At 49.8% G+C, this 281,598-nt stretch overlaps 11 protein-coding genes and 2 long non-coding RNA genes across 25 annotated transcripts in view; 5 read left to right on the top strand and 8 right to left on the bottom strand.

The window, feature by feature from the left end:
* Window positions 1-1,656, bottom strand: part of PIMREG (PICALM interacting mitotic regulator) — a 7,697-nt gene extending 6,041 nt beyond the window's left edge. For both annotated transcript variants that reach the window (XM_056338291.1, XM_056338298.1), the window contains exons 1-2: window positions 1,502-1,656; window positions 1-140 (exon numbers count right to left, since the gene is read on the bottom strand). The exon at window positions 1-140 is cut by the window's left edge and continues 180 nt beyond it. In XM_056338291.1, coding sequence (XP_056194266.1) covers window positions 1-111 — 111 coding nt within the window. In that variant the 5' untranslated portion in view covers window positions 112-140; window positions 1,502-1,656. The remainder of the gene's footprint in view (window positions 141-1,501) is intronic.
* Window positions 1,657-4,119: 2,463 nt separating this feature from the next.
* On the top strand, window positions 4,120-8,753 carry FBXO39 (F-box protein 39). The gene is given in 7 exon segments (XM_056354056.1): window positions 4,120-4,136; window positions 4,733-5,031; window positions 5,034-5,935; window positions 7,072-7,123; window positions 7,126-7,247; window positions 7,306-7,310; window positions 7,999-8,753. Coding segments are annotated over 7 exon segments (1,521 nt in total). The 3' UTR covers window positions 8,123-8,753.
* A 129-nt stretch (window positions 8,754-8,882) lies between these two features.
* TEKT1 (tektin 1) lies at window positions 8,883-16,681 on the bottom strand. 3 transcript variants are annotated; one of them, XM_056338243.1, is made up of 8 exons: window positions 16,490-16,681; window positions 13,272-13,515; window positions 12,725-12,890; window positions 12,319-12,447; window positions 11,753-11,896; window positions 10,278-10,500; window positions 9,458-9,654; window positions 8,883-9,187 (listed from the first exon to the last, which is right to left on the bottom strand). In XM_056338243.1, exons 2-8 carry the CDS (start codon window positions 13,459-13,461, stop codon window positions 9,028-9,030), a joined length of 1,209 nt encoding a protein of 402 aa, XP_056194218.1. In that variant the 5' UTR covers window positions 13,462-13,515; window positions 16,490-16,681; the 3' UTR covers window positions 8,883-9,027. The 3 variants fall into 3 exon arrangements, with proteins under 3 accessions (XP_056194218.1, XP_056194225.1, XP_056194234.1); XM_056338250.1 differs by lacking the exon at window positions 16,490-16,681 and adding an exon at window positions 14,342-14,507; XM_056338259.1 differs by lacking the exon at window positions 12,319-12,447.
* Window positions 16,682-18,252: 1,571 nt separating this feature from the next.
* SMTNL2 (smoothelin like 2) lies at window positions 18,253-40,247 on the bottom strand. Its single transcript, XM_056338231.1, has 9 exons — window positions 39,736-40,247; window positions 31,841-31,928; window positions 30,867-31,106; window positions 29,952-30,005; window positions 28,307-28,382; window positions 26,098-26,268; window positions 25,394-25,511; window positions 23,890-24,041; window positions 18,253-21,663 (listed from the first exon to the last, which is right to left on the bottom strand). The coding sequence occupies exons 1-9, from the start codon at window positions 40,138-40,140 to the stop codon at window positions 21,537-21,539; spliced, it is 1,431 nt and encodes a 476-aa protein (XP_056194206.1). The 5' UTR covers window positions 40,141-40,247; the 3' UTR covers window positions 18,253-21,536.
* An 18,574-nt stretch (window positions 40,248-58,821) lies between these two features.
* Window positions 58,822-62,278, bottom strand: LOC130155925 (translation initiation factor IF-2-like). Its single transcript, XM_056353861.1, has 4 exons — window positions 62,237-62,278; window positions 61,348-61,680; window positions 60,482-60,529; window positions 58,822-59,230 (listed from the first exon to the last, which is right to left on the bottom strand). The coding sequence occupies exons 1-4, from the start codon at window positions 62,276-62,278 to the stop codon at window positions 58,910-58,912; spliced, it is 744 nt and encodes a 247-aa protein (XP_056209836.1). The 3' UTR covers window positions 58,822-58,909.
* Window positions 62,279-67,221: 4,943 nt separating this feature from the next.
* On the top strand, window positions 67,222-76,354 carry LOC130151675 (uncharacterized). Of its 3 annotated transcripts, none has more exons than XR_008822671.1 (4): window positions 67,222-67,352; window positions 68,159-68,206; window positions 69,519-69,638; window positions 69,989-76,354. It is a non-coding gene; the product is annotated as an uncharacterized LOC130151675 (long non-coding RNA). The 3 variants fall into 3 exon arrangements; XR_008822672.1 differs by having other exon boundaries at window positions 69,897-76,354; XR_008822668.1 differs by lacking the exon at window positions 69,989-76,354 and having other exon boundaries at window positions 69,519-69,890.
* Window positions 76,355-90,493: 14,139 nt separating this feature from the next.
* Window positions 90,494-117,643, bottom strand: PRPSAP1 (phosphoribosyl pyrophosphate synthetase associated protein 1). 4 transcript variants are annotated; one of them, XM_056344209.1, is made up of 11 exons: window positions 117,484-117,643; window positions 116,677-116,788; window positions 108,107-108,159; window positions 106,619-106,685; window positions 102,177-102,349; window positions 101,647-101,762; window positions 100,577-100,632; window positions 99,906-100,051; window positions 93,728-93,798; window positions 92,893-93,039; window positions 90,494-91,576 (listed from the first exon to the last, which is right to left on the bottom strand). In XM_056344209.1, exons 2-11 carry the CDS (start codon window positions 116,757-116,759, stop codon window positions 91,418-91,420), a joined length of 1,071 nt encoding a protein of 356 aa, XP_056200184.1. In that variant the 5' UTR covers window positions 116,760-116,788; window positions 117,484-117,643; the 3' UTR covers window positions 90,494-91,417. The 4 variants fall into 4 exon arrangements, with proteins under 4 accessions (XP_056200184.1, XP_056200177.1, XP_056200206.1 ...); XM_056344202.1 differs by lacking the exon at window positions 117,484-117,643 and adding an exon at window positions 117,277-117,413; XM_056344231.1 differs by lacking the exon at window positions 117,484-117,643 and adding an exon at window positions 117,088-117,217.
* A 7,600-nt stretch (window positions 117,644-125,243) lies between these two features.
* SPHK1 (sphingosine kinase 1) lies at window positions 125,244-133,421 on the top strand. Of its 2 annotated transcripts, none has more exons than XM_056344180.1 (5): window positions 125,244-125,753; window positions 130,399-130,548; window positions 131,107-131,201; window positions 131,427-131,542; window positions 132,125-133,421. In XM_056344180.1, exons 1-5 carry the CDS (start codon window positions 125,342-125,344, stop codon window positions 132,906-132,908), a joined length of 1,557 nt encoding a protein of 518 aa, XP_056200155.1. In that variant the 5' UTR covers window positions 125,244-125,341; the 3' UTR covers window positions 132,909-133,421. The 2 variants fall into 2 exon arrangements, with proteins under 2 accessions (XP_056200155.1, XP_056200164.1); XM_056344189.1 differs by having other exon boundaries at window positions 125,622-125,753; window positions 130,056-130,548.
* Window positions 133,422-135,314: 1,893 nt separating this feature from the next.
* UBE2O (ubiquitin conjugating enzyme E2 O) lies at window positions 135,315-201,566 on the bottom strand. The gene is given in 19 exon segments (XM_056344168.1): window positions 135,315-139,392; window positions 141,013-141,070; window positions 141,786-141,989; window positions 142,512-142,648; window positions 143,570-144,227; window positions 146,607-146,696; window positions 147,839-147,964; window positions 149,041-149,153; window positions 150,591-150,745; window positions 153,530-154,032; window positions 154,841-154,991; window positions 155,834-155,943; window positions 156,587-156,730; window positions 158,473-158,536; window positions 159,959-160,056; window positions 160,995-161,105; window positions 166,257-166,316; window positions 201,200-201,518; window positions 201,520-201,566. Coding segments are annotated over 19 exon segments (3,912 nt in total). The 3' UTR covers window positions 135,315-138,628.
* A 6,690-nt stretch (window positions 201,567-208,256) lies between these two features.
* On the top strand, window positions 208,257-214,295 carry AANAT (aralkylamine N-acetyltransferase). Of its 2 annotated transcripts, none has more exons than XM_056360344.1 (4): window positions 208,257-208,398; window positions 211,758-212,055; window positions 212,853-213,007; window positions 213,393-214,295. In XM_056360344.1, the coding sequence occupies exons 2-4, from the start codon at window positions 211,899-211,901 to the stop codon at window positions 213,696-213,698; spliced, it is 618 nt and encodes a 205-aa protein (XP_056216319.1). In that variant the 5' UTR covers window positions 208,257-208,398; window positions 211,758-211,898; the 3' UTR covers window positions 213,699-214,295. The 2 variants fall into 2 exon arrangements, with proteins under 2 accessions (XP_056216319.1, XP_056216328.1); XM_056360353.1 differs by lacking the exon at window positions 208,257-208,398 and adding an exon at window positions 211,206-211,445.
* Window positions 214,296-214,726: 431 nt separating this feature from the next.
* On the bottom strand, window positions 214,727-236,574 carry RHBDF2 (rhomboid 5 homolog 2). The gene is made up of 19 exons (XM_056360275.1): window positions 236,444-236,574; window positions 226,241-226,364; window positions 223,910-224,059; window positions 223,691-223,815; window positions 222,934-223,126; window positions 222,650-222,862; window positions 221,963-222,091; window positions 221,460-221,593; window positions 221,007-221,219; window positions 220,726-220,837; window positions 220,130-220,204; window positions 219,542-219,703; window positions 219,299-219,399; window positions 218,761-218,824; window positions 218,537-218,631; window positions 218,221-218,296; window positions 217,664-217,764; window positions 217,262-217,415; window positions 214,727-216,628 (listed from the first exon to the last, which is right to left on the bottom strand). The coding sequence occupies exons 3-19, from the start codon at window positions 224,033-224,035 to the stop codon at window positions 216,209-216,211; spliced, it is 2,493 nt and encodes an 830-aa protein (XP_056216250.1). The 5' UTR covers window positions 224,036-224,059; window positions 226,241-226,364; window positions 236,444-236,574; the 3' UTR covers window positions 214,727-216,208.
* A 6,001-nt stretch (window positions 236,575-242,575) lies between these two features.
* Window positions 242,576-264,728, bottom strand: CYGB (cytoglobin). 3 transcript variants are annotated; one of them, XR_008825609.1, is made up of 5 exons: window positions 264,624-264,727; window positions 262,945-263,158; window positions 252,051-252,282; window positions 250,054-251,459; window positions 242,576-243,051 (listed from the first exon to the last, which is right to left on the bottom strand). XR_008825609.1 is itself a non-coding variant. In XM_056360316.1 (5 exons), the coding sequence occupies exons 1-5, from the start codon at window positions 264,694-264,696 to the stop codon at window positions 242,989-242,991; spliced, it is 711 nt and encodes a 236-aa protein (XP_056216291.1). In that variant the 5' UTR covers window positions 264,697-264,728; the 3' UTR covers window positions 242,576-242,988. The 3 variants fall into 3 exon arrangements, 2 of the variants coding, with proteins under 2 accessions (XP_056216291.1, XP_056216301.1); XM_056360316.1 differs by having other exon boundaries at window positions 251,331-251,459; window positions 264,624-264,728; XM_056360326.1 differs by lacking the exon at window positions 242,576-243,051 and having other exon boundaries at window positions 245,982-251,459.
* Window positions 264,729-271,527: 6,799 nt separating this feature from the next.
* On the top strand, window positions 271,528-279,047 carry LOC130159124 (uncharacterized). Its single transcript, XR_008825627.1, has 3 exons — window positions 271,528-271,751; window positions 277,448-277,531; window positions 278,335-279,047. It is a non-coding gene; the product is annotated as an uncharacterized LOC130159124 (long non-coding RNA).
* The last annotated feature ends 2,551 nt before the right edge of the window (window positions 279,048-281,598 follow it).

The raw sequence follows: 281,598 nt of genomic DNA, 5'->3' as shown, positions 1-281,598 counted from the left end.
CCTTCTCTTGAATTTGTCAGGTACAGGGCTCTCATTGTCATCAAAGTCAGCTAGGAGCTGGTGTTTCCGCCAGGCCATTGTTGCCTTGACATTTTGGAGCACAGATACCATCTTGTTCCAGTCCTTGGTCAACCTTATTTCTAAAACAATTACAATGAGAACAAGAATTAGAGCAAAGTATAGAGCAGCATGAAAGAGGAGAAATGGAAATTGTTACACAGTAAATTGTTACATTTGGCTGAAACAACAAAATTAGAGCTAATTAAAAGCAAGACTTTTACTTGGAGGCTTGAAGAAGGGCCTTGACTGCTACAGCTATTCAGGTCTGTGCACATCCGTGAAGAAGTCTTATGCTGCATTTCCAGCAGCAGACGTCAGACCTAAGCTGCGAGGCTCAAGCTTGTGAGGTAGAATGCTCTGCAACTGCGAGCGTCTTGTTGGTGTCTCAGACTAAGGACTCGTATCCCCGATTTTCGCCTTCATTAATTAAAACAGCCTTCCATTGCCAGACAAGTTTACACAGCTGCTATTGTCTCCTGCCAGAGTTGCTAGCTGAAGACTCACGCTTCAGGCACAGTTGTGATTGTGGATACATAAATCCTTAAGTGGGCAGGATTGTTACTAGCAAAAGACATTTGCAGGAAAATGCCTGTTATCTATATGATATATGATGATTCAAACATATATATATCTATCTTAAATTCTTCACTTTCATAGGATACTACTAGCAGATTACTTCTAAAAAGCAACTGAAATGCAAATGTATGTCAGCAACCTGAATTGAGAGTGAATTAATTTTACTAACACTTCATTGCAGGTGACTTGATAAAAAAAGCCGGCTGCTCTCTGCCATTATTATACCACGCGTTAGGAAGGCCTACTGATAGTCCTTACTGTCTCTAATCTCCCAAGTTGTCTCCATCTCTCACAGGTGCCCTTAATTGCGGCAGAAAGCAGTAAGCCGTACCGAAATCTTTTCGTGGTGCAGGCATTCGGGATGCACCACCTTTAACGCATTCCTGCATGTGGCAGCACGGAAAGGTTAGTAAGCAGGCAACCGGGTCCGTTCTCTTACAGCTTATCCCGCTTCCTACGAATACACCGCTGACTAATGGTCATTAATTTATGCTACAAAAGTACTGCTCGGGTGAAGCGCCCGGCAGCTGCCGCCCCAGGATTACGCGTATCCGTTATCAAAGGGGCATCGCACAGCGCGACCTGGTGCGCCGGTTCACCTGGGACCCGTGGCAAAGAGAACCGGCAGCTTCTGCGCCGGGCGCCTTAGGGGGCCCGGCGTGGTAACGCGGGCGCGGCCCTGGAGCGCGGCCCGGCCCCTGCACTGCTCGGGCAGGGCTCTGCACCGCCGCGGCGCCGGGCTGGCCCGGCCGGGGACGGGTGGAACGAGCGCGGAAGGCAGCGCGGAAGGCGGCGCCGAGACCGGCGGAGGCGGCTGGGACCTCTCGCACGGCAGCGAGCGCGGGCCGCATGGGGCTGTACTCACAGCGACGGACGCCGGGACGGGCCCGCCGCGGTCCTCCTCGCGCCGCCGCCGCCGCGTTTGAACAGCGCGCGACTGCCGCGGCCCGCCCCCATTGGCTGCGCCCTCGCGCGCGCGGCGGCCGTTGCACGGCTCGGCGCCTGCGCAACAGCGGCGGCTGCTCCGCCCGGGGGGCGTGCGCGTGCGGCGCGGCGGGGCGGGGCAAGGGGCGTGCGCGTGCGGCGGGGCGGGGCGGGGCAAGGCCGCTGCGCGTCACGACGAGCGGCGGCGCGCTCCGCAGCACAGCCGCCCGCGTCGGGGTCGGTGCCGGGCGGGTCAGCGGCCCAGAGACCCGCGGCAGCAGCAGCAGCGGCAGCAAAAGGGCTCCCCGGCTGGGTCCCTGCCGGGGTAGCCGTGCCACGGCGTCTCCTACGTTCTGCTCGGTCATTATGAGCTAGCACCTCAGAAGGTTTTCGTTGGTTCGCTTTGTCTCCACCGGCTTCTGCAGCTCTTGCTGGAGGAGCCAGCCGGTGTAACTGCACAGCGTTGTGCTGGGAACCATCTGGGATGCCCTCTGAAGCAAATCGGGTAGCAAAGAATTGTCAAGTGCAGAGAATGTGGTTTGGGGTTTTTTTGTTTTATTTTGGGGTGGTGGTCGTCTTTAACCCTACTGTAGAGGAAAACAAGGCATGCAAATTGTCTATCTTTAGAGCGTTTCTACCTGAAAAACTGCCCTGGAAAGAGCTGCAGTAGCTTGCTTTTTTCCAGAGCTTTGGTTTGGTTTCTCCCCACTGAGTTAAACTCGGAGCTGACAGGTAGTGAGAGACACCCCCACAGCTAAGGTTTAGCTCAAAGCCATGGGGAAGCCGACCCATTAATACTGCAGGATATCTCTCCAGTCCCACCACTGGCTTATAAACATACTTTCCCTAAGTTCCTAAGAGCTGTGGTTTAAAACAAAGTTCCACGTGAGGGTGTTTGTACCCCTGTGTATTCACACACTATAATATGGGAGAGAATAGCTCAATAAATATCCCCTTGTTAATAGACATGCATTTCTATGTATTACAGCCCAATACGTTCTGCTCCAGATCGTTGCAGACATATTATGCATCTCCCCGCCACCGCCAGTCTCCACAGGGAAGGTTTCAGGCTCTTCTCACTAGTCAACTGCTGCCTGAGCCACCGTATTGTAAGACCTGGCTCAGATCTTTGGACAGGCAAAATAGGGTCATTCATCTAAAGACTTTCTAAACGACTGACAGTTCTCCAAAACAAATTGCTCTTGGAGGGGGGTTTAGATGGAGGTACTAAACACAAGAGGCGGAGTCAGGTGGTAATCAGGCCCACATGCTCGGTTTCTAGGGGTTATCTCAAGAGCTGGAGGTTTGGATGGGCATTTTAGATGGGGAGGGGGAATCCCTAAGAATAGACGTGGTACTAATTGAACAGACAGGGTATACAGGCACAGAGATGACAGTTGACAGAACTGTAGGACAAAACGGAAGCAGCAGGCTGAGGCTGAACTGGACAGCCTGTCTTTTCATACCCATTTACAAAACTAAAAGAAAAATACCTGAGCCTTTTATGTCTAAAGAAGACTTTTGGGGATCTGCATGTTTTCTTCATCTCTTTATGGTGCCTCTGTTGTTTCCATCCTGTTCAGCTTTGTTACCCAACAGAACAGCACATGCGAAGAAGATAGATTGTGTGGAGATTAGCATCACGTACTTAGGAATTGCATCTTCCTGTAGTCCTGTCAGCCGGTAAGCTTTGATTTTGGGGCAGACCATAAGAGAGTATTACTAGATGTTTTTCCAGTTTCATCCCCAAGACCTAAGGAGTGGTTTACCAACTGGGCATGATAAAGACACATGCACTATAGAGGTGGGAAAGTAAACACATTCTGAATTTTTGCCTCTGTGCAAAGGTACTAAGAAAACACTAGCTTTCCCTGCCTTTTGGCTGTTTGCAGAGCCAACGTGCCTGATTTATAAAAGGCCTCATGAAAACACGCACCTAACAAGCCAGTGGGAGGTAGCTTGCGTTTCGCAGCTGAAGTTTGCAATTCATAGCTGAAGAGATAGAGGATGCATCACTTCCCTTCTTGGCTGTGACAAGACCAGACATACAGCCTGCACCTGGCTTGCAGGTTGTGGCCTGTATTTCTCACTTCCTAAGACTACCAACCAAGTCTGCTTTTCCTTTTTGCCTTCACCTTAGCCCAAATAGCTTGGCCCAAGTTGGCTGGCTTTGCTGTTTGACCTTGCGTAAAGTCTGTTATCATGACATGACAAATGGTACCTCTGCTCCATGGTGATGGCCGAGCTTTGTAGAGGGAAGGGGCCGCGGTAGAGAAAACAAATGTTGACCTCTGGATGGAGACTATGAGAGCTGGAAAAGTGCACAAGGAGCTGAATACTTATACAGTCCAGCCTTGAGAGTGGAACTGGTAACTTCTTGCATTGTGGTTGCGTCCTTATGTGCTTTACCACTACCCAGTTGGCCTTCTGACTCACCAGCCTTCTCCCTATCCATTGGAGCAGTGACTGAACAACCTGCTTGAACCGAGTGATGGAACAGCTTATATTATTACTCTCAAAAGGGATAGTACCTTAATCTATGGCAGTGTACTGCCTCAGATGATTGTCATGGAACAGTACCCCAGAATGTAGAAGAATGAAGCTGGTTAATTAGCATTGACAATAAACAACTGTGGGCTGGCTTCAGGGGTGTCAGGTTGGCTGAGGTAGGTAAGGTGCAGCTGTGGCTGTTCTGTTAAGACACTGGGCAACCAATGAAGAGGGACAAGGAAGAGAGGAGGAAGAAGCAGAGAGAATGCATGCCTGGGATGAGGAGAGACTAGGAGAAGGCAGCAGAGGGACTGGCATGAAGAGTATGTTGGTATGAGATGGTAAAAGACCTTGTTGCAGCCTGATAGTTTGGAAAGTGCTGTGACACCAGAAGGGTAAGAAAAGTCATTTGCACTACTTTTGTGCTGACAGTACTGTCCAAATGTGTACAGCACTGGATACTTTTAGTCACTAGGCAACAGGCTACAAAACAATTTACTGGCTACAGCTGACACTAATCAAAGGTTTCTACAGGCTGTGGCTGCTCTATCAGGTGTTGACACCATGTCACTGTTTAGCTAGATTGAAGACCAGAAAGTTAAAAGATGTGTCCTGTGCTTGTACTGTGATTGCCCTTCACTTATTGTCTTTTGCTTTCAATTTAGGTTGGACTATAATTTAGACCCAAAAGCCTGTTTGACCCTGACAGCTTGAGTACAGTGGCAAAGAAAGGATTGTTGGTGTTCAATGCGAAGAAGCAAACTTTCATCCGTTTACTTGGAAGCCCATTCTGTTGGGAATGGCAAGAAATCTACCCACAGCTTTCTTTGTGTAGGTTTGGCACAACACCCAGAAGAAAAGTGAAAAACTGTCTTCTAACGGAAGATGACAGTGAACCTGAGCAGAGTGCCTGGGCCCATCTACCTGATGTCTGTCTCGAGCACGTCTTCCATTGGTTACATGACAGGGACAGATCTCAGGCTGCCTTGTCTGTAAAAAGTGGAATTGGGCCATGTACTCGGGATCCCTCTGGAGAAGCAGAGCCATCACATTCTGTGGCCGACCATTAAGGGCACATACATTGGAGCTGCAAAGTGCACTGTGGTATGTCAAGAGATTTGGCAAGTATTTGGAGCACCTTGAGATCAAGTTAGCAAATCCTTACAATACTGCCTTTACCCAAAAATTTCAAGTGATTATGAGAGGTCTTCTTTCACACCTGGGTAAGTTTAACAGTCGCCTAGTATCCTTGAGCATCAAATACCTGGACCTAGACCACTTGATCTGGAAAACTGTAGTCAGGGAGCAGTTTATCAAGAACTTGGCTACCTTCCTGAAAAGAACAAGCAAACAGCTTGATTATGTCAACTTCCAAGGAGCGAGAGTAAGCTTGGAAGAAGGCTGTGAGCTTCTGAATTCTCTGAGCTGCTTGACCAACAGAAGTTTTATTTCTGAAATAAATATTGAGGATTTCTTCAGTTTCTACCTTCCCGTCTACAGCAGCACCTTGTTCCACCAAACTATGTCCAAGTTGCACAGCCTGGTCACCCTGACTTTCAATGACTCCAATGAACTGCTGGTCATCCTGCAAGAGCACAGTGCTCATTCCCTGTGCACTTTGAATATCAAATGTCATATCCATGACCCTCATGGGCAAGTGGTCTGGGGAATGTCATGGGCAAACTTGGCCAAGAGAGCCCCAAAACTGAATGTGAACTTCTTCTTTGAAAGAGTCATGAAGCATGATCACCTAGCCAGGGTCCTGCTAGTGGAGATCCCAGTCAGGAGCATCAGTCTACGGAGCTGCTATTTCAGTGACCCAGAATGGGTCACAATGAGACTTACCCTCACCAACCTCCTCCCAGCCTACTGGCATGTTCTGCAGGTAAGGGAAACAATAGTGACACCTTACTGCAATATCACAACATTAAGCAAAGTTATCATATGGGCCTTCTGCATAGTAGCAGTCATCAACAGGAATTCCTGACTGCTTCAGTTTTATGTTCAGAAGGTAATTTTCATAAGTGAGCCATTCCTGTATTCCAGCTATAGTCTAGTTCAGATAATTAGCCTTATCCAGTGACAGTCCCCATTGTGCTAGTCTTTGCTGTCAGGGTGGTGTCAGGTTGTTCTCATAAAGAACTAAAACACCCAAATTACTGGTGGTTGTAACATCAGCTGTGAGCAAGAACAACCTTTAAGACAAGAAAACGTCATTTTTTGTAAGAAAGCTTTAGGCTTATCCTGGTTAAGACACCTTCATGTTTAGTAACTAACTTTCTTATCCTTTCAGATTTTTCTGAATGCCACCCTTTTGCAGGGAAATCTGCATATGAGGAAAATAAGTCTGTATACCTTATTTGCTTACAGACCTGTTGCCTACATCAACCTACACTGATGGTTTTGCTCCATTTTGGCAGTGCACAAATGTCTCACAACACACATAAATTAACTGGTGCCCATGTCAAAACACTTTGGTGTCACCAAAGGTGTGCAACAGCTGATCCATGTAAATGAGCATCAGGTCTTTGCATGTCTGAGGGATGCATGCAGTATACCTGACAGTTGCTGACAACTAAGTTCTGTTAAACTGCAGAGTTTTTCAGTAAACACCAGAGATCTGCAAAGATTTCTAGAAGTTGTATTTGGATCTACTCCCCTATCTGGGATAATTTCCAATATGTCAAATAAGATCATAGCACAAGCCGTGGGTTTAGTATCTTCTAATGGTAACAGAAGTTGTCTATCTCTTAGAAGGGTATATCATATACAAGCCCTACCCTCACACACACACACACACACACACCCCTTAATGGGAGAGTGGAGATTACTGTAGTACATCCTGTTGTCATAATACAAAGCTGATTCTCTGCTAATGTCAAGGTAAAAAACTGATCTGCCGACAGTCACTTCTGTTGGTGAAATTGGGAAACTTGTTTAGTTACTTGTTTAGAACTTGTTCTAGTTACTGCACTCACAAGCTCTGTTCAGTAGTAGTAGCAGTGTTCATTATTTTTCAAGAAATTAACACTTGAATTAAACCATGACCATGAGCTGCTGGAAGATGAGCTGCTAAGCTCATCTTATCGTGCAAGAACTTGTTATTTCTGAAAGTCTGGGCATTTCTAAGTGTCACCTTTATGGAGAGGCTGCTGCAAAACCATGCAGAAAGTAAATGCATTTTGACTACCATAAAGGTGAGAGTTTATGCTTCAAAACTCCCATTCCCTTCCTCTCTCCACTACCCAGAGAAAGATGAGGTCCCCATGCTCATCGGAAGGTCGCTTACGGAAATGTTAACATAACTACCTTCCCCGTATTACATTTTAGCATTAGAATGAGCCTGAGAACCACTCAGAGAAACAGGGCTTTCCAAGCTCCTTAGCAAGGTACAGAATACTACAGAAGTTTAATAACAAGCCCTAACAATTCCACATGTCCTTCCTAGACTGGGGTTCCCTCTGTCACTTCTAGTTCAAGCTAGGGATTCTCAGTCACCTCCCAGGCCCAGTGTTTACCTCTGTGCTTAAATTGAGGCAGATGGGTTGAATGTCACTAAACGGCAAAAAGATAAACGCATCTCACTCTTGAGGGATGCTGTGTTGAACTGGAGCCAGACCACAATTGTATCTGGAGTAAACCATGCTGTCATGATACTTTGCGTACTAGATTCTGAATTCAGTAGATCCTCCCAGGTCTGCACAGATCCCAGGGATGCATCAGTTCTGGGGGTAAAAGGAACCTTTGCTCTTCTCAAAAATTATGCAGCAGGAGATTGTTTTCAGTCAGTTTGGAGTGAAAACAGAGTAAAACCCCAAGCATTTACTCAAAACCAAGGATTTTGGCTTATCTAGATTGCTCATTAGTCACAAAAGCATCTTGTCATGAGCTTTTATGGCCTGAGCTTGTATCTGAGTGACATGACTGTTGTCCATGCATACACGTCAGGATTTACACAGTCCAACCAGACAGCAGTGAGGAGGATCAGATGTTGGGTGGTATTTACAGGAAGTTCAAACACGTGCTTGACTCGGAGCTTAATTATTTCATCATCACTCACACAATGGTATAAACCACAGGAAGAGAGAACACCCAGTGACATCTGAAGCAAGGAAAGCATCAGTAAGGTATTTGAAGCTTGACAGCACTGCCTCTGAAAAGGAGATATCATTACAGCAAGAGAGAGGCAAGGGACAATTTTACACTCCATGCATTAAAATGTTGGACTTGGGAACCACCCTCCTGTATCTCCCGCATCATTTATTCTTGCCCTTGCTTTGTTTTGACTCGCCAGAACCAAAGGAAGCAGTGAGCCCTTTTCCATCTCTAGTAAAGCTAAGGCCCTCCTCTTTTTCAGCACTTCTCACTGTAGAGCTTCAAACACTTTACCAATAAGGCCCGTCTCATCGTTTCCATTTTGCAAATAGGGAAACTGACCAATGGGGTGGGGAAGTGATTAGCCCAAAGTCAGCCTTGGCTTGATCTTAATTTAGGTACAGTCACATGCACTATCCTGGGTATCACCAGTCCCTACCTTCTAGTAAGTTTGATACACACCCTGTGCCTAGCTCTTGACAGCAGATGTTTAGAACCAAACATACCATGGCTAGTCCTGAGTCACCCCTCCCACTTGCCCAGCTTTCCAACAAGTGACTTTATGAGGAGACTCCTGTTCTAGCTTCCAAAGCTTCTAGACCTTTCAACGGGAAAAGCTATCACTGGTTGCACACAAGATAGTATGGAGGGTCATTTCTTCTTATTCTTGGATTCTACTGCCAAGTGGGAGGTTCCATCAAGCATTCTAGAGCAAAGATAGCTGCGAAACAGATAGCTGGAAGTACTAGGTCTGTTTTAATTACCTTGCACAACTAGAACCAGGACAACACTGAGCCAAACCAATGAATCTGGAGGTTCATCAATAAAATTTCAGCAGGAGCTGGCTCTTTGAGGCACACACTGTCTCCCAGTGTGATGGCTTCAGAAGCTGTTAATACAAATGGACTCTCTCATTTGCATGCAGAGCACTTCGTCAATGTACAGTGTATTCTCCTTGACCTGGATCTCCTCCTCCAAGGAAAGCTGTCGACGGCTCAGACCTTTCAGCTCTGTCTCGGCCTGTGCCAGTGTGTCCTTTAATCTAACAGAGAAAATACAGACAGACATTAGTTGAAAACACATGGATTGGTGGTTTTTTTTCATATGGGCTAAGAATACTGAGCAAAAAAAGACAGAAGGGGATTCACAGGGAAACAATATCCATGCAGCTTCCCTTAAAATGTCCTGCCCTTAAGGGAAAAGCATTTCCCAGCCTTTCAGGGAGAATAGCTGGGACCCAGTGTTACTGTGACTCACTGAATTAACCCAGTAATCTATACCACAGATTGTCCCCTCTTTCATTTCCACTTGCCTTTGAATATTTTTTGCAATTTCTTGAACTTCACTAGTCAGCCTGTATTGCACTGTATCATAACACAATTCCACATTGGGGCGATGGTTTCTTGATTCCAAGCGGGTTTGAGCCACTTTAAAAGGTCCTTCTTCATCAGCGATTGCTTTCTTTAAGGCTGCAATGTTCTTCTCCTGTGAGGCAGCCTCATCTATCACCTTAACAAATCCAACAGAAGGAAGTGCTGCATGCTGTCTCTTACAATGGGTGAAATCATCAACATCTTCTTTAGTAGTTATTGTAGTAACAATCACAATAAATCCCGTTATGTTAAGACATTATTTCATCAACGGATATTTTACAGAGGTCAGCCAGGATTATGAGTCCTTCATTGGAAAGCAGATGACACTGTTCCTACTGAAACTGGAGATTTAATGCTCAGCAATTAATTTTTAGTATTAACACTCCTTTTTCATGTATCAAATTTTGAACACATTAACCCTGATTTTATAAGTTATTGGACTCTTATATCACAATCATGAAGATTCTGTAGGATCCACATGTAACTAAAAATCACAAGGGAAATTCCGGCTTTACTGATGTATACAGCAACACTTCTATCGAGTGAGTGATTCCAGAAATTCACCTCCGTAATGGTGCACACAGAGCTGAGAAAATAAAATCTAAGACTAATTGGCGGGGTGGACTGTGGCAGGGGCCACTAATATTGCAAAGGTAAAATTCTTAATGCAAAGCAGCTCAAGCCACTGTGTTGAGAAAACTGGTAGATAACCCAAGCCCATTGCTTCCACTTTTTCACTGACTGTCCCCTACCACTTACCATTGCAAGGAGTGTCTCTAGCTTGTGCTTGGCATCCTTGACTTCCTTCACCCTTTTTCTAAATGCAACATTCACCATCTCACATTGCTTGCGCATGTCATTTGCTGTCTGCAAGAAGATGCCGTCAATCAGTGCCCTCAGTGCCAAAGAATTGTTTCTCTGCTCATTGGCCTTTTCAATGTTCATGTTTGAGAAAGCTATCCAGTCTTCAGGGCTAACAAAACTGAAAGAGATTAAAAGTAAAAGGTCATCAACTGGCAGCATCAGGCACTCTGTGCCTTCATAAATCTAGAAGTACTCCACAAACCCAAGAACAAAGCAGTACTATTAACTGCAGCACATCCCAGTGAGGGCCAGTTTTACTGGGAATTCTACAGATACAAACCAAAAACCCTCTCTGTCACAAACATTTCAGAATGAATTACACAAGGGTAGGATGGAAACAAATTTGCTAAAGTCACAGAGGAACTTTTTTATAACCTTCATTTCCCCAATAAAGAATTAAGTTGTGGGGGAAACACAGATAACAGCCAATATTTCTTAGAACACATTTCCTTAATTAGGCTGTTATTACTAATATAATTCAGCTGTTACTAATAATAGCAAGTAACTATTCACAAAAAACATTCACTTTCTCTCACAATTTACCACCTATAAGACAGTCACTTACAGTAACTGGTTGGAACAGTAGTTGGAAAGCCAATCCCCAACTGTATTCCCAGATTTAGAGGGTCATAACTGTGCACCAGCGGCTTGCAGGCAGGCATTTGGGAAGTTCCTTAGAGGCTTCATTGTTTTCATTGTGTGGATATAAAAAGCTGTAATTGTTGTTTGCATGTAGCAGCCCACACCATCCTGGGAGTGGTCTGAGTTACACAACCTGGTGGTAATGCATGCTAGCAGCAAGATCTGTCAGTTTCTTGGTGTTCCAAGTTTGTCAGTTCTTGCAGAGCCAGTCGTGTCCTGTCCCACACACACACTGCTTTCTCAGTATGTTTCCTCTTTCCACCCCATTTTCTGTGGTAGCTATTTCTCCATCTAAACCATTCACACTAACTGACCCATACAGAAAAGGTGCATTTTCCAGGTTAATGACTGAGTCAGAAACTGACTCCACACCTCATGTCCCAGTCCAGCGTTCTCCCCACTAGGACACCCTTGGAGAGGAGAAGTTAGATTAATAAATCCATCCTGGGTTTAAACAACGTGTGAAATTTTCCATTAGCTAACTGTGAGCCTCAAAAACTTTCAGTGAACTGCAGGTCACTGGAAACACAATTATTGTGGCTTATTTCACAGATGCATTACACAGATACTAGAGTGATTGACAGAAGTATAAAAAACAATCTAAAAGAGACAGGTGATGGACAGATATAGTCTGTTTTACACAAAATTACTTTAATCTTACTATTAGTGGAACAGCTTATATTAGCTGTATAATTATCATATGTTCATTGAACTAAATAACCACTTACTTTCCTTCAATTTTCACTGCATTATCAGCATATCTGGTATCAGGAATGTTGTTTGTCAGACTAGCACAGTAATCATCAATCATCAAAGCTGTGAACTTGTCCTTCAGATCCATTTCCAGACTGTATTTTGCTGATCGGTTTAGTCTAGGATGAGAGAAACCCGCACTCTAAGGCAAAGCATAGCCACTCACAAGCGTCCCTAACATGCACACATACATGCATTAGGTAATACAAATGCTGTTATGCAATTCTTCATGTGTGAACTGTTAGTTGAAAAGTCCCCAAATCTAGAGCATGAAGCTGCCTCCATATAAATTGATGGTACAATTTTTATTGGAATTCATGGCACAAGACTGGATCATGAGAAGACCAGGGATCATGTGCAAATACTTTTGAGTTCTAACAAACAGAACTTTCTCACCATTACTGATCCAACGGTATGAATTAGGGCTAACCTTCTGTAACCGTTTAGCACTGAAGGTAACTTTGAACCTATGCTCTGCCTGACCCTACAGCTTCTCAGGATTATGGGTGTCCGTGTTCAGTTACGCTTTTTGCGTCTGCACCTGATTTGCTCATTGGTTTGTTCCAATGTACGTCCAAGCAAAGCAATAACCCCCTGAAGGACTTCAGCTTCCTTCACCAGTTCCTGTTCCACTTCATCATGCACCAATTCAATCCCAGCTCGCCTCTGCCTAAACAAAAAGAAAAACCATCAGCCACATTGTTCAAATGCCTGCAGCTAACAGAAGATCAAGCCCATCTTTCCAGATCAAAGGCTTTTCCCTGCCACATGGGAAGTTTTTCCTTTATGGCCTTTGTTTCCTGGTGTTGAAATACCTAAATCAGACTGTGACTCCACTACAAAGGCAGGCAGGCCCTTAGTTTGCAGCCTTTTTTATTATTTGTTAAAGGCTCATTACCTAGGGTTATTTTTCCCTCCCTGAATGCTTTTCTTCTTAATCGTCTCACCTGTTCAGGAGACACTTTTGGGCAATGACGAGTGGCTCTTTGCAGCTCTCCAAAGATTTCTCCAGCCTAGTCTTAAAAGTCAACAGTACCTCTGTCTCATGAACAATTTGTTCATGTTTTTTGTCCAATTCTTGTTTCCAGAATTTAATTTCTTCCCGTCTCTGTTCTGCAGAATAAAAATTGCAAACAAGTATTAATACAAGCCCATCTTATATGCCAGAGCACATCTTAGATATAGCTAAAAATACTTCTTCCATAGTGGAATGCCTGTAGTGCTGTAAGCTGATGTGGGGAGACAGTTTTGCAACCCTGTGTCAGGAGGTCTGGTTGAAATAGCTTTCTGTGTGTTTTGGAGAAGTAATTTATTTGTTGTAAAATAAAGAATCTGCCTGAAAATATTTTTTTAAAATATTTTTTTATTTTTTCCATCAGAACAGAGAGCATGGCATTAACATATATTCCTATTTGATATTGACTCATTTTGTAAGTCTGTCTTATAGCTCAAATAAGTAACACATCTTGACACTTGCAGAACACAAGGGCTTACCTATTTTTTTGTTGACACCACTTTGGGTTTTCTGAGTTGTCTTTTTTATTTCATCCAGCAGCCTCTGACTCTCAGCTATCATGCACTCTGACCTGGATTTCTGAGACTCTGTACTGGCACACTGCATCTTGTTTGCAATATCCCATTCTGAGGGATGAAACTTGGGTGGAGTTTGCAACAACCTGGCCATTGTTTTTCGGAAAGTTTCTGCATGTAATGCAGGTTAGTTCTTAGAATGTGGAACCTGAAAATAGGAATAGTACTACATTTGGCTGCAGAAAGAAGCAAGAAGGGCAGAAGCCAGGTCCATGTGCCTAAGAAAAACTCCCGCCCCTTTTACCTGCAAAATGACACAGGTATGAAAAGAAAAGACTTCTTGCTCAAGGCTCCCCAAGACTTTGCTGTGTGGGGAAGAGTTTGGAGGGGAAGAAAGTTTGGAGTGGGAAAATGAAGAAACAGAAGAATTAGAGAGTGGAAACTAAGAGGAGAGAGACAAAGAGGCTTGAAAGTGGGACTCAGAGGAAAAGATGGACTCTCTGCCATAGGAGGGAGAAGGGAAAGAAAAGGAGACCTGTGAGGAAGGACAGAATTACTAAACAGACAGTCACAGAAAACTCAGAAAAGGTGAACAAATATAAAGGATAAATAGTCTCCCACAGACCGGACAAGTAAATACGTTTTAAGAATATGGCTGGAGAGACAGATGAAGTCTAGGTTGTAAAAAAGAGAGAATTGTCATTAGGGAAAAAAAAAAAAAGAAGATAAAACAGGACCTGAAAAGCTGAAGGAGGAAATAGAGCAGGTAAATGAAGAAATGGAAAAGCCTAGGAAAGACTAAAGCAGAACAAAGAACAAAGAGTACTGGGGACACTGGTTTAATGTAGGGTGAAGACAATATGCAAAGTCACAGCAGTTCGATTATTGAATTTCCTATGCTTGCACTATGCTTGTCCAGCGCTCCTGTGGCAACTCCTCACGCCAAATGCACACAGATGCTCCTCAGCCACACACAGCTTTGCCCACACTCCAGCACAGGTACACCTAAACAATCCCCCTTCTCCCTCACGCACCTCTTGGCCGATACTGCTCCTAGCCTGGACTGCTGCCAGGGTCAAACCCTGGCTACGTGCCAATCCTCAGTTCCCCTTCACTGGTGGGGGTTTGCTCCCAGCTATCTTCCAGCCTCAGTCTCCACAGCAGCAGCAGCAGCAGCAGCAGTTTCTTTTTAAATGTGCGACGAAGTGTTCCAGGAGGAATGGAAGCATGGAAGGTAAACAACCCAGTTGCTATGGGAACAGTAGCACAATCTCTAGCAAGCTTTTGCTATTGCACCAGGTGGAAGATGCAGAGCACACACAAGTCAGTGGTGCTTTTTTCACCCATGCCTGGTTAAGATCTGTCTGGAAATAAAAATGCATTCTTTGTACATTAATGGTGATAGTTCCCACAGCTTCAGGCAGTAATTTTTGATCAATTCAATGCAGAAATGCGTAAAAATTGTGAAAGCAAATGAAAGGCATGTTAAGTATATAGCTCTCTGAAATGTCAGTCATAAAACACCCTTAGCAGTATGCTCTGTCTCTGTGGCAACCATATTTCTTCCTGGTATATTCTGTATATTTATATGATTATTTATTTTTATATTAATTATGTAATATAAATAAATAAAAACTTATAAATAATTATATGATTATATAGAGTATAATCTCCAAACAAAGATTGGGAGCCAGACATAATAAATGAAGGATACAAAAGAACTATGCCCCATCTGTATAGCCCTGATGTAGTTTAGACCACAGCAGGGTTTCTCAGAGTTCCCAATAAGGTTCAGAGTTCGCAAAGTGATAAAGGAGCTAGCAGCATCGGTCAAAAGAAGGTGAGCTGGTCCAAGACAAAAGAGTTGGAAGCAACTGTAATTGTTGGCTGCAAATACAGTGAGTGACAGCTAGGAAGAGAAAGCTGCTGCTCATCTTTAATTTCAAACAGTAGCTAAATTTTCTTGAATCATCAAAACTGGTAACTACAGTGCCTCTCATGCCTGGTGCCGTGTAAACAGAAATCTGCGCCTACTCCAGAGGAGCAAAAAAGGGGTTTCAGCTGAAGAAACACTGTCTTATAGAAAAATGCAGGTATTTCAGAGTTAGCCAAAAAAACCCACATGCTTCAGAAGACACAGTTGATGTCAGAACTGAAGCCATTAGCCTGAAAGGAGAATGACCTAGAGATTCCAGAAGCCACAGAGAATGGGGTGCAAGGCAATCAAGGAAAAGGAACAATATATGCTAACTGACGCAGGAGGATGGAAAACTGTGGTCACAGACACCCAGCATGCTCCTGACTCACGAGGCAAAGCAAAAAGTAATGACTAGGCTGAACACTGATCAGAATCAATTACATAGACCACTACTGAGGAAGGCCTGTAAATCAATTTATGTGGTACTGCACATATGAAGTCTGCCACTTATTTCTGCAAGAGAGGAATACTTCTGTCCCTTGGTTTGTACATTTTGCCCCCCACGTTGGTCTAGGTTTGGAGTTTTTGTTTTTCCTTAATAAGTATTATTTTTTTAAGAGACTCTTAACATAACAAGCTAAAAAAAGATAGCTGAGAACAGCAGTTTTTGTCACATGAACAGCTGGATCAGGAACTGGAGCCATTTCCATAATAACCAAAAGATTTCCATTGACTTCAGTTGATCTGAACTCAAAGGTAGTTTGAACAGAGGTTTACTTTGGGCAGCGTGAGTCACAGAACATGTATCATGCTGCATATGGGTCATCTTCCACAAAATATTATCTCTCAGTAACATTTTTAAGGCATTCAGAAATAGGAGCAGATTAAAGAGGGATGACAAAAGGATTCATAATAAACTGAAATGCCGAGCTATCTAAATGATGGCCGAGAACCATGCACGCCTGATGTTTGGGAAAGTGTGCTCAAGCTTCAAGAGCCGAGGAATCCCCAAGTGATGGACAGCCAAGATGTGCTGAGACGCATGGGCCTTCACACACTTTTCTTCTGAGAACCCAGCGTCTGACGCTGTCCTGAGCCAACCTGTGCACAACAACGTCATAAGGTAATTCATTTGTCCTCACCAACCCTGAACCTGTCCTTGTTAGTCTACCATAAAAGATTATTTCCTTTTAAACTGCTCAAACAAAATTTACAACTGAGCTTTCAATATTAATTACACACTGTAAGAAAGTTTTGGTTTTACCTCAAATGATTTTCAGGGGTTAAATCATTGTAGACTTCCTGAGGCTAGCATCAGGTGCGCGTCTGACAGCAGAGGAAAAATCATCTCGGCGACGAGGACAATTCAGAAAGGCATGAAAAGGCTCGTCAGCCCCCGAACACCTCCAGCCGTCCGCGAGGGGCCAAAACGACCCCGACGGGACGGAGCCGCGCGGCGCCACCGCCCCCCCGCCCCCCCCTCCCCGCCCCCGCCGCCGATTGGCTGCCGCCTCAGCCGCGCCCCGTGCGCCTCGCCAACGGCCGCAGCTCGCGCCGCAGCTGCACCGCCCTTCCCGCGCGGCGCGCGCCAAGCGCGGGCGGAGCGCTGGCGCGCTGTCCTCGTGCCACGGCCGCAGCTGCGCCTTTGCTGAGGGTTTTACAAAGGAGCAGTTCTGCACCTTGGTGAGTTTTGTCTGGCCGTCGAAACCGGGTTCGTTGTGGATGAAGTCGCCAAAGTCCTCAGAGTCTGGAAAAACACCTCCTCTTTTCTGTGGAGGAGTCTCAAGTAGCCAGCATTCATGAGGTTAGAGCCACATCAAATGTGCTGCCGTGGTCTTTATTAAATGCATTACAAATACCATAGATAGTCTCGCTCTTTAGAGGATTAAACTGTCATCCTGACCGCTGTGAGCGTGCATGAAACCGGGAGAATGCTGTAGGTTGAGCTGGTAACTGCTTGCTTTCACTGTTGCTGACGCTGCAAAGGAGACTAACAATGGGTCTGAATTCAGACGTTGCTCCAGTGTCCAGCATAGCCTCCAGCAGGGCCAGGCTGAGCGAGCTGGGGTCTGGGAGACCCAACTGCAGCCCTCCAGGACCTAAGGGGCTTGTAAGAAAGACCAGGACTGGCTTTTCAGTAGGGCCTGTTGTGCCAGGATAAGGGGGAGTGGTTTTAAACCGAAAGAGGGTCTATTTAAGGTAGATACAAGGAATACATTGTTTACTGTGAGGGTGGTGAAACACTGGCACCAGCCGCCCAGAGAAGATGGTAGATGCCCCATGACTGGAAACGTTCCCGAGCTCCAGGCAACCTGGTCTAGTGGAAGGTGTCCCTGCTCATTGCAGGTGGGGTTTGACTCGTTGACCTTTAAAGGTCCCTTCCAACCCAAACTAGTCTGATTCTACGCTAACTCCACTGAGGCTTCATCTAGACATAGAGCTATTTTAGCATAACCAAAAATGGCTTTTAAATGCACCTCACATAAAGCAATGCCAACTTTTATTTTGGACATTTCAAAACTATCTCTGTAAGCCAGGTCAAGTTTAACTTAATGACATATTAGGCTAGTTTTATACCTAATGTATCCAAGAGTTTGCACTGGTTTGAGCATATGTTTAGATGAAACACTTGAGTGGAAATGTCACACAAATGGAGATGTGATGAAAAGCAGCCATCCAATTATTGTACTTTCAAGGAGGAGGACTTCCCTGCTGTGGGAAGCTACATGCAAATGTAATTTTAAAAAGTAGGTGATGTCGCTGCTGAGATTACTTTGAAAATCTTGCACAGAACACATTGATCTAGCCTTTAAAATGAGGATCAAGTTGCCAGTAAACCACCTTAGATAGTACTGAATTTTAGATACAGCGCAGAAACATTAGAAAAGCCAGGAAACAGTCCATCTGTGTAAAACATATACTTGCTGATTTAATATATGTTCTCTTATCACTCATGCCAAACACATTTACTGTCTTACGTACACACCCTCTCTGCATTTTAAAACTAAAAATACTAAGAAAATCCAGCAGGGGGCACATATTACATACTTTAATTTCAGTTTAATCATACAATCTAGTAGTTGAAGTTATTCACGTAGATCAGACTCTTAATGCACAAAGCTGTAGGCTTTTCTAAAATTATGTCATAGCAACATCTCCATCTCCTCCTTCTTCTTAGAAGCAAACCACCGCAGTTACAATCACCTTACAGTCTTCCACTCGCCTGCTATTAAGTTTGCTGGCAAGTACCAGGTATTGATATAAAGATCAGCAGCATCCAAACCTCCTTGCTTTCTAACCTCACACAGCGGGAAGCTAGTTGCAGCTGGGTAAGGAGGCCGATGTAATAAAACTCAGTAACAGCAGACTGCTAATTAAGTAAGCTATTCTTTAGTGCAGCGCTGGGGTTGCACTGGGCATAGCTGCACCGGAAGTGCTCCAACAATCTGGCAAACCTTTAGAGATCATATACCACAAAGTTATATATATTCATAAGATTTCAGAGAACTCATGAGGGTTCCTGGAACTCAATATATGCAAATGTCTGGTCCACCTGTGCAGTCATCTTCCCCGGTGGTCTCTGAGTGGCCGGAAGGCTTGTAGTCTTCTTCACTGTGCATGCGATTGACCTTTACTTCTGTGCAAACTCAGTTCTGGGATCAGTAGACCATATCCTTCAAGGCTATTGTTTCCATTCCCTTAAAACTTTCTTATCTCTGTGGTCCTGTGTACGGGTTCTCAAGACTGAGTTGTCTACCATGAGATTATCCTGGTCCCCCCGTTTTTTACAACCATCCAGAGCCTCTTTGTTGAACCAAGTACCTAAGGTACTCACAACACCTTCCTTGGTTTCAGGGCCTTAACCCTTTCACAGTATCTTCACCACCACCTCTGAAGTGAGAAGACTTTAGAAAACCTGTACAAATAGCTTCTGGGTAGCTGTGAAAACAAGCTAAATTACAGGAAGGATGTAAACTTCCTCTGGTGAATTGGCAATAATTTTACTGTATAAAACTTCCTTTATTTAATTATTGGCTACTAGGCCTAAATTGGCCAAACACTTACCTATGTCTTTAGCACTCACATCACACAGGAAAATCATCCATGAACTGGGACTGTAAAGGACTGTGATGTATAAAGCCAGCATTGCCCCTCTTGTAGCTATGATAGCACCTGGCTCTGTTAGTTAATGAAAAGTATTCTGCTGCAAGAATATAAATATGCCTAAGCGGTGGACAGATGTCTTTATCGTGCTTACTGTAATCACTTCTCCAAAACACAAGCACAGTGTGTCTACCCTTACAGTGTATCTGGTGAAGCAACAGGTGCACACTTACCCCTCAGAATTATGGTAATTCAAGACAAAGTAAAAAACTGAAGACGACAGCAGTCATATGACAAACACACACCCAACTTCCATCTACTTGCTTTAAAGCTTTGAGATGAGCAATACCAAGGATCCTGCTAGTTTGACCAAGTATCTTTCAGATACTTACATTAAGATGTGTATTTAGAAGTCTTTCATAATGTTTCCATGGTAGCGTAGCAACAGCCTGTCTACACTTCAAATTGAACTCGATGATCCAGACCTTCAGCAGTTAACTTGTACTTTACCATTTTCAACTTACCCTGTTTGGTGGTTTGTTTTGGTTTTTTCTGAGACTGCTAACAAAGTGGTTGCTTCATTCATGGTTTCTTAAGTGAACTTCACTAGAAAAGGAGGCTGAACTAAAATCTTATTCCAAATGCTACCAAACTTCTGTACTTTTTTAAACTGAAATTCAGAGCACACAATATCATAACTAGCACAAAAAAAATCTTCTAAGCAAAAGCTCTGGGTTCTTTTCACCGATTTTACTCTGTTATCTGTCACTTGATTCTAAAGAGCAGCAGTAAATCTGAAAAGCATTTGACATATTTTATTATAAATGTTCATCAATACAGAACCAAAGTAATCTTTATAAATATCTACAAAAAGCACAAATGCAGGTTAAAATTCTCTAGCATGAGCAGACAGCTCGCAGCTTTCAGTTTTTACTTTCTAAAAGCCCATTCTTAAGAAAGAAATAATTTTAAAAGGCTAATTTTAAAAGGCTTTTTTTTAAAAAGCAGGCTTTTTTTAGTGGTTTTGGTTTTAACATTCACTGTGAAAACAAAGCTCTGTTGATTTATCAAAGAGAAAACCAGAAAGGGTGACACATGACCTTTTTGCCCAGCGAACCTGGAATAATCCCACCGTGTTGTGGTTTTAATGCTGATTTAACTGAAAATGGAAACTAGTCCAAGGCATTTCAAAACTCCCAAACCTTTCATACTTCTCTGACATACCGCCTGTCCACCTCAGAGTCAGCATGAGGACCGAGCAAGCTGTAAAGACTTAATTCCTGTCCACACTGGAGATGGTCTCCCTAAGAGTCCAGGTCAAAGTACGCTACAGTCTTGCATCTATTACAACTGTTCAGAGTATTTTGTACCTTCCTAGCTACCCCCTTTCCGGTAATACTAAGTCATGCAAACACACAATCTCATGTACAGAACAGCCCCAGCTCTTGCTGTTCTTCACGATCAAGAAACTAATCCTTGACCCCCAGTACGGGCTTCAAGCCTCTAAGTAAATCACTTTAAATTTGACCATTACAGACACACACTGTTGTGTAACATAGTAGTTATCTGTTGCCCCAGTCAGCAGGTAAGAGGCCATGTTCTCTTTCTGCTTTAAGAGAACAGAACAATGCCTGTTTGATGTGTCTGCCTGCACGCATGTATGAAGTTAGGCGTTAGGGTTGGAGGAGAGGCAATATTGCCCTACTGGTCAAGTTCTCCAGGTTATTATTTGCTAACAGAATTTTCCTTGTCAGTCTGCTATTTCTTTTGTGCTACGCTCAGAAAAGGGGAATTGAAGGTGCTGTCTTCTGGAATTTTACCTGCATTATAAGAGGGAACATCTTCATAGCAGAGTTACCTGTCGCTACATAAAACTGTGTCCCCAGCCTAACAGAGGCAGAAGCAGCAAATAAGCTTCCTGTGATCTTCAAACACAAGAATATTAAAAATCCAACCTACTACTAGAACCAAAGTGACAGCATTTGACTTTCCCTATGGGTTTTTTTCGTGTTTTTCAAACCTATTTCTGTATTACTGACATGCTGATGTGATCAACACTTCGGGGCACTGCTCAGCAACACTTCAGCCACGCAGCTGAATGTAAGCAAAGGGACAGTAAAAAAGCAAGAAATAACACTGCATTCCGTTTGCAAAATGTCACTTTCCCCATTAGCATACCGTACTTGACCCTTCTGGCTGGAGAGGTTTTATTCAAAGCATCGCAGATGATTGTATAGAGACTGGACATAGGTAAAGACACACATGGGATCTGGCTTGTGACCCATCACCATCATATCATCCACTTCTATCAGACGGTCGCAGTGAGCCATTTTCCTGTAGTAATATTAAAACAGATAAAGCAAATCAAGAGTTAAGTCTGGGGCCTGTATCTACTTCCAAGATTCATTTGCTGCTCTGATTTGAGCAGCACGGAGGCATTTAAGAAATCCTGAGGTTTACCAGCAATATTTCATTTTACAGTGAGTCAGGCTCAGGTTGGAGATAGTTATTTTTGTGATCATGGAATATTCCTGTCCTTTCTCTCTCTTCCTCTATACTGGGATCTGATCCAAAGCCCTGTTTTGGATCAGGTTTTGGGTTTTTTTCCCACCGATTGCCATTCACATCCCTTGTATCTGTAGCATGTAGTCCAATCTCATGTTCCTCTGCCCAAGTCTCAGTAAGCAGGGCTGTGCGAGTTTGCGAATCATGAGTGATTATAAATGATGCTCCAAAAGAATGGAAAAAAATGAGAAGAGATGAGATGTGCCAATGAAGACCCATGTGGCTGTGGACTGTTTCTTCAGCACCCCCGTATCTTCAAGGTGTGCGTGATCTCAGATGATCACATTGGAGAACTGGAGCCTGATAGATCTGGACCAGCAGAAAGGAATAGGTCTGCTGAGACCTAAGATGAAAAATCACAAGGGCAGGGAGCAGTTTGATCAGCAGCACTTGCATGCAAGTGAAGACCAGCAACTGAGAGAATAGCCTTTTCTGGCACTAGATGAGAACAGCTAGTTTAAAGGCAATCAGAGCTATGAAGTAGTCATTTCTGTAGATACCTCTTACCTAACGTTTCTTACTGTTGTATGCATGCTGTCTTCTGTTCTCTGCTGTACTTACTCTTATACATAAAAACTGAGATAGAAAAACACTGCGACTTTCCTTTGAGAGTTGTAGATAATTTTACTTTAGAGATCAGCTACCTAAAAGTACCACAGAATCTCCTTCAACTCACTGACAAGCAACAACATACATATATATGCGTGTGTGTATAAAACCCTTGTAATTCCTAAATGACTTCCTTTGCTAGGGGCTGTAATAAGGAGAGCCAACATTACGCTAAGATTTTTCAAAGTTTTTCTGTGGAATGGCAAATCCAGTTCTGTAAGTTATTGCTTTAATTAAAGAAAAAAAAAAAAGTTCTGAAAGAACCCCAGAGCTTCAGCACGGTGGTACCAGTGTTTGAAGCTGTATCAGAAGCTGCAGGAAACTGCAGCCAGGTATTCCCACATCCTGTTAGTATTTGGAAAAAGCATACTAAACCCAGCTGCATACCACATGGAGTGTTCTTACCGTTACACAAGTCAAACAAAACAGCAAGTAAGAATCATATTGATACTGGGTCAAAAAAGTTACTATTTCTAGCTGACAAGTTCACACTCATAATGACTTTAACAAGTTATCATTTAATTGCCTTGTATGCTGCATCAAAAAGGATCAGGACAGTGTGACTGAGGGTATTAGCTCTGTCTGCTTTACAAAAAATGTGGTTACCAGGTTGAGAGATTGGGAAGCCTTAATCTAACTCTGCGTATGCTGAATTCAACCTTCATTCTTGTTTGGCCAAAGAAATGTACAGACAGAGGTGAACGCTCCCACAAAACCCAATTCCAAAAGTTACTCGACTTGCTCCCTGCCATTCAGGGGTCATGGTTTTTCCATACAGACTGGATGGATGTATTAACATGCCTCAAATTCAAACTGGGTATCAAGCAGGTAGGACTGGCTAAGAAACTACAAGTTGTATGTCCAGTTCCTATGGACTGTCAGTAAACAGTGGATGCCTTATATGCTCTATGAACTCACATTTCTTTTTTATGATTGATAACGGCAAATTCATTAAGAATAATTACTTCAAGAACAAAATTAAAAAAAAAAAAAAAAAGACAAAAAAACCCCAAACACAGAAGTAGGGCTTTTTCCTCTTCAGTCCAAGCATAACTCAAGAGGCTGATTTATCATCTTTAGTGTGCCAGTGCTAAGGCTGGTGAGCATCAGAGAGGTGGGAAAGCAGAATTCAAGTACTGCCTGAAGACTGTGAAAGATCTGAACATTGAACTCCAGTGAATTATCCTGTGCCTGGGGAAATGACCAGTGATTACAGACTGCCAAGTCTCCTGTTCTACGGATTCTCTACGCATACCTTTATTATCTTTTTTGGCATGACATGTAGTGATATAGGATCTACAAGAAGAATGATTATACTCTTCACTGCTCCCCAGCCACATTAGACTTAACTGGAAGCACTTCACAAAGATCTAAAGTGATACTCACTCAGCCATGGTGAAGGCCAGCTCAAAGTTCTGCTTGCGATTAGCTGGGTCGAGCTTATTATAATCAAAAGCCTCAGGAAAGAAAGAATGCACAAGAGCACAGAATGCCATCCCATCATTCCAGCTTGAGGAGAAGTTCTGGAGATCAATGTGCTGTCAAGATGAAAAACACACATGTTAATGCAGCACAGGGGAACAGGGAAGAGAGCTGCTTTTGCTCTCTGCAGTTTTCTGTCCTCTTGCGCTAACCAAAGCAACAGAGCACAGGCTTTATGTTTTTCTTCCCCACTTTGTATATCCATTACATTATTCATATTCTGAGAAAAAAAAGGCATGCTCAGCAATGAAAGCCTTTTGCCCAAAATGCCCAAATGCAAAGCAGACACACAGCCAAGGTCCCTGATCCAAAACCTTGCTGCAAATACTGGGAAGAATGTTGTCAACATCAGCAAGCTCTGGAGCAGGCCCAACACACCAGCTCAGTATCTGCAGAAACTAAGGACACTGCTTATCCCTATGAAATATTTATAATTGAAGAACGGTTCATTTTGTGGCTGTGCATAACACTAGATAAAAACTACACTTGCTTGCTTTGCTTTTCAGTAAGGCCCAACTCAATGCCTGTTTACATAGATAGGTAGAAATACAGGAAGAATAACACCTACTTCAAAACCCAGTTCTTAGAACAAATGCTTACTGTTACCAACTGCCACAGTGAAAAGAAACATAATTGGGCTCTTGTTTCATTCTTGCCTTCCCATCATACAAAAGTTCAAGCCCCAGCTTTTCTGGTAAGCAACTAACAGTAATTTTCAATAGTTCTGCTTATGTATACTATAAGAGTTCAACAATACAAATTTTACAGTAACGTTGAAAAACATATTACACGTGCACACACACAAAAAAACCTAGAAAAAAATTTCTTTCACCTGGAAATTGCTTTGGTAATTGCAGTTTAAGGCCAGGTAATATGACTAAAATCTGAAGTGCTGAATTCTTTTAGCTACACTGGTGTTACCTCATAGAAATTAGCTCACTAACACCGTGTAATTCAACTTCAACCACCTACTACAAATCCACATGTCTAAGACCAGCAGAGAATACTTTGGCCTGCTGTGTAGCAGAAAGGCCGTAGTCTCCATGTACTAGCAAAGTGTTTTTCAGATCCTTCCATATATAATGAGAATGCAAAAGTCACAGCCTGCAACTAAGAAAAAAAATGTATGGGTGTATACTGAAGTCTGTATCCATAGCACAAAAATGTAGGCTTTCAGACAAACACCAATGCGTTGCTTCGACAGACATACAAAATCTCACTCATGCAATCCTTGATTGTCTTGAAGTGCTGCCCATGCAAGCCATGATATTTGCATTATCCGCACAAAACCTGATGACCTTGAAGAAGATAACTCATTGTCTAGCATGTTTTACATTCACTTTTAAGTATGCCTTGTTGGCAAATTCTCCGGAAAAAGAAAGCGCTGAAAGTGCTAGCACGTCTTCACCTTGTATCCTATGGTTTTTGAGCGACACCAGTCTAACAGAATTTGTTTAATGCTGCTAGCGCTGGCAACCCCGAAACTCTGCGACCTCTTCAGCTTAGGTCTGGATTCTCCTTTTCCTCTGGAAAATTTAACAGAGACCAGATTAAATTACATTCTAGAAAAACTTAAACCTACTTGTCAGCAACATCTATGCAACCTTGCCCAGGTCAGCCCCTGTACAGGTGATATTTGAGAAACACGTTGTTGAAACTTCAACTTGTTGGCCCTGCAAGAAAAACTCATTTTCATTTCACTAAAGCCTAGGATTCCAAGCCCTCTTCTATTTAAATCATACCCCCATCATGGTGCATAAAGAACAGTCCAGGCCTTTGGTCCTTCATGAATAGCAACAGAAAGTCACTATATTCCCAGTCTCTTATAGTGATGGAGAAGGCAGCTTTCACAGCACTCTTTCCTGATAAAAGGCACCTGCTTCTTCAGCTAAACAACTCCAAAGCCAGAGGAATCTGTAGCTACAAATTTTCAGGGCTCAGTCTGCAAAGTCAGTGAAGCTATACATGACCTCAATATTGTCCCTTAGCTCAAAATCCTACATTGAGAGAGTCCTCCCACCCAGCTGTCTCTGGCTTGTCCTCTGCTGGCAATAACTGACCAACTAGTTTCCCATTAACAAACCCAGTTCAGAGACAAGGGGTATGACGTACTTCCCACCATCCTGTTCGAATTTCTCAAGAAGTGCCTTCCTGGCCAGTGCTCCTGTAGTCCGTGGGAGCGTCTGAGACCGCACCAGTTCTCGCCTCCTTTCAACTCGGCGATGTACAGTGGGAGGAGAGGAGTGAGAGCTGGGGGTCACATCACAGTGACTGTCAGTGGCACTGGAAAAACATAACATGAAAAGTATGTGGTTAAACAGAAAAGTAGCTCTCTGCAGTGCCTGGAGTCCGCATAAAGGTCCCACTGTTGCATACTCCAAACCTCCAGAACATCTGTTTCAAGAGGACCTGTATGAGTCAAAAGCCATTTAAGTAAAAGTCAAAATTTTATTGACAACAGCACTTAAGTATAGAAGAGTCTAAGGTACTTTTACAAATGAAATATAGCTGGACACGTCACGAATGCTTCATAGCACTGAGCATAAGAACAACTAAACACCTTTAAGAAAAAAGAAAAAAAGAAAAAAAAGAAAAAATAAACAAGTTGTGGCCAAACAGGAGCACTAAATCCCTTTAATTTCCAGCTTTGGGGTTCCTGAAGGGTAAAATGGAACTTTAGGAGTTCCTGAGCTCATGTCAGTGTTGCTTCACTGACCACAGGCTGGTAACATGATTGAGAAATATAGGATTTGTCCTGGTTTCGGCTGAGATGGAGTTGATTTTCTTAGTATCTAGTACAGTGCTGTGATTTGGCTTTAATGTGTGTTTGTTTGAGCCATAAACCACTTCACCAGCATTAATGATGTAAGCCACTTGGAAATGTTGCCTGTGACAGAGATGGGAAAACTGAGGCAAAGAGCAATGACATCAGTATTACACATTCATTTCTGGTACAGATGTAGGTCAGATCCGAGAGCAAGTTCTCTAGGCTGCTTAGTGGTTCATGATTCAAATACTGAAATGCTGATGTTGGAACTAATTCAGAAGAAATGTAATGCCAAATTTGGGATACTTTTCAAGGCAGATGCAAGCCCAATTTAAGATATTTAAATCGGCTGCCCTCCCATTTTCCTTGATGGATATTTTGCATGCTGAGGATGCCTCGATATACCTACCGGTAGTAATTGTGATACCATGTAATCCTACACTAAGCAACCGTGACTCTGAGTTAATCAAGAACGTGTAGTAGTCCTCAGCAAGGCATTTATCTCCAAACTAAACTCTTGGCTAGCCAAATTAAGGATATCTGACAGCAGTCATATGTTGGTTCCCAAAAATAAACCCGAAGTACAAATTCAACACAGCTGAGTATTTTTTAAAAGTGATTCTAAAGTACTTGACAACTTGCTCCTCCTAACAAAAATCTACCGCTGGCACTGAGAGTTTTACTAACACCGTAACAATGCAGAAACCCACAATTAGGTCTGCTTTAAACTGCTCTGCAGATGATTTTTATCCCTTCCCATCTCAGTTCCACTATAGCCCTCAGGAAAGTTCACAACCTTTAACAGGCTTAAAATACTGCACCTGGGACCCATCTGTTCTGTGGCCTGGAGGGGCAGCCTGAAGAAGCCCCCCACCTCCCCCCCAAAAAAGGGGAACAAAAAGTGCTAAGGCTATCCAATGCCATGATCACGGGTGAGACGCTTATTTATACAGCCTACCAGACACCTTGTGAAAAGAAAGGCATGAGGATCAACCAAGATATGGCCCTGCTACAAGAACCAGAGGCACAAAAGAGCAAGTCAGGCCAGGGGTTTAAGGGGAATGAATGGTCCTGAAGCTAGACATAAGAGGATCTTACATGTGGCACGTTGCTGATTTCATGTGAGAAGTATGATCAATAGAGAACCTGCTGTGTCAGCTACAGGTACAGCTAGAAATGAGGACCTGTACAACCTGAGACCATTCAGGGTATGTATTCAAGCACTACCATGTTGAACAGAAATAACTACATACGGTACATCACTAGGATGGTTTTAGTTCAGGTAGTGTGATTATTCTAGTAGTTACTGGCTGTTATTCCCTGAAAGCAGAAGTGTGATTAAGAGGCATATGCCCATTTGCACGTTGTTGGACATAGTACATCCATTAAATGTATTACCGAGGTTAATGTAACATAATAGGGCAAGTAGATTAATGTACAATTATACATCCAGTGCTTAAAGTACAGCATCTGTTCTCCAAGCCAGCAGAACACCTGTCCTTTGAGACTATACTGACCACAACAGCCTAAGAAAATGTCAATAAAAATGCGTACCTTTCACTCATTTTGGTTCCACTACTCATTCCATAGCTCACAGTTGAGACAGACTTAGTGACAGAAGTGGCATTCTCTGTATAAAAGCAGGAAAGACAAGATGCGTCAGGGCAGAAACGTCTTTTATCTCCTTTCCTCAGTATGTTTTCAAACCATTTCCTGACAGATAGCCACACACTGATTTTTACTCACCATAGCGAAATGCTGCAGGCCTCTGTTCTAACTTCCAGTATGAGCTAACAAGCTGGGAAGGGATTTTCCCTGGGGTTCAATCCCGCTGCAAAATTGCTGCACTGCAGCAAGGGTGGTGTAAACATAGCAGAAAAGGCTGTAAGAGGATGCCTTTGGTAAAATTGCATTGGGAAGGCTGGAAAATTTCAGGGCCTTGTGCAGACCTCAGAGGAGGGCACACTGCCACAGACATTTCAGTGAAAGGAAGAAATGGTGCTACAGCTCAGCTTGCAGCAGTCATTCTGGCAGATGTAAGGAGACTTGGGAAGTCTGCCATGACTGAGAGCATAATTTAAAGTACCTAATTTCCACTAGGAAACATTATGGTTCATAAAGAAGAACAGACTCCAAAAGTTGCAAAGGTGGCTTAAAACCAACTTTGCATCTTCCTCCCCCCACCCCTATGGTTCTACCTTTCGTGCTTTGCCTCTTAAGAACCTAGCTCTGGACTCCAGCTATCCTCTGTAAATGCAGAACAAGAGTGGCCTGCCCAGTTTTAACACACTAAAGCCAAAACTTGGTGCATAAGCCAGCAGCTCATTTACTGAAGGCTCCTTCTATACACAAAGAAAAACTGGCATCTTTGTAACAAAATCACTGTCCAAATCACTCTCTGAAAATGCTGAACTCTCCCCACTGCTTATAGAAAGGATCCAGATCAACTAGACTTCTCACGTGAAACACCCTGGTAAATGCCAGCATGCAGATGTGACAACTTTGGGACCACAAACAACTGCCAGATATTTGTGCAAATCTCAGAGGTTTTAAGCTGAGGAGGAGTGTGATCACTGTTCTGGATGAGCTACATCTTTGCTAAACTGACACTTAAGACCACTGTGAAATGCCAGTACATTGTGTAGACAGTAACAGCATGGTGACATCGAAGTACTATTGGATAGAGCTCAATTAATCTATTCTGACTAAAATCAAAAATCCTTAAGGCATTTTGTCCTTTGACACATTCATATGTGAAGACTACTTGTTGCTATTTGGCTCAAAAGAATTTGCTTCAAAATCCATAGGGTGGGCCCACTACTTTCCAACTGCCATTACCTTGCGTTCAGTCCCAGTTTTCACTTGGGCAGTTGAAATCTTCACCACTCAATCTGTTCTGCCACACTTTTCTGGCACCTATTGTTTCCACTGCAGAGACTGCCTACTCAGTACACATGTTTACCACTGTGTAAATAAGGATAAGCACCCCTCACTTTGAAGTGACTGAGAATCTGATACAGCAGAACAAGTATCCATGCTACCCGGGAAACTGAATCTGCATGAAGTCTTGTTAGCAATATCAATATTACCACGTACCTACCAATCAGAACTACATGCTCAGATCTGAATCCCCCAGACATGAAGCACGGAATCCCTCTCCATTTGTGTTGCATAAGGACATGCTGATAGGAACACTCACCTCCAGTGGCAGATGAACCCATTGTTCTCATCGTACTTGAATTCCAGGTCTTCACTGAAACAGCAGAAAAAAATACAACAGAAGGCTATGCTACATTCTTAGCATTATTCTTTCAGCTTTTATCTGATTAATCTGCAACCAATGTCTCTTGATGGCAATTCTATCCGGTCTCTCTCTTTAATTTCTGACCCATACATATTATCTAATCTGTAAGTGTCACTATCACTAAATGTCTATGAAATACAGCTCAAAGATTAATGACTTGAGTATGAATGAGACTGATTTCACTATCACTAAATGTCTATGAAATACAGCTCAAAGATTAATGACTTGAGTATGAATGAGACTGATTTTTTAGTTAGACTTAATTTAAATATAGGTAAGAATCTGCAATCACTCTTGACTTGTGTATATGTGTCAGTCTGCTGTTGGCCATTCCTTCCTCCAAATGACTGTGGAACCCATTAGCCAAGTACCTGCCTAACTTCTCAAGGGGCCTAAGGGTCTCAAAGCACTAAAAGCTTCTGCAAATCTCATTAAAATAGCTGGCCACATTGAAGAGATACTTATTCAGTAACGGTGCTAGAAGATAGGCTACACTATGAACTCAACTATATTAGGCAGTAAAAGTTCTTATAGCCTAAAACTCCACCTAGGACCCACAACAGTCTAAATCACAGTGTCCGAGAGAAACGATTTTAGGGATGGACCAGTGGGGTAGGGGGAAGGATATCTGGAACAGACCGGGGAGAGCAGGGGCAGGTATATATGTATACACCATGGTATATGTAGACATAGAAGAAGGTTTCATAATTGACACTAGGTCTGTCCCAGGGCAATCCCCATAGCACCAGTTTCTTGAAGGAAAGAAATAGGACACAGCTTCAGCAAACAAATTATTTTTGTCTCTGTTACCTGACTGGTTGGAAGTTTTCACTGCCATCACATTTTTGCTCTTGCTTTGTCCCAGCAGGCCAGCAGATGCATTAGTTGTTCCTGTTGAACAGGTGTTCTCTCCTGAAAACTTCTCTGATGTCCTGGTTACTGCAGTAACAGGAAGGTGTGGCATCTGTAAGGTGACTGCAGGGGCATGAGCTTCAGGAGAAGAGTCTGACGCATGAAGAGAGGTCAGTTCATGGTAGACTTTTGCCTGACCTAGTGAATAAAAGGAAAAGGAGAGAGGAAGTAAATGTAGTTGCAGATTTGCAACAAAGTTACAAACCAATTTGCATGCAACAACTTTATTTTCCAAGCCATTGGCATTGTTCCATCTAGTTCTCCATGTGGCACATTATACCATTTCCAGCATGCTGCAGGAACAACCCTAGTGTAAGTGATCATACCTGTCCTACATGAATCTCAGCAAGAACAACTTCTTCATATCACCAACCCACTAGCACCTGCATTTGGTAACCTCCTCCTCTTCCTCTGTGCAGCCCCCGCCCCCGATCTCCTGCCACGGGTAGGAAGCAGCATTCTTGTTTTGTTTGTGGTTTTATGAAACACTGTGTGCCTCAGTTTTCTCTAAAATGGAGACAGTAAGTCCTTCCTCTACTGAAGGATGATGGAAGCAGACAGGTAATTTGCAAAATGTTTTAGGATGCAAGGCTACAATGGCATCTAGAATAGCAGGCCTTATCACTACTGCTACAAGATAACATGACAGCAATAGTCTCTAATTTATGAAATGCCATAGTGCATGCTTAACAATAAAGTTTGAAAGTTAAACTCCTAATTAGGAAATAAATTACAACGGTATCAGTGCCACAGTACAGTATCCATGCTAAAACCACAGAAGACGCTAATGCTTCCAATGTGTGACAGCTGCTCTAAGGTTGCCAGGATCAGGTGTTTTACAAGTAGCACTACTTCTTATGCCCTGTTCCTACCTGATGAAGACTGATGCCCATTTTCAATGATGGAAGAACTAAAAACTCTTCTAAACTCAGGTTTGTGGCGGTCATCCAGGTCTACGCTCTGTCAGAACACACAACAGACAGGACAGTTAATTTCAAACCGCAGCAAAAGTTAGAAGAACATCCAGAAACTCCTGCCAAGAACAGGTCTTCCTTGTGCTAGCGACCACAAGACAAGAAGGGAACAATCATCTACTCTCAAGAGCCAACCTGCAAACTGAGCACTGGCAATGTAGGACTTGTAGCAATCTTCACATACTTGCCCTCAGACCCCATGCACCTAGGAGGGGAGGGGTCTTCCACTTTTGCCAGATGAAGGTATCACCATCTGCTGCGAAGGCAATAAACAGAAGACTCTGCACAATAGTGGCGAGAGTGATTGAGATTCCATAAAATACTTAATGCTCTGTAGGTTTTTTTGTTTGCTGCAGAAAAAATGACATTCAGATAATGTATTGTAAAAGCATTATGTAAAGTATGATCCCGGAACTTTAGAGCTGCATTATAATCTGCAACTTCTGTAAGGATAGGGGTTTTTTTCTGAGAAAAGTACCAATTTTTCCCATAATGTTTGCCAATATTATTCCAGGAAACTCAGCCAAGGATTTTTTTTGTTGTTGTTGTTGGTCTGGAGGGGTGGGAGTGTGTGTGCATGCACACGTGCAACAAATCACAAGGAACTATGAGATTTTTGGCTGCAGAAACTAAAGAAAGGAGAAACTGCTTCACAGACACATGATTACTTCAATTAAAAAAATGTAGATTCCAAGAAGCAGTATATGCAAGAAGTAGAGTGAAATTCCCCAACACAAAATCCATGAAAAAGTTTTAATTGATGCTAGACAGGTATTGAACTACAGACTGGCCACCAATGTTATGAATAAATAAAGGAAAAAAATCTGTCATGTCCCATTATGAACATAATCCAAAATACTTATAAACTCAACCCAAGCAAGTTTTGGTTTGGCTTGGTGGTTTTTGGTGTTTGTGTTTTTGGGTTTTTTTCCTTTCTTCAGACAGACTGACTGAAGATAGATCCTGGAGAAGATTTCATACTGCAGGTAAGTATAAAAAAACCAGCACATAACAGAAAAGGAAAGAGGCAGGCTGTATACATGTAACAACTTAGTCTGCTTTTCATACACAGGAAATATGGAGCAAACTGGTGGTTTGATTTTACTTATTTATGACATAGCTTCATCGTAAATTATTACAATATTTATTGGGTGGAAAAATGTATCTTATGTAAAATACAGAAACCACGTGATCAAGATAAATAAACAAAAACAGTTTCTGGGAACTTGTCTGCTTTTTACATGTACCTGTTTACACTCATCCAAACTTAATTAAGAACACCAGACAACAATGTTAATGCACCTTGGAGATTTTTTAAAAAGTGTTTAATCTTGTTAGGTGTTGCAGACTACAGACTGTTTTAATATCCATTACATGAGACACTAGAACTGTCACTACCTCAAGCACAAATCCCAGTCAACCCTGAAAACTATGGTCTGAGATCTTGCTGAGAATTTGTTACCTACTATTAGATTACAGTTAAGGCAGCCTAAACCCAATTTTGTCACCAAGTTGTGGGCCTAGATTCTGATCCTCCTAGATATTTAAGGGTCAGCCTCCAACTGACTTCAATGGCACACAGGTTTACATAGTAGAGCTACGTAAGAGCTACATGCCTACACTACTAAAGCTGAGGAAAATCCTTCTCTTGACTTTAAGGTTGGGCCCTACATTCTCAGATCACAATCAGTGTCCAGGCTCTTCAAGACTACAGCATAATTTGGAGAAACCACTGAAATGTGGTAAAACCCCATTAACTTGACTTCAGGATGGGAACCTACTGCCTTGTAAGCAAGTGTCTTACAAAGAAATATTACAATAAAACACAGAGAGGAACAGCAGCAAGACACTGAGATACTGTGAACTGTCTCTAAGGCTCAATTTGGATGGTGTATTTTATTATATTGGGTTGTATACTATTTTTTTAGCCTGGGGTCAGATTCTCATGTCAATTTTTTCTGTGCCAGAGGTGAGGAGAAGAGATAGGATCACTTGGATAAGATTTTCAAACAAAACAATACAAAGTTCAGAGGAGGATTGAAGACTTCCTGAATATGTGGAAGAGGTACTTTCAAGAAAAGACTTGTAAAGGTTTCTAGCCAGGTGGTTTCATTTAACTCCTCTGCCTAGTTTCTACGTCAATGATCTTTCTGAGGTTATATATGCACTTACATGCTCTGCTAGATGAGAGTGCAGAGGTTACATGATGAGCCAAGACACTCCTTAGTCTTTTTACCACTACCATGCATGAGACACTGGTTTGGTTTTGTCTGTTTGTGTTTTTTAAAAAAAACCCACCACCACCACCACCACTCAAGGAACCAACCATGCATACCGCCTGTTTTAGCACAGCGTTGCTTATGGCCCCATATTTCCACTGATGCCCAGCAAAGGCCTCAGGTGCACGTAAGAGAGCTGGGAGTTAGAATGTCCATTCCACAACTCTGTTAGCCTGCCTTAAGGTAAGTTGCAAGTCCTATAAATCAAATCTGTAATGAAGTTCAGTATATCAATGCAAACAAGGAGAACGTTTGCTTCATTTTAATTTTCCTCTATCCTTCTATTTAAAAAGAAAGGAAAGTAAACTAGATCGGGGAAGTTGGGATGTTCAAAACTTCTGTTTCCCAGCATCTAAAACTTTCTAACAAGCAAAAGCACTATGATTCAGCTGTCTGGGCCCCACAATTCCTGTGGGATCTCTCCCATTCATAGGCTTCATTACAGACAGGTTTTCAGAAGAGATCACATCCAACAAAGCCACGCTCCTTAGACAGCTGCTCAGCTCAGGCCCTAAAGGAGTAATTAGTTCTTTTGCAAAGCCAGTCTGCAAACTGTTTTCACAACACACCACTGAAACAACTTCTTTAAAATAACATTTTTCTCTCCTGGTAATTAAAAATATTTTTCATTTTTACACCACCTGCTATCCCTGCAGCGAATGCTTCCATATGCACACAGTCTGACTTTACTGCCACTAAACTGGATCTGTGTCATTGTATCCCTATCTTTTAATCTGTGAAAATTAAATTATTTTGAAACTCTTACATCCGTCAAGAAGGTGGTACTATGCATGAGTAAATTCAGTTATCAGTAGGTGCCAGGATTAACTTGAGAAAAGTACATCAAATATTAATTATACAAACCATGCAGAATCAGGCGTTCAGAACTTTTATTTCTGTATTTAATGTAATTGACATCCTAGTCAACAATTATTGCCTATATCCAGAACTGAAATGTAAAGAACAGCTAGTGCAGCTCCCTAGAATGTACCCGTGCATACAGTTCGAACTGTTTAGCCACTCGTGTCAGCCATTATGACCGGAATGTCTTGAATGCTTATGTAGACTGTAAACATGAGTCTACTTTATAAGCTGGGGACAGGGAGCAGAACAGTCAAATGACGTGGTCATTGCAAAGATCACGTAGCACCTACAGTGGCTTCCTAATGCAGTGACAGATGCTGCATTCATTTATTTTATGCTAACCCGATTACCACAATTTGGGTAACAGTGCTGGGGAAGAAACTGATACCAGGCTGGAGGATGGGGAAGACCCATGTGTTGATTTAACACTGGGAGAATCTAGGATCAGATTCTACCATGTACTTAATAGTGTCAGGCTGCAGTACTTTAAAATCCACTTTGTTTGGAGATGCCAAGCTCCTGACAAACGCATGTGTAATGGTAATTCTTCTGTCAATGCTGTCTACATAGACTGTAAATAGCAGAGTGACAGGTACCTCTATCTACGCTTAATGAGAAATACTTATCTGTACAACTCGCGTAACAACAACACAATGACGAACCAGTGAAGCTGAAGAAAAGAAAGTTAACACTAATATACTCAGGCTTGTTTGTAAAACTAGTATCTCTGTAACTCAGAAGTTTCCACGTAATACAGGGCAATAACACTTCCCATAGCTGTAGGGCTGCTGGAATTCCTCCTTCACTGCAAAGAAGTTAGACCTTGGAGATGCATAACTGGAAGCTGCTATAAAACAGGCAAATATTGTAACCCAGGAGTGAAAAATCCCACACATTCAGAAAAAGTAAGAACCAGATCGTGAGATTAGAATCACAGACAAATGAGATTCCTCTCTCTCAAATGAGAGCTCTCACTCATCCAAGTCTTCCATAAAAGCACCAATTATTAAAAGGGTCATGATAAAAATAATTGGATCTAGAAATGCTGTTTATCTGTGAGAGGTACCTCCCTCTCTTGTTACATAGGTCAGATGAAATCGATGCTTCACTTTGGTGAACAGCAAAATCACCGACTTCCACAAGCCAAGATTTGACACTGTTCCTTGCATGTAAAAGGATCATCCAAAAACCACAAATGGAGAATGATGAAAGGTGTGAGGAAATGCAAACAAGGCTGCTAGGCACCAGCAAGAAGTGCACCACATTTAATTCTTCTACTAGAAAGCCACTGTCCATCAGATAACAGAAGTATTCTCTATCTGTAACTGACCCTGCAGCTTGAAGAAGCAGCCTTGAATGCCATGAGCGTATTAGGAAAGCTTTTGCACATAGGAGTAATCTCTGAAGTAAAACAGTAGAAGCACTTCTGCAGAACCTTTTTTGAAGCAAGGCTGTATAAAAATGGACAACAGGGAACGATTCTACCACGGCAGCTTCAGCAGGTGCCCACAGCTATGTCACAGTGAATTAAACCAAAACAAACAGCAACAACAAAAATAATCTAGATAAAGATCAAGGCAACCCTGGCAGGTGACCATGCCAAAAGGACACTTGCAGGAAGTGTAAGAGAACAATAAGGAAGAAATGGAACCATTGGACTTCCTTTATAAAATATAGGAATTGAGAAGGTTTAGAATCACAGTATGTAATATCAGGTGACTGCGGGATCACTTAATCTCCCTGCCTGTATATCCCAGGTCATTATGTCTTATGCAGTTGCTCCCATGCTGACCGACTGCTGGGTTCCATGGTAACCACAGAGAGATATCAGTGGGTAACATTTGTTTAGAACTTCCCGGCTGGTCACAGCCAGCTATTTGTCTCTCTGCTGCTTGGACCACTGCAGGCAGGTTCTCTGCAGCAGTCTGTCCACATTGTAAAAAGACTCTTCTGACAGTATAAAACCAGAACACCCTTACAGTGTTTTTAGTCCTCCCTGTTCACAAAGGCATCATACTCAACCGCAAACACTACAGAAAGATCATAGGTGATAAAGCTCCTGCCAAAATGTAAGATCTGATCAACAAAAAAGGTCAAAACTCTTCCTTTCCAACAATCACAGACAGGTAGGAAAGACCTCAGTGACTGCAAAGGATGACAAACAGCAACAAACAGTTCAGTGAGGGATAAATCCTCAGCAGCGCAGCTATGGCTCCAGCATCCTGCTTTAAAATTAATTCTTCAAACATACCCTATTTTCCACCTTCGCAAAAGCAGCTCTCAGATTCTGGCCTGGTTAGAGCACCAAATTAAAGTCTGGCATCAAAATACCAGAAAGACTCGCCTCCAAATCACAGTGGCTAATGGCTGTTTAAAATTCCACCTAAATCAGCACTTGAGACTCTTATATACCAGATTTCAAGGACAGCATTGCAGAGATTCCCTGAAAATTAGAATTAAAAGGAGATTTGCGTACTTACTTCTGAACTATGCCTGGAACACCCTGGCTTCACTTTTTTCAATCAAATTACCTTGAAAAATAATCTAGCAATATTAGACAATAATGGTTCAGATACTGAAGATGCTCAGAATCTCCAATATCCAGCCTGCAAAAGATAGTCTTAACTCTTATCCCAAGTATTTTGCTAGAAATGTTGAAGGCAACAGCCTTTTATGGGGATAAAGGCTGCATCAACCACACAGTAAAAAGGAATTAAACCAATATTTTTTTTTCCAGAGCAAAAGAGCACATCTCGATATGCTACCATTTCCACATCAGTATTATTTGTTCCTCATATTTCACGCTTATGGAAGCATTTACTAAGGCTAGAAGTGTCACCAGGTACTCGTTTATCTGAAAACATACGCTATCACTTATGGTACTCTGTTTCAAGTGTTCTAGTCACATAACCAGAAATTGCAAGCAACTGAGGGAACACTTTCTCCATTACAGAGAATCTGGGTGACCGACATAGCAACCAAGGCTTGCTCTTTAGCCATTTGAGCACAGCCACATCAGAGCCTTACTTAGAAAATCATGTTTTCACCACATGCATTTGGTGCGTGTAGCTCTAGTCGCATCTCCTGTGATTCTCAGTAGTGAAATTCCTTCTCAGTCAGCTATACTAACTAGGGAAGTTGTCCAGCCTTCCGGGGAAAATTGCTGGGAGGGCACCGAAGAACTAGCAGTACTTGTGTGATCTTCCCTGAATCCTCAAAGCAAAGCAGGAAGGTTCCAATGGAAACAAAAGTTCATTCTGTGCTTTAACGCAGACCGACACATAAGGCTGAATATTGCCGTAACCTCGACTCAAAACTTTTCACAGACCGTTCAGCACACACTACAGTGTAGGCAGTGGTGATGGAGCAGGTGAGGTGGTGTGAAGGACCACAGCCCCTTGCCCCTCCCATGTTGCTCAGCTCAGCTGTTCCTTGCAATACGAAAGAGTGCAGATGGCTCCGTGGAACAAAAAGGAACAGATGTGAAAGTTGGGTGTATGCCGCTTACCTTTGACACAGGGGGGAAAAGGCAGCAGTTGCCATGACTGTATTGGAATAATGCATCAAGCAGCAGCTTTACCTTTTTGCTTGCCCAGCTGCGGGGAGCCTATTCTTGAGTCAGTAGGAATGAAAAGGGCTGGAATGCAGTACAGACTCTGCTCCTTCCCACCAATTTAACTTTGAGTGAATTTCATTTCCAAGCTTTTATTTTCCACCCCCAAAACCTGGATAGACCACAGACCAGCTTTTCATGCTCCAGCAGTCTTAAAGACCCCTTAAGACATGGCTCAACCAAGATTATATGAAGCAGGCTGTCATCTCTGGAAGCCAAGAAATTTTATGTGACTGAATCACGGTGTACTGTCTGGCAGCCACCTCCTGGTGTCAAGGACTGCACAAGAGCTCTCAACTCTTTCCACAGAGCTCAATGCACAGAAAAAGGACTACACAAAATATGTCAGTGCCAGATGAGATTCCTACTAACAGGTTTCCATGCAATGAATTACAAGGCTCCACTATGCAACAGAAAAGAGTTTCATCACTGGGAGGAATGTGCATGTTTAGGTCATGGAGACTGTACTTGCGTACAAGTACAGTTGTTTTTGGTTTGGTTTTTTTTTTGTACAAGTACAAAAAACTAAGCTTGAGTGAGGCCCAGCTCTCGGGATGAGCTGCAGCAGTGCATGACAGTGTTGTGCAGCAAAACTGTCTCACTGCAGGATGCCAAGTCACTGTCTTAGGAAAACATGCTACTGCCTGCTGTATGCTGAGCTGTTCTCTACGAGTTTGGCAACCAGCAAACAACATTGCTGGCACACAGATCCCCCTGAATCGAGTCCAGAAAGGATACGCAGATATTTACACACATATGTATGTCGATAGCTGAGGCTGCCTCAGCTTCTCTTCTTACTTCTAACCACACTGAACTGACAAGTTGCTGCCGCTCTAACCAGGGTCCTAGTTTGAGCACGCAGTGCCACAGTCTGGAGTGTCAGGACCAAGACCATTTCTCAGAGAGCCTCCCAAAAGCCCATTTACCCTGCACTGCAGAAGCAGCCCCGCGTCCCTAAGCGCTTGCAGAGCCTGGCAACACCAGCAAAACATCCGCTCATGCACCCTCTTTCCCTCCCTCCCACCGCCAGAACTTACTTGGCTCCGGCCAGCGACCGCTAGCTTGGTACGGTTGGAGAGCCTGCCGCCGGTGGGACCCTGCCCCGGGGAGCCGGGCCCCGCGGCTGGGGGGCTCCCCGCCGCCTCGTCCACCCACTCCTGCGGCAACCCCGCCGAGCGGCCGAGGGCCTCCACCTGCCGAGCCAGGCGCTCCAGCTGCGCCCGCAGGCGCCGGTTCTCCTGCTGCAGCTCAGAGACGGTGTCCGCCAGGGGACTGGCGAGGCGCAGCACCTCCTCCACCTGCCGGCCCACCCCCTGCTTGAACACCTGCATGTCCACGTGGATCTCCCGCACGGCGCCCCGCAGCGCGTCCTCGTAGCGCCCCAGCGCCTCGCAGACGCTCTGCGCCTCCGGGCTGCGCCGGCCCTCGACCTCGCCGGCCATGGCGCCCGCGGAGCGCGGCCCGGCAGGCGGGGGTGGGGGGGGGGAGCTCGGGAGCCGCTGGCGGCGGACGCCCGGCCTTCTCCCCTCCCGCCGCCGCCTCTCCGCCCCTCCGCGGGCGCCCTCTGCCTCCTGGCGGCCCTAAGCCCGGCCCCCTCGCCGGCCGGCCCCCGCCGCTGCCGGGCCAGGACGCCCCGCTCCCGCGGAGGAAAAGCCCGGCGGGGGGCGCCTCGGCAGCGCCCGGTGCCCCGCTCAGCGTCTGCGCCTTCAAAAGGGAGATGTAATTTCAGGAGGCAACGGTGGGAAGAGGGTGGGAGAAGGGGCGGGGGGGGGGCACACCGGCTCGCTCACAGATGCCCGAGAGGGCCGCACGGTGGGCTGCGGGTGGGGCCGCGGGCGCCGTACGGCCCGAGCCAGGCAGCGGCGCCGGGAAGGGGGAAAGGGAGAGGAAGGGGTGGGGGATGAGGGTCGGGGAGAGACTGAGCGAGGAGAGGCAGGGTGAGTATCTGAGAATGACAGGCTATATTCCTTGTATATATCAACGCATGACAACAGAGAAATGGCAATGCAGACAAATAGCGTTGGTCTGTGACCTCAACACTGCTACATTGTATCTCAAAAAGGCCATCATACACAGTGTGAGGAGCAGAGTCATTCACCCAGATGCTAAGCATAGTCTGCATAGGGCCCGGTAAACATGTCCACCACTGTCACAGATATGGAAGGTTACATGGATTTTACCCTGGGCACCACCATTACAGCTAAGATGCTTCTCTGCCTTTCACTTCTCTAAGCAACTTGGCACAGCGGCATCATTTTCCATTGGCTTTGGTAGGGCTCACCATTAAATGACAGTAGCAGTTGTTAGGAGGCTCAGCTCACCCTGAAGTTCAGGATAATTGAGCAGCTTCTCATCAGGCACATTTAACATTCTTTCCAGGCCAGCTCAGTTCATGGGAGGTAGCATCCTACAAGCTACCACAGTATCCTTACACTCAGAGCTTCCAGTTATTTCCAGTACTGAAGAAGGCTACTTTCTTCTTGACCAGACAATTTAAAGTTCTGCATGCAGAACAGATAAGTATCTGCTTGCATGGTACCCTCTAAATTCCTGAAATGTCTAGTTCGCATATGGCATAGCCTGTTTCATGAGTACCACTGGTACATGATGTCCTGATGCTGTCTTCAAAAGAACAGTTCCCACAGCAAGTCATCGTGCCAGTCTGTGTCAACTGGATCCTGCAGTGAGACCCAAAAGGGCAAAAAGCATATAGTGCTGCTTTTCCATATTAGATCTTATTTTTCAAAAGCAATGCTCAAAATTTAAGAAATAATGCCAGCAGGGCAGCTGTTCCTGCCTTGGGGGGGGGGGGTGGGTGGATAAAAAGAATAAAAATCAAAGAGATCATTTTCTTCCAGCAAGGCAGTAGGAGACAATGGCTGTATTCTCTGACAGCTACCTACTGGTGGGGAACATTTTATCTGTGAGAATGCTGCTTTCAGCAAGGTGTCAGGGAACAATGCTGTCATCACCCCCAGTCACACATGTCGTCCATATCTCTTTCTATCTTTTATTCTTACATAGTTACTTGCACCCTTTATCTGGCTGGAGCAGGAACCATTTATCTCCTGTGGTACACTACTTCCCAGGGTGAGTTTGCCTGTCTCTCTCCCTTTTCCCTTTCTCCCTTCCCCCCCTCTTCTACAGATTGAAAACCATACCTTAAATTCTGTAAAGTAAGCAAAGGCCTTGTTTTCTGCCATCAGAAAAGTCTAAAGGGCTTGCTGTGACAGATGCTGGACAGTCCTGGTACTGGAAACCTCTGTTCTGCTGCCAGTCAAAATTCTACTTGTGACGAGACTAAGACTGTATCTCTCCACCAACAACCTCTGCTGCCACCGCCAAAAGAGCAGTGAGAACTTCGCAGCATCCTCAGGGTCTCAGTACTAAAAGCAACAAAAGAGTAAAGAAGTGAGAATAGAAGCTAAAATGAAGCACGAAAGAGCAGGCAGTAGGATGAGGAATGTTGTGTGACATGTGGTGTTGTGTAAGCACCTGGAGTGGGTCTATCCCATTGACACTCCATTTACTGTTAAACTGGACTGTGAGAATAAATTTAGTGTTGCCCACAGATGCTCAACCACTTCTCATACAGCACCTTTTCTGCTTGGCAAGCAAGCGCTATTTTTAACTGAAAGCTGAAGGTAAAGCTGTTTTTGTTTTTTTCTGCACGGACTAACAGGTCAGTCTGTGTTGCCTCCCTTTGGTGAGAAAACTCCTCAGAGCATTTCTGAGTCATTGTTTTCCTGCCATTGCTGGGGCAGAGCAGAAGCAGAGTGGCTGACTTCAAAGAGAAGTCAGTTCAGGGCTCCTACCTCTGCAACATTAATTACTTGAATTTTGCAGATACAGACATTTTACCTTAGCAAACAGTGGCCTGACAAGGACTGGAGAAGTTCAGACAAGAGCTAGCATGTATCCAATTTCCACAGAATCTGCCATCTTCCTGCAAACAGATGACCTTCAAACACAGCCAGGTGGCAAGCACATGGGAACACCTGAAAGCTTCAGAAAAACATAGCAGGCTTTTTATCCCAGCAGGCATCTGCTCATCCTCTTACTGACTCTCCATTTCCCAGCGGCCTTCCTTTGGAGAAGACTCCCATAGAAAGGCTTACTGCATGAAAGTTTATTGTTTAAGTCCAGAGAAAGTCTGTGATAAATTCCATCCTTTCTGGCCATCTCTGAACGTCTCCATGGGTATGCACTTCACGCTGACAAGTAAGAGGTTACTGCTGTGCAATGGCAGTTTGTTCACAGGCCAGCCAATTCTGTAGAAGTCTGCATTGATTGAATTGCAATGGAAGAACATTATTGTTTATATTCCTCTGACAAAGTAAACACGCGCTCTTCAAATGATGCCAGTGCTTCCTCAGCTTATCCTAGTTCTGACTGCAATTTATATGCCAAAAACATAGCTACTCCTCTCCCTGGCATTCCCACTGGGAGTGCTCTGGGAAGGTACAGAATCTATTTGCCCTGCAAGTAGGAGGTCATGTGGCAGTATATCTTCAATCTTGTCCATCTGTTCTTTGCCAAGCCCTACCCTAACAGCCCCTTGTCTTCTGCAGATTATGATAGGATTGGCCTTTTTCCACTCTGTACTGGGAAAATGGCTAAAAAAAGAAAACAATCAACCAGCTTCTGGTCATTGCCAGATGCTGCGCTTTGTAAAGAAAGCTTGGGTCAGATCCTGCTGGCCAAGTCAGCAGGAGATTTGCCAACAATGTACGGGATGCCGTGTCAGGCTTTTCCTGTGAGAAGCAGTCTTGGCATTTATTATAGAAAGCACTCTTCATACTAACAACAACCCACCGCTAAGATTTGTTTCCAGAGGAGTCCGAAAAGCACCATACAGACCAGATGTAGAGGTGCAATGGATTAAGGGTGGGAAACATTTCTTCCTTACTCATTTTAAAGACAGCAGTTTTCTAACTTTTTCATGCCAGGCTCAGGCATAACCACCTAACGCAGTAACCCAGGTCACTTCAACCACCCTGACAGAGACATTCTCCCTGCGCTAGTCATCTTCAGCCCTTCTCTACCTCAGTTCTCCTATATGCAGAATACAGCTAATAACATCCCCTCAAGTAAAGCATTTTCCATTGACTGTCTTGCTGAATATGGTGATCAGCTGTTTTGGTCACAGACTACTTTTTACCCTGCAAATTGCCAGGTGGCATCTGGCATAATTGGGAGCTCTCAGCACCCCTGTAATGGCAGAAGTAGTGGTAACACTGGTACCATTCATAAGGCAGCATGCCACCCTAACCACTGGCTCAAGCCACCAGCTCTGGGCACGTTAATGGGTTTAGGCCTGAAATCTTACCGAGTATGACGACCGCCACGATACATGTCCAGCTGTTAGGACATGACATTTTGCCAGCCTAAATTGCTTCTTTCCCCTTCCTCTGACAGATTCCAGGCTACCACAATTTAAGCAGCTTGCAAGACCAGAGCTCAAGCCTTCCATAGGGAGACTGTTCCCTTTGCCAGCAAGTGGTGCCTGGCATCTTCCATGGCTCACTCCTGCTTGCTGTAGTTTGTATTCCAAAATTAATCCTCTAACCAATGAAGAGATGAAGTTAGAAAACAAGATTCAAAGTTCTAGGTTGCTGCCAACAAGACAGCTCGGATTAATCAGCATACGTGTTTAAAACATACTATAATGACTGGCAGTGCCAAAGTGGAGCTGAAAAATAAGTTTGTAAAAGCGCTGGACTAAGCAGGCAGTTTCATGGCATCAGGCAAAGCACAGGGAACAGCCACATCGCTGAAATGCATACATGTCCATTTGAACTCCAACTCAAAAAGATGCATACACCTGTGTCCAAATTTGCATCCGATTGGCTTTGTTCTTAAAAGACCAATACTCTTGAACATGACACGAGAAACGTAGATGTGTGGTGCTAAATCAAGTGCAAACCACATCAATGAACATGCAAAAGACCAGAGGCTTTGCACTCACTGTGTGAAACATTATTATTACCAGAAGTGCATGGGTGACAAGCTTGCTAGTGCCCTCAATATGATTTGCCAGCATGTCCCATGCCAGTCAACACAGCACACTGCAGTCGTAATTCCAGAGCCCTTAAAATCAATTGTGCACTACAGCTGCATATGATAACTGCTTTGCTGTCAGATTTCCTTACTTCAGATTTGTTCCCCTTTGGATATCATTTTTATGAACTGTTTAAGCTCCCCAAGTCTCTTTTCATTCATGTTAGCAGACCAGCCAGAGCAGGGACTAGCAAATAGGCTCTGGTCTTTTCTCTGCCACTGACTTTTCAGCAATCATTGGGCAAGCTATTGAACCTCTGAGACTACAGAGGCTTAAAGGCCCTTTACACTTTTCTGCTAAAGCTGGGTTGACAGGAAGAAGACGTGACTTCAATATGCTGTAAGGCATCTTTAAAAAGCCAGGATCATATAAAGAAAGAAGTAGAATCCTAATCCACAGTAGCTCAGGTATATTATTGGGAACTGATCTTCCTAGACAGCACCGTTGATGACTTTTACATTTGGAACTACAATTAAGCATTGCAGAAAACAAGATGATATATCAGAGGACTTTCCACATTCCACCCTTTGGAAGTTACTCCTCTGCAGGGAAGCCTGGGATCATGTCTATCATCTCCCACTAGCCAGCGTCTGAAAATAGATGCCTGTTTACTGCCATCAGTCAGAAGAGATATCCCTCCAAAGCTGCTGGAGCTGTACCTGTATGAAACTGGTGTAAGAAGAGTAGTGGAGAGCAGTCCACTGACCATGCAGTTGTTCTGCCCAGCTGAGGAAGGGTATAGGCTCCCTTTCTTCTCACCGTGATCTGGCAGCTTGGTAAGTTTCATCTGACCTTTCCATTCTTCCTTAAGTGTCACCTCCCTTCCTCCTCCCCAGAGACATTGAGAAAGTAAAATGCCATTTTTCCTTACTTGTTGCAATAGCTTGCCTTTGCTCTTCCCTTCTTTCACCTATAGTTTTTCCCTCAATTCTCTCCATGCTTTTTTCTCTATTACCTTATCAAATCTTTCTCTTGCCTCACTAGTCGTTGCTTTTTCCGCTACCGTCTTGTCATTTGGGACAAGACGAGGACTGCCTTTCATGCAACTTCTTCCAGTAGTGTTTTAACATCAAGTTCCCAGGCAGAGGATCTAGGGAACAAGAAGGTTGGAGAGCCTGGAATGTAGGAAAAGAAACCTAAATTGCATCACATGAGCATGGTGGAATGAACAGCACAGTATGGCAGATTTGGTCAACATTCACTACATCTTACAGACGCTGACAGGAGCGCATACATGTGTCTGTGTGACTGGTACCCTTTGCCCATATAACATGCACAGGTATGCCCACATGCATTTGTGAGCTGAAGCACAATCTGGGGAACCCTGACTTGAAAATAAGCTCTTTCTAGACTCATCTTAAGTCATACCCATTTCAGGCCTTCAGAAAACACAACCTACTACAATGGAGTAATCTAGAAGCAAATCAATCCATGCAACAAAGATTTAGAGAGGTGCCTTAGGTGTAGAAAGACTTTGGATAGTTTAAGTAACAGAATCCAATTCTAAAATGGAATGAGTTAAGTGCACATGAACAATCACTGCTCAGATGAAGTTTCATAGCCTGATGGCATGCGAAATTACAAGATTTTAGCAACTAAAGGAGCATTAAAATTCCAAATATTGAAAAGCAGTTATGTTCTCAGTGACTTAAATTGGTCATTAATTCTAATCTGCAAAGCTCATCTGAAAACAGTTTGAGATAATCACTTTGTGTGGGCTAATACCAAGAGTCCTCAGTTGTTTAATGTAACTGATGGCAACTCTTGTGTCACCCTTGCTTGGCACTGAGAATTATCACAACACTGAAATGATGATGGTAGAAAGTAACAGAGTACACGCACAAGGTGAGTGCCTGCAGACAGATGTGCAATCACATATATCCACAGGCAGCAAAAGGAGCAGCCATTCCCCAATTTGTGCAAGGTCTTTCAGCTCCTTTGGCCCTGTTCACTCACCGCAAGAAGGACTAACATTCAGGGTGCCAAGCCCTGTGAAGGGTAACATTTAAGAGACAGCAGTTGCTGCCATGGCTGCAAAGTTTGTTTTCCCAATACTGATCTCAGGTAACACTGAGTCCCGGCCATCCTCTCCTCAGCAAATCACTATCCGACCGTGTCTGTGACAGCATTCCATGGACAGTTCCAATTCTTTCCAGATCAGAGTTCTAGCTTTTCATGGCAGAAGGCAACCTGATACTCTGGCCTAGCTCCAGCTTACACAGGACTGCCAGCCAAGGGGAAGGCCTCAGCAAGGGGACATTTTTTTGTCAGCACCTGTCTCAAAGCACTCTGTTACAGAAGAAGTGGAAAAAAAAAAAATATCTACGGTCACTTCACCAAATCCAGTTCCTTATTCACATCTCCTTGGCACCTGCTTCATCACGCACAGCATCTTAGTGTGACTTATTAGCCATAAATTTCCACAGCACTCAGCTTACCCAGCCTGTGGGCCAGAGGTGACACCACTGGAAATTCTGAGACTAGGGCAGAGGTGGGCAACAGGGAGAAGGAACTCCGAGTCTTACAGGGCTCTGGTGCACTGTGAGAGTGATCCAGGCCAAGGGTCTCACAAGTAAATCCCTGGGAGGAAGGGAGAATGAAAACTCGCTACTGTAGTAACTGACCTTTGGATTTTGCATTAGAAAGGAGCAGGGTCACTCAACACTATGTGAAGGTGACAACTCCATGGTTAGCATCCCGACATCCCATCAGATTGGGACACCACTACATGCGTCCATGGCAGGTTAGCTCGCACTGTGAAGTTGCCAAAAGACACGCAAGACACTGGTAAAATGGCCAGTGCTTTGCTCCCAAATCAGCTAATTGCAGTCTGCTTTTGTCTTTATGCTAAGAAAAACCTTTGCCAAGCATCTGAGAGCTTCAGGAATGTCAAGAGACCAGTAGCATGCTGTTCTTGCTCATGCCTTGGGTGTAATCTACTGTTAAGTATCCCACTATCTCACTCTGCATTCCCCAAACACTGCATAAACTACACCAGCTTCCATTATGGAATTCTTCAGGGCTCTTTGATCATTTATCAGGCCAGGGCTTGATAGTTGCTTTCCTGCCTGATAATGCTGGTTGATGAGCTCCTCAAGCACCCTTCACAAATCCTCCAACACATTCCTGTGTACTACATGAAATTCTCACTGTTTGGATAGCGGCCTGACAAGTACGTCAGTTTGTCTCTTTTACAGACTGGGGTTCCCTTTTTCCTGAACGCTTTGCTTTTCTGGCTTGTTATCCTTCCCAGCTGGCTACAACCCATCCCTCTCTTCCTCGTTCTACAGCAAACGAATTTCATTATGTCTCCTTTTGAAGGGAGATTGTGAGTGTTAGAACATGCTCACAGCCTATGGCAAACCTATACAAATTTGATACAGTCCCAAAGAGAGAGCGATCAGTTCTCATCCTCCAACAGAGGAGAATTTTATCCCTCGGCTGCTGTGGCATCTCAGCCTGCGTGATGTAGGTGACACAGTTAATGTCCATTAAATCACTGACTGTATCAGCAATTGGCAACAGTCAGACATTTACCAAGGGCATCCACGTAATGTTTGCAATACGCTTTCTGAAAGGCTGGGCAAAGACAGAATGCAGACCTTGCACATTCACATTAAACATAATGGAAGGAATTACCTGAAGCTTCTAATCAAGGTCAACACGCATATGCTATGCTGGTAATTTAAAAGATAAAGTCCACTCTAAACTATAATACTAGTCTAAATGTGGAGTTATACTATTGATTCCTGCAGTTAGTTGAGATTTACAGTTGAGTCTCTAAAATCAGCATGCAGGTTTCGGTCTTGATTTTGAAGATCACGCATATTAAGTGCCATATTTACTAGGACATTTTCTTAGCCAATTTCTGCCTACAGCAATGGCAGTTAGGTGCTTTTGGTTTGAGGTTTTTGTTGTTTGTTTGGGTTGTTTTGGGTTTTATTTTTAACTATCAGACCATAAGTTAAATCAGAGCCCAAACACTGTCATGAGAAAGGACAGGGAAGCTGAGTGGGTGAGAATACTGGGAGGGGCAGGGCATGCTCTTAAGTGCTAAGAAGGAACACTAACAGGGAAACTAAAAATAAATGGAGGCTACAGGTGAATCCAAATTTAATTGCTTTGACTTCAACAGTCACATTTTGTTTCCACCAAGCCATCACCTCCAACTCTGGCTTCATATCTGATTCTTCATAAATAGCTAAACATGCTCTAATTTACTAGCTCTGTTCTGCCTTTATTGTTGTTTGGGGACTTCTGAGCTAAAAAGGAAGCTATCTCAGCTGCTTATAAATTTGCCGTCACAGAACCTGTGAGGACCATGCAGGGAGACCATGTTCCAGGTATAGCAAGTCACTATCATAACAAGGATACAAGAGCATCATTTGGACATATAAACTTTAGCACTGAAAACATAAAACCTTACGGGCAGATATCAGACTTAAAGGCCACTTCAGTACATTCCCAGAAGCCATCTGTTCAAATAATAAAAGGGGGGCAAGTGATGAGGTGGTAGCATCTCAAGGTGATTACCCTCTCTTACATTCTTAAACTGTATTACCAGTGGAGTAAAACAATACTCAAGACTTCTGATGATACACCTACCTACCTAATGCAAACCCACAATAAGAACCACAAGTTTCCTGTTACTTAAGGCAGTACAGATGCACAGATGCACTACCATTCCTTGTTTCACCTCTCATGTGCAACAATTACGTCCAGACCTTTCACAAAGCTCTGCTTCTCCAACACTGAACTCCATTCCTCCGCTTAAACACATTGTTTAAATACAGACAAAATAAAGGACTAACTCTCATTGATGACAGCGGTATTTGGACGAATCATAAGACCTCGAATTCAGCCTAGTTCAAGCGTACATGAAGAAGGGGGAGCTAATCTCTAGCAATCACCAGCTGTCCTATACCATCTGAAGTTACTAAAAGTATCTACACTCAATGCAGAGTTACTCCCCCACGCATCTCTAGTATAACAGGTATAGCACACTGATGATATGAGGACACAGGTCACAGGAAGCTTCCACATGAGTGCTTTAGTTACAGCACCATAAATACTGGACACTTCACGGATAATGATCTGGAACATGGAGAGGCAATCTGCATCCAAATGGCCTTTATCCAGCTACCGGGAACCCTGCCTGGTAAACGGACAGACCAAACTAAGTGCACCTTTTTTTTTTCGGGGGGGGAGGGGGGGGGGGTGCAGCAGGAGGATGCATTTGTATAGAAAGAAAGAGAACATGCCATGGCGACCGCACACCCATCGCTGTGCCTTGAGTTACCTGGCTGGGCACATACAGAGTTTGGTCCTCCACAACGGCTGGCATTCAAAAGCTGAGGCTTGTGTGACACTGGATGCTGATTTATTCAGGAGTGCACAGAATTCAACATTGAAAAATGGAAGCAACTAGAAACCGTCTCCCCCTTTCTCAGGCAACTGAGTAACAATTTCCATGCTTTTACCAACTATTTGAACAGCTTGTCTGAGCACTTCACACTGGTGAGTAATCACATTTTACTTAAGTGTAATGGTTCCCCCCACAGGTCATCAAGGTGGTTTAAACTCACAGCCTTCAGCACGGTCACCAGCCTTGCACCGGAGTGAAAAAAAACCACAACAACAAAGCACCAAACAATTCTAGAAAACGGGATTGTTATCCTCCTGTATGGGCCAATAAATGAGTAACAAAGGAAGGTGTCGCTATCTAGGTTTACAAGAACGTTCACAAAGAGAGGCAAGAAAAGCACTCCCTTCCAATCTGTGTTTTGCTTCAACAAAAATCTCTGATCCCAACATTTGCTAAGCATTTGGCACTACCCAAGTGCTAGCGCAAGCGCCTGAAAGGCACTGGTCTAGAAGCACCGGACAGGCTAGCTGAACCCTGGTTCACTGCCATCACGGCAATGAACACTGAGATGTGGAGAGTGTCAGTGTGCTTGCCAATGACCTTGCTTCATCTCATTTTATATAGAACTAAACTAACCCCCGATTCCTTAGATGCATATACCTCTTCCTTTGAGTAGATCACCAAGTCCTTTAAGAAAGCCAAAATTTTTAACCTCATTTTACAGACCAGACATATATGGAGACATTTACTGAAGTGATCTGCCTACAGCACCACCAGTGGTTAAACTGCTGGACAAGAACACAGTTTGTACAGTTCTCATTTAGTTGCCTAGCATCAGCCCTGAGCTTTGCCTCTGTGCTGCAGTTGTGAAAGAAGGAAGTCAGGGGAATGCACCTGTCTGTCTCTCACTGCCCTAATATACGTCCCTCAGCAAAGAGATATTTAAGACTACCCTGATGGAATTAAACTAACAAGACTTCCTCATCCTCCACCCTAAAATCAGAGAAAATATGGGGACTTTTCACATGCCTCTAGTTTTAAGCTTTCCCATGAATGTCAACATCAAATCTTTCCAGAAATCCTGCTTCCCCATCCCCCACGACATATTTAGAAAGGTGGGGTTTTCCTCCATAATCTCCAGGACTGTGGAACTGGCAGTTCCTTTATGTATATCCTGTATGGCTTGGTACAGCTTGGGAGGTTTGCTCCAAATCAGCGTTGCAAGTAATACCCAAAAGCAGGGGTCCTCAAACTACGGCCTGCGGGCTGGATACAGCCCCCCCAGGGTCCTCAATCCAGCCCCCGGTATTTACAGAACCCCCCCTGCCCCACCGACACACACACACCCCACCACCCCCCAACCGGGGGTTGGGGGGGGGGGGAAACCAAGCAGCTGCAGATGACTGCCTGCCACTTAATCCACACACCAGCCCCCTGTTTAAAAAGTTTGAGGACCCCTGCCCAAGAGTTGAGATGCAGAGCAGAACAGCAGGCATTTGACAGCCGTTACCCTGAAAACAGTGGAATACAGAATACCTTTTGTCCAGCCCTGCTACTCTATTCCTAATGAGCTCCCTACAGCACATACCAGCACCAGGCTACCCACACCAGCAGCAGGCAGTCTGCATGGTTGTAGAAGCTGTATGCCTTCTGCATGGTAGCTCACAAGTGAGCTCACTCTTTTGTTACAAGCAAATGGGAAACTACCTGAATGTGATTAACCAGGAGTGCTCAGTATCAGTAGCCAGGGCCTGAATCCTACCTTTCCTCAAAGCATACACAGAGTAAACAAGGCTCTCCTTTGAAGTACCTGGAGCTGTCTTCACACATGCAAAGATTCAGAAAGCTTGCAGGCAGATAAAGTGTCTGGCTCACACCACTGAGAAACATGCAACTTTGTTCTGAAGGTTTTTAGCAGTTAACAGAAATAGCGCTTAGGAAAGGTCAGCAACTCATCCTTCTGGACCCAATAACAATAACAGGGCCAGCAAGGTTGTTCTGTGATGACACCCACAGTGAATTATGACCTGCAGAGGCTGTGTGACAGCAAGAGCAAATAAAATGTGGTAATGTGAGTCGCAGCTTGGACATTGCACTCTTTACAGCAAAGGGATATTATTTTCACCAAATCCAAACATACAAACAGCCAAGAAGGGGGTGAGGAGAGGGATGAGAACTGGCATGATGATGATGACGACGACGCTGTGTATGCGTTTGACAACAATCAGTGAGAAACAATGAGATCAGAAGGCCAGTGATTGGAAAGGTTCACTTTGAATGGATGTGCCTAAGAAAAGAGATTCTGGTGAGTAATTAACCCAGTCTCTTAACCCCCACTTCTGAGCTGCATAGCACCTCACTGGAGTGTTGAAATGAATGGCTGAAGGCCCCAAGATGAAGACAATGCAGAAAAAATTGGTAGCTTTGATTCTTTTTCCAACTCTGCTGTGGGTTTGGTGCGTGACCTCGGTCAAGTCATTCAAACTCCTACCAAACATGTTGTTCCTGCACATCTACTGCTTCCTCTGTTCCCTGCTAGAGGTTACTGTCCCTTCAGATCTGCACCCATGGTCCATTCCTAGCAATTTAGGTCACCTTTAGCGCTTTCAGTAGAACCCTACCAAAACCAAGTTAACTCTGAAACATTTTCCCAGGACTCTGCATCTGCTCCATCCATGTGTGCTGAAAGGAATCAGTATGTAATGTTCCCCGTGTCCGTAGAAAAAAAACAAAATCTATTAACATCAAGCATGAATGCCTTCCCAAATTGCAGGGGACTGCCTCGAGCAGATGACTGGACGAGAGAGGCTTTCAGGACACTTAAACCCAGAGAACCCATGAGAAACCTGAATGCAGAAGAGGCAGCTTCAATAACAGAATAAGATAAAGCCAAAGGCCTGTGAATGACAGTCCCACAGCACCTACAAAGGCATTTAAAATGGCTAGACTTGGGGTAAATCTAGGTACCCTGGATGGCTCTCTGGAGGAACCTCTCACTCCATCAACAAGACAGAGACACCTAGGCAGTCGCAGACTTTTAAACAATGCACCCAAGGCTAAAATAGGAATACTGCCACTTAGAGCCACATCGAGAAGATCATGCAAAGCCTGGGAAGGTAGATACTGACTACATCCACACCCACTGTGCATATACATGCCGAAAAGCTCCTCAACCTAATCAAAATATCATTGCATATTAAATATTTTTCGAGATTCATATCATACTCCCTGTCTTATTTTACTGGAATCTAGGGGGATCAGATGGAACATTATGCAGCTCAACTTTCAAATGTATGGCCTGACCCACACTCAGATTTTGGAAGCAACTCCTGCTTTCCCCACAGATCAAACTGACCTCTCTCTCGTCTCTCCTCAGCACTCCCAACCCACACATTCAAAGCCATCCTTAAATTTTAATCTCCCAGACCACTACAGAGGCTGTATAGCATTTAGCGTATGCCACATCCGAGGCATCACATTTTCCAAGTACTGCGAATCACTGACCAAAATCCCCTGTCGACTGTTTCATTGCTTTGAAAAATTGGCCTTTTTTACAGACTGATTCAAATCTATGAAACGAGCCTTCCCAATGCTCTCAATCACACTCCAGAAACTAGGACCACCACTCATCTCTTCTCCTGCCCTTCCAGGAAAAAGTTTCATTCTTTTGAATGTGTCTCCCCTAATCAAGAGCTGTAGAAAAAGAAAAAACATACCAAAATAAATAACTCCAAATCTTCCCATGAAGAAGTCCAGAGCCAAAACATGCTATGAAAGCAGAACTTCCACAGCACACTCTTCTCCCCCAGGGAAAGCGAGGAATTAAAACAGAAAGTGTGACAGATGTTAGCCACCTCACTTGGTGCATCACTGGAAGGCACCCAATATGATGAGGTGTACAGCATAAGCATCTCTGGAGAACAGAAACAGAATACAAATGCCCAAGAGCAGAGAAGTAAAATCTGCTATATGAGCCACAACCAACCATGAAAATGCAAAAAGTGCAATCACACTGCCTAGTGTAAAAGAAGAGAGAAGAGGGAGGTGAAAGAGAAGGAGGAAAGCAGAGCCATTTCTCAGGAGAGCAACCACAATTAATGGTTTGTTTTCCAGCTTTTGGTGGGTGAGATCTTAACTCCAGGATATCAGGCTCTTTACAGCACTAACAGGAGCATGGGGCATCTCTCACATAGTGAATAGCTGAATGAGAAGGAAGACAAACTCTAAGAACTAGATATTTAAGATGCCAGAGTACAGAAAGTCAGGCTGTGATATTCTCTTATGGAAAACATTCCTCCTGAGAAAACTCACCACTCAGGTTTCTTTAAGGAGCTTGTAACAGAAGAAGCATCCCACGGACTATGATGTCACATCTCTTTCAAGTGTCATGGATGCAGGATTGCTCCTGGTCTAATAAGGATCCGCGTCGGTGCTGGGTATCACTGACCAAGAGAGACTGAGAAAGTGTTGTGACCCCAGTAAAAATAAGAAAAAACAGAAGCTTGTAGAAATTTTCAACAGGACACTGGGTAGCATCCTGCATTCCAGACAGCAGAGGCAAAAGGAGTCATCTAGTCACCTCCCTCGAGCAGCTCTGCAGCAGCCAACAAACTGTTCAAAACAAAACCCACATCTTGAGAAAGTGAGAATTAAAGTTCAAAGGAAGCCATCTTCCATGCCCCCCTCCTCACCTTCCTCTACTCCTTATCTCACACAGAAAACTACAACCTAAGAGTCAGGAATCTGTAATTTATGCCATGAAGAATGAAAATTATGTCTTTCCAACAGTACCTATTGACACAAATGGGAATGTAATCAGAGTAATAATGAAAACACAAGCCAAATCAAGCCGAGCCAACATGAAAAATGCAAGTCAAACTCTAGAGCAAGCAGTGATTAATCTGGTATCGTGCTCCTCTCTGGCAACAGCCCCTGTACAGTCTGCAGGGCCTTTGAGAGCTTTGTGTCAACAGAGGCACTGTCATTTGGACAAAATACAGAAATGAAGAGCTTGCGCTGGCACTTTCTGGACACTGTCACTACTCCTATTTTTGCCCATCTACCATTTGGGAACAGCTCTCTCCTGACATCCTAAAATTCCCGGCACTGCCTTCCATGTACACAGTACCCCTCAGACCTGGTCCTAAATTACTGTCTGGGGGCTGTTAAAGCTTGTTAAACATCTGCTGCGTTCTGTCTCAGTGAGCAGCATCTCAGTGAGCAGCAGGGATATTCCTCCCTTATTAAACCTTTCAGAGCTTTTGGGGAGAATATATACTCCGTAAATATTCCTGTTCCACATTATTTACTGCATTCTTACTAATTTATTACCACACAAGAGACATTCTGAAGGCTTTTAGAAGTAGCCTCTGTGCTGCTTAAACGTATCAGGCACAACTATAACAGCAATGCCTACATTTTAAAAGCAGATGGTACGATTTGATCATCTCATTGGCACTCCCAACCGTGCTCTGCAGCCCCACCAGCTGTCAGAAGGGTGCAGGTAAGTGATTCACAGCAGGCCCATGAAATGGTATCATTGTATACCGTTCTCATTCCAAATTCAAAAAGGGAACAGTGGCTGACTGTTTGCACATTCACTCACGATCCAAACATCTGAGAATGCCTGTTCTGGGCTGACCTCCTACATAACACAAGCTATGGAATCTATCCAGTCAGTGAGGAAATTCAATAAACAATCGGCACTCCATCACACTTGGGGCTGTACAGAGAAAGCCAAATCCATCCCAGTCCTCAAGAGCATTCTGATTGTGTAAGGTGAGAGCTGACAAGTGGCGAGTGTCATGAGCAGGGAACAAGACGGAAAGTGGGTTTTAAATTTCAGAATCTGCAAACTGGAAATAAAAGATGATACTAGAGTCAGTGTTAGCAGGGCAATTAAAGAGCCACAGGTGAGATGACTTCTAAAAGGTCTGAACTTCACCAGAACAGCTGTAAGAAGTAAATGGCTGAGATACATGGGTCAACACAACCAAAATACCTTATCAGCAGAAACCTGTGGAAGTCATAGGCTGTGCTACAGCACTTAACACAAAGGTCTGACTGGGCTACATACAGTTTCAGGCTGCCAAGAACCAGGACATGTGACTGCAGGAAAAACAGGAGCAGTGTGCCGTCTGGTCCCCTTCCCCATTTTGTTAACAAAATTCTGCAAGCCACATTAATAACTTGCTCATGAAGACTTGCCTACAGCTACTCAGCAGTCCTCAGGCAGGTGGTGTCACCTTCCTCCACTTCAGTGTTTGGTGTAACTTTACAAGCCCAAACTTCCAGTCATGGCAGTCACTACTCGATCAAAACAGGGCCCCTGCTGGGTCAGGTGCCCCAGAGGCAGACAAAAGCAGGAAGGCAGGGGAGTTTTATTCCCCTGAAAGTATGAGGGGCTTTGCTTACCCAAGGCCCCAAAAAAAGGCAACAAAAAAGGCCCAGGGTACAAAGGCTGCCATTGCCCCCTTACACTTTTTAAGTCCTTACACTTAAGGTCTCTCCTGCTGTTCTCAGCCCTGACTCAGCTTGGGCACCACTGTGGATGCCAAAGAGGGGGTAACAAAACCTGCAGCTGATGGGAGGGAAAGCTACTCTGTCCTTGCCAGCTAGAGAGCAATAAGGTCTCCCCTGAGCCTCCTCTTCTTCAGGCTGAACACCCCCAGTTCCCTCAGCTGCTCCTCATCAGACTTGTTCTTTAGAGGTACTGCACACAGCTTAGATACTATAAAGAAACTGCAGTACATAAAACCCCATGTGCAAAGCTTCTTGCTGTTAACACAGCCCTCAACTCGCATGCAGATATGACACGTGACATTGGAAAACTCTGGGCATATAAAAAAGGAAGGAAACAGTAAGAACCACCTATAAAAAATTCAGTCTTCTATTGTCATTCAATGGAAATGAATGAGATTACATTCCAGCACAGAACGCAACCTACCATAGAAATCATTAAGCTATTAACTATTCTAATGTAACTATGATCAGGAAAAGCCTCCACATGCTACTCCATAATATTTAGGTATGCTTTACTAAATTTAAGGTCAATGTTAAAGAAAATGTATTTTTAACTAAAAAATTTAAAGCACCAAAGCAGCTAAGTGGCACAACCAGGCCTCATCCCAAGCATAGCCCTAATCCAAGGCTGGTTTAAAACCCAGTCCAGTTAATCAGTGGGAGAACAGAGAAACAATAGATGATCAATTTGTGTACATAGGTGCTCTCAGAAATGCAGGTGTTTTTAGAGAAATTGTTACACATGAATAGGAATTGCTTGTTCAAAGACTAAGCATGCTTGAAGGAGTGCGTGAGTTAAAGCTGGCAGAAAGAAGATCATGACCTCAGCAGGAGCCTGGAACTGAATAGATGAATCACCTGGGACAGAGTCAGGTGATGGATTCACAGAACTGACAGGACCAAAGGAAATTCCTAAAGACTTCAGACGTTGACTAATGGTTTGATAAGCGTATATAAGCTGTGCTGTATCCCTTGGTTCTCTGCCACTCACTAGGGTGGTGGCCCAGCTCCGAGTCGTGACTAAAGCAAGCCCAGCGGTAACCACCACGTCTGTGTGGATTTTTCCTTTACCAGTCAATACTGCTATAGTTGCCATTTTAATAACTGACTGAACATCAAATGTTACTAACAGAAACTGAAAATCGTAGAGTTTCACAAAGATGGGTGGACACGTCCAATCCAACTTGCCACATGTGTGGTGGAAATCAAACTAGCCATACACTTTTTGCAGACAGCAGAAGAAATTGCTTGTTGCATGCAATGCAATTTGATTGCTTTCAAAATGCTTCTCCTGGATGAAACTGTTTGCTCCCTGAAAGTTTCTCTTCCTCTCCGTTGATAATATAAGGAGCAAGAGCAACCAGTTCAGACCGAGTAATCCCAGGGGAGGCTGGCAACACAAGTAAGGCAGGAGGCCTACATGTGGTAACAAAGAATTGGGTACAGAAAAGCAGGGTTTGACCACAGACATTACATTCGTCACGCCACAGCCTCTGAATACAGAAAGGCTGCTAAGTGACACAATAGTAAGAAGGCTATCATAACATTCCTGTGACAACAGGAGAAGCTCTTGTACCTACCCATTGTTCAGCTCTTGGCTTAGTTTAGCCTTTCAGCTTTTAAGAACAGAAAAGTTAAATCTGAGTTACAACAAATCCACTAATTTTGTTCATGCCAATACACAGAACTACACTATCTCCCAGAACAGATAATAAGGACCTTACATTTTAGAAAGACAAAGTCGGGACAGTATTACCGTTAGATTGCAACAGTACCAGAATCGTTCCCGGTTTGTATTGAAGTAGAACAGTAAGCCATAACACGTGAAAAAATGCAGAGGAGAGGTTTATGTAGCCAAGGACCACTTATTCCAACTTGTAACTGATAAATCAGCTGAAATTTATTAATCAGGTATGCATTAACACACACAAAGCAAACTTAGTAAGACACACGTTTAGGCTTAAGGGTCAAGTCAGTGGAGCCTTCCCTGGAGAGAGGCTCTTTCCTCTAACCACCTCGTCCCATTTGTCAGCCTCCTAGGATTTAAAGATACAATTGAAGTCAAGTTTTGCCAGAACAGCTGCTTGATTTCTAGTAGGAAAAGCCTATTCGCTCAGCAGCTTTGCTCCCGAAATGCAGCCATGAGTCCTTGTTGCAATTTCAGACGGACAGGCAAAGACTTGCCTTGCAAAAGTACAGAGTATAATACATATACACACACAGAGAGGAGCTTCCCTGATCTGCCAGTTAATAGACTTCTGTCCTATAAACTCTTCAAGAGTTTGTCATGTTTAAAATGGTCTGAATTCAGCCGTCCCTTGTTCCCACGAATATCATAGCAGGCATACGGTGACGGAAAGGCTGTGAGAGCATCCATCCAAGAATGGCAGAATAGCATCTTACCGTGTCTCTCGGCTTCTGGAGTCACACGATTGGCAGCTTTATCCAAGCGTTGGTTAAACGGCTTGTGCTCTACGTCCAGCTGCTGCTCTCCTGGTACGTCCATGGCATAGATGCTCAAATCTGAAAGCAGTGAGCAAGGAAAGCGGTCTATGAACACACAAGTGTTATGGCCTGTGGCAAGCTGAGGAAGTGAAAAGACAGAAACTTTCAGCCAGCAGGGTAAGAACGTGCCAAACGGGAGAGCGTGTACGGGCTGGGGTCAAGTGACCTACAGGGAATAAAACGCACGGTGCAGCACGCTAAAGGGCCCACCCAGCTACGCGGTTTGGTTTGGTGTTCCAGAAGCACCGTTTCCAACTTCCAAGAAAGCGTTGCCCTGAAAGGTAGACACGCTTAAGGCAAAAAGCCAAAAGCAAACCCCTCAAAGCCCAGAACCATTCCCAGGAACACAGGAGTTAAGCCTAAAATTGGTTGAAAGCTGCCTCCTACCTCTTCCCCCCTTCAACATCAGCACATTTCCTTGTGCTCCCTTTTCACAAAAAAAAGATTGAGGCCTGTGGTATCAGCTTGGTACCGAAGCACCACGATGCGCTTGCTGGCTACGTGCTCTCTTAGAAGGCTGACAGCTTCTCCGCACACAACAGCCGAGGCTTCCAGTCTCTCTGGCCTTCCCACGCCCTGTTAAACGTGAGGAAGGCAAAGGCCGGTAACATCTCAGGGGGTCGGGAGGAAGTCAAGATGCACTACATCTAGAGCTCAAAGCGTTACCCAAAGGAATTACCAGAACAGAGCAAGAGGCAGGAACGATCCGGGTAGACAGGCGGACAACATGCACGCCAGTAATACCCAGTCAGACTTGCAGGACTTCCAGTCGCTTCATCCCGCAACTTTGCTTTGAATTTAGTTAAAAGGCAATCAGATTCTTAACGCTCATTCTGCTTTTATGACTTCGGGAGAAAGGCTAACGCCTGGCATTAGCATTACAGTCAGAATTCACGTACAAAAATCACGGCAAAGCTGAGCCTTGTCAAGTGACCTCCAAAGCAGGCTCTCGAGCCTTTCAACGAGACAGTCAAATCTGGAGTCCCAAGGGAACTCTGTGCCGGCTCTGTCGGTGTGACTGAGCCCTCTGACAAAGTACGCCGCCATACAGAAATGGAAGGGGGTTTATACCTCACGCTCATTTACAATCTAGAAAAATAATACTGCCCGACTGGACGCGCTGGTTTAAGCGCCCAGCGGGCCTGGCTGCGTAACCACGAGGGACCACCAGTTCCTCCCCGGCTCTTGCCCAAGCAGCAGCGCAGCACTCGGAAGCAGCGGGCACACGGAGCCTCGTGGGCCCTCGGCAAGTACAAGAGTTATCCCTCCGCAGTCAGCAGTCCGAGGCACAAGCACGAGGCACACGTGGGAAAGTAACATCTAGACTGACCTTCAGTTTAGCTCCCCTCGATTTGTCAGTGTACGAATCCCGACGAACCTAGGCACAAAGAAAAAGCAAGAGAGCCCCGTTTCACTGGGAAGCAAATCCAAAGGCCTCTTGCCCTCGGCTGCTGCGGCCCAGGAGCTGACTGTCACGACACAGGATCAGCGAGACACCCGAGCTGCTGCCTCCCAACCCTCCCCCGCAGTTAAACGCTTGCCCTTTGCAATACTTTTTGGAGAAATCAGCAGGCGGGGGCGAAGGGTGGGGATTCCGCCGCCGGCTTGCTTTTCCTTCCCCTGCCCGCTCGCAGGGGCTGAAGGGGCTCCCGAGCCCCCCCCGCCACAGCGTTACCGCCGGCCCCAAGGCAGCCCCTGCGGCCCGCGGGGGGCGGCAGCCCCAGCCCGCTGCCACGGCCCGGCCAGCGCTGGCGGAAAGACAAAGCCCCGCGCAGAGCTGCGGCGGCTGCCCGGGCACCCGGGGGCGGCGGGGGGGCGGCAGGGCGCCGCGGGCCGACCCCCCTCCCGGGCCCCGCCGCCGCAAGGGAGCACCGGGGCCGCCCCGCCGCCGCTCCTCGCCTCCCCGCTGAGGTAGCGGCGCAGCTCCGAGAAAAAAAAGAGGCAGCACCGTGAGCAGCCCGCTGACCACCGTCACGGCCGGGAAGACGAGAACCGCCGGCAGCCCCGCCGGTCCCGGGCCGGACCGCCCGCCTCAGACCGCCCGCCGCCGGCACCAGGCGCTCCCTGCCGCGGCCGAGCGCCGGACCGCCACGTCCCCCCCAGCCGGCCGCTGCCCGACGGCCGCGCCCGCTCGCTCGCTCGCTCGCTCGCTCGCCCACCCGCCGGCCCCCGGCCGCCCTCAGCCCGAGCGCTCACCCAGCGCGCCGCCGCACGTCCCGGCCCGAAAGTCCCCCGGGCTCCCGGGGACGCCCCGCGCCGCCACCGCCGCTCCGGCGCGCCGCGCGGGCCGGAAATGAGCTCGCCTGCCGGGGCCGGGCCGGGCCCCGCCCACACCCGCCGGCCCCGCCCACACCCGCCGGCCCCGGCCCCGCCCCGCCGGGCAGCGCGGCCCGGAGCCGGCCGAGGAGGGGCTGGCGCTGCCGTTCCGGGCCGGGCAGGGGCTCGGTGCCGCCGCGGGCTCCCCTCAGCCTGCCGGCCCCCGGGGCTCGGCGGGGGCCGCCCGCGGGATGCGGGCTGTGCCGAGAGCGGCTACCTGGGGGAGGCGGGGGCGGGGAGACGCAGCCGGAGGAAAGACCCCGCTCCCTTGTCCCCCCTTCCAGCCCCGCCGCGTACTCCGCACCCCTTCGCTCCGGTAACACCTCACTCTCCCGTCACAGGGAACGGCTATGGGCTCAAGGGGTTAAACCATGCAACAGCTCATAGTGGCTTACTTGTGCAGGGGAAACTTGTACGAGCTTTTCCTAAGCCACACATTCACAGCACTCGCTTTGTCCTACTCAAAAAGTGCGCTCCTGCAAAATCTCGTCTATTTAATGAAAATATATTTAAAACTGCTGTTACTAACGTGCTTCCAAATGCAAACGGAGCAAATGCATCCCTATCTCCCACAGCAAAGCGGAATGCGTCACACAGAAATAATTTAACAGCTTGAGCCACGTGGGTGCTTTTGCATACGGAAGCAAAAAGTATTAATGCCCGGGCTGCGAGTGGGCGAAGGGCAGAGCGAAGGGAACCCCGCAGCTGCAGCGAGCATTCCCGGGGTCCGGTGGCGTAAACTGGGACTGGGATCTCGGCCCGTGCCCACCGTGCCAGGCCTCAGCGCAGGGTTGGGGGGCGCTGCTGCCATCTAGCGAAACAAAATGGGTACTGCCGTCGCCCGGTTGGTGGGGCGCTGCTGCCATCTAGCGACAAAGAATTGGGTACTGCAGACACGCGCTTGGTGGAGCGCTTCTACCATCTAGCGACAGTAGTTCCGTACTGCAGTAGAGTTAGAGTTGATTAGAGTTAGGGCTAGGGTTAGGGTTAGGGTCAGGGTTAGAGTTAGGGTTAGGGTTAGAGTTAGGGTCAGGGTTAGAGTTAGGGTCAGGGTTAGGGTTAGGGTCAGGGTTAGAGTTAGGGTCAGGGTTAGGGTTAGGGTTAGACGCCTCTTAGGGTTAGGGTTAGTGTTAGGGTTGGGGTTAGGGTTAAGGTTAGGGTTAGGGTTAGACGCCTCTTAGGGACAGGGTTAGGGTTAGCGTTAGCGTTAGGGTTAGACTCAGTGTTAGGTTTAGGTTTAGGATTAGGATTAGGGTTATGGTTAGGGTTAGTGTTAGGGTAACGCTAACCATAACCCTAACTCTAAGAGTGTAATCCTAACCCTAATCCTAACCAAACCTAACCCTAACCCTAACCCTAACCCTAACGGTAAGAATCTAACCCTAACCTTAAGCGTCTAACCCTTACCCTAACCCAACCCTTACCCTAACCCAACCCTAACCTAACCCTAACCCTACCCCTACCCCTAACCCTAACCCTAACGCTAACCCTAAGCGTAAGAGTCTAACCTAAACCCTAACCCTAAACCTAACCCTATCCCTAACCCTAACCCTAAAACTAACCCTAACCCTAACCCTAATGCTAACCCTAAGCGTAAGAGTCTAACCCTAACCCTAGCCCTAAACCTAACCCTATCCCTAACCCTAAAACTAACCCTAACCCTAACCCTGTCCCTAAAAGGCATCTAACCCTAACCCTAACCCTAACCCTGTCCCTAAGAGGTGCCTAACCCTAACCCTAACCCTAAACCTAACCCTAACCCAAAACCTGACCCTAACATTAACCCTAACCGTAACCCGAATCCGAAACCTAAACCTAACACTAAGAGTCTAATCCTAACCCTAACCCTAACCCTAACCCTAAACCTGTCCATAAGAGACATCTAAGCCTAACCCTAACCTTAACCCTAACCCCATCCCTAACGCTAACCCTAACCCTAAGAGGTGTCTAAACCTAACCCTAACCCTAACCAAAAACCTGACACTGACGCTAACCCTGAGTCTAACCCTAACACTAACCCTAAACATAACCCCAACGCTAACCCTAACCATAAGTGTCTAACACTAACATAAACCTAACCCTAACCTTAACTCTAACCCTAACATTAAGCGTCTAACCCTAACCCTGAGTCTAACCCTGAGTCTAACCCTAACCGTAACTCTAACCCTAACATTAAGTGCCTAACCCTAACCCTAACCCTAACCTAACCCTAACCCTAACCGTAACTCTAACCCTAACATTAAGTGTCTAACCCTAACCCTAACCCTAATAACCCTAACCCTAACGCTAATACCCTAACCCTAACCCCTAATCCTGAGTCTAACCCTAACCCTAACCCTGAGTCTAACCCCAAACCCAACCCTAACCCTACCCCTACCCCTAACCTAAACCCTAACCCTAACCCTAACGCTAACCCTAACCATAAGTGTCTAACACTAACATAAACCTAACCCTAACCCTAACCGTAATACTAACCCTAACCCTGAGTCTAACCCTAACGCTAACCCTAACCATAAGTGTCTAACACTAACATAAACCTAACCCTAACCCTAACCGTAATGCTAACCCTAACCCTGAGTCTAACCCTAACCCTAACCCTAAATGTAACCCTAACCTGAAACCTGACCCTAATGCTAACCCTGAGTCTAACCCTAACGCTAACCCTAAATCTAACCCTAACCCTAACCCTAACCCTAACCATAAGTGTCTAACACTAACATAAACCTAACCCTAACCGTAACTCTAACCCTAACGCTAACCCTAACCATAAGTGTCTAACACTAACATAAACCTAACCCTAACCGTAACTCTAACCCTAACGCTAACCCTAACCATAAGCGTCTAACACTAACATAAACCTAACCCTAACCCTGAGTCTAACCCTAACCCTAACCATAACTCTAACCTTAACATTAAGTGTCTAACCCTAACCCTAACCCCAACCCTACCCCTACCCCTACCCCTACCCCTAACGCGCATGCGCAATAGCGTTACTGGCCAACTAAGGGCAGCGCATGTGCAGAGCCGGCTGGACGCAATGGGGCGTGTTGGCAGAGCCCGCGCTGCGCGGCACCCTCCGGTGTCGGTGTCGGGTGCAATAGCTCTGTCGCAGGTTTTGTAATAGGCACAACTTTGCCTTTCGCAGATGGAACGCCTTGGCCAAATAATCCCATAGATTCCATCGACTCGGTTTCCCGACCGAGGAGGTCTGAAGCAGCCATAGCCATCTTTTTCTCCGCAACCATTGATCGTAAATGGTTTGTGACCTCCCGCCAGGTTGGTCCCAAGTCCTTGGCCGACTTGCTGCCGCTAAGGGTCGCACCCCAAAGGGAATCCCCGATCTCTCGCCACTCAGTCACACTAAACATCAATTGTGGGTCTTTTAGGTGTCTTTTTTCCTTTGCCCACCTACAGAGCTCATGGAGCTTCTTTGTGCTCACGCTAGCCTCTTGCTTAGCAAGAATCTCAGATAATAGCGTGAGTGCCGCCTCCCTTTCCATTATCGAGGGAAAATCGGTCTTACCGGTGCAGGTTCGTGCAGGAGCTCAATTCCGGATTTAGACGCCTTTACTCCTTACGGACGCCTTCCTGCTCAAAATCCTCTCTAGCGACTCCCAGTTTGCAATGCCCACTTTCACAATGCAGAGTTTTCCAGCTTTCCCATCGTTCAGGTGCCAATTGTTGGGAGAGGGGTCTGCCGGAGTCAAGAAATTACTCAATATGAGTTATGCATCTTGCTCATCTTTATTAGCGTCTAACCCTTCTTATATAGCCTCGATACACAAGCATGTTCCCAAAGCAAAACATAATTGGTTATTAGCCCCTAAGCACACGCTGCTCTCACACCACTAATTATCATGATTAGAACAAGCATTCTATCCATGCAGCTATTTGCGTTAGCTATGTTTTAGCCTTGCGGTTTGTTACTCCCTTTATTCCCATTCCGCTCCCCATCTCCCGTGGCCTTGCACCTGTCTTCCCTAACAGCTGCAGCTTGTTACAGCCAGGGCCTGGTAGTGCAGCAAAGTTACTCGGTCTCAGGATTCAAGAATAGATCAAGGCCACTTTCTTGTTAACTTCAGCACAACTTCAGCACAATTCTAATTACAGGCCTATTCTAATTCCAGGCCTGGATTGTGCAGATCTTTAGGGATTCTTTGGCCACGTTTCTGCAGCCATTCTTCTACAGGGGCGTCGATTCCGGCAGCGCATGCACATTGCAAAATAGGTGTTTGCGCATGCACAGTTGGATTTCTGGCAAAACTAAGGGCAGCGCATGCGCAGAATGGGCTTGACGCCGCGGGGCGGGTTTTGTGGTTACATATGCGTATTACAAAATCAGCTTTCATGCGTGTTTAATAGCGTTCCTGCCAATACTAAGGGGAGCACATGTGTAAAATCGGCTTGACGCCTAGGGGAGGGGTTGTGGCTGTGTATGCATATTACAAGATCCGCTTTTACGCACGTGTAGTAGCATTACTGACAAAACTAAGGCCTGTGCATACACAGAATCAGATTGACGCCGCGGGGCAGGGATTGTGGCTACACATGTGTATTACAAAAACCGCTTTTACACATGCGTAGTAGCATTACTGGCAAACTAAGGACAGCGCATGCGTAGAAGTGGCTCGACTGCAACGACCCAGGTTCGCGTCACGCCAACGGTAGAATCTTTCCCGCGCAGAGGACACGCGTTCGAGCCCCGTGTTCTGGTACCAATTTTTGGTTGCCAGATGGCAGCAGCTCTCCACCAACCGGGCGGCTGCAGTACCCAAATCTTTTCGCTAGATGGCAGCAACGCTCCACCAACCCGGCGGCTGCAGTACTCAAATGTTTTCGCTAGATGGCAACAGCGCTCCACCAAGCGCGTGTCTGCAGTACCCAAACCTTTGTCGCTAGATGGCAGCAACGCCCCACCAACCGGGCGACGGCAGTACCCATTTTGTTTCGCTAGATGGCAGCAGCGCCCCCCAACCCTGCGCTGAGGCCCGGCACGGTGGGCACGGGCCGAGATCCCAGTCCCAGTTTACGCCACCGGACCCCGGGAATGCTCGCTGCAGCTGCGGGGTTCCCTTCGCTCTGCCCTTCGCCCACTCGCAGCCCGGGCATTAATACTTTTTACCTCCGTATGCAAAAGCACCCACGTGGCTCAAGCTGTTAAATTATTTCTGTGTGACGCATTCCGCTTTGCTGTGGGAAATAGGGATGCATTTGCTCCGTTTGCATTTGGAAGCACGTTAGTAACAGCAGTTTTAAATATATTTTCATTAAATAGACGAGATTTTGCAGGAGCGCACTTTTTGAGTAGGACAAAGCGAGTGCTGTGAATGTGTGGCTTAGGAAAAGCTCGTACAAGTTTCCCCTGCACAAGTAAGCCACTATGAGCTGTTGCATGGTTTAACCCCTTGAGCCCATAGCCGTTCCCTGTGACGGGAGAGTGAGGTGTTACCGGAGCGAAGGGGTGCGGAGTACGCGGCGGGGCTGGAAGGGGGGACAAGGGAGCGGGGTCTTTCCTCCGGCTGCGTCTCCCCGCCCCCGCCTCCCCCAGGTAGCCGCTCTCGGCACAGCCCGCATCCCGCGGGCGGCCCCCGCCGAGCCCCGGGGGCCGGCAGGCTGAGGGGAGCCCGCGGCGGCACCGAGCCCCTGCCCGGCCCGGAACGGCAGCGCCAGCCCCTCCTCGGCCGGCTCCGGGCCGCGCTGCCCGGCGGGGCGGGGCCGGGGCCGGCGGGTGTGGGCGGGGCCGGCGGGTGTGGGCGGGGCCCGGCCCGGCCCCGGCAGGCGAGCTCATTTCCGGCCCGCGCGGCGCGCCGGAGCGGCGGTGGCGGCGCGGGGCTTCCCCGGGAGCCCGGGGGACTTTCGGGCCGGGACGTGCGGCGGCGCGCTGGGTGAGCGCTCGGGCTGAGGGGGGCCGGGGGCCAGCGGGCGGGCGAGCGAGCGAGCGAGCGGGCGGGCGGGCGCGGCCGTCGGGCAGCGGCCGGCTGGGGGGGACGTGGCGGTCCGGCGCTCGGCCGCGGCAGGGAGCGCCTGGTGCCGGCGGCGGGCGGTCTGAGGCGGGCGGTCCGGCCCGGGACCGGCGGGGCTGCCGGCGGTTCTCGTCTCCCCGGCCGTGACGGTGGTCAGCGGGCTGCTCACGGTGCTGCCTTTTTTTTTTCTCGGAGCTGCGCCGCTACCTCAGCGGGGAGGCGAGGGGCGGCCCCGGTGCTCCCTTGCGGCGGCGGGGCCCGGGAGGGGGGTCGGCCCGCGGCGCCCTGCCGCCCCCCCGCCGCCCCCGGGTGCCCGGGCAGCCGCCGCAGCTCTGCGCGGGGCTTTGTCTTTCCCCCAGCGCTGGCCGGGCCGTGGCAGCGGGCTGGGGCTGCCGCCCCCCGCGGGCCGCAGGGGCTGCCTTGGGGCCGGCGGTGACGCTGTGGCGGGGGGGCTCGGGAGCCCCTTCAGCCCCTGCGAGCGGGCAGGGGAAGGAAAAGCAAGCCGGCGGCGGAATCCCCACCCTTCGCCCCCGCCTGCTGATTTCTCCAAAAAGTATTGCAAAGGGCAAGCGTTTAACTGCGGGGGAGGGTTGGGAGGCAGCAGCTCGGGTGTCTCGCTGATCCTGTGTCGTGACAGTCAGCTCCTGGGCCGCAGCAGCCGAGGGCAAGAGGCCTTTGGATTTGCTTCCCAGTGAAACGGGGCTCTCTTGCTTTTTCTTTGTGCCTAGGTTCGTCGGGAATCGTACGCTGACAAATCGAGGGGAGCTAAACTGAAGGTCAGTCTAGATGTTACTTTCCCACGTGTGCCTCGTGCTTGTGCCTCGGACTGCTGACTGCGGAGGGATAACTTTTGTACTTGCCGAGGGCCCACGAGGCTCCGTGTGCCCGCTGCTTCCGAGTGCTGCGCTGCTGCTTGGGCAAGAGCCGGGAAGGAATTGGTGGTCCCTCGTGGTTACGCAGCCAGGCCCGCTGGGCGCTTAAACCAGCGCGTCCAGTCGGGCAGTATTATTTTTCTAGATTGTAAATGAGCGTGAGGTATAAACCCCCTTCCATTTCTGTATGGCGGCGTACTTTGTCAGAGGGCTCAGTCACACCGACAGAGCCGGCACAGAGTTCCCTTGGGACTCCAGATTTGACTGTCTCGTTGAAAGGCTCGAGAGCCTGCTTTGGAGGTCACTTGACAAGGCTCAGCTTTGCCGTGATTTTTGTACGTGAATTCTGACTGTAATGCTAATGCCAGGCGTTAGCCTTTCTCCCGAAGTCATAAAAGCAGAATGAGCGTTAAGAATCTGATTGCCTTTTAACTAAATTCAAAGCAAAGTTGCGGGATGAAGCGACTGGAAGTCCTGCAAGTCTGACTGGGTATTACTGGCGTGCATGTTGTCCGCCTGTCTACCCGGATCGTTCCTGCCTCTTGTTCTGTTGTGGTAATTCCTTTGGGTAACGCTTTGAGCTCTAGATGTAGTGCATCTTGACTTCCTCCCGACCCCCTGAGATGTTACCGGCCTTTGCCTTCCTCACGTTTAACAGGGCGTGGGAAGGCCAGAGAGACTGGAAGCCTCGGCTGTTGTGTGCGGAGAAGCTGTCAGCCTTCTAAGAGAGCACGTAGCCAGCAAGCGCATCGTGGTGCTTCGGTACCAAGCTGATACCACAGGCCTCAATCTTTTTTTTGTGAAAAGGGAGCACAAGGAAATGTGCTGATGTTGAAGGGGGGAAGAGGTAGGAGGCAGCTTTCAACCAATTTTAGGCTTAACTCCTGTGTTCCTGGGAATGGTTCTGGGCTTTGAGGGGTTTGCTTTTGGCTTTTTGCCTTAAGCGTGTCTACCTTTCAGGGCAACGCTTTCTTGGAAGTTGGAAACGGTGCTTCTGGGACACCAAACCAAACCGCGTAGCTGGGTGGGCCCTTTAGCGTGCTGCACCGTGCGTTTCATTCCCTGTAGGTCACTTGACCCCAGCCCGTACACGCTCTCCTGTTTGGCACGTTCTTACCCTGCTGGCTGAAAGTTTCTGTCTTTTCACTTCCTCAGCTTGGCACAGGCCATAACACTTGTGTGTTCATAGACCGCTTTCCTTGCTCACTGCTTTCAGATTTGAGCATCTATGCCATGGACGTACCAGGAGAGCAGCAGCTGGACGTAGAGCACAAGCCGTTTAAACAACGCTTGGATAAAGCTGCCAATCGTGTGACTCCAGAAGCCGAGAGACACGGTAAGATGCTATTCTGCCATTCTTGGATGGATGCTCTCACAGCCTTTCCGTCACCGTATGCCTGCTATGATATTCGTGGGAACAAGGGACGGCTGAATTCAGACCATTTTAAACATGACAAACTCTTGAAGAGTTTATAGGACAGAAGTCTATTAACTGGCAGATCAGGGAAGCTCCTGTTATACTCTGTACTTTTGCGAGGCAAGTCTTTGCCTGGTCCGTCTGAAATTGCAACAAGGACTCATGGCTGCATTTCAGGAATAAAGCTGTTGAGTGAATAGGATTTTCCTGCTAAAAATCAAGCAGCTGTTCTGGCAAAACTTGACTTCGATTGCATCTTTAAACCCTAGGAGGCTGACAAATGGGACGAGGTGGTTAGAGGAAAGAGCCTCTCTCCAGGGAAGGTTCCACGGACTTCAGCCTTAAGCCTAAACTTGCATCTGGCTACGTTTACTTTGTGTGTGTTAAAGCATACCTGTGAAATACATTTCTGTTGATTTATCGGCTAGTTACACGTTGGAGTAAGTGGTCCTTGGCTATATATAAACCTCTCCTCTGCATTTTTTACATGTTATGTCTTATGATTTACTGTTGTACCTCAATACAAACTAGGAATTACTCTGGTAGTGTTACAATCTAACAGTAATACCATCCTGACTTTGCCTTTCCAAAATGTGAGCTCCTTTTTAGCAGTTCTAGGAGACAGGGTAGTTCTGTGCATTGGTGTGAACTGAATTTGCTGATTTGTTGTCATTCAGATTTAACTTTTCTGTTCCTGAAGCTGAAAGGCTAAACTAAGCCAAGAGCTGATCAATGGGTAGGTACAAGAGCTTCTCCTGTTGTCACAGGAATGTTATGATAGCCTTCTTACTATTGTGTCACTTAGCAGCCTTTCTGTATTCAGAGGCTGTGGCGTGACGAATGTAATGTCTGGGGGCAAACCCTGCTTTTCTGTACCCAATTCTCTGTTACCACATGTAGGCCTCCTGCCTTACTTGTGTTGCCAGCCTCCCCTGGGATTACTCGGTCTGAACCAGTTGCTCTTGCTCCTTATATTATCAACAGAGAGGAGAAGAAACTTGCAGGGACCAAACAGTCTCACACAGGAGAGGCATTTTGAAAGCGATCAAGTTGCATTGCATACAACAAGCAATTTCTTCTGCCGTCTGGAAAAAGGACATGGCTAGCTTGATTTTCATCGCCAGTGTGGCAAGTTGGATTGGATGTGTCCACCCATCTTCATGAAACTCTATGCTTATCAGTTTCTATTAGTAACACTTGATGTTCAGTCAGTTATTTAAATGGCAACTATAGCAGTATTGACTGTTAAGGAAAAATTTATACCTATGTGGGTACTGCTAGGCTTGATTTAGTCACACCTCAGAGCTGGGCCACCACCCTAGTGAGTGGCAGAGAACCAAGTGATACAGCACAGCTTTACACTTCTCAGGTCATTAGTCAACATCCAAAGTTTTTAGAAGTTTCCTTTAGTCCTGTCAGTTCTGTGAATCCATCACCTGACTGTCCCAGTTGATTCACCTGTTCAGTTCCAGTCTGCCTCTGTTCCAGGCTACTCGGATTGTGATCTTCTTTCTGCCAGCTTTAACTCACACACTCCAAGCAGTTCCTATTCACATATACCAATTTTTCTAAAAACACCTGTGTTTCTGAGAGCACCTGTGTGCACAAATTGATCATCTATTGTTTCTCTGTTCTCCCACTGATTAACTGGACTGGGTTTTAAACCAGCCTTGGATTAGGGCTATACAAGGGACGAGTCCTGTTTCTGCCATTTAGCCGCTTCAGCACTTTAGATTTCTTAATTCAAAATACATTTTCTTTAACAATTTCCTCCTTTTGTTTTATTATTGCATACCTGCAGTAGTTTAAAGCTAACATATTTCCAAGTTCTTTCTTGTAATTTTGCTACTAAGCCAGTCATACAAGTTACAGAACATTGCATTAGTGCAATCACAGACACAACTATAGAAATCACAACAGGTATCATAATGATTGGTTTCTTTAACCATGTTGATAAGTCAGGGAACAAAGATGTTAATTCCTTGATACCAATATGCATGGTTGCTCAAATCTGAGAAAGAATTCTGCAAATATAATAAATATTGGGTTACCTGTTCACCTCCATCCAACAAACTTGTCTTTGCTGAGACATAAGTTCCCAGTTCTGCTATAATCCTTCCAAAAAGAATTTCTGCTGGAGAAACTCCAATTGGCTGCCTGGGAGTATTTCTTATATCCCATAAATCTAAATTTAAAGCTTCACGTCATTTTAACCCAGTCTGTTTACAAACTGTGACTAATTTCTCTTTGAGAGTTCTGTTCAACCTCTCTACCTGTCCTGAGGATTCTGGATGATAGGGAGTATGTAATTATGGTCAAATTCCTAACGAATGATAAATCTGTTTTAATACAGCTGCAGAAAAATGAGCTTCCCTATCAGAACTGGATAGCTCTGGAACCCCTATCTAGGAATAATTTCCTTTAAGAGTGCTCTGACAACTGCTTTTGAGTCATTTTTCCAAGTAGGGGAAGCTTCCACCCATCCTGGCAATCGATAAACAACAAGTAGGTATGTGAACCCAATTACTTTAGGCATTTTAGCAGAATCAGTGTGAAGGTTTTGGAAAGGATACTTTGTTGCTGGTGGTGGCTTTCCCAGCAGTGTTGTCTTTTTTAAGAGGCAGATTCTTACATGGCCAACAGCTCTCACAAGTTCTTTTGGCTGCTGCATAAATTCCAGGGGTTGCCCACAATCATTGGATCTTGAGAGCAATACTTTCTGGCCCTCCGTGAGCTCTGTGTGCTGCCAGCGAGTGATAGGTAATAAATATCTCTTTTGGAAGTAGCAGTTTACTTCCTAATAGCCACTGTCCATCACATTGTTGTGCTCCAAATTTCTCCCAGGTTTGCGTTTCTTCTTTGGGTAGAACTTCCTAGAGATGAGTTACGTCTGGGAGTTCAGCCTTATCCTGTTCAGTCAGAATCAGTCATTGCTCAAATCACTTGCCATGCAGCAGCTTTTGCTGCTTGATCAGCCAAGGCATTTCCTCGAGATACATTGTCTCGGCGGTTGGTATGAGCCTTACATAAATCACTGCCAATTCAGTGGGCACTTGTATTGCCTCTAATAATTCTTTAGTTTCATGTGCTGTGGCCTTACCTGAGGCGGTAAGAAACCTGCACTCCTTCTATAGCATACCTGTAGATGACAAGCTCCAAACACATACTGAGAGTCTGTGTAAAGGTTAACTCGCGGTCCAAGTGCATATTTTGCAGCCTCAGTGAGGGCAAACAACTTCTGCACCTTGTGCACCTAGATTGGGAGATAAAGGTCCAGCCAATAAAACTTGAATCTCTGTGGTAACTGCGTATCTGGTACAGCACTAGCTGTCATCACAGGATGATGATCCATCTGTAAAAAAACTCAAATCTGGATTACTTAAAGGTTGATTTGTTAAATCGTCTCACTGCTTACTCATTGTGGTTACCCCTCGTTCGCAATTGTGATCATCTTTTTCTCACTCTGTAGGTAGTGGCATTAAGGTAACTGGATTAAGGTTATTATACCTTTAAAGTTTCACATTGTCTGCAGGTAAAAGCACTACTTTATATCGATGTGCCCTTTATGGAGAAAGCGTTTTTTCTGTACATTGTGTCAAAAGTATTTTCACTTCATGGGGTACACATACTGTCAGGGTGTGTCACAGGACATACCTGTGTCAGAGTTCTTTCCACTAACTCAGCAGCGGTTGCTATAGCCCGTATACAAAGGGGAGTTACTTTAATTACTGGATCTAGCATACAAGAACAATAAGCTGTTGTAGACAAAGTTGTCATTTGGATAGAGATGCATGGCATCCCTTTTTTGCAAGTCGTATACGCAGATACTCTGTATCTTTCACACATTCTTCTTCTGTATGACTAGCTAGAAAGATCATCCACATATTGAACCAAAGTAGAATGTCCTGGTAAATTTGTCTTTAAGATCATTAGAAGGGTTTGCCCATGGTGGTATCTGAGTAAGTATTAAATTAGGCTCTGGAACTATCTGGTGAGATAACATGCTCATTCACCACACAGAGATCCTGAGCAAATCTGTACTCTGGATCCCTATCTTCATATATTCTGTGCTTACTTACAGGTAAAATTGGGGTATTATAAGAGCATTTGGCATTCTCTGAGAATTCCTCTTTTTTCAGGAAAAATTAAAGTTGTTTTTGAATGCTTGGGATTGCTTCTGCAACAATAGGATACTGTTTAATGGAGTGGGGGAGTCCCTCCTTTTGTTTTTATTACCACCGGTTCTGCTGATAGCAATAATCTCACGTCCTCACCCAAGGTACTCCACAATTCCCAGGGAACTGCTTCCAATCCCAATGGTATTTCAAAATGAAGTTCTTAATTTTTTAAAACATGCACAATTTAAGAATCCATAGGGATTAAGCAAATCCTGTCAGGCGCTCGAGATAGCAGAGTCCCACATTTCCTGCAACAGGTGTCTCCTTAATAAAGATATAGGGGAATTAAGAAAAACTACAAATCTTCCCCATGGAATTTTTCCAGCTAAAACAATTGGAAGGGGTGTCAAAAGGTATTTCACCTCCTTGCCTACTACCCCTTTAGCAATAACTTTTTCTTCTGATAAACAATCGAATAGAATTCCATTTACCTTTGCAGCAGTTTGTCCATACTCATTTACCTCTATTCCTTCCAAATTCATCTCTCAGCAGTTCCTCAAGAATCTTACTAGTCTATTGTGAATGAGGCCGTGGATGATGTGGGGGTGTTGATCCTTGTTCCGAGATTGTCAGGCAAAGTGAGCATTCCTGTTGCCTGTGTCCTGAATTTCCACAAAAAAACCTGCTACGGTATTAAAATGTAACCGAGACTGCCAATTAGGATTCTGTTCAGCCAAGGATTAAACACTTGTCTTCTCTGAGTGGTTTTTCTATCTTTTTGAAAAGTTCTTTCCCCCTCTTCCATTTGGAATAATCCTCTCTGTTTTCCTATCACTCCAGCTGGGAGTATAATCTATAACTATTTCCAGATACCATCTGTGCAAATCTTTCAGCATCATCTTTCAATCTCTGCATTTTACTCTGTCAAGCGACCACATCTCCCTGTCTCCAGCATTCATGTCTCATTACCGTAGTGACTGATGGAACTTCTGGAGGAGCTTGGGGTCCTGCTCTGGGGTTAGGAATGTATTCCAGCCTCAAAGGATACATTCCTGCAGTGGGAAGGTCAGTTTCCTCTGCCTCAGGGGCGGAGGCAAGTGAGCTTCCCCTTGTTTTAGGTGATTTACCTCTTTGCAGTGCCCAATGATACTGTATATACCAATAATCAATATCCTGGCTGCCAGAGACTTCTGAAATAATTCTCAAGCTTTTTTGCTTATGAGACTTAGAAGTTCTTCTAGGAGACTGCACATCCATCGGTCCTCCTCCTCGAGTAAGAGTTGGGAATGGCCATTCCTCCTGGCACAAAATAATCCATTTTCATTTCTGCGAAGCATGTGCCAGGGCTATTTTTTTGCAATTCTCTAAAACCTCAGCAAGAGGCACACCCCCCCCCCCCCCTTTAATGCTGGATGTATTTCCCATTCTTACAAAATTTGTTACCTCCCTCACCAGTATGTGATTTTTTTATTTATTTTTTTTTTAAATTTAAGCACAAGAGTACTTTCAGGTCTGTGTCTTGAATTACCTGTGTCCAAGTCACCTGACTCTGTCCCAGTTGATTCATCTATTCAGTTCCAGTCTCTGCCTTGGTTCCAAGCTCCTCCTCAGATTGTAATCTTCTTTCTGCCAGCTTTAACTCACACACTCCTTCAAGCATGCTTAGTCTTTGAACAAGCAGTTCCTATTCACATATACCAATTTTTCTAAAAACACCTGTGTTTCTGAGAGCACCTGTGTGCACAAATTGATCATCTATTGTTTCTCTGATCTCCTACTGATTAACTGGACTGGGTTTTAAACCAGCCTTGGATTAGGGCTATACAAGGGACGAGTCCTGTTTCTGCCATTTAGCAGCTTCAGCACTTTAGATTTCTTAATTCAAAATATATTTTCTTTAACAACCTCTTCTGAATTACTCTTGCTCAGGCTAGATGGCCTAATTAAGCAGTGATTTGCCTCCAGCTGGCCCCAAAATGGCATCCACGCACACTGTTTCAGCAGTTCTTCAGGATACATTCCAGCATCTTTACTGAGGATGTGTACAGTTGTTTCTTATTTCAGTTGCTATGACGTCCAAGTCAATCATATACAGCCAATAACCACTGTGGCTATAGCCTTACTTAGGGATATAAATCATCTTAGGGATGACATGCAAGTAAATATGTGCATGTCATCAGGATAGTTTCTTCTGCAGATATTCTTAGTGCAAATTGTGAATCTTGTGGAAAGGTGAAACCAGAGTCTGTCAGTGCCTACAGCTCTCGCTCCAGCTCCTTCAAAGGTATCTGTGTTGCAAGACACCTGCATTCCTCCTTGAATCTCCAGCATTTCTCAGGAGTCACTCTTTGAGGTTATTCCTGGCTAAAATCCTTTACGATTCCTGCCTCTCCTTCAACACGAGAACTGCGATGTTCACTCATTTCACTAAGACATCGGTGAACTATGTACTCCTGCAAAGGCAAAATACAGAAAAGAAGAAAAAAAAAAAAAAAAGAAAATCCAACCTGATTGTGGTACTAATAATGAGCACCGAGGCATGTATTTATGATGGAGTATGCAGGTCAAAACCATGTCCTCGGGCCTAAATGCTTGGAACTGAATTTGCAGCTTGGAATCCCAGCAGGGCTGATTCAGCCTTCCTCATCCTAAAGCTGATATATTCGATTCTCACTGACCTTAGGGACTGATGTGGGTAGTTTTGTACCAGTCTGACTACAGTTGAACTACAACTATGCACATAGAACATAAAGGTTACACAAGCTGGAAAGTCTCTTAACTAATCTAACATGCAATGCAAAAACACTCTGAATAAACAAACTTCTATCTCTGCAGATTCACAATCTCATTCCAAAAGAAGCACATGTAGGAAACCATGCAATCTCATCTGCTTTATGTGGGTATGAAAGATCTGATGCCACTTTTGGAGTTGGCCAACATGTCATGTTTGCTTCAGCTGCAGTGCAGCATGCCCATGCAGATATGCTGCTAGGAACAGTGCTGTGGGCATGTCAGCATAACAGTGTGGTGTTGGTGATGGGTATATATCACAGATTCACAGGACCACTTGGGTTGGAAAGGACCTTAAATATCATTCAGTCCAACACCCAGCAAGGGCAGGGACACCTCCCACTAGCCCAGGTTGCCTCAAGCCCCGTCTAGCCTGTCCTTTGAGCACTGCCAGGGATGGGGCAGCCTGTGCCAGGGCCTCACTGAAAGAACAAAGAATATTTCCAAGGCTTGGTTAACATGGCTCAGGACTATACCAGTTTCTGTGAGTGCTGGCCCTGGTGGGTCCTCTCAGAGGCAGCATTGTTTTTCAGCCTGGGTTTACATCCATTTTCTGGTTCCCTGGGTTTCTTTAACACTGTGTGGAAGCTTTCACTCTGAATAATTATACATCACCATAAGCTACGACATACGTAGCGCACAGAACTTGCGGGGTCACTGCTGCAGCTCCCAGGAACTGCCAGGGAAGGTGCTGGGGCAGAGCTGCCTCGGGCCCCTCACGCTCTCACCCGCGGCCCGCTCCGCCTCTCGGTCCGGAGCCGGCCCCCCGCAGCTGGCTCCGGGCTGCTTTCAGTCTCCCTCCGGGCACTCAGCGGAGCCGGCCCCGGGGTCACCCCGCGGCTCCCCGGGCGGCCCGGTGGGCAGGCGGGGCCCGGGCGGGCGCGGACGCGACAGAGCGTGACGGGCGGAGGGCGGGAACGGAGCCGCAGCGAGGAGCGACCCGACTGCCGCCGCAGCGCCCGCCGGGAGGCGGCCGGGCAGAGCCGCCGCCGAGGCCCCCCGTCTCCGCCGCTCGCTCTCACCCCTGCGAGCGCCATGGCGGCCGCCGAGCCCAGCAGCGGCCGGTGCCAGCAGGTGAGGGGGGCAGCGCGCACGCGAGCGCCGCGGCTCTGCAGGCGGCGCAGGGGAGGGATGGAGCCCTGGGCCGGGCGGGGACCCGCCGCCGCTGCGGCGCTGTGGGGCGGGGTGACGCTGCCGCCTCCTGCGCCCCGCGGCCGCGTCCCGGGGAGTCGGGCGGCGGCTCGGTCCTGGCCCGAGGCAGGGCGTCTCCCGGGGCAGCGGGCGGGCCGGGGCCCGGCCTGCGGGCGCCGCTGTCCCGCTGCCGGGGGAAGGTGGAGAGCGGGGCGGTGACTGGACCCGCGGCCTCCGGTGGCGGCGGCGGCAGCGCCCGGGGCGGAGGCCTGGGCTGCCCGCAGGGGCGCGGCGGGCCCCGCGGGCGGACGGGCCGGGCTCGGTTTGCGGAGCTGTTCACCGCCGGCTGCGGGGCCGCGCCGCTGCAGGCCTCTGGCCGGGGCCGGCCTTGGCGGGAAGCGCCGTGGAGGGGCGGGCGCGACCTGGCGCGCAGGGTGCCGGCCCTGCCGGGCGTTTGCCTCTCTGGCCTGCAGCGGAGCGTCCCCGGTTCCAGCCCGCGGGTGAGCGAACTTCACCTGGGCTCTTCTGAGGAGCGAACTGGCTCTGTGTTGTCTCCAGATCATCTGGATCACTGTCAGTTTTACTTGATCTTTTACATAAGGTGCACATGGAATCCCCGTAGGCCGGAGGCTGTCCTTAAAGAGCTCTCCCATAAATTTGCGGTTGTTCTTCCTTCCCTGCTTCCTGAAGGAAAGGATGTGTCTTTCCAAGAGCATCAGCCTCACAGAATTCGAGGTCATTTGGGCCCCGCTGTGTGACCCAGCTCCCACTGGCATACATCTCTGATGTGCAGCTGTGGAGGCTTTTCTGCTTAAAGGGAGAAATCCCTTAAAATGGTACACATCTCTCTCCTGTGTAACCAAGGCTCTTATAAGAAATTGCGGTGTTATGACTTTGTCTTGGTAGCAGGGCTCGCTTTTTTTAGAATACAAGATGCCCCTTCCTGCTGGGATAGAGTATTAGTCTCATTGTGACAGCTGGAGGCTTCTGGTTTTTACATACTAAAAAGTTAAGTAAAACTTAGGGGGGTTGGGGTTTTTTTTAATGTTCTGTGCAAAACAGATGTGTGCACTTACAAAGACAAATCTCTTTGTGGTTGTTCTCAGAAATGATAGGTACAAATAAGCAGGTCTCTTCGCTAATCATCTTTCCCATTGGAGTCCTGTGACCCTGACAAACATCTTCACAAATGTCTTTTACAAAGGGATCTAGCTTTGTGTCCAGTCGCCTTGTGGCTGTGGAAATTGGTGACAAAATGTGCTGAAGGACACTCTTGCGTTGCTCTTCAGTGACTCTGTACCTGACCGATACACAGAATCCTGGTTTCCTTAAAGAGAAATGTGTAAAGCTGTTGTTTCACCAGATCCTGCTAACACATCAGACAGACACACAGCAGACACCACTGTTGCCCTAGAGCACAACTCTGCATGGTACTGCAGAGATTAGGGAGGCAGGCTGTGCCCCAGAGGATTTATACTACTAAAGACAAGCAGATAACGGAGGCCCCACAAAACAAGTGGTGTAACTGGAGTGTGGAATCAGAAACTCGCGTGTAAATAAATACACTTTTATGTAGCTGTTTAGAAATTGCTTTTTTTCCCTCACCCTCTGCCAGAACCCTGGTATCTGTATGTCTTGTAAAGTGTGTTATTGCTGAACTGGCTTCTAATGCTTGTGTTGCTCCAATAAACCCTGCAAGCTGTGAAACTAAAGATGCAGATTTGGTATTTAGATGAAGAGGAGATGAGAGGGTGGGAGAGTCTCTCTAGCATTAAATGTACCGATTTTCTTTCCAGACATTGAAACCTGTTGCGTGTATGCATGTACAATTAATGAGTGCACCATGTGCCAGCAAAGAAAGACTTGCAGTGAATTGGTAACTGTAAGGACTGGTGCTGAGTACGGGATCCAGTGAGTGCTGGAGGTAGCCTGTAGAAATTCAGAACAAGCTCATTGAACCTTTTAAATTACTGGATTAGGAGGCAGTGGAGGAGAACTGAGACAACTTGATAGTTTGGAGGGGGGAGGAGAGTGTGTGTGTGTGGTGATAAGGGTAATGTGTTAGCGGATTTTGTTACACAGTTAGGCGATTCCTGTACAGCTAAATGCAACCTACCATCCGAGCATGCCAGGGTCACATAGCTCCTGCTCTGGAAAGTGTTACTAGTGTATTGACCTGTGTGTAGGAGCAGCACTGTTGAGGTATGGGCACTATTTGAATGTGTACATTATTTGTAGGATTCCCTGAATGTGTGTATTTTGAGGAAAAAAAAGGTAATAGTTAATGAGGATGACCTCAGAACAACGGAAATTGATAAATGAGTTTGAAACCTGTGTGTTTCTTCTTCCACCCTGTTCTGCAGCCCGTGCTGCCCTGCAGATGGGGGGTGCTGCCCCTGCACTCCAGCAGCCTCTTTTGCTGCAAACTCACAGCCTGTGTCCATTCACTAATACATGCCATGTTAAAAGGGTGTTCAACGGCATAGGATTTATTTTCTAAAGCCAGCTTTCTAGCGCTTGTGCTTTGTTCAGGCATTAGATAATCTGATAAAAAATAGCCTGTGATGATGCCTGTCGATGGATGTGGCAGTCTGATCTAATATACTGAGGAAGTGCAGCTCGATGAAGAATAAAGCTAAGACTCCAGAGAAGAGACCCCTGCTTTTCCAGCCCCTTTCTGTCAGGAGCGCAGGCTGGGGCAGCGTGCAGGAGCCAAGCAAGGTGGACCAGGGCAGACTGCTGGTGTTGGTTCCTCCTCTGTGGATGGGGCCTTGGTGGTGGGGGAGATATTTGGGAGGAAGAAAGGCTGCAGCATGCCCTGGTAGTGTTATTCTGAGTGGTGTTGCATCCCAAAAAGGGACACTGGGAGGCTGTTGTCATTTAGACCTACCTTTGGGAAAGTTGAACAAAGGTGTTGCTGGGATCAGGTAGCTTAATGTCTTTTGAGGATAACCCCTGGATTGTGAGTTCAGTAGCAGAACTGCATGTCGTCCTTAGAATAGAGACTAGTCTCTATTCTGCAAAAAATAGCCAGACTTTTAATAGGTTTATTTACACTGTGTGTTAACAGAGGCATGCTTTTTACTTGAAACACTTGAAAATACATGTGATTTGTGTGAGTAATGTAAACCCACCTAGAAAAGGTAGGTGCGTTAAGTAATGAAGATGTACTCCTTTTTAAAATGATATTTCTTCCTGTTCCACTTGTTGAAGGTTTATGCGGATCATGAATCATTTTGTAAGGGGAGGTGTCTATGAAAAACATAAGGAAGAAAGATTTTGCCATTTGCTTGGGTTTCTTTCAGTGAAACTGTAGAAGAAATATGTTTCTGAAGATCTAATGTGAATACAGTTTAAATCCATTAAGGCCCTCAATACTTACTCAGTATCTGGGAAAGCAGGGGAGCTGACATCAGTTGCCACCTTGTGCTTACCTTAAGCTTGTATTTAATTTTTCAGTTGCAAAGGGGCACACAGATAGAAACTAGAAGATTAAAATATACCAAATCTTTTAATGTCAGCAGTTAGAATTAGTGATGTTAGTGGCTATTTTTTTCCTTGGGGAGGTACCTGTAGTATGTAGAAGGTGTGCTTGCTAAAGATACAGGCAACTGATAAGAAAGGAAATGTTCAGGGTTGTTTGGTTTTACTTTTTTATTATTTTCTTGGGTTTTTGTATTCAGATAAGTAGAATAGGATATGTCAATTGACATAAAAACAGTAAAGATTTTTTTAACAGTTGTAGAATAAAATCACGTCTCTTGCACAGCTGCCACTCTGAGGTTCTGCTGCAGCTGATGGGGTCACATGCATTGTCTGAAGTGGCCCAATGTGCAGCCCGATCTGAGCTCAGGTGACTAAAGTCTCACCATTTTGTTCTGAAACGCCCGCTTCTGTAGGCAGCAGTACCTGTCAGGTGAGTTTGCAAGGTTTTAGTGATTCTATGTGAAAAAGTAATTACAGAATTAAAATGCATTCTGTCTCTAAAACTCAAAAGACTTGGGACAGGCAGTGAAACAGTAGTAGTCCGGTATTACCACATAGCTAGTGTAACAGGAGAAACTAGCCTTGCATGCAACCTTTGTAATAAAATATTATCTCGGGTATCCGGATTGCGCTGGACTCTTTAGTTGGGCTTCTTTGGTGACTTTTCTATCATCACTAAAATTCAGTGGGGCTTTATCCCCATCTGGGAAGCCAATGTAGGAACAGTCCCTCAGGCCTTTGAGTTCTTAAGTGGCTGACAGGAATGTGGTACCTCCTTATGTGGCCTTGGCATTGTGTCTTAAAAGTAGCCATACCAAAAGCAAGTTGCAAAGGTTCCATGTGTGTGTGAATTCTGCTTCTTTGTCATTGGGACTAATGAGAAAAATCAATATTAAGGTGTATCCATTCTGTTCTCTTTCTGCCTCTTCTTGTGAAATTTCCAAATTTGATACATGGTGCCACAATGGGTTTTTTTTCATTGAAGGTAATGTAACATTCTTCATATGACATATGATATTTTAAAATGCCTAAAAGATACAGAGTTCTTTCTGTTATGTCTTAGTGTCCAGAAAAATGTTAATCTGATCCTAAATGTTATGCACTGTCACACAGGTGCAAGGCCTTATGTCTTAAGTGTGGGAAATTTAGTTACAGCTATCTAAGATTAAAACCTACTTCTTCTGCATTAAGACCTTGAACACTCAAATCTAAGGACAATCTCTAGGTGGAGATCACGCCTCCTCCCTGCAGGGTCTGGCTGGCGACCTGCAGTGTGAGAAGGAGAAGGTGCGCTGGCAGCAGTCCCCGATGGGGCTGTAGAGATGGTGGGGGAGTCCACCGCCATTCTGAAATTAGGCAGCTGGAGGATGCCCTTCAAAAGCTGGGAGAGGCTGGAGCTGACGGGCAAGTGGACGACAAGGAGACCACGTTGCAACTGGGATAAAAGGATGGGAGCGGGTTTTGTACCTTGGGGTGGCTGGGTGGGTGGCTGCAAGGGAGCCCAGGGGCCTGGGAACATCCCAGTTTGGGGGCGAGGGCTGTATCCCCTGGTAGGATGGGGCCAACGTGCCTGCACGGCACCCGGGTTTGTTGGCTGCATCCATGCCACCTGCGCCAGTTCCTTCTCCCTTTGCTCTAGCTGAATGAGCTGAGGGCAATGGTGTGGGGCATGGGGCAGGAGCAGGCGTTGTGCCCCATCTGATCATGGACACCAGCGTGCAGGTGGGGCGGCTCCTCCAGCGCTATGAGAAGTTCCAGGAGCAGGTGGACTCTGTCATGTCACAGCAGGTGGTGGGCAAGGTGGCAAGGCAGCTGTTGGGGAGGAGCCAGGTAGGGAGATGCCGGCTTGGTGGGCTTGGGGGGGGCTGCCGGGACCCCCCGTCTGGTTGTGCTTTGTTGTAATGTGGGGGAGCCCCTCACCGCCCCTCAAATTGGTATGTACAAGTCAGCAGCATGGAAGGAAACGTAAGGCTTGATGCAAATGTCCTGCTGGCACTGAGAGCCTGTGGCCACCGGTCAGGTACCCTGGGTCTTGTCCCCGCGGGCAGCCAGCGCCCCTTGCACAGCATCACCTTGTCTTTCTCCCTGAAGCAGGACAAGAAGCTGCTGGAGTGCATCCAGGCCGCTGTCACACAGGTGCAAGCGTGTAAATACTTGTAAAAGATCAATCCCTTCCTGTGCCTCAGGAGCGAAGCTTCGGAGGTGGCAGGTACCTGCTTCGATGGCGACAGCTTTAATTGGCCTCAGGGCGCCAAGCAATTAATACGGTAAGCTCCAGCAATTCCTACAACAGCAATGCGTCTTCATCTTTTTCAAACCAGCTAACTCAGCATGAACCCTTATCAAGAAACAAAAATTTCTTATTTTACAAACCCCATGGAGTGAAGTCATTAGAACAAAATGAAAACTTCTGAATTGCCTATTAAAATAAGATTTTTAAAAAATAAGAAAAAAAAAAAAAAGAGCGCACTGCTGCAGAAATTCAAGAGCAGCCTGCACGCAGCACAAGAGGGGTAACCTGTGCAATAATCCAGTAAAATCCAGAGTGAAATTAGCTGATTCAGTCTCCCAGCTCTTCAGTCTATCAATTCTCAGAAAATGCTTCACCATGCTTATTTTCAGTCTGCCCATGAAAATTCAATACTTACCCCCTTTTTTTCTTCTGCCTACACAGCGCCCAGTCTATTACCAAGGGAGGAAAGGCCCTGACGTGCTAGGGATACTCTCTGGATACCACATGCTCTGCATTACCTGCTCTCCTAGTCAGGGGTGGCAGAAATTAAAACCCTGATGTTTCTAAGAAATATGACATATACAACCTAAAAGTACAACACCAAGGAGGGGGAAGGAAAGCACTAGATATGACAACACTGGAAGAGATGAAACTAAAGAGGATTCAGATAAGTGTAATACTAATTTCTACCACTGGAATTCTTACTCTGTTCTTCCAATAGTAAAAAAGAAATACGTATTCTATAACAATGTCATGTGGGAGAGACTAAGCTGAACTTACTGCTGGCTTCAAACCATCACAATTCAGGTAATGACACAAAAAACGCAGTTACTTTTTAAGGTTGAGCTAGAAGCTGTAGAAAGTATACAGTTATAGAAAACAGATTTTTCTTCTGAAGGACAAGGTACGCAAATGCCTTTCAGCCCTTCTAATGATTCCAGGCTTCTAAAATTCAACTCAGTGCTTATTATCAAAGCAGCAAGGGTTCATGTGACAGGAAGAATGACTCATCAGGCCTCACACGGCCCCACTGCTCCACTGCCCCACTGCCGTGGCCTCCTGAGTTCCACGTGCCCTATGCAGCACCAGGTACACAACAAGGAAGGCTGCACTACTCAGTTTCCCCTGGGGCCACTGCTGACAGTTGTCAGAACCCAGAGAACCTGATTAAAGCAGTGTTTGACTTCAGTCTGTTTTGCTGAGCCTGTGGGGTATTCTTTCTTTGATTCACTGATGGATTTTAAAGCATGATTCTTGTATTTGTGGCATTAAAAAATAAGGTAGTCTTTACAGCAATGCATACAGTTATTAAAGCAAAAGTCTGGCTGTTGAAAGTTGCCTGATAGAACAGGGTAAGACCTAGTGATGCCAAAAAACCTCGGAATGAAGAAAACTGCTAAGAGGTTTTTTTGTACTTTTAGCAGCAAGGTATTTATTTTCTGCACAGGGGAGGAAGTGGTTCACACCACAGAAACTCGCTGCGAACTACAGGTGTGAAACAGGCTAATTTATACATTTGACATACATGACTGCAACATTGTCTCATACATTATTCATGTAATTGCAACATCTCATTGCATATTAATGATGGGCAGAGTCTAGGCGGGGCCTGGGTGGCGTTTAGGCGGAGTCTTCTCTTGGCATCAATTTTTAGAGGGTCATTCTGGCCTTCAGCCTCGCTCAGATGGTCATCTTCAGAGTTGCGTTTTTCAACTTTCTTTCATAAGTGACCCTGCCAGGATGCTGTACATGAATCTTGGCTTGTTACCATTTTTTTCTATTGATGTGTCTAACTCTACCTAATTTATGATTTCTAGTACCTGCTACAGCAATTTCCAACAATGGCTTAGGCCTGGGTACAGTGAGCAAGAACAGGGCGATTCAGCACTACATGCTATGGTTCCTCAGTAATCAAGTTGAGCAATCTTGTAAGGCAGGACAGAACTTTTACCTGAGACTTTTCTCAGGTGGATCATTAGGTTTTTAAGCCTTTTTCCTTTTCACCAGGGACATTTATTTTCAAAAAAACACCATCAGAAGCTTGGCTCTTGGCTCTGTGCGAGACATAGCCTTTGTCTGCCACTGCCCCCTGGCTGAGATGTATCGCATTTATACATGCAGCGCAGTAGCATTAAGTTCAAAACTTACAAAATGTTTCAAAATATTTCCACGCAAATGTTGAAGAAAGCATTTCCAATAAATATATTTGTTATTTCTTCTAAATTTTCTACACTTAGCACATGGGCTGCTGAACACAGTTTTTGGGTATTTTTTTTTAACCTCCTCTTGCCCCAGGTCCTAGGCTGCATGCAAATACTTTTTGCACTAAATCAGCGTTACTACAAGCTTTGCCGTTAGCAACGTATCATCAGTAAATGTATTTCCTCAGCCACACATCATCAATGTTTACTGCATTTCAGTTCTTATTTTATGTTTGGGCATGCAAAGTAGAACTGCACCAAAAGCCCACACAGGAATTCTAGAATGAAGATAACCCTAATCAGATCTTATTTTTATTGTTACTATGGTTTCTCTGAGATTTTAAGAAGCCAGATATTTAGGCTAATGACAGAAAAGAGAATCCATTTTTTTTTAAGGTTTCAGGATTGATTTTTTTAAAAAACAATGAAATCATAACCTTTGCAAGCCAAATGTTAAAAAAAAATACGAATAAAAAAGTGTATCTCCACTAAATCTGAGAGTACCCCAGCAAGACAACAGCCTGCCCATAAAAAGTTACACCTCATTCCCATTGCAACACACCTTACTTTTTTCCTTCCCTATCTCTGGCCTTTTGGAAGTAGATGAAAGTTGCTGTCAACTGTGAAGAAGAGAATTATTTCTGTTGACTTAAGCTTCACTTTAAATGTACCCTGATCTGAAATCCTGACTTTTGCCCAATGCTGTTGCAAATTCCTATAACTTAGTATCAGCTTATTATCAGCAGGAATAATAAGCTATTACACAAGTCAACCCACATTCATCAGCCCTCTACTTGACAAGCAAATAACTGTTTTCTCCCATAGGCACTTCCAGTTCATTTAACCAAAGAAGAGTGACAGCCCCAAATAGCGTTGCCAGAATCTCCTCGAGATAGGTGGGGTGGGCTGAGCTGCCACACTCCCCTCTGAGACACCCTTCCCACTCTTCCCTCCTGGGGTCCTTCACACTGGGTGGCACCCAGGGCTGCAGAGAGGGGCACAGAGGGGGGGCAAGGGACCACTGCCCTCCTGGGGGCACCAGTGGCGGCAGCTCACCAAGCCAAGCGCCTTCTGGATCATCGCGATGTCCTCTCCCATGCAGGCCTGCGCCACCTTCACCCCACCTATCCCCTTGAGGAGATTCTGGCAGAGAGACGTGGCTTAGGAGAAGGGGGGACAGGGGTGAGCCTCAGGGGAGAGTCGCTGGGGACCAGGACCTGTACTACCGCTCTGGTCTGCCCAGAGCCAGGGGGTGCATGGGGTCTGGCACAGCCATGCGGGCAGGGCACTGTGGCCAGCGCTCTCCATTCACCATGTCTTCCACAGCCAAGAAGGGGCAGCAGACCCCACAGACCCCCACCCTTGCCCTGTGTTGGGGGGCCCATTGCACAACCTGTGTCAGCAGGGTCGGATTCGGTCCTGCTTGCCCATGCCGAGCTCTGTGTGAGACCACTGGAATGGATCCAAAGGGCAAAGAACCATGCCACCCCTTGACGGCAGCCTGGCCAGGGAGGACAGTGGTGGCCACAACTAACAAAGCCGGAGCCACCAAGCAGGGGCCAGGCCCGCAGACATCTTCCCTAAGCATGCCAGCCCTGGCAGGATCCGGCCCTGTTGTGCTGGGGCAGATCTTTCCTTGGACCTGAGCTCCGCTTTTCTTGCTGGGGATGCTCGGGAAAAGCAGAGCCATGAGCAGCTCAGTACAGTGCAGCTCGGTGTCCCCCTGAAGTGCCCACCAGTGCCAGGCTTAGCCCTTGGGCAAGCCCAGGGGCCTTTTGGTGGGAGGGAACCTCTTGGCTGCCCGAGGAGCAGATACCATCCCCAGCCTTTTAGGAGCAGGGGAGGGAGGGAGAGGGCGTTGTGGCTGGATGCTGGGGGCTGAGCCTGTGGCCAGAGGGTAGCCGGTCGGTACTCTGTCACACCCACCGCTTGCTGATGGCAACAAGGAGAGCGCCCAGAGCCACGCGAGCAGCATCTCAGCTCTTCCTCCCCAAAACTCCATCCCCACCGTGAGCTGGGGCTTCAAGCAGGCCTTGCTCTCAGGGGCAGCGCAGAGCCCCCAGGAGGGGGCACCTCGGTGCAGGGGCATCCAGGGCACCGGGAAGAGCCTCTACCTTGGAGACGCTGCTCTCATTGGCTTCGGCTTCCTGCATCTCCCCCACATCAGCAGCCACGGAGGTAACCCAGGGGCTGCTGGTGGTCCCCTGCAGCAGGTGCTCCCGCGGCTCCTGGGGCTGGGACCGCTGGTCCTTGGGCCAGGCCTGGGTCCCGCCTGCCACCTCCTCCAGCCGGGGCGGTGCCTCGGCAGGCTGGGCCCTGCCCTGGCTGTGTCGGGCTGCACCCCTGCTGCTGCGGGCGGCTCCCTCTGGCCCAGGTGCCCGAGGATGCCCTGCAGCAGTCCGCACAGCGCACCGAAGTTGACGGCCTCGGGAGCCCCGATGGCGAGCTCCAGCAGCTGGGGCAGGCTGAGCGGGGCCGTCGCCGCTGCCTTCGCCTTCGATCTCGCCATAGCGCCTGGCCTGGGGGGAACGGGAGACTTTCTGCCTGGGGGGCACCTGGCAGAGCCGGCAGCCTTCCCCCCACGCCCCCTCCTCCTCGTCCCCAGCCCGCAAAGCAATCAAACCCCAGCCAAAGCGGGGCGGGGGGGGAAGCGGCTGCGGGGTGCTCCCCCCGAGTGGGGGATGCGGTGGCCCCTGCCCGGCGCCCAGCCGGCTCTCCCCGCGCCCCGCTCCCTCAGACTGCGCAGCCCAGTTTCCCGCCCCTCGCCGCCCTCCGCCGGCCCCGCAATTTTCAATGCGCCGCCGCCGCTCATTGGCCGAGCCCGCTGCCCGTCACAGTGGCGCTGCCCTGGAGTCCCCTGTTGCTAGGCGACGGCCCGGCGCCAGCCCCGCCCCCTGCCGCCCGCGCCGGGCTGCAGCTCCCCCGCGGCCAGCAGCCGCCTCCCTTCGGCGGTTGCCGTCGGGCCCCGGCGGCTGTCACCCGCTCCCTCCGGCGGGGGCAGGCCGCACGGCTCGCTGCCAGCGCGCTCTGCAGCAAAGGCTGAGCAGCAGCGACAAGCAACGCCGGGAAACGCGCTTCCACGCAGCCCTGCCCAGGCCAGTGCTCCAAGGCAGGGGAAACGCCTTTGAACCAGGGGCAGCCGTCAGACGGGTCCTGACCGAAAGAACCAACTGCTTTGCCCTTAGGCACCACCAGCTCCCCCCTAGCAAAGGACGGACGGGAGCGGGTGAGCCCACAGCACAACACACGCTCTTTCCAAAGACACCAGACTGCCCTTCCCGGGTATTAACACCGAAGCATATAGAACTGTTCTGCATGTGCCTTTTTCTTTTCCAAGCTGGGAGTACGGAATACAAGTAGAAAGATTCAGAGATGGGAACAAGATGCATGGGGGCAAGCAGCTAACCTTCTTACAAGGGAGTGTAAGCCTCAGCTCTAGTAAGTGACAGAGCTGCAGCATCAGGAGCTCTAAAGCTACACCCAGGGGCTGGTCAAGCTTGCTGCCAGCACTCCAGGCTGGCAGGGGAAGCTGGAAGAAGTTGCACAGTGCTACGGCAACAGCAGGGGGGGAATCCCAGGGCCAAAGGGAAAACCATACAGCTTGATGCTGCGATGGTGACAGCAGCATCCAAGGTCCAGGCTGGCTCAGGTCAGGCAGATGGTCTGTCCTAGCATATACCGGCCCCAAGCCACTGTCTCCATGTGACCTTCGGGAGCTCAGTGCATAGAGGGTACCAGTTTTCCTAAAGCATTGAGGGATGCTGAGTTGTGAGCAGCTCCCGGCTTCAGTTCAGCCAGCTGCTTTTAGCTTCCACTCCAGCACCAGTTCCATGGTTTCTACCCAAATACAGCCCAGCAAAAGCAAGTCTGAGTGGGGCAACAGCATCCAACAGGTGCTGACCTTGCTTCTGGCAGGGCTGACAAGCAGTTTGAAGGGGAGAGAAGAGCGATACCACTCGCACTGGAAGCCACAGCACCGTCCAATAGTGGCTCAGAACGAGGAGCCACGCAGACTTCACACACTTCAGCCAATCCATTCAGTAATACCTGCAGCATAGTACCGTGTTACTCCACCAGGCTGAGGAGCCACACTGCAGTCACAGAGCACAGCTGTGGTTTGTCCATAGTATTTTGAAAATGCAGGCAAACCATCCACAGCCTTAAGGCCTCATCCAGCCCTGTGCATCCCTTGTGGGATTTGGCTTGGAGGTTTAATCCATGCTGGATCCTGGAGATGACCCAACCACTCTGGGCCTTTCTGTACCCTCATCACCTATGAGACAGGACACTATTCTGCAAGACACAGGGTCTTGCTTGGTGTTCAAGGCTTGTCCTGCTCACAGAGTCACTGCCTGCCCCTGGTACTGTACACATTTTAGATGCTGGCATGGACAAGAAGGATGTAGGCAGAAGCTGAAGGATAAGCAAAACTAAACAACTGCCTGCTAGAGGCAGCCCGTCACCAGCAGCGCTCTTTTGAAACAACTGCCTCCAGCAGGATTTGTTCCTCACATCAGCAGGCTAGAAAGTGGTATAGCTTTTACTGGAGCATGTCTGCCTGCCTCTAAGGGGATGATCAAAGTCTGGGAATTCATCCTTATATCAATCATCCCAGAGACCAAGCCCTTCACAAGCACTTTGTGCTGCTTTCTCAAGCAGCCCCTCCACCGAAGGATTAGTGTCACTCAAAAAAGGAGCAAGCTGTGAGTCCTACTTCCCCATGGAAGGTGGCTGCAAGTCTGTTGCAGCAACAGCCCCATGGTACAGACCGAGCAGCTGTTCAGAGGGTACAGGGCTCATAGGAAGCACCAAAAATGAAAATTCTTATGCTTTTTATTGCAGGTTCAGTGTTAGTGTTTTGGAAAGCACAGCTGCATTAGAGGCAGATATTGCTCCACTCCCCCGCGACTCATCAGCCCCAGGCAACTCCAGAAATTGTGCCTGGTTTTGCAGTGCAGACAAGCGTTCAAGTGAAGACCCAGACCCTCATGTGACTTGCCACTGAAGAACAACAATGACCCAAAGTTCACAAAATAAAAAGGCCAGCGCATTAACTAGCATCCCTTGCCTTGCTGGGAGACACATGTGAGCTTGTTCCCAGCACCCCACCACAAGGATGAGTAGCCCTGCAAATGGGTTGCCCTAAGCTGCCCTTTCTGGATGTTCCGCTAACTTAGTTTTGATGAAAGTCCTTGCTATGCTGTGCAAGAGATGAGAGGCCACTCAGCTGGCAAGCTGCTCTGCTGATCAGCTCTGCCAGCAGCATGAAGTCCAGCCCAGCTCCTGAAAGAAACATTCCCCTCTGTGCTCTCAGGCGAGTCACACTGAGAAACAGAAACCCAAAGACTGTCTCCTCTTGCTGCCCACACAGAGCAATGAGCAGTGTCTCTTCCTTTCTCACAAGCTGACAGCTACTTCTTTTTTGTTTTTCTTTCCCCCACTACAGAACAAGAGATAACACACTAAAAAAAATATTAAAGGAAGTTAAAAATTCAACACCACTTCATTTCTCTGTCTCTCTTAATTAAGAAGTAATCCTTCCCATTCATTGCCAGTGGCCTCTTCTATTCACCTGTAAAGTGCTGGTCAGGTTGATTTTTTTCCTATTAGATCTCAAGATCCTGAAAACCTTCAGGCTCCTACAAGAATAAAAATTGCATTATGCCTATAATTTATGGTATTGCCTTTTCATGCGTATTTCCTTCTCTTGTGGAAGCCAAGACAGGGGCAGCACCAGGTCTAGTCATCAACAGTAATGTTACGAAAGAGATAGGCCATGGACTCGCCATTGTGGATTCGTCGGATGGCTTCAGAGAGAATCAAACTGATATCCACAGTCTTTATCTTGGGGCACTGCAGCTTCTGTACCTCGTGAGGAACCGTGTTGGTTACTACCACCTACAGAGTGCCAAAAAGAAAAAGACCATTAGTTGTGCCACTGATATGCTCGCTCTCACTGAACAGCTACCCTAGGGTTAACTCCAGAAGGGAGCAGCTGTACCTGCTCTTTCACAGTTCAGGGGGAGAAATCCTTGTATGTTGGAAAAAAAAAATAATAAAGCAAATTGTCTTCCCTACATGACAGTCAACCTGCTGAGGGGACCAGCATAACCAGCACTCTACAACAGCCATCTCCACACAGGCCGATGGGTCCATTTAGATTGCAGGGTCTGACACGTTTGTTACTAAGGGTGAGGTCTGAAATCTTATGCTCTTAAATGTACCCAACAGCCCATCATCAGCTGCAGGAGAGGGACAGATAGAAGGTCTGTACAGTGAGAAAGCAGTCACATGCACCCAGCTGTGGTAAGGGAAGCGTCCAGGCAGGGACAACTAATAACGGTGCATTAGGGAGAAAACAGAGAAGCAGATCTGATCCAAACAAGTATTAATCACACATGCTTTTTTTTTTCCCCTCCAATGAAGAACCAGCTAACTGACAGCATCTGATGAAAGCAGTAATTTCAGACATGAGCTAGGTGGCAGGGTATCCTGGTTTCAGCTGGGATAGAGTTAATTTTCTTCTTAGTAGTTAGTACAGTGCTGTGTTTTGATATGACACTGATATTTTTAGTTGTTGCTGGGTGATATTTATACTAAATCAAGGAGTGGCACAGAAAATTGGGAGGGACGCAGCCAGGACAGGTGACCCAAGCTAGCCAAAGGGATACTCCATACCATACGACATCATGCTGAGTATATAAACTGGGGGAAGAAGAAGGAAAGGGGGGACATTTGGCATTATGGCATTTGTCTTCCTGAGTAACCGTTAGGTGTGATGGAGCCCTGCTCCCCTGGGGATGGCCAAACACCTGCCTGCTCACGGGAAGTGGTGAATTAATTCCTTGCTTTGCTTGCATGCACAGTTTTTGCTTTACCCTTTTTCCCCACCTTTCCATCCTAATTGTTATTACTATTATTACTGTTGTTCTTATCTTTTAATTCTGTTAATTATTAATTTTTATATTTTTATAATTCTGTAAATTATTACATTGTTCTTATCTCAACTCTCAAGTTTTACATTCCTTTCTGATTTTCCTCCCCACCCTGCTGGGTCGGGGTGGGGAGCGAGCAAGCAGCTGCGTGGTGCTTGGTTGCCAGCTGGAGTTAAACCACAACACAGGGGAAGAACATCAGTTTGTGGGTCTTGGAGCCTTAAATCAACCCAGCTACCAGAGCCAGCCCTTCCTCTGCAATCCAGAAAGCAAACGCACCTCATCAATGGAGGATTCCTCTATGAGACGGGGGGCATCTGCTGACAGGAGCCCATGAGTAGCCATCACAAAAATCTTGTAGGCTCCACGCTCTTTCAGGATCTCTGCAGCAGCTACAAAGCTTTCCACATCATCAATGATGTCATCCTGAGAAGAAACAGAAATAACATCAAAACCAGGAGTTTACTGCGCCTGCAGGGCAGGAGAGGATCTGTAAGGTACTGCACCTTTGGCTACACACACAGACGAAAATAATGCCTGGCTACTTCAGCTGCTATTGAGATGCAATGACAGTCTAGTGCACAACTTAAGTCTGTGAACTACTTACCTAATTTACGGACCCTTCTGCTAGTGTGCAAAACAAATACTGTGTCTTGGAAACAAATTAATCCCTGCACATGCACGCACACAAACAGAGCTTATCTTCAGCAAGGGTGGTTTTTTTTTTAATTCTGATAGCAGCTGTATGTTGATTACTTACACTGCAGCATGGCACAGCAAGTATGAGAAGCTCAGCAAGTTTTTTTGGTTGGGTTTTTTTAAAACACTTCAGGAGATTTCTCTGCATGTCCTGGATTTGTGGCAGATTTGTAGACATCTAACATTTGTAGATTCAAGGGAGCAAGGAGATTTCAGGGCTTAAGGTGCTGAAGTACAAAGGGTTTTCAACAGAAAGATGAAATAACCAAAGCCACCAGCAAAGCTGGAGAAAACACTGGTAACAATCACATTGCTACCCCTACACCAGCAATCCCTCCTACCCTCTGGGATAAAGCATCTCAAGGAAAGATGCTGGGAGAAAGCCACCCACTCCCCCCCTTCGTCACAGTCATACCACAATGATGGCAATTCTTCCTCCAACGTCTCCAACCACAGTTATTGGTGGCTTCTCCTTGGCCATCATCACTAAAGAAGAAAAAAAAAAGCCCAGGTCAGTTAACTTTGAGTCAAACCACAACAGCTCCACCACACGCAAGGCCCAGCCCTTAACTGTGTCTTATATTGGTGCACAGATAAGAGACAGGTGCTTTGCATTATCCTGACACCCACCAAAGTGAGTAACCACTGGTTTAACCATTGTTTTCCTCCTTAAACGAACAGCACTGCTGCATTAAGATGAAACTGTTTCTGTGAGGAATCTGTGCTGACCTCAGAGACAGTAAGCAAACCCAAATATCTAACAGACCCCTGTGCAAAGAGAGCTACAAAGCAGCACTTAGCTTATGGGAAACATCAGTGACCTTGTGCTCCAGAACAGAACTTGAAAAAAAGGGGTATCTCATGACTGGGAACAACAAATGGGCTTCTGTGAGCAACACCTCTCAAAGGCATATGCTTTACAACGTGCTATTTTTCACCTGTTGGACTCACTGATTCATCTGAAGGATTTGAGAATCACGCTGCAGCTTGCTTGCTTTCTCTCATATCACCAAACACATAAGGTTCTTTCAGAAGCCATAAGGATGTTAATAACACCTGCTCAGGCAAAGAAAGCTTAAGGAAGTTTGCAGAAACAGATTTCCCGATTTTTTTTTTATTTAGAGTGGATTAATAGAAAAAGCAGGACAAAACCCAGTTCAAACTTAGTTCTACAAGCCAGTGCAACCAGCAATTAAAAGCAAAAGGACACATTGATGAGCTGTGCTATCTGACACATGGTGAAGAGAAAAATTGGGAAATAAGGTTCCACTCCCCAAAGACTACTTCTGCACTGACACAGTTCATGCAAAAACTACATGTGTAACAGGTTTTGTTTTGGTTTTTATCCTGAAAAACTTCCAGCAGCAGTATAAAAAAATAACAGAGATATGGACCAGGATGCTCTGAGAATACTGAGATGTAACACAGCCTTCAGACTCACACCAAACAGCAATCAGCCTCTGATATGGGCCAGGGACTTGCTATCCAGTAAGCCACACCTCTCACTTGCCAGAAGGTGCTGGTTTATACAGTGAATACAGTACAAAACCTCCCAGCACAGAAAGGACATGATGGTGGGCATGCACGTTGTCATTAGGTGACAATTTGATCTAACCACTGAAGCAAAGAGGAACATCCAGCATTTTGTAACACTTACCTGGCCCACCTGCACCCCCCAGATTCTACACTCCCTACGGGGAGTGCAGCAAAGCGTCCTACCAAGGCACTTCGTACCCCTTCTCTTTGTATGCTCAGGTCTTGCCAGGATTCTGGCCATAGAGACTTCTCAAGTGACAAGGAGTTTTGGACACACTAGATGGCAAGATTTTTCTCCTGTAAGATAACCTACTTCAGCATAATACTTGAGCAGCATGAGAACACAAGCCATTGCCCATCTAAAGGCTTGCCTGAATATTGATTTCTGCCCTCCTGGGACGAAAAAGTCCTACACAAAACTCCCCATCCTGCACAGCAGGCTGATCTAGTACTGTTCCCACAACTCATCAGTGCCTGGGAATGCTTAGAGTACAAGCACAGCTGGGTGAGCGAGTCAGACTGAGGGATGCGATGAAAGCAATTAGAAGGACCACAGCTCCATAGATTCACGAGTAGAGTCATTCTTCATACACAGGACCTACTCCACAGACTGGTTTTCTGTAAGCCTACCAAAACTATAGAGGGTGTCCAATAGTTCTGTTTTGACCAAAGTTATATTACTCATTGCTAGGTTTGCAGTTAAAAGTCACAGCTACCTTAACTGCTCTTTGGAGCACAGATTCCCCAGCCTCCTGTGCACTGTTATTTCTGAGTCTCCTACCAAATGCAAAGTCATGTCCAAATCCTGAAGGGAAAATGTTTTTGTAAGAAGGAAAAGTATTTGTAATAAACTAAGGTTAAGCATCACAAGAGATAAGCAGATGACAAATTTCAATTACAGGCAGTACCTACCTGCTTAGGTTAGTTATGAGTTTATTATCTAGTCTGGACAGTAATAGAACTCCTGGCAAGAGCTGTGAAATACCAAAATACATGTGGCCGCCATCCCATCCTTCACGTGCATCCACAGACGAGTACCTTTTCTGTTTAAAAGAGCCAGGCTACGGAAAACTCTTTTCTAAGCAAATGGTGAACAGGCCTAAGGAGCTGAAATTCAGCACTATTTTACTCACAAACACATGAAGTTTCAGCAAAACAGTATCCTTCTATTCCGTAAAGGAAGCAGACACATTCCTTGCTATGCTTAAAGGCTAACACAGCAGCTAGCAACATTAGCAGTGCTATGCATCTCTTTGTTTTTAAAATGCTGTATTTCCATTTTGCTTTATTTTTAAAGTACGGTAGGCAACATGTCGACCTACCCGGATCCTAAAGAGATGTTCTCCCTTTTTCGTGTTCAATTTCCTCTGCAAAAAAAAGAAAAAAATTGCAAGCCAAAGATCTACCCACAACCACATCGTATCTCAAGAGAACTGCTCCAGCGTGATGAGAGTTTATGCAAGGGTTATTGCAGCCAAGTTTTTTTTCTTCAAAATCTTTAGAAATATCAAGATGTGCAAGTCAGAGCTTCTACGAGAAGGTGACTTGAAAAATTATTCAAAAAATAAAAAATGTTTTCCTCCCAGACACAAAACCTCTATTTGTAGGTAGACAAGGGGGCAACAGAAGTAAGCCACAGCTGTAACTCCTGCCTGGCATAACCCTTTGGATTATGTTTAGGTTGAAAGTTTCTGGGTTTTTTTCCTGGAGAGTCAGAAAAGGTTCTTGTGGTATCTGTAACTTCTGGTGGGAACAATAAAGAAAAGAGAAAAACACAAACCAACCACCATTTTTATAAAACAAGAATATCAAAGAACACAGAGAGGTGGCGGGGAAGTAAGTTCATCAGCCAAACACTCTAACCTGCACATTCTTCTACACGCATGGTGCTTAGAACTACCATGTGTTAAAGGCAAGATTATCACTGGCACAAGGAAACAGCATTTCCAGGTGCATAAACCAGTTGCTTTAGTTAAGTAGTCAAAAATGGGTTAAGAAATGCTAAAACAATTCTGTTTGGAGCTGACAGCGTGCATTATAGTGATAATCAGCAAGATAAATAATGCAGCATTTACAACTGAGTCTATGAGCAAAAGGCTGCTCAAGAACAAACTGTTTTGTGAAGAGATAGACCTGTAAGGACAGATAATATCCTTGTGCCCAGGCTAAACACAGGGAAGAGACAGGGGTAAGGAAGTAGGAACAGACCTACGGTCACTCCAATGTTTTCATCCAAACTCTTCCTTCATAGCAGTTTGCTGGGCTCTGGGTTTGAAGCAGACCATTAAGCTATCTGTGGAAAGCACTGAGTTTCAAAGCCACTGAAATGATTCAGCAGATGGTGCTCCACTCCTTTTCTCAAGGACAAGGAAACATGCAAAGAGTCCACATGTGTTATTAAAGCACAGCCCCAAGCCAGCTGCAAGCTTTGAGGCACAAAGAGCACACAATCAAAGAGAATAACCTCAGAGTAACATCCAGTCTCAAAGACTCCGATTTCTGGGGTTTGAGTGACATGAGCTGCTGCTGCAGCTTTAGCACAGCACTTTTAAGTGCAGTTGGAAGCACCTTTGGCACTTTTCTGTTACGGCTACACCAAATCAGAGCATTGTATCAGGCTACACCCAGGACAATAAATAAGCCATTTCACTGCATAACACTCATTAATTAAAGGCACATGATGTCTACTAAAATAGGGAGAAAAGGTGCATGCCAGGATGCAGGAGCCCAGCCAATTCACTAGAAGCCCATGAAGAATGGCATGAAACCTAAGTCATTGGTGTAGGCCTCTGGGGCTGCTCCCAGACACAGGTTTCATGCCTCTCTGGCTGTAACTGCTGGGGACCCTGTACTGCAGAGTCTAGAGAGGGAAGATAGGATGTTCCACAAGATCTGGCTGTAGCCCAGAGCAGGATGCTCTATATTTAGTCTCAGCCAGGAGGCACCTCCTAACTGCCCAGACCCATGTCTGTGGTAGCAAAGCCAGGCAGACCTGGAGACCAGTGCTGTTTCCAGGTTTTTCTGGCTAGTTTTGATATAAGGAAGCATACAGCTCTGGGTGAGTAGCACATGTCCTACCTTTCACAATCAATACAGGGACACAGCTGAACCCTGCTTCACTCTGCCACCAGACCTCACACCACTAGGATGGCCGATCAAGGGTTTTGTTTGATGTTCCCCTTGAGGTGGCAAGACACTTTTCAAATGACTGAATCAGACAAGGAAGGAGGCATGGCAGAGAGGGTAAACACAGTCTCTCACAGCATTGCCATCCTTAACGATAGCTGCAGTTTCACATCTGCATGGCAGAGCACAGCTCTGTGGCAGAGCCTGCAACAGATGCTTACAAACTGCTTTTAGACAGATAAGACCTCAGTATTCGGCACCTCCAGTAACAGAACCCAGCTCACTCAAAACCAGGTATTTATCAGATTAGAAAACTGAAAAGCACCTTTCTACTGAGAGTTTTGGACAAGTTCACCCCATAATCCACTCCACATCCCCTCAAAAGACAGCTACCAAACTACTGCTTGATTCTTCTATGTTTGTGTCTTAGGCATGCAGGAATTAGCCAAGTGCTGAGTTTCTGCAGGAAATAAAGCGGTGACACACAGCAAATTAGCTTGTGTTTGGATAGCTGAGGACTGAAAACAACCTTCCACTGGAGTCGTAACTAAACCAGACAAGGGCACACTTCTATGTCAGCTACCATTTACAGGGCTCTCCAGCAGCATAAGCTCACGCAGTCAAGCTTCCTTAAAGTGACACAGTTGGAAATAAAAATACAGTTGTATCAATGCTCTGGTAGCAGACAAACATCAGCTAGTGATGTTTTGGAGGACAGCATCCTCTTCAGAGTAGGAGGGGAAGGAAAAGGCCAAGAGTGACCTCACAAACTCCTGCTTTGCTGGAAGGGCATGAAAAAATCCCCTTGTCAGAAGGGAGACAAATCAAGATGAAGTCCCAAACTTCATTGCCAAACCCCACCTGTCCCCAAGGCCCAAGAGGAGTTTCACCAGCAACATAAGCATTGTTTAATTGATTGTATTATAGTGAGTGATGACTGGGGTAATGTAAAACGCCCACAGTCTTACTTGCCTCCTTTCCATAACCTGCCCACAAACTGGTTGTATGTTCTCCCTAAACTTCAAAAGACAAGAGGAGACACTTTATCAGTAGCCTTAGCCACTGCTGGTATAATTACGTTTGGCTGCATGATGGAGATAGCTCCTTACCACATACAGCAGCATCCATCCTTTCCCACAGTCACTTCCCAGCCACATTGACAGCACTCAATTTCTGTCCTACCACCATCTACCTAGAAAGCTAAAAAATCCTCCCAAAACAAAGCTGGATTTGGACCGTACTGTTGTTACTTTACTGCTGCTGTTGCAGGAATACAAGCAATTCTAAGAGGACAACATTTCCCAGAACACAGGTTTCCTCCTTCTTTTGCTCTGTGCTCCCAGAACAGCAGCTTATCAATTGATGGCAAGAGCACAGGAAGCTGCTCAGCAGTGCTCTTGGAGAACCTATTCACCCTAGCCACACAAACCTCAAAACCTTATCAAAACAGACACTGGAAGATGATCACCTGGCTACCAAGATGGAAGAAAATTTCCAGCAGTAACCATGGCTGCAGCAGGAGAGGAATACAAAGGCCAGTCCTCCTCCTCTCTACACTGGGGAACAGCAGTCTGTCTCAGTGGCTGTTCCCATATCAGTTACACTTTCACATTTCTTTTGTTCCATTAGCTCAAGGAGTTTTGTTGCTAAGCACTGTAAAAGAACCACCTTTACCAGAGGTCTGTCAGTCTAACACTGTTGAGTGGGGACAGCCAAGGAGAACAATACTGATGCTCTGCACGTCCAGAAGTTAAGTAAAAACCTTCCCCTGTACCTTCTCCTACAACTCGTTGATATCAACCTTTCCTTGAGAAAAATTTCACTGGTCCAACTGCCATCAGGTTGCTTATACCTACACAGCTAAACCAACAGCTACTTCCCACCAAACTTTTCTCTTTTGCCCAAAGGTAAGCTGAGAAGCTTAATCTTACAAGGCAGCTCCAGACCAGGATGCACAGTCGCATTTTTGACCATCGGAGGGGAGTGACGACCATCATCCATGTCCTGCTCTGTACACTGAGCCTCTCCGTGAATCACTGCTAGTCCCAGCCGTAGTCTCTCAGCGTAAGACTGAGCCCTGCAGGACAATCACAGCATGTCAGGAAGATGTTGGGCTGACAACTTCACAGTCCAGTTCAGCAGGCCTCTCCCAGACCCAATAGGGCAGGCAAAGGCTGTTCCCCAGCAAGAAACTTCACTGGAAGTGACTTTTCATTCCTCCTCCTTAATATCCCAAAGCCCACTCTACCCCTTGGCTTCACCGCAAGGGTCTCCTGGTGTCCTGGTAGTCTCCACATGCTAAATGCTTTCTGAGATCGTCAGGTACCGCTGAACCTCATGCAGTAAGACTGATCCTAGCCCCCGGTGAACCACCTAGCTCTGCAGCAGCAGAAACCTCCAGAGTTTACTCCCACACGTTTGGGACTGCAAAATTCAGCTGCCCATCTGCACCACTAGACATCCATCCCATTTCCAGCCACAAAGGACTTATGGACCAAACTGCTGACCCATTTGTGATCCTCCCGTATTTTCCCTGGTGTAATTCCCATCAGCCCAGATATTTCCAAGTTACTTTTAACCAGCTATTAAAGCATCTATTTACCTTTTAGCTGCATCAGGAGATTTGGCTACAATAACTGCGTTTCTGTAATCTGGAATCTGGATGTGATAAAAAATTATTTAAGTAAAGACCTTCTTGCTAGCGAGTAACTGATTTGATACATGGCTGAATAATTGCACCCACTCTCCTTCCCCAGAACCAAATCTTCAATCTGTGGCAAGAAAATAGAGGCAATTGTACTTGGTTTTCAACATCAGTATTTGTGCATTCTGCCCCAAACACAACACACAAGTTTAGCACAGGCAGTGCTGCAGGTCCTACTCTGCACATGACTGCAGCTCTGCGCCTCCTTCCCTGCCAGTGCCCACAAGTTACGGCCTGGTCTGCAGTGCTGAGCGAGACACGGGGCACCACACACAGTGGGGGGAAGGAAGGGGAAGGTGCAGAGACCAAATGCTGGCTCTCTCCAACATACAGAGCCCCAGTGCCCATACAGAGAGGGTGCTAGCCTTGCGTTCAAAACAGGTAAAAGCGGGAATGCTCACTGTGTTTAACCTATGCTACACGGACCGGCTGCAGCTAATTCTGTCCAGACCCAGGGCCCACTCTCCCCGTATACGGAAGCTTTGCTCTCACTGTGTGGGCATAAATCATCATCTTTTGAGCAGGGAAAATAAAACCACTGTGCCCTACCCCCATCCCTGCTGTGCTCAGTATTCCTACACTCAGGCCAAGACAAAGTCTATCAATAATTCAGAGCAGTCAGACATCCACTGCAGAACAAAGGGCGAGGGAAGACAGTTTAACAGGATTTAAAAGGTGATTAGAGGCAGAAGCATAAATAGCATCTCTCAAATGGCACTAACTCTACAGAGAGCAAGCTCATCTGCTTATGGTCAAGAGTTCAATTTCTATCCAGGTACAATCATACAATACATTTTTCCACTTTTCTAAGAAACATGTAATAGGTACCCCCTAAAAGAGAATTAATTAACAGAATGATTGACCTAATCTGACCACACAACCCCTACGTAAGTGAAGGTCCAAGGCTGCTACCCCATTAAGGTGAATTAAGGCAAGTTGACATATATATAGAACTAGAGTAACCTCACTTCTTCCTGTATATACTGAAGCAAGAAAGGAGATGCTCTCAGGTTGTCTACTGGGAAGCTGAAGAAGCCTTGAATTTCCTTTTGATGAAGGTCCATTGTGATAATGTGTGTTAAACCTAAGAGAAAGAAAAACAGATAAATAATTCATTGAGATGACTCCCTCATGACTGGAGTTCCTCAAGGGTCTCTGTTTTCCAGACTATTTTAGCTATTACTCAGACTACTATGCCATGTGATAAAATAAGCATAAACATGTTAATGTAAGAAGTTCCAAAGACGTAATGAGAAACAGGCATGCAGTAGGTCACAGCACTAGGCTGACACTGAATTTCAGTATGACACTTCTAGGCCACTTTCCCAGCTGCAAGTTACAAAGAAATAAAATTAAGCTGAAGAAAACGAATTCCCCTGAAGTACTTCAAGGGCTCAGCAGGAGAAGAATGGAAGGATAGATGCCCTCTGGGATGCCCAGCAGCCACATGCACTGAAGCATCTGAGCTTGCCATGCTGTTGTTCCTTGTGACACTCACCTGCCTTGGCAAGCATCGAAGCCAGTAGCTTGCAGACTATAGAACCCCTCTTCCTCATTTTACTCTGTTTGCTGTAGGGGAAGTACGGGATGACTCCAATGATGTTCCTAGCACAGGAAGTCTTCAGTGCATACGCCATTATCAGCAGCTCCATGACAGCAGTATTCACATCTCTAGGAAATTTCAAAACCATTCCAAATATTAGTAGCTGTTTTTCCAGTGCAACTCCTTTTACTTTTATACCCATACCCCTCCTTACCAAACTCCAAGCAAATAATGTTCCATCTTATGCTAATGTATGCAAGAGCCAAATTGTAATTGCACAGCCCCTTCCACCATGCCACAGCAGATTACAATCAACTGTTGTATGTACAGGACACAGCTCCAGCACTCAAGAGCTGTGGACTGGAATCTGATTTTGTATTTTAACATGAGGCATATGATGATTTCCCTCCATCATCACAACAACAACAACAACAACAAAAAAAAAAGACATTTTTTTCATTTATGTTGGAACAAATGTCACTTCATACAGCGTATTTTGAAATAAAACAGTCTTTTAAAGAAGCAGTACACATGCAGCCAACAACTTCACACACACTGGATTTATTAAAGTATTTTTATTTTTAACAATGTAAGGCAGATTATTTGTCCTGCCTTAAGAAACACTGTGTTTTGCAGCAGTACGAAGTCCAGACTCATCACTTTGGCGGAGGTCAGCACCTCCATGCTATCTAGCTTATCTAGAGGTGGAAGGAACAACAGCACAGTAAATGCTAAACAACTGTTTCTTGAAAGAAAAAAATAAAAATGCAACATAGGCAGAACATACCTGTAGACCACAGCAAGGAACACACCTAAAACACAATTTTCAGGTAGCTTCGCCACAATGATTGGTGTGGTCCAGCTGAAGTGTATTAATCTGCATTTTAATTCATTTTGGAAGGGGAGGGAAAAAGCCAAGCCCTTTTAGTTCCTTAAAACCCTCACCAAGGGATACTGTCTGCATCATGACAAACTGATTCAAGACCATTTGGGAACTGAAGAACATGCACTTCAGAGAAGACAAAGGGACAGGCACTCCTCCTACAATGCAGACACCCTTGCTTGGGGGTATTCCAGCAAGGACAGCCTCAAATGACACACCACTTCCCCAGACTGGTCACCAGGAGGACAACACTGCCAGTGGCTCAGCCATGGAGCCTGTGGTGATATGGGGGCCTGACTGAGCCATCTTTCCACACAGCAGCAGAAGAATAAACAGCACAGAGCAGCTCAAAGCTCTGCAGAGCTTTTTGTACTTTACCCAGGTATTGCTCAAGGACCTGTTTTCCTCCTGACCACTGGGGACAGCTTCTCCAAGAGCTCACAGATACTGTTTTCCAAGCCTCCATCTGTGTGACCCACGACAAACCTTCAACCATTTCCATTTCTCCATATCTTCCCCCTTCTTCAGAAATTAACCTCTGTTTGTACCTCAGTTTGCGAGCACTCTGGGTCTCTGTTCTCCTGCTGTCCCTGCCAGCCCTCGCACACAATGCCGTTTACACACAAGAAAGCTTTGTTAGCTCTGAAGCACCCAGCCAAGAATTACATAAAACATAGCCCCCTGCCACACAGGACAATGAGCAAACAAAGAACCGTTTCTTCCCTTTGGTGTTTTAGCTGTGCCAGTGGGACCACAAGAGGAGAAAAAGATTCTACTATCAGTACTGTATAAAAACAAAGTGGCCAAGTTTAAGTCTACTTAAAGTTCATCCCAAAAATTCTGTATTTTCCATCCTTACTTTTCAAATTACTCTTAAAAAAAACATTCACATGGAAAGCAGATAGAGAACAAGACTGCTCCTAGGAGAAAATGTTACTACTGATTTCAAAAGGCACCAGCTGTCCTGGTCCTGCTGTGGGACACTAGTAGCCATACTGATGGAAAAATCACTGAAGGAACAGTACCTCCCTCAATATTCAAGCAGGACCCCTGCTGGACTCCAGGAAGCTCCTGCTAGGCAGACTCATCTGTCCCTTCAGCAGGTCCCCGGGCGGGGGGGGTGGCTTGAGGGGCTCATCGATTCGAGGAGTACCATCCTGGATGCTTCATGCTGAGCCAGCTGTCACAGTGATCTGCTCCTCTGCAAGGGGTGCTGACACCAACCAAGGGCCTGGCTTCATGGGGGGAACTAACATCTGTGGTGGAACCCCAGCCACAGGATCTCCAAAACAGGTACCCAGGAGAGCATCCCAGTCTCCTTGCTGCCCTCCCCACCTCCTGCCTTGACGTCGTCCTTACAGTTACTGCCAGAAAGCCTGAGCCAAGACCACACACAGGGACTGTCGGCTCCTTACCAGGACATTTAACGCCAGCTCAGCTATCCCCCACACTCTACTTACCACTCCTCTCCAGCAGCCTGAAGCCTCCTTCACTGCTCCCCATCCCTGCCTGAGCCATCCCTGGAGATCCCTGTTCTTGGGGCTGAACAAATGACCTACATGAAGCTGCCAATCAACTTTGCAACAACACTCAGCACTAAAAGACTCCTTTTGCTTTTAGTGTATCACTAATAGTTTTCCCTCATAAGAATGCTAGTCCACACACCAGTAGTCTTGGAGGATACCTGTCTTTGCAACTTTTTTAGTTCTGCTATATGATTTTTGGACAGGGAGCTTATATCAAATACTCAGGTCTTTCTCTTCTCTCTGTGCATTTAAGATGCAGGCTGTGAATTCATTCCGCAGCATAGCAAGGTTGTTTACCTCTCTACTCCTTTCCTACCAAGTCCTAATATTTTGTTTGCTTTTCAAACCGCTACTGAGTGCAGAAGTCCTATACTTAGATTATTCAATACAGTCTGTGTTTTTAATCTCCTGAAAAACTCCCTGAAACCCACTGCAAAACTGAGATGCCCTTGAACCTGTCCTCTCAAGCAATGCAGCAAGACACAGCTGCAGCTTAAGAATAAAAGATGACTTGGCAGCATAACAGTGGCTCCTCACCTGGGGGGCCTTGAACATTTTGGTTAAAAGGGACCCTTTTCTTGGCCCACAACACTGAATTCAGTTTATGGAAAAAACAAGGAGATCAACAAGTTAAAAGCAGGGGAGGTTTTCCCATCTCAAAACTACTGCTGTCCATAATGCTTTCTCTGAACACCTTATCTGTTCCATGTTTACACAGCTCTCAGTTACAAGTTATTTCAGAGAACTCTCTCACAAGGGACAACAGAATGGCACTATTCTCCTGAAACATAATCCCGCATCAGTGGATTTTCATTTTGCAGAGATTTAGTTGCGCCCTGAGGGAGTAACCACTTGGAGCACCTCTCTGGAGAGAGATGAGCTCTAGGAAAATGTCTCAGCCTGCAAGAGTAATTCCAGAAGTGAGCAAGCTGATCTTGTAGTCTACTGATTTCTTTAACAACAGGCCAAGCATTACAAGGAGAACATGAACTTGAATTCTCACTGGGCTCTATTTCTTTGGCAAGCAAGAAAAATTTCTGTTTCAAGGGTATTCTGCTACCTTCTTGAGCTCTAGTACCTACTAGTTCCTGTGATCTCCAAAAATCTGAGCTGAATTTGGTAACTTGAACAAAAACTATCAGACCAGGAATACCTGTGTTTTGCTAACTGTGCAAAAGGCATCCTATCAATACTTCATCTCTGAAACAGCACCTCCCTTACTCATAGTTGGTAATTTTGCAGTTAACATTTACATGGAGGCTCCCTTCCCAAAACACTAGTGCTGCACTCTTTCTCTGCCAACAAGCAACAAGGTTCCTGAGGTTAGCAGCTGGTTTCCTAACCCCTCGGTTACTTGCAGCACTTCTTTTTCCTCTTACTCCAAGGCTAGAACAGCCCTACGTAAAAAATAAGAAGGCCCACTTAAGAGAAGGCTCAAGATCATTAAGAACTATAAGAGTACAGGAAGGAAGCTACGGACTTCCACCTGAGCTCAGTTATACATCACTGCAACAAGAGAGGAAAAATAATCCAGCTTGTAATAAAAGCAATAGCTGCTGCTTGTTGCTGGCTCTGCTGCTTGGTAATTGGAAGGCAGAGGAAATTACACATTCTGCAATGGACATGCCAGTCAGAAATCACCAAGCAACTGAGCCTGCAAGGACATCAACAGACAGACCAGGGATGTTTCACTTGAAGCCATCAGTCATACTTGTTCTTGCCTCAAGTGACATACTGAAGCTATTTGACAACAAGCTTCTCAGTTTGCTGTGGCACAAGCGATGCTCTGGGAATTTTAACAGCTTAACACTATGCAGTGTCTTAAATGTAAGTCAAAGCAATGACAACACTGGAAAGCGACTGGTTATCACACCGGGTAACAGTGAGCAAACCATCAACATCAGCAAATCATCAAAACATCAAACAATCTGCTGAACCAGAAATTCAAAGCATATTACAGCTGTAAAACTGAGCCACTGGCCCCTTACCTGGGGATTGTCTGTATAATGAAGATATCCTGTCCTCGGACGGATTCTTTTATTTCAACTCTTGTTTCTGAAGAGGATTGAACACAGAAGTCAGGGAGTTTTTTTCAAACATCAGATTTACAGTGATAACACACCATGTTTCAGCAGCACTCTGAACCCACTGGTCAGGGCAGATGAGGACTTGCTCCTTTGCCCTTCATGCACATACACACAGGTTTTCTAAAGGCTGGTCCTGGGAAGTAAAGAGCTGGCATGGCATACCAGTGAGTGAGTTGTGTTTACAGTGCAAAACCAGGCTGAATAGCTGTTCTCTTACATGTAGAAGACAATTACCTAACTCTCAAGGAGAGATCCTTTTCACTTCTGCATGCAGAGTGTTGAAAGCTGTCAATATCACATTTCTTAGTGAAAAATAATCCCCCCCAAAGCAGAACAACCTTCAGTACTTACCAAGAAGGTGAGCAACTGCTCTTTTGCAGCTTACCACTGGGTCAGCTCCATACAGGCTGGATAGCCCAAGGCAACACCAGCAGCACAGAGTTCAGAGGGACAACTCCCCGATTTCACTATCAAGGTCAAGACTTCAACACTGACACAAGCTGGAAACCAGGGTCTCTGCTCAACACAATTCCTGCAGTCCCAGGCTCAAATGCAAAAGCTGAGCCCCAAAGCAGCTCTGCAAAGCCAAAGCAATGACACCAGGTTTCCCAAGGCGCCTGTCTTAGCCACTTATTTTCCACACAGTCATGAACTAGAGAGCAGATATAAGCTCAAGGAGAGAAATATCTACCCAGCTACCAAACTCAGAGTCTAATTGCCTAGGCACACTGGCAGCAACCTTAAGGGACCCTGCTGAAAGCTGACTGTGAGTTGCTGTGCAGTGATGAAGAATAACTTCAGACCTTGTAGCAAGCAACCTGATTTAAAACTAAACCCAAAGGGCAGCGAGCTCTTACTAGCACAAATGCAACAGCCAATCCAACCATAACCACAGCAGCTTACACACTGCATGGCCCACTCTGGCTGTAAGAGCAGCAGCACTACCATAAACCCTCATGCTGAGCCAAGACTCTTTCCATCCCTTCCTAGGGCAGCTATAAACTGCCTGTGGCAGGAGAGGGCTGGAAGAAGGGGATAAATTTAAAAGTTTTCAAGGCAGACACTTAGAAAGCAGGCCATTACTTTTAAACCTGGGACAAGTTTTGCTAACCACTAGAGCATGTAAGATTTTGTAGCAGCTAACACCTGAGGTAGGACTCTCCTCTACAAGAGAGTTAGCTGATGGGCAGACAAATGAGATAACAGGGGAAAACAAGGAAGACGTTTAATGGCTTTGTCCAAGGTCAGACACAGAGGTTAGCAGTGCCAGGAGCAGCAGTAGTATCATAGCTGAATCACTGCACTTATTAGACAGGTTTGGCTAATGGAGTTACCCAGTATTTCTGAGACTACCTCAAAACAGTTGCAAATAGTAAAGATTTCTCTTACCTCCATTAGTTTCCTGGTACACCACAGATTTTCCCAGCTCAGCTCCAAGACGCCTGGAGAGAAAAAAGGAAATTAAAAATGGAGAAACCCAGCAGTCAGTGATCCAAAGCAGAGACTGGACAAAATATCACAAGATACTTTACCAAAATATCACCAAGAAAACACAGCACTGCCTAACAGGTTGCTGAGTATGCTAGCCAGTCCACGGAACTACAGGTTCTCCCCTTCCTTGGGGGTCTCCTTCCCTCTGACATCCCTGGGGCACACTGCTCTGCAGCCCACCAATGCCATACTCTAAGAGCCAGGCTTCACATGACTGACCAGAGGCTGTGTCTCCTTATGACAAAGGACATCTTGCTAGTCTATGCAATGCCACCTTAGGTGGATCTGTTCCGGAACTAAACATTAATGATTTACTCAGACTTGATTAATGGCAGTTTAGTCACTTTTTCTGACTCCCACATCTCTTATTTCCCCACAAGCCTTTCTTTCAAAATAACTCAGCTGATTGAAGAAATTTTAACTTAGAAGTTTTCTGATTTTTTTAAATTACTCCCTCCTCTTCCTGAATGTCAAACCTACGACATTCATCACAACAAAGATTACAGTTGCCACCTGCTCCCTGCCCCCCTCCCTTTTTTCTTTAAACTTCTTTCTTATATAATAAAAATCCACTTTGAAGAGCACTTCTTAAAAGGCAGACTTTTCCCTCAGGTGACACTTCTGTATTTAACTGTACTGACAAGTAATCCATTAGTAAGAGAGACCATGCATCAGTGAGATGCTTGGGACAGGTATGTTGCTGCAGCTCAAGGCAAGTCCCTCCTCTCTTGTAGGGTCTGCTCTGTGGCTATGCACACATGCTGGATTAGGAAACAGTTTATGCCTGAAAAATACCTTTGTTCAACACGTTGATTATGGTGGTACTTTCCTGTCTGCCTATATACTGTATTTACCTGGACACATGCCAAAATCTTGTGAGTCAGTACCAACCCTGAACAAAAGAGCCCACATCTGTCACTGGCTCTCCCCAGCCTACTGCCTTCAGAAGTCAATCTCTCTCCACAGACTCAGCCTTGTATTTAAATCACCTCAAATATTTGTTTTTTCAGAAGTCAATGAGTGAGACAGCCTGACACTGACATGCTGCTCGCCCATCAGCAACTGCTGGACTTAGCTATGAGCCCACAAGCTGGAGGTCTCAACTAGAAGCTGGCCTGGAAAGCATGGCCAGGACAGCTGTGACAACAGATACTTGAATGCAATGTGATATATTTGCTTAGCTGGCTACAAAGTGCGTATTGGGCACACATGCATTCTCGATCGCATGTGTGGCAGCCCGTTTTGCAATGGCTGTGGCTGGGGAGTGAACTCCCACATCAAGAACTGTATGTGTGAGATTGTAACCAGCCTGGCTCATGTACTGACTGCAGCATTGCCCAGGGACCGTGCAGTCCAGAGCAGGCAAGCCACCTTGCCTAATCCCTAATTTGGCTTCTCTCATCAGCCCCACTGGGTTAAAACTTGTGGCTGCAATACAAAGGCATCCTCAGTACCTTCAAAAAACTGCTGGCAGCTGGTCAAGCAAAGGCAAGTCCCACTTACTGATGCACAGTAAAAGTGAGTTTTGCAGATTAGATCCGTCAAGCTCTTGCTGCCCACTGGGGATCCCACTGCCTTTCTGATGACAGCCAGGCATTTGCAACCACTAAGCTTTGGCCGAATTGCTGCCAAGGCATCCAAGTTGAAACAAGCTCAGGAATCACAAGCAAAACAAACCAGTATGCGTGGGGAAATGTTTAGTGACTCACACTTGTTCCTCCACAACTGCACAGCAAGTCTTGCAAGCTCTCTTTGGAGGCATGTGCACCCTGACTTCACTGCAGACAGCACATTCTGACCTCACTACTGGTAAAAAACCTCCATTAATGAGACTGTGCAAGTGCCTTTGGTCAACCAACCCTGCATCTCATGGCCGGAAGGAAAGCTTCAAAACCAGTTCAGCCAGACACATCACAGCAAAACAGCCTTTGGAAGGTGGCACTTTCAATGCCAAGTGCTGGCAAACAAACACAGCAGAAGTCTGTGACACTGTGAGGATGTACCTGGCAAGGAGAAACCAGAGCTCAGTGCTCCCCTATTCAGACTGTACAGCAGCAATGCAGTTTCTATGCTGCTGAAATAAGAAATCAGAAAGACAAGTTTGCTCCCTGCTGGAAAAAGGGACACTAAACAGCTCTGCTTATCAAACCTGGGTGGAGATAACAGCAGAAGAGACAGTAAGCAGCTGCCAAATTAAATGAATGAGTGGTAGTAGATTGCTCTAGTCAAACAATAAATCCCATCTCTGCTCCAACTGTTGACTGCAAGTAAACAAGGGCAATGGGGAGGATACGAGATAAAACAGCCCGTAAACCATACATCAACACTGCCTGCAGCACTCTGCAGTCCCACGAGCTGCGGGCATGGCAGACAGACCGACAGGAAGCTCCACCAGAGCAGTTCAGGTATGTTTACCCAAGGGGCACACCTTCCACTAAATGCCTTTCTGAAGGCTTGTGTAAGCAGAGACTTCAGCCAGTGAACAAGGCTAATAAAACCTCGATTTAGTCAAGGATATTAAAGAGGGGACTGTTCTAGCAGCTCTTGTTGTAAAGCACTGAATTCCAGAGGACTTGTGTCAAAAGGAAGATTTGCAGAGAAGTCAAGGGCAGAGCATGGCCTTAGCCACTGCACAGCCTGGGAGCAACTGTTTGCAATGGAGGTCTGAGATAAATTCCCCCTTCCTGTCACTTCTCCCTTCTTCCTCCTCCACCCCCAACTCCTTTCTCTGTAAATCCTCTCCATGCAGAAGCTTCCAATTGGTCATTGCTTTAGGCAACAGAGGTATTAAACTGACAGCAAGAAGTCTGTTTGCATTTGGCTTCAGGACTAACAGCATAACCATATGAACAGAGGCTATCACAATTCCTGGATCACTTGTCTGCAGATACTGGCAGATCCATGCTAGGAAAGAAAAAGTAACGCAGAGCACATCCCCCTGCACAGATACAGCTTCTTCTGGTAAAAATAATACTTCAGGTCCTGCAGATAAACCACATCTCCAAGCAAAGTGAGCTCCATCAACAAAAGCCTTGCTATGTGGTGTGGTATTTGGGTATGGGGAGGTGGGGGCCTTCGGTGATACTGAAGTTTTTAAGACTACAGAACAGTCAGGCTGATTTAACAGTATTTGTAGAAATCTCACTTGTTATATCAGTCCCGTGCAGACATCAGAGCATGCACATACTTCTGGAAGCTCCCTTCTCCACCCGAGCGACACAGAAACTCAGTTTGGTGTTGGTTTTGTTTTTAAAAGCAGCAGTCTTCAGAACTAGGATCTGTTAAAAAAAGCTATGCACACACAGTCCCGCCAAGCCCAGCTGGGCACAGTGAGATCAAGGTACTACCACTCCAGGCTGCTCCCAGCTCTTAAAAGTTTTTAACACCACCTCAGTGCAAGCTTTCCCTGTGCAACCACTCACTGCTCCTGGTAGTGAAAGCCCTGCTCCTTGCTCTGCTGTCCTCACACCAGCTCTGTCACTAAACCGAAGACCTGATAGCATCCAAAAGAAAAATTTTATTTGTGGCTTTAAAAATTTTTCTCAGAGCAATTGGCCAGTAAACAATTTATATTGACCTGGAATATCTCTCTCTGTAAACACTGCCCAGGAAAGATGATCTAAACTTCCAGAGTCTCAACAGATGCCAAGAAGATGTTAAGCTGTGGATACAAAAGTGTTTACAAAATCTGTCTTCAATTCACAACCTAAACGTGAACAGCTCAGAAGTCACCTGTAGTTTAAGAAAGTGACACACTGCAGTATTTTAAGAATTACTACAAGGCTGTATTAGACTGTACTTTAAAATGGTCCTCTGAAGGCTGTCAAAAACCACTGTACCAGGCTCTTGAGACAAAGGACAATCTGTTAAAGGAGTCCTGACATATAACTGAATCAAAATTCAAGAGGCAAGGGCACTTGCAATATTTCATGCCATCAAAGCACATCTCAGTACCGCTGGGAAGGGCTCTCAGCCTGGGCTGTGTTTGCTTCTCTCCCTCTGCACCTAAAGAGACATTTGTGAAGTTATCTCTGAAGGCAGATTCCAGCCAACTCGCAGTGCAAACATTAAATTTGAAGAGAAATCTGCATACAAAGCCCTTGACTATGATATGATTTTATTTTGGCAATATCCTCTTCATCACAAATATTTTTACTGGTCTCGGCTCTGCAAATACCCAACTCCCCTCACGCCTACAGACTACCATTGGCTGTATAACCCAGAAGGAGCTGGAGCTGACAGCAGAATATCTGCTCTGTGCTTGACCGTGGCCAATGCAAACCACAGCCTGACTTCAAATTGATTTTGAAACTTCAGCAAACCTTTAAAGATCAGTCAACCAGTCCAGCTAACACAGTGGCAGCTCTACAGTGTATTTCCTAATCTCCCACTACAAGAGCAAGCCAGAAAAGGGAAAGGAAACAGCAGCTTCCTGGATACAAGGTAATCTGTTCAGATGTCGTTATAACTATCTGAGCTCTCCTTTACCCTCCTCCATCCACCCAACACGACTAGATACTTGAAGAACAGTCCCTACTCCTCGTCTGCCACTTGCACCCAGAGTCATCCGGTACTTGCATCACTCATTCCAGCCATGCCAAAAGCCATGCAGCTGAACTACTGGCAAATACCACGCAGATTTTCCTCTACTCCTACCAGTCTGCCCATGAAGGAACTTCCCCTAAACCTGGCACTGGCCAGCACAGAAAGCTACTATGCAAAGCTTATCTACTCAGTCATATTACATGCTCCATCTAGGTTGCACAGAAAAATCTCAAAGCCCAGCTGCTCCACACTCACCCTACTTCAGCACTGTCCCCTGCCTGTAACCCTCTTCAACTGTATTACTTTTTAGATGGTTATTCTTTTCCCTTCCCAAAATCCTTTGATGCAGTTTCACCCTGTAGCATCTCTTTAGCCTCCTGCCACAGCGCTGCATCTTCCAAGATGGAAAAAGAGCTGGTGCCACCTCCTCTCCTCCTGTAGCACCACACAAGAGCTCTTTCCAGAAGGCAAGAACAGGGCTTGGAGATGGGGGAAAGCAGCATCACAAGGTTACTGTGTCTGACTCCCCTGTGCTATTCTCTCACATGCTGGCAAGACAACCTAATGAGGAAGGCTCTTCCTCCATCCCATCAGAAATTCTCCTTCAGCTGAGGGAGGTTGCTGCAAGTCCTCCTAACATACTGTCTCTTCCAAAAGCAGGGTTCACCTCCCACTCAGACACAGAAAACACCACCCTGGTTTTAGTGTTGTGTACCCAGCTTCTTATGACCAAAGATCAGAACACAAGTCTCCAATTTTCCTCATTACTCCACACTGTTTAGGCTCACAGCAGTGCTTTTACCTTTATATCGCCAGCACTTTCCATGCTGCAAACCAAATGCATGTCTAGAACACTCACAGCCTGCAATGAGTTTACAATAGTATCACAGCCCACACAACACAAACCTGTAGGAGCACAGGGGAGGGATTAGGAAGCTTCAATCAGCAATCCCCTCCAACCCAAACAGACAAGCCGGGAGTGGAATGTAATATTTGTACCATCTGAGCCAAACACTGCAGTCAGAAGGAGATCTAAATGCAGCTGTTGGACTCGAGATTAAAAAGATTGCCTAAACCTCCCTCCCCGCAGCAGCACATAAGGCCCATTCGGGATCAGCACTGGCCACAGAAATTATCTTTTTCCCCTGCAAATGCAGCTTGCGATCAGGTGCCAAGTGTCCTAATTACAGCAGGAGGATTTTTTCCATCTGGGAGAGAATTTTTAAAAACAACATCCCTCTCAATTTGTAAGATACAAGTAAACATATGGGTTTATGTTTCAGTCGCCCTGAATCTAAGGAGCATCTTTATTACTTAGTTGCATGCGGTGTTTGGTTCTCATAAACCAGAACATAAACAAAAGCTCTGAAACTTAGCCTAACCATTTAGTCACTCAGCCTATAACCAGACAAGAATACATAATGGGAAACTGTAAAGATCAGAAGTGTGCCAGAATGCCACAAAGCCTGAATCGAAAGCAAGTTTAGAAGTTTTGCATTAAAAGCAGCAAGGAGATCGAACAGCTTTCAGATGTCTGGTTTATGTCACACTGCTCCTCTCCAGGCTTGAGATTAAAAAGACAAAGGATAAGGCAGGATTGCTCAAGTGTCAATTTTAACATCATACCTGCAGGCAAAAAGCAACAGAGCCTAGAGGGATGAGTGTCTCAAGGGGCCCTACTCCTAATATTGTGTGTTGTTTTAAAGTTCTTTTACTACTTATACTAAAGGTCATAAAAAAACTTTAAAAAGAACGCACAATATTAGAAGACAAACTCACCCTTATAAGACTGCTCCAACTCTATTAAAAGGCGCAACTGAGCTCCCCAGCAAAGTACAGGCTGGGATGTGACACAGTGGGAAAGCCAGCAGTCATGCAACTTTTGCAACCTGAAAAAACAAGGGATATATTACACACATGTTGCAACAGCCCCTGAGCTCCTAAGGGAAGTCAGTACAAAACCCACCACACAAGATGCTGAAAATACCTTTACTTTTGAGATTCTTTACTGCAGGCAAATCTGTACTATTAATGGCTCCTGATTTTGCACCCTACTCCAACAAAACCTCATCCATATATAATGTTTTACACCTTTTCATTTCAGAATGGTCACTACTCCCATTTTACAGAGCTACATGTCGTTAGATCTCAATTTAAGCAGCAGCTGTGTACCACACTGTTGTGCTCATACCACCGCTGGAGCATCCAACTTCCTTGCTGACATTAGATCCAAGGCAAGATGTCCACATCACCTCTAATAAAAGTTTACTTTGTGAAGGACAGCCAGGAAGGAGGTCATTCTCTGGATCCTGCCATCATCCACCCTCAGAGAATCACTGGAAACCCTGCAGAGGGTTACATCAGCACATCACACAGCCAGCTGTGCACACCATGGCCTGGGGAAGCTGGCTCTGTGTCTCTTTTCATTACATCTTTTTTAAAAGTGAGTAATTTCTAAGACAAAGAGCAAAGAAAAAAGATTGCCTGTTTGCTCTTTCTGTCCTGAGAACACAGAGCTTGTTTCCAAAGGACTTCTGTTATGTTCTGTGTTGATGCAACAGGACAAGTAAAACCACGTCCCTTTTGTTGCAGCAAAACTTACTTTTTTTATATAGAGAGACTTCATTTTCAGAGCTGTATCAGTGAAGGGAAAGTGATATGGACTGACAAAGCAAAAATACATGAAAAAAAAAAAGAAAAAAAAAGCTTTCCACTCCCAAACACAAGGATTTTCCTCTCTACCTCACACCCAGCAAAGTCCATTGCTGTTATCCAACACACATCCCATCAACACCAGCGATCCCAGCCAAACAAGTCAAGTCAGCTTCCTGGAGATAATCTGTGCTAGGGATTGAACATACTGTTTACTAAAGCTTGCTGGACAAATAGCAAAACGTTCTTCCAGTTTAAGGTGACAGCACACCTGTATTTAGCAATGTTTCCAATTTAAGCATGCCCTTGGAGTCGGGAATGGGCCAGCAGCTGCCAAAGGAGTAGCAAGGATGCTATCTGCTGCAGCAGGCAAACAAGCACTAAGCCCCCTCAATTTTGGGAGCAGCTTCCTATGAACTGTAGCTGAGAAGAATCAGAAAGGAAATCCAAATCCAGCCTTAGGATGACAGCTCCCCAATACACAGATGACTCTACCAGAAAAGCCCCTTTGGCTGGGAGTGCCCCAACTGGAACGAAATTAATTCAAAACAAAAGATCAAGTGTCAGGGGAAACTCAGTGCTCCTCTGTGCACCAAGAGCCCCATTTTGGAGCCACCTGTTACCCCCACCCACCCCCATTCAGCAGAACCCAATATATCCACCCTTGCCAAGCCAAGGTCAAACTCTGCCCAAATTGATGGGCTGAAAAAAAAAAAAGCACACTTCCATCCCTAAACTTTGTTAGCACGTGCTGCCCACCTCTCCTACCCCATCAAAATCCACTTTGGTCAGTGCAACTGCAGGTGTTGCATCAAGATCCACAGATGGAATACTCCCTGCACCCCATGCAGGGTCACCAGCCCGTCCCTGCAAAATGTGGTGGAGAGAGTTTTGAGCATCTCTCAAATCAGTTAAAACACTCTCATTCAGCCAGGTTTCACCTCCTCCCTCCCCAAAAGTAACAGCCTCTGCTGCAGCCTGGCCTTTCCAGCATTGAAACAGACGTCAAGAGACAGAAGAGACAGAAAGCAGCGGGTTCGTTTTCATCCCTAGGTCAAACTGAGCTATCAGGAGGGATGAGCCAGCGCTGAGGAGAAGGGAAGAGCTGCTTAAGACTCCCAGTGCAAAACCTCCACAGCAAAGGTGTTTGCAGCAGATGCCTTTGGCTTGGGAAGGCGGGAGGACGCCCACAGCCTCTCTGAAGAAAGGCTGCCTGCACAGCGGAGCTCACGGAGGGGTGAGGAGGGACAACTGGAAGAGAAGGAACTTACTCCGTGATCCTCTTCGCCAGCTCGGTGCAGGCTGCCGTGGAGTTGGCTGAGAAGACTCGGTAGCCACTTCTGGCTGCGTTCATCGCCAAAGCGTCATGCAACCCCCGTGGAGCTCGAAAGTGAGAAAAAACAGATTTATAAGGCAACAGCAGCTTCCGTGGCATCCTTTTCTTCCTCTCCGCCACGATCACCGCCCCTTAAGGGGTGGGGAGGAGAAGGAGGAGGGGAACCCTTCCGCTACCTATGGTCATGCTGGTCCACTGCAGTAGCGAAGTATAAAAAGGCGGCCGGAAAATATTACTATTAAAATGGAGGAGCAGCTGCCCTGGGCGGGCAGCCCTGCAGAGGAAACCCCCCTCCCCCAGGGGTCAGGCCTCGGGGTACCCCAACCCAAACCTGCCCCACGCTCACCCAGAGGCACCTCATGCACCAGGAGAGGGAAGACCCCCCGAATGTGGGTGGGGGTCCAGGGGCAATGCAGAGAGGGGCTCTCTCGGCTGGGGAAGGGGGGGGGGGGGTGGGCTAAGGGGGTGTTGCGGGAAGATGCGGGGGGCTAGGGGGTTTCCCTGTGAGGCAGCAAGGCTGGAGAACGATCCCTACGAGGCCGGGCGTGTGAGGATCTCCCTCCCGGTCCCCTCACACAGCGAAGTGAGTTCCGCCGCCTGGCTAGAGCGCCGCTCCCCTCGGCGGCCATCTTCTCCGCGAGCGAGACTGCCCCCACCGCCATCTTAGGTGAGGGCACAGCGGCCACGCTCTCCCCTCACAGCGGGAGAATAGTATCAGCTACTAGCCGAACAGCGCCGGTACCTGAACAGGAAGCGTGAGAACGGCGTAAACTCTCCCTCCTCAGGGTAGGGGGTGGGGTGAATCGCCCGCTTCCCCGGCGCAGCTACTTCCCGTTTCTGCCGAGCAGTGTGAGGCACGACCTCAACGCGGCAGCTTCCCTGCCCGCACCTAAGATGGCGGCCGCTCCGGTGGCCCACCGGAAGCGCTGCGGCGGCGCTCTAGCCTCGCTCTATGGCATGGGGGCGGGGGCGGCCTCCCGCCCCACAGGGCTGGAGCCTGAGCTCTGCCGGGGCCCGGCTGCGCGCTGGGCCTGGGGCTCCCCGCAGTACCCCGGGGGGAGATGCTGCTGGAGCTCAACCTGGTCTCTGCACCGTTTGCTGAGGGAATGCTCGCTGATGGGGCTTCTTGGATGTGAAGACAAAGTCCCCCCTGGATACAGGCACTAAATGACTGACCTAAACAGAAAATTTAACCCATCTAGAGCTCTGTGCTGGCCTTTCCAGGCCCGAAGAGTGTGTTTTGCATCACAGGGATGGCAAACAGCATTCATTTCATCACAAGGATTGCCCTGCGTTGCTTTGTCTGCCCTGGAGGGAAAGGTTCCCAGCAGCTTTAGAAGCCGCAGTGCAAGGTCATCATCATCCCAGTTTTCATCACCCAGTGGAGGGTGGGGAAGGAGGAGGAGGTCATGATAGGTTTCGCTCAGGACATGGAGGACGTAACACCTCTATTAGCAGCTGTCCCCCTCCTGGGCTGTTTTGGTGTGTGGGATTGGGTGCATGATGGCAGAGGTGCCTATGGCAGTGGCTCCTGTCAGAAACATTTTGTGCTTAGCTGGGAGCTGCAGCATTGCTGTCACTCTCCTTACACTAAGCACTTCATTAAATGTTGTCTCTCTCCAGCCTTTGTTAAGACGCAGCATCTTCAGTGCAAAGAGAAATGCATCAGTGTTCCCTCCATACGCCGCTGCTGCACTGCCCAGGAACCAGGGTGGAAGGCTGTCTCCCTTTCACCATGCTTCCCTCCACAATCACTCAAGACCACCCAACGGTTATTCACCTGGTGCACAAGCCAGGAGAGTTCCCCCCTTTCACCTCACCAGCCACCTGGGTTTGTTCCTGCAGCAGGATCAGGCCCCGGGGTTCTGCACAGGTGCCCTATCACAGCTGTAGGCCTGCCTGGACCAGCCACGAGCACAGCAAAACAGGCCACAGGGTCACGTGCTGCAACTGGACAAGGTCAAGATTTCTATCATTGCCTGCGCTGGCAGGGTGAGGGGAGCTGGGGCACATTCCTCACCCCCTTTGCTTGCTGCAGGGGACAGAGCCAGTGCAGCAACAGGCACCTCCCTCATGTGCTGCCACCAAAGCTGTGTGTGGTTCCCGGTGCCTCTCTAAGTCCTGTGTCCCCCACAGGTCCTTCATCTGTGCCTTGTCACAACAGGGACTATTCTAGCTCAATTCCCATGTTCCAGCTTGTTCCCCACTGGCAGCGTAAAGCAAAGCAAGAACTAACAGCATCAGCTGTTGGGATTCACTGCAAGAAGGCAGCACAGCCACGCATGTGATGCTGATCAGGCCTTCAGGCTGGCAATAACCCTGCAGCTTGGGGTGAATCAGCAGCACCCATTATGCCTTATGGGCACCCCCAGCCCCGGGCAGGGCTCTTGCTCAGCCACATACATGGATGTGTGTTTAGTTGCTGCTGTACTGCAAGGCACAGGTGTCTGGTAGCAGTCACAACACCCATGCTAAGCCATTCGTCCCAAGTTACTGGCTTTATCCTTCAAAAGGAAGGAGCTGAAAAAAATGTGAGGGGACAAAGTATTTTTGTGATGTAGGAAGCTGGCTGCTTCCTAAGGTCCCTACTGCACCCACCAGGGAAATGGCAGTTCCCAGGGGAGCAGGGATACTCCAGGGGTCTGGGACAGCAGCAATAAACTGCTGCAGGGACACCCTGGCAGGGCAACAGCAGCAAGAAACCCCAGAGCAGCACCTAGGCTGGGGGAAGCAAGGGGGAACATGCCCCAGGGGTGGGGAGGGAGACCCAGTGCTGCAGGGGCCACAGCACCTCTGCAGGGTACTCAGCTTCCTACCAGCTCCTTCCCAGGCCCCTAGGAAGGGAATGGCTGCTGCCTTCCTCTTTTAGCACCCTTCCCTCCTGGTTTGCCATGCAATTCAGGTGTGCTGGATAAAGAAGGGTTGATTAACCCCTTCCCACCCGGGGCCAGCTGGCTCCTCACTCAGCAGCCTCAACACACCAACTCAGTGCTGGTGCTATAGCCTCTTTCAATGTCCTCGGCCTCTGCTTTGCCATCCAGGTCCCCCAGCACCACCCTCTAGACCTCATTCCTGCGGCCACATAGGGTGTTCAGAGCCATCCTGGCCGTAGGGGATGGATCCTGCCTGCATTGTCACCTCCCCTTGATTTCCCAGCTGCTGAAGCTGAGATGCAGTGAGTTTGTGTGTTCTGCTGCAGGGCAGCCACTGGCACAGCAGACCCCAGGTGGCACCTCTGTGCCCACCTTGAAGGACTCGACAACACTTTCTGCCCCAAACACACCCTGCACTCATGTTTCTGAAATTCCCTCCGTGTGTCACCAACTCCATCCTCATGGGGAGAGGCCCAGCAGCCTGGCATGGGTGGCCCTGCAGGTCCCACCGGGGTGGCTGGTGGAGCTGCGAGGTTGGTATCAGCCCCCAAGGAGCCCAAGCAGGGCAGTGGGCAGAGATCGCAGCTGTTATCACTGTAACAACCAACCTTTCTCCTGAAAAAGGGAGCGACTCCAGATTCTCTGTGGGCTGGCAGTCACACCTGGTTTTACAGCCAGGCAAAGGAGAAGAAAGAAGCAATTCTGTTTACTTAGGGACTAATTAATATCCCAGCTCCTGGCATGTACAGAGGCAGCAGAAACCTCCCCCACAGCGTGGTGGAGAGCAAGGCTTTGCAGCCCTTTATTATTTCATTATCAACCAGGCAGGATTAGGAGGGTGGGTCAGGGAACAGCACCGGTTTTAAGCAGGTTTAGCTCCTTTGAAAAGGCTTACCTCAGTTCAGCCTCACTTGCTGGCTACAATGCAGTTATTTCCCAAGTGGAGGGGTTTGAGTAAGGGCAGGGGCATGGGGATGATGCGTTTTTTAATAGCAAAAGATGGAAGCCCATCAGGGAGAACCTGGGAGGTTCCTTTACCAGAAACTGGCTTTATATGTGGAATTGTAATGACCAGGGAGGGCAGTTTCTCAGTTCTGCCAAGCCCTGCATTGCTCCCTGGAGAAAACCAGGGTCTTGGTGCTGCTCTGCGCACACTGGGGTGTTTTGGGACAGTTTTGTGCATGGGGCCAACACAGTGCTGGGGCGGGACAGCTATCGCAGGCAGAGCAGGAGGAGGTTTTGCTCTTCCTCCTGTACCAAGTTTCTCCCTGGGTGGGGTGGCTTGGAGCAGGCCCATCCCAGCCCTGTAAGGAAAGAGGAGCTGTGGGAACTGCAGCAGCAAATCGTTCTTCTTTCCCAGGCCAGAAAGGGGGGGATGCAGTGGGATGCCATGTCCCCCATAAGTAATTCTGCCCTGTGGATGCTGCCTACAGGTCCCAAGCGTTGCAGTGGGGATCAGCCCGGGATGGAGCCTCCGAGCCCAGCCAGGTGGTTCTCATTGCAGCCTCTGACTCACCTCCCAAAAAAGCTTGTGACGAGATTGTGGTGGGAAACCACTATCAGGAAGTGGTAAAAACTCTGCAATGGCCTGAAATGCGGCTTCCCTCAGCAAAGGGGGAGATCAAACAGCAGCACTTTGGCCTCAATCCCTCTGACACCAGGGCTAGTCATCGGGGTGACTTTTCAGCTCAGCACGTGGTACATGTGGTTCCTCCAGACTCAGCAGCTTCTCGTAAAGCGTTTGGGAGTGTTTTGCTCAAGGCGGCCTGACCTCAGAAACATTTTTGAGTAAATCATCAGCTGAAAGGTATGAGCTCAACTTGCTGGTGCTGCCCATGGCTTCCTGGTGAACCCCTGTGGTCCTGGGCTGTGCTAGCAGATGACGAGAGCTTGGTGGAGGGTCAGGGCTGGGTAGCAGCCCCCAGCAGGTTGCAGAGCCTGGCTGTGATTTAGGAGCTGCTGTAACCCCCAGCTCCTCAGAGGTTAAGAAACCACCTGGGTCAATCCCTGGGCACTGTGTGAAGCTGGGCTTGTGGGTGATTCCTGCTGCTTAATGGGCCACAGAGACAGAGACCAAGGGTGCAGTCACTTGCCAGAGTGCTGCAGCAAATCAGCAGCAGACCCAAAACCTGTGTCCCAGCACATGCATCTCAGGTGGGATGCGATCCCAGTCACTCTCCTCCAGGAGATGCCTCTGTTAATTTCAGTCCCCTCCTGCTCTGTGCTGGTCTCCTGTGTCAGCACCAGTACCTCCCCAGGGAGCCACAGGGTGACTTCTCCCTGCGAGACCCTGCGGTGGGGGCTGAGAGGGGCCGAGCCGCAGTCCCCGTGCTGGATCTGCCCTGAAATGGCTCTGTCTCTGCATCGGCTGCTCTCGCAGGCTCTGCCTGGAAAGTTCCCACTGCTGCAGTCAGTGCCTGTCCCCCTGCCAAACCCTGCAGCCCAGCCGGCCCCGATGCAGCACCAAGCCGCGCTATTTCTGGCTCCACCTTGAGACATGTACCTTCAGCAGCGGAAACGATGCTAAAAAAGACAGATCCAGGATGAGCGCATCCCCCTCCCATTCCCATCCCTGGGTGGCTGTCGGTGGACGTGGCAGTTCATCTTGCAGCAGAGCCATGTCCTCTGCACGCCTCCTCCGGGGCTGCCTGCCACTGCTGTGTAGGCAGTAGGAGCCCAAAATCCGGGGCCTGCCCTGGCACTGAGAGCCTCCTGCAGCCAGGATGCATCACCTGGGGAGGGCAAAGGGTCATAGCAGGGCCAGAAAGCCTCCAGCCCCTGGGACAAGCTCCCTGGGGGACCAGCTCCTCTAGCAGCTGGGGGCAGGAGGAGGAAGAGCCTGGGGGCAGCAGGGAGCTGAGGAGGTGTTTAGTTGCCACATTTAACCCTTGACTTCTTGCACAACTCAAGGCAAACCCTGTCTGCTGCTTCTGCCTCAGTTTCCCCAAATACAGAGCATCCAAGCATCCATCACCTTCTCCAGTGAGTCTGGGGCATGGCACTCTGGATGTATGAGCCTTCTTCCCTAAACGATGTCTGTGGGGTCTGAGGTACCCCACAGGCCCTCCCAGGACAGGAGTTTGAGGGGTATTTGTTCTTGAAGGGAGACTGGTGGCCTCTGTGGTCATGGCTGGACAGGACACCCTGCACCGTAGGCAAACTCCCTTCGTAATGAGAAAGGAGGTGGGAGAATTCACCGCTGGCTATTCCCACCGGTACACTGGCTCCACATCACATCCCCACATCACATCCCGGTGCTGCTTTCCCACACACACAGCCTTTGGAGCACCACGTGGGTGGGGATGGAGCCCATCAGGGCAAACAACAGCCCACAGCATGGGAGCCCTGGCTGCCAAGCACCCTTCGGGCTGCTGGTCAGGCCAAGGGAGCTTGTTAAGGCTCTCGTAATTAAGATAGCCAGAAAGGACCGTTTATCAGCACCGAGCAGTGAAGGAATCAATCCCACTTCTGCACTACACATTGCATCTGGAGCCAACAAATGGTATCTGCGGGACTGGGTCAAATCAGCCCAGCACTAAGATGGAAAAGGTCTGCCTGGGTGTCCCCTGCTGTCACAGAGGCTGAGTTTATGACAGTCCCATTCAGCACCCAAGAAAAACCTGGCTGCAGCCTCCCCATTTCCCTGCCCCTGGCATTGCCCCCATGGGCAGCACTGCCTTAACCCTTCCTGTGCCCAAATGCGGTGGCATTGCCAGCTTCAACAGCTGGGGACAAAGCCGTTCTCAGCCCCTTTCCCCAGCCCACAGCACGGCTGTGGCCAGCAGAGCCCGGACGGGTATTTCACTCCTATTTAAAGCACAGGCAGGCAGTGCAAGGGGGGTCCCTGCAGCGCGGGGCCCCAGACGGATGTAGCGCGGTGAGGACAGAACCCAAAGTAGCCTCGTCGCCCCATGGCACCTGCAGGGAGCAGTGTGACAGCTGTTGTCATATCCTCCCACCATGTCTCGTGCCTTCCGGAGCGGAAATTGGGAGCAGGTTAGTCACTGAGAAGGGTGAGGGGCAGGTCAGGGCGCTGCGCTCCCCAGCATCCAGCTATTTTCTCCTGTGACACCTTGCCAAGGATCTCGGGGCTGTTTACAAATGCTGGACCACAGCACAACAGTGGCTGGTGAAGTGGCCATGCCCAAATCTCACCCAGAATCAGCTGTGGGTGCTGTGATCCCCCAGCCGAAAGCATCGGCCAGTAAACAGCTGGGAGTGGGTTTTGCCCCACCACCCCTTCTAAGCAGCTCTCTGAACCCATAGCGCCCAGGGAAGTCTTTCTGGAAAGTGTGCTTCTCCAAATCATGGCATCTCGGCTCTCATTTTAGGTCACTGTGGGAAAGCAAGACTTATCTGCCCAGCTGGTTATCCTGTGCCTTCCCTGCAATTTTTGGCCAGTTCCAGCGGGTTTAAGTAGGGACAAAGGGCTGAGAGCTAATTAAACTGCTGTAAGTGTGAAGAGCGATGCCTCCCTGAGGTGCAAGCTCAAGGTTATGGGGCCCCCAGGCTGCTCCAGCCCAGCAGCACACAGTGTGCAAAACCCACACAAGTATTGCCATGAAGGGTCATCTGAGGGATGGGGAAGGGGCAAGGAAGGCCCAGGGGAGGCGGAGGAGGGGACTGGGGCACCTCTCCACCTGCCTTACCATTCCCACAATGCTTTTCCGAGTGCTTGTCATCTGCTTCCCCGTGCAGAGGCTCAGCTCAGCTCAGCTCAGCTTGGGTGAGAACCTCAGGAGAGTGAAGGGCCAGCTGGAGCATGTGGAGCAGAGCTATAGCCATGGTTGGCAAAGAAAATCATTGTTGGGCTGGGCCAGACCCCCTGGAGCCCAGCAGCCCCTCGGGAGGGTGAGGTCAGTCCTGTCATTGTAACAAGCTGCTGTCAGTGATTTTTGCCAGCCGCCACAGAGTGGCTCCCAGCCACGCTGGCAAGTCGCCTGGGCTCTGTCCCCAGCTCCCTGTGCCCCGAGGTGGGGTTCACGACAGCCCACCTCCCTCCACGGTGCTCCTTGCCCATGGCATCCCCCAACCCTCACTGATGCCTGATGGCAAGCCACCAGTGACGGGCAAGACATCGTCCCCCTCCATCCTCCCTCCTGGACGTGTCCCTGCCAGCTGCCCGCTGTCTTCCTCAACCCTTGTCACGCCTCGATTTCTCCAGGCACCCACTTCGGTCCTCTTGCCCTGTCCCAGCTGGAAGATGCAGAAATGGTGTTAAAAGCTGGTCAGCCCAGCGTGGAGCTCGAGGGACTCGAGCAGGCAGGATCCCCCTGCCAGTGCCCATCTCTGCCTTGCTGGACACTGTGCACACAGGCTGGGGCTGGCGTGGCTGCCCGGTGCTGTGCCGTTGCCCTCCCCGGTGTGAGTGCGGGCCGGTGCCGTGCCAGCCCCAGGACCGTGGCAGCACCCACGTCGGTCGGGGCCGATGCACCCACAGCAAACCCGTGGCGTCACTTTGCCCACACGTGTCTGCAGAGCCCCGCTCCAGCTGGGCCGGCGCTGGGGGAAACTGAGGCAGGCTGCCGGGAAGGCGGGGTAGGGCCGGGGCAGCCCCGGGCCGGTTCCCCCCCGGCGGGGAGGGGGGTATGGCTGGGTAGGTGGGTGGGTTAAATTTTTATGAATGGGGCCGCCCCGCCTGCCATTGCCGGGCGGCGCGGCGGGCGTCAGCAGCGAGCCAGCGGCGGGCGGCGCTCCCCGGCGCGTCCCGCTCCCGTTCCGCCGCCGATGGCTGCCGGCCGCCGCGCTCCCCCGGAGCCCGGGGGCGGGGGGGCGCCGGTATTACTTCAAGGCATCTTCGGTGCGGGCCCGTCCCCCGGTGCTGCCCCCTGCTCGCTGGCTCTGACGGCCCGGGAGCTGCAGGTGCGGCGTCCCGGGGGCTCGGCCGGTCCCGACACCGCGCTCCGCCTGGCCGACTGCGTGGGCTCCGCCGCCTTCCCCGCCGCCGCCGCCGCTGCCTGCTTCTCGCTGGTCTGCTACCCCCTCCGCGGGCCACGCTGGGGCTCGCCCGCCCGCCAGCGCCTGGAGCGGACCTTCCGCGTTTGCCTGGGACCCGACGCCGAGGGCAACCTGCGCATCGCCCAGGCCTGGAGCCGCAGAATCCGGGAGCTCTCGGTGCCCGCCGTGCCCACGCAGGACGGTCAGTACCGAGCCGCCGCCCCGCGCTCACACGCGGCTGCGGGGGAGAAATTGTCCCAGTTCCGCCGCCGGTCCCGACGGAGCGGGCCTCGAACCCTCGTTGCCGGGGTTGTACCGGGCCCGTGGCTGGCGGCGGGGGCCCGCCAGCGCTCCACCGCCCGTGCCCAGGGGGGCGGCTGTCCCCGCGGGGCGGCGTGGGGACGCGGCGGGCGCCGAGCCGGGGGCACTGCACCGTGCCCGGGCTCCAGGGGCGCAGCTCGGGGCCGGGGGGGGACACACGGCCGGGGGGGGGGGACGCGCATCCCCGCAGGGTCACTTGAATCCCCCCGCCCCGAACCGCGGGAGGGGGACACGGGGACATCCCTGCGCACGGCACTGGGTGGGGGTGGCTTCTCCCCCGTCTCACCCTTAAACCAAAGGGGCAGCGGGGACGTGGTCGCACCACGGGGCCCCTTTGCACCCCTCCCCCCCCCCCTCCGTCCGCATCGCTTCGGTTCAATAACTAGCAAAGCTCCAAAGGGCAGCATTAACCAAGGAAAAAAAAAAAGTCCTCGTTGCTGACGCAGGCAGGACAGGAGCCAGGCATCGTCCCCGGCAGGTCCCATCCATCATTTGGGAGCAGGCGAATCCCCCCGGGACCCCGCAGGGCCCAGTGGGGTCTCAGGGCAGCACGGAGGGGTCCAGGTTTCCGTTCCCTCTGCCCCCGCGAGCTGCCAGCAGCTCGGAGGGGAGTGGGGGGCTGAGACCTCCAGCTCCGGTGGGCAGGCTGGCATATATTTGAACATCTGAGCGTAGATTCAATTATATGCACTACTTCATTTATTTAGCTGTCCAGTCGCACTGATCAGACTTGGAAATTAAGAGGCATGCGGTTAGAGGGATCCTGTCAAATCATATTTAGCCCAGCTCTTCCCTTCTTGGATTTTAAAATGCAGCTTTTTTACATGGCCTGCAGCTACAAAACAACTTTCTGCTACTCTTCCTAAAGAATAACAAAAAAATCCAGTGGAACGTAGTGAGGGCAAAACCAGTTCCCCGGCTCTATTTCCAGCCTGAACTCTGCAGCTGTAAGTCTCCGAGCGTTTTAAAACCCTCGCCCTTTCAGCAGGCGGTGGCGAGGGTGCTGGGGCAGCAGCAGCTCATTGCATGGCAGGGGCCTCAGGGGAGCCCAAGGAAGGAGGACAGGAGAAGGTAGTGCGGAATTTTGCAGTTATTTTTCTAGCTGAGGGCCAGCAGGATTTGCAAACCTCCTTCCCCAGTTTGGAACAGAGCTACAAATGCCTCTCGCCACACCCTGCGCTTGCACGCACCCTCGTGTGCCAGCACTGTGACATGTGCGGGACAGATAAGGCTGTGCTGGGAAGCGTCTGTGCTCTGTGCAGAGCAATCCTGCCACTCTGTTCCTGCGGGGAGGGGACCCAGGGAGCCACCAGCCATCCTGTCCTGGTGTCATCTCAGCTCTAGCATCCTCTGGGATAAAAGCCCTGCAGACAGCTGCAGCAGGGGTGAAGCTTCCCCCTCCCTGTTTCACTCCAAGGGGAAAAAAAAAAAATCCCTCCACAGTTAATAACCCCCAAGTGGGGGCTGCCGACAGTGTGCAGGAAAGTGTCCCGCCCTGCAGCTGTCCCGGGGGGAGCAAAACGCCCCTGAGCTTGTATCCTGATGGGGAAATCCAGCCCCTGGTCACAGCAGGAAGCTGCCATTGAGCAGCTGGTGTCACCACGGTATCACAGTGTGTGGGCAGTGCTGCCAGCAGCGAGCGGGACCTGGCCTGGCTGCATGCCACCGTTTTGGGGTACTCCCTTGCTGTGCTCATCCCCTTGCTGTGTGGAGGTGACACTCTGTGGAGGCAGGATGCGGTGGGCATGCCCCTGTCCATCCCAGCCATGCAGCGGCTGGGTCACCGGGCAGGACAGGCTTGTCCCTGCCAGCTGGGCATGCTTGTTCCTTGTGCCCAGAGAGTTTCCAGAAGGATGTGGGGACATAACGGAGCAGCTGGGGCTGCTGATGGCAGAGCTGTGGCAGCATGGTCCCTGCCTGAGTGTGACCAGGACACATGTTGCGTGAGGGGATGTGGGCAAAGAGGGGAGAGCAGAGTTTGTGCGCTGGCAGCAGCTGGAGCCCCTTCCTCTTGCTGACTCAGTGTCTGTTTTGCTCAGCGTTTGAGGTTGAAAGCAACCACGCTGTGCCGGGAAGTGGCTGAGCCTTGCTGAGATGACAGGGGCCGGCCAGTGTTGTGCAATCCAAAGGGATGCTCCTGACATCATTCCCACCCCCACCCCCCCAAGCATTGCTGCTGATGGGCTCCAGCTCTCAACCAGCACCTCTGCGATGGGAACCTGGGCTGAGCCTGGTGCTGCTGGTGTCACGAGTCCCAAATCGGGGTCATGTCCCCATCCCTATTCACGCCCTGGTACCAGCAGTCTGCCCCTTGTGATGGAGTCATGGCTTGAGCAGGGTTCGTCTTTCCTCCTCCAGCCATGGAATGGGTCCTTGGGGTCCCAGCCATGCCCCACTGCCCTGCAGTGCCACAAGCTAGCAGCTACGGGGCCAGGCAGGGTTTTCAGGCAAGAGCCAGGTGCAGCTTTGTGTGTATGTCAGAAACGATGTGGCCCATTAGAAACACGGTGGGTTTAAAAACTGCATTTAGGTTCTTGAAGCGCCTTGTATTCTTGCTCTGCATCCTTCAGGGCTGGGAGGGAGAAAGAGAGAAAAGCCCCCCATCACCTTCCTCTGGCAGCTGGGGCTTGAGCACAGCCCCCCTGCCTGGGGGTTCGGCTGCATTTGCCTAGAGGATTTAGTGCCGGCTGTGCCTGAGGAAGGCTCTGGAGGGGCAGGAGCAGGGCCAGCCCAGCTCCGGAGTTGCCTGCTATGCATGACCTGAGCGCTTCACTGCTGTCCCCGAGGGCAGCTGGTCCCCTCGCATCTGGCAGCGCTGATAAGGGGCCGGAGAGGGCGGGGGGCAGCCGGCAGCAGGGAGAGCCAGCTCAGATCAGCGCCCGGACCCGGGCTCAGCCCGGGGCTGACGAGGCTCACATGGGCAGATCTTTGCTGTGGACTTGGTGGCAGGTCCCAAGCAGCCAGCACGGTGACAAGGAAATGTCGTGGACAGTGACAGCCTTACCGGGTCATTCCTGGGGGCTGAAAATCAACCTGATGATGCTGAAGTCAGCAGAGCTGTGTGTGCCCTCAGGCCTGGGACCAGCACAGAGATGGGATGCTCCAGGCACTTCTCCCTGCAGGGCAGCTTGTGGAACTCGGCATGCCCGGGCTTCCCCATCACTGATGTAATGCTGAGTGTCACACAGGTGAGGTGGCACACATGGTGACCTCCATCATCCCAGGCTCCCCTCTCCCTGCCTCCATCCTGGTGGGAGCAGCAGGAGGAGGTTTAGCTAGAAAAACGCTACTCGTGGGTTCAAACAATTCAAATCACCTGGTGAATGCAACTCAAATCACCTGGTGTATGCAGGTGGACAGCCCCAGTGCCCGAGCTGGATGGCCCTGCCCAGGTTAGAGGGGGGGTTCCTGGCCTGGGGCAGTGCTGGGAAATTCCTTCTGCTTTCCTGACTCAGCTCCTGATGGAGCACTCTCTTTGCTGAGTCAGCAGGTGCAGCCCCCACGCTGCCTTGCAGAGCCCGTGCACCCTGGTGGGCACCTACCAACTCCCCAAGGGCCAGGTCACGGCTTAGGGGGCCCACAGCTGGTGGGGACAGCCCCCAACCTCCCCCAAACTGACTTCACCCTGCAGGGCCAAGGGTTTCCAGAGGTGCTGTGGGAGCTCGAGGCATGCTGCCCTGCTTGTTTCAGGGCTGGGGGTGCCCAAGCAGCACCCAGGGGTCCTGCCCTCAAGCACGCTGCCGCCAGCTCCTCTGGGTGCCATCGCACCGCTTCTGCTCCCTGTGCCTGCCTTGCAGGGCAGCTGCAGCCTGGGCTCACGCTGTCCCCCCTCACGGGGACCGCTGGGCTTGGAAGCAGGCTGGGGGACAGAGGGATGTGGAATCCTGCCAGGCTTGTAACTACAGCCCAACCAGGGCCCTCATGCACAAAACCTGAGCCCCATGGGGAACAGGGGAAGCAGAAGTGTCCGTCTGCCAGTGCAGGTGTATTTCCTGGCTCCACTCCATCCGCAGTGAATGCGGGGAATTGGGACCTTGAGTCCCAGCATGCTGGGGGGACTGAGCCGTGTCATGAGTTGTGGGGTTCAGCCCGTTAAAGTCACGGCCAAGAGTGTTTGGGGCCAGGTGCCCCTGGGGAGGTTAGGTTTTGAACCTCCGCTTTGGTTCCACCTTTCTTTCCTCAGGGTGTCCGAAAGCGCAGCTGGCATCACCTGGGGTGCACAGGGATGCTCAGTGCGAGGCTCTGGCCTGGGCGTAAAACATCTCTGCAGACTGTGGGAGTGCTCAAGACGAATCTCTGCAGGACCCTGTGTCCCCATCTGTGCCACCTCCCCTGCTTTTCCAGCAAGGACCCTCCATCCCAGCTCACCTCCCATGGCCTCTGATAGGGATGCAGCTCAGGGAGCTTGTGGGGATCGGGGGCAGCTCCCCTTCCTGTGGGGCTGCGGCAAATGCTGCCCCAGCTCAAAAAGCCCTCCCTAGGATGCACCACGACCCCACCACCCTACGCCCTGCTCTCCCTGCCAGGTGACAGCTATGGGGTGCTGCCCCGGCCCTGCCGTGCGCTAGTGCTGCTGAACCCGCAGAGCGGCGCTGGCCGCGCCATCCAGGACTTCCAGGTGGTGGTGCAGCCCATGCTGGCTGAGGCCGACATCGCTACCACTGTCTTCATTACTGGTGAGTCCACAAACAGCTCCCTCACCTCCTTCTCCTCCCTTCCTGGGATCCTACTTGGGTGCTGCCATGCTGGGATGGGCTCCTCGGAGGGCCCGTACCCCTGGCATTGCCACAGCTGTGGCTCCTGTGGGGTTGGTTTGGACAAGACGATGGGTGGGTTGCACTCAATAGAATCATAGAATCATTGCATGGTTTGGGTTGGAAGGGACCTTAAGGATCACCTGGTTCCACCTACCTGCCCTGGGCAGGAACACCTTCCACTAGCCCAGGGTGCTCCCAGCCCCGTCCAGCCCGGCCTCGGGCACTGCCAGGGATGGGGCACCCACAGCTGCTCTGGGCAACCTGTGCCAATATCTCACCACCCTCACAGTGAAGGATTTCTTCCTCATATCTAAATCTACCCTCCCTTAGTTAACAGGGGTGACTGCCTCGCCTCCTGCACCCCTGGCTGGAACCCCCATGGGGACAGTGGGGCTGGGGTCACTGCCTGAGGGCTGGCAGCAGGCAGGGCAGAGAGGCTTGAGGGTGACGCTCGACTCTCTCCACTTTCCCCTACAGAGAGACCCTACCATGCACAGGAGAAGGTGCGGGATGAGGACCTGTCACAGTGGGACACATTGGTGATCATGTCTGGGGATGGGCTGCTGTACGAGGTGAGCAGCATGTGGGCATCCCCCCGGCCAGGGTGGGTAGAGAGCCAGGACAAGAGGGGTACCTGCGGCAGGAGCCAAGCTTCGAGACACAAAGGCAGGCAGGGAATGGCAAAGGAGAGATGGCATCTGGCCAGGGGCTCTGCGGGCTCTGCTCCCCCCAGGCTGGGCAGGGGCCACTGGGTTCCCTGCCCCCTTGGGTGCCACAAGCTCCCTCCATCCCTGCAGGTGGTGAATGGGCTCATGGAGCGGTCGGACTGGGAGGATGCCATGAAGAAGCCACTGTGCATCTTGCCCGGGGGCTCTGGGAATGCCCTGGCTGCCTCCATCAACCACTACGCAGGGTGAGCATCGGCTCCGCTGCCAGCACCGCACTGGCTGGCACCGCACGGGCTGGCACACGTGGCTGTGCTGACACGGAGGCAGGGGGGATGAGGGAAGCAAAAGGCTGTGCATAGCTCCAGCCCAGGGGAGGGGTGCTGGGCTGCCCAGCACGGGGGTGCCTGTCTGGGTCCCCATCTCCCTGCAGGCTGGTGCAGCACAGCCCCAGCTGGGCCCTGTGACCATCAGGTTGCATCCCTGCGTCGTCAGCTCCCCCCAGGCCCTTCCTCCTCTCTGGGCTCTGAGTCTGGCAAAGCTTTACCCTGAAGGATCCACCCTGGGGCACAGCTGATCCTGCTGCAGGGAAGGGGGACTGGGATTGCCCTGGCCCAGCAGCCCCAGCTCAGTTCCCTCTTTCAGGAGCTGGTTTATCCTTCCAACCCCCAGCAACGCCTCTCCCATCAGCTGTCCCTGAGGGACACTGGCACCCAGCTGAGATACATCCCAGCCGTGACACAGGGGTGAGGGTTGCGCATGGATGCTGTGACAGCAGGAGAGGCCCCGAGCTGGGTCCAGCCCAAACTCACCCTCTCCATCCCTTGCAGCAATGATCACGTTGCCAAGAAGAAGCTGCTGACGAACTGCACCTTCATCCTCTGCAAGGGGCTGCACACGCAGATGGACCTGGTCTCGCTGAGCACGGCCTCAGGCAAGCGCCTGTTCTCCTTCCTCGGCTTCGGCTGGGGCTTCATCTCGGATGTGGACATCGACAGTGAGAAGTACCGCTGGCTGGGCAATGCCCGCTTCACCCTGGGCACCCTTCAGTGCCTGGCCAAGCTGCGGGTATACCAGGGCCGCCTCTCCTACCTGCCTGCTGTCCCCGAGCAGGACACCTCCTCGGCACCCAGGGACCCCCCCATGCCTGTCACCAATGGCCAGCCTAGCCACGTCCCGCCGCCAGCGGGGACGGATGTGCCTGGGTCTCTGCCCAACGACTCGCTGCTGGTGCCGCTGGGCCAGCCAGTGCCGGCGCACTGGACAGTGGTCCCTGAGGAGGAGTTTGTCTCTGTCTATGCCATTTACCAGTCCCACCTGGGCACTAACCTGCTGATGGCACCGGCGGCCCGGCTGCACGATGGCTGCATCCACCTCTTCTACCTGAAGGCTGGCATCAGCCGCGTGGCGCTGCTGAAGCTCTTCCTGGCCATGGCCAGGGGGACTCACCTGGACTTGAACTGTCCCCACCTGTGCTACGTCTGTGTCCGGGCTTTCCGCCTGGAGCCGCGCGCAGCCACAGGCATCATGACAGTGGATGGCGAGGCGCTGGCTTGTGAGCCCGTGCAGGGCCAAATCCACAGCCGCCTCTGCCGCATCCTCAGTGGCTCCTGAGCTGCCAGGTTCGGCACCCCTGTGGTGCTGAGCTGCCGGCACAGCCCAGCACGAGGGCAGCAGAGCCTTCCTCCCACTCAGGAACCTTCTTCTCCTCCTCCTCCCATAGCAATAGCTCTTGGGGGCTGTGGGTACTCATGCCCTTGCTTGCCCCCATGCTTAGCTTTACCCCCCTGGGACAGCCACCAACACTGTCCCAAAAATGAGCCACGAGCCCCATCAGGTACTCGGTGCCAGCAAGATGCCAGCGTGTTTTATCCTGGTACGCGGTCCCGACCCCAGGTGGCTGCGCCGGCACAGCCCTGTCCCCTCCCCGGCTTGGATGCACCTGGTGGCATCGCTCTTGTCCCCGCCATGGAGGCAGTGCCACCTCACAGGGATGGTCAGGACCAATATATCATATATCTAGTACAAGAAATTGACTTTTTAAATAATGTTTCTACCCAAAGCTTCCTGTAGAAGCAGAGTTTATTCTTGCAAGAAGTGCAATAAATATCTAGTGTTTGCAAAAAATTTCCCCCTGGGTTTTAAATCCAAGCTCATGGCTGCCGTCAGGGGCAGGGCTGCAGTGCTGTCACCCCAGGCCCACTTGGCTGTCAGGCGAGGTTTAGCTCAGCACCCTTTGCTCCCCAGCATCCTGCCCAGGCTGCCAGACCACTGTCATCTCAGGGTCAGGACCAGCACGGAGCGATGGCCCCAGGAGATGCTCCCAGGGGAGATGCCTCAGAGGTGGGACGTGGGACATCGCTGCCACTGACCCTGATTTTTGGGGTGCTCCGGTGCGCTGGGGCTGATTGAATCCAGGCGGCTCAGCCCCACAGCAATGTTTTGGGATGCCTTGGGGAAGGTTTAGTGCTGCTGAGCAAGGGCAGGGAAGGGGATGTTGGAGCCGAGGGGTTTGGCTTTCTGGAGGGAGCAGGGGGTCCTATAGGTCGTGCCTCCCCTTTGCCCAGGCAGCCCAGGGCTAGCTGGAGCCCTGCAACAGGTCCCTGAGTGGGGACTTGCCTATGGGGGATTACTCAGCCTGTTTGGTATAAAATTGCAGTAATTAAACCTGATTTACAGCACTCAAGTACAAAGTAGATGAGTGAACAGTGGTGGCTGTTTGCATTTATTCATCTGCAAACTATGCAATTAGGATTGTGGAACCGGGAAAGAAGAGCGCAATTGTTCCCAGCTCCCCCCACCCCGGCCCCAGCCCCGCTTCCTTCTGGGGAGCCCAGCTCCCACTCCAGGACAGCAACAAGGCAAGCAGCAGCTTGGAACCACCTCCCAAAATAATTTCCCTCGTGGCGTTGGGCCAGGTGTAAACATGGGCTCAGCGATGCTTCACTGAACTCTAATCGCACTCCACAGCCGCTGCTGGCAGAGGCGGCTGCGGGGAGAACCCCAGGCCAGGAACGTGCTCAGAGCCCTTGGCTACCTCTTTCAAGCGAGATGGCTCACTAGAGCAGAGCCGCCGGGGCTTGCAGCACCTGAAAGGCTCCCTGGAGTCTCCTCCCAGGAATGGCTGCATTGCTCACAGCGGCGGGTTGGTTGGGATCTCCCTTACACAGGTTTTCCTGCACAAATCTCTTCCTTGACCCAAGAGCTGTCAGCCAGCAGCCCTGGGCTCTTCCTGAGGAGCCCCCAACAGCTCCTCCTGTGCAGCCCCCCCCCCCCAACACCTGAGGGGGGTGGCAGCAGCTGCTACACACCCAAGAGGCAGATGCTTGCTGGTTTTGAACAACTCCAGCAAAGCCACAAGTCTCCAAACACTGACATACCTGTCCGTCTCCTCTGCCCACACTAGCACCCTTACAGCCTCTGCTTGCAGGGGGGGGCAGGGAAGGCAGCCGTGACCCCGCCAGCACCCAGGAGGTGCAGTAGCCCCTTGGCCCCAACAGCCTGGACACTGCAGCATTTGCACCTCATTACACACTTACCTGCGTGCCGAGGCGAGGGGCTGGGCAGGCAGCACCAGGGCAGAGCTGCCAGGGCCCACAAGCCATCGGCCTGCCAGCCTGGGGCGGTCTGCAAAGGGTTTTGCTTCACTCCAGGTCTGGCCCCACATGCACTGGAGCAGCTGCCAGCCACACTAGGGCACACAGCAAGCTGCCGGGCAGCCTGCATGCACCACAAGCCAGCAAAGAGCACAGAACACCGGCACACCCCCCCACCCCCCCTTAATAATAAAAACCCATGAATGAGGGGTTTGGTGAGTTGGTTTATGCAGAGCCACGGAGGCAGCCCCTCACTGCCAGATCTGCCTGGCTCCCTCCAGACTCACTGCCAACCTCCACGCCGTCACCTTCAGCCAGTGGGACGCCATCCAGGCCAGACCCTGGCGCAGAGGTGCACGCTGGAGACAGGGCAAGTGCCAAAAGTGTGGAGGAGAGGGGGAAAGAAAGAGGCAACAGTCAGAACTACTCACAGAGGCAAAATTTAATGGCAAGTCATCTTCCCTCCTTTATTACACCTTGGTTAGCCAAACAAACAAAAAAAAAAATTCTGCAGGTAAAAAAAGTTTTAATGGTCACACAGCACTTTATACATATATTGTAAGCAACCAAGCATCCACATCTGCACGTGAACGACACACCTCTAAGCATGGCCTCAATAGTCAGGTCTTTTTTTATATCATTAAATACTGTACAGAATCAAGGCTACAAACTGATTTTGTAATGCTTCTTCCCCAACCCCAGCACTTAAAACAGTTACAGGCTGTTCTCATTTGTACATCACACAGTCATGTAGCCAGTTTTAAGGCTAACAATATGCATCATGCTTTGGCTTTTTTTATGTGTTTTTTTTTTTTTAAGGTTTTAGCCTTTTAAATTTTGTTACCCTTAAATATTACATACATACACAAAAAATTACATAGCTGCAGTGTGCTCACCATCAACCTCATCACCCAGGAGCTTCACATTATCAAAAGCTTTAGAAAATTTGTAAACCTCTGTGCACGCTTCGGTTTGGGACAGCCAGCTACAGTGAGCAAGTGATGCCAGGGGTAGCGGCAGCTGGGGAGCCGCGTCCCCTTCCAGAAGGCCGATACACACCTTGGTAGGAAGCCCCAGGAACCTGTGCAAAAGCTCTTTATTACGATCAGAGGAAACTAAGAGACTTCTTGGGTGAAGGGGAGAGACTCCAGCTCATGCCAGCAGCCCACGCTCCTCCCTGGGCAGGTGGGCAGCCTGACCAGCCCCTGCTGACCACCTGCCCCTTGAGATGAAAGCCACAAAGAGTGGGCAAAGCAGGGAATCCTAGATCTCCTCCATCCCTCCATCCCCAGCTTGGCCCTGAAGTGTTTTCTCCCTCCTTCCCTGGCCAGCAGGGCTAAGAACAGCCCAGCGCAGGGGACAGAAGTCGTCGACATCAGAAGATCACCAACAGCAGTTTTGTCTGGTAAGAGGTTTAATCATTTGTGGAACAAGCCTCTCTGCCTGCCCTTCCTTCCCCTGCCCTGAAGCAACAGCCTCACCCCTCTGCCCCAGTCAGCCCTTCGTATTTTGGAGACGCCCCCGCTCCTTGCTGAAAGGGATTCATTCATTTAGCACCAGCCACAGCCAGAAAGGGGCCGCGAGTTACACACGTGCCTTGCACAGCCCTGACTGTGGCTCAAAGCATCTCTCCACACCCCAGGTGGGGGTCTGCCGTGTTGCCAGACCTCCTGCCTGCAGGGTGGGGAGGGCTCCTGGTGCCCGAGCCGGGCCAGAGCTGCTGCACAGGCGATCCACCTACAGATCAGTGCTTAGAGAGCTCTGCAGGCTCAGATCTGCATTTGCAGCCAAGCCCTGCTTCCTCTGGAGCACCTGGAGCAGGACATACCTTCCAAAATCCCAGCAGCAGCTGGTGACACGAGAAGGGCTTTGTAGAGCCCGTCCCCCGGCTCTGCAGCATCGCCGCAGCGGGCACAGGGAGCTGCGGGTGGGGGGATTTGGAGCAGCAGGTGCAGACCCCGGTGTTTCAAGGAGTAGAAAGCACTATGCAAAAGCACCGAGATTTGCCTGCTGTTCTTAGTTTCAAAATGAGAAGGCTAGATCCTGGCCCGGGTGGGGGGAAGGGAACGCAGCCCTACTGAGCAAGAGCAAAGGAGAGTTTTGGCTCCATCCTTACTTCTGGCAGAACCATCTGCTCAGCCTGACTCCTCCCTGGGAAGCCTGGCACCACTGGCTCCCTGTGCCGGCTAGAAGGACCGACGGACTCTCCCCAACAGACTGTGCTCCACGTAGATGCTAAACAGGTGCTTCTCCAACGCCTAAACATTGGGCAAATGCAGTATCCCTGGAGCGTGACCTCCCAGCTCCAGAAGTGAAAGTGCGCGCACACAGAAAAAGAGGCTTCAGGAAGGTGTCTTGACCAGGAGACTCTGGCAAGTCACTGCTTCAAAGTGCTCATGGTCACCAGCTCAGACAGCTCTCTTGCTGCTGAAACACAGGCTGGTCTCACCAGTTGTTTCCCAGAGTGGCAGGGCAGTGCTGCAGTTGAGATTAGGGATAGTATGTGCTGTGCCCACAACGCTGCTGGCCACAGAGGACCCAGGCCACCACGGGAAATGGCTGGCAAGGGAAGGAATTGATAACAGTCCACACCAGTGTCTGATATGCTCCAACTGCTGGCTGAGTAACAGCACAGGAACAGTCACAAACTGCTGCTGCTGCAGTAGGGCCTCACCACAACGTGACAGCTCCCTTCCCTTGGGTGACCCTGGCTCAAACAGCTCCAAAACACCCATCTACAGCTGAACGACACAGAAGCAGCAGCTGTGCCAGGTTCACCATCCAGACTAGCTGCTAGATCTACAACACCCCCCAAAATCACTCGCTGCCGCCTGCCCAGGGAAGGCTGAGATCCAGGGGTAGGTGTAGTGCTGTGTGACAGCCAGGATGGCTGGGAACAAAAGACGCAGATACCTAAGCAAGTAACAGGGCAGAACCCTGAATCCCATGTATTTCTAGAAGACAGGCATGCATGGTGAGGAAAGGGAAGTTTGCCTTACTCTGGAGAAAAAGAAGAGGGGATGGCTAGAATTGCTTCCAGGAGACTGACTAGAAGTTGCAGAACTGCCTGGAAACCCTGCAGCACTACCACAGCAGCACAAGTGCTAGCGCAGAGCCTGGTTCTGCCTACCAAGTCCTGGACTGGAAGAACCTCGTAGCTACTGGTGAACAACTAAAACTAGAGCAACTCCATGTGGTGTAGACAGCTTCAATGCAAACACAATCCAATGTCTTAAGTACATATAAGCCGGGGCAGACTTCATAAAACCCATGGTTAACAGAGAAAAATGAAAGCCTAGAAGGGCATTGCCCTTCACTTCCAGATACTACAGCAATTGCTTCTCCTGGCTTGAACCCCACCAGAACAAGCTGCTGGGTGTAGTGCTGGGTGAGAAGAGTCCTTGTGTGGAAAGGTGCTCCAAGATGAAAGTGCAGAGGGAACGTGGCTGCAAGACTGCTTCTGTGCAGGTCTCAAATCTTAACCATTGCAGGGTCAAACTCGCAAGAGGAGCACGTACATGGGACAGGGGAAGGAAGAAGGGCTGGGGGCAAAGAGTTATTCATGCTTAGACAACCTTTCCTCGGAGGAGCAATCAGGCCTACCACCTTCTTTGGAACAAACCAAGCTGAGGAAGAAAAGCTGGAAGGAGAAGCCAGTTTACTGGTAACAGCATTTGCCAATTTTCTTTCTGCTGCTTTCCCTTCTCCCCTGCACCTACCTGTCCCTAACCTGACAGTTTATTTGTCCTCTGTCCACTCTGGGATATTGGCCCCTGCTAAGGCAGCCCGGTACTGCTGCAAGACACCGCGGATACTTTTAATGAACCCCTTGGATAAAGGGAAGAGGGGGAACCCGATATCAGGGTAACCACTCTTCTCCGGAAGGAAACTCCTGTAGCTCTTTCTCCTTTTCTTTGGTTTCACACTAGGCTGCAAGGCAGAGTCCTGGGCAGCCTTCCCCTCGTCCGTTCGGTCTCTGGCCAGGTCTACCTCCCTGGCTTGGCCTGTGCTCTCTGAGTCTGAGTACTGTGGGAGATCACCAGTGCTGGGCATTGAGGTTGTGAACTCCGACTCATCCAGCTCCTCCTTCCCGTCGAGCGCCGAGTCTGAAAGCTCAGCGGCTGCCCCCTGCTCCGAGCTGCTGCCATATTCCCCCAGCGATCCTGCATTGTCTCCTGTGCTCTCGGCCAGGTTGCTGCAGGCAGAGAGAAGGGAGGCAGAATCCGCCCCATTGGCCTGTTCGTGGCTCCGCTCCACCAGCTCATTTGTCTCCAGCCAGGATTCGATCCGGGACACCAGGCGCCAGCCATTGCAGCGAAAATGCTCACGGATTTCGTGCTCAAAGACTTCCACCGGCCTGCACAGCAGCTGCATCATGGACTGCACCACCCGGATCAGGGTCATCTCATTGTAGCAGCGACTGTTCTCATAGCCCTCCTGGAGGCCCCGGTCGCTATCAAAGCCTGCCTCGTTGTAGTAGGGCTCGTTCACTAGGATGAGACCTGCCAAGAGAAGGGGAGATCAAGGGGTTAAAGGAGGAACTTTACTGCGGATCGGTATCAGAGGCAGACACTGCTGTGATTTCTGCCAAGGTGGCTGAGATTCAAAGGTCACAGCACCGCCTTGCTGAGGTGCCACGCTGGCTTCACCCACAGCCACACTGACACAGGCGGCCCGAGGCTGGCAGCAGGCAGCGTAGGGAAGGGGCTGCAGGAGAACGCGTTGTGGGAAGCCATGCTTTGACTTCAAGCGGGTAGCAGAGGCCAGGTTGGACAACCAGAAATCTGCAAGATGCAATGGACTAGTATCGCAAGGGAAGCACTTATGTGAATGGGTCTCTGGTCTTCTGCTAGGGTGGTGGGGATCTTGGGTACCACTGTCAGTGGCATTCATGATCCTTGGCTGGCAAGAATACTTTTCCACCAGTGCAATGCACAAAGCATGCAACAGCAGGAGGTCAAAAAGGCAGAAGGGGAAAGGTTTCACAGTTCCTTTCTCTTCCCTCCCTTCCCAGGAAAAAAAAACCAAAACCAAACAACAAACCCACAAACACACCCAAAGCTTTTTTTCTTGAATAGTTTTTATCCTTCTCTTAATCAGAACAAAGGCCAATCTTCACTAACAGGCTTTGAGCTGGCCAGGTCCTGTGCTATCGAGCGTGGTCCCATCAGACAGTGCAGTTCTGAGACAGTGAATACTGTGAGGAGTCACCCATACCAAGCTTTCTCCTGCTTGCTTCTGGTCTAATACAACTACATGAATGTAGTAATGGCACCAATACTGCCAGGCTGCTGGCAGCCTGCCACAAACTGCCTTAGAGCTGGTGGAGGTGAGATCATGAGTCTCAAAGCCCAGGCAGCAGGAGGGAGAAAGGAGATTTCTCACTAGCAGCAAGTTGCTCCAGTGAAACTTTTAGTATTTTGTTTTCTAAATTTGGATCTTCAGCTTTGTAAATGAGAAAAGGCTTTTCTTGTGGTGTCAGAGGATACATGTGAACTTCAGAGGAGCAGGAGTTGCCTGGGCTCCCTGAACAGAAAGTTGGCCTTGAGGAAGAGATTTAGCCTGTCTGCTCCCAAACTAGATATGGCAGGGCAAAGCCCCATGGCAGGAAGCCCTGGGGCTGGTCTAGACACACCCCTGATTATTCTCTGCTTTGGAAGGAGCATAAACACCAGCAACATGTGCAAAAACATGCCCAAAGTAGGATGGGCGGGTGACTCAGTGGGGATAAAAACAGTCCTGCAAATGAAGCCCAGTTTAGCAACTTCAACTAACTTCGGTAACTGGCTGAGGACACAGTTGTTCACCTTTGTCAGCTCAGAATAATAGGCAAACCAGCTCTCTGCTTAGCTGCTGCAGTAAGAAAAAGGGAAAGCATCGTGTCAGGGACCTGCGATGCAGCCAGAAATTGGGACATGAGAAAAGCTTCCATCTGTTTCGACTGCTGAACTGGAGAGATAAGGACACTGCTTTGTCTGGCAAGGTGAGAGCAAGAGGCAGCACTAACCCAACTGGGGTGGCAGATCCCAATTGTGTCCGTCCCCCCCCCCATAAGCCTACATCCCATCCCCTCCTCCCTCTGCCTTTTCCTGTCCTGCAGGCTCTGCAGGAGGAGCATTTACCTTGGATGGAGATGAGTACTTGAAGGAGGCTGGATTTACTGGTCCACCTTTCTGTCCCCTGAAATGCACATAAAAATGTGTTAAAGAGCTGAAGCACCATCAGTTTGCTCTATGATAATTGTTAGATGAAGCTAGGCCACAGTTTCTGTGTTTCTGTTGCTAAGGTCCTGTGGCTCATAGCAGGAGCGAGGAACTGACTCAACAAGCATGTTATGTGCTAGCGTCCCATTGCACCAACCCATTTCTCCGTTATTTTTTTTTTTGCCAGCACTGCACCCCATCAGGCCAGTTCTGCCTGGAACAGTGTGACCCTACGCACCAGGCACCAGTTCCAACTCCTCCCCAGCGTCAATCTACCTGCCCAAAACACAGCATTTCCCTGGCTCTGTTTGTTCCAGCTCTCCAGCTAGACTTTGTGCCACTCTACGTGATTCACCCGCAGGGTGGGAGACAGGGACCCAAACCACAGGAGAACAGCCCATGCTGGTGTTGGCACCTCTGCTCTGTCCAACTGTGATGCAGTGCAGCTGGTCTGACCGCAAGCTTCTCACCAAGACAGAGAAGAGCCAAATACAAAGACAGAAGCAGCCAAACTACACCAGTTACCTGCTCCAGACATCTAAGGCAGAGCCCAAAGCCCAAGCCACCCCCAGCTCAAGCACCACTGAGTCCAGAAGTCACCCCAGGATTCCTGGCCTTGTAGGAAGTGGCTTGTTCCAAAAGCAGCCTGGCACAACCACTGCTCCCCATGGATGGGCAGATGAAAGCGTTACCTTGCCTATCCACGTCCCCAGGAGGCTGACACACACTTTGCCATTGTCATACAGGTTGGGATTCAGTCGCCCACTGCACTGGGAGAGATAGCGGAAGAGAGGTGGGACAGCTGGGTAGATGTTGGGGAGCTGGATATCGAAGAGAAAGAGGCCATCTTCATAGGGCGTGCGCGTGGGCCCTTTTATAAGTGCTGAGAAAAGATCCTGTGGAGACAGGCAATATAAACCAGGCACTGTGAAACATCCTCTTACCTTGGCAGAGTTGTATTTACGTAGAGGGAGAGAGGGGATGTGATTAACCTAGCGCTTGCAAGAGCCAGCTCAAGCAACACATCTCAGGGCACCTTCCCTCTAGAAGCTGCACTCCTGCAATAGCCTGACACCAAAGCGAGCCTTCAGAGCTGAAGCAGGGCTTCAAGGATGGCCACCAATCCCCAGACTGCTCACTGGCTGCCCGCTTGCCTTTTCTGCTCGGTGGGACAGGCAGCCTAGTGGGCAAAACACCTGAAACAGCCTTCCTGCAATGAGGATCTCCCTGTTCTTTGCTGCCCTGACCTGGGGAATGCAGAAGCAGCCGTTTATAGTAATTACGGTCGTATTTCAAATGCCGCGCACATTCCTGCAGTTCTAATGCAAAGGATTAAGGCTAAGCAGGGAGTTCCAAAGAAAGCGATCTGGATGCTGAGCCCAGCACTAACACACAGGCATTTGAGAGCAGGCACTTGCCATTCGATCCTCGAAGGTTTTAACCATGATGCCATCAGGCAAGGAGGTGGCCAGGAGAGCCATCTCTTTCCGCACAGTGCTAAAGAACTTCTTTGCTTCCGGGGGCTGGAACTCCATTTTCTTGAAGGCATGGGTATCTGCGGGGCAAGGAAGAGAATGGATTAAAGGCTGCCTATGGAACCTGCCACAGGTTCCTTGTGAAGGCAAATCTATCCATCTGTTTGTTAAACGCATCATCTGGAAGAGAAGAGTGGACTTGCTCTGGCGCTGAGCCAGGAGGAAGCCTAGAGATTGATTTTTTTCCCCACATTGTACAGCAGCCACAATCTGCATCTCCTGTTCTCTGTCCCACACAACATTGTCCCCGTGCCCCAACAAGAAGCCCTGTCCCACAGCTGGGACAACTGCAAAAAGCAATGACCTTTTCCCTACAAAATCTCAGCATAGCTCCCCATTTTTACGTATGCATGCAGATTCAAAACAGTCCGGCCACCTTTCCTTCACTCATCTGGCCTGGCTGGCTGGCCCACTGAGCACCTTGGGCTGTGCTGTCACCAATGTTCCACACAACCAGATGCTCTTTCTTATTTTTGGCTGATTAACGTTCACATAAGTGAACAGGGACACTCACCCACCAAGGACATCCTGCACAAGAACACCAGCTCCCCTTTTCAACCAATTCATCCCTGCAATAAAAGCCTAAACAAACCCTGCAGCTTTCAAGAAAGTATCTGCGGCGGAAAGCAACTGATCTCCACAGCCCTCCAAAGTTAGTTACCAATGTGGACAAAAGGGAAGCACACTTCTGTGGCTTGAGAAGTTGCAGTAGTGCCTAGAGATGCCACCTAAAAGCCAGGTTTAGGTCCCAGAACAGATTGTGCTACAGAGCTTGTCTTAATTTCTCCTCCCCAGTTAATGAGCTGTGAAAAAGACTAGGAAGAAGAGAGGATACCCAAACCAAAAGGCCTAGAAACAAAAGGTTTTGCAGAAAGAAGCTGCAGGATGGCAATGCAGGACAGAGTATCCTACTCTGGCCTGATCTGACACTACACACTCACCTGGAGCATACTCCAGCACAGAGAAGACTTCTCCCTTGGCACTGGTGAAGGTGACTCCAGGCTTGCCTCCACTCTGCTGGCAGAGCACTGGGGTCTCACTGGGCCATTCTGATCTCACTGGTGTCTGCACCTCTGCTTTTTCTTCTTTCTTCTCTGTCTCCACCATGGCTTCCATCTTTTCCTCCTCTGCAATAGCCACGTTATCCAAGGTCTTCTTTAGATTTTCCTGCAGCTTTTTAATATCGTCCAAGAACTTCTTCTCCCGAGTGGGTTTTTCCAGCTCTACAGTTGGGGAGGTGGGAGAGCCAGTCAGCAGCTGCTCCACAGTCATATTTTTCAGGCTTTCCAAGATCTTGATGGCCTCCTTTAGTTCCCGGAAGCTCTTTGGGGCTCCGTCCTTGCCAGCTTTCTCTGCAGCAAGATCTGCAACTGCCATAGCCACAGCTCCCTGGACTTGTTCCTCTACTTTTTTCACCTCCTCTGCTGCTGGCTCCTCAGGCTCTAAATCCTCAATTTTTGGGTGGTCGTCTTCCACGAGGCCATTGTCTGTCTCCCAGCTGTCGCTTTCATCCTCCCACTCCGAGGATGCCCCGCTGGTGCTGCCATCAACAGAATCATAGTCCGACTCCTCAATTTCTGATTCAATATTGTATAAGTGCTAAAGGAGAGCAGAGTTACAAGAGACTTAGGCTGAAACACAGAGTTTTAGTTGTTTTTAAATGCAAGTCAGCTCTCCCTGTGAAAAGAAAGCTTTCACCTAGGATTGGGTCAGGGCTTTTTTCAACCCTTCCGCCTATGCAGGATAGACTGATTTAAATAACATGCACAATGACTGGCACATATTATGAATCAGCATAGCCCATCCTCCACTCTTCAGAGTAGAGCACCAGGGAAAAAGTAAAGAAAGTTCTAGGTGGGCTGCAGCCATTCCAGTGGCTGGAATCCAGCCAAGGAGAGCACGCAGGGGCCAAGCATACCTGGATGCCCCAGGGTTTCTGAACACAGAGCTAGTTCAGAAGGTATTAGGTATCACGTGCAGAGTTAGTATTTCTAGTCCTGCTTCTGTACCAGCAGCTGTGTTGGCACACAGCCCTGGCTTGGCTGTCTCCACACTGCATCCTTCCACAGAGACAATGCTGGAATGAGGAAAACACTCCCACCTTTCTTCTTCTGTGGCACATGCTACTTGCCATCAGGGCCCTGCTACACTGCTTTAGCTGCTGTATGTCATTACTGCTTAAAATTCAGCTGAAACAATGAAGCCTAACCCAAATTACTGAATAAGCTCTTACATAAAACGTTCTTTTCCCCTTCACTACTGGAAATTGAACCTATCCAAACTCCACCCAGCTTCACCTCTTATAAATATGCTTTTGCACATGCTACATCTCTCATGAGATTCCCCCTACAGAGGCTTACAGACATACTCCAGCTACAAGCACCAACAAAGAAGAAGGGGAGCAAGAACAACTTTATAGGGTTGCGCTAGGAATTACAAAATGGAGCATTTTATCTACATGTTTCTGACACTTGAATGATGACCCAGGAATCCTCTTAATCTTGCAAGATACAGCCCCAGAGGCTATAGTACATGGAGATTCGGTCGTCTTGTCAAAGCCTTGAACTGAACCAGCACTGTATAGCTAGTCCTGTGCCACCCAGAGACAGGCAGCCAGCAGAGGTTAGCTGGGTTCAGCACAAGTGACTGCGGGCAGGAAAAGCCATCAAAACGCTCACTGCCCTCAAAGCTAATCCAAATCAGAGTCAGAAAGTTAATTAGCCAGTTAATGCCATCTTTATTTTTAGAGCTGAGAAAAAGCACCCAAACAGCTCATCTCTGGGCACCTGGTAAAACCATGATTTATCAATGCCTGTCCAACTGATAATTCATGTTCCTGACATTTCCCGAGCTCCCATAATTACGCAGACGAACAGAATCAAAGGGACTGGCGTGACACAGCAGGAGCTGCTGCAGAGCCCCAGCACCGCAGTGTGAGAACAACCCTTTGTGGAACGCACATCAGACCTCCGATTGTGCCTGTGATCCAAGCACATGTGACAACAGGGGGAAGGGAGACAGCAGTCTGCTTTGTAACGCTGTAGTCCACTGCCATAGTGCAGGCATTGACTATTCTACTGTAATTAATGCAGAGCTGCTTGGTTTAAAAAGAAGTCTTGATCGAGTACTTTCTACTTGCAAAGGCATCTCTGCAGCAGAGGCAGTGGTGTTCTCTGCCACAGCGATGAAGACAAGACCCTACAGATGCAGGTCTTCTCTTATCTTTAGGCTGTCTGCCTTAATTTGAGGCAACAAGGAGAAAAGACATGGGATGAAACAGTGTGGGGAGTAGTGAATAAGGTTACAAGACAGTACAACAAAAGCTTCAGACCAATGTAGAAGACATATCAATGGGGTTAAGTGGATTAGCAGTGTGGCTATATCTATGTCTTTAAGCTTGCACTCAAGCCTTTTCCCCTCATTGCCCTGGGAAGAGATTCGGGTCTGATCCCTACGTTAGCTAAGGTGACAAATTGTGGCTCTAGCCCAGCTTCTGGAGGAGCTTCTTTAACCAAAGAAAATACTATGGTGCCATTTCCAAGCCAGACAGAACAACCAATTGTCTTTCAGCAGCATCTTTGTTGGGCGATTCAGTGAACCTGGGCTCAAGTCAGAGCTGATGATCCCTGAGCTCTGCAACCCTCTCTACAAGGCAGCAGGTGCTGGAGGCCGGGAGCAGGGCTGTGGTCAGAGCTGTGAACATGCAGTGCAGCGTGTGAAGGGAGCAGCAGTCTGTTCATACTTTCCTATTCTCTATATTTAAGAGCAGTGATGACCAATTAGCTGGCCAGTCCTCCTGACAAAGGAAGGATTTTCTCATGCTAGCAGAACTGGCAAGCCACCCTATCATATGGGAAGGCAGCAATAAATAGAGCAAGACTTCCTCACCCGGTGAATCTCTGCAACAGGGATTTTAAACCAAGACTTGTTACTCAGCTAAGAATTACAGGGATCTTATGAGCTGGAACAGGACCTCACCTGAGGCAGAATGATAGTTTTGGAGTTATCAGCCCACACCACTTCCACTTTACTGCTGACATCTACACGAGCCACCTGTCCAACCGAAGGCTGTGGAAACAAGAGCAGTTTGTCAGTTTGTTTTCTTTCCCAGGCACTTCAATGCAGAGCAGGAAGGTTTGATAAACAGATGCTCCCCAGTTTAAAGAACAACCTGGAGCAATGCTTGCAGCCTGCAGCAGAAGTGGCAGGAGTCCTGGGGTCCCATGCTGAGGGGGCGAAGAATCCTACACATACAGACCCCACAACACTGACGTGGAGATGGGGAAAACTCCCCCAGTGAGGAGGCAAGGACCAGGAGGGCTGGTCTGGCAGGAGATCCCGGTTTCTGATCAGGACAGGGGCCATCGCAGGGCTGTGGCCTTCCCACAGGCAGCACCACAAGGGCTGCCCGGAATCGGGGTGCCCTCTAGCGGGGTGCCAGCGGGCAGCCCCTGTGCTTGGACACCCAGCACCGGGGCCACAGCAGCTTCTCCTGGCAGAGCGTGCAGGCATGAACAGACAAGTTGCAGTTGGCACCAGCTGTGCACAGTAAGTAGCATCTTGCACCGAAGGAAGGTTATTTAGGTCAGCTAAGCAAGCTCAGATGTGCTGCTGAAACTAGAACCGCAAGAAGAGCCACACTATACCTCTTAACCCTTTTTAAGGGAAGCGGTCTCGAAAGCTGGAGGTCTTACCTACACAGTAGGGAAACCCATTTCCTAGCAAAAAGTGTGTATCCCCTACAATATAAATTGTTCCCTCTTCCTTCCCAGGAGATCAATCAGCTCAACCAAATTAACATGTACGTAATAACTCAGATGAAAACCAGAACCCCCAGTCTTCTGTTGCTAAGTGAAGCTGGTTTCACAACAAATTCACCTTCAACTCTTGCTCAGGAGCCCACAGAATATCCTCACATGAGAAATTACTCTGAAATCCTAAGCAAGAGTTTTATTAAAAACCCTCAGGTGTGTTTGATTCTTGTCTCAACTTTGTTCTTGCTCTGCTATAGACTGTAAACTTGAAATCCTTTGTCCTTGGTGACATCTCCACCAGACTTAGAGATTTGATATATTACTCACGACAGCAGGGGACATGGCACAAAACTAGCAAGCTATGGAGTGGGGCTGAAGGCCCTCCTGTTGACTCTTTCAAGTGTCTCCACTAATACTTGGTGACAATATGGTCACATAACCGTGTCCAGAACCCACCTCATCCTCCTTAGCTGTGGCTCCGTCTGAGTTGCCAATGCGAATCACGATGTCAGTAGTGCGGAAGCGAAAGTCTGGATGATCAGCAATATCATACACACTCACATCCTCCTCCTCCCCGATCAGCTGCATGGGAGACAGAACGCAAGCATGTCAGCTCCAGGATGCTGCACTGATCTTCAGAGCATGCCTTCAACACCTGAAAGTACTTTGTGTTACATTTGATTAATTTTTTCAGTTGCCCCAACAGCCTGCAAGGAGCTGCTCATGTCCCTTCTTGTCACCTTGTCCTGTAGCACATCAATCAAGGCACAACCATGAACGGAAGCAGATACTCTTGCCTCATCTGCTCACCCTCACCTTTACTTTAGTTCCACATTGCTATGATTACAAGACATGCTAGAACATTTTATTCCCTTGTGAACACCCAGATTTCTCAAAGCAGTTCACTGGGGCCCAAAGGGTTACAGTTTACTTTTGAAATGATCTAAGGCAACGGGAAGTATCTGACAAAGTTGACAATTAATGGGAAACATCTTTCCTTTGATTTCACCTGCAGGAAGAGAGCTACGAGCTCAGAAATAACGAGAAACCCTAGGCCAGGCTGATGTTCTGCTTCTGGATGTAAGGGGTCCTGCTCCGTTATGACAATGTGGTCTCCCACCTCAAGGCAGAAAGCAGTGCATGAGATCTGTGTGGTTCAAGTCTCCCTCATCTCCAACTAGACCACAGTCTATTGAAGACTCTGCAAAATATAGTGTTCCTACAAGCCCTGAGAAAAAGGTATTAGGCTTACTATAGACAACAGTGTCTGGCAGAGGCAAACAGGACAACATGCAATAGATTGATTCTCTTTCCACAAACTAGCAAAGACATGGGAAGGAAAAATTCCTACAGTGAACTCAAGCAATCAACTGCCTGTGACAACTTCAGCAAAAATCTTTATCCATACCAGAACCTGATGTTGACTATGGGATGTAATCCCCCTGCTTGGTCTTTGCTGCCTTGCAGACATCTACAAATACAAAGTGACACTACCGCTAGCTAAGCCTCCCAGGCCCAAGAACACATTGCTGTTCCCATCCTCAAGGTCAAACTCCACAGCAGAGCTGGCAGGCTTATCTGTTTATTTGTGAACCCTGTGCTGTTGTGCAGCTGCTTTCTCTTAGCTGGTTCCAACAGGCACTGGCTCCTCCACATACCTCCACATCGTCTCCGCTGGATTTCAACTTGAACCACTTCACCACACAGGTACGGCCAATATGGTCACCGGACTGCACAACTCCATATAACCCGGGGTCCTGGGAGCTCTGAGCTTTTGGTCACAATGGTAGGGAAGGAAACAGACAAGTTAAGTGGAGGAGCACAGACTTTGCACAGCAACTGAGGCTGTCAGCTCCCAAGCTCTCACAGCTGAAACCTTCCATTTGTGAATGGCATGAGGAAAAACAGTTCTTCCTACGCTGTCAAAACTGTACTCAGCTAATGAGTTGCATTTTAACGGGGCATAAGGTGATGATAAAGTAAGATTACGTTGCACTGGATTGGGGGAACACATTCACTTTGGGCCCACTTTCAAGCTCTATCACCGAGAGAAAACACACTGCCACCTTAGTGCTCTGCTCTCCAAATTAGCTCTGCCCCAAGACTGCCAGAGCTTCTGGACATGCTGGCCAAGAGCTCCATGAGGGCAGCCCTGGCTGCCGAGTTCTTCCTCTAGAAATATGCTACCCACAACAGTTTTGCTCTTCTGGAAAAATGGACTGGACCACAAAGGTGGAAGGTAGGCAGCATGCAGGCAGGTATACTTGTGCATATGCATGCATCAGGGATCCAGCAACATCATAGCTGGGCCTGAACCACCTCTCAAGGCCTGAGCTGTTATCCAGCACACTTGCATCCAGACATCTTTCAGTTTTATCTGGCTGACAAGGACCCACCTCCCAGCACTCTTAGCAGTGGGCTGCAAGGAACCGTGGGCATCTCAGACTGCTTGGAGAGTACGTTTGACAGACAGAGGAATACAGATTCCTAGAGACTTAACTAGAATGGTAGAGCTGGAGCTAAATTTAGTTGCCACAAACTACATCTAACCCACCAGACCAGTCAGATTACACTCATCAGAAATGGCCACACAAAGCAGCACCTTTTTTCGCTAAACCAGCTTTCCCTCTTCCCAACCTGACAATATCTTGTGCTCCCCACTGTTGAGGGTCTACCCTGATGGAAGAGGAGCTGAGAGCCAGATGGTGTGCCATTTATGTTTTATATCCAAAAGCTTTAAGTCTCCTTGAACTTGTACTGTGACCCTCACTAGGGTAATCAATTGGTTTGGTGAAGAAAAGGGATGCAAGAAGATGCCTCTGTATCCCAAAACCCACCCTGAAAAAGTAGGAGGGTCTTGATAGACAAGTCATACAGAGAAAGCAGCCTGAGGTGAGCTGTTCATTTCTCCCCTCATTCTGCAAGAGCTCTGATTTGTTGACACCTTCATGAGGAAGGTGTGCCACCTCTACTCTACAGAAATACTGAGAATCCTAGCTTTGCTCCTTGGCATTTATTCCTTCCACACCTTGCCAGTTGTCATAGTTCAATTTTGGTATTTAAATAGTGGCTCTCTGCTGACATTCATGTTAAGTCAGCTACCGTAAAAAGGGCTACAACGTACATTAGGAGATCCAGGCTGAAGAATACTTTGCAATTTAAAAGCATGTTTGTTCCCCAAGAAAAGCATTGTTTTCACATCCAATACCTCTTTTGTCCACCACAAAATCCCCAGGGCAGAACTCATTGTTGTCCAGATGATGGACTGGAATCAGCTCATTGGAGCGAATATTTGTCTCCACAGTGCCATCCTGCCACATCACATCAGCTGAAGTCATCGTGGTCACCACTTCTACAGCAACCCTGAGAACACAGAAAAGCAATGAGTTACCAGAGGGAACATGCAAGACCACAACCAGAATGCGATGCTGCCAACATCAGGAATCAAGATGGATCTCAGCCACACAAAGGTACACATATCAGCAGGCTAGGAAGCAAGTAAGGAAACCCCATCTAGTCCCAGTGTAAGCAGGAACACAGCAGGCTTTGTTTTGATGGGTTCTCAATCGCTGCAGATATGTTGCTGGACTTGCTTTCCAGGGAGCTGATGCTGAGCTCCCTTTTATTCCTAGTGGAACAAATTAACATCTACTAGCACCCACTTTCTACCCCTGGCAGAGGCACAAGAGGAGCTTCAAATACTTTGAAACTTAAGATCTTTTCTCCATTGAAGCACCTTATAGCCTGGCAGCTCTGAGGCGTCTCTGAAGCTAGAGAAGCACGGGACTTGAAAAGACAGACAAAGCAGCATCCACCTCAGCCCTTCCAGAACGAAAAAAAATCCCCCAAAACCAAGGAACACATTGAATGTAGGTAAAACAAGAGGATTTTGTTTAAAAGAGAAAAGTCTCAGCTGTTCAAACATATACATGTGTGTCTGCAGCTCAGAAATGAAACCCAAACACGCAACAATGGACCAGATGCTGGTACTTTACTGTGGAGCTTGACAGTTGCTTGAAGAGGCAAACTGCTTGGGGGCAGGAGGAATGGAGCTGCAGTTTAGCTGGACAGACTCTTCTATCGAGCCCTCCGCCATTTTCAACCCTCTTACAGCACAGAACAAATTGAATTCCATGCTGATTTTAAATCTTGGCTTTATTTTGCTGACCAGGCCTTGCAGACATAACACTAGCGCTGCATTTATATTGGTTTCAAGTCAAACCATAAAGAAGATACAATAGGCAAATACAACTGTTTTCCCCCAGCACCGCTTTTATAAGTGTCAGAGAAATATTTTTAAGTGGAAATAACACAAAGTTTCTAGCAGGGCCAAAACTCAACAGCAGAAATCACCAGAGAAGGAAGTGTCACGGGTGACATGCCAACAGATGGTTCCTTTGGGGAGGTGGGGGCATGTGCCAGTGAAGATGGGGGAGTAGAAAGGCAGGCCACCCAAGGAAATGATACAGTCCCGTCTGCAGCACAGTTTATGTGGCTTCACAAACAAAAGTCACGACTTGACATTAATAAAAATCCCTGTATATCCTCACTAAAAAAAAAAATAACCAGAGGTCTATGTGCTGCCCAGAGAGCTGCAGCAGGTCACAGAACTGTGGTAAAGCCACACGCTGAGTTGGCCTCCTGCAGTCAGAGATACCCATGAGCTGACACATCAGATCTGGTGACTAACTGCAGCAAGCCAATCCACTTTGCATTTCTCAGCAGTGCTTGGCAGTGCACCTATAGATGGTCTCACCAGCTTCATCTCAATACTCAACACTGAAGACCCCTCACACTGAGCTGTGACCAGCTGTCACATATGCCCTTTGCTGAAAGACGCTCAATTTCTTTTTCTCTGTGACACGGTCTTCTCTGCAGTGTCCCAACATCTGATCTCTGCATTTCCTTGTATTGAGCTGCCTAGATCCAGCACAGGAATCTCTCGGTGCTGTCACAGGAATTTCTCCCTGCTGCCTGTATGATGCAGAAAGCTGCCAAGTTTACTACCTAAGTAATCCTTAACAAAAGCTTTAGTGAGCAGAAGCACTCAGCAGCGAGGTGAGAGGGAAAAGTGAACCAAGGATCAGTTCCCAGGAACTCTATCACACACACTCATTTTTTTCTTTCACTTGAGTACTGGGGTCTGCTCAGGTTTGAGACCTTCAAATGCAATTTCTCCAAAACCCACAAGGACTAAAGGAAGACCTCTCCCTGCATACAGGAAAAGCTAAAATACCCCCCAAAAATGTGAATGAAGCTTATGGCATTCTCAAACTACTAGATCCCTTGAATCCTGATAACGTCACTTTTCTGGGAGGACTCTTGCATATTATTTTGCACTAGTTCATTCCTGGTGCAGGATCTGTATACAACTGATTAGCCCAGGGAAGCCAGCAAAACAGGCTAGCCAGTTGTCAGATGTCTTTGCATCCCATGAAAACAGTTTAAACGTTTTCAAGTTAGGTAAAAGGCAAAAGCTGCTTAGATCCTGTTTTATCTAGAAATGGGCAGATACATGCAATGTTTCCTTGCCCAAGCTACTGAAATCAATTTCTCTGAGGGTCTCAAGAAGTGCACTTTCTTTGTTTAAAAAAACCAAAACCAAACCAATAAAAAGTACACTGCTGGCAAAAGTTGCAGATCTCTCTCCAGAACAGGGTAAGGATAACAGAGACCACTGCAGTGTGAACCCCTGCCAGCACAGAGCTACATGCTGGTCTGGAAACAGCTCTCTAAGGATAAGCTATCTATTGCTGCTAGCATGGTCTATCCTCAGCCTCTCTGCAGCAGCTGCCAATGAGGTAACCAATTAGTGTCATGTCTAAGCTGTATGATCTTTATTCACCTGTCTCTCTGCATACAGAGTCTAGCACAGCAAAAATATTCTGTCGATGCCCTAAGGCACAACTGAAATAGAATAGCGTCAGTGTCACATCACGTGGCCTCAGTTTTATCAGACTGAGACCAAGCTGTTCTCACACAGGCCACTGCACAGTTATCACAAGATAATCGTCATTGGTTACTACCAATTGGTGTCCTAATGTGAGGCACATCATTCACCACCCAAGCTGAGGGGGTGGTTTACATCTGAGAACCTCAGTAAGGGAGATTTTGACAAGTATACCTGGGTTTGGAAATCCAGCTCACCTGTCTCCTGGCTTAAACTCTCGTGAAATCTTGGTCTTCTTCTTCTTGTGCTTCCGCTTCAAGTTTTTGATGGAAAGAGGGATGCTTTTCTTGCGACTGGTGCCACTGCCACTCTGCGACGAGGCAGTGGAGCTAGCAGAAGAAGTGACAGAGCTAGTGTCATCAGTGTCATCAGCTGCCTCATCATCAGCATCTTGCTCCATGGACTGAAGCCGGTAGTCGGACGTTCCCTCGTCCTTCAGCAGAAAGGGAGGCTGCTGCTGTCGAGCTGCTGCTCCACCTTTCTCCTTCCCCGTTTCTTCAGGCTGCTCCTCCTTTCTCTCCCCAGGACTTGGTGCACTGTTGGAAGAGTCATCCAGCTCACATTTTGATCCAGGCTTAACCTCTTCTGATTTCTGGTCAGCAGCTGCAGCAGACTCTTTGTCAGGGGCTTCACTGGTACCCTGAGATTCTGGGGAGCATGACATGATCTTCACTATCTGCTTCTTCAGCAGCCGCCTCACCTAGAGAAAGCAGACCTGGGTCAGACAATACACCTGTATGCTCAGCAAGCTGCCAGCCAACTCGGGGAATGGTTAGCTTTGTACAGAGGAAAACAGCACCCTGGGGGCCTCTTCTCATTGCACCTGCACCAGAGTATTCTGCAAACCAGCATCTCACCACTGCTCTACTCAGGAGCAGCACTGGACTAGTCCAAGAAAAGCAAGCTTTTCTCCTTAAGGCTATTTTAAACAAGTTCTGAACTTTTTGTTATGGTAGGTCACAAGAGGCTGCACAAGTCAATTTATGTAACAGACGCAGCTACGCAGGGAGGTCATCATCCACACTGATGATATCCTGTTATTCTAGGAACACTGCTGCTCTATAGCCAGCATGTAGAAACCATAGCATGACTTGTGGCCTAGGAAGCAAAGATTTCTTTCTTGTCTCACTATAGCACGGATCTAGCTGAACAGTTCAGTTCCACGAGAAACCTGAGGTCATGCTAACGAAAGTGACATGTGTCTAATGGTCCCAGCTGTCAGGGCACAGCAGTTCTGACACAGCTTGATCTGCGCAAGGTGACACCTCTATGTTTAAGGTCCTGTTCATGTGCTCTCGTGGCATTAGCTGCATGCTTCACCCAGTGCAGTCAGACTGCTGTACAAGGTGACTTCGCTGCTGGCAACAACAAGCCATTACTCTTTACAACAACCACTTCAGGAGTCTCATTTCAGACCACATGACTACCAGGAAGACTTTTGCTTTAAAAGCCACAGCAACCAGAAATACTTAGAGAAGTCAATGCTTCCCTTGACCTCTCAAACTCACCTTTTTGGCAACTGATCCTTCACCCAAGACACAGTTCCTCTCGGGGCATTCACAGGTGATTTTTGCAGGTTCCACTTTGTCTGGGAACACATAGAGGCATCTTTCCCCAAGCTGCCTTTGGGCATGGTCAAAACACCCCAGACGCTTTACCCTGGTAGAACAGGAGGACAGCCATGAGCAAAGTGCAAAAGAACAGAACCTAGCAGTGACCAGGGCTGGCATGACCTCATGCCAATGGCACTTCTTTGTGGGGTAGACAGAAGCTAACACCACACCAAATCTTTCCCAGGCACATAATTCTAAAGGAGTGGGAATCTCATGAGGGACTGCTAGGTGGGGATACAAAAGGACCGGGTGGGACATGAATCACTCTCCTCCCTCTAGCTCCCCCTCCCGCAGAGAGCTGCCAAGAAACATCTGAAGTTAGCACTGGGGTTTTTTTGCTGTCATCTGAAAGCTGCTCTCTTCTAGCTTATGAATTCCAGGCAGGAACCACACTGCATTGTGCTGTTACTGATCTGACTTCCTTGCTGAGTTTTGCCCAGCCCGTTCCTGCAGCTGCAGCCTGCAGAGGGCACCTGCTGCTGCCTCAGCACTCCCCAGGGCTGGGGCCAGCACCCCACGCCTCTGCTGCGACCAGACACACACAGTTAAAAGGTGCAGCCTGACCCAGACCCAAGTGGAAGGACAAGGGAAGAAGTGAGCTGTTGCCAGACACCGCTTTCCTTTATGCACTTGTTAGCAGGAGCGTACTTGGAGAGGATTGGCAGGAATCTAGCCCCTGTGTTAGTTTAGACAACGCTTGAGTTACTAGTTTGGAAGCTATTATCTTACATTTTTGAAGCTCTGGAATACAACACAGGTGTACAACAAGGAGAAAAACTCACTGGAAACAGCTGCATTGCACCTAATCAGTTGGTAGGTGTGTCACCATAGTCTGTGCAGTGTTGTGCCCTGAGTGTTGGGAGTGAAAAGGGGTTTAACTGATCTCACCTGGACAGGTTCTCCTGGCTGATGACTGAGGGAGGAGGGCTTACACTGTCAGTACCTCCAGGACAGAAGCTTTTAGTGATCCAAGTAACCTTTAGTTCTACCACCTGTACCTGCAACGTAAAGAGAGAGAAGACAGTTTAATTTTTCAGAGGCTTTCCTGGACCAGGGTCTAGGATCTGAACGTCAACGCACAGGGAAGCGGCAAACCTGCTTTTACGTTTAAGTGCACTTTCACCACACCCAGGACCTCTACAGTGTCCCCACAGCATGGCTCTTGGCAACACTGAGAGCCTCTACATTTTTTAACTTCAGGAAAGATGACATCTGGGCTTGGAAAGGAAGCTATAGCACATACAAATCAGCAGTCCAATGTCACAAAGAGATACGCTAATGGACTTGGAACTGCTCCCTCCATCAAAGAGTCAGCAACATTTCTCTCTTTCTGGATAGCATGCAACATTAAGTTTCAATAGAAGAAGTGCTTCTGCTACCTAACGATCAGCAGTACTGGTCTCTAAGTGTACTGGCACCCTACTACCTTACAGGGTGCCAGCAGCACCCCTGGGAGGAAAAGCCAAACCATGCTGAAAAGTCCTGTCAGTCCCCAATGAGAAATTTTTTCACCTCAGGAGAGCACAGCCACAGTGCATTTGCTCTTGGAAGGTTACCATGGCAAGCTGACTCTGCTCCAAAACACCAGCCAGGGACCATTCTGTGCAGAAGGTGGCCGTGTGACAGCTTGTCAGTCCTTACCTCTTCCACCACCACTCTGAACTTGCTCTTGGTGCTCAGAACAGGCTTCACACCTGAGAGCCACTGCACACTGGAGAAGACTTTAGAAGGCCCGATGAGGACTTGCCCAGGATAAAAGCCGTATGAATCATCAAAGAAGAGACCCTGTGTGGGAAAGGGAGGTGGGGAAAACAACAGCATAAAGGACTCAAGATTTAAGATTCCAGCATTTCTCTTCTCTCATTCGTGATCAGTAAGATTAACCATAAAGGTAAAGTCTGCAAGCTGCCCATGAAGCTCATTCCTCTCCTGAAGTCAGCCCAGCAGTTCCTATAGCAACCTGCTCTGCCATGCATCCGAACCGGATGCGGCTGACTAGGACTCAGTAGGGGAGAAGCAAAGGTACTCATAAGAAACAGAAGATGTGTATTTCCATACAAGTGTTCTCAGTAACAAAATAGCCAAGGTGGGCTGAGTTCTGGGCAACAACACCCATCTCTTGTTCATGCTCCGTTTCAAGCACCTACAGCTTTCAGAGCCAGAGGATGCCTGCCTTCACTCCTCTGCTTGTTGAATTACGTTTCTAATTATTACTCTCATCTTAGGTGGATTAGTGAATATGATGGTTCTTTGAAAACAAGAAGACAGTAAACACAGCCACTCTCCTTAGAGCTCTTTCCCACTGATATTTACAGTGACTGGATGAGCCAAAGATTCAGAATGCGAGGGTGGACAGAACAGTTTAAGGTAGATAAAACAATGAGCACAAAACTGTATTGAGTCTTGTCAGGATAAGAGCAGCGCAACAAGATCTAAGTCAGGTAAGTATCTAACACACAACAATTCTGAGTGCAGGATCACCAGTAACACTGGAGACAACTTTCAGACGAAACTGCAAGTCTCCAGGGGACTGCATACACCTTAAAGGCAGCTTAACTCAAAACAAGGTCTCTCAAAAACAGGGTAACCAGAAGCTGGATGCTGCTAGAACATCCACTTAGGAAGCAGAACACATATTGCACAACCCAATACAGCAGAGACTAAGATATCGGTGAGTATCTAGCAACAGAATACTCCTCCTCTGTACAAAACAGGAAAACCATAGCAGCACATCCTATTAAACTGATATTCCATTTACTCTTCAAGAAACAGGCATCAAATTTTAACAGAAATGCAGTTTGAGATCAAAGGGACCTTTGCTTTGAAGGCTGGGAAGGATAAGGGCTGTCTTGCTAGTTCCTAAGAATTACATGCCACTCTCGGTCAACTCCCAATACTGCTGCCAGGAGTGCAGCAAGGCCCTACTGATGCCATTTGGAAGAAAAAGCAAGTTGTCAGCCTCTGAAGGTGAGAGAGGTTAGATCCCATCATCACACAGGGAACTCCGTTTTACCCAAAAGCTAGCAAAACCTTCCCCACCACATGATTTGGAAAATGCCAGTATGGTGGCAGGTCTCCATTCAGAGAATGTAATGGACTACAACAACAAGACAGGCAGTATTTTATGTGATCTGAAAATGGGCTTCTAGCAGAACACCTTTTAAACAATACGCCCTATTCCAGAAGGGGAACAATTTTGAAAGCATTATTAAATGGCATAAGAGCTTTTTCAAGCATGTACGGATATAATGAGCAGTGAAATGCCTTGACATCAGCCATTTGACTGCATGTTATGCAAGTTGTTTGCAAGGAAAGCAGTTCAAAACCTGTTCATTACTAAACATTACCTTTAAGCTACATCCTGTTACATTTACATCAAGTCAAGATCTAGTGAAGTGTTTTTGAGTTGTGATGCATCGTTTAATTTTTAGGGTAAGTGCCTATCGTTTTGCCTTCTCCTTCCCTCCTGCACAGAAAGCTTACAAGATGAAGTTGATCAAAGACACACAGGAGAACCAGAAGCTCACCGAGTCACTGACATGAGGACAAACGTCATACAGCTTAGCTCCATCTTCTGTGCTCATAGAACACCTGTAAAACAGACAACAGACACGGTCACATTTCCAGAGCCATCCACCTCAAAAGCAAATGGCACCAAATTAACCAACACTATCTAAGCAGGTCTGTCCATATGCCCAGCAGTATATCGCTGCACCTTTATGGTCCAGAGCAAAACTGCTTAAAGGCAAACTATAAAAGCACTGTCTGGTATCTAAATGTTCCATTTAACATGTAAAAGAAAAAGTAATATGCAGGGTGCTGGACAAGATTTGTCTGCTGCAAAGATCTGGTTTGTTATTCACACTGATTCTGGAACCTAAAGGCAATTTGGGTGTACTTCCTTCAGTAATAGCTTCATTTCCAGAGCGAGACTTGGTGGGATTTCAAATGATTTATTAGGAAGAGATTTTGAAAACCGTTACCTCATTTTACATAGCTATGCACGAGCTGGTAACAGATACCAAGCAAGGTTTTAAATTGCACCAGTAACTGCAAGCAATACAGACAGAAGCATAGCTGTTTTTCACTCCCAGTTTAACACGTAAGAACCTTCCAGCCTGGGTTAACCGAATGCTAAAATAATCAAAATCACAGATGCATCCACCAATCATCTGTTACAGTTCTTGCATTACTTGCTTCTCTTAGAGCTGGCTGCAGGACTGTGGGGTTTTTGATTATTATTTTTTTTAAACAACAGCATCAATACTCCATTTCTAAGACAGATGGGTTATTCCCCAGTGGCCAGGCCCATAAGTCTCTTTGGCCTCCACTGGTTCCTTCCTTCCCTTGCATCAATAAAAAATAGTTTGTTGGACAAGACAGGCCTCAGGAACAGGGTGAATGAAGTGAATTCATAGGGGTTTAGCTCACAAGTAACTGTCTCAACATGCACAAAGAACAGAATGCAGATCCTTGTGTTGTTTTTGACATATGACTTTGGATTATGTCTTCATTGAAAAAACATTCCTAATACAGTTGCAAATAACAGTGAAATACCAAAGCTGTTCAATCTTGGTCTGCTTTTTCATCTTTGATAAAAAATGCTAACCTGCAAGTTTCTACACTTCACAGACTTTTTTCAGGGTAAGAAACCTCCCTCCCTGCATCTCACTTAAGTTATGCTCTCATACTGAGAAAAGGTTTGAAATAACAATCCATTTTAAACAGCTTCTTTTCCAGAGGAGAAGCACAGTTTAAAGACCAACGTGCTTTAGTTGAGAAGCACTGATCTGCCTGGGATTGAAAAAAATTGGCACCTTCCAGACAACAGCTTTTTCTGGAGGGTTACCAATGAATCTCAATGTTTTCAGAGAAAGATGTGTTCTTACTCTATGTGTGAAGATAATGTAAGCAGGTAACTTAGCATGTGAGTGAAGTCCAGCCTGTTTCTAGTTTTCTAAAAATGGACCAGGATTGTGAAATCCAAGGGGGACAGTCTTCAGGAAGAAGTACCTGGCTCCATTGGAAAGCTTGAGGATGACCTGGTTCTTCAAATCATAGACCTTGCCCAGCCAGCAGTCATAGGCTATGTAGTCACCATACATGAATGGCTATGAAGAAAACAGGTAACAAAAACTTATAAACATTAACCCTCGTACTTTGAACCATCAGGTTAAGTCCTCACACAATACAGATGAGATAGCAATCTCAAAGGGACTTATGACAGCAACTGCAGATCTCACTGTGAACTAGAATTACGGTACATCGAAGAGTTTGCTTGAAAGTCAGGGCACAGCCTGGATTCTCCAGTTAAGCAGCTTGGGCTTTCTCTAGGATTTTTTTCCCCTCTGATCTTAAACTTCAAGTGTCCACTTCAAGAGATGCTCTGCAAAGTAGAGGCATACTTGCACTTGCCTTCAGTTAATATTAACAATTTTTATCAGAGACTGATTTTCCATCCCAGAGAAGCTTGTATCCCACTACCTTTCCACAGGCTGTTTCTTGAGAAGGGTTGTGACACTCCTGCTCTTCACTCCCAAATTAACTTTTTCTCAAAGGAAAAAGAATGAGAAAATCCCATCCCACCTGGCCTTTGAAAATCACCTACCCAACTCAAGAGGGAGAACCAAATGTTTCAGACTCTTCCATCTCAACAGAAAGCTGCTTGACTCATCTCAGCATTTTCGTAGCCTGTTTAAACAGTAATGATTTGCACCACTAAAGCTCTGTGCCACTGCCATGGGGCTGCCCCAATCAGGTTGTCACACCAGTCTATCTCAACACAGTTCTCACACAATTGACTGTGAACCTAGCCCTTCAAGACAATTTGGTCTCAGCAATGTGATCAGAAACACAGAACAGATGGGGAGATGAGGCGATGCTGCATCATTTCTTCCAGGGAGGATGCTTACATTATGTTTAAAATAAAACTGCAGATGCATCTTGCACAATATGGATGCTTCCCTTGCATGTGTTACTTGAAATACAGCAGCATTCCTCCAAACCACCAAGCCCTGGCCTCCCACATGTATTTTGGCTGTATTCTCACCCAGATATGTTGCAGGTCTTTGCTGTTGACAGGGTAAAGGATGCAGTTGGTTCCTACCAGCTTCACAGCACACTCTATGTTGACATCAATTACAGTTCCACACTGGCTGTCCTGAAAACACAAGAGAAGAAAGGGTTTATCACCTCGGGAAGGGTCCTACACACACACACGTACATGCTCTGTGTACAAATCAGAAGTGCAAAGACAAGTGAACTTTCAAGATTAAACCCCCTCTTACCCTTCAGGCCCTCATTCTGAAGGGGCATTTCACATGACCCTAACACAATTCAGAAGGTGAGATCACTATTAGAAGACCCGTAGTCTTTTCTTCCCAGTTAAAATTTGCAATGGCTGATAAAGCAGCAGTCCAGAGACTCCTGCATCTGGTCAAATAAGACCACACTAAGTCAGGTGATTAGTATTTACTTCCTTTAAAATCTGCCCAGCTCCTTGGTCTATTCAACTGAGCAGATCTCCTCAACTCCATGGGACCGTCCTGTAGGTACTGCCCCGAGACAAGAAAGGCATTAACCCCAGAACAACAGACAAGTTCTTTAAAGCTTTCTGTGACTTCTCATGTAAAGTTTGATTTTGCAGGACATTATAAAAGGTCTTCACTTACTGCCATACTGAAAGAAAAAAATAAAAATTGGCACCTTTAGTCAGATTTCAAGGTTTCAAGCCAGGTAATTTACAGTTGGTCCAGTTACGAGATGGTTGTCATTATCTCCCTCACTTTTTAGCAAAGTTTTAATCTTTTTTGTCTCCAAGACAATAACACATGCTGTCAAGAGCCTTCTGGGGATAGGTTGGCAGGGAGCACACAATATGCATGTTGCTCACACATATGGTGGAGCCCTGCAAGGAAGGGCTGCTAACCCAAACACTGTCAAATGTGGCAGCTGCCCTGGCCTCCTGACAGCTGCAACAATTGATACTCTTATTCATTAAAGACCACAAGTCCATTATAAAAGCTGAGGGCCAGCATGACAAACGCCCTGGTATCTGCAGCTTCTGAGGCTGTCCTCACCTCAAACATCAAGCTCTCTGCTTCAATAGACTTGAGCATAACACTCAAAGGGCTTATACCCTATGAGAAGTGGATTTGTTTGCTCAGTCCACTTATAAACATGCTGTTCTTTTGACCACAGTAAATATTTATTCAAGGCTTTCACTCAGGGCCCTGCGCAGCCCTTTTGGGAGTTCAGGAGTTCGCTGGTGCTCAACTCATCCAGACTCACCTTGGGGACTGGTAGGTAGAGCAGACTCCTGCAGTCCAGGATAATTCCTGGACAGATTGCTCAGGCCATTTGGCAGGCTTGCTTTCCACCTGCCTTCTGCAAGTCATCTTCCTTACATCACACAAACCCTGTGCTTCACAGCCCCCTCGGCTCCCCAGGTGGCGGTAATGAGACAAGTGGGTCCTGCCCCAGGCCTTGCCCAATAGCTGTGCCAGCATATCCAGCAGGGCTGGGAGAGCCAGGCTGGCAGACCTTAAAGCAGCAGGGGCTCATTCCCTCCAGCTGCTCCACATATCACTCCCATTTCTTTCTAGAAAGGCTGGGAAGCAAAGGGAGCCTTTCTCAGCAATAACTCCATCGCAACAGACAGCAGCTAAGCCTAACATAGCTTGCAGCATGCACAGGCTGCCAGGAAAGAGCCCAGCAGAGCTGTACTGTAACTCTCACCTGAAAAGGGTTTGGCAGAACTACACCAATTCACAACAGCTGCTGCCAGCACGATTTGAGCCATAGGATGAGCAAGGCCTGCTCAGAAGTGGCACCTGCTCAACAAACCCACAGCTTCTGTAGGCTAGAGCACAGCTACCTACCCTGCTTTTCGCCCAGATTAAGCTAAATTAAGTATGCCCCATCCATCTTCTGCCTATGCTTTGCAGTTCAGGCGCTGTGTTTTAGACTGCTTAATAGTCAGAACCAAAAAAAAACCTCAAGAAACAAATTCTTTGCCCTGCATTGAGCATTTCAGAATTAATTTTTCCTTTATCAGTAGCCAACATGACAGTAGCTCTGAGATACGATACAATCCAACACCTGCAGTTTCTGTGGATCATCTTGTCTCTGGCTCTAAACCGCCTCTTTTATTGATGGTGAAAAGTAAAAAAAACAGGCCTTGGGTGACTGACACCAACACCCTCTGCCCATTCTCTAAGTGACAGTTTCCCCATGGAGAAGGTGCCTGCACCACCCTACAAGCCTGCCTCCCATCTAACACTGCTGGATCCCGTTAGTCATGGGCAAGAGGATCACATTTAGTTCAGTTTGCTTCTTCCAGTTGCAGAGCACTTGAGCAAGCACAGAGCGCTGTCTGTGGTTAAGAATGATCAATGTTGCAAGCAGCCCCAGAAGCTACAGGGCTGTTGAGTCACAGCTCTCCTCCCTCACCTGTCACTGAACTTTGTTTATTATGAGTTTATTTCACTGTCACATGAAACATTAGCCTACAACACTGGAGGCAGATTTACAGGCTGAGGGGTTCTGCTGAATCACTCTGCAAGATTATAGTTGTGCTCAGCAATGCGGTCCCGGAGCGAGAAGTTGCCAGCTTTTCTCTTGTCTTCCAGGGCAAGTCTACAGCTGGAGCATGGCTCCCCACCAGCCTGCTCAAATACAACTGTCCCATACTGTTCATTAGATGCTCCCATTAAAGGGGGAGCCAAATTAAATGAGCTGACATTTCACAGTTCTGTTACAAAAAACCCAACAACTATTTCCATCAACCCCAACAGCAGAACTGGAAAAGGGATGCGACTGACCTTTGTTAGAAGAATTGACAGGTTCAAGCCTCACTCACACCAGAATTGAATGCACTCCCTAGACAGTCTTCCTGCTTCTTCTGGTACCCTGACAGCATTCACCATGCTGAAGATACTGAGTATTTAAGCAGTGAATGGACGAAGAAGTGAGTCTTTTCCTTCCCCATCAGAGATAAGGCTTTAAGGCAGACCAGCAAACTCCCACCTGAGAGCACAGTGGCTCAGCAAGCACAGGCTTCAATCCACTATCTCCTGTCTCCCATCCTTCTACTCTTTCCCTCAACACACTCTTTTCAAATAAGGAGATCTTTATACCACCCTCTTATTCCTTTTAAATAAAGGGACAGCATAGCCCAGCACCTTTTGTAGCAACAAAACCCTAACCTGCCATATTACAGACCTGCTTCTAATCTTTCCCCCAAATTAGCATATCACCTGGAAAAAGGAACACTGACACTTTCACCAGTTCTCATCCAGCTGGATTAGATTTACAGGCCCAACTGTGTTCAGGGAAAATTATCTCATTTTATGCATTAACCCCTGAAGCAGTCTTTCCCCACACTCAGGGCTCAATAAGAAGCACATGAATTTGAGTCAGCTCTCTTCTCTTGAGGAACAGAGGATTTTGGGTCCTTCTCGCTCAAGGTTAAAAACAAGCCCTCAGAGAGTGTGGTGAATACAGAATAAGTTCCACATTGTGCATTTGCCAGGCCAACTGGTGCAGGGCAGCCATCCCACATCCTGAATTTGGCAGGCTGAAGCTTGCAGATTTTCTATTTTAAATGCACTTGTAATTTTTTAAATATATATGATTAACAAGTGAAGGTTTTCTTTGGTATAGGAATTTGTTTCATTTACCACTGACACTTAAAGCATACTTGAGGGTAAGGTGAAATATAAGTCACCCTCAGAATTCCCACACTTTTGAATAGAGAGAAGAAATTGAGTTACACCCTCACCATTCCATCAATTAAAAAAAGTTATCAGGCACTAGTACAAATGGTCTAGCAAACACCAGGGTTTAAACATGCAAAACAGACAATAAATGAGCATGCAAAACAACTGCTGGGTAATATAGCTGTCGATACACATGCGGCAAGCCAGAGAAGCCAGTTACTGCTCAGTTAAGTATGGAAATTGCAAACAAAAGCAGCACATCCATGTTTGCCAAGAGAACAACTTGCTGTCCTGAAAGCTTAAAATTACTTTAAGCAGCATCAGAGAACCAGTCAAGAGGCATGACTCAAAGCATCCCTTTGAGCGAGGACATACTAAAGAGTCCAGCTGCACCAGGTACAACAGCATGAACAGCTGATATTTCAGTTTGCTAGCTGTTCATTATTTTGGATTGAAACGCTTTCATAATGTTGCAGTTTTAGTAAGAAATGTTGACTCCAAATTTCCATTTCAAACAACAATTAGATTTCTTAAGGAAATAACTTGGTTTAGCATTTTTCAAATTGCCCTTCAAGTTTTCCCTCCCTTCTCTTTGCAACATTCTGTGAAAAAGGAGTGGGTTTATTTTTAATTGACAAAAAAGGCTTTATTTAAAAAAACAAAACACCCAGGTCAGAGAAAGGCCTTCCCCATCCCCACACCAGGCTGCACACCATGTGGTGCAAATGCAGCAGTTAGTGGCCAGCTGCCTGCTTCATCACAACCTTGGTAGCCACATTGCTGGAAGCAAGTCAAGAGAAGATGCAGGCATGCACATGGCAGGCCATATGGCTTGGGGTTATAGGTTAGGTGTGAGCAGCAGCAAAAAACTGCCAACCTAGCTAAGCTCTTAAGAGATCACAGCTCGTCTGATAATTGAAACTAAGTAACGTTCCCAGTATTTCCTACACAAGAGAAATCCACACATCTCTGATAAGCACAAATGCTGTACAACTAGAATAGAATGACTAGGGCTTAATGTAGTATCCAGAAAGAATAAAGGTAACTGTTATGGGCTCTGATTAAGAACCAGCTTTCTTGTCAACCTAGCTGTGTCAGGCACTTCAGCAGTGTCTGGATTTGCTGTATTTCTGAAAGAAACTGGACAAGATAGTGCTCACTGTAGATTGAGGTGTCCCTGAAAATATTTCCTCCAAATTCTCTACCATAGCACACTGAAAGGCAAGCAGCGGCAATGTGATCTGCCTCCACTCCAGCCTCCCCATTAGGCCTGGCAGAGCATATCCACACCCCCCACAACTCAGAACAGTTTGATTTAAAACTTAAAGGATGGCAGGATAGACAAGCTTGTTGTCTCATTACCTGACATTATCAGGTTTGCTTGCTCAGAGGACCTCTGCAAATAATCAACGGTAGAGAAGCAGCCTTATCAGCATTTCATTTTCAAAGCATGAAGCTAGGTCTATCAAACACACTAAAAATAGACTATGCTCCAAACATTACTGTTCAACTTCATTCAGGCAGTTTGGCAAATCTTAGAAATCCATGCAGCAGTATCATGATCAAAAACAGACAGAGAAAAAAGCACTTACGCTGGAGCTCATATGTCTGACCACATCTCGAGGGACCACAGAGCGATCTTCAAGCTTCAGCTAACGGGAGAGAGAGACTGAATTTAGTGACTCCACATGATATTTAGTCAGAAATAACACGACAAACACAAATACACAGTATCCCAGCCCTCTGGACTAAGGAGGTTTTCACAGCAGAGGATGCTGAGGCACTTCTATACACAGAATTAAACCCCTCGGTACATTCACAAAATCCAGTTGAGAGATCTGAAACACAGCAACCAGGCGATCCATCACCACTGTGCATCAAAAAGGGTGCAAACATTCTGACTCATTCATCACTTCGAGATTCCCTCTCCTCATCTCTGCATCATGCATCATTTCCTACCCACATCCAGTCTATGCACTAGAGAACACAGAAGACAGAGGAAGAAGCACGTCACACCATAGTTGTGTCTCATCCTGCACGCGTTTCACCCAAGATACCCACAAATATCTGTGGAAATCCTGTTTGGTCCGGAACATTTTAAGGTACTGTACAGTGAGAAGTCTTAGCTAGCAAGGGAATTGGTGCCAAATTTAGTGCAGAAAGCACTTGCCTTGGTGGGGTAAAAAAAAAGGAAAAGAAATGACTGTCACTGCACTTAGTAGCCCCCAGGTCCATGCAGATAAACTGATAAGAGCATGGATAAAGTCAAAGCACTGCTCATATTCCAGCTCCTGCTAAAGTACTTGCTGGCAAAGAGCTGGTGCTGGCAACAAGAGATGTGGCTGGACCACGATTACATATCCTATGTTAGATCATGCAGAGCTGTGGGCACCAGGAATCATTACTGGTAGGGGAGGTATCACTTGATGAATCTCTAGTGATTACTGGTCAGTTAACCAAGTGATGTCCTTCCAAAAGTGGTCTTTCATCAAGCTGTTTCAGTGATCTCAAGACTACTTAAAGACTATTTCATTAAGTGTTATCAACAAGCTCAAAACTACAAAATGCAGTTGCCATTGAATACATTAATACTAAAATGCTACATGGGGATTAATGTCCTAAGCATACTAAGTAGGGAGACCACAAGACTGAACTCCAATTTCAGGGTTGCTGAGCCTCACTATAACTCAGCTAAGATTTCCTTTTGCTGAACAGGGAGAAGTCCCGTGCATTTCAGTGGTCAAGAACATACTTGCATTGGTACATCATTCTGAGCCCCGCAAATACACTAGTTACCATGCATTTTGGGAAGCACCATGTGAATACAGTATCAGGGACAGAGCCCCTTGCACATCTCGCTTTCAGAATCCACCCCTCCACTATTGCTGCATTTGTTGCTTTTCCTTGTTGATCCCCAGCCCAAAATCCACCGTGCTTTGTCAGCATTTCATCATAACCCACACCCTGGCTTACAGCCTGCTTTACTAAATTAAGACATAAATCTACAATCCAAGGGCAGGATCCGGAATAAAACCCAAGCACCTGAGTATTTATTGCCTTCTTGATTACATGTTTCAGTAAGAGAGGAAGAGAGCCAGCCAGCTAGGCTTTTAGACCCAACTTCTGGAGTCAGAACTCCACCAGAGTGGGAAACCTGAAGCTTCCCACAGCCCATTTCCAGATTGTGGAAGTGTTTTCATTGCCTCCCATATCCCACCAGGGCATATAGACAGACATCAATTTTTATACAGCTTTCTAAAATTATTTGTTAAAGTAAGTACTGTATAGATAGCCTCTTAATATCCAGAAGCAGGCAGCAACATTCACATTCCAGTAAGTACCCAAGCGTGAGCAGCGGTTTGGGTATTTTAACTGTAGTTCTCTTGCTGCAGAGCTCAATACTTTCATTTCAACATGCATTAGGGCAATTTAACCTCTGACACGTGGTGTTTAAATTTATGCATTATGTTTCAACATATCATTGAGCCATACCACTCCATTCTGTATTAAACAGTATCTGAAGAATCCAGACTGACAAGATGATCTGATGCTACCTGGAAGCAGCAATATTTGTGTTAGTAAACTCCATAAATCATAAAAGTTGTAAATTAGTACCTTTCTCATTTTGTGATCCTTCCTGAAGGATATAAACACACAGATTCTTCCCAAAGCAAGGCATAAAACTTTCTCTGCAGGGGATTACATCTAACCATTTTCAGATCTTCTGATTTTTTTAAAAGGCAGCACAATTATTTTCAGCTCCACGTGCCAGACCCACCTGCCTCAGTTGCTAGGATAAGCAAGCCAAGTAGTAGGCAGAATGCCAGCATCAACAATAAATACTTAGCAGGTCTGTCATCACACACAAGACTCAAAATCCACAAGAAACCCAACCAGAGGAAGCCAGAATGGCTGTTGATAAACACATGACAGTCATCATTCCTCCTGTTGTCTGTTATACCCAGAGTGACATGATCATCAGGCCAAGGTCAGCCCCCTCAATCAGGCAAGGGAATTCAATATTGGAGCAGCACTTTCAGGATAGGTACTTACAGCTCAGTTGCTGTATTTACCTCTGTGAAAGTCAGTATTAACATGACTAGCTTTGTGTTCTAGCCATGTGCCTTGACAATAGCCATAAGCATGACAAACAGCAGTTTCCCAGAGATGCTCCCAGCTAGTCCTGCACTCCTGCATGCCAAGCTGGGCTCAGCACCCTCCAAACACCTCAAATGCAGAGCGTGCTTTGTGCTGCCTTTTTAAAAAATAAATTCACATTTATATATGTTAAAGCAAACCAAAGACACTCATCACTGAACACACATTTTACCCAGGCAAAAAGGGGCAACCAACACCCTCCCACCAGGAGTCAGGTAAGTCAGTAAATGCACCGACTGCAAAAAGAAGTGGCAGAACAGCTTTGGCACCCATTTATTCCCTCTGCTGTTCAGATGTTCTCTTGGTGCTCAGCACAGCATCAATGCCCGAGCTCCACAGCACATCTAGTCAAAAGGCACCAGCTGCAATCTGGAGAACATATGATACTTCACCAGGTCTGATGATGCTCTCCTAACCACACACAGCAGGAGGGGTACATAAATGTTGATTTTTGCAGAGGAGCATGTTCTCCTTCTCAGCTCTCACCTGAAACTGGGTAGATTAGGAGACAAGAACAGACATTTCTGCCTGGCTGCCAAGCATTAACTCATCAAGCCTTGGTAGCTTATTGCTTCAAATAATTTATCTAATTCCTTATCACAAACAACCTTGTCATTTGAAGCAAAGCCTTTGTGATTCTTTATTAATTAGTTGCAGAGGTTGGGAGATACCTCTGTGACTGTAAACTGGATCCTCACTTTAGCAAACAATTCAGCAGTTAAATGTAAGCATCCTTGGGCAGGGGTGTGCTAAACTCACACTAACTCTCTGGGTTTAACCTCTCAACTCCATAAAGCAAATGGGAGACATGGGGCCAATTTTCTTCCCCAACAACTATCTTCTGATGAGATCAAAACCAAAGCAATTTATTTTGATGATGTGGGCTGGCCACCAGTGCCAAGTGTTGCAGCAGGTAAGTAAGAAGCAATCACTTCTGAAGTTTAGGGACAAGTAATACAACAGTTGCTGAGATTGATATAGGGACAACTAGCCCCAGCCGGTGTGTATCCAAAGAAAAGCAGTACTGGACATACTCAGTATTGGCATAAATCCTTGGTCACTATCTGCATATTTAAAAGCAGAGGTTAAATTCACTAATTACCTGCTCAGGTTTGCTTGTAACAACATTGGTACCCAACAATGGACAAACACACCTCTACACAGGCTCCAGCTACCGGTGTCGTCCCCCACCACCAAGGAGAAAACAGAACACATACCGGCTTACTGCCAGCACATCTCTTCCTTTCCTATTCCCACACAGTGTCCTTTCTGCATGAGCAGGAGTCTTGCTATTTTACTTTAGGAGAAATAAAAGAAGGTAATTCTACCTGTAAATAGCAGCATTTTGTTTTGCTGCTGCCACACTTCCAAGTGGGTAATGTTGTCAGAGGAGATAATTACAAACAAACTGTCCCCTGCTCCAAACAACCCAAGAAAAGAAGCTGGGGGACAAGCTTAAACACAGAAAGGAATCATAGTTCTAAAGGCTGAATACACCTACATGCAGTCCTTGGTTGTTCAGTCTCAAATACGCCAGCACACACCTTTTGCACGGGCTCCCTTACCAGCTTTCAGAGGAGCTGACTACTCAGTGGACCTTGCAGGTTCAGCCCACACTTGGACACCAGGAAGGACAGGAGACCTTGTCACTATGACTCACCACTGCCCAAGGCTGAATGTCAGATCACAGTTCTTTACTCTTCAACACCCAGCAACACACAGACTTGGGAGCACACCTCTCATCTGGCTCAGCCACCGTTTTACAACTGCATTTCTGCTCAGCTACCCAGCAACACAGAGTGCATCCTGGCTATGAAAGATGACACCTGATCCAGTATAAAGCTTGCCAGTACCAACTTAAACTGTTAAAGTTCACGCTTAGTCAGTGCTGTCTCATGTAACCATAATGTCTGACCAATAAAGAATAAAATTTGCTCGGGGGTGCTAGTGTGATCCCACAGCCTCTACTTCCAACAAAATCACTGTGGTGAGAACATCAGTTTCTATTCTAGATGCACTCCAGATTTTATCCTCTGAAACAAGAGCTCTGGGAATAAGCACATAAGGATGGATAAAAAAAAAAAAAGAGCACACATCCACCCTCCCTTGGTAACTGCTTATAAAAATGGGAATACAGGACATTTAAAAAATGGAGGAAAGCACAGTGCTGGAGATGAAACTCTACACATTTACCTGAACTGCTATATGATGGTTGAGATGTTTATCCAAAGAAGAGGCAGAAGTGAACTATCATGGAAACTGCTTCTGCCACTTGAGTTAAGCAAGGGCTTGGCCAGCAGCAGTCACCACCATGAAAGCAGGAAAGCCAGGCTTTGACCTGCACAGATCTGCCACCACTATCCATTCTGGGCTATTTCTCCATCTCACATGGCCCAGCATTCTCCTCACATATTTTCTGTAACTGATGTAATACATTTAACAGCATTTAAACTGCTGTTCCCAGGCTCCCCTTCTACGTTTGTAAGCAAAAAAGTAAAAAAACCAAAAACAAAAACTTGCAATTTTATAAAGCCTGTCTCATATTAGGGATGGTGAGCTCTCTCAGTGGGCCTAAGAAAAAAATGTGAGGAGAAAAATAATAAATGCCTTTTGGTTGTATTACCATTCTGTGGTCTCCTTTTCAGCCAAGCCAAGGTATTATACACAGAAAACATGTCACACTTTCCTTTTCTGTGCCAACAGACATATATCATGATGGAGCTGATGAACTACATATCTGATCCTCTTTAAATTTAACAGTTAGGATTTCAGTCTTACATGTATCAAATTTTGGTTGGTTTTGTGGGGGTTTTTTTTTTGGTTTTTTGGTGGTTTTTTTTGTTGTTTGTTTGTGGTATGGGGTTTTTTTGTGGGAGGTTTTTTGGGGTTTTTTTGTTTGTTTTTTTTTTTTTTTTTTTTTTTTTTTTTTTTTTTTTTTTTTTAACTGCACTGGGGAGTGCTCCTGGCAAGTCAACAGGCTGAATCTGTTCTGGAGTGAAAAATTAATCCCATCCCTGGGACGTCCTTCCAGATGACCAACTCTGACTGCCAGTGTCTTACAATCCCAACATTAGTTTTTTTGTTTTGAAGAGAGAACATCTACATATTAGCTTAGAAGTAGTCATGGAAACTTGTAGCATCAGTGTTCAGAGGAAAAGAAAAACTACAGGTTAAGAGCAAACCATAGGGAAAGCAGTCTACTGCAGCAACAGGTAACAAGGCAGAGCTCTCCAAACCCCAGTACACAGAGGATGCTCCCATCATCAGTTAAAGCTAAATCCAAGCACCCGATGCTGTGAAAAGATACAGCCTTGCTTCATTCAGCTGACAAGACTCCTCCTAGGTCTTTTGAATGACCAGGCCTCTCAGCACCTGAAGTCCACATGAAGCAGGACATGGTGTACCATATTTCTGTGGTTTTAAACCTGAAAGCAATTAGGTCCTTTTCTGCAACACTGAAGCTGTCAACCAGAAGCCTACACCAGATAGCAATAGTTTATGACTGGGACCACTGCAGGGCTTTTACTAGAGGTCAAGGTGAAATTTCCTTACTACATGAAGCAGCTCCAAAGAGAAAATAGAACCGTGCCAACTGATGCTATGGATCACTATAACGTGGAGCAGCTCAGCAGCTGCCCTGGTGCCGGGGGTGACTGTGAGACAGAAGGGAGCACTGCTGGCAGCAGCCAACTCCAGTCAGCATCCTCCAAATTTTTTTGTTTTGTTGTTTTTTAACTTTAAGGTCTGATTGCACACCCAAATTCACTTCAGCTAAAACAGTAGCATAACGATCATCTCAACACAAGCTGTTTTTATTTAAATCCAAATGAGGTGTCTAAAATAGCAAGTCAGCTGTCCAAACATAGCATGGATACACAGTTAGATGACAAAGGTTCAGAAATTCAAAGACTCAGAAGATCTGAAGCCAAGATATATTTAATATCATTTCAGTATCAACACATTACCAGTGGCATCACATACTACTCCCAGGAAAATATGTTCTACATACAAAGTTCACTTCCCTTGAAAGACTTCTGTTACATTGTTCATATTGCATTGCACATGTGCTGTCTAAAAAGTATGAGACTATGAAGCAGCAAGAACAGAGAATCCCATGGAAGCTTGTATTTGGTTCACACCGCAACATTTGAAGTGGTACACATTGCTTCACTCCTAACAACCATAGGTTTCCAGCCACGCTGGGTTTTATGGGGATGGAAGATGGGAGAATGGGGCAGAAGAAAGATTACTAGAAACTTAAAAAGTCCCGAGAACCAAAATTCTACTACCCAGAAGAGCTGAACAATACAGCAGGTTTTAAAAACCCTTGAGGGATGTTGCTGCAAAGCTACAAGAATAAATCTGTACCGACTGGCACAGAAGTTCTGCCTGTGACAGCTCCTGGCCACTCCCACATGGCAAGCACATGTAGTCTGTGGCTCTTCCAGACAGCAAGTTCAAAATCTGTTTGAGACAGGAGGCTGCAGAGCCTCCTGCGCTACTTACAGAAGAGCCATGCACTTCTGGGACAAGGTCTAGGCTTCTGTCTGATCAAGTAGCGGATGTCAGTGGTGTGTGGCTCCCAACACCTACTACAGAACAGTCAGTCACCACTATGTCACATAACTAATGCCTTTAGATGCATTTAAGTTTTTAGCCATATTGCTTTTTAGCATCATTTTGCATTTTCGTAATATCATGATACCACCTGTCATCTCAAAGCACTCAAACAAAAGAAAATATTTTAGTTTCTTAGGAATTGCACTAGGCTATTAAAAAATCGTTCAATATGGCCTGTATAGAGTGACCTTGAGTGACTCAGGAGCACACAGTTCCCCATCTGGATTGGTCAAAGCAGGAGGAGGACAGTGAGCAGGGCCTTTGTTTCCTATATTCAGCACAAAAGTTCAAAAGCTTGTTCATGAGGCTGTTCTGGGCAGCGCAAAACACTGCAAAAGGTCAGGTTGATGATTAACTTCAGCTGCAGGAAGAATAGAACAGGGGTAAGTGGGGAAGCACTAAAATGCTCCCCAAAACTTAAATACATTTTTTTTAAAGGACTTTGCTGAGGCCAAGATGAAATCAAGAAAGCTTTGCATCATATGCAGCTCTACCTGCAGACAGTCAACTGATAACGTATTACACTCTTGTTCATGCAACTAGCAGACCTGAATCTGCCAATCATCCAACATTCAGCACATTCACAACTAGCAGCACAAACTTAAGATTTACCACTAAGCCTACTCTCCAAGCAGTGCCTGTTACTAGCAATCTACCGTGGATATAATTTTACCATATGGACACAACACTTTTTCAGAAAACAAGCAAAAGGCACAACCTAAAGTAGGATTTCCTAATTAGCTCACAAAGATCCCATTGCTGGTAGGGATGAACACAGCAGCTTCCAGCCCCAAGCCATCACACACACTGCTCAAAAACAAATTTGACTGTCCCCAGCTGAATGCCTAAAGCAGCTTTAAACCCCCTGTACTAAGGGGACATGAATTTTTATCAAATTACACACCAGTTGTTTACTACTGGACTGCCAGAGCCAAGCAGCACCTGCGATCTTTTAGAGTCATGTAGGAAACACCAAGCAGGTGACTGCAGGGAAGGCAGCAGAGGAGGGAAGCCTTTGCAACACCCACAGGAGATCAGGCAATCTGAAAAACAAGATTCAAATCACTGGCTCTGCATTGTGGTTCCCTGTCAACACTGTTAACAGTGCAGAAAGGCTTGTTACACAAGCAGCTTCAAAATCCAGCTGTGTCATTAGTTCTTATAATTTCCCAACACTGCAAGCCTCCCCAGGGACCTGCAGCGTTCCCAAGACAAACTGACAGCTCTTTAATTTGTCTTTATGACATATTGTGGAGACACAGAAAACTGAAGCTGTGCCACTCAGTTAAAGTTCCTTCCAACTGCAGGCTGAAGCTTCCTGAGCCTCCCCTAACTACACATCTACTACCTGCAAGCAACTTGTAGCTACTTTTGTCCCTGTCTACATTTCTGATCACCCTACCTGTCAGGGGTTTTTTTACCCTCCTCATTATTTTTGGCTAGTAAAGTTCTTTGGTAGCAGAATATCCTTCCATCCTCCATAAGTACAAAACTTCTGCAGCACAGTTCTGGTCTTTCACTCACAGTCATATGCTGCAGCATCTTTCCCCTCCGCCCAACAAGTATCACCTTTGAGCCTTCTGGCAGAAAGACAATGAAAGGCTCTACCTTTTCAAGAAGTAGAACTTGGCAAAAAAATTTGAACAAACCCATGGATGCAACAAAAGTTCAGTTTAATTATGATGTGGGTAAATGCTGTGCTTTGGAGCCCAGGAATCTGGCCTGAACATAAATCTTTTGCTTAGCAAAAGTAAGTCTTTTACTTGGATCTCCCTTGTCCAAGACAGTCAAGCATTATTTGTTATACCAGCAACAAATCACTTCTGTAGCTCTGCAAATTTACATGACATTTTAGAAAACACTGCAAGACAGATTTCCCTGGCCTGGTGAACTCACCGATCTAACAATGAAGACAAAGTACAAGGCAGTAACTCAAGGGAAGGAAGACAAGACAGCAGGAAGGTTACTGCGTTATTATTTAGAGGAAAAGAAGTGGGTTTGGGAGCATTTCCCAGCAGAGGCAGCAACATGGTTAGTAGAGAGGAGGATCCTGTATGTAGAACAAGGAGAGTTGCACAAATCCACCTTGCTCTCAGCTTCGCTTGGAAGGTGAATCCCACTTGCAACCAGCAACAGAAAGTCTCAGCTTTTCAGCATCCTTAGCCTCACATTCCTCTCTCATGTGGGTAAAAGGTGAGCACCACTGCTCATCACAAAAGGTATGTGGCAACAGGGAACCCACTCACATGTGAGCCTGGCTTAGCTGCCTGAAGAAGGGGCAAAGCACCACCAACCAGCTGGTACCTAAAGTGCCAGCTCTGGCTTGAAGACAACCTGAACAGCATACTGAGCTTTCTAGACTCAGCTAGCAAGAATCATCTTCAGTGCAATTGGGCAAAGGGTTACAGAAAAGTTTGACTTTGTCCAATGCTGTCATCAAGTGCTGCTGAATTATTTGTTCAAACAGGCTTACATCACATATACTCACATCATCCAGTACCCAGGTGTTTCCATCTGGGAATGCAAAGTGAACCCTGTGTGTGCAAAAATGTTTACAAAACCTTAGAGGAGATCTGAAAAATAACTCAGAATGAACATGATCATGATGCTCAGCACAAAGATACGGAAGACTAAAGTTTAAATATACATGGCTATGACTAAACACACAGAAAGATCTTCTAAGAGAAGATTGACGACTAGTAAGTCTAGCAGTAAGCCACTTAGAGTCCTATGGGGAATCTTTCAAAGATATCTCCAATTACAGGATTTAATTTAAACATCGGATTTTTCTTCTTAGCAGCAGTTTACAGTAAAAGATATGATCCCCCTCCTCCGTGGTTATACTTCTTGCTTCACATACCCATTCTTCTGGGTATAGCAGTTCTGGAAAAATCAGTTGCTTAACAGAAAAGACAAGACAGGCCTAAAGGATCTTCTCCACATGCAATGTCCCCACAGCAAAGATTATTTCAGGACATCCCTCCTCCCATTTTCTTACAGTAAGATGGCTGATTAAAAGCAACACCATCCTACCACCTCAGCCTAAGAATTGGAGAAAAGCTTGATAAAGAGCAGTGCTCTAGCACCAGATGGCACTGTTACCTGAAAAAAACCATGAGACTGCAGTTAAGCCAGGAGAAGCTGGCTGGAAGCAGTAAGCAGAAAAGTAGACATTTTGCCTACACATCAGCCATCACTTCTCGCGAACAGGCTGTCTCAGCACGCCCTCACTAAAGCCTCATCTGAAACACAGGTCAGAGCTAGAAAACCCCACCAAGAAGAATAAAGCTGTGAGGAGCACAGCACCTCTGCAGACATCCAAGCCCAGCTTGTCAAGAGATGCCCAGCTCAAGCAGGACCTAAGGGGATGGATGGCTGTGGAAACCTTAGTGAATACTGAACCATCCAGGGTGAAAGCAACAGTTGTGCTGATCTATTTGGCAGTATCTACCAAGGTCTAAGCAAGGTGCATTTGAGTGCTAGAGAAGACTCCCCTAAGGAGAAGCTCACCTGGATGCTAACACCAATCAGCATGTCTGAGAGAGCAGAAACCCATTTCAGCCACCAATCCAGATTCCTGGGATTCCCAACAGCCTGCTGTTTTGGCTTGCCAATTAAGCTGTGTTCTTCCTTGTGTGCAAAATGTCTAGTAGCTCTTCCATTTACCTGAAGCAAAAGAATTCCTCAAATTGTTGCCTTGGGAAGGAGATGGCAGCAGTTAGGCAACAGGTTTTCCACCTTCCCACTGGATTGTGCTGGGGTTGCCATCTGAACAGCATCAGCAGTGGAGAAATTAGTCACTGCCACTCTGAGCAGCATCTGGGGCACACTGGCAGACCTGGAGGAAAGAGCAGAGCTGCTCCAACCTCTATTTGCCTTTCCAGAGGATAAAAAAAAGATGCTGCGGGGAAACTGTGTGACTGTTGCTGACCAATTCACTCCTGAGGCACAGTAAATGCACTGCACCTTTCCACATCTTTGGGAGTGGGAGCTAAGAGTGTATCCATGAAAAATATTCCTTTGCTCCATTCCTGGAGCAAACCAGGGAAGGGCTCTTCTGCTAAGCCAAAACTGGATGGTGCTGGGTTGGTGGTAACTCTGTGCTAGGGAATGAAGCACCCTCTTCTCCTCCTGCAATCAGATCAGCGGTGTGCAGGAAGAACTCCTTACTAGCCCACAGCAAAAATCCACCTTGCAAAAACTGCCAGGGAACAACAAGAGGGAGACATATCAAGAGAAAATCACCATGTCTGCTTTCCAGCTGGTTAGCTCATATGCTGCTGTGAGTACAAGCCAGCCATTTAAATTAGCTTCTAATTGTTCACAATTATTCAGAGACAGCATAACCTGAAAGCAGCTTTACAACAGCAGACAAGTAGGAGAGAGAGAAAGAATGGTTTAAGATGCCTTAACAAGATTCATACATTCATGCTTTGCAGTTTCACAGCCTGCAATCTCTGGCAATGCTGCCTTTCCAACAGACCCCCCTGCCCCCCCCCCCCCAGATGTGTGCTCTGCATTGCCCAAGAAGATAACCCAGGGTTGTTTCTACACTTCAGGCTTCTACTCTTTCTTGCTCCAGTTTTTGGACTGGTTCAAAAATTAAACCAGTAACATTTTGGTCTACCCCGTCGTTCACAGTCTCTGCACACGCAGGCAGCTTGAGCAACACTATTTATAAAGCTGCTTAAAATTCTGGACACAGCCAGAGCTCTTTAATAGGATGTCAGCCATGCGACACCCGAACGTAGGAGGTTGACACAGGATGGTTAGTATAATACAGCCCACTCTCTGCCTTTCTTTCACCCAGAGCCTCCACTACCACCCTCACAGGAGTCCCTTCCCCCACAGACAGTCATGTTTCACAATTGCCACAATTTTCTCTTCGAGGAGAGAAGGAACACACTAGCCTATTATCCTTAAACCCCTAGCATGTGGATTTTGGTTCACACAAGACCCAATGCAAGTCCAGTCTGCAGGTCAAATCACTTTAGGGGACTGAATCCAGATGTACCTTAATGATGGCATTCCCTCACATTCAGCCACGTTTGGACCCAGAGGTAGAGCACTGCCACCGAGCCAAAGTACTCATCTAGCCCTAGAAACCGTAGCAAGTTTAATAAACAAGCAGAATTATGTTATCAATTACAGAATCTCCTACAGACAACAAAATAACACTTGAGAGCAATGTATAAATAGCTGTAGCTGAAAGCACAGCAAGAGAGTGTAGCATGACACAGCATAAGTCAGTCCTGGGCAGCAAGCACATGGAGTGGGCTAGTACTTCTTGTAGCTTCTCTGAGCTTCATGCATGCTCTGAAATGAGAGCATCCCCCTGGAGAAATATTCTTGGTTGATCTCACAGGCAGAACACACTCCCCAAACATGCTGCAGTGCCTTACTGCTCTGCTGCATATGAGGAATGCTGCACAGACAGACAGGCTGACTGGAGCCCAAACAGAAGAGGCAGAGCGCTGAATTCAACGACACAGAACAGGACCTGGGTAAATTTGCTGTTAGCTGAGAAATACAGGATGCTCAGACTGCAGATGGGGGCAGTTTCCACAGCTACTGATTGAGAGGTCTCAGGGGAAACTCTAAAATTTAACTCACTAAGAAACTGGTATCACTGCCTCCTTGACAGGACACAGCCAGGGCAGAGGTCTAGGGCAGGCCACCTCTCCAGTTCCTCCTCACACAGCAAAGGCAAGCGCTGTTTTAAGAGGTACAGTGGCTAACACTAGCTGTAAGATATAGCAAATATTCTGCAACGGCCTTCTGAACCAGCTGTATCCACAGTTAAGTCAGATACTGTTTTAAAAAAAGACAATCAAAACCTTTATGAACAGTTCAAGCAACCTCTGAAATGCTAGAGAGAATCCACCCAAAATTCAGTAACTTTGTGGGTACCCCGTGTATGCATTTATTTCTGATAAACAGCAAAGCCACTCCCCCAGCTCACACCGCAGAAGAGTGTGTGAATGCTACTGGGACAATGCAGCACAATTGCATCATTGCCCCAAAAACCTCAGCTGCATTTTCTATTCACTGAAAGCGTTTCAGTTATCCCCCCCATACATAAATGCTGTATTGGCCATTACAAACAGAAGGAACAGCACCTACTGAATCCATACATCAGGCCACCAAAGCCCAGCTATTTAACAACTGAATTTCTGCAACTCCTGCACTGTTACACGCCTTTTTATTCAAGGGGTGTATTCACCACTTGCAGAATGGCCTGGGGAAGACTAAAACATCTCCCAGCCAGAGCAGTTTCAATTCACTGCCTCCTGTTTGTGCATCCTATAATACAAAAGCAACCAACCTTCAAGCCCCTTCGATAAATCTGAGAAAAATCTCACCAGGACTGGTGACAGCAGTGATGCAATAGGGACCGAAGTGTAAAAGCCCTTCAGAGTCTGACTTAACACTGTTGGAGCAAAGCACTGTTTCCCCCCCTTGCCTAGGTAAGTCTAGTAGATCAAACTTTTCCTTCTTCCAGAGCATGAAGCTTTCAGCATAATATTTAAAACCCATCAATGCAATCATACAACACTACTATATTATTTTGCCTTTAGGTGTTTTCTAAGTTGGCTTCTAAAATCATTTATCATAAGTTCTCCAGATCTGTGCCAGCAACCGAAGACAACATAGCATTTGCCCAGCAGAACATCCAACATCTTCATGGAAACACTGCTCTCCTCTCTGCATTACTCTGCAGGTATCCACTCAGTTATTGAGCAGCACATTTCATGTGACAATAATTCATGATTATAGCTCGAGGAATCTTTTCTTCTTCCCTGTCCCCTTCTTGGCAACTGAGCAACCAAAAAGCACATATATACACGGCTCACAGAAGCCAATGTATGTAAACACAGCAACGGCACAGAAACCGGAGGGGTAATAAAGCCAGATGTTCCCTGGTTTTATATGAAGTACGCTGTAGTCCCCGCTCTAAACCTGCTGAAGTTATATTAAGTACCTCCCATTACACAGGTTTTAACAGCAAAATCCTTTATACCTGCATTAATCCTTGCCAGTCTGTTTTTCCTCTGGACATAGCATAGACAACAGTAAACTTGCAGGAGTACATCTTTATGCTCCTAAACTCTACGCATGCTGTACAGCAATCAAATTACTGGGAAAAAATATTTCCCAAGATGCTAAAATCCAGTTTTCAAGAATGGCTTAGGCATTTAGGAGACCCAGCATTGGAAGAGTCCCCAGGGCAGTAACACACTTCTAGGCCAACTGGGAAACTGCAAAATCTTCCATTTTTAATGAGAGGAGCATCTTGGAGAAACCTGGAACTACCCCTTCACTACAAACATTTCTGAAAGGTCACCTCTTACAGGCAAGCAAGGGGAGATTGACTGTTGGTAGAACTCACCTTGGAACTGACTATCTTCCCATAAAAGTCAGACTTAAGTCTCAGAATTTTCCTAACTGAGGCTTAAAACTGTTTTGCTGCATCCCTCACCTCCGCATATAGATCAGCAGGTTGCTCCTAGCAAGTTTTTTAAAAGCCTTCTCTGAATTTCTACACCTTCAGCAAAAACATAGGAACATGCTTCTTCTCTTCTTGGCCCAATATGACAAATATCAGATAACAACATCACCTGCAAGATATTTCAATGCAGACCTGGTTAGAAAAGATGCTAAAATGACATTGGGGATGTCATATTTGACCCAGCAGCTCTGTGAAATACTGCACACTTATAAAGTGCATTTGTTCCCCTTCTATCCTTTCTACCCCTCCTTTCAGACCTTCTAACTCAGCCTAAGGTCTGAGACGAGCTGAGGTCTTTCACCTTAAGCATCTTCACTGCCTCCGTGGACTCTCAGGTGTAACCTGACTGGATGTAAATAGCTCTGCTGAGGATGCCCTTAGAGGAGCTCACTCCAGACAGCACTAGCAAAAAGCAGTAAAAACCTGTTTGCCTTAAGTCAGCAGTTCTGCCTCCAGACACAGATAGTCACTGAGAGGCTTTTTCTTCTCACCCACCACACCCCACCCTCCTGCCCTCCCCCAGAAAAAACAAACAAAAAACAACTCACAAAACAAAACCTTTCAGAACAGAAAGGCACTAGATTCCTAGCACAGATGCAATACTGAGTCTTACATTGTACCTGTGCTAAGTATCTCAGGACTATCTTAACAAAGAAGAAAAACCACTGAGGACAAATGATGCAGCTAATCAATTACAAAGCCACTGATCCCTGTCCCTGCAGTGGCAGGACTTAGAACATATGCTTTGTGTATCTGGATGCCTTTGCAGCTACACACCAAAGAATAAGAACAGTCTGTTGAACAACTAATCAATTGCCCTGTCTGCAAAATACATTTTACCTTCTTAAACCAGGTCAGTTATTGTTGACAAGGAGCCCCATATTTCCTGGAACTGTAATTCACTTGATGCCTACTTCCTAAAATAACCTTTTTTGAGGATATATTGCCAGATACATATAAAATAGAAAAATGCATATATTGCTTTAACACCAGACTCTTTGTTATGTGCCATATATATACATACCATGTTCTTTGCTTTAATGACTTCCATGTTTACAAACACTGTAATACCTTTGCAAGATGATTTAGACAGCTCTGCTTCCCTGACAGCTGGAGCAGTGCTCTGCCTCCTCCTCGCTGCTTCCAGCAAAATGGAGGTTAACTGAACTCTCCCTCTAGTGAGGGCTGCCAAAATGCCATAGTGAGGACTATCCTGCAAACCCTTAAAAGAGGTACAAAGCTGCAGGCCTGTGACTGTGGGAAATAATGACTGGACAGCAGATTTCAAAGTCCCTGAAAAGCCACGTAGCATGAGCTGAACGTGGCTCATTAGTATGACTGTAAGCAGAACTTCTCTGAGATGCTGAGCCCCAACTGTGTTCAGGGAAGGGTCAATGGGTTGGTACGTCTTAAGCTGTCTTATGTGGCCTGTTGTTCCTAATTAAACATACAAACTAGGTTCTTCCTTAGAACTGGCCCTACTCATTAATTGCCACTGTATACTCCTCAGATTTGGCAGGCTCCTGAATAGGATATATAACCTCCTGCAGCAACACAAATCAGGGCAGACCAGCCACTATTAGTACATTCCTACACTTACAACAGTGATTTTTACTTAAAGATTCCCCAGCTTTCCAACGCTATGCATATGCAAAGCCACTGAATTGCAGCTAGCGCTGGGGTTGAACAAAGTAGCTATGAAAAATCAGGTGTATCATTAAACAGTGGACAACAATAAGCCAAGAACACAGCAGTACTTCTCCATTTGAAAGTGTACTCTGCATATATACTTAAGTACTCAAGATACTGTCAAGATTAATTAGTATGTTGAGTACACATAAAAAGCAGCAAAAGGGATACTTTTGCTATGAATATGAAATTACATGCTGTGTTCTTAGCACAAACAAAAAAAAACAAAACCAGAAGCACCTGATGCGGCAGAACTCCATAGTGAGAGGTCCTCGGCTCTGAACATCTGCATAATATAACCACTAGCCTTAGACTCACTGCTGACAGGCATTTCTTGTCTTTGTTATTTTTTTTTATATATACCCCTTATCAGGTATACATCAGGAGATCTCCTGCATGTTACAACACATGCCTTTGCAACAGATTCATGCAGTGAACACAGAACAGCCCCCTTCTCTGCACAGAGCCAGCTTCCATCCCACTTAATTCATCTGTCCAGATCCATTTCTCATTACCCTGGAGCATCATGCCTGGCTCAGATGGCCATGTATGCAACATTACCTTTATCCTATCAGGTACTTAATGGTGCCTCACACCTTGCTCACTGCTTTCTTCCTCTTCTACCCTTGCCTTGGGCACTGAAGGCTGACAATGCTGATCTGGACAGAAAAACCACTGCAGACAGAAGGATGCACTGGTCAGGATGCCAGCCCTAAAGCCCTAAGAATCACATGTGCCATGGCATTTAGTAGAGCTGAGGCTGCTACTTAATTAGGTTTGCTTAATGAGTCATATTAAATAGTGTATATGTAAGAACAGGTTTTCCATTAGTGTGAGGACTTCACTGGATTATCTAGGTGAAATGCTGCCATTACAATGAAGTGTTTTTTTCATTTTATATATTTAACCATGACCTACATTCCATTGCTCAAACGAGGCCCACCTCCAGAGGGAATGTGCCTCTTTAATCAGCTCCAGCATTTTCTCAGGGTTCAGCAGGGATGGATGGAGCACCCTCGTGTCTCTTCAGATAACATACAGCTCACAGATGCTCCAGGAGAGAGCAGTAAAAAAGCCATCAAGTTCAAATAAGGGCAGGCAGTATCTGCAGCCCGATCTGACCAGCACCCCTCTGCTCCAGAGACCGCTGGGATCAATGAACACCAGAGCCTCCATGGGGTCCCACAGTAAGCCTGGCCAGCTGCTTTACCTTGTCATGCTAGGGGCTGTCTCCTGGTGAAGCTGCAGTCAAGATCGGGTTTGAGGAAGACAACAAAATTGGAAGTCTTTGGGGCAGTCGACAACCTTAACTCTTGCCTCCACAGGAAAGAAACCTATGAGCCATTAGTATAGACGATGTACAGACAAGCAGACTCACTGGCTGCATTAACATACAAAGAGGGAGCAGCAACTCACGTGTAAAGGTTTATACCTTACCCTTGTTTCCCAAAAGTTTTGGGAAATTCAAACTGCTTCCAAGATACAGCCTCTCTCTCCTCCCTACTAATGCAGAGCCAGCAAAAAGTGACCCCAAACACTCCTCACCCCCCCAAACCCACCTTAAGAAAAATCAAAAAACCAGAAAGAAACCACAGAAGGCTCAAATGAGAAGGAATTTGTACAAAGCTGGTCTTGGGCCATGTGTCCAGGAAGCTGGGCTTATCCCTCAGGGCTCTAGCCTGAGCTGCTCAGGGCTACCCCCCAGGCACAGCAGGGACGGGGACACAGCTTGCCTGTAGGGCATCGGGCTACTGGGACAACAGCTCACTCCAAGAGCATCAGGGCTTCAATGGGAACTGAGAAGGGCCAGAAAAAGCAGCGACAGAGTAACACTTACTGCCACAGCCTTTGGAAAACACTAATTTGATCAACATGTTCTCCTCATCAGGATGTGTTTCAGATTTAAGACATTTTCAATCCCATATCAATTTGAGATGTTACATTTTGAGACAGTTTTTACAAGCTAAACTACATCATTTTTCTGCCCTCTCCATCACCACCAGCAATAAAAATTCCCTGATACCTCTGAATGCTGTTAGCTTTGTTGATGCAGAACAGGATACACCCAATGTTGCAAAGCTCAACAATACTGACAGCAGCAAAAATAGCTCCTGCTTTGGTATACTAAGCAGTTAAGATCAGGAGCTGCACAGAGAACGTGCATACAATAATACAATAAGTTGTCACAAAATGACAAGGATTATGTTCCACAGAAATAGGTCTGAGATTTAAACAAATATGAGATCATCAGGGGTGTGGTAAGAAAGCCACAGATGAAGTCAGTCCCACAATTTTCTTTTGTTCACATAATCACAAACTGAACAAACTCAGGAGCAAACAGGCTTAAAGTTCCCTCCAACTGGAAGGAAACAAGCATGCCCCCTCCTTTGTTCTGGTATAAACTCCTTTCCTTTGCAAGTGCAGCTCTTCTGAGAGCAAGCTGGGGGATGTTGGCAAAAAGGGCCTTGCCTGCACAGAGCCAGCAGTCAGCGCAGGTCTGGCAGCCAGACTGCATCCAGATCCAGGCTACCTACCCCCGGACAGACCCAAGCTTCACACTGTGGCAGGACCCACCACCACAGCACCATTCCTACCACATCCTACTTCCTCGCTGCAGCACCAGTACCCCTCAAGTTCCTGGTGCTGTTCAGCATCACATTGTCTCTCAAACTTTTCCAACCCATGTGCCAGACTGGGAAATGAAACAAAGATCCCAAATCAGCTGTGTGCAAGCATGCACTCTCACACTGCACTCTACCAGAGCATAACAGGCTCAGCAAGGAGGCAAGGGATGAAGAGATGAAGTCTGCTTGTCTTCCTCTCCTCGCACAGCCCTTTACAGAACTGTCATTTTTTTCCTTGCCAGTAAGTTTCATTTTCAAATCTCAGCCAGAGAAGCATAACCTGGGAGTACAAAGTCATTAAACTACTTCTGGCCTGCAGTCCAAGCAATGGGATAAGGCAGGACAAGCAGATTTTCCAAAGGCTTCAACCCATGAGAGGCTGCCTGCCCACAAAGCTACAACTTTCTACACAAGAAGAAATCACCAGTCTCACTGAAAAACCATACAGAAGAGTTTATGAAGCCTGTTGTATGACATTCTCGAGGGCCACTGAATATACAAACCACACTGTAAACTGATCTCATCTCTTTACTTTTGTCAATGTTCAGACCTTAGAACAAGATAAGGTTACTTTTCACAATCACCTAAAATATGAAGACCCCAAAGTGGAACACTTACCTGTTTTAAGTTTAATCCCAGATTTTTTAGGGAAACTTAAGCCAACATTTATACTTAAGCTAAAACATAACAAGAGTCTCCCCTTCTGATCAGCAGTAACACAAACCATTTGTGGCACAGTCCCAGCAGAAATACAAGTAACCTCTGAAATCATCCCCTGCCTACAAGGGCTGCACTGATGGATGGTTTGAAGTACTGCAATAATTAGTAAATTATTAATTGAATAGAAAATAACCATACAGCTCTATGAGAAATTTGCATTTTCAACTCAAGAGAAGAGGCAAACAACACCATCTTTCTGGGTGAAACTATTTTATAGAAACTCCAACTCTTACCACCCTGATTTGTGCACCCCTCAGGATGGAGCCTCCAATTATATTCTTACCATACTGGTGTCTTGAACAGACAAAGCACACATGTTGTTTCACCCCCAAATTCAGAGTTCTTCCTAGCTTTCAGACTGGTCAGCATCCTAGGCACAAAAACCAGAATTACTAAAAATCATTTATATGGTGGTATGGTAAGCACTTGTCCATCAGTGCTCAAGTCTTCTGCCACAGCCATGTTCCAGAGTATTTTCAGGATTATATTGTCACCAAAATGACATCAACCCCAGATGTCAGCACTAAGCCTCCTTAACAGTCACAAGCAGGGTAACACAGAGATAACTTCCACAGGCTTTGGATGTTAAAGGTTTTTACCAATACCTTACTAACTCACTTAATAAAGCAAGTAAATGCAAAAAGGCACTCCAGTCAAGCTCTCCATCCAGCCACCTGAAGCCTCTAAGCACCTCAGTGGTAAAGCATTTATGTGTCACACACCTTTTGAACAGAACAGCCCAAAGATCAGAAGTTGGCTTAAGTGCCAAAGCCTATAATTAAAAAATCCAGATCTATTTCACCTAGCAAAGATGGTTTTGATATAGTAGCTTTAAAAAAAAAGATGCCAATGAAGTTTAAAAAGCAGCTTCTGCTCTCATCTCAAGAGTAAGTGATGATCAGTAGAGTTCATCATCTCAGAAAGTGATCGTGATAAAAGGCAAGTAAAATTTGCAATTGAATCCTACTTTTATTCTACCATATGCACCAATCACAGACCTCTCCTCAAAGTTCAAGTAACACTTCAGGGTTGAATGGATCAAGAAAAGTGGCAATTTTCCTCTTGCAGAAAACCTCAGCATCAGAAGTCTAGTCCCACAGCAGAGATGGCGTGTGACAATTATTTCAATGGGGAAGTCATCATAGCCTACTCTTTCAGAGGTGTACTGGGTCTGGCAAAACTTTCCAGCAGCCGTGGGCTCTGTGCAGGCAGCTAGAAAGGTGCTGATACCACAGCGGTGCTTTGGCTCCTGCTGAGCAGCGCTCACAGCACCAGGGCTGTCCCTCCAGCCTCCCCTTCACCAGCAGGCTGGGGGTGGGCAACTTCTTGGGAGGGGACACAGCCAGGACAGCTGACCCAGCCTGGCCAAAGGGATATTCCACACCATGGGACACCTGCTCAGATACAAAAGCTAAGAGAAAGGAGGAGGAGGGGGGAACATTTGTTATTAATGGTGTTTGTCTCCTGGAGCAACCGCTGCATGTACTGCATCCCTGCTTGCTGAGAAGTGGCCGGGCATCACCTGTTGATGGGAAGTGGAGAATAATATTGTTTTCCTTTGCTTCTGCACACATGACCTTTGCTATTGCTTCATTAAACTGCCCTTTATATTGATCCACAAGGTTTTTTTCACCTTATTTTCTCTCCCCTCCATTCTGCTCAGGGAGAGAGTGATAGAACAGCTTGGTGGGCACCTGGCATCCAGCCAAGGTCAACCCACCACAAGAGAAGAATTAAAGACAATTGTGAAGATACTTGAACGCTGCACCAAAAAGCATATTGCTAGATGTTACCAACAGTCTGGGCACTTGAACAACACTTCTTTTCATAGTAACAGGACACCACTCCCCCCACACCTTGTGATGTACACAAAAGTAGGGAACTGAAAAGGTATAGTGTTTCCTGGGAAAAGAATAATCACAGTGGGGGAGTGGGATAAAAACAATACACATCTATCAGTGTGATGTGTTAATAACAACAGCAGCAGCTTTCGTGAATGGAGCACTAAGATGATTCAAGAAAATACGAGTTTCAAAAACACTCCAAAGAGAAACTGATCAATAGCTGTCTCACCATTACAACATCTCTTGGCAGAGATGCGCGGCTTTCAATCCATCCGACTAGGCAAGACAATGCCCCTCTCTGGTCAGAGACATGCATTGAACACATCACTCAAATTTCACCCAAGTGACATTTCAGTAGCACCTGGCCCCAGTTAAAACAGCTATTTATAGCAAGGTGGGTGTCAAGAAGGGTAATTTTACCCATCACTTGAGGCTTGGGTGCAAATCACAGACCACATGTCATCATTTACAATTAAAAGCACTTCCTTTTCCTGGTCTGTAGCAGAGATTTGCCACTTTGCTAAATCAACAGTGTAGCTGAACATGACAGGTGCCTCCTTTTCCTGAAAGCACAAGATAAACTCCAAGGAACATATTAAACATCCTTTGTTTCACTCTTCCTCAGAACACAGATAATCTTGCCTCATTTCAAATACCCTAAAACAATTTAGTGGAAAAAATGCCCTTTTAGCTCACACACCAGCACTGTTCATTAAGCAGGAAAACCCAAAAATCCATCTCAACATCATTCCTCAGTTCAGAGATGCAACACTCCCAGGCTAGAAGTACTTCACCAATTAAGTGTTTTGAGAACAACCAGAAGTTTTTTTTCTGATGAAACTGGAAAAGTGAGAGGCCAAACAGATGCCCTGCCAGCTGGGGAGGCAAAGCCCAGGACAAGCCTGCCACTGTCCAGAGCAGGGTAGGGACCACACGCTTAAGAGCAACATGCTATTGCCCCAAATAACTCCCAGAGAAAAAAAATAAGATAGCAAAGATAAGGGATATGAGGATAAATGGGTGGGGAGAAAGGGCCTATGAGGCATCAGAGATCCTGGTGTGGGGAGAAAACGTAATCAAAGGGCATGAACACTTAAGGGCCTCTGAAGCAGCAAAATGGTTTAAAAATGAAAGAGCTATGCAAAAAGACCTGCTACCACAGCACACTTTTGTCTAAAGAAGCAGCAACACACCTGATCCTCATAGAGCACAGCAGGAACCAGCTGAGCTAAGAGCCAAGCTAGCAAATACTTAAGACTGGTGTCTTTTCTACCATGCTCAGTAGTACATACAAGTTGGACAGCGATGCCATGAGTGTAGTTCTGTGTCTAATCCTTGATCTTTTGTTTTAAGCCTTCATTCAAGCACTGCCAGCACTGTAGATCAGAGGCAGACAACATGAACTGAACTGTAGCTGAGCTAAGTTAGCAGCCCTAACAAGAACAAACTGCATTTCATGAAGATTTCTTAGGCTGCTTTCCAGAACAAGTATCACGGACTTTCCAGTTCCTGGGCCGTTTGGTACGCTGCCTTCATTGCATCAACACAATCCTTCCAGCACCAAGTAGATGCAGACAGAAGCTGCACAGCAGACCTCTAAGATTGCTCAAAAATGCCTCTACAAAATGGCTTGCTAGCCCCAAATTACTGGAAAGCAAGAGCTTTCCACCTTGAGTTTGTTGCACCCTCCACACGCTCATCCTTCGCAGCATAAGAGCACAACACTCATTTAGAAAGGCAGGTAGACAAGCACAGAGATAGCACTCTGCCCTACAAACACCACCTTTAAAAGCTGATCTTTTCAGTCCCTTCATTTCTCATCTCAGCTCTCCTGACAGCAAACACTTATCAATGCCAGATTAGAAGAGATTAACTAAATTATCACAAGAGAAAGTTAAGGTTCATGTCAGTCACCACAGGCAGTAAAGTACACTCAGTAGTAACTATCAGAGGTAGGGTAGCTGATGAGACCAGTCTACTCAACTGACTACCACCAAGAAGGTCAAGTGTAATTTGTCAGACCCAACATGTAGGGCTCACCATTAGTCTCCAATTATCTCCATCATCACTAAAGAAAAAAAAAAGCTTTTGCAGTGAGTGCTCATTTTACAGCCAGTAGGACAGCTACAGGAGTTCTCAAATAAGAGTATTCTCTCTACAAAACAGCCTTGCTTGCATGGTTGTACATATGCTAATCAGAAAGACTGCTGTAATCTGAAGAGAAAGCAACTTCCTGGGGCAGAAACAAAAGTAGCCAAAGCATCACTGTGAGGGAGAAGACTGTTAGGTGTGAATATACATTGTGTGTTTGCACCTGAAGGTCAATTAAACAGTTGAATACACAGAATTAGTACAACACATTCAGGCCACATTCACTATCCTAGTATAACTCAACTCACAATTATTTTAACCATTGTGCAAGAGCAGATAGATTCCAAATAGTAACCAGTATCTATGGGTGGCAATCTGGAACCAAATTATGTTACTGAGAAGGGGCGGGGGGGGGCGGAATACAGACAGCGCAATTAAGAGGAAGCCAGGAACTTAGCCTGGATTTCTTCCAAAGCTCAAAGCATCAACACTGGAAAAAACAGAAAGACTCCTCCAATTAAATATTTTACATATGCATTCAGTGACCACATATCGTATTTCTGATATTTATTTCCTGTAAATTATTAATCATTCTCTAAGACCCCAACAAAATAAGAAATACAAGAGATCATATAACACTCCTGTGAAATACAGAGTGCTTGACATGGGAAGTGTTAAGTTTTCATGTAACACTTGAGCTCAGATAAAAGCAGCCTCAGGAAAGAGACATTAATACCATTCAACAAGGTACTTGAGGCTGATCAGGGCAGGCAGAACCAATCCTGACCTGGAAAGCGCAGTGTGAGCTGGAGCAGGTGTGGACAAGGGCTGCAAGAGAGGCAGGGAAAGAGCCTATCTGGCAAGGAAGTTAGTGACACAGTTTGAGTATGAAAGGGGAGAAAATGATTGTGCTTCACCACATAATAGCATATTTATAAAAACAAGAAGCCACTTAGGAGCCAGGTTTACTTTTTACAAGAAGAGACAGGTGTAGACTGCTTGCACATTTATGCTAGAAATTTCAAATTTTCTCATTAGGATTGGGACAGCTTCCTAATTCAAGAAATCAAAGCAGTTAACTTTTTTGTAAGACCTTCCGTGATGGGTATATGAGCAGTCTGCTGCTGCCGTGACAGCAGGGACTGGCTCAGGATGCCCTCACTAGCACCAGCCTGGAGTGCTCACTAGTAATCACAGGGAGTTCCTGCCCAGCACACATTTTATTACAGTAAAGTCACTGTGTACTTTGCACTTCGCTTTATCATTACAGGGCATATTTCATTTGTGAACCAAATGAGACATTCCTCTGTCATGTACCAGCACAATCCCCAACACCACAAAAAAACCTGAACAGATGAAGTTTCTAGCCACAGAGTCAAAAGGGCAAATAAGCCAATTCAGCTATGCAGATCAGATGTTCTGGGTGAAAAGGTAGTTACTGAGCCAGTAACACACTCTGAATCTCATTGTCTAATTTTTATATGTAAAGTGAGATTTCAAAACATTGAGAACTGGCAAACTAGGATGATAAAAATATCAATTAATGTATTAAAAAATCCTGCAGTTTCTTCCTAACCTAAGCAGCCATGAATAATGGTATTTCCTGCACAGTATCACCTTCCCTGCTGTGTAATTCTGCAAGGCGCTCTTTCTTGTATTTCAGGAACATACAGAGGCGCATAGTCTAGGAAGCAACTTACTGCCTCCAGGATGCAGCCTGCTTCATCCTGTGAAGTTTGCCCCAGCTCAGAAAGCTTCCGTGGTCAAGATAATTCAGGCCTATACTCATCAATCACAAGCTGCATTAAATATACCCCAAGGAGGAAACATTATATACTATTACACCTCCTAAGGAAGAGCTTCCCAAGCCCTTTGGAATATACCCGAAATGCTGGCCAGCCCACCTCTTACAGGAAGCAAATGAATCATCCACATCTGCAGAATTTAAAAAAAAAACAACAACAAAACCAGAAGTTTTCCAGGAAGGACAAGATTCCTCCCTCTCCCCTGCTCCCATTTACTGCTTTAAACTGAAGCCCACAGACAATTCACTAAGACAAGATTGTACTTCAGCACAGGAAACTAGAGTCACTTACAACCTGTGGCACAAGGACAGAGAAAAGGCTTTGACAGAAGTTGCATGTGTTAAGGACAAAACAAATATGAAGTGGCAGATCATTATGTACCATCTCCAGCCAGTTACACAACTGCATAGTAACTCTAAATTTAGAAAACGTGGCTATTTTGTCTCGAGACTAATGCTGTTTCAAGGAACTTGGCCTCAGATGCTGAACAGAAGCAGGAGTATTTCTTGCAATAGTCATGAGAATTATTCACTTGGATTAGATACATAACCCACCTTCCAAAGTAAAAAAACAACTTTCATCTTCAAAAGCAGACAGAAGGGCAAAGCCAAAGGACAAATAGGGCCATGCTGGAAATCTGATGAACTCCGAACAAAAATATTAAGCAGCACTCCATGCACACTCACCTCAAATACTGAAAAGCAAAGGTGTGAGGGCGGAGGCCAGCGACAGCACCAGCCACTTGGGATGGGCAGCACACCCCCATGCTGCAGGGGCTGAGACCTCCAACCCCTCCCCAGCCACAGATAACAGAAGTTGCCATTTTAGTGCCATGTGGAACAAAGCTGGATGAAGGCAAATGCAAAGGTTCCTCGATGATCAGAGTGCTATTCAAGCTCCAGCTGTGTTTCAGCGTAGCTGCTGCCTTCACTGAGGCCTAAGATCTAGGATCAGTTATTTAACAATATATCTTGAGCTAAGAGGCCTGAAACACCACCATGAACTAAGTTAACAGTCTACATCTAAGATGCTCTTCACTGACTACATTTCTAACCTAGCCTCGCAAAACCTACAGCTCACTAGATTTATGCCTAATACCTAAACTAACTTCTTAAAATGCTAGGTTACTTAGTTTAGCTACTCATATGAGTAAAATCAAATCAAACTCGAGTGCCTCAATAGCAAGAGATAGAGTATGCCACCTAGTTTCCAAGCATCTCATTTTACACATGCTGAATAGCCAATGCAGTATGGTTTGGGGTGAGAATAATTTGCCCAGACCGAAGTTTCTGCACTGAGGAACATCAAGAGTTTTTCCTGAAAGCAGAGAGCTCATGCTCTCCAGCCCTGACCAGAAAGGGTCAAAGAGAGAAGGCACCAAGCACACACCAGGAGAACAGCACCAGGGCCTGGCAACACCGATGCTGGCCAGAGTCACCTGAGGGGGAAGTTTTTGTCACCTTTCTAGCAAGTGCACAACCAAAGAGGCACTGCCACATCAGAGCCCAGAAAACACTTTGAAGATTAAAACTGCTACTTATTTGCTAAGTATCCTTATCAGGAGAGAAGCAGCACTGTTCCTTACAACCAAAACTATTCATACGCCAAATTATTTTATTCTCAAATAAGTTATATCCTTTCAAAAGTAGGTAAAAAAATAAATCAGTCGTGATGGAACTAATTCCAGCTCTCACAGTACTAGCGCATTTCACTAAGCAGAAGGTCCATCATCCACTGACAAATGAAAACTGTACCCAGTCACTTCAACAGGAATGATGCACCAGGAACTCCCAGCTTTGGGCTAAGAAACACAGTCAAAAGCCTTAAGCTCCTGATCTTTGCAACTGGTGATCAAATAGCCCTCTTCACTTGTCAGTCTTCAAACCCCTCCTTCACAAGCAGAAAAGCTAATAGCTTTACAGGGAGCCTAAGAACAAACCACCCAGGCTGATGTGTGCTGAATCAGAAGCACATGGTACCGCTGCTGCAATTTTTTTTGTACAAAACTAATGCTGCTTACTGGACCAAGGGTATAAGCTACCTAGTTTCTCTTCAGCTCAAGAAACTGTAACCAGAGGCTGTGAAGTGATAGCATTGTAAATGCAAGCTGAGAAGAATTTCCTTGTTTTAAATTTACTCCCGTGATTTTAATTTTTTCCTGGCCTGGAAGCTACAGTAAGATACCAAGTGCTCCTGTCCTCTCTTCCCTACTTTGCTGCAGGTTTTTGGTCTCACCTCCTACCAACAGCTGTCACACTGCCCATTTGTTTCATGAAGAGTTACAGCACCAGCTGCTGAGGAATGAAACTGAGGTCATGATTTTAAAGACCACGGTAGAAGCAGGGAAAAACTTCAGCTTTGCCACCTCAAAGAAGCCTACCTACCTAGGGCATCCAACATATATCCATAGCAGGGAGCTGTGTTTCAAGGAGTTGTTCAAACTCCTTGAAAAACCGGGCAAATTATTTAAGATTAGTTCAATACGTCCCACCTCCAAGACTTCAGCATGTGTGCACAAAAAGCATTTTGTATCTTGGCTTCCACCTGCTCCCCTTACGTACCCAGGCAACCTTCTATGCCATGCCAAAAGCTAAAATAACAAGCACTACAGAGTCTCATTGAGATACTGCTGTAGACACCACTTGCATGCATCTCTATTAATTTGTTAACATTTAAACCAACAGGTCAGGAGACAAGTGATGTACCCTCTATGCTCACAGCATACAGGCATCAACACTACTTAGCTTCAGTCTTGCTCATGACCTTAACAGAACTGCACTGCAACCCCCTGCAGAGTCACAGAACTACAGGGCTTCTCTGCACAACATGCACCTGACTGATGCAGAAGGATGAACTAAGCATAAAGGCGATGTCATTTCCTTAGAAAACAAGCTAAAAAGCAAAGTCTAATGTACAGAGGGACATATTTCCTAGTCTTAAAATCTGACCACTCTCAACCTGTGTTTTTGGCCAAAACCTACATGTCATATTCTGGAAGCGGGAGGAATTCCACCTGCAGGTGGATCTCTCCATTAAGCTGCTTTAAACTCTACACAATTAAGGGCAAAAGACATATGGCAACATCACCCACACTTCCCCTTACCACTCCCACACAAGCAGATATCCAACATACAGTAATCAAGTCCACATCCACCATCAACATGCTTGTTTCCATCTATACCACAGTCTGAAGATTTGAGCCCAGTAAACATTCACAGTTTCTACTTGGGCCACTTCCACTGCCTGGTCCAAGCATCCCCAAAGGCTGGGGTAGAAAGCGCAGCAGATATGACTCCACACCTTTCTTTTTGCCAGATGTACCGTCAAACGCACAAGGTAGGTAAGCATACTACTGAAACACACAGTAAGAATGCTTTCTATCAATCTGATGTCACAACATGCCTAACTGCACAAAGCTGGGCTGCATTTGCTCTGGCTTACCACTACAGGCATAGGATCCTCCATGCAATTCATTCATGACAGACTGAAAAGGACACCTGTCAACTTGAAACTCCAGCACATCTGAAAACACTGCAGTTATTAGTTATCAGTCATCTCCACCACCTCTACTGCCAAAACCACGTTTGTCACAGCATTTTTAATCACCCCTTGCAATCATTACTGCTCTACCCCCCACATAGTCTCCTGCTCCCTTCACAGAAACACTTAACATTCAGAAAGAAAAAAAACTTACCTGTCAGAGGTAAATCCCGCAACCCAGTCCCAGGACCTTGCCATTAAGAGAAACTGACTTTTGCTGAAGTTTGTTAACTTGCAAATTCAAGTTATCAGAATATTTTGGTTTCAAGCACAAACATGCACACATCTATTTAGCAGCCTAACAGCCCACAGAAAATGGAAAAAAGCCCAAATATTACCATGGAGTCTCCTACGGCATTGGGTTTTTTGTTCCAGAAGACGGAGTAAGCATTATTCTACCTCACCACATGTCTAAAGGTTTCAGGGGTGGTACACATCAGCTATACAAGGTAGAGCCTGAACTGAATTAAAGATCAGGTGCTCCAGAGCACGACAAAAAGAAGAAAGCCAAGCCATCACCTCAGATCCAGGAAACTCAGGACTGACAACCTCAAAAGCAAGTGCAAAGATTTCACATTCAAGTATCAGCTCCTGTGCTTACAATGACCCATCTGGGCAAAAACCCAGCAGTGGTGGGAGGTAAGAGCAGAGAGGAAACAATGAGGCAGGTTTCTCCTAAGTGGCATTTAGGAAGGTGTCATGACCTTCTGAGCCTTCAAAATCCCCCAAGTAATTAAACAGTCAATGGAGAAGAGACTTTCAGCTTTGCAAACGCCAATTATTTCCCAGCATCAACAGAGATGCCAAACATTAAAAATAGTGTCCTCCTCCTGAAAAGAGGAGAGGAGCCGAGGACACCTGACATAAGCTAGCAAGACCTTGCCCCAAAAAACATCTGCCAAAGCTTCTGCCATTTAACTGCAATGAAGAACATTCAGCCAAAAAAGTAACTACAAAACTGCTTAAAGCCAATTCTTTCCAGAAGTCTGCATCACATCAGCAAAGGAAGAACTTGTAAGAAAAAAGTCACAACAAAATGCTTCATTCACACAGGTATTTCAAAGTCCATCATGGCCTTTGATGGATTCCTTCTAAAGCTTTTAGTGCACATTAGTTTGTTTACTAGTCTTAAGAGCATTACTAATTTAGTTTTAGGGGTTTTTTTAAGCTATATCAGCACATTGAGAGTGAGTGCACCCTGGAATAGAGCACATCACAAAAACTGCTTGCATGGGGAGAGGTTTCATCCATTTTAAAAATAATACTCCTGTCTAGATTTGGACTAGTTATAATTAATTGCTTAGTCCAGGTGGCCACTTGCAGCTCCTGAACTATCAATTCACTCTGCACACTATACAAAAAACAACTCTGCATACAGTAATAGTGTACACTATTTAGTACTCCTGAGATTTCCATACTGTGAGTTGTGCAGGATTCTACTTCTGCAGTAAAATATTAATAATGATCCCCAAGTCTATATTGTAGGAGCCAAACAAATCAAAGTAAAATGGGGAATCAACTCAAGGGTATGTAACCTTGACAGGATACTCACAGGATGGAAAGGTCACCTGTTACAGTGGTTCTATTTTACACAGAACTGCAAAAATTCCAGTAAGTCTTTTCTCCTGTGTCTAATGGCTACAAACATCAGGTGGTTTCAAAGAACCCCCCCTGGGAGATTAACTGAAATGTCAGATGCAAGAGGAGGGTTACACAGAGCTTCCTCACACAATAAAAGCCGGTATTAGTAATTGATGGGCATGGAATTTTAGTGCTGCAACAAAGTAGAATTCTGCACTGTGACCAGCATTTCCTCCTGGCTCCTGAAAAGGAGGCTGTGTGTACAAGGCAGAGCTATCCCTCTTCACCTCATCGCTGCACTTCCAGATGGCAAACGCCTTGCCAGGTTTGAAGATGGAAGATTTTTAAGGCCCTCTTTTTTCACTCCTCAATTGCAAATAGGTTCCACCGAGTCACTAGCTAGGATAAACATCTGAAGAGTGAACGCTGGTGGGCCAGCATCCTAGCAGTGAGGGCTGAGAGTGGCTGTATAGGGAGAGAGGGAAAACACAGACCTTCAGTAAAGCAAAGTATTTCCTTCTTGTACAGTATAAGCATAGAAAGATCACAACTTAGAAGTTTAGGTCACAGCAGTAACTACCTGGCAGAATTCAGACAAGAAATAAAATATTCATTGAAATCTTGAAACGATGCGAGTATAACTTCTTCAGAAACTTCTCCTACAACCTTATATTCATGACTCCATATTTGAGGTCAAGAAATTATATAAATGAAGGTGGAAAGGAATAGAAAGGCTGTGTGGGATGAAACAGAGTTGAATTAATAGAGACACTTATGGAGATAACATCAAATAGTTTCCAGCTAATAAGCTGATCAACCACTGGATTATGTCTGAGGAGCCCTGATAGTTTGAATCCATTCCCAAATCAAAGCTGAATGTAGTAAGAGAGCCACCCTTACAAAACAAAAGGCTGATAAAAAACTTTAAAATAATTGCACCTTAACTCTTCTGGCAAACATACCACAGCATCACACCAAGATGCTAGCACAAGGATCCGCTCCCAGAGGTTAACACAGAGCAGGAGGCAGGGAACTGGCCAGCTGAAAGCCTCCAGATAAGGTGCTGAAATACAACACCTGCACTTCCCATTTCCCCCAGCTGCAGAAGAGGCATATCTGCCCTGCACAGGCTTTGTGAAAATGAAAGGTGGCAAAGAGCTCTGAGGCTTTCAGGTGAGAGGCAGAAGGAAAGGTAGCAGCCTTTTAAAGCGCCCTATGAGCCTTAATAATATACAATATGTTTGAGCATTTTTCTAGTTTCCAAAGGCAGCTCAAGTGTGCAGCAGGAGCACTAACCTACAGCTGAGAAATCCTGAAATTAAAATTCAGCTGGGTCTCAAGTACTCCTGCTAATCTGTTAGAAAACACATCAAGTGCTCACACCAGTTCACAGTACTTTCACAACCCAAATTGCAAATCATATCCAGCATTCAAACAGTACCACTAAGACAAGAGATACTGCTTCAGACAATCAGAGAAACTGCTCTTCAGGTTTATCGAGTCAGGCAAGACATGGATGGCAAAAATATTTGAAAAGGGAAGTTTTCTCCTTCCAGGACTGCTTGGATTTTACAATATTCAGCAACGATGGCTCCTCAGTGTTTTAAGTGGGTAAAGTGGTCATGGAAGGCAGGAAAGGAGCACACTGAGCCAGAGCGTAAGAAATCCCAGCTCTTTTATTCACATCATTGTCATGATAGTACTAATGACTATCAACACAGGAATCAAAGGCAGGAATGCGCTCAGATATACCACTCATTACTGGAGGAGCTAGTGGGGCTTTGTACCAACTGCTAGCTCTATGTCAAGAGAAAGTTTCTATTACTTATTAACATCAGTAATCATGCATTTGGATTTAAGTGGCAGTCTGCCTACCATTTCCAATAGGAAAGAGCAACAGCAAACACTGAACTTCTAGAATCAACAGTGGAAGCGATTAGCCTACCTATTCCCCTGCTGGAAAAAAATTATTTAACCACACGTAGTTTAAAGAAAAGACAGGAAAGCTCTAGGATTGTAATTGGGTACAGAAAGCCGCTTCTGACATTTGCACTGGAAGCCAAAGATGCTGTTTCACTATTTTCAAAATTTACAACTTATTTCTCCCTCTGATACAACACTTGCTCTATCCCATACATGCACCAGGGGGGTCACAGGTCTTGAAGCACCTGACAAACTGGAGATAGACAGGCACTCAGCCTTCCACACAAAAGCAGGATCTAACATACAAAACAGGCACACAACAGCACAAGATGGAGCTAGTGAAAGCCCTGGCCCCAACAACACCTTTACCTTCTGCCCATTTCAGAATTAAAAGCTCAGGGAAATAAAAGGTAATTAAAAGGGTGCTACAAGCACCCTCTTGAATCCATGGTTTAGCAGTGACCAGAACAGATTAACATCCTTAAGTACACAAACAGGAATCTCACAGCCAAAGATGCTAGAGTCAGTCACAGCCAAAAGATGTTATCTGCAGATAACAGCAGGCAACAGCACCCAAAAGCCAACAAACTTTAGGCCCAGGACAACCATGTGGTGCCTATGGTTTGTACCACTCCCAGCATGGACAATGATAAGCACATCAGGCTTACCTGGCTGGTTCTTACTCATCACTATAACCCAAAAAGGGCTGGGTCAACAGACAGCTAAAAAAAACCCGATCATAACCACAAAATGCTAAGTCCTACAGCATGTCTCCAATGGAGTCTGATTTGTTTTTAGCAACCCTAAGCTGCAGCACAGATAGTACACAATGCCTCTCAATTTTGTTAGCGGGCAGCTTTTCAAATGGAAAAATCAATATAAGTATACCTAAAGTCCTCAAGCACTTAGGAAACTTCCCCCCAGGGTCTACTACCCAAGTGGTAAAGATGTCTATAGGACGGGGAGGAGGACCATGAAAAGCAAAGACAGATGGACAGTTTATTTACATAACTGTCTTTGATTTCTGATCCTCCCCAGGCTAGCTTTTTCTACCATTGCAAAGTGTACAGCTACCAAGCGACTAAAGTCAGAGCTAACACTTCTGGGTTTAGGAACCTACTAATTCCTGAGTTTACTCACCCAACTTGAGGTGGCTTTGTTTAGATGTTAAAAACCGTGCTCAGCTTGGGACAAATTTCTGCTGCAGGAGCACACAAAGATTTTATTGGAAGGCTGCAGTGATTGAATTGTGGTTCTTTAGAGAAATAAGGCTTTTTTTTTTTTTTAAGATAGAAATACAACACATGGGAATCTTTCCTGAATACCTGTTTTCATTTTCCTTATCTCCAACTGGTCACGTGTCTAGTGACACTACCACCTAAATTTAGCTTGTTCTGTTAGCGTTTGCAATCCTGCCGATGCCTGTAGGACTGCAACACACCTTTCTTCCTCTCAGCCTCCTCTCTCTCCTTTGGTTGGTGTACAGGGCCATTTCAGAAGCAGCAAAGCAGATGGCATACCGGGACCCCCCGCTTTTGCCTGCCACCCCCAGAAGTGCACTGGGACCCTCTCCGCTGCAAGGACAGTGCAGGCCGCCTGTTCTGTTCGGTGCAACGCCCATTCCTTGCAGGCCTCTTTGTGCTATATTACAGTGCCCCCTCGCTCGCTTTTGTCTCCATACTGTCAGTCGGTAGGCACCAAGCCCCACACCAGGTGAACTTTGGGAAGTGGGAATATCCTAGCACAGCCCTACACCTTGTGGCTCTTCAGGTATAATTAAGAGGTCACAGACTGAAGTATGCCTCATCAGCAGGGGGTGAGTGCTCACGTAAACAAGAGCAGACCCAAGCTATGGTTGCTCCTAGCCAAAATCTTTATCTAGTTGGTTTCCCTATTGGGCTGTTGACTCCCCCAAAACAGGCAATGACAACACCATGCAATCAAGGCAGAAATGCTGGCCCACCTCCCCAGCGAGCGAGGGGGGCCCGCAGGCTGGGTGGAATCACCTTCACAGGCAGGCCTCTCCTCAGGGCACCAAACCCCAGCGACCCGGCAAGGCAGCCGCGCCATGAGCGAAAGGCCACAGCAGCTCCCGTGCCGGGCTTCCAGGAGCGTGACGAAAGAATGGAAAGGGATTTCAGACTCTGGAGGACACCGACCCCGGCGGGGAGGCACAGGGGGCGAGGGGTAAGGAGCTGCAGGCCCCTTGCCGGAGGGGGGGGGGGGGGGGGGGGGGAGGGGGGCCGCGCAGGCCGACACCGCAGCCCGCGGGGCTGCAGGCCGCGCAGGCCTCTGCCCCGGGAGGCCTCCAAGGCGGAGCCCCGGCCTCACAGCCAGGCCCTCGGGCTGGGGGGGGCCGCGGGGAGCGCGCTGGGCCGCAGGTAGCCCCCCTCGGCGGGGGCCGGCGCAGCCCGAGGCCGCCGCGGTTACCTTGGTCTCCTTGACGTGCTGCTTGATGCCCTCCGGGTACCACTGCACCCGCACGTAGCCCCGCCGCAGCGGGCTGGCGCGGCCCTCCTCCGCACCGCCGGCGCCGGGGCCTCCCGACTCGGAGCCCCCCGAGCTGCCGGCGCCGCCGCCGGTCCCGCGCCCGCCCTCCTCCGAGTCCTCCTCCGAGTCCTCGCCGTGGATGAGGCGCACCAGGCCGAAGCGCACCGAGCCGCGGTAGCGGCCCGACACCAGGTCGTGGGAGAAGAGGAGGCGCTGCGAGCCGCCCGGCGGGGCCGGCAGGGGCAGGGCGGCCGGGGGGGGCCGGGGCGGCGGGGGCCGGGGCCGCCTCAGCGGGCTGGTCCGCCATGGCGCCGGGCAGAGCGGGAGAGCGCGCGGCCGCCGGCACAGGCTGGGGGAGGGGCGGGGCGGTGCGGGTCGCGCGCAAGTAACGGCCCGGGGGGGCGGGGCCACAGGGGACACGCCCACCGGCGCGCCACGCCCACCAGGCGGGAGGGGCCGGAGCCGGGATCCAGGGGGGCGCCGCGCTGCATCGTCCCTGGGCAAGGGGGTCTGCGCGGCATCACCCCGGGGATCCGGTCATGAGGGGGCTGCACAGCATCATCCCAGAGCCCCGGTCACGTGGGCTGCACAGCATCATCCCACGGCCCCGGTCGCTGGGGGGGCTGCACAGCATCATCACGGTTCTCAGTCATGGGGGGAACTGGGCTGCATCAACCCTGAGCCTCCAGTTCTTGGGGGGCCTGCATCATCCTCGGGTCCCCAGTCATGGGGCGGGGGGGGGGGGCTGCGCTGCATCATTCCCAGTATCCCACTCACTGAGAGGACAGAGATGCCCCCAACCCCAGCACCCGTCTGGAGCAGCCCATGGGTGTCACCCTAGAAGTGTGTGTACTTATATTATAAAAGCCCTCAATAGTGCAACCCAGATGCAGTATCTGCATGGGGAGGGGGTACAAAGCCCACCAGCCACCCCTCACCCCCACCCCAGGCCCTCCCTGCCCTGCCGACACTGCAACCCTAGACATGGGGTGGGGGTCCCCCTGGCACCAGGCACTGCCCTGTGCTGGGAAGTCCTCTTTAGCCCACAGTGAAGCCTGGCCTTGCTTTTTACAGCTCCTAGAAGCCCTCATTAGGGTGTGCAAATAAGCCAAATATTTGGCTTCATTGACTCTAACAGATTTTTTTCCCCCTCTGTCTGCAGGGATTCTTGAAATAGAAATGGCTTCTTGATCAGGTCCCGCAGCTCTGGCAGTTAAAGAGCTAAAGGAAATCCAAAATAGCCTTCACTGCCTGTCCTTTACCCAAAGACTCCCTGCCTCTTTGCTCCCCAGATCTCCCCCTCCCCCCGACAGCACCAGCTGGAACACCAGGGAGATGCCCAAAATCCTCAGCCTGACTTGTTTTGTTGTGGGAAAGATCCCAGGAGCAGCAGAGTGGTGGATTCCCCCTTGCCCTTTCCCCCTGCTGCTCTGCCTCGGTTGGATCAGCCAGGTGGCTATCAGTTCTCCCTCAAAGGTTTCTCCTTTTAGGAAAAGCAACTGGGATGAAGGTCTGCCCATGCTCTCCTCTGAGACTCATCACTCCATGAGGGAGCAGAAACCCTGTCCTCAGGCCTGCTGGGATTTTCCAACCTTGAAAATGGCCCTAAAACCCTGGAAAGCAGCTGGGAAGAGGCTGGGGCAGATGGGTGGTGTGAGTGAGGGATGTGCTGGGACCCAGCCAGTGTTTCAGCTCTGTCTGGTTCCTTGGCTATCCCAAGGTATCATCAAGGCAGCATGATGCTATAAGTGATCATGAAGTACAAACTATTCCCATCTTGCCTCCAGATCAGGGAGCTGCAGACAGCGAAGCACTCTCGGTGTCTGCCTTCCCCCAGGCCAGCCCGACCTCCATGCCAGTATTTAATCGCTCACTACAGTATCATTTTAATCAGAAGGGCAGCATGTTGATGTGGTTCCCTGCTGGAACACTTCTTGGCATCAACCCCAGGGATAAGGAGCCGAATAGAGCTAAAAGGGACCATTGGGTGGGGAAATAGTAGCATACCCTTGGGGGAAGACAGTTTAAATATCCATTTAGTGCCATGTGGTTATACACTGTTTACAGGGAGGCGCTTTGGGGAGTACAGACCTCTGTCCACAAACCATGACCTCTGTAAAGTGGACTAGGCAGGGAGCAAAAAGGCAGTGCTCAGGACTTGCTGAGCACACGAGTGCCTCCAGCATGAGGATCTCACCCTCCCACCATTGCCGTGCCTGGAGCAGGGAGTGTGGCACATCTCCACAGGACATTCAGCCAGCCCGCCTGGAGCTGGGGACGAGGTACTGACCTCTCTTCCTCTGTAGTCAGGGAGAATTGTGCCTTTGTGGGAATAGGATCAGGCCTTTGGGAGAGGAAGAAGGTGCTCTTTGGTTCCATTTGAACTGATACCCTCTTCTTCTCAAGGTTTCAAAGCATGGCTTTATCCAGCATGGTGATGCTTCTCATCATGTCCTTAATGTACATCGCAACGGCCGCTAATAAAATATAGATACATGTAATGGATATAATCGTGTGTGTAGATGGAAACTGTCCCTCTCCAGAGCAATTACATGCTGAAGAGCAGCAGTGGGGTTTCAGATAGCCACAAATAGCCATGCAAACAATCACATTATGCAACCAGCTGGGCTCACGGCAGGGGGATTTTAATGGGGACAAGTCAGGGCTGTTTGCTAGTTAGCAGGAGTTGAGCTGGGTGTGTTTTTGAACTGTGATCCCAGCTGGAGCTCTGATGTGCTTCCATCAGGAAGTGGCACTGAAGGATGCCACTCATTGCTTTTTCAGGACACAGCAGCCTGGGCCCGGACTGTTACAACACTGACATGCTTTGGGCACATTAGAGTCCCAGGGTGTCAAAAAGAGCATCTCCCATTCCATGCGCCAGGCTGTTCGGATCTCCACTGAGGGACCTCAGCAAGTCAGACCGCCCTGCAAAATACTGTCAAACACAAGAAGTATTTTGCATGCATGATTTTTTTTGGCGAATGAGACCCTGATGAACTGATTCAGCAGGAGGTCTGAAGACACAGGACTTCTGCAAAGTGACACATGTCAAGCAGCTCCCCCCTAGGCCCTGTTTAGGGACAATTCCAGCTGTTAGGCTGTTTTGGGAAGCAATGGCCTTTGCTCTGCGGAAGAACATCCTCCCTGTAAGCAAGATGCCTGTGTGATCTGACTGGCTTGCAGTTAGACCACCAGTGTCTCCCTGTCAAGATACTGCTAAAAAGCAAGCCTTGTTCTTCCTCCCTGGGACCCAGCTGGCACCAGGTGCACCTCTCATGGGGCTTTGCAGGTCTTAAGGGGCAGGTGTTGGGATGCCTGCTTGGTCCTGGGATGCCCAGAGGGTACCTGGACGCCCGCAGGGTGCTGGGGTGCCTGCCAGGTACTGGGGCTGCCCACAGATTACCAGGATGCTTGACAGTTGCTGTGAATGTCTGCAGGGTACCAGAACGTCAGCCAGGTGCTGGGGTACCCACAAGGCACTGAAATGCCTGCTGGGTGCTGGGATGTCCACCAGGGATACCCACAGGGTGCCCACAGCGTGCTGGAGATGCCTGTTGGGTGCCAGAGATGCTCCCAGGGTGCCGAGATGCCTGCAGCTTGCTGGGGATGCCCAGAGGGTGCCAGGATGCCTTCGGGGTGCCGGGGATGCTCATGGGGTGCTGGCTGCCCTCAGGGGGCCCGCAGGGTGCGGGGTCCGGACTGCGGCGGGGCTCTGGTGCCACCTCGTGGGCTGTCGCCTCTCGCCGCAGCGCAGGGAATGTCTCCAGAGTCTCCCACGGGAACAGGCTGGGAGTCTATCGCTGTTACGTAGACAAACATCTCAGCAGTAATCACTGCGTCCTGATCACATCAGGGAACAGAAATATCAGCAAGTGATGCAGCGCATGGCAATCTTTCATCCCATCCTGGTGAGGCCAGCAAACCTCCCCAGGCTGGGTGGGCAGAGGAAAGCCTCTCTCCTGCAAGAGGGGTCCCCAGCAGTGCCCAGTGCCCTCGTCCCACACTGGGTTATCCAGCCCGTGCCCTCCTTGCTTGTGCTGCCCTGATCAAACACCTCTGGCCCTCCCCACAAATGGCTTCGGAGTGGCATCACCTTGTATATGTATAAATGTGTGCAAGCACAGTCCTCCTCCACTCCTTCCTTTCATCCTCTTTGCTGAGACCAGGACCTCACCAGTCCCCTGACGGGGGGATGCTCTGCAGGATTTGGCTTTCCCTTAGGTGGCATGTGGCCCCCAACCATCTCCGTGGGGTGACCTGGGCTTCCACCAGCAGTGTGCCAGGGCTGGGGCTGGACCAGGGGCAGGAGAGCACCCATAAGAAGCAGGATGCCCCAGCAACCACCATCAACTGCCATGTCACAGAGTCAGAACTGGATCTAAACTGCCTGGAGGTCTGGGACCAGAGGGTGGGGGCTGCCTCTGCTGAACCTCTTCCCACCTGCCCGGCCCTCTCCTCCCAGAGGAACCCCTGCAGCCCCCACTGAATCCATCCTCCTTCCTCCCAGGGACTGTATCATGAGTGGCCATGACCTAGTTACAAAGTACCACAGCCCCACAGAGCACAGAGCAAAGGAAAAGAGATGCATCACTGCCACGGCCTGTGCTCCAGGGAAGGGATAAAAGAGGTCCTGGCCCCCCACCTCCTGCTTTTGGCTGAGGCTGCCATGGCCAAGCAGACGTGGGTGAAATTGTCCCCCAAACTATTTGTACTCTTTCCTCAAAGGCCCACATAGAGGAGTAACAAGATACACCAGCCCTGCAAAGGCACATTTTGATCTAGTGCAGGTCAAAGCCTGTTTCCCCTGCCCATGGCTGGGATCCCAAATAAGCTGTGAAGTACCTTTGCTTCAGCCCTTCCCCAGATCCCTGTGACTGCAGAGGGAATCAGCCCTGCAGCCTCACAGAAGGGCATCAGCTGCACTGATGGGCCAAGAAGAATACACCAGAGGAAAGCCACATGTGTATATCTGCATGTTATATGTATATTAACATTTCAGAGCACAGAGCAGAACCAGCCCCTCTAGGATCTATTTAGAGCCTGGGGCTGGGGTCTGGCCAGCATCCTTAGGAGCCCTGTTTTGCTGTTTCGAAAGAGAACCAGCTCACTGGCTCCTACGCCTCATGGAATGCCCTGCTCCAGTGGAGAGGCTGGAGGCATGCTGGCCTTGCAGGACCTGCTGGTGATTTTGAACTGCTCTTGGCAGCACGAGAGGGGGGCATGAGGGATAAAAGCAGCAGGTAGCCAGGCTGGCAAGTGCTGAGAATACCAAGTCTGTCCAAAGAGCCACATCCTGCTGTGAAGTTACGACAAGCACTTGCATGATGCCAGTCTGTGGCAGCTGATGAAAAGGCAGGAGACAAGGGAGAATGAAAGCAGAGCCCGTGGCTGACCTTGCAGCGAGGCCAAACTGCAGAGTCCTGCTGCCACCCTGTTATGCCATTACCAGGAGGAAAGTGTCACCCTCTTGGGTACACAAGTCCCAATGCCTAAGCCAGGGGAAGGTGCAGAACAGGGCTGTAAGCAGTGTCCAGCTTGGCAATTATGTGGGTATTTACACGAGTTTGGGAGAGAAACTTTCCTGATTGTGCCACTCAGGGGAGGAACCCTGATGCCACCTGTGTCCCCTGTGATGGCAGACTGAAGGCTGCAGCCACCAAAAGCAGCTTAATCACCCTGAGCACTGGAATAACAGGCACTGAAGCAGGGACTGAGGCAGAGTGTGGCACAGCTGGGGAGCCCTTGGGCTCTGTGTGTGTTACTTCATTTCCAAGTCGTGGAGGGTGGGGGGAGACACATACGAGTCATGATTCATCTGCCTCCCACGTGTTGCCCCTGGCTGCAAATCCTAGCCAGAGATAATTGCTATCTTCCTTAGTGGGCATCCCAGTGGAGGGACCAGCCTGGCTGTGGGGCCAGAGTGGCAGCTTGGGGTTCTTTGAAGATGCTGAAAGAGCTGCTAAATATGCAAATCTCAGCACACTGCTGTGGCTCTCATTTAATGGAGTTTTTGACCCTCTAGCTGTGTAGGGGCAGAGACACAGCTAAAACCACTGAATGCAGCACCCTTGCTTGACTATTCCAGCCACAGGCCAGCCTTTGCTCTGCTGGGCTCAGTTTTAATGGCAGCGAGTTGCTTTGAAATGCCATTTCTGAAGAGCAGAAAAGCTACTGGATCATATTTCTGTTATGAGTCTATGAAAAAAACTTAAAAGAGGGAGATAAGGGTGTATCCCCAGGTCACTTTGCCCATGGCTGGAAACTAAAGCAGGTCCTGAGCAACCCTGGAGATGTTGCCAGTGGAGCAAAGCCAGCTCTGCTTCCTGCCTCCTGCTTCTTTCAGAGCTGCATCTGGTTCATGATGATAATGATGATGCCAACATCATGCTCCTGCCTGGGATAATCCCCCTTTTATTACACATGTCCTGACGTGGACAAATATTGCCGGCTTTGCCTATTTGGTTTCTTATGTAATAGCTGGCAGGGACCGAGGGCTGCGTCAGGGAGAGAGACTTGGTCTTTGGAGTGAGCTCCTTGGGGCAGATACCTTCTGTCTGGCCCCCCATCCTACAAGGAGGCAGCAGATTCCCCTGGGAAATACGCCACTGCTCAAGCCCAAGCGACGATCACCCCTGGCACGATCAACAGGCTCCCCATCCTTGCCACAAAGAAAGCTCATCCACTCTTGGCAGGGCTGCCTTCAGCTTCCTACAGGCTCCCGATGCCATCAGAGAGGTTTGGGTCAGGCACAGCGCGTTGCTTTCCTTTTCTAGCTAACTCCTCTGCTGTCCCTGCCCAGCCCACAGCTGGGACTCAGCGCAGAGCAATCAGCTAAATGCTTTATCCCTCTGCAGGCAGTCTTGGCAGGGGAAAAAAAAAAATAAAAGCCTGATGGGATCCTTTTGCTGGCCTGTCACCTTAAAGCCTCTCACCTCTCTCTGTCTTTCATCAGAGTTATAAACTCCTTAGGGTGTCATCACGTGCTCCATAAATAACAAATATATATAAGGAGGGGCTGTGGAGGCTGCAGCAGACAGAGGAGGGGAGGCAAAAGCCCAGGTCCTCCTCTCCTGCCAGCTGCGAGACAGCACCACCGGAGCCAGGTGGGCAGAGGAGCGGCGTGGGGTCCCCATCCGGTAAGCACCCACATTTCTGTTGCATCCCGGTGGTACTTACAGCTGGTGTCCCAAGACTGCTGTGAGTTGCTGACCCCAGTATCCTAGGATGGGGGGAATTGCCCTGGAAGGGTGGGAAGTTGGTGCATGGAGCTTAGCTTGCCTGAAAAGTGACTGGTGGAGGTAAGAGTGTGACTCTCATTGCAGCCCACATCCCATCCCTACACTTCCAACCCATGCTACCAAACGCTGGGTGTAGGGACCCTGCTCATTAAAACCCTCCATGCTTGGGGTGTGGGAGGAACTTGAGCTCTTTTGCAAAGAATATTTGGTTTCAAAATTGGGTGAATAACTCCTTATTACCAACTCATTTAAGAATTCAAGCTCCAAATCCAGGCAGACATTTATAACATAATTAAAAGATGCTGTCAGGGACATACTGCAGACTTGCCTGTTTGTTTACACATAAGCACCTCTCTGGACCATGCAGATGCTTTGATCTCTAGTGCACAAACACAAATGGGGGGGAGGGCGGGAAACGTATGTGCAGGGCAAGCTTCTACACTGCTTACATATAGGTACATATAAGCTACATATGCTTACACATACTGCTATGTACTTATAAATGTATTGGGCTCATCTCGGGCAGGTCTGGTAAGGGATTAGAGCACAAAAATTACCTGGAGGTCTAAGTGACTTGAACAGTATAGAGGAGGCTGTGCTGGAGCACTGGTAGACAGATGTCTCAAGTCAGGGAGAGAGGATTTTCCTCCTCCTCACCCTGATTCTTACTTACTCTGTGAGCTGGGGTGAGTTTCCTTCACGTCTGCAGTTCAGATGCTTCCCCAGTGTATCAGCAGTGCTGGTACCCCCATGGCCGTGCAGGGCCTGGGGTGAGCTCTGGGGAATGGGCTGGGAAGGACAGCTGGTCCCTCTGCACTCTGCAGGTCCTGTACATCCCCCTACTCATTAAGACCTTTGCATCTGTGGGGAGCTGAGAAGCAAAGCAAGAAGCTCATTTCCAGAAAAAAAACCCCGCAAATATATCATCCCTCCAGCTGTGTAACCTGGGTTGCCAGGAATAAAGTGCCGGAGGGGAAAAAAAGCAAGGACAACAAGGAACAGCCTTTCCCCATCATTGGCTTCTGCTCCGTGCTCTTGCTGGCTGGGGTCTCAAGAAATTTCTAAAACTAGCTGAAGGGATCTGATTCTCTTTTCCTGGTTATCTCTAACAGGAATGGAGCAGCCACTTGCACAAAAGGCCTTCCACCCTCCAGCTCTGTAGATGTCTCTGGAGACTTCCCACCATTCAGTTCTTTCCAGCATTCATATGATCTGGGATAAAGACTTGCTCTGGGACAGTGAGCTGTTTAACGGTGGCTATTGGTGAGCAACATCCCTGAGCAACCTGGTCTAGTTGATGTCCCTTCTCATTGCAGGGGGGGTGGGCTAGATGGCCTTTAATGGTCCCTTCAACCCAAACTATTCTATGATTCCATGATCCTGCTCTGTAATTCCCATGGCTGCTGAAAGGCCAGCCCTGCCCAAGGCCATATACTCAGCTGGCCACGCTGCCCTGTCATCCCTGCACAGCCATCCCCTGGTCTAATTCAGCAGCATCCCCAGAACCAGCCCCACATGCTCAGCACCACCCAGGATCAAACCACCACTGCATTTTCTAGGTGACCTGAGCCTACTCCCTTACCTGCTCTGGCATTTATCCAGGTGAATGAGCCCCTAATCCAATTAGCAGCATGAGGAGTTCCAGATGATTTGATAATAAGCTCTACAAACACCACAACCCCCCAGCACCCCACTACCCTACACAGTTTCTGGCAGCATGAACCACCCATTCCCAGCACCATTTCAGTTAGACCTTGGTGACTAGAATAGGCACTGGTGATGCTAAATAATTCCCCCACGAAAGAAAACCCTTCTTCCTGACGGACCTGATCCCTTAGATACATACCCACTGCAAAACCAGCAATTCATTGAAAACAAATCACACCACCCCATCTCACCTCAGACTGGATAAAACAGGCATTTCAAGCACCCAGCCTTTGGCATTTCAGGATGGAAAATTCCCAGCTTGCGCCGGTTCTGCCCTGTGCAATGTTTGTGCTGGTAATGCTTTTGTTTCTATAAATCCTATTAGCTGGAGGCAAGCCTATAATTAGCAGGGAAAGCTGGCACCTCTCAAGCAATAATCGAAAATGACCTGGCTTTGCATTGGCTTTGCTGCAAATTGCTTGAATATTGGGCTGAGCAGGGATGGATGGATGGATGGCTCTGGGAGCAATTCCCACTATTTCTGCCTGGGGGATGTTTGTGTTTAGTAAAGTTATTAGCTCAGTTTTGTGGTTATCCCTGGATTTATTAACCTGGTTCACTCACACATGAAACCAGGGGCAGATTGAAGCTATAGGCTCTGATCCAGGTTGAGGGATTTGGCTGGACAGTGCAGGACGGGCGCTGTTGGATGAGCTCGGGGAGCTTGGGTGCTGGTGACCCTCCTGGGGGAACCGAGGATTCTGGGGTCCCGTGTCGCTGGCAGCACATCCTGGGAGGGGCTGTGCCCAGTGGGATCACGCTGCCCAGAGTTCCTGGGGCAGGGGGCAAAGCCTGGGGGCACCTCACCCAGGGAGGACACCTGAGGCTTACAGCCATAGGCACCCCAATCATTCTGCCATGGACCCGTCTCAGCTCAGTTTGTGAGCATGGACGTGACCTAAGAGCCAACAGGGTTTAAGCTGTGTCGCTTACCCAATGAGTGAGCCGGAAAAGGGGGTAAATCCTGGCAGCTCAAGCTGGCTCTGGGAGGTGGCTCCAGCTGCCTAATGTGTCCTGACGTCCACCTCAGTGCACGCATGGTGGCCTGGCACCAACCTCTCGCTCGCGCACAGCTGTGCTGCACCAGAAACGCAAAAGCATCTCAGGAAGCTTTCACCCAGAGATGCTCATTTTGCAGCCTCTTGGTTTCCTGCAGCCACATCCCATCCTGCCTGTCCCCAGGACTGGGACTTGCCCCAGGACTCTCCTGCCTGTCCCACTTTGCTGGGAAGTGCTGGGTAAGATGCTTGGCCTCACGCCTGCTCCCCCTGCTCCATCTCTAACAGCCTTGTCCCTGCTCTGTCCCACCACCCAGACCCCCAACTGGTCACCATGCTTTTGCCCCTCTGGTCCCTGGGGCCATGGGGTTGGTGCAGCCCATGGCTGATGCCAGCTCCCCCGTCCCCAAGCACCGGCCCTGGCTCACAGCAACAGTAGGCTGGCAATGAGGTCACTGTGAGCAGGTATTTGCTGTACCTATCTATATATATACACACACATATGTATAGGGAAAGGGTGGCAACCAGCCTAATCCTGAGTGTGATCAACAGGTATTTTTAGCAGCTAAGAGCACTGGAGAAGATTGGCTGAAATAAAGGGTGCTGTGCTGCCGCTGGGACCAGGACCCGGCAGAAGCTGCCCTGAACAGAAGGAGCTGTGGGAAGCTGAGCAGGAGAAGGAGGAGGAGGACGATGCTGGCACTCAGCGCATTGCCTTTCCTGAAGCCCATTCACCTGAGGTCCCCCCGAAGCTCGGCGGGGGGCCAGCGCCGCCACACACTGCCCGCCAGCGAGTTTCGCTGCCTCAGCCCCGAGGATGCTGTCAGCGTGTTTGAGATCGAGCGGGAAGGTAAGGGGCTGCCCAGCAGAGGTCCTGCCTGGTGACATTGGCCAGAGATGACACATCCCCTTCCCTCTCTAGTCCATCATGCTCCTTGAGGCCACACCATGATGGCAAACCCCTGACGTGTGCCCTAATGGGTGACATGGGAGGGAACCAGTAGCTGCGACTTGTGGCCAGGCCACCTTGGGCTGCCTAATGAGGTGGGGGAGGCTGTGATTAACGAGCTAGAGAACCATGACCCCCAGCTCACCCAGGGTGGGGATGGTGGGAGGTGATGCCCTGGGCTCAGCAGCCTGGGGTGATCCTGGAGCAGGACCAGGTGAGCAAGGGGCAGCTCCCCCAAAACAGCCCTGCCAGAGCCAGTGGGCAGGATAGGAGAGAGAGAAACATGAGGAAGGACAGCACGCTTTGCCTCCTGTTGCACAGGGGCACTTTGAAATGCACCCTTGGCAACCTTCCCCCCTCCCCTCACCCAGATTCCCCCCAGCCCACTTCTCCTTCCTCTCCAAAGGGCAAGGGCAGCTGGGAGATGCCAGGAGGGATGATTCAACTTGGCCCCCACTGCTGTAGCCCTGGAATCAGCAACAAGCCCCTGGGCCCTGGGGGGTCTGCCTCTGGAGGAGCAGAGCTGCTCCCTGGAGCCATCCATGTCCCTTAGAGCTTCTTTAGACCAAGTAGGCAGCAGGACAAATGCCACCGCTCCTGATCACACCCCACTTCCCCCGCTCCATTGGTGCTGGGGAGTTTTCTGGGTCTGGGTGTCCTTAAGCCCCCTTCCTGCACTCACTGCCACCCCCCTCCAGCCTTTATATCTGTTTCTGGGGACTGTCCCCTCCACCTGGATGAGATCCGCCACTTTCTGAACCTGTGCCCGGAGCTCTCCCTTGGCTGGTTTGAGGAAGGGCGGCTTGTGGCGTTCATCATCGGCTCCCTCTGGGACCAGGAGAGGCTCAGCCAGGTAAGAGCCAGACCCTGTTCTTACCAGCTTGTGCACTGGGAGAGGCACTGCCAGAGCCTGGGGATGGGGAGAAGCTCCCGGGGCCCCAAGGCTGCTCACTAAGTCTTCTCCCAAGACTGACTGCTACAGGGCTGCTCTGGTGGAAATGAACTTTTGCATTAATTAATTTTACTGATGCTGTTAAAAATATGCCAAGTAATTCCCCTCAACATTCATTCTAAAATTAAAAGGCCTCCGAGGATGATGGTGGGAGGTAAAGGGGGATGGCACTGGGACCCTTCTTCCTTTGGAGGAGGATGCAGACCCTGGTTCTTTGGGTTGGGGAATGAAGGACTAGCAGGATGGGACCCCCTGGTCACACTAACCCCCGCTCCCCACTTTGCAGGCGGCGCTGACCCTGCACAAGCCGCTAGGCACGGCAGTGCACATTCACGTGCTGGCTGTGCACCGCACCTTCCGGCAGCAGGGCAAGGGCTCCATCCTCATGTGGCGGTACCTGCAGTACCTGCGGTGCCTGCCCTTTGCCCGGCGTGCCCTGCTCATGTGCGAAGATTTCCTTGTACCCTTCTACCAGAAGTGCGGTTTTGAGGTGCTGGGGCCCTGTGAGGTGACGGTGGGGGAGCTGGCCTTCATCGAGATGCAGCATCCTGTGAGGGGACATGCCTTCATGCGCAGGAACAGTGGCTGCTGAGTGCCTGCAGTCCAGGCCTGCTGGGAGGGGGGGCTGGAGAGAGGTTAGGGGGCAGGTACGAGGCTGCAACCCCTCTCCATCCCCACCCATGGCTGTACATCTTCCCTGGCTGGCCCTGGCCACATCTGCCTTGCCAGATCAGCCTGGTCCCACCAAAGCCCCACAGGGCTGGGGACAGAATTCCTTGGTCTGGCCCCGCTGGCAGCACCAACCCCCTGGGCTTCGCTGGCACGCCTGGGTGGGCTGCATGCCCCACGGGGAGGCAAAGGCATTGTCCTAGGAGCAGCTGGGGGGGGCTTTTAATTGGCATTTAAGGGCTCTCTCAGCCACACTTGGCTAAGACACCCACCAGAGCCTATACACACATGCCCCAGTCCTGCACCCCCTTAAGTGAAGCACACCACGGCCAAGCCTGTCCTGAGCAGCCCCCAGCCCAGGCAGGGATCCCAGCTGTTGTCCCCTGCCCACAGGCATCTTACCAGACCCCTAGGAGCAAACCCCCAGCCACTGGCTGCCCCCAGTCACACATGGCAGAGCCTCCCTGGGGGGCCAGTCTAAACCAGCCCCCCTCACCCCAGACCCACTACTGGCCCAGGACAAGCCTTCTGCCAACACCTTGGCCTGTTGTGAAGCGGCAAATAAAGACATGGCGGTGGTTTCTATGCAGCCTGTGTGCGTTCCTGCCCTGGTCTGACTGCCACAAGGGGACATCCACCACCCTGGGGGCATCTCAGCTTCGAGGGAGATGGGACAAATCCAGCCCCGCATCATTCAGTGAAGGGTGGGATACAGGCAGGGGTGGCTCTGCACTTAGGCAGGGTCAGGAGGGTCTATGGGTCTTTTTGCTCCAGCTCTTCGGCTTCCCCTTGAAATCCTGCCCCCTCCCAGGAAGGGGTTTGGGGAGTACCAGGGGACAGTGCAGCCCTGCACATTCTCCTTCCCTTCCACACCAACCATTACGAAAACAACCAGAACCCCCTAGAAGTGCTGCATCCCTGTGGCTGAGAAAGGAGAAGAGGCCTTGTGCGTCTCATTAAATACAGGTAGAAATTTATTAAGGGGGGAAAAAACCCACAGCTTTTAAAAAAAGTATCAAAAAGAGACAAATGAGGTGAAGTGTCTGTCTTTGGCTGGAGCAGCAACCAGAGGGACAGAGCAGGGATGAGCACTGGCCCATGGTGGAAGGAGGGACACAAGGTGCCACAGAGCTCCTGGGCTCAGCCGGGGAACAGTTATGGACAACAGGAGCGGAGCTCCCAGCCCTTGAATACTCACGCCAGGACATCCCGGCTGGGGGATTCCCACCTTCCTCCATTTAACAGTGCTGAGCCCCAGCAGCACCAAAGCAACATGTACCAGGGGAGGGACAGCCTGGCACCAGCCTGGGTCCAAACCAGCCCAGAGGGGTCACCCGGACCCCAGGAAGGACCTGCCTTCATGCCACAGCCGGTGGGAGGGAGGAGGAGATGCTGGGAAGTAGCAGCCCAGGGCTAGGGGTAGGTGGGGACGTACAGCCTCGGGCGGGGGAGGGGGAAGGCAACTGCCCCCCTCAGCACTTCTCTGTTTGAGGAAGGAGAGTTACCCAGGTCTCTATGCTTTGAGAAAGGGAAAGGGGTAACAGCAGGGACTCGAGGCAGAGTGAAAGGTGGGAACACCAGTGGCTTCCCAAAAGGTCTGTGGGTTTCAGGGGCTGCCACACAACACCCCCACCCCTCCAGGGTGTTGTTCTCCATGCTTGCCTCCTTGGCATGGCACTACAAATGCAATATGTGCTGCTTCTCTGCTTCCAAAAATGTAATTTCACTGAAATAAAGGGAAAAGAAGTCCCTCTGGGCCCAAGTCCTGCCTCTCCATCCCACGAGGAACCCAGGTGGAAAGTACAAGTCTCCTTCTATGGCCTCAAGGGAGCATCAGATGCTAGAGTGGGGCTGAATAATACCTTCAAATCCCAGCATTGAACACCTCATGGCCACAGCAGAGGTCCTGGGGAGCCCAAAGTGGGGGAAACCCTCAGCCTAAAGAGCTGCTGGTAAAAGAATAAAAATAAAAAAAGTGCCCCTGCAAAAAAGGGGGTTGTGTTCACAGTATGAGCTGCAGCACCCAGGGGCACCGAGGTGGGATGGGGTCCCAGGCCGGCAGAGGCACAGGCAGGAGACCTCAGCAGCTTCAGCCCCAGGGCTGGGAGCCCAGCCTGGCCATGGCTGCACCAAAATCCCGCTTCCCTCGGCCCTTTCCCCATGCAGGCAGCAGCCAGGGTCAGCACCCGAACCAGTTATGGCTTTTTCAGGGTCAAGAGGCAGCCCCAAAGGGGTGCAAAGCAGGGTTGGCTCCAGCCCTGCTCCCCACTGCATCCCCAGTGTTTAACAGGGGTGAGCCCGAGGGTGAAGCTGTGCCCCAGGGTCTGTCCCACCCCAGAGAAGCTGCTGCCGTTTCCTCCAGGCTAAGGAAGACCTACCCCACAGGAAGCATCACTGCCGGTGCCTCTCCCAGCCCCAGCCCCACCAGCAGAGTCAGTGCAGGACCTGCTCCAGCTCGTACTTCTCGCAGAACTTGCTGGTGAAGGGCAGGCAAGTGAGATATTCCACCCAGCGCCAGTTCACAGGGTAGACGTAGAGCCAGACCACCAGCGAGGCAAAGAGCCCCATGAAGACCAGCAAGGAGACTATGATCATGGCTCGCTTACGGTACTTGTCCACTGTGCCAAAGGTGATGTAGGGCAGGAAGGCAAAGGAGAGGAGGAGGCCGCTGAGGAAGCCAAAGAGGTGAGCGATGTTATCTATCCATGGCAAAAGGCCGCAGATGAAGAGGAAGAGGACAATGCCGAAGAGGTTGAGGAAGGCTTTCCAGGGTTTCTCCAGCACTTGCCAGCTCTGGAAGAGCTCCACGAAGAGGCAGGCTAGCAAGCCAAACTGGGACCCAGCAGGGCCCACCTGCAGGGATGGGGGAAGTCATGGCCAGATCTGCACACATCACCCTGGACACATCCCCGTGTCCCCAGGGACTGTCTCTTCCCCACGCAAAATGCATTTGGCTCCCACATCCCTCCAAGGGCTGCAGTCAAACTGGTGTGGAGCTCAGGGGCAGAAGCCCTGGCACGGGAGAAAGAGGAGAGGAGCACGCTGGTACTGTTTCAACAGAACCTGTACTTTCCATGACTCAGCAGCCAGGCAGCATCACCTCCTCCCATGCCACAGCCCCCCGCCCCCATCCTGATGAACCCCCAGGTGGGATTAGGGCACTCAGCGTGATCTTATTTAAAGCCTGGCAGTGTTTCGCTCCAGCAGATTAGCCATCTGCCCGCCCAGGAACCCCCCACACACACCGACACGTGGCAACGTGTGGCCCATGCAGCACGTGCGAGTCCGACACGTGGGCAGACTGTGCCACATGGACACCAGCCTCCCACCCCACCGTGGCAAAACGTGCCAAGGCACGAGCGCTTTGTGCTGCAGCCCCCTCCCTAAGCCTCTGCCAGGACAGGGATGGGGAGGGGTGTCCTTTAGTCCCCAGGGGAGCTGACTGGTTTCAGGGTGATGAGGGCAGAGCCCCCCCGCAACCCTCACCTCTGCCCTGTACGGCAGGAAGATGGCACTGGCCAGATTGCCCGTGATGCCACTGAGGATGAAAATGATGGAGATGCGATGCCAGCCTGCCAGCTTCTCCAGGTCCCTCAGCACTGTCATCTGGAAAGTCACTGACACCAGGCAATGGATGACGCTGGAGGAAAACACCCTGTGTTAGAGACCCCTGCCCTGCCAGAGCTCCTGCCTAGCCCTCCCACCCGCTGCCCTGGGGCACCAGAATTCTTACAAAACACCCTCCACTGATGGCACCTGTTGTAGCCTGGGGGTGTGCTCTCCTCTTCTCTCCCAACCCATCAGGGATCAGGGATCGGAAGACCATCCCAATGGATACTCCAGTCCCCCCATCCCCCAGGGCAGGGGTGTGTGTGTGCTGTGGCTCACCCAGCGTGCAGGAACAGGGACAGCCACAGGCGGTAGAACTGGTCGGGGACCTCTGGGTTGAGGAAGGGCAGGAGACCACAGACCTCATCCAGGCAGTGCACCTGCAAAGGCAGATGGGGTTGGGGGGTGACAGGGGGCTCAGCCCCAATCCCAAAGCCACAGGGATGCATAGGCCAGTGATGCCATGTGTCAGTTGGTGGGGGGGAGACACACGACCCTGGGTGGTAGTGGTGGACCCACATTGCCCAGGTATTGGGCAGGGAGCAACCAAGCATCCCCAGTGCCCCAGGAGATGCTCAAGGGCCATTTTCCTGCCTGGGATGTGCCTTTCCCAAGGACACAGGTGCTGCCCAGCTGAAGCCCTACATCCCCTCCTGCCCCACACCAGCGAGGCGGGCACACAGCAGCAGCAGCAGTCCAGCTGATAGTTGGGCATCCCCCTGCTCACACCCATCCCATTCCTGGTGGGATATTATAAAGCCCTTTGGCATCAGCACAATGATGCACAACCTGCCTGCCAGAATTGTCCCACATACCCCCCCTCCAGCCTTGCTCACCTGTGAGCAGAGCGTTGCCTCCTCATGGAAGTAGCCATGCATGAACTCGCAGTATTCCCGCGTCGTGATCTCACAGCTGGGCAGACGCAGGGAGCAGGCTTGCTCAGGGCAGAGCTCGCTCCCCATTTCCCCTCAAGCATCCCCCTCTGCTCCCATAGCCGTTTCTGCCACCGCCATGCTTCCCACACCCCCCCCCGAGGCTCCATAACCTCCCTCTCTCCCTGGCACAGCTCTGGACACTGATGAGGCAACAAGAGGCAGCAGGGCAGAGGGGGGAGCTGAGCCCCGTCTGGGTGCCTCCATCGTTGTGACCCACCTGCCCTTGGTGCCGATGCAGCAGGGCCTGCCCTTGATCTGGCAGTCCATGTGGGCGAAGCCCGTGTGGTTGGTTTTGGTCTCGTAGGTGCAGATCTAGAGGCATGAGAGAGAAGCTGTGGTCAGGGGCTGGCCCAAGGCTCTCCCTGCAGCCCCTTGCCTGGCTCGTTGCCCACTGTGCCTCCCCACAGTGCCAGCCAGCTTATGGTGGCACTGGGCTCTTACCGGCCACTTGGTGATGTCGTCTGGCCACACGTGGGGTGGGTTGGATGCTGGCTCCTCACAAGTCCTGCCAGGAGGATGGGGGTAGGGAGTCAGGTGGGGTCCCCCCTCCAACACATCCCTCTCTGCAGACCAGTAATGCCCCTTGGGCACAGACAGTCCTGGGACCTGCCCCCTCCCCTGGCTTGGGAGGGATCCTGCACATCAGTGTCCTGCAGCACCCGCAGCACTCACATCTGCCAGACAACCCCATTGATGCCTGCTCACAGCATCACCCATACCAGCGCAGCAGAGCAGGCAGGGACCAGCGCAAGACAATGCTGTCACCTGTCACCACCTATGTTTAAGACAGACCCCACCTCAGTTTCCTCACCAATTCCCTCTTCCTTATCATTCTCCTACAGTATGCAAGAGCCCCCCAGCCCCTTGGACAAGGGGATTCAAGGCACCCAAGCTGAAAAATGCAGCCTCAGCAGCACCCCCACCATGCCCTGCATACAGCCAAGTGACCGTGCTGTCTCTCCCCAGCTGTCACTCCTACCTGGGGTCCTGGTGACACACAGCCCCTGATGTCCGCTTCTCACCCGAGCCCCTGGCCGGTGCATTGGTGCCTGGCCACTTGATGAACGTTGCTAGTGTCTCCTGCAATGAGGATGGAGACACTAAGGATACAGCAGTGAATGCACCACTCTGAGCCTGCATGCATCCTGCCCTGGTGCTATGCAGGGCGCAGATGGTTTCCCCCTTTTCCCCAGCACTTCCCAGGGCCCACGGTGGCACGCACCGAACAGTCCTGCGGCAGGGTCTGGATGCAGCCCGAGTTGTCGTTCTGAACGCAGCAGCCAGAGCCACGCTCCCGGTCCCGCTCGCGCTGGATGAGCCGCTCCACCTGCCGATCCTTCCGGATGCAGGGGGAGAACTTGGCTCCCAGGTGGATCAGGTCGATCTGGGAGGGAGATGTCAGTCCAGGCAGGATGTCCGTCCAGGGGGGATGTCCCATGGCCACCTGCACCTCCCCTTCCTCCAGCTGCCCCCAGGGAGCACTCAGCAGGGGCAGGGGGTCCTCACAGGTGAGAGCCCAGAGTCTCAGTTACACCAGTGGAGGGAAGGTGGGTGGGGAAGGGGATGTGGTCTCTCCTGACCACCCTACTGTGATGCTGCAGCTCTGGGAAGCACTGCTGAGCCTCCAGCCTGGCCAGGGACCAGGCACTGGGTCCCAGAAGGATGAGTACACCAAGGGCCCAGGGCAGCAGGCTGGGACGAGGGGTTGAGCTCTCCCCCCAGGGACCCCCCTTGGCTCGACGCAGGGGGAGCAGAAGCTGCCAGAGGGCAGAGCCTCAGGCCAGGGGGTGAGGGGCAGTGGAGCCCTTACCGAGCTGGGCCCGATCCAGAAGTTCTCCTGCTGGATGTACTTAACGCTCTCGTAGACACCCTTGTTCCTCAGCACCTGCCGGGCCAGGCCAGGGTCAGCTCCTGCCAAGGGAGCCGGCCGTGTAGGGGTGCAGCCCCCTCTGTCTGCTCATGACAGGGCTGGGCAGCCCCCTTCATCCGAGGGGAAGGGCTGCTGTGTCCCACCAGCAACATGGGAGGGAGAGCGGCTCTGCTGCCAGCACGCACGCTGCTGCAACATGCTGCTGCTCCTCCAGAACACGCACCCCTCCTGTCCTGGCTACTTAATGGAGCCTCTCCAACAGCAGGAGCCAGCAGCACCCTGAGATGCTCCCACTCCTAGCAGGGAGCACATCAGGCATGGAACACTGGTTGTCACAGCCCCCCCCCCCCCAAAGATGGATGCCTACTCTCCTCTCTGGCCTGGGTGCCAGGGAGCAACACAGCCGGCTGCAGGTTCCCAGGATCAACCCCATCAGCCTGGCTTTCCTCAGCAGTTAGCTGGTTGCCATTTCAGAGCCAGACATGTCACTGGACAGCTGGAAGGGGACAGCCCTGGCCAGTATCTCTTAAACTTACTAACTCTGTCGTCACGTGCTGGGTGAAGCCAATGGGGGCAATGCCATAGGTGCCAATGACCAGCAAGGTGATGAGGATGTGGACAAAGGTGATCCAGTATGTGAAATACGGCCTGTGGAGGAAAGGACCCAAAACTTGAGCAGCTCAGGGATGGCTGGGCAAAGGGATGCTGCAGTCCCCTGAGCCCTGGTCCCCAAGCATTGAGGGGGGACACATCTGAGTTACAGCTGGGGAGCCCTGAGGAGCCCCATGCCCACCCCACCCCATCAGTCCCCCCTTACCGGTGGCTGTCTGTGATCTCCAGCTGCGACTGCACGATGCTGCTCAGGCTGCGGCGGTACGTCCTGTTCAGCCACTTCCCTACCACCCCCAGCCCGTAGTAGCGTTTCTTGCGGTCAAAAGCAAAGTGCTTCACTTTGGAAGCGATGCGCCTGCCTCGCCGGGGAGCTGGGCTGGTGCCAGCTGAGGCTGAAGCAAGCTGGGTACCCTCCCGCCTGCAGAGAGAAGAGAAAGCCATCACACCTGCTGAAAGGGACCAGTTGAGAAATACCCTACAGCCACAGCCCCGAGGATGCCCCGGAATGAGGGCTAGGGGCACCTCTTGGCTTCATCCTCCCAGAAGCGAGCTGAAAGTGCCTGCTGCCCACGGCAGGGATGGCTAGGGACATTGTCCTGACTGCAGCAGGGCATCTGGGCAGCCTCAGGGGCAGCCCCTGCTGAGAGCCAGTACTCACTGGGTGGGCTGCTCCACCTCAGGAGACAACCTGGCATCCTCCCCCACCGGGTGCATGCGTAAGTACGTGGCCGATAGAGGCGGCGACTCGAAGACATCATCGGGCATGGAGTACGTCTCGTCATGCATGTCCATCTGAAAGGAGGATGGAGGCATGTTCTTGGATGCATGCAAAGGGTGAGAAACCTTCCCCTGACCGAGCATGTCCATCAACTACTAACCCAGCTCTGCCTGGTTCCAGAACCCAGGGAGGGGGTAACCCCCACTGACATCCCACCAACTGCATGTCACAGGGTGTGACACATCCCCATGATGGTGGTGGCATTGCTCCCTGCCACTCCCAGGGAGCACCACAGCACTGGGCACAGCAGTCGCTGATGCCCCTGCTCCTGGGGCAGGGCAAAGCACCAACACAGGGGTCTCTGTCAGAGCTCCGCTCCACATCCAGTCCCTGTGCAGGGGCATGGGGACCCTTCCCTGCTCCAGGTGTGGAACGGCGCTTGCCTTACTGAAGAAGGATGAGTCCAGGGTATCGGCAGCATCCACCATGTCCTCGTCCATGAAGCTGGGGTACATGAAGCTCCTCTTGTTACTCCTCTGCTTGGGAGCCAGCGGCTCCAGGACAGAGCGTCCCTTTGGCAAGGGAAGCAAATGCAGGTAAGCAACCAGAAGGCCCTCAGATTTTGCAGCACTGAGGGTTTCTCAGAGCTTCCCTCCCCAAAGTGCAAAGCATTAAGTCCCAACTGGACACCATATCCCCCAGGGTGGGAAGGGTAGGCAGCAGGGGTTGGCAGCAGATGCTGCTGCCTTTAGCTCCTCAGGGCCAGTGTTGGACCATGACCACGTCAATCAGCATGACAAGTGAATCCCGTTCGGTCCCAGTCCCACAAACCCATACCCAAGGGTTACTCAGGGCTCCCCAGGGGCTAGAGAGCTGCCAGAGAAGCTTCCTGGTGCCTCAACAGTGAAACCCAGAAACAGCTTTTTTCTTGGGATGTCCAGTCCTCACTAGAAATTCTCTTTTTAAGCAGAGCCCAGGCTAAAACTCACCAGAGCCTCCCCCCTCAAAGCCATGCTGGAGAGTCAGAGATCTCTGTGCAAAGCAAAAAGCCAAGAAGCAAAGACGATGGGCAAGAGACAGAGCTGAAACTTCAGGAAGATCATGATGCTCCCCAGGTCCCCAAAACTCACGCGGAGAAGGGCTGCGGCCGCCTTGAAGCTCATGTGGGCAACAGACTCCCTCTTCCTGCGCGGCAGGCGGCTGTAGCCGGAGCGGATGCTGTTGAAGGATGCCAAGGAGACAACGCTGGGGGTGAGTGGGGGCAGGACGTGGTGAGGTGTGTGGGGACGGTCAGTCTCATCAGGATGGCGGAAGGGACGGCCCCTGGCCAGCGGGTCCACAATCTGGAGGAGGGAAGAGGTGTCGGTGCTGGGAAAGCAAGGCTGGCAGCCCGACCCCACGTCCCGGGCTCTACCTTGGGCATCTTGGCAGTCTTGGGTGACTCGGTGCCTTGGAAGGAGGGCACCTCCTGGCTGGGCAGCTCCATGTCACGGTAGGCAGGCTTCAGCTTGCCATATCTCATGCTGCAGTGCTGCAAGCTCTTGCGCTGCCACTGCTGCCGCTTCCCCTCCCAGTCGCTGCTGATGCCAAACCATTGTGCTGTGCCCCTGGACACACAATGTGCACACTGGTCACCCAGCTGGTCCCCCCACCCCAGGTACTGCCATTCCACCTGGCATCCCATCTGGTAGGTGATTTGGGTTGGGGTGGCCCAGCCCAGCCCGCAGCAGGGAGGTTTTGACCTTGCTGTGGGTCTCAGGGAAGGGGAAAGGGAAGGGAGGGGGCTGCTGGCCTTTGGGTCTCTCTGGAGAGGCAACTCCATCGACACTTGCACTTCGCACAGGACAGTGCATCAGCTCAAGGCTGCAGCAGATGTCCATCCTGAGGTGCCTGTGAAAGTCCTACATAAACAGGGCTGAGAAACTTCCCCAACATAGAAAAAAAATGGTGTGAATTGGCACTAAACCATTCTGCTGCAGGATTATCCCCAGGCAGATACCAGTGAGTCAAAGCAGAGCTGGCTGCACAAAACCCTCTAAGGCATTCCATTCTGAGACATGACCCTCTATCCCACAGCCACAACACCCCAACGAGGACCGAGGGACCTCTCCAGTGACCCAGCCGCTGCCAGAGCCAACCCTGCCCTCACGCTGCTGCTCCCTGGCCCTCACTTGCGGATGCTCTGGGACAGGGAAGTCTGCCGGCGGAAGCCGGGCCGGTGCTCCAAGCTGTCAGATCCTTTTGAGCGGGGCTCCTGCAGGCTCTTACTCTTTCGGTAGATGGGAACCTTGGAGGGCTGGAAGGCAGAGCAAGGCATTAGGGACAGGATGGCATGGCGGGGGGTGGTGCCCTGGGGATGGCAGCCCCCCAAGCCCAGCCCTGTCACTCACCTCCTTACGGATGCCATCCTCCTCTGCCTCCCGGGGGGGGATGACGATGGAAAGGTTGGGGGGCTTCTTGCTCTGCAGGCGGCTGCTGCTGGAGCGGCAGCCCCTGTTCTTGTCGCCGGCTGACATCTTGGGCCGGCAGCAGTTGGCAGGCTGGGAGGGTGCAAGGAGTCAGCGAGAGAGGAAGGAAAATTCTCCCCTGGTGTTTGTGTGTGTGGAAAGGCTGGGTCCCAGTGGGAGACGGGGCCTCAACAGCGAGATCTCACTGCCTCAGCCCCCTGGGCCACCAGCTGTGCTGCTGAGATCTCGCTGCCATCAGCCCAGCCACTGCATCCCCAGAACCTTCATCGCCTCCCTGGGTTTGGGTGGACAGGAGGGCTTCCATCACACCCCAGTACCGCCCTTTCACCTGCTGGAAGCAGAGCAAGGGATGGCAAGAGCAATGGGGTCAGAGCATCCCCAGCAGCACCCGTGGGACGCCCAGGTTTCACACCCCATCAGGATGTGCCTGAGCAACTTGGCATCTGCATGGGAGACATGGGGGGGATCCCTGCAAGCCCTGGCCTGGCCCATGGCACACAGCCACAGCTCTCAGACACGGGGACATTGGCCCCCCTGGTTTGGTACAGCGACAGAGCAGATGGGGGCTCACAGGCGCTCCTGAGGGGTCTGCAAAGCACCCACCTTGCCCATGCAGGGCAGGGTGAGACACGAGGGGATGCAGCCAGGCAGGAGACACACAAAGCCTGAAAACACCCGATTCACACCCCCACATAGGGGACAGCTCCTGCTGCAGCGAGTGGTTGGGGCAGCCCACGTCACCTCCAGCCATGGAGCCGGGACCTGCCGTGTGTGTGTATGGGTGTCCCATGGGAGGGGAGATGCGGGATATTCCCCTTCGGGGCATGTATACACATGCCAGGCTGGGAGATGGAATCCTCCCTGGCCCCACCTGCAAGTAAGGTGAAGCTTAATGGCTAAGAGGCGGTTAATTCCTCAAGCAATCCCCTCCCGAGGGTCCCTGTAGCCTGGCTCTACCAGGCAGGACCTCAAAGGCAAGGTAATTCCATCCGAGTGCAAGGGAGCAAGTCCCAGATCCTATTAGGGGCTATGGAGGCTCTCAAAGGGAGGCACAACCCCGCTGTCCTCTTCTCATCCCCCCGACCACGTGCCAGCACAGGGACAGTGCCTCCTGCCATGCTCCCCCTGTGTGGTGTGCGCCGAGCCCTGCCACGGGCTGGCCATAAGCAACTGGCATTCCCATGGGATCTGCTCCCTAAGGGAGCTGGGAGCTGGCCCTCTCCACCTAAGCGGGATGGTAGAGTCCCCTGGGAGAACCAGGCAGCCTACTGTGGCTCCTCTGCTGTCACCCACCACCACCGAGTCAAGCTCAGAGTCCAACAGTGCCACTGGCTGCCAAATCCCAGCTTGATGCACAGGCTCAGCTCCTCTCTGCCCAGGATCCGAATAACCAGCCTCGTACAGCTCCACTCTCCTTCGGTAACCGCACTCAGGCAATCAGCTGAGTGACCAGGACCCCAGTAGCCCCCTCTGCAACAGGGTCCCTCTTGGCAGCCTGTTCCTGAAGCAGAAGCCAGCACAGGGACACATTTATAGCTCTCCCAGCACCCCAAGCCGCAAGCATAACCCACCCCTCAGACCCCACCACAAGCAAAACTTGGCTTTAGGAGCATGGGGACCCCATGGGACCTGCAGGATGCAGGAGCCCATCACCAGTTCCCTGGGGACGTGGGAGCCTGGAACTGGTGGCGCTAGAAGGCACCACTGCCCTCCATCAGCTCCTGGGCCAGGTGACAGCCTGCTGCCCCTGCCTGCCTCTGCACTGAAACTCGTGCTATGCTCCCCTCCTGCAGGGCTGGCTGTGGTACCGCTGGATGAGATACTGGGGACACGTGAAACGCGTGTGGCTGGGGAAATGCCAGGCACAACCAGGGCAGTGGCTTCGCTAAGACCCCTCCATCCAAGGGCACCAGCAGCCCTGGCTGGTGGCAGGGCAGGCCAGATTAACCCTGCTCCTCTCTGGCCAGGGTGACAAATATGGTTCATGGTGGGGATCTAGACGGGAAGACGCAAGGCAGCCATCACACAGACAACACCAGGACCACGTGAGATATTGCTGGAGGCAGCACCTGTGATCACAGGCAGCATCCCAGCATGCTGCCTGCCTCCCCTCCTCTCCAGGTGCACCAAAGCAGCACCCTTGGGTGCTGCCAGCTGCTCAGCTGCTGCCTCACCCCTTGCTGCCATTAAGTGCCAAAGCTGGGAGCAACCAGCTCCCAGTTTCTCCTGGGGGGTCAGCCAGGGTCTCCCTACCTCATAAGAGTGGCAGGGATCCCACACAGCACGTCTTGATGGCAAACACCCACCGCAGCCTTCCTCTTCCTCCTCCGTCCTTCATGCACGGCAGCACCAGGACACGGCTGATCTCCTGCCTCACCTGGCAGACAGAAAGGCTGCAATGAAAAGCCACGCGTGGAAAAGCAGGGAGGGCTGCGGGAGCATCCCAGGCGGAGGGAGAGCTGAGCTCTACACTCCCTGGGCCTTGGGGATGGGGCCGCTGGCAGCTGGGCACTGGCAACACGGACCAGCCATGGCACAGCGGCAGGAGGAGGAAGAGCCGCCACTCGCAGCAGTGCACCTTGCTCCATGGCCGGGGAACTGCACGGGGCAGGCAGGGAGTTTCTGCCCACTGCTGCCAAGCAAAGGTATCGGGAAGCGAGACACCCACGAGAGTGGGCATGGAAGGAGAGTGCCTCGCCGAGGTATTTAATAGCTGCGCAGCTGGGACAATGCCAGCCAGGCAGTCCAGCCCCAGCAAGCAAAACTTTCCATCCCACTGGTGAGCTGGAGACGCTGTTTGTTTTCCTCCCTGGGCAGCCAGCAATGAACTTGAGATGCCAGCTGCTCTGGAGAGCCAGGGATGGGAACATGCTGGGATCAGAGCAAGCCCTGGGATACCCTCATCCTCCTCCAGCACTGGGGAATTGCTGTCAGTGGCGGGAGCCAGGAGCACAGAAACTGAAGCCAAACTGCATCGTTCAGAGGTGCGAGAGGACACTGTGCCCTTGCACAGCCCCACTCTTACACCCCCATCCTGAAATCCCACCCCACCCCAGGCAGCTCTCTGCAGGGACCCCTGTGTTTCCTGGTGCAGCAGTTCTGCAGCCCACCTAACAGCCCAGCCCCACTCCCCACCGGCTCCCAGTGCTGCATGGGTGGAGGGATGGAGCTGGCCTCCCCGGAGTAGCGAGGTGACGCAGCTCCCAGGGCAGTTGGCACAACTGGCAGGCACCTGCCGTCCTGGTCACGCAGCACGGCTGGAGCAGTTTTCACAGCTCTGTGCATTAACACAATGTTTGGCACTAAGGGAGAGCGGGGAGGAGGAGAGCAGCCCCCAAGGGCTGAAGTCCCCATGGCCACATGGGCTGGGTGCAGCGGCCACCCCGGAGCACAGATCCTGACCCACAACAAGTTTTACCCCATGCCAGCCACAGAAATCCCCTAGGGACAGTTCTGGGAAGGGGTTTTCCAGCTCCCCACATGTTTTGCACTGGCATCCAACCTCTCTGGTGCTGACACCACTCTTGCCCAGCACGCTTGGCGTGAGAACGGGCTGGCCAGCACCTCCAGCCAGAGCAACCCTGCCATCAGCACTGCGGGTCCCCTTCAACCCCGGGACAACACCACCAGTAGCACTGCCCTCCACCCAGCAGCCCTGGCACCAATCCCATCTGCTGGGCACATCCTGGCCACCCAGTGGTGCTGTGGGTCCGGAGGGAGCCTTGGCACAGTCCCCAGGAGGGATGCAGTGGCTTTGCTCTGGGGTCAGGAAAGGGAAGTGAGAGGCTTGCGGGGGGGGGGGGGGGGGGGGCGGACCGGATGGACACACACACTGGACAGGGACAGGATGGACGGATGACAGCTGTGTGAATGCCCTGCTGCAGGGACAAGGCAGGTGACAGCAGCGGGGGGTGCAGAAGCACGTCCTAAGCTTGGCAGGAGCTGTGCACTTTGAGCTAGAAGAAGGGTCCTGGGGGCAGCACAATGTCACTTCAAGCTGGAAAAGATCTCCAGGGAGAGAGAAAAATGCACTAAGGATGCTGCTATCTCTCACGGGAGAGAGATAAATGGGCAGAGGGATGCAGGGGCGGTAAGCTGGTCTGGTCAATAAGAACAAGAGATCCCACAACATCACCATCTTCCCTCTCAAAGCTCTCTTGCCCACTGAAGCTCACCAAAGCCTGACATCCAGCAGCAGGGGCATGAAACCCCCGTCTTCTCCCAAGAGGGCAGCTGTATTGGGGTCAGTGGTGAGCAACTGGGATGAGGTTTTAGTCTTCAGCCAGGCAAGGTACAGGGAGGGTGAGGAGTGCTGGCTCCTAGCCCCAGGGTAAGTCACAACAGATGCTGAGGAAGCACGCCCAAGGAAGAAAGTGATGGAAAAAACTGATGCAGCTCATACAAGGCATCACTGCAGGATGCTCCAAGCAACACAAAAGGGACCATCAGCAAGGCCAAGTGGCAACCTGCAGAGCAGAGTTGGGGGCAACCAAGCACAACCATCATGTAGACAGCACTGCAGAGCAGCCCCGGTTGGAGGAGGATGTATGCAGCATATGGTGGGTGCACAGATGCTCAAAGAAGGATCAGAATTGCTTTCCTGAGCCTGATGGTGTGGAGGGAGGCAACATTACCAGTACTGGAATAAAAAGCGCATCGTGCCGGTGCAATTAAGCAGGGAGGAGAAAGCAGCTCTGAGCCACCCGAGGGTGTAGGGCCAGGAGCAGGACCCCCGTGAGCACAATGCGCCCCTGCTCTTCCCTCTCCATCTTTGTACGGGAGTGAGAAAGGGGTCAGCAGTGCCGCAGAGCCCCTGAAAAAGCCCCACAGCCATCACAGTTGCTCGCACCCAAGAGCCCATCGGGCAGAGCATGCCGCTGCTGCCCGCCAATGGCTGCCCGTAAATGATTCACGAGCGTGTTAAAGACTCTCTCAAGCCTGGAGCCTTGTTAAAAGGTGCTCCTAGTTATTAAGAGCCTTGGATAGGAAAGTCAATTCGTCCAATTGCTCTAAGCTTCAAGTCCCTGTGGACTCGCACCCGAGCGGAGGACCCTGGGTGGCTGCCCAGCACCTCCCCCCCTTCTGTTCCCTTTCTAAAAGCTTTTTCACCATTTTCCAGTCTCAAGTTTCAGATCTGAGAGAAGTAGTCCAGCACAAACAGCTCTTGAAATGAAAAGATAATATTGGGAAGAAGAAAAAAAGGAAAAATAATTATGGGATGGGGAACTAAATATCTGAACATTTTTCCTTCTTCTTGGAAAGCCCAGACCTGTGTGCGCCTCAGCCCCTCATGGACCCACTCGAATGGGGAGACCTGGAGAGCACCAACCCCCAAGGCAAGGAGCAGCCTGGCTCTGCTGCCTGCCTCCTCCCAACCTCTGCTTAAGTACTCAGGCCTTTTTTTTTTTTTAAAAAAAAAAAAAAGAAAAAAAAGAGAACAGAATACACTTTACAGCTCTGCTGCAGGAACCCTCCTGTCCCTTGGGGACCCTGCAGAGCCCCATGCCCACAGCACAGAACCCCCCCCCAGCTCACACATGGCCATTTCACACCCTGGCACCACATTAGGCTGATTTTTTTTTTCTCCTCCCAGCACAGAGAAGGCAACCCCATCTTTTCCCCAAGCGTGCCCACCCCACTGCAATGGGACCACTCAGCAAACCTGCGACACGCAAGGTTTCACTCTGAGTCCTGAGAGAGGACTGCTGTGTTTCAGGAGGTATTTTAAGCTGCCCCCTCCCTCTCCCACATCACTGACCCATGCAGTCGGCACCAACACTAGCAGGAGCTTTAATCCCCATCTTCAGTGCAGCTGGGGTAGCAAGACAGGTTCTGGATGCCCGACGAGTGCCGAGAGCCCGGCCGGTCCCTGGGGCGTGCAGGCAGCTGGCATGTACCTCACCCACGCTGCCATTAGGAAATCCTCTCCTATTTTCCACATCAGGCAGGACATTGGGCAACTGCAGCGGGTTTGTTCAGCCCAGGCAAGTGCCGTGCCCTGGGAGGAAGCAAAGCTACCCGGGGAGATAGAGCACGCTGGCCGGGGGTGCTGCGCTGGATGCTGCTGATAAAGGTGCAGTGGGCAGAGCAAGTGGGAGCCGGGGAGGGTGCATGGCTGCTCGTGCCACTGCACAAGGCAGCCATGTGCTGGACTTCCCTGCCGCAAGGGTCTGATCGCCGGGAGTGTGTGGTCCCGGTCTGCCCGGCCATCCTGGGTGCTGCTACTGGTATCAGCAAAGAGAGGGAAGGATTTGCCAGCGACATCTGGGAGTGGGTGGGAAGAGCCATGCGGAGGATTTCCTGCATCTCAGCCATGGCCTGTTTCCCACCCGCATTAATTTTTACTGGTGCAACAACCCCCTGTCCCAGCGGTTCAAGTGCTGGCATCTGAAGGCTTCTTGACCTGCTGGGGTGGGCAGTGAGCCCTGGTGAGCCGGGGTCCCCCGGTGCTACTGACCACTCACCCCACACCTCCCCACTCCCCCTTCCCTAGGGGCTCCAGGGCGTCCACAGACCCTCACAGCAGAATAACCTCAAACAGGGGGCACTGCACAAACCCACTCTCTGCTTCCCACAGCAAAGACGCACCAGCTGGGGTGGTGGGTGCTGCTGGAGGGGCCATGGCTGCACAAGGGGACCCTCAGCCCACCAGCCCTTTTGTTGGGCTGGAGCCCAAGCCAAGCTGGGAACATGCATGTGGAGGCCTCGAGCCACCCCAACAGCTTTGGAAAGAGCAAAGCCACCACTGGCAGCAAGGGCAGCTCCACCAGTGACCGTGCAGAGGGGCCAGCTGCTCCGCGGCAGCACCGCAGGCAGGGCTGCAGCACTCTCCAACCCAAGGAAAGCTCTTTTCCAGGCGCCGTACGGATTCCCCAGGCTACCAGGATTGATCTAACTTGATTTTATCTCAGAACTGAGTAATTACTCAGACCTACTTTGATTCCTCATTAGCTTGGCTTAAACATGGGGTGCACGGGCATGATGGTGCAAGTGCTGTGGCCCTGGCTGCGCTTTCTGGAAGGGGCTGAAGGGTCCCAGGTGGTTGTTTACCCAAGGCAAGGGGGGCAGCCTGCCTGCAGGCTGTCTGCTCGTGATCCCCCACGCCACAGGTCATTACTGAGTTCATTCTCACTTCCGTCTTCGAAGTAAAATTCTTGGTGCAAGATGACAATGGGGATGGAGGGGGACTTTCTTCCTCCAGTTTTTCTGCAGAACACTCATTTTGACAGTGACTCTGGGCACAAGGGCTCAAGCTGGACTTGCAGACTTCCCTAATCCCCCACTGCCTGTTTCAGAGAGCACCGAGCCACCCAGAGCAGCGCTGTGCTGGGAGAAACGCCCTGTATTTGCAGAAGATCCCCTCGCCATGAGCTCTGAGCATCCCTGTGCCTTGTGGGATGTGGCAGTGGGAAGTGGTGCTCAGCCCTGCAAATGAATTCAGCTCATCCCAGACACAAGATGAGCCCTGGGCTGGCAGCAGGACTCGCCCCCTCAGCTACAGCTCCCTATCTCTGGGAACAGGCTCCTTATCTCGGCTCAGCCATTTCAAGGTTTGTACAACAGGCTGCTCACCCAGCCAGCCCCCATTCTGTACAAAGGGAGAGACCCAGGTGGATGCCAGCAGCCTCCTTCAATCCCCACTCAGGGCAAGGAGCTCCCTGAGAAGAGGGGACAAGGACCTTGCAGTGTCCCTCTGTGCCATGGATGAAGATGGCACCTTGGCTGGCAGCGGGCTGCCCCTCAGACACTCCATTGAGCCTCAGTGGTCCCCTGGCCCCAGCGCAACCCAGGAAGGCTGCTCCCTGGCACCCCTCCATCCTCTCAAGCACCAGCAGCCGAATGGGGGCCACTCTTCAGCCTTGTTCCCTTTGGTCCCAATTGCCACAAGGCCAGAAACACCCAGGTCCACACCCTGCAGAGGAAAGCCTGACCACAAACAGCTCATCTCCATCCAACACAGCGCAAGCCCAGCACGAGGGATCCTATGCTCACCGGTGCCTACTGAAACCATGTGATGCTCTCACCCCATCGCAGCATTGCCATGGACCTGTGCCAGCAACGCACTTTGCAGTCTTTCAGCTGCCAAGAGCTGGTGATGGGGTCTCCCTCACCATCCTCCTCTTGCCTGCCATCCCACCTCAGGGAGTTGCACCCACAGGGAAGCCATACAGCTCACTGTAGGGGCTTGAGATGCTGATTTTTAAGGAGCCAACTCCATGTCTTCCTCAGGAGTCTTGGACTGCGTTAAGCCACCACGTGCATGAGCAGACTTCACCCTGATCATGGCATCACCTGTGGAAAAGCCCTATGCCAGCAGCATTGTGCCAGTCCCAGCAAAATCTCCCTGCTCACATCATGGAGGAGCTGAGGAAAGGACAGGACACAGCAATGCCAAGCACTGGGGATTCACCCTGGCTGCCCACAAGCTCAGAGTGCAGCCTTCGGGCTTACACATAACGGGAGGTCATTCCCAGCCCAGTCTTGGCATTCCTGCAGGCCAGCAAATTACAAGGATAACCGTGCCAAATCCCTGGCACAAGCTGTCACATGATGCATGGGGAGCAAAGGCAGCCCCACAGTGAGGGGGAATGCTCCGACACATTGAGCATCTCAGGGGGGTACCAGCCACATCTCCCTTGCCCCAAGCAGGTCTGTCAGACCAGAGGAATACATCAGGAATTATTATTTTTAAGCAAAAGGCCAATTAAAAAAACCCACTAAACCATCACAGACTGCTAGAAGGAGGGGCCCATTGCCCTGGGCTGCAGCAGCTCACAAAGGCACCTGTAGGTGGGAGGGATGGCTGGGCAAGTGGCAGCCCCCAGGATGGGAGCAGAGGGCAGGACCACCTGGCCGAGCAGCCCACCACAGGGCTGAACATCCAGCACAGAGACAGCGTGCCCCCCATGCTGGCTGATTTCTCCCTCCCACCCAAGGGCTGCTAGGAAAAGGTTGAGGAGCGTCACTGGGCACTGCCCTGCTCCCTCCCTGCCCCCGTGCCCTGCTGCAGCCCCCAGCACCACGGCTGTTGAGTGAGTCTGTTCACAGCTACATTCTCCCCTCTCAAGGTATGGCCACAGCAGCAAGTCCTGCACCAGTGGCTGCTCAAACTCCCCTTGAGGTGATAAGCAGTGGGTTTTACAGGAGCTAGTCATGCTTTCTGACTCATTTGTGGTATTTCATAGGTGGGGAAACTGAGGCACTGCAATGCAATAAGCCTCCCTGCCTTCCCACTGCCACACTGCCTGAGAGCTGGTCCCTTCCCTGGGCAGCTTGTAAGGCTTTATCAAAATCTGTACAACTCCCCCAAATTTAAGGTATTGGAGGATGGGCGGGAAGCCCTTGCACGTAAACCCCATGAACACTTCATTTCCACCAGGGGAGCAGGCTGCTCCCCTGCCCTCCCAAACTGGTTATTTGGGGGTTGCCCCCATCCCGTGCTCAGCTAACACAACCAGCACCCCACGACGCTGGCCCTCAGGGTGTGGGTTCCTAAGGATGAGGGGGGAACAGGGGTACTGTGCAGCGGCCAGGAAGAGGACAGGGTTGGTCCTGGGGCCACCGAGCACATGGACCTTCCCTAAAGCACCCTCCCCCCGTCCATTACCCACCCTAAATGGCTCATGAAGAGAGCAACCACCAACCAACTGGGTTTTGTTTTGTTTTTTTAGGAAATGGGGATTAAGTGAGAAAAAGGGTACCAGCTTCCATACTCACAAGCAGACATACAGCTTTCAGCACTCACTCAGAGGCCAGGAAACAACCACAACTCAGAGCATCCCACGCTCCCAACAAACCACAGTTCTAGAGCCTTGTAATTAAAAGAGACCATACCCATCCCCTCTGGGGGCTCGTCACATTACATCTCCCAGCCTGCCAGGACAGCAGGGACCAGCAGTCATTAGCTAAAAAGCTCCGCAAGAGGAGAGTTTATGATCCCATCACTTGTGAGTTTATATAGATTTAAGTAATTAGTTTTCAGCCTTCACTAATTGACTCCTTCGGACCAGAGCCCCTGCCAGCACCAAGCCCATGCTTGCTCCTCTGGGCTCAGGTCCCTGCTGGGCTCCCAGTGCCCGTGAGAAATGTGGAAACATCACAGGAGCCCCACGCCAGCCTGGGCAGCTCCCCACACGCAGCAGGCAAGGGATAGCATGAGAAGGACAAGCCCCCCCCTCACAGAGCATAGCTCACTGCCACAGATGCTTTAGGACGTGGGACCAGGGCTCCCACCACCACACCCCCTCACAACACCCCCACTGGCCGGTTCTCCATCAGCAGTCCCCCACTTTCTTTGGGGACAAGCACTGTTCTGAGTCCAAGCTCATCCCAAGGTTTGTTTTCAGATCAAGACCAATAACCTAAGGGAAGGAATAAGGATTTCTTTGGGAGAATCCCTCAGCTTCACTGTAAGAGTTAAATGGGAGCATTATCAAAGGGCAAAACGCAGACTCAGAATACAGCCACATGCTCGTCTTTCACCCCAGCACAGCCAAACACCACCTGAATTCCCCATATCATCCCATGGAGTGCAGCCCCCCAAAGAGAGACGACCCCGCCAGCAACCTTCCCACCCAGATTCACAACACTGCATTTCCAGCACCGACCGGCATCTATTGTTCCTCCTGCCAGCATCCACGCTCTGGCAATGCCGCTCACACATGCATCTGACAGAAACACCGGGCTCGGCCTCATCCTGCAGAATTTGTACTGAGGTGGCTGTTTCAGCATTAAACCTCACTCCACACACTGTGGTTTACCCTTTCTCACCCCGGGGCTCACAGCGCCTCCAGGTGCAGTTTCCAGCACAGCTGCAGCAGTGCTGGAGAAACCCTCACTGTGGGGTAGGGGGGAGAAGGAAGGTTACCGAAGCTCACTTCGGTCACATGCTTTCCAGCAAACAGGAGCAAAACCTGCAGAAGCCACCCTCCAAATGAGCAAGCAGCAACAGGTGTCAATCACCTCGTTAATTGCAAAGGAGCTTGGAACCACAGAGCTCAGGTAGGGCAGCCTGGGAGCCCAGGAAGCCACTTGTGAAGCCAGTGGTGCCTGGGGTACACCAGGCAGAGGCAGCTCTGGTTTCTCTCAGGCATGGCTGCAGTTGAACCCTCCAACTCGTTTTGGAGGTGGGACACTTCCAAGCCGGTTATTTCCCACTTGAGAAACAGGCAGGAGCCAAAGGATGCTCCTTCAGAGGGCACAATGGAGTGAGCTGAGCTGGGTGGCATCTGCCCACTCAGGATAGCCATGGGATGCTCCTAAACCCTCCAGCTGGGCCAGTGCACTGCAAGCCCAGGACAGCAACAATATGATGAGCTCACCCTGGAAATCCCCAGAAGTGACCATCCAGGACCTGGGCACATGCAGGCGGGAGAAGGTCCTGGCTCCCTGCAGTGGGAAGGATGATGCTGTGCTGGGGAAGAGGGCAAGCACCTCCTCTTGCTGCAGGGACCCAGCGGCAACAAGGCAGCCTCTCGGGTCCCCTTCCCCCTTGCAGAGCATGGGTGTGGGGAGCTGAGTGAACGCTGCGGGGTCTCAGGCTACGGTAGACACCACAACCTGGCTGCCGGCAAGCCTGGTGGGGCCAGCTCTGCCCTGTGCTGCTGGTGGGCAGCAAGGCAGGGCAGGACCAAGGTAACGCTCAGCCTCACACCTCTGTCCCAAAACCACTGAGAGCCAACAGCAAAAGAGCCAGTGGCTAAACCATGCCCACCCAGCATCCCTCTGCTCCCTGCGGGATACCCGTAGGGATGTAGGATGGCCGGACCTTTCTGATGTCGCAGGGTTTTGTTGGCAGGGGGCTGGCGGCAGCACGTGCGAGCGCCAAAGCCTCCAACCAAAGCTCACACCAGCAGCGACAACAAAGCCCCAGCGGCGGGACAGGAGGACGATGGTCCCTACAGGGGCACCCTGCCCCCCCCCCGGCACCCTGCCCGCCCTCGCCTGTACATCGAGGCTGCTGCTGCTCCGCAGGGCGCTGCCAGCCTCGCTCACCTGGGAGGGGGAAAACCCACCCGCAAAACCGCCGGCCCGCTTGTTTATCGGGCCATCAGCTCCAGAAGTAGGTTAGGGCCTTCCTGCCCCGGGCAGGGCAGCGGGCAGGGCAGCGAGCAGGGCCCGCCCCGGCAGCACGGCCCGGCCACCCCGCCGGGCCACGCACCCACCTGCCCCCGTGATGAAGAGGAGGAAGAGGAGGGTCCCCCCATCTGCCCGCCCCGGGGGGCACGGCCGCAGCCCTGGCGGGGGGACCCGCGCCGCCCTGGCAAAGGGTCCGGGGTGGGGGTGGGGGGGGTGGGTGCAGGAGCAGGCGCCCACCCGGACCGGGCCGAACCGGGCGGGAGCGGCGGGGCGAAGGAGGAAGCTGGCGGGACGCGCCCGGTCACAAAGCGGCAAGAAACCGAGCAAGCACGGAAGCACCGGGACCCCCGCCCCGCTCCCACCCTCGGCCCCGCTCACCTCGGCGCGGCCCCGGTCCTGACCCTGCTCCCGGTCCCGTCCCGCCGGCACCAGCCGCCGCTCCCCGCCGCTTCCACCTGGGCCGGGCTGGGCATGGGGGCGGTACCGGGGCGGGGCCTCCCTGGGGCGGGGTCTCTGTGGGGGCGGGGTCCCATGGGGCGGGGACGCCCAGGGTCCCGCCCCGCCGAGCGCCCGCCCATGGCGTCATGCGTGGGTGTTCCCGCGGGGCCCCGCCCCAGCGGCAGCTCCCTGGGCCCCGCGGCCCGCAGGGGCTGCCGGCGCGCGGGCGGTGCTGAGCCCCTGCCACCTGCCCCGAGCCTCTGCCCCGGCGTATCGGGTACTGGGAGGCGGGACACCGCCGGCACCGCGCGCTGTGAGGACCAGCCACTGTTAGGACCGGCCACTGTCAGGACTGGGCACTATTAAAACCAGCTGCTACTAGGACTGGCCAGTGTTAAGACCAGGCAGTATTAGGACAGGCCAGTATCAGGACTAGTCACTGTGAGGACCAGCTGCTACTAGGACTGGTCAATGTTAGGACTGGCCACTATTAGGACTGGTTACTACTAGGACCAGTCACTATTAGGGCTGGCCACTATTAGGACCTCTCACTATCTGAACTGGTCACCATTAGGGTTGGCCACTGTTAGGGCCAGCCACCATTAGAACCAGTCACCATTAGGACCAGCTGCTACTGGAACCAGTCACTATTAGGGCTGGCCACTATTAGGACCCATTGCTATTCGAACTGGTCACCATTAGGGCTGGCCACTGTTAGGGCCAGCCACCATTAGGACTGGCCGCAGCTAGGACCCCAGGGCACTGTCCCTGACCCCACTGCCAAGCCGCAGGGGTGCTGGTGTGTGAGGCAGCGTGGCGGGCATGGTGTGGGCTGACACACCCCAGAGGGCCCCGCGGGCTCCGGCACAGCCGGCTGGGTAACGACAGCAAGGCTGGGGCAGAGCCGGTCACGTTGGCTCTGGCTGTCGTGACTCACCCAGCACCTGGCAGAGCCGAGCCCCTCGGGGTGCTGCCCTGCCGCCCACCGGCACCCCACAGCAGCCTCCCCTCTCCATGGAGGGTGCCGGCAGGATCTGGGGGGCTGAGGGGAGGCCTTTCTAGGCTGGGTTTGGCGTGGCTGAGGCTTTTACACAGGAAAATACGCCCTGGGGTTTGGCCACAAAATAAATCCTTGATTCACGACTTGCTGCCAGGTCTCAGGCAAGCAGCGACTGCATTTACAGCCAGGACCAGGCGGGAGCAGGGATTAACTTTGCCTCGCTATTCAAAACTGCGTTTTTCTTTTATGTTTACCTTACCCTCACAGGGAGACTTCAAGCGAGCGTGCTGTGCTAAAACTGTCCCTGGGTGCTGCAGCTCAGGTCCAGCTTGGCTTCACTGCTGTCTAGTAGGGTGTTGAGCTGGTGCTGGCGGTGGCCCCACACCTTCCACATCCATGGGCTCTTGCTCAGCAAATCTGCTCCCGGTTCCTGGTAGAAAAAAGGGTGGAGAAAGCTTTCATTTTCTCCTGGCTCCTTTGAAGTTGTGCTTTGAAGCAGGTGCAGAAGGGGAGGGCTCCGGATGGGTGCTGGGTGGGTGGCTATGGCACCCCGACATAGGCTGTGCGGGGGGGCAGGGGAATGCTTCCTGCCTGTGACTCAGGAGGGAGGTGGGGGTGTCCCCAGCTGCAGGCTGTGGCAGGTGGCAAGCAGGGACCTGTGCCAAGATGCCAGGCACCGACTTCTCAGTGCGTCTGGGAGGGGACATATCAGCCTTGTCTTTGGCTGGGACAAACAATGGCCAACCAAAGCCATGGCTGACGTGGTCCTGCCCACATCCCACTCCAAGGCTTGGACCTGCAGGATGTGTCCTGTGGAGGAGCTGGGCAGAGCCCTGTGTGGGCTGGCAAGGCCCACAGATGGAAAGAGAGGATGGTGACTGCCACCTGTGCAAACCCGGCGGAGCGTTGGGCAATAAGGAAGCGAAAGAAATGACCAAAAAACCCCCAAGGCAGCAACGTCAGGGTGTTGCATCAGCGTGCCGTGCAGGGGAGATGCTCTGCAGAGCACTTCCCTTTGCAGTGCAAAGCTGGCCTGGCCAGAAATGTCCTGGCTGGCCTGTCCCCAGGGGAGATCAGGGAGGGGACACTGCTGCCGCGCCCCAGCATTGGGAGACCCGTCCTGTACAGGGGGCAGCCTCCAGCAGGGCCGATGGGTGACTTGCTGGGAGCCCCAGTGCAGTGCCAGGCCCAGGGCTGGGGCATCTCGGCAGAAGCCATCCCTCCCTGTTATGCCATGAAGTCTTCTGGGGTGGGATCCATCCCCAGCAGGCTGAGGCCAGGCAAGGTCCTGCTGCTTACTGCCTGCTGCTCCAGAGCAGGTCCTGGCTCTGGATGTGGAGACACATTGAAGCACCGGTGGGGAGAAGATCCAAGCAGCATTGCGATTCATTAGAAACCAAAGCCAAGGTTTCAGGGCATTTCAAAGAGGATTTTCAGTGGCAAGCTCAGCCCAGCTTCCCTTGGCCTTGGTATTCCTGTAGCAGGACTTTTTCTCAGATAATTCAAATATGTTTGGAAGAAGACATTTGCATTCAGGGCAGCTGTGGGTTTTCCTCCCAAGGATGACAGTGCACAAACCTGTATGCCAATGGGACTGTGATATGTGGCATGAGCCCAGCCGTGCACTGCAGGAGAGCTGGCGGAGCCAGGAGGCTGCCTGCTCCAAAGGGAGAGGGAGCCCTGCCTCCTGCGGTATTTGACCTTCCCCAATCGCCAGGCACCCTCCAGCCCTGGCTGGGGGACACAGGTGGACTGGGATCTGCTGGGGCTGGATGGAGCTGGGGAATGGCCTTTCGGGTGAGTGCCTGCCTGCAGAGGGGCTCTGGGAGCCTGGCACCAGCTCCAGCGACTCTTCAGAGGCAGGTCACAAAGATGTTCAGTGTGAAAGATACTGGTTTTCACAACCTTATAGTTTTCGCGTTGTAATAACCACATGTTCCGATCCTGGGGCTGTAGTCCAAGGTTTCCTTGTCTTTCCAACACATCAACTGCTCCCTAAAACATCTCGATCCAGGTTCTCCAGGAGTTTTTTCCCCTTGTTGGCTCTTCACAAGCCCCCATCTGGGTGTGAGTGCTCCGGGTTGTCCTGAGTTGCTCCCACACACAGGCAGATGGGATTGTGTCCCCACAGCCTCTCTGGGAGCCGGTCCCCCCATCCCCTCGTCCCCTGCTTTATCGGGACACAACCTGGGGGGGCAAATCCCACACGGAGGGGATACATCTTGCCCCAGCTCTCACCAGTGGGTTGGACCCCCACCATGTCCTGCTCTCACTCTGTCTCATCTCAGTCAGAGTTAAAAGCTGCCTGTCCCTGCTGCCATCCTGCCCTGGCCTGCCCAGGCCAGCACAGCCCCCTGGCAGGCGGCTGCCTGCCATGCCTGCCGAGGGCAGCCCGCAGCCGGTGCCGGTGCCCGCAGCGCTGCCGTTCCCGGTGCGAACGGCAGAGGCCAGGCCATGGCCGCGCTCAGCACCGCGGGGAGCAGGCTGGAAGCTCTTCCCAGCAGCGGCAGAGGATGCTCAGCCTCTGGAATCACTTAGCGCTCCCTTCCCTCTCACCTCCATCTCACCAGCGCCTGCTGCCCCACTTGCCATCCCGGTGGGTACCATGCCAGTGTCACGGCTGTCATCCCTGCCCAGCCCCTGGGGGACACGGGGCACCCTGGGACCATCTAGCTCTTGGTGCTTCACCGGGAAGTTTTTCCTATCAGGCAAGCTGGGAACCCAGTTCTGGTTCTGTGAGCCTTCCCCACTGGCATCACAGTGCTGGTGGCAGCAGTGCCAGCCGGCTGTGTGGCAGACAGAGCTTGTCACGATGTCACTGCCTGGCAGTCCCTGCTGTTCCCTTGTCTTGGCCATGGAGGGGCTAGGAGATGGAAAGCAGCCCCCGTCGCCCACCTGTGCTGTGCTCTGCAGCTGCCCCGTGCTCAATCACCTTTGCAAACATAGGGATGCTCCTGCTCACCTTCACAGCCTGGGGAGCTGGGCAACCCCAGCTCCCGTCCTCAGAGGCACTGTCACCCCCAGAGCAGCACACAGACCCCTCCAGATACAGATGCTAGTGAGAAATTTGTATTTTTACACCCTTCAAGCACTGTTTCCTCCTGCCCCGCCTCCCTCCTCAGCCAGCCGGCAGTGGGAAAGCACTAAGAAATAAAACAATATCAAATGCAATCAAAGGCACGCTGGTGGGAATTTCTCTTTTGAGGTTTCTTTCTCTTTTATTGCTTTCCCAAAGAATAAACATTTGGGAGGGCTCTGGGGTGATTTAGTGGAGCAGGAAAGGGCAGGAGGCTGGAAGCTGTCTGCTCCCTTTTGCAAATCTCATAGGATAAAGGTCCAGCCTTGGGGATTTTCCTTCCAGTAGAAATGACTGTCCAGTAGATGATAAGACTGGGAATAGCTTGGCTTGATGGGGGAGCTGCTTCGCCCCCTAGCACTGGGGCTGGGGTTAGTGGGAGCTGCTGGGACAGGAGCTAAGGCAGAGAATGCTGCCATGGAGAGGAGGAGGGAATGAAGCGGGCTAATTCATAGCAGTGCGGAGGAAGCAGTGACCTTTGAGAAGCAATCTTCCTCGTCCGCTGCTATTTATCCAGCTCTCCCCGCAGCCCCTTCAGCCAAGCCCAACCCTGTATGCAGAGGCCAGGCTGGGAGATGCTGGGCTCCCTGGTGCTGAGCCATGGCTGTCTCCTACTCAGGAGTGGTTCTGGTTTGTGGAGCCGAATACAACGTTTTCTGCTGGAACAGCAGCTCTGCAAAAGGCTGAACCTTCCTGCCTGCCAGGTGTCCTTGGGCAAGCGAGTGGGGAGGAGAAGCTGTCCAGTTGTCCCCAAGCAGCCCCCTTGCCTGGCCTACCTCCCTGCTGCCGCTGCTTGGACTGCAGGATGAGCCGTGCCCGGGCTCAGAGAATCCACGCCTGGCTAAGCACAGGCTGCAGCACGGTGTTTACCTGCACAGCCATCTGCATTCACCTTCGGAGAGGTTACCTGCTGACAGTGCTCAGCCAAGCTGCATCCAGCAGCTGGGCTGGTGCGGGGAGCAACGCTCTGGCTGACTGGGCACCACAGCCCTCCATCAGCCCCAGCCCCTCTTAGCCAGGGCAGGGCTGTGGCCAGGGGGGCTCCAGCATCCTCAATACAGGACCTCAGGGGAGATGGGTGCAAGGCTGGACTGCCAAAACAGTCCTGGCACATCCTTGCCCGCACCCGCATCTCTGCCGGCACCCTGTATCTCCATTGGCACCCCAGTGTCTGTAGGCACAACACCTCTGCAGACACCCCAACCCTGCAGGCACCCCATTCTGCTGTCACCCTGACCCCTCTGCTAGCCTGTACGATCCCAAAGGGCACCATGTCACATGGGGTTTCACAGAGAGGGGGATGGCTGCTGTCTCACTGGTACACCCCCACACACCCCTCCATCATCACTAGGATTATTTTTTAAATCAGGTTCCCAAAGCTGACAGTACCATTCCCAGGACCTGTTCCCCGCCTTTTGCACCCTTCGTCACCTGCAGAGCTGGTGCAGATGTCACCTGGTGCCCTGGCAGACATGGGCCAGGGATACTCTGTTGCAAGGGACAGAAAGCAGCTCAGTAGAAGGTGCCCAGCCGCATCCTGGAAGCAGGCAGAAGGCAGGGCACAGGCAGGGCAGCCAGGCCTTCCGCTGGGAAACAGCAGCAGCACCACCAGGCATACAGAGCCACCCATCTCCCAGCAGCACCAGGACCTCAAAATACAGCTACAGGACTACATTATATGTAGGTAGATATGAAATATATCGTTAAAACCTGAGCATAACCATAATTTGCTGGTGACAGAACCCTGAGTGATGCACAGCTCTTGGAAGACGTGGGCTTTCCCAAGTTTAAAATAAACCGATTTAATTGCCCATGTGCTGCTGGGCTTTTTGTCCAGCCCATTTTTCCTCTACCAAGAAAACAATAAAAATAAGTGGAAGTATTTGTAATTATTTACTGAAATATCTAAAGAAAGCAAATGAAAATCACATTATTTCTCAGAAAAGTATCCCCAAAACAAGCCCCTCTGCTACATAAATATAAAACCACAACAATGCACCAGAGCCCAACGATTATTTTATTTCAGGAGCTGTTTGGAACATCAGCCTCAAAACTGATCAAACATACAAACAGCAGCATCTGCAGGGCAGTTTTCTAAAGCTTTCCCTTAAAGCAGATATACTTGTCAATGAATAAAAAGGATTTGTAATTAACAGCAATAGATGTCCCATCTGTGTGGGGATGGGAGCCCTCCCAGCAGCAAAGCTGTTTTGTTCGGGTGATCTCATGGTGTTTAATGTGGTGAGCAATGGGAACGTGCTTTTTTGCTGGTTTGTTCCCCAGACTGGGGGGCGCAGGTGCTCGTTAGCATGGGGACATCAAGTGCCCCCCCAGCTAATGCACACCCACCCAGCAGCAAGTGGAAAGCAAAGGGGGGCTCCTCTCGGGCACAGTGCCAGCTGCGCGGGTTCAGGTGTCCGGGAGCACCTCGGTGCCTTCAGCACTGCTTCCTCCGCTGGCACCTGGGGGGTCCTGCAAAACCAGAGGGTGATTGGGCTGGGCTGGGGGCTGCAGGCCCTGTCCCCCCCCACCCCTGCATCCCTGGCAGTAGGGCCAGCACCTGTGCATGGGGCACGTGTAGTTTCCCCACTTCCTTAGGTCCCAGCCTGCCTCCCCAGGAACCATCCTCCTCCTCCTGGTCCTCTCCCCCATCCTCCCTCTGCCCTTGGCTTCGTTCTCTCTCAAGAGTGCCTGGGAGAAGAGAAACCTGGCTGCAAATTAGCAAGGAGGATTTTTCAGTCTGAGACGTGCACTTCCCACTCTGAGCACTGTTATTTCATCACTTGGCTGCCAAACTCCCGGGAATTAATCCTGGCCGGCGCTGACAGTGTTTACATTCAGTGCTGCTCAGATAAACCATATCAGACGGCACAGCAGAAGAGGAGCCGGGTGCGGAAGGAGGGGCTGGCTTCTGCTCAGTGTCAGCCCCACCGGGCGGGATGATTTTTTCCTGCTTTTTTTCCCCCCTGTCAGGGGCTTTGCTCTGAGCAAGGAGCTGCCAAAAACCCCGCACTGGTGAGGGTGGCCATAAGGCGGTTTGTACAGCAAAGCCTGGAGCTCCCAGCTCTTATCTCGGTGCAGATAATGAAGAAAAAGAAGGTATGTGTCCTTCAAGCCAGTGGGAGCCTGCAAGCTCTCTCCCCTGAGGTTTCTTGCCCTGTGCCACCCAGCGCACAAAGGAGGACTTGTCCTCACCGCCAGCTCACATGGGCTGGTTTTTCATAGGTATTTGTGCAGTACAGTTATTGCAGATTCTCTTTTTTAATCTCCCCCTTGCAGATGTATTTCTGGCTGTCCCTCACAGTAATCTCCTGGCTTTCCCCTTGGCTGCCTCTGGGCACTGACTGGACATGGACACACAGTGATGTGCCACCTCTGAGCCCACATCTGCACTGGGCTCATGGAGCTGTAATTCCTCCAGCACATGGCAGGCACAGGACCCCATGGCCAGTGGTGTGGGGTAGAGGGGTTATCCCAGGGCCGGACCATGGGAGACAGGCTGGAAGCACACCCCATGCCATGCCTTAGCTATCAAATATCCCCTCTCCCTTCATTTCCCAGCCTGTAAAACATCACCAGAGCCACCAAGGTGGTTTCCAAGAGCTGGATCTCCACCAGCTCCCTTGGGCGAGGGGTGCCTCCTGGAAAGCAGCATTGCCAGGCTGTGACACTTGGAAACAAGGTGGTTTTAGCCCTCCCTGGGCACAGGGTGGTCAGAGGGTGTCAGCCCATCACCCAGGTGCCTAGGTCAATTTTCCAGTGTGCCGTGAGCCTCAGTCTCCCACCCTGTTCCCTTTTCCACCAGTGCTTGCAGAGCACCGGTGTGGCCACCAGGTCCAGGTCACAGTGCGATCGTCACAGCCACCCTGAAGTGACAGGATCTGTGGGTAAATATTAGTACAAAGTGAAGGGCTGTGTACATATTTTCTCCCTGCAAGGTAATGCTGAAAATCCCAGCTCCTTTTCAAGAAGCCATTGGAAAAACAAGCCCCGTGTTGGCACCCTGTGGCCACCGCTGGTTCTGGCTAGTCTCAGCCCAGTGTGCAAAAGTCTAAGAGCTTCAGGTCCCCACTGCAACCTCCCTACTCCTGAGCTGGCCAGTTCTTTTGCTTGTGGTTTCAAAGCTAATGTTTCCCATCTGGACCATAGCAGCGTGCAGGCTTTGCTGACCATGCGCTTCTGCCTGGAAGTGTATACAGGATGCAGCAGAGACTCTGAGGATGGCTTATTAATCTCATTAACAGCACCAAGTGGTTTTCGCCACAAAAAAAGATGAAGCGGGAGAAGATAGATTGAACTAGGCACTTATTCCCTTCCCCACGTGAGTTGGCCTTTGGTTCCCTTTGGCATGGCCATGGCCAGATTAACTTGATTTGGCTAAGCTTCAGGGGAAGAAATAGGCTCCCCTTGCATGGCTACCCCAGTCCCTGTAGCCTGGGGACCCCGAGTAGCTCACATGCCTGCCCACAGAAGAGCTACTCCACCACGTGCAGGGCTGGAGAACATCATTGCTGCCCTCAGCCCAACAGGAGACATGCCAGTGCCAGGCTCCCCAAGACCCCTGGCAGCCTCTGAGGCCCTAAACTCTGCCCTCCTCCCTCTCAGACCCCACTGAGCGCCCCCCCCCCAGCCTCAGACCAGGGTCCTAAACCTAAGATTGCTCCCCTTAAAATTGCTTGTGGCCAGGCGCTGGTGGTTTCTACCATCCTGGTGGGATAGGCTTTCCCTTCCCTGAAAGCCCGTTCTGACTTGTGCTGATGTACTCTGCATCAGCAGGGGAGCACAATAAAAAGGATTGCTCAGATTTCTTTCCCAAGCTTACACACCACAGAAATGAGGCTTATGGGACCATTACACACATCTGTCTGTCTGCTGTCCACCCGTCCCCTGCCAACAATTTTGGAAAAGCTGGCCAGCATCAGCCAAATCTGACTCTGCCTCCTGCAGCAGAGAGGAGCCTTCATCTCGGATCCTGCCAGGATTCATGTGCCACGGAGGCAAAGTCCCCGGCTGGTCCCATGCAGCAAATCCTCCTGGCATGCATTTTGGGCTGGCCAGGCTGGAGAAGGCAGAAAGAGCTGCTGATTCAGGGAGAGCCCTCAGAGGTTTGCACAACGTACCTGGAAGCCAAGTAAAGAGCCTGGAGGAAGAGCAGACCCTCCCCTTCGCACCTGAGCCTGTAAGTAGAATTCCTCCAGCCACCTCTACCACCCTTGGTGCAGAAGGGCAGTGAAGGGCAGTGAAGGGCACATCTCTTCCTTTGGATGCTGCTTTCCAGCCACGAAGCTCCCTCACTGGTTTCCTCAGAGCAAGCAGGAACCCACAGACCCATCTAGCCATAGGGCAGCCTCCCACATCCCCCCACCTCGCAGCCACCCCACCAGAAAGAAACCAAGAAGAGCTGGAGTGGTTTGATTGATTTATCCACTGAAGATACAAGTTTCAGTTTAATAACACCATTCTGTCCGGTTACAAACATACTAAAAACCTACAAAAAGAAAAACAAGTTACACCCATCGTACACGGAACAGCATGTATAAAACCAGCACAGAAGCACCGAGAAACACACACATGAACAGTATCCGCAGCTGTAACAGGAAAGACACGGAGTTACATCAGACCACGCCGGCTCATGTCGGTGGGTCATGGTGGGACTCATTAAGACATACTAACAATTAGAGACAACTTCAGCTATGGAAAATAATTAGCGTCGCAGTCTGTCAAAGAGGTTGGACCCAGGTGGGTAGTTTTATCCATCCCTTTCTGTAAGTTGGTCCAAGATTAGCTCATGGGTTTCCCTTCCACCCGTCTGTCTGGCGTCGCTGGTGCTGGCCCTGAGCAGCCTGTGCACCAACATCAGCACACTGGGGCAGCTTCCCTCTGGCAAGGGGCAGGGAAGGCTGAGCTCTGGTGCCAGAGTCCAGCCAGCCAAAATCTGGTCCCCACTGAAGTCACTGGGCATGTCTCCAGAGAGCAGGGAGATGCTGGGATCCCCTTTACTGGGGCAAACTGGAGCAAACTGGCAGAGATGCAAGAGGAGTCCCCCTGGAGAACCTGCAGCTTGGCTGCCTTGGGGATTTGTCTCACCATAAGAGAAGATGAGGGTGGTGGCATAAGGTCCTTAAGGACTCCTCGTCCAACCAGCTCTGGTGGCAGTGGGGTGTCCTTCTGGCTGGCTGTGTGCCTATGGAGCTATACCTGCCATGAGCATTGGCTGGAGGGGGACACCAGGTGGATGGGATCTGTGTCCCATCCCAACCCAGAATGTCCCATTCCCTCCAGCGCTGACCTGCCTCTGACCAAACGCAGCGCTGAATGTGGGGTGGGGGGGACACAAGCTGATTGCCATGAGCGGGTGTCCCCCAAGACATCCAGGATGAGGTGCTTGGGGGCGGGGGATGACCCTGCCTGAGGGACACTGAATGCCCCCCCTCACTCGGCACTCATCTGCTGATGGCAGGGGGGACAAAGACTTTCCCACCCAGGTCACACGTCCCCAAGCCCAGTGCTGACACTAACACAGAGAGGCTGGCTGAGCCAGGGGCCAGATCCTGCCCTGGTTGCAGGGGTGGAAGCTGAGACCTGAGCTCAGCTTGCACAGAGGCAGCCGCAATGGCACGGGCATCAGAGAGGAGAAGAGCAAGCAGGAGCAGCCGGCAGCATCCCTGGGGAAGGTGGACGGAGCTGGGGGACATCAAGGTCCCCTCCAGGGCAGAGAACAAACCAGGAGTCCCTAGCTGCCATGCCCTGAGCCCCCAGCTCCCACCTGTGAATTTTGGGAGACCGCATTTACAAGTCGGTCCCTACCTGTCACCACCAAGGAGAGCAAAGCAGAGCCAAAGCACACATGGGCAGCGCCCTTACCTCAGCCCAGGCACGCTGGGAGGGGAAACTTCGAGCCCCAGCGAGCAGGGCCTGGAGGGAAGAGGGGATAAGGGGGTCCCCAGCCAGCTGTGGTGGGTTCCAGGGGGGGCAACAGGTAACAGGGAGCAGCTGTGCAGGTGTCTGTGCCGGAAAGCCATGCTTGGAGCAGGAACCTGGCCTCCCTTTCTGCTCTTTAACATGGTGTTTATCAGCCCTGTCACTCCAGAATGATTTTTTTTTTTTCCTTTTTCTGTTAATTTTCATCTATCTCCAGATGAGAGTTTTCCCTGATTTAAGCAATGCCTCCTCTGCTGCAGGTGGCAAAGAGGGGGCGTTTGCTTTATCTCCATCTCTTCCCCTCGCAAGTTTTGCCCCAGGAGCCCTCCCTGCTTCATTTTACTTCCTGCAGTGCTGGTAAAAATAAATATGTTTTTGTTTGCATATATTCAACTGGCCTGCAAGTTGGCTCATGGGGGGGGGGGCAGTCCTCAAGGGACAGCAGCTGCATGCATCTGGATTTGCTTTAGAAAAATGTGCCTGGAAAAAAACCCAAGCGCAGCACACATGCGTGGGTGCACAAGGTCATGGGTCAGATTTTTCTAGAGATGCAAAAAAAAATAAGAATAAAGAAACCAAGCCCCATTCAAAGGTGAGGGGACACACTTCACTGATGCTCCCCCAAAGCCAAGGCACTCGGGTAGGTTGGGCATGAACGCAGGGACTTTAGAGTCACCCGAAAAATCGCTTCCCTGCTGACCATGACTGATCCAAATTTTGGTTGTGGGAAGGGAGAGGAAGAGTTTGTATTGTGAAACTAAAATTCCCACCTGGAGAATATGAAGCTCAAAGGTTAATGTGTGAACTTTGTTTAAAGATAAAACATCCCTGGTACGAAAACATCCTTGGCCCAGCATCCGCAGAGCATGGGGAGTACATGAACTCATTGAAAATATGCGCTGCTGGCCCCAAGGTTTTGGCAGAAATCAGTGAAGCTGTGCTAATGAGAGTCCTGTGATGCACCCAAAAAAATAAAATCTAACAGTCTTGCTCCGAGCAATTGCTCTCCAGTCTTGTGCTGGCACAAAGTCAACGACTGAACAGGTCTTTTCCCACCTGCACAGGCCTGATGCTGACCCCAGCCAGCAGCTGCCTCTTGAAGGATGTCTCCACCAACCCTGCAAGGGACGAGCGGCTGCTTTGACATTCAGACATGAGCTGGAGGCATCAGCTGCTGGCACCTTCACTGGTGCAGGCTGGTGAGCTGAATTTTGGGTGTGCTGACTCTAAATGACAGCCCACCACATGAGCAAAGCAGTATCACTTGTCACCCTGTGCCCATCCCTTCCTTTTATAAACCCCTTGACCTTGCATGCTGCTGTGCCAAGGACAGCTGTGCCCTCAGCAGGTATTTCCACCCATCCCTCCATGGATGCCCAGGATGTGCCATTGCTCCTGGCCCCATCACTCTTCTCCACCTGTTATATTGTAAGACATAGGGAGGAAAGAACTGCAAGGCTAGAGAGCAGCTGTAATGTCATTAGTGGAGTCCTGGCACTATTTTGGGGACTAACCCTGTCCCAGGGCTGTGCAGGAAAGCAAGGGAGCACTGGGGAATGCAGCCAGGAGGTTGCATCCCTCCCCAAATCCCTCTTTGCCCAGAGCCAGGGCACCAGCACAAACTCCTGGCTGCATCTAACTGAGTCCAGAGGAACAGGAGAAGACATTTCCCCCCAGGTGTACCTCCCCTGCTCTTTGAGCAGCGGTGCCCAAGGTTGCTGCCCAGCCATGGATCATGCCAGCATCTTGGTATGAGTGAGGGAAAGGGCAGGGCTAGGGTCCAGGGGTTTGCCCGTCTATACAGGCTCGCACAGACCCTGAGCAGAAACCTGCTGTTACAGCCAAGAGAGGAAAGGGGAAAACTCCACTGAGAGCTTTTCTGGGAGCAGGCACCTGATGCTGGCCACCCTCCCAGCAGTGCCAGGGCTGGGGGGCAGAGGAGGCCCTTGGCATGGAAGCAAAACACCAGAAACAGGAAAAACCCTATTCCCCAGGGGTGATTAAAAGCACAGATTAATTGGTTGTGGGTGAGCAAAGCAGGAGTTTCTGGCTGGCTGCTCCAGGGGAGGGAGGTCAGCCCCAGGAAAAGTTGCTGCTGCCACCTCCAGCAGTGTCCCTGTGGCATGGGGATGTCCCCAAGGTGGCTGTGGAGACGCCAGCCGGGGACTGTGGGCTCACTGCCTGTCAAGCCAACATCCAGGAGAGGAGCTGGTCTCTCCCAGAAAGCTGCCAGCTCTTCAGGGCAGTAGTGGAATGAGAACCAGAGAAAGTCTCAGAAGGGACACCCCACCCCCACCCCCCGCTCCCACTTCAACAGGTAACATTGCCCTTAATGCTAGGGCTCTAAAAATAAGAGAGACATTTTGGGAAATAACTGGGTGATAGGGATGCCAAAGCTTCCTAGCACATCCGATGTTTCGTCCCCAATCCTTTGCCAACCAGTCCCCAGAGTGTCCTATAAATCCAAGCACATATGTGTAGGAGGCAACAGGGCTGCTCCTCCTCCCTTTTTCATAACCAAAGGCGAAACAGTCAGAAACCAAGCAGACTCACCCACAGAGCTGCAGAAGTCAGTATCAGAGGCAGGATGAGGGCTGCCAGCCCTGCAGCCACATCTCACTTTGGGGGGAGGGGGCCTTTGCCAGGCACCCGCAGGAGCACTGCTGGCCTCCGAGTAGGGACACAGCTCCTGCATGAGCTGATTTTGACCAGGCACTTTATTTGAAGGAACATGGTTTCACAAGAGGGCAGGAATATGCTGTATGTAATAAGTTATTTATTAATTTTAACAGAGCAGGGACCTTTCTTCACACCCAGGAATCCCTCCTGTTATGTCCACTTCATCTTTCCCCCTCCTGATTACAGCCTGAACCCCACTTCTCACCAAGCTGGGCAGAGCCACCCCAGCCCTCTGTCCCTGCATTGCCCTGCTGCTGGCTGCTGGGCAAACAGACCTACACATGCCAGCTCCCAAGGCAATGGCACAGCACGTGCCACGGGTGGGCTCACCAGCTCCTGCCATCTGAACAGGGATCTCACCTATGCACTGTGCTCTGAGCCACGAGGGGAGGCAGCCCAAATCCCTCCTTTCCCACTCCCTCACACTGGAGGAGCACATTTTCCCCTCCACTTTGCTCCTTCCAACCCCAGGAGGGTTTGCAACAGCCAGCCAAGGAGAGGGAGTGTGGATGACGGGAGAGCAAGGGCTGCTGCTGGTCCCTAGTGCAGGGCGATGGACAGCTGAGAGCAGCTCTGGCCACAGCCATCAGCCCTGCCACCCTGCCAGGTGAGTGCAGAAAGTGCGAAGCAAAGCGTTTTTGGTGCCAGCCAGGCAGCTGGTGGTTCCCATAAGAATCGTGCCCCCAAAAGCAAGGAGCCAGGTTTACCCGGGGGCTTTGCATGGAGAGCAAGGGTCACATCAGTGAACAGGGCTGCACATCACTGCTGCACAGCAGTGCTTGTCCAAGGGTCTGTGAGATGGTGCAAGCGAGGTGCAGGATTTGGGAGGTGGTGATGGACAGGCCAGGACAGTAAGATGGAGCCAACAACCAACCAGCACTCTACATCCCCTGCAACTGCTTCACTCTGACCCACCCACACCCTTTGTGCTTCTATTCTTTTGGCTTATTTAGTTTGGTTTTTTTAAACCCCATGGAGATCAAATTGTGACTTGGCAGCTAACAGAGCCGGCCCTACCAGGCTCCCCAGACTGAGCAAAGATCTTGAGAAGAGACCAGAGTGAAGTCCTGGGGTGAGCGAAGCCCTCCCTGCCCCTCGCCTGGCCCCCTGGCCGCTCACAGGGTGGCGGTGGGGTACTGCGCCCAGCCCACCTCCTTGTACGCCGCCGTCACGTGGGTGTAGATGAGGGTCTTCATCTTCGTCCAGGCGCCGTGTGCCTCTGGGGTGAAGTCATTAGCGTATTCTTCAGCAATGACCTCCAGCATGACACCGGTGAGTTTCTGGAGGGAGGCAGACAGCAAAGGGTTAATAACTCTCCAGGGAGAGGCTCACAGCAAATTTAGCTTTTTCCTCCAAAAACAATTTAACCCTGCGGCTGAGTTCTGGAAACAGCCACCCCCTTCAGGACAGACAGAGGTTTGGGAGGTCTGTCAAGACCCCAGGGAATGGGCAGGGCAGGTAACGAGCCTGCCCCAGCAGGGAGGAGGCTGGGGGTGTTGCTTGCAGGGTCAAGCATTTCCCTAATGTGGGTACCTCAAATTTATTCCCTCCTATCATGCTTAATTTCTAAAAGAAGGGACATGTGACCACAGCCACACTGGAGGGGCTGCAGGCAGGGCACAGGCAGGTGAACTTCCCTGGCCTGGGGGAGGCACGTGATGCTGCAGCAGTGGCTCCATTTGGGAATGGTGGGCTGCGTGGGACAGCATGGCAGTGGGACACTGCAGCTGCATCGGGAGCAACCCCATAACCAGCCAGCCAGCCTCCCCCGGGCGAGGACAGGCAGCACCAGCTCGCTGTGGCTCTCTCTCTCCTGCCCTCTTCCTAATTTCTAAAGCACCCCAGCAATTTTTTTTGCTCCCGTCCTTTACCTTGAAGTAGATGGGCTCCACTTTGTGCTTGAGGGCATGGGCCTTGCCCACCAGGGCCAGAACGGAGGAGACCTTTTCGGAGTCATTGAGGTTCTCCACCACAGTATTAATGGCACCCATGACCCGCCGAGCGTGCTTACGCAGTTGCAAGCTCCTCTCCATCTCCAGCGGGTCCTCCATGTGCTTGAACTGGCTGAAGTACTGCTTGGCCGACGGGAAGTTGACAAAAAACCTTCAAAAAAAGAACAGATACAAAATGCCATCAGGAGGGTGAGAGCAGGCTGAGAGGTTAAAGCAAAGTATGGAATGGTGGAGATGCTGGAAAAAGCTCCCCTGCATCTAACACAGTCAGAGCTGGTTTTCTCATTGCATTCCCCAGGAGCTGTGACATTCAGCTGCCTAAAAATCAGCAGGTTAATGCCTTTCTCCACAGCCTTCCCTATCTGCTACAAGGGCATCACAGCTGGATATTAACCTACAAAGCAGAGGCAAGACAGAGTTTCTTGATATCCAGAGACTCCACCCAGGCCTACCAGATGCTGTAGTCATGCCGACATACATCAAACCATCCGGTCCTGTCTCAGAGAGCTGGAGATGAGCACAAAAACCTCTCTTTATCCCAGCCAGCCTCTCCCTGCCCCTCTTCCCCAAGCCCCACAGCAGCTTCCTGGCCCCATGGGCTTTATTCCTATATTGCCACCCAGAGCAACCCCCTTCCCCAACAACACCACCACATCTCACAGATCAGCACCACCAGAATCCCTAGCAAGATCTCAGCCCTGAGCTCACATCACCCTTCACCTATGCCAGGAGCTGTTGTCCCCAGCACAAGGATACCCCAAACACCCAGCCAACCCCTCTGAGAGACTGAGGACTCTCTTGCCTGCAGGATTAAATCAACCCCAATGAAATGCAGCTGAAGCAAATGAAGCTGTGGTTGCAGCTGATGCACTGAGCTCCCCGGGGAGCTGGATGGTGTGGGTGTTTGAAGGGCACAAGAGGACAGGGTGTAGGGGCTGGGACTACTGGTGCCAGCATTGCAGCAGATCACTCTCAGCAGCTGGGGCTGATGCTCGAGTGGTGTTAACCAACCCCTTCCACCTGATTTACACTGGAGAGAACCATAGAGGCATTTGCTCCCCCTTTCACCCAGCTCCCCCTCTCTGACAGGGCTCTCCCTGCCTCCTCCTGGGTGCCCCTTCACCTGAACCAGTGAAGGATGCTCCTGAGGTGGCAGGCAGCTCCCAGGGCTGCCCCCATCACCCTGGGCTCCAGGCATATTGCCTCCTCCCCTCTTCTAGCCTGCCATAACCCCCACCCCAAGCATCATCCCAAGCCATGTGAAGCATCCCACTTCTTCTCCCAAGAATCGCTACCTCACTCCAGGACCAGGTGGGATCCTCTCCCCCACTCACCACTCCACGAATAATCACAATATTGAGGACTAGGCTCGTTTACCACTTCATTATCCTCTTTTTTCCCCCTCTCTTCCTTTCCCTGCTCCCTTGGCTTGCAAGAGCTAGGGGGTATTGCCAAGGAAGTGGTGTGAAGCAGTGCCTGGAGTGCACCACCGCTTCTGTTGCTTCCCTGAGGCATCTGGGATTCATCAGATGGCCCAAAATAGGTTTCGGAGGTGTGAAGAGTAAGTGTAGGAAAGGGTGGGGGAGGAAGGAAGGTGGAAGGGGGAGGCAAGGTGTTACTTTTAAAACCTGGAGGGGACCCACGACAGAACTCTTGTTGTTGTGCAGCCTCCCCCCGGGCAAAGCTCCTCCTGACACGTCTGGTCCCTGTCGGGAGAAATCATTCCCAGGCTTGACTGTCTCCAGCTCCTGTCAGCACAGAGATGCTCAGTCCGTACCTTCAGCTTGAGCTGTCAGAGACGGCTACTGGTCCCCCTGGCTGGGGCCATACATACAACACTGTTCCCAGGTTTCAAGACTCCTGCCCTGAGCATTTCTCCGCAGAAGGAAAAAATTCTTCTTCGTTTCAATGGGACCGTTTTTTACATCTGGCCCCAGCATACTTCTCCTGCCATCCTGCCCCTCCCCACCTCTGCGCAAGCTGCTGCGGCCCCTGAGCCTGCAGCTCCAGCCAGCCCTCCAGCTATAGACAGTGAACACACTGCCGAGGTCGAGGTCGGACCTAAGAGTTTTGCCATCCCTGCTAGTGGATCTTTTCCCCCTCACCCTCCAGCTCTGGCAGACATTCCCCTCAGGCACTGGGAGCAGGGGTTGCAGCTGGAAGTGGGACTTGCTGCCCACAGACTACCCCAGTTTAGAGGATGGAGGCTGCCAGCCGGTCAATGCATGCCCAAGCCTCTGAATCCCAAACCATCAGGCATTCCCTAGAAAGCCCTATTTGATCTCAGCTCAAGGGCATGATGATGTGAAGACCCAGGGAACAAGCTGAGAAAAAATCCTGGTCTGGGCTAGCCTTTTTCAGCAGAAGAGTACAGCAAGGTAGGGGGCTGACCCCTGCATTGCCAGGAACCACAGCATCCGCCTGCCAAGAGACCCACCAAAAAGAGCCACCAGGCTCTTTTAAATTTTTAAACCCCAAAAATTCCCCAACCTGCACAAGGTCAGGTGACAGAAGGATCCAAATATTTAGTTCCTAACCTTCCCCACCTTTGCAGACCCTCAAGGTGACACCCCTGGGGGAGCTGAGCCCAGCAGTTTTCCCAAGGGACCTGCAGGAAGGATGGCGGTGATGCTGGTGGTATGTAAAACCAACAACCCCCCAGCTCACATGCTATCTGCTCACTTTCAGCGATGGAGAAGTGAAACAGGGGAGCCCAAACCAGCTTCAAGTTGAAAAGCAAATTCATGGCCGGCCAGAGACCCGCAGGCACCTCTCCTCGGCCAGCACCTCTACAGGGGTGGGGAGAGGCAGGCGCCTGCAGCAAGAACTTCTGGCCTAGAGCAAATATTTGAGTTGTCGAACCAAGAAGAAGAGGGAAGGAGGCTCGCTTAGTGGTAGTTGTTAATAAACAGAGAAGATTAATTTAACACAAAGTTTAAATATAACCAGAGGAAGGGGAGGGGGGGGGAAGGAAGAAATAAAATAACTCAAACAATAGTGAATTAGAAGAGGTGTCAGCTGGGGTTTTTCCATCTACAGAACATATTTCCAGAGTTCAAACATCTCAGGCTCTGGAATTTTGTTCGGTTGTTGTGTGTGTTTTGGGCTCTTTTTCTTCATCGGAGTTATTAAAAAGACTATATTTACCATTGCATATCACACAAAATGATGATTGATAGAAACCAGATGCCTGCATACCAATCTCATTAAATTTCTTTTTAAGTGTTTCCATTCTGCACCCGCTAATTTGTACTCTGTGAGCTACATCTGGACCCAACGGACAGGATGTCAGGATTGCTTTTCCTCTCTTTTGTCCTTTTAACAACTTTAAGGACACAACCATTCCCAGCAGCAGAGCCTGTTTTCTGTTCAGGAGAGATGCCACTTCTCCTCCAGTCTCTCTCCCTCTTCCCAGACCCTGCAGAGCAAACCCTGCATGGAGGAAATCGCCAAGCCCAGCCATCTTCCTTCCCCAGCTGGAAAGAGAACACCTGGGTGCTGCTGGCTTGGTCCCCCTGAGCACTGAAACCCTTGATGCTTCACTTACCCCGTTTGCAAACTGCAGGACGAATGCTAGGGAGCTTTCAAAGCTGTCGGGAGGCTTCAGCTGAGCCCCCAGCCAGCACTCGTAGACTTTTTGCTAGATTTTCCTACCAATGCTTTCACCTCACCTCATCCTCCCTACGTGGGAGAAACTCTCTCTAACACAGCCTGGAGCCTCTCTGCATCCCTTTTCAAACTTCTGCTTCCTTTCTGCTCTGGTGTCTACAAAGCAGCTGATAATGGGTAGGTAGGTGGTGTGTGATGCTGCTGTTTATTTTGCTGAGTGCTGTCTCACCGCTGCCTGCACCTTCCCCCTGCTCCTCCCAGCCACCTGTAGTCTACCATCCTATTTTCAGGCTGGGGCAAGGGTGCTGCCTGTGGTTACAGCTCCCAGCCCAAGGTGAGAACAGGCCCAGCCATGTCAATGCCACTACTCAGCAAGACAGAAAAAGGCAGATCTAATTGGAGTAGGAAGAGGATGGTGCCTGCTCACTCCTGCAGCATAGCTCTGCCCATGTCCTGTCTCTGAGGGCTCATGGACCGGTGGAGATGGTGGTGGGAAGTATCTCCAGCTCTGGCAAGGGAGAGCTGGATGGAAAAGGGTCAAGCTCCCAGTCCACCCACATTTAACTGATACTAAATTCGACTTCTGCAGCTGAGGGAGAAGAGGTATAGCTGGCCTTCCTCCAGGTGAAGCCCATGTCCTGCTGCGAAGCCTCCAGAGCAGCCTCCAGCACAATGCTGAGCCATCCTTGGAGGCCGTCATGTCCCGGGCACTGCAGAGCCCCAGGGCAGAGGGACTGGGACACCCCAGTGAGGCTGGGAGAGGACCCAGCAGCAAAGATGCAGACAAATACATGTGGGCATGTCCTGCTCGCTTGCATGTGCATGGCTCACGCCTCCAGGTCCTCCTTGCTGTTGTCTTCCCCTACCACGTGTGTGGATTCAGCCCAGAGCCTCTTGGCTGCAGAGATGAAACTTCAGGCTGAGGTAAGGACAGCTTTCATCAGATAAATGAATTAACAGTGCTAAAGGGGCTTTCCCACATGGCTTCCATTTCCTATGGTTCTTGCAGTCCCCTTTTCTTAGTGCCTTCATCCACATCACCATCAGGCCCTCCTCATTTGTGTCCCTGCGCCTCTCCGCTGCCAAGCTGCTGTCCCTGCCTGCGTCCTTGCCTGCTGGGTGCAAGCAGCACGCAGGGGTGGCTGGTCAGCCCCCTCCACCCTGCCACCAGCATTCCCCCCGCACCAAGCACCCTTCCTACAGCTCTGCCAAGCAGGGCCAGCATGGCTAGCAGGAACTGTAGGTGTTTGGAAACAACGCTAAAATGTGACTCTTGTTGCCAAGGCAGATGCAGGGTGAGGATGGAGTTTGCAGGGACAGCAGAGGGGTTTGGATGTAGAAGACAAACCCCAGCTGGGTGGGGAAGGGGTAATCCAGATTCACAAGGATGTGCTTCCTGTGCCGGGACCCACCATCCACCCAGCAAAACTGGGAATCCAATTTTTGCTGGTGCCCACCACCACTGTCCCATCCAATGCTCCCATGCCGATTCCCAGCAGCCCCAGTTTGGCGTTACCAGCTGCTCTGCCGGCCGCTTCCCCTGGCACTGTGCTCCGGCAGGACTGCCAGCCAGCCGGCACTCTCCATTCCACAGCCATGCCCAGTGCCAGCCTGGCGAGGGCTGTCCTGACATTTCTCTGACTTTAATAAGTGCTGAAACTCCGCAGACGGGCGCTCGCCAGGCTGCGTGCAGAGGTACAGCCCCGCTCCACTGCAGCAGCATCATTAATAGCGCCAGTTAGCAGAGCAGAAACTTGGCCCTTGCCTCCTGCTCTGGGGGAGGGATTTTCAGGGCTGGTACCAACACATCCAGCATGTCCTCGGCCATAGCCAGGGAAATTAGCCATGGAAACTGTTTGACCCCCTCTGCCTTTGCTTCTCTTGGCCTCCTGGCCACCTCTTGACCCCTCACGGCTCTTGAAAGATCCTACTCAACACCCCTAGCCTCGTGCAGCTCACAGGTGATGCAAAAGCAGCCCTGGGACAGGGGATGTGGGAGAGGCTCTTCTCGGCTCACCCTGAGAGCTGCTGGCAGCCCCGAAGCCGCAGCTGGTGCGGGATGTGCCGCAGGGATCCCCGTGCAGCCACCTTGGCCGTGAAGCGTTGAAAGGGCCGGTTCCAGGTGCTGCGATCAGAGAGACAACACAGCCCTACAAACAGGGGCTGTTTCTAGACAAAACCCACACTTGCCCCCTTCACCACCCGGGAGGGAGCCGTGGTTTTGGAAAATGCTCCTTGTGCGTGTCCTTGCCAGCAGAGCAGTGTCCTGCTGCTCTCGGGCTCTCCTTGTTGCCCAGCAAGCATCTCTCCAGCTGGACCACAGCGATTTGCAAGTGTGTGGCAAGCTGTGGGACAGGGGGACAGGGACATTGCCACACAGAAGGCCAGTCTTTTCACTGGGCCCTTTCAAAGTGAGATATTGCAGCAGGAGGATCTCTCTGAGCTGCTTTGCTCGGAAATTTGCCCTCCGGCAGCCAAGAATGGACCCCTTCCCTATGGACCCCTCCACAAAGCAAATGCTGGCTTTGGGAGTAGCTGCAAAATCATTTATTTAAATGCCATTTTTGGGTGGATTCAACCCATTATTTTGGATTCAGCTGGGGAAAAAAGGGGGTTTCTGCGTTGCCAGACTCCTGCTCAGGCTTTTTGCTATTTTAACCTAAAACTTACAATATCTGGCATCCAGGGAGTGCTTTTATATTTCAAAGTTCTTTGCAAACTGTCTGAATCCAGGTGTATTAGCTCAGACTAAGGAGCTGTTGAAATCTGCGGGCCTGATTCTACTTTGGCAATCCCTTTGCTTCCCCTCCTACACCTCCTGAGAGGGAAAGAGCACATCAGGAGTGATGGCAAAGGTAACAAATTTGGAAATTTGGAAAACTACTGGAGCTGGAGTGGAGCTGGAGGGAACAATGGTGAAGAAATGCTGTGGATGTGGCACAGCCTGTGGTGGATGTGGCAGGTTGCGTTGCCTGAGCTTGGCACAGAATTAACATTTGGTGCAGATTTGCCCTGGAGCTAATAGAAACTGTCCCTGGGTTTTATCGTCTGATGAGATCCGCAAATTTTTGTGGTCCCACATCTGTGACCACAGTACGTGTGTGTGGGTGTGGGAGCGAATACGTTTGAAGATCAGGACAGACTGTGGGTTTAGCCCTGCCGTCCTGGACTTGGTCAGGGTCTGCAAAGGAGTGAGGGTCCCGAGCCCCCACTGACGCTCAGCCCTGTTTGCCTGAGTGCCCTCAGCCCCTGCATGCCACGAAGGGTGGGCAACAGGAGGGCTGAGCCAGCCGGGTGCTGGCACCCCCCAGCACAGTCTCAGAACGTGGGGTATGGGCAATAAGCCATTGCAAGGGCATTAGAGAAAGGGAGGTGCTTGGGGAGCAACAGCCACGCACTCAAAGGGCTCCTGTGCCGCACACGAGGGCTAATGCAGATGCTGGAGGCTGCCCTACTCCCCTCGCACACCTGGGCTCCCTGCTCTGAACTCTCTAGTGAGGGATGTTTTTCAAAAAGGACCGATTCCTAAATTACAGATGGGGAAACTGAGGCACAGCAATGAGCCGGGGGGCATGGAGAGGGTAGGGTTGAGCTGCAGCCCAGGGCTCCTAGCCGTGATGGCCGGTGTGCCTACTTGGGAGAAACTCAGTCAATATGCATGGCCCCAGACAGGTCGAGGCTCCAGCTGCAGCTCCAGCAAGGGTTAAGGCTGCGAGATGGCGCCTGCAGAGGCCCCTGAGCTCCAGAGGAGGAAGATGAGTGTGGAGAGGAGATTGTGCTTCCTCCGGTTCGAGGCTCCCCCACCGAGGAAACTGTCAATTAGTGACATAGCTTTAACCACACAGCGCAGATTCCCATGATCTGGTGGCTGCTCAGCCAGCAGTCCCCATTATTCATGTTTATGTCCCCTGGGATGCCAGAGACCCTGTGAGATCAGGACCCCACTGTGCTGCTGGCAGGACTGCAGGGCTTTGCTATGGCTTCAAACGCTTCCCCATGAAGGCTGGAAACCTGATGGCTAGCTCTGTGCCTCAGTTTCCCCATCAGCAAAGCATGGAAAGGCTGGGGGTGGAGGAGGAGGTTGTTGAGCAGGGGCTGAAGGAGGAGCAGAGTGAGCCAGGCTGGGCTCCTGGGGGACGCTGGCACTGCAGCCCTCCTTATCGCTGCCTTTTGGGTGCGCATCACTGCCTCCCTGCCTTTGCCCTTGGGGCACAGGATCAGGCCTCAGATTCATGTCGACCTCCTATGTTCAGAGGTGCTGCAAACCCCCAGACCTTCCCACGCAGGAAAAAAAAACATTCCCTGCCTTCAATGGCTCTGAAGGGATGGAGAGGGGACAGAGCAGGAAAGCGTGGAGATACCCTCTGCCACTGGACACAGGCAACAACCTGGTCACAACCCTGACAACAGAAATGTGGGTACTAATAGATTTGCCTGCTTTTACTGCCCTGCACATGGGAGTTGCACCAAAGGGGGGCCTGCAGCCGTGCATCCCCCTTCCCCCTCCCTGGCCACCCTTGTGCCCATCCCTTTCTGCCTCAGTTTCCATCAGAAGGTGATGAGCCATGTACAGGTGAAGCACGGAGGCTGGCTGGGGCAGCTCTCAGCCCCCAGCACATGGCATGTGATGCACCCAGAGCATGCCAGGCAGGTCAGCTCACACCGCACCAGTGGCTGCCCACTGTCCCCTCCCCAGCCCCAACCTCTGGAGCTGCTGAATCATGTCTTGGGAAGCGGCTGCCGCCTGCCCGCGCCACCCGGGCTCCCGGCGGCCTCCACGCATGACCCACTTCTCCCAGCGGCTGATGGCAGCTGGGAAACACAGCTGGGAAAGCAGTGGCTACCGGTGCTCCCAAGCCCAGCCAGGGCTGCCCTGCTTTCACCAGGCACACGCTTCCCCAGGCGAGCTCAGGTTTTGCTCATCGGAGCTGGTGGGGGGAGCGGGGCTCAGGGCAGCAGCACGAAGCCCTCTTTGGGGATGGGGTTTGCTGCCGAAGGAGCAGCTCAGCCACCGGAGCCATGGCACGGGGAGGCAGGCAGGTGCGCTGCTCCAGCCAGTGCTGCTGGAGGGGACGGTAGCTCTCCCAAACGACACCACATCATCAGGGACATGCACTGAAAGTCCAGACCTCACTTTAGGCATCCCAGGGAAGCTCTGGCTGAGGGAGCAGGCGGTGGGGTTTATCTGGGATGTGCCATGGCACATGCAATGGCCAAGCATGGAAAGGTTCCAAAGGAGCAAGTGTTCATCCTGGGAGCAGCTCAGTCCTGCCCTGTTGGCACAGCAGGGGGAAACCCCTCACCACGGCACCACAACTCACCCTGGAAAAATTAAAAAACTGCACCAGAAACTTCTACTGGGAAAGTTTGAGTCAGGATCAGAGCTCAGCCACATGGTCCCCGCTGCCACACCTTGCTGCCCCCATCCCTAGCCGTGCTCTGGGCCCCATGACTGCACACAGGGAGACACCAAAAGCAATGAGCTACCCTGGGTGAACCCCCCCTGGCATTGCCATGAGTCCCTTGGCACCAGCCGCGAGCACCCAGCCACCCACCCTGTGCTTGCGGGCAGGGGAGCACCCAGCTGTGCGGACGGATGGGGCCACGGCATGACCTGAGTGCTGGGCAAGGAGCTGGCCGTGCACAGCTGCTAGCCAAGCCCCATGCTGAAGCTTATGGGAAAAAGGGGAATTTTACATCGCCCAGACCTCTGCCATGTGTGGGCTTTGAACCCAGCCCAGGTGGGTTTGGTATCCCCAGCCGTGGGGCTGTTGCACCCCCTGACCACCCTAGTCAGCTGGATGGAACAGGGGGCCGTGGGGGAACGGGCTTAGTCACCAGCTGGCTCTGAGAGGAGGTGGAGAGGGGACTCAAAGTCATTTTGGATTCTCCGCGGAGGGGTCTTGTTAGGAAAATCCCATTGCAGTGCTGGCAGGGAGCCTGGAGGGGAGCCAGCTCTGCTCACCTCCGGGGAGCCTCTGCTCTCTGCAGATCCCGTGGGCTGGAGGCATTAGCTCTCAGCCTCTTGGAAAACTTTTGGTTGTTATGAATAAGCCCTGCATTCATCCGAGGGATTCTCCAAGCACCCGCAGTACCCTGCTGCAGGAGCAAAATGGGAAGGACACAATCCAGCCTCCTGTCTGCTGGCTGGGCTGGCTGTGGTTGGGTCCAGGCAGGAGCCTGGCCAAGGGGGGTTCCTGCGTTGCTGTTCCCTGGGATGGGTGGTGGGAGCTCTGTCTCTCTGGAAAGCATCTTTGCTGTTTGCCAACAGGTCAGCGCAGGCATGTCGCCTGCCCCTCTCCTCCCACTGCCCGTCAGCCTCTTCCCTCTTAAATAAGGGAAACAGCTTCTTGGTGCTGCACCCCAGTGATACCCCAAACTCCTGGCGTCTGTGGGATCCCGTGGGATTCCCACTCGGTGCTTTACCAGGGTACTCGGACAAGGGTTGCACCCCCAGACAATGCAAGAAACCCCAAAACCCCACCTGCCTGCTCCTCACCTCAACAGCATCTCCCCTGTTTTGGTTTCAGGTGCAGACACGGGGCTTGTGAGCTGCCCGTCCCTGCTGCACAGCCCCACACCGTCGGGTGATACTCTGCACCCTGCTCCTGGGGCGGCTGGGTCCCTGCCCCCGCTGCCACCCTCTCCCACTTGTGCCCCCCACATCGCCCTTCCACCGCCAACTTCAGTGCTCTCCTTCCTGCCGACGCTGCCGCCGAAGGGACAGATGGTGCCCTCGGAGACACACCTGCTTGGGTTTTATCTTGGCTCCCAACTTGCATTATTTCACCCGCCAGCCTGCTACGTACTGATGCCATCCACACACAGCTAACTGGGGGTGTGTGTGTAAAAAAAAATACCCCCAAACCACCCAAGCCCAGCACCACTCTCCCCCAAAGCTGCCCCCCCCAGCTCTGTCCACGGGCTAAGGTGACCTTTGCAATGGAAGCAGCTTCCCTCAAAGTCCCCAGCAAGGCTCCCCCCGCTCCCCCCCCCCCCCCCCACACACACACCCGGCTCAAAGGTGTGGAAATCAGAGGAGTGCTGTGAAACCCTCACTGCTCCCAGCCAGCAAATACACCCAGCCAGCTCCCCACTCACTGTCATTCATTTCAGTTCAGTTATATATATTCTGCCTCTTTCTCAGCTATAAAGAGATTTAGTTGGATTTGCTGCTTCCTTTTTTCGTTTGTTTTTTAAATACCTGATGAGTATGGAGACCCCAATGTCCTCGCAGTTTGCATATACTCTGCTCCATGTCTCTTGAATAACCTTTTTCTCTGCGTCTGAAATCTCTTCACTTCTTTCCCATCTTTCAATCTCCATTTCTCCCTGGACTTTCTCCATGGAAAACAGCCGGCACGATCCTCCAGGAAGCCAGGAGGAGATAAAGAGAGATGTGTGTGAGCGGGTATATCCTGCGAGAAGAGACAAGGTGTTTGCTCAGTGGCCGTGCGGGTGCTGGCGGCTCTGCCGACGTGTGGATGTATATTTGTGTGTGTGTGAGCGCGGCTGCCTGTCAGTGTGTTTATATATGTAATTTAAAAAATATCCCGGAGGTATGATGCATGCGATTAGATTTCAGATCTCCTAGTACTGTCCATGGCTGTAGTTAGCTTCAGCTCAGCTCGGATCTGTGTGGCTGACTGATAGGGAACTGCCTAAAAGTAAAATATTCAAAGGCATTGCAAGACCAGCCTCTTTACCAACGTGTGAACGTGAGCTCACTTTCTCCCTCTCTCCTCCTCTCTCCCACTCCTCCCTCCTTCTCTTTTTTTTTCCCCCTGAATGGGAGGGATGAGGGAGATGTTCTGGGCAACATCAGGACAGAGTTGGGCGGGGGGAAGGTAGGGCTCGAAGTTTTGGGGTTTTTTTCAGCCCTTGCAAACAGCTCAGAGGAAATTCAGAATCCAAAGTGCCGAGCTGAAGTTATCCCAACCACTGGCTGCGCTGAGCTCTGCCTTGGCTCTCCCCCTTGTGCTCCCTTGTTTTGTAGGTGGTTGTGTTTTGAAGGACAGACCCAGACCGTCGCTTGCCTCTGAATTTTGGGCTGCATGGAGAGTCGGGGTGATAGGGGAGCACGAGGGACCCCCACCCGCGAGCATCTCTCTGCCATGCAGGAGAGATCATGGTCTTTCCCACGGGGACTTTTTAATTTGCTCTCGTGGCAGGACCCAATCGTACAGGGATCCAGAGTTAAGGCACTCATGAAATGAATAAATTATTGTTGTTCTGTGATTGCATAGCTCCTGGTAGCATCTTGGCAGGGACAAGGAGCGCGGGAACACCTCCACACCAGCCTTCTCACTGCCTTTGTGTGTGTGCTTTTGGGCTGTTTTTTTACCCAAATGCCATTTCCAGCTCCCTGACAATCTGGCATATTAAACCCGCAGCACAGTCCATTTGCACAGAGAGGAGGAAAATACTACAGAGGCATGTAATAACCGACAATCCCCCAGAGGGGGATCAGAGACAAGAGAAGCAGCCTGGTGTGCACAGCCACCTCCCCCACCCGCTGCGCACCCTGGCAGGGCAGGCAGGCAGACGGACAGACAGGCTGAGGATGCCGCTCCGACACCCGGGCAGGCTGGGGCTGGGGAGGTGGCTGAGCCCATTTGCGGGCTGAGGCTTTGTTATTGCAGATCTGTCGAGGCTTTTTGCTGTATTTCTCCTCCAAACCAGCCTCGGCCACCTCCCGTTTACAGCAGCCAGACCAGCAATGTCTACAGATTTGCTTTTGTGAATCTAAGGAGCGCTGGTGGAGAAGATGCTGCTGCCCACAGGTCCCCCACTGTGGGTCCCCCGCTGAATTTCTGTGGGGACAGACCAGGACCCCCACACATCTGTGAACCCCACGGCTCAGGGGCACAAAGCTCAACTCACCTGGAAGCTGCCAAACCCACCAGTGCAGAAACAGCAGTGTGGCCAACCCTACCTGGCCAGAGGTTGGGCTCATTCAGGTCCACGATAACATGACCCCTGGCTTCCAAACCATTGGATTTTCACCAGCCAGCTTAATGTTTATATTTGCTTTCCATCCTTTAGCCACTGGGATTAGCATCCATGAGCCTGAGCTCAAACGTTAACTACAATGTGCCTAGGTGGCCACCATGCAGCAGAGAAACCCCTCTGGACCCAGGATGGCATGGCCAAGCTTATCACCCTCCCTTAAAAATGCAGGGGCAGACGTGCTCTGCTTAGACCCAGCCTAAACCAAAGCAAAACCGCAATGCAGCACTAGCGCTTTCAAAAGGGAAAAAACTCAATTTCTGATAAATATGAACACTCGGGCAAAAATCTAAGTGGAGCATTAGTTAAGTTATTACTTGCTGTGTGTTTAAGGAAAAGGACTCCAAAGTTGTTGGACCTTGTGGCTGGGTCGGTACTGGGCTTGCAGCCTGGTGCCTGGTACATGGTGAGCCTGGCTGCAGCGGGCGCTTCGCCTCGCTCCCTGGCACCAGGAAGCAAAGGGTCTTGGCTCAAGAGTCTCCATTTGGAAATACTAGAATATTAGAAAATATTAGAGAAGTAAGTGAGAAATACCCCAGCCTTTTCAAGGTTTCTGCCTCCCTCTTTGGGGGCATCACATCTGGCCCTGGCAGGAACCCAGCCCCATTCCCACATACCATCCTGCTCCACAACCAGGATACAGTGACTAAAGCAACAGCGATGCTCTGCTGCCTCAAAATCCCAAACAAACCCCAATGGCCCTGAACTTCTGCATCTCATCCCAGACATGGGACGTAAATCGGGACAGGAGCACAGGCACATGCTCTCAGGTGCCAGCCGCCCATTTCCATGGTTCCCCATGACTATTGCTCTCGAGGGCCAGGGTTAGGACACAACTTGTTCCAGAAGGAGAAAGATGCTGTGTTGACACCATTGCTACAAAATCCCAGCTGGGGACTGCACTGGCAGGTGGGCAGCCCGGCCAGCCTGTACGGCCTCATAGTGACTTGGGTGACCCCCTGGTCCCTTTGGTGCCAGATGCTGTGCGAAGGGAGGTGGCAGCCCTGAGGGCTGGGATGGCATTTGCTCACTCTGCCCAGCCCAAGATGCCTGTGGTTGCTGCCTGCTGTCCCAGAGGGGAGCTCAGCACAGTGCCCACTGCCATGGCAGGGTGGCCCAGGGCCATGGAGCTCAGGGATGGGGGCAGAGGACTCGGTCCCCATGGGCAGTGGGAACGCTGAGATAACATCAGGCTGGGTAATCCATATGGAAGGAATCACTCCATCTCTCTCATAGCCCAAATCATTTTAACACCCTGATCCCTCTCCCCCCTCTAGTCGAGCATCGCAGCCCTCCTGCTTTCCACCTCCTTCCCATGGACCTGTCCCCATGACAAGGTCCCTGCTCCTTCCACAGCTTCTGCACAGCAGGGAGACATCAAATGCCTGTTCAAGCCATCCTCCATCTGCACAGCCACAGGGGGTGAGGAGGGGTTTCCAGGCTCTCAGAGCCTCTGCTCACAGCTCGCTGTGTTCCTGCGGGGTCTGTATCCACCTGCCGATGGCTTTTCCCACTCCCCCCATGCCCTCCTACATTGCCTCTCCTCCTCCCTGTGCGCTGGGTGCAATGAGAAATGTACTTGGCTCCCAATCCTCGAGTGGGAGGTGAAGGCAAAAAAGCCTGAGACTTCAGCTCCACAGCGTGTGGGATGTGGATGATGGCAGATCCCCACCCTTGACTCCTCCGCTGTCTCTGGGGCTAAGGCAGAAACCCCAAATCCAGACCCTCAGGGCTGAGCCCACCTTCCTTAAGTAGGGATATCCTCATTATTTGGTTCCTGGAGAAAAGCGGGGGACTTCTTGTGTCCCCTGCAAAGTCAGCTCCCTGGGACCTTCTGACAAACACCACTAGTTGGGGTGACCCTGGGAAGAGACCCCATGAGCTCTGTCAGGGAGCGCTTTGGGAAGGAGCCACAGCAGCTGCCCCAAGTCCTTGATGCTGGTGTGTGTGAGTCCAGTGAGGACCCGTTCTCCATACCCTCGAGACACCCACCTGGCCAGAACAGGAGAAGTCCTGGGACTCTAAGTGAAATAAGGCTGGAGTCACTAGCGTGGTAAAGCCGAAGGCATCCAGAGAAGCAGCCCTGCCCCTGCCCCTTTTCCCTCTGAGCCGGACAGGGTTGGGGGTAGAAGATGCTGATAGTGGCTGAGGGCTATTGCAGCACACGTGTGAGTTGCCAGGTTAGGAGTTCCTCCTTCACCCTCCTCTCGGAGCTGCTCCAGGCTGCTGCACTATACCACCCAGAGACGTTGGACTTGTCACCCTGAACACTGGTGAAACGAAGCCCATGGTTGCCAGCCCGGCTCACACACCATTGCCCCCAGCGTGCAATGCCTCTCTCCCCCGCTTCCTAATACAGCCCTGCTGCCAGCTGCAAAGTCCTGGCCTGAAAAAGAGTAACAAGACTTTAGGAAATGGCTTTGCAGTCCCTGCTACCTGGGGAGGGAAGGATTTAGCCTAAAGCCTGTATAAATGCTCTGTACTTATTGCAGGTTTCCTTCCCCCGGCTTCTCTGATCCCAGGAGACCCGTGCACAATCCCAGTGCTCCAGCTCTGCGCTGGCAGCGCCTGTGGCCTGCGAGCTGTCACTGTGGGAACGGGCTGGAGGACAATATGCTGGGGGGTTATAAGGGGCTACAGCCAACAGGACCCCCCCCAGATCCAGCTGGGGTTCCACCACTGCCTGTATCTCCATCACATGGAGGTGGTGAGCCCACGCGGGATGCTGTCGGATCCCAGTTTAATCACACAGCAATTGTCCATGTCACTGGCACGTTCAGTCATTTACTTGTAAAGACCAGTAGTACTGAGAGACTGGGATTCCCCCAGCTCCAGCTCCACCAGACAGCTGGGAAGAGCTGGGCCAGGGAAGCAAGAGCGTGGGGAGCTGTTACCCCCTCCCAGCCCTGGGCAGCCCTGGGGTAGGACCCCAGGGTGCTTGTGCAGGACGAAGCTGGGGGCAGCCATTCCTCCTCTGATTGAAAGCAGACCTCAGTCAGTGCTGCTCCCAGTGGGAACGCGTTCAAACCAAATCATCCCAGAATCTCCTTGCATGGAAACAGGGTTCACCTGCTCTGGGGTCAAAGTCCAACAGATGCAGCTTTGTGCAGAGACTGAGGTCTGTGGTGCTACAGAAGCAAAGCCCCCCAAGGGACCCTGCCCTGAGCCCCTGCTCCTAGAGGAGACCCCAACCCTTGGCGCCACCCCGACCTCCAGCTCACCACCCGACATGTGGGAGCAGGATGGTGTGGGATGCCAGGAACGCTGGCCTGGGGACTGGGACAGCAGCAGCGCTACGGTAACGTCCGGGAAGGGAGCACGAGATGAAGACACCCAGGCAGGACCCTTGGCAGCAGTGGGCAGAGGGAAGGCTGGCGGGTGAGATGGGGAAAGCATAGCCTCCCTGTGGTCTTAAACCTTGTGTCAGCTTTCCACCTCCCTCTCAAAAAAAGTCCCTACCAGCCCACACAATCTAAAAAACCCCAAGGATTAGGAAATCCAGGGGGGGGGAAAGGAAGCAGAGAGGGGCCCTGAGAGCAGGGCTGGGTGCTGCCCAGGGCTCACAGGCAGGGCAGGGCAGGATGAGAAGCTGCCTCAGCAGCCCTGGAGAGCACTTCCCATCCAGACCAACCTGGTCCCAGCCTGGGAACTATTGCAAAAACCCCACAGTCCTACCCTGGGATTTGAGGAAACTGAAACCTTGTGATGCAACCGTGAGGGATGAAGCAATAGGCGCTTGCTCAGGAAGCAGGTGACTGATCCAGTACCATGGGGTTGCATGGGCAAGGCGTCAGCTGGCTGCTAAACTTCCTCAGATCCTGAACAGCCTCTGCTGTCACCATCTTTCCCTTCTTTCCCCACTGTGCCGAGCTCTCCCTACTGGCGGGAACTGGTCCCCCCCCCGCCCCCCCCCGCCCCCCCCCCCCCGGGAGCACAGCCCCTGTCACAACCAGTAAGATGTGGTAAGATGTGGTAAGATGTGGTATACCACATCAGTGATAAGCGAGGATGACAGGGTTATTGGGAAACAAGTCGACACTTCCAAACAGATTCTCTTTGCTGCTCTTTTCCTTCCTGAAGCTGGTCTGAGCGTGGCAGGGGTTGCTCAGGAAAGCCAGTAAGCTAATATATTCATGTCAACTCACATTTGGTGCCAGGACATGAAGTAAACACCGTCAGGAACCTTGCTCCGGTTCAAAGACAAGCCCTGTTTCTTATTCCGATCACATTATCCATGCTCCCCGTACAGCTTCATTGATTCATATCTTAAAAAGAAAAGCCTTCAAAACCCATTAAGTCTGCCTTGCCATTCCAGCCCTGCTCTCAAGGGCTAGGGCAAGAAGCATTAACTAATCTGCTCACATTACCTTGCCTTTGAACCGAGCATCTCTCGGCGTCAATCAGGAGTGTTTGGAAGCGATAGGCTCCCACACAGGGTGAGTTTTGGCTGCTGAGGTCACCCAATGTCAAGCAAGTGGAGGGACCAGCCCCCTGCACTGGGCTCCTTTTCGCACCTGGGCAGCACCCAGAGCTTGTGCCTATGGAGACGTGGTGGAGCAGCCCCTTAGAGTCCTCTGGCTGGTTACGGAGGACCAGACGGTTATAAACCAGCCCATGAAGGAGCAAGCTCCTGCAGCTGTATTTTTTCAGGGCCTCAGATGGCACCTGGGGCATGAGAGCAGGGACCTTGCTGGTGGCAACTAGGTCTCGGTGAGGGGAGAAGGGTTTGCAAGCAATGACGTCCTCCCAGGGATTACGAAAGCCATGCTGCCTGTTGCCAGGGAAGAAGGCCCTTCCAGCTTCTTGGGCTCCAGCTCAGCCAGCAGCCGCTGTTTATTTGGCTTCAATGACTTCCCAGCATACCAAAATGTGCTCCTGGGGGCCCAGCATGCTCCAGCGCAGCTGGCCGAGACATCAGGCTCAGCCACCCCACGCGCTCCCTGGTGCCTTGCATAAGGCAGCTTTGCACCCTCTGGCCTGACTTCCACTCGGGAAGAAATTATTCACTCTCATTTTCATCTGGCTGCAGGAGACACTTGGGATGTTTCTTCCACTGCCCTCCCAAAGGCTTCCCATCCTGCCAGTGCCAGCAGCAAGGCAGGTTCCATCCTCTCTGCCCCTGGCCGACCCCCAAGTTCAGGGACAGGGACTATTTACTGGACAGGCTTAGAGGGATTTGGTTTTACTAACATTTCAAGTGCTGCTCATGAGTGTTGTTTTTAGGGTTTGGAGCACTTTGAGAGGACATGTCCACCAAGAGGGGATTAACCACAGCCAGCCCAGGCTCCTGCCATAGCTGGGCTTGGGGGGCATCTCCAGCACCAGCTGGATGGGAATGGAAAGCCAGGTTTCCTGGAAAGCTCAGCTTTGCTTTCTCTTTCAGACCCAACCAGTCATTGAACCTGGAGCAATCTAGGTTGCTTGGATTCAGTTCTGTTTTCAAAATCCTTTAGCTGGGGGAAGCTGTCTTCCAGCTGAGTTACAGGGATGCCCAGCTTGGGGCTTTTCTCAACTGTCCTGCTGCAGCCAGCATCCATCCCACTTCAGCCCCTGTCTCATGCCCCAGGGCCAAAATGGAGCCAGGGCATGGCATAAAAGGCAGAACAGCAGAGTTGTGTGCAGGCCCCTGGGCACAGCCCCAAAGGGAGACGTGTCCCAACTTTGCTGAGCACCAGTGTCAGAGCCCTGAGGGTGTCCACAGCCTGGAACCCACTGCCAGTGCTGGTGTGGGGCAGGCAGCGCTGGGGTGTAGGCAGCAGAGAGCATTCACCCAAAGATCCTCCCGGCAAAACCCCACCTAGGGGCAAAAACCCATGTGGGGACAAAAAGCCACCAGGGCACCGACCCATGGCTGCTCAGGAAGCCAGTGCCCATGGCTCCCTGCCTGCTCTTGGGCTCTCCTCCAGGTCAGGACCTTCATGCACCATTACAGCCTACATGTGTGCATTCACAAGTGTGCATGTGCACACACACGGCTGTCTTCCCCTCTCGCTCTCTCTTACAGAGGTTTCTTTCACAGTTGTTTTCTTTAATCTAAACCCACAAAGTCACTTGACTCCAGAAGGCGTTTTGCATTGCAAAGGGCTGAGCCAGGACAAGGTGTGTGAAGGCACTTCTCTGCCCATGGGCAGGGACATCTAGGGAGCTTGTAGGGGAGGGAAAGGTTTCCCTGGCAAGATAATGGAAACGGGCACAGAGGTCTGGGGGGAGACCGTGGGGGCAGAGCCGTGCGGTGGTGGGGAGCAGGTGGGGGGAGGAGGCAAACCCAGCTGGGATGAGGGGAGGATGCAGACAAGGTCTCTGGATCAGCTGGCTGAAATGCGTCCATGGGGAATTACAGGCAGGTCTGAGCCTGTCAGATTACTAGAGCCTGGAAGGGGGGAGGCAGGTTGAGGCAGGTCTGGCAGGAGGCGGGATACAGGAGCTGGAGGGAAAGGGAGGAGCCAGGGGAAGACGGGTAAAGGTGGGAGGGAGGCACACAGAAAAATGGGGAGCACCCAGCCCTGGTGGTGATGGGGCCGGTGGGAGCAGGAAGACGGCTGGGAAAACCACGGGGTGGGAAGAGGCTTGGTCTATCACGCATCACACCCAGCATCACCTCACTGAGGTGCAGGGCCAGGGCAGCCAGGGCAGGAGCACCACGCACCAAAACCTATTAAGTGCTCAAGGGGTCACGGACAAGTTGCTGGGCTCCCCCCATCCAAAGGTCAAAGGAAAGCGCCCTCATTTGTTGCCTCTTAATTACATCTGATCCTGCCCTAATTCCTCCTAAAACCAGCCCTGAGAGCCTTCAGGTGGCTGCTGGGGAGAGGTGCCCGTCAGCTGGGGTGGCAGGCCAGCCAGGCAGAGGTGACAGCCCTGGCCCAAGTGGTACCTCCAGGAAGGATGTGAGGGGCTGGCGGCACTGCGTGGTGATGGAGGAAGCACCATGTGCACCACCGTCCTGCTCCTCGGCACGCTGGTCATGATTCTGCGGCGCCACTTCTTCAACAAAGTTGAACCGTATGTCCTCTCCTGTCCCCTTTGTATGTCCTCTCCTGTCCCCTTCCTGTCCCCTTGGGGCCCTGGGGCTGGGGAGAGGGAGGTGAGGGGTGGCCCTGGGGTGGAGGATCTTGCAATTCAATCTGAGACCCATCCTTAGAGAAATTTGTTTTCCTTCTGGTTTCAGTCCTCTGGGTGACACCAGGAGACATTCCCTTGTGCTGGGCTGAGGGGAGCCTTCTTTGTTGTCACCTCCTATCCGTTGTACCAGTGCTAGCAAGGTCTCCAGTCTTTCTGGTGTGAAGGGACAGGGATGAACTCCTGGGATGCTTTTGCACGCACCAATCAAGGTGTTTTCCGAATGGATCAGTCGAGCACCCTGCTATCCATCCAGGCAAGCAGCCTGCCTGCCTGTTTGTCTTCATGCCTTGACTGGGGAGGAGACTGAGCAGTGCTTTCGGCCATGGGGACATCACCAGGCTGCCAATGACACCCGGCAGCACCCAGCTGGCAAACCTTCATCTAGTGTAACACAACCCCAGGGAGGTCCCACCCCATCCCTGCGGTACTGGGAGGTTGGATGAGCACCTGGGTGTGGAGGATGCTTGAAAGCACCAGCTAAATGTTGGCTCTCAAAAGAGCCAGCAGCCACCACCCTGCAGCTGTGGCCCTGTGTGCTGTGCTCCATGCCCATGCACACGCTCGCACACACTCACACATGCCCTGGCTCTGAGACAACAGCAGGGAGCAGATGGGAAGGGACTTGCTGCAGTCCCGCGTCAAGGCAATGACAAAGCTGCAACCAGAGCACAGGGTCACCTCCTGCTTGGTGCATCCCTGCCGCGCCATGGGCACGGTGCCGGCAGCTGCAGCTTCCACTACCTGCAGCTCCCCATGTCTCTCGGGAGGGAGTTTTGTTCCCGTTCAGCACTTGCTTGGCTTCAGCTCGGGAGCAGCAATGCCATGCTCACAGTGGGGCTGAGCATCGCCCTCACTTGCTGTGCAGACGCCTGCTCCAACGCCAGGCTCAGCTCGAGGAGGTTTCTGTTGGAGATGCATAAATCTATTTACCAGTGGAGACTGGAGGCATCTGAAAGTGAGGAGGTCAAACTGGTGCTTAATGAGCCAATTAAGTCAGGGGAGGGAGAAACAAGACTGGAAGCAGGGAAGGCATCTCCTGGCCTGTGTGCCTCCGGCCCTCCCCTCCCCATGCTACCGGCAGCACTGTCTGAATTAGAGTCATTGAGTTACCTGAGCAAACACACGCTCGTGGCAGAGGTGGGGGCTGGCTCTGGGCAGGGGTATGGGGGTGGCTGGCAAAGCCAGCAGAGCTGGCAGCCTGCGGGTCCGGCTCTTGGGAAGCTGCAGGACGAGTGGGCAGCACTGCCTGCACACAGGGCAGGCACATGGCTGGAAGGACAGGTCCCCTGGAGTGATGGCACCGGTGCTGGCAGCGTGCAGGCAGCCTGGGGAGGCAGATCCAGCCGCAGCACAAGCCCTGTCCATGGGAGCAGGCACAAGCTGCCTTCAGGGTGGCCAGGGCAGGGGAGAGGGGACAGATTTGCATCTGGCTCGGCATCCTGTTAGGAGCAAGCAAAGCATGTGGGTGCAGGAGAAAGTGTCAGGGCTGCAGGACGGGTTTGTAGCTCAGCCACTGTGTCCTTGCCGTTAGGAAAAAGCAGTGGGAAAGCATAAAACCTTGCAGGAAGAGGTATGATGGAGCCTGGAGCTGAAAAAGCTGGGGCTGGAAAGGACACGGGGGCTGCCCTGGCTATCTCCATTCATGGCAGGATCAGCACCCCTTCCACCAGGTCTAAACTGGGGCCCTGCAGCCCGGTCAGACCTCACACCTGACTGCCATCAGCACCACCACCATCATCCATGTGTGGCCGGTGAGACAGCAGTGTAGTACAGGGAGGGAGCGTGCCTTGAGCTGGCACCAGCAGCTCAAGGCTGGGCTCAGCACGAGGGGTCCCCAGCAGCACAAGGGGGACCCACAGCTGGATGGCCAGCAGAAGCCTCATCCAAGACCCACTGCAGCTTTCAGACAGGCACCTGATCTGGATGGGAAAACATCAGCCAACAGAGAAGCTGTACGTTGCTTGATTAGTTCTTTTGGTGATTAATTGCTCTCACCATTAAAGACCAGTGGCTATTAACAGGTTTTCTACTTGTTCTATTTTGGACATTAATCTACTTACCTTGCTTTGCACTGGCATAAATCAGAGCAGTTTCACTGACAGCTTTATACCATGAGAGCATTTGTCTCCATCCTTTCCTATTTTGGAAAAAGAAGCAGCAGAAGCAAGAGAAAGAAGTACTGCTGGCCAGGGACTGGGAGAAGTGGTAGAGGTGACCGAGGCAGACTGGACCAAGGTCTCAGATGGGCGTTTTGATCCAACTGGATTTTGGTGAGTTAGAGGACCAGGCTCAGGCTGGGCAGGCACCAGGATCCCATACAGCTACAAAGATGAGGATTTTCCATAAGTGCACGGATCTGGATGACCCCTGGATTAAAGACATGCCTGAAAAACAGCACACAAGAAAAAGACAGAGGCCCACACGTTCCATGGGATAAAGCTGCCTCAGTGCAGGAACATCCCTCTGCTCTGACGTCCCCATGTGCGAAGCAGGGCATGTGTCCTGGGCAAAGGACACAAATGAACAGCACAGGCAAGATCAGATTATGTGAAATCCCCTGCTCACTTGACCTCCTTCACGTCCCATCTTCTATTTATATGCCTTGGGGCTGCCAGGGACAGTGTGGGTTGTCCTTGGCCCCCGTTTGCAGGGCTGGGGGGCTCAGCCGTGGGTCCGTGGGGTTAGGGTTCACCCCTGAAGCTGGCTGCCACCATCTCAAAAGGACAGGTTTGCAGGGTTTCCTCCTAACAGCCCGACTGTGGGGTCTGCTATCCTCTTCCTCGCTGGAGGTGAAAAGCAAACTAAAATGCTGCTCTGGACTAGCCTCCCCATCAAGGGACAGGAAGGTCAAGGGGGCTCCTTGGGCTTTGGTGCTTGTGTTTCCTCCACAAGCAGTGATTTATTCTTTGTTTTATGCAATACTTAATGAGAAGGTCCTGGCTGGGGGCCAGAGCTGGTTACAGATGTCTGCTCTGTTTGCCTTTCTCATGTTCTTCCCCTCTGGTGGCTTCCCAGAGGGAGCTGCTCACCGCCTGCCCCTGAGCAGCATGGGGCTTTGGGGAGGTAGAGGTGCTGCTGACCCGGAGCCCAGGGTCTGGTCTCAGTGTTGGTCCAGCACGGGGGGACACAGGGCAGGGAGCACCCAAGGGAGTACAGAAGTACCCAAAGGAGTCTGCCGGGTGGAGAGCTCTTGGAGAGGGGCAAGGCTGGACTGTGGCAAAGCAAAGTTTTGCCTTTATGGCTGCTTTACTCAGCCCCCTCACAACAGGCTGGACACGAATTCCCTGGCCCCCAGAGGGTTTTTTTCCTGGGACTGGGAGCCAGGGCCATGGAGAGAGGAAGCATTTGGTGCCTGTGCCGATCTCTCCCCTCACGAGGCCACCTTCATTACACCCCACACACCGTGCTGCAAGGTGAGAACAGACCCCCTATGCCTCAGGCTGGAGAAAACAGAGCCAGTAGCTTGGCGTCATCTGGATTTAACCTTCCAGCTTAGTCTCCTCTGGGAAGCAGGACATGACCTCTTCATTTCCACCACCCAGGCACGGCTGGCAGCCGGCAGCAGTGGCACACGGCTCTGCATCCCCAGGCTGGAGCAATCAGCGCACAGCAGGCATGCACAGACAAGTGTCAGCTGAATTTCTGTATGACTTTAAATATATTAGCAAGACCACAAACACAGCTCCGGAGCACTGCAGGCACAGCTGAGCCAATAAATAACCCCCAAACCCACCAGCAAGAAAAGGACACCCCTCTTTCCACAGGAGATAAGGCTCAGTATCACTTTGCCCCTTATATCTGTATATCAGCTGAGCAGACTCACTCTCTAACTTCCTGCATTCCAGTACCAGAAGGGTCAATTCTGTGCCACTTCTGCGGAGTCATTATACTGTCGGTTATATAAATGTCTGGGCATGCACAAAAGGCAGTGCTGATACAGTGGCTCCGACACCAACTCTCTCCAACACCTGCTTTTCAGCTGGAGAGAGAGCTGAGCACAAGAACATCTCGAGAGCTGTCACACAGAAGGCTGCTGTCTTTCAAGCTGAATGGAGGTCTAAATAGCTCTCACTTCTCCTTTAGAATCTCATTTCTAAATGCAATTAATACTGGCACATGCATAATGAGAGACTGACGAGTGAATACAGACTCCGGCAATAAAGAAACCAGCCCCAAGTGCTATGTAAATATTACAAATCCTCACTAGAAGCTGACCCAGGGAAGACAGCTTTCTGACAATTAAACCCAAGTGACAATATGACTGGATTCCTACATCTGTCACAATACTACCTACTGATACATAATGAGCTACGTTAAAAGAACTAGCTCTTGCTGCTCTTCAATGCAGATAAAATGTCTATTTGTAGAATGTAATTAATCTCTTCTTCAAAATCAGGAACCTTAGTGTCCTTGGTAACAACATGCCAGTGACTCAGAGAATGTCTCTGGATTTTTCTTCTGATTTTTCAGCGAGTTATTGAAAGTGACCCCGAATTCTAGCACTGAAAAGGAGCTGTGTTTCAGAAGTAGAAAAGCCAGCTGGGTATCTGGAGGTGGGGATGTGTTTTACCAACCTCTCTGGTCTCTGCAGGGCTCCTTCGGCAGCTTAAGGAGGTTCCTGGACTTGTTTCAGCCACGTTCCCTAGGATGTGACAAGCTCTGTCCTGAGACCTGGTCCCCAACCTGTAGAGCATAAATTCCCTTTTACCAGCAAGTGTAACCAGGCAGAGAATAATGCTGAAAGCAGAGCAAGGGCAAGAATCACAGGATGAAGCTGCTCCCTCTTTTGCTTGGTTTCCACAGGCAGTAAGCGCTGTGTGCGACAGCTCTGTGTGTACATGCACACACACACGTGGCTGCTCCCCCAGATGGCTTTCGAGCCTGCTGACTTATTTCAGCCAAGTTTGGCAGGGGATAGAGGTTCAAAGACATCCAGTCCCAGGTAGCGAAGATGCAAAGCCATGAGCACTGACGTGGCAGAGGGATGCAGAGAAGTATTGCTGGCAGAGCCCCTGGTCCCTTTGTGGGCTGCACTTGGGCATCACCTGATCTTCCAGCCACCCTGCTCTGGGCTGGCTGAGATTCATGCCGAAAAGGCAAAGCTGGGCTACTCAAAAGCACCAAGGGGCCATATCTGCTTCCTATGAATGTCAGTGGGAAGCCACTGCTGCTGAATGTTGCTCACTGACCCAGTTCCAAAGCCCAGAGGAAAGATGGGCCATGATAAAGGGACAGCTGGCTGGAGAGAGTGGGTGATGGAGGACTTGCATGATTTATTTATTTCCTGCAAAAAAAATTAAAAAAGAATTGCTGGATAAAATAAGCCTATTCCAGGCTAAACTGTGCTGCATCAACTCCTCATGGGACTTGAGCTGAGGTGCTTGCCTCCCCTATAAGGGACATTCACCCCTGCCTGCTGCACGCTGCTTTGCAGAGCAGGCGGGACATGAGGAAAAGAAGGTTTCTGTTCATGCAATGCAAAGCCGCCTTTTCTTGGAGTAAATTATCGCTTTCGTTTAGATAGGGCTGCAATCGGCACTGCTGCTCACAGCTCACCCCATCTCCTCTGTCCCCAGGCATCCCGAGGGAGAGGAAGAGACCAGGAGAGAGGCTGGCTCAGACCCTCATGCCACGTAGCACCACTTTGGAATAAAAGTCAGGTGGGATGTAGCAGTTATCTGGGATAGATGCAGCTTTGGGGTAATTGTGGAAAGCGCTAGCTTGGGGTAAAAAGCCTGGTCTTTGCCTTTCTGTCCTGCTCACAGATCCCTCAGGCATTTTAATGATGATTTGTTTCTGTTTCACCTAGAGGTTATAGGTGTGTCTGCTTACTGGTAAGGCTGTAAAGGTTCTGGAAAAGTGTCTCACTGAGGGACGGAAATCAGAGCCTGAAACGGCCAGATTGGAAAGGAAAAGCCCCTTTTCCCATCACTTTCAATAGCAGCTCAGTTCCCAGGTGAGGGCACATCCAGCCCTTCCTCTGTGGCCTCCTGCCCACTGCCTAGATGCCAGGAGCATCTCACAGCGACAGAAAAGGCAGCAAAGCCAGTGGTGGTCCAGCCATAGTGGGGATGAAGTGCATGTGATGTGGGGATTGGGGACTGCTCTTGCTTTGTGTGTGGCACAGTGGCCCCAGGGAGTGAGGACTGGCTCCAGTCTGTGCTTCTGCAGCTCCCAGCAAAGGCAGGGCACTCACACCACTGTCTTGGCCCTGGAAAGAAACCTTTGGTGTCGAGGGTGAGGGGACACTGGCCTGGGCTGGGGCATGTGCGTGGGGTCTGGGGGGCAACTGAGAGCAGGGCTGTCTTTCCTAATCCCCCCCAGGCTACAAGGCACTGCTGAATGCCCTTGGGCATCTCAAGGACTCACCTTGCCCTGCCTCCCTTCGGCAGATGTCCCAAGGCTCATAACATTGTTCTGGCTCTCATCAAACTATTAACCATGTCTCCTTCTCCTCCTGCAGCTTCACCGTACTCTGCAGCCAACACCCAGCACACCCAGCACATCCCGGCCTCAGCACATGCCGAAAGCCCCAGTAAAACAACCCACAAGACCAGCCTGCATGCCGACGAACCCACATCACCCCTGATCCCCTCCCACAGGTCAGAGAGGACTAGGCACGGGGTTAAATGCTGCTGCAGAAAAGAAATTTGCCTGTCTTGAAGGCTGAGCCCTGGGGGGTGGCCAGCAGCCCCACAGCAATGCCCTCTGCAAGCCACAATGCAGCCTGCAGGCACGGGGCTATCAGGCGTCCTGCTCTGGGCAGTGGGGTTTGCACAGGCGCTGCAGCTTTCCTGCCTATATAAATACGTTAATAAAAGATCAGTTTGCAGACGCAGCTTGCTGTAGATGACAGCATTAGAGGCGCATCTGTTTCTACTAAGCACCAGTCTCGTGCTGGGTTTATTTGGTCTGTTTGTGGCGGGGAAGAGTTGCTTTCAGCATTCAGAGATGTCTCGTGTCTGGGAGAAGCGGGGGGGGGGGGGGGGGCGGGGGGGTGTGTGAATATATTTTTGGCTCTATTTAGCCACAAACATTCGGGTGTAGAATAAAGAAAAATATTCCTGTTTTCTGTTTGCTGCCAAACTGAGGCAGATGATTTCTTGTGCAAGCCTTCATTTGTTTGAGAACTCTGTGTCCTGTTGGAAAAATAAATGTTCTGATGGGAAAAGTCTATCCGTGTGTATTGATCAGTCATTGTGACCAGTGGACCTGCAAACATCAGCTTCAACACAACTGAAAAAGCAGTTCCCAACGCTTTTGCCAATACATACAAGGCAGAAGGAGACAGGTCTTTGCTTTTTTGGTGAGTAAAGTAGTCACACAACAGAATCCTTTCTGCAGGCACAGTTGCACTGACCTCACCACAGCTGGCATGAATTTCCAGTGCCAAACACCCACCCTTTGCACCCAGAGCAGGCAGTGTGGTCCTTCCTGAGAGCCAGCCACCGCTGGCAGCCACGAGCCGGACCCAGCAATGGGGAAAGGACAGCGGATGATCAGCAATGGTGGGGAAGAAGCCTGGGATGCTCCCAGGTGATGGCAACACCTTCTCCCCATGCTGGGACTGTAGGGTCACCTCCCCTCCACCACGGTAAAGCCAGACATATGGACAAGAGCTCCCAGTGGCTTGGTTCTCCACAGTGAGAATTTCACAAATGTCTATAGAATTTTCCTAATAGATTTTTATCCCCCTGAAGCTTTTTAATTAAGCCTTTACAACCTCAACTCACTTTATACATTTTTTTTTCTTTTTTTTGTAAAGGAAATATTATGACCAGGAAGAATAAAACTGCTGTTTTACCTAGAGGTGCCTTCATTTTATAGCAGATTAAAAGCAAGGTGGAGAGTCAATAACGCCAGGAAGAGGTGGTCAGGGGATGAATGCAAGGTACATGAGCTGAAGGCAGCACAGAAGAGATTGGAGGCTGGAAAGACAAAGGCTTATCAGGACTGAAGCCTCAAAAGCAGAATCAGCTCCTCAGATGATATAAATCACCTGGACTCCCCTGACATGCTGGTATTGCTGTAGCATGGCTTTTTGGTATTGATTTAAGGGAAAATAAAGGTCAGGGGCTTAGCTGCAGAGGCAGCATCAGGGCTGAGGCTGTTCAGCTCTGGGTGGGTAGTGATGAGCAACCAGGTGAATCTGCAAGAATATGCTGGAGCTATGATAGCCCCAAAGAGTAGGAGCAAAACCCAGTGTAACCTGCTGAGGGCAGCTGACTGGAGCCCAAATTTGCAGGAGCAGCCCAAGCACAGTAATCCTGGGCTTAGGGAAAATCCAGATTTCAGCCTGGACCTTATTGTCAGTAACTCTGACCTTTCTCCCTATCTGGACTAGCACACAAAAAAATCCCAGAAAGGGCAACGTGGAGCTGTCTGGAAATGGCACCTGCAAATGTCACGGTTCTGCCAGGAACAGGGTCACTGCATGGCAAACCTGGGTGTGCAAACATCGCTTGCTAAACTGACTGCACGGGGGCATTGCAGATTTGGGGGTAAAGGTTTCCTGAGCCACAGAAAGGCCAGCTCTCCGCCTGGGGACTTCTGAGAGGGTGGATTTCATGAGAAATGTTCTTTATTTACACAATCAGCCGCAGCCAGCAGCTGAGCTAAGAGCGAGTGAGACTGCCTGTAATGAGCGGCTGCGCAAGGGTTGCTGGCCGCAATGAGGTGTTTGCTGTCTGCACCAAGATTTGTGATGGTCCCGGAAGGCCCTCGGTGGGTGGGAGTGGGAATTCATTTAACCTCGTTAACTGAGTCCACTCTGCTGGCCAAAACCACCCTCTGCTTTATGAGAAACACAGAATCGGTAGCGACAGCCCTCATGGGCCAGGTACAGTGTCACCAGCAGTTCTCCAAGGGATGGGATGGTCGCCTCAGGGCCAGGAGGCTGAAGGACATGGTCCCACCACCACGGATCTCACTGTCACAGTCCTGCTGAGGAGATGCTGTTTGTTTGAGGAGAAAGGAAAGATTGTGACACCTCTACTCGTCTTCTTTCCATCTGTGTCCCCACTAAAATACACTTTGGGAAAAACTTAGAGGGAAATGAAATGGGGGAAATGAAATGGTGAGTGGGCTACACCCAACTGGGGGGTGGTGCAGCTGGTGTGGGACCAGCAGTCCCATGCAGCCTGGAGGAGGGGGTGAAGCTGTGGGGCCTTGCTGGGCCCAGCTCCCCAGGGTTTATCTGACTGTTTTCATCATTTCTATGTGAGAAGGGAAAGGGACCACACAGCAACAGAAAGTCCTGGAAATCTGCAAGGGAGACTGTTCCCAGCATCCTCCCCTCCACCGTCACCCCTGTATACAATTGGCTATGGAAGATGTATGGCTTTGTATAGCCTCCAACTTGGTGAGATAACACCTCACAATAAAATTCCTAATTATAGACAGCAAATGCACTGTCCCAGCTCTAACCCTCCTGTCTCAGTTGCATACATGGTCACTCCAACAGAGCAAGTGGACCAGGGCTGTGGTCACCCCATCTTGACTGGCCTATCTGCTCCTTCCCCTCCATATCAGACACTGCTGCCTGTCCTCTGCTCCCACTTCTGAGGCATCCTAAAGGCTGCTTGTGCCCTATAACTTTTTCTTTTCTCAAAAAACAAAAAAAACCCAAACAAAAAAAATCATCAAAAAATACAGCAGAAGAGAGGGGAGGAAATTGCTTCAAGTTTCTTAACTATCTCATGGAACAAAAATGCTTCTTAAGGCTGCT

Source organism: Falco biarmicus, chromosome 1, assembly GCF_023638135.1.
Source record: "Falco biarmicus isolate bFalBia1 chromosome 1, bFalBia1.pri, whole genome shotgun sequence".
In the NCBI taxonomy this organism is placed as follows: domain Eukaryota; kingdom Metazoa; phylum Chordata; class Aves; order Falconiformes; family Falconidae; genus Falco; species Falco biarmicus.
Note: the sequence above shows the minus strand (reverse complement) of the source record. Positions and strands in the feature narration are given on the sequence as shown.

Bases quoted from the DNA above. Each gene is read 5' to 3' on its own strand.
- TEKT1 (XM_056338243.1), bottom strand. From the start codon at position 13,461: ATGGCCAGGTTGTTGCAAACTCCACCCAAGTTTCATCCCTCAGAATGG. The intron at 9,655-10,277 runs GTAAGTGGTAGG...GGATTTGTTAAG, and splicing joins TAGAGACACTCCTTGCAATG to GTGATAGATGAGGCTGCCTC. The intron at 9,188-9,457 runs GCAAGTGGAAAT...TTTCTCTGTTAG, and splicing joins ATTGCAAAAAATATTCAAAG to ATTAAAGGACACACTGGCAC.
- SMTNL2 (XM_056338231.1), bottom strand. From the start codon at position 40,140: ATGGCCGGCGAGGTCGAGGGCCGGCGCAGCCCGGAGGCGCAGAGCGTC. The intron at 26,269-28,306 runs GTACGCATTTTT...ATGTTTTTCCAG, and splicing joins GGAACCAAAATGAGTGAAAG to TGCCACTGACAGTCACTGTG. The intron at 25,512-26,097 runs GTACGTCATACC...TAAATTTTCCAG, and splicing joins TTCGAACAGGATGGTGGGAA to AGGAAAAGGAGAATCCAGAC.
- LOC130155925 (XM_056353861.1), bottom strand. From the start codon at position 62,278: ATGGCAGCAGCGCCCCCCAACCCTGCGCTGAGGCCTGGCACG. The intron at 61,681-62,236 runs GTGGGCACGGGC...TCCCCCAGGTAG, and splicing joins CTGCGCTGAGGCCTGGCACG to CCGCTCTCGGCACAGCCCGC. The intron at 60,530-61,347 runs GTGAGCGCTCGG...CTTTGTGCCTAG, and splicing joins GACGTGCGGCGGCGCGCTGG to GTTCGTCGGGATTCGTACAC.
- PRPSAP1 (XM_056344202.1), bottom strand. From the start codon at position 117,403: ATGGCGGTGGGGGCAGTCTCGCTCGCGGAGAAGATGGCCGCCGAGGGG. The intron at 116,789-117,276 runs GTAGGGATCGTT...CTCACTTTCGAG, and splicing joins ATCCTCACACGCCCGGCCTC to CTCCACGGGGGTTGCATGAC. The intron at 93,040-93,727 runs GTATGACTGTGA...GTTTCTTCTCAG, and splicing joins GAAGAATTGCCATCATTGTG to GATGACATCATTGATGATGT.
- SPHK1 (XM_056344180.1), top strand. From the start codon at position 125,342: ATGGCTGCCGGCCGCCGCGCTCCCCCGGAGCCCGGGGGCGGGGGGGCG. The intron at 131,202-131,426 runs GTGAGCAGCATG...CCATCCCTGCAG, and splicing joins GGGATGGGCTGCTGTACGAG to GTGGTGAATGGGCTCATGGA. The intron at 131,543-132,124 runs GTGAGCATCGGC...CATCCCTTGCAG, and splicing joins TCCATCAACCACTACGCAGG to CAATGATCACGTTGCCAAGA.
- AANAT (XM_056360344.1), top strand. From the start codon at position 211,899: ATGCTGGCACTCAGCGCATTGCCTTTCCTGAAGCCCATTCACCTGAGG. The intron at 212,056-212,852 runs GTAAGGGGCTGC...ACCCCCCTCCAG, and splicing joins GTTTGAGATCGAGCGGGAAG to CCTTTATATCTGTTTCTGGG. The intron at 213,008-213,392 runs GTAAGAGCCAGA...CCCACTTTGCAG, and splicing joins ACCAGGAGAGGCTCAGCCAG to GCGGCGCTGACCCTGCACAA.
- RHBDF2 (XM_056360275.1), bottom strand. From the start codon at position 224,035: ATGTCAGCCGGCGACAAGAACAGGGGCTGCCGCTCCAGCAGCAGCCGC. The intron at 223,127-223,690 runs GTGAGGGCCAGG...TTGTGTGTCCAG, and splicing joins CTGTCCCAGAGCATCCGCAA to GGGCACAGCACAATGGTTTG. The intron at 218,825-219,298 runs GTAGGAGTGACA...TCCTCCTGGCAG, and splicing joins GTGTGTCACCAGGACCCCAG to GACTTGTGAGGAGCCAGCAT.
- CYGB (XM_056360316.1), bottom strand. From the start codon at position 264,696: ATGAGCCCAACCTCTGGCCAGGTAGGGTTGGCCACACTGCTGTTTCTG. The intron at 263,159-264,623 runs GTGAGTTGAGCT...CTCTTCTCGCAG, and splicing joins GTGGGTTTGGCAGCTTCCAG to GATATACCCGCTCACACACA. The intron at 252,283-262,944 runs GTATTTAAAAAA...CTTTTTTTGAAG, and splicing joins GGGGTCTCCATACTCATCAG to GTTTTTTGTCAACTTCCCGT.